We start from the raw sequence: 288,358 nt of genomic DNA, 5'->3' as shown, positions 1-288,358 counted from the left end.
TGAGAAGCTGCATGTGGTCCGCTTCTGGCAAGGGCCTCATTGCGAGGTCATAGCACGGCAGAGGCACCACAGGGCAAGACTGTAGGAGTACACGTGTCAGCCTGGGCCTCTCTTTTTAGAAAGCCTCCAGTCCCATCATGGGGGCCCCACCCTGAGGACTTTATCTAATTCCAATTCCCTCCCAAAAACCCCACCTCCAAATACCATCGACATATGAATTCTGGGATTCTGTTTCCGACATATAAAATTTGGGGGATGCATTAAAACCACAGCCAATACTAATTTCTCAGAGCCCTCCAAAATATATTCCTAATTGACCTTTCCTTCTGTTTTCTTTTCCTCCCCTAACTATATCCTCTAGTTCAAGAAACATCTTTATATAATTCCCAGAAATTACTCCGTGTTTTCCCACTTTCAGGCCCTTGCACGTACACCCTCTGCCTGTTTGCCCCTTGAATACTTGCCGGCAGTGCTTGCCACCACAGCCTTTGCCCTTAGATAACTTTGCCACAAAATATCTCACTTTCATTGTTATTATTTTTGCATTGCTCTTGTATAGTGACCTTGGAAACAAAAGACGTCATTCTGTTTATAGCATTCTGTTTTTAGTAATCGTATTTTCATTTAAAAAATATAATAATTCTTGGCCAGGAGCGGTGGCTCACACCTGTAATCCCAGCACTTTGGGAGGCTGAGGCGGGCGGACCACCTGAGGTCGGGAGTTTGAGACCAGCCTGACCAACATGGAGAAACACCGTCTCTACTAAAAATACAAAATTAGCCAGGCATGGTGGCTCATGACTGTAATCCCAGCTACTGGGGAGGCTGAGGCAGGAGAATCACTTGAACCCGGGAGGTGGAGGTTGTGGTGAGCTGAGATCATGCCATTGCATTCTAGCCTGGGCAACAAGAGTGAAACTCCATCTCAAAAAAAAATTAAAAAAAAAAAAAAATATATATATAGTAATTCTTGATTGCTGAAAATGTCAAATCCTAGAAAATGTGACATTCCTACATGTGGTAACATTGTTCTCAAACAGTTGTTAGCTTGTTAGCTGAAGATTAATTTGATAAATCTGATTTTTCCTGAAATAGACAATTTCGATGAATCAGACAATTCTGATATTAGTTCTGTTTAGAAATAACTCCAAGAACAGTTTTGATATTTTATTTTCACATTGAAAATCAGTCAGATTTGCTTCATCCTCAAGGAGCGTGTTTATGTAAAATTAAATGAGCGCTGGCAGAAAGCTGCACTTTTTTTCATTTTTTCTAAGTGGAGAAAGGGTTAAGGCTCTTTCCCTGTAAAATGTTTTCCCCTGACACGTTGACTTATTAAAAAATGTATTCTTCTTTCATAAAAATATTTCCTGAACCTTCCAACTTGGTAGGATTTTTTTCTTTTATTTATCTGTTATTTTATAATTTAAGCCATACTGTTAGAGGTCACATTTGATGGCAGGTTTATCTTATTCATCTTTGTACACCCGGCACAGATGTCACAGGTTCTTTTTTTTTTTTTTTTGAAACAGAGTCTCGCTCTCTTGCCCGGGCTGGAGTGCAGTGGCTGGATCTCAGCTCACTGCAAGCTCCCCCTCCCGGGTTCACGCCATTCTCCTGCCTCAGACTCCCCAGTAGCTGGGACTACAGGTGCTCGCCACCTCGCCTGGCTAGTTTTTTTGTATTTTTTAGTAGAGACAGGTTTTACCGTGTTAGCCAGGATGGTCTCGATCTCCTGACCTCGTGATCCGCCCGTCTCGGCCTCCCAACACAGGTTCTTAATAAACAGGTCTTGCAAAGGGCTGAGTTGAATTTACTTTGCTTACGACTACTACAGATAACAGAGACGTATCAAGCATGGTGCCTGTTCTGGGAAGTCTTAGAAACATGTTGAACGAGAAAAGACATTCAGAATTAATTAGATAGCCAATAAGAGCCTGTGAAAAGGGCCAGATTAGTGCTACAGACAGTAAGGACTAAATTAGTTCTTGGAGGAATGCATTTCATCTGATAGACTTGAATTTGGTCTTGGTGAATGGATGCCTTCCTTCCTTCCTTCTTTTCTTTTTAGCTAAATGCCCCAAGTTCCTTTAACCATCCCTCATATGACATCATTTCTAGATCCTTCCTCATTCTGGTGGCCTCTGAGGACTTGCTCTACCTAGATGAGGTACCCTTTTTAAGTGCATCTCCAGAGTTGAGTACACTGCTCCAGATATATTTCCAGGCCAGAGGGCAGTGGGACGCAACCCTACCTCCCTTGTCCTGAATTTCTGCTTCTATGAAGGCAGTCTGAGACCACACTGACTGCTGGCTCTTACAGACAGATGAACGTGTGAACATTCCTGCCACTTTGCGTACTGTGAGCACGTTGAAACTGTGGTTCTCCACAGGCTTTTATGAAGCACTAATTAATTAAGCATCACTACACCTTGGTGAGGATTGGGGAATCACTTCTTTTAGCATGGAATCACAGGCTGTTCCTGCATGGAATGCTAACATTATGCCCAGCTTTGAGACAGAGGGCTGAGACTATTGTATTCAATTGAAACTGCAGGGGGGATTTTAGGGAGGCAGAATGTAATTACTTTAGTTGGACTCGGGCCAGGATTCTGGAGTTAACACAACTGCTCTTAGAAAGTCTGCCATAAGATCTCTGGTGACCACAAATGGTTAGGTCTGTGGTTTTAAGTTTCATACAAAAGGTAAACAGCTCAGTGCAGACAGTGCCTCCTAACACCACGCGGGGCATCGATTCACATGGACCCGGAGAGGAGAGGCCACCTACTGAATGCGAAACACCATTTCCTGAAGTACCTACTTGTTCCTGGGAGGTCTCTCATCCTCGCACCAAAGCAGGCCAGCCCTTACTTAGCTAGTAAGAACTGACAGGCTCACAGCACAGAGTGGTATGGCTGCCAGACTAAATTATGTGCTTGTCATTTTTCCCTGTGTTGTCCAAGATTCCAGCAACAAAACAGTAGGGAACTCCCCATACACATTTTTGCTCAAAACACATTCGTTTCTCCTCTCTGTAAAGTTCCTGGATCCCACAGTCCAAGTTAAACACAACTGGAATTTCCCTATAAGTCAAAAACAATATTAATTCTGAGCCCGCATATTTTTCTTCCTGTAGGGTATGTACACATTTAAACCCAGCACATGTTGCAGACAATCTGCAAATGGTAAAAAGCTCTGGAGGAACAAACAAAAAAGGAGAAATGCAAGGAAACATATTTTTAACAAGAGAGCAGAGGAGATTTGGTGGGATGTCTGACCCAGCAATGAGAATTTTCCTCTGTGGTCTGTTGAAGGAAGAGCAAAGGCTGGCATTATGCCGCGGATTGACGGTTGGAGGTTTCTCTACCACACAAATGTTCAATGAGGGTTCCTCTCGGTGAGAAGCAAGGAGATTCTGGTAGACTATTAGCGTGGCACACAGCTGAACTAATGAGTCCCTGACTGGCTATAAAGGAGATACTGACATCCCTGTTTATCTGAAGTCTCAAGATCACCATAGTCATCTTTTTCAAATTAAAATGGCAATATAAAGTTTTGTAAATGTTAGCTCTTCTAATTGACAGTGGCTTGTATAATTAAAATAAAGTCACTACTATTTTCTCTTGTTTTCTTTTTTATCACTGAAAGTTCATTTTTCAATAACTCAGACAAGGTCTTCATTTTTATGAAGACCCATGCTGACCCCTAAATATCTGATTTTTTTTTTTCAGTTAATGTTTGTGCCCATCTGGTTTGAATTTAGCATTCTTATGAGTCATTTCACTGTGATAGGAACACTCTGCTGTAGAAAACTTCTGTTAATATTTTAACATTTTAAATCAAACACCGCATAGAGCATTACCTAAGCCTTCTTGCAATTATGGAAAATCGTACCCTCTATTTGTTCATGGTTCCTGCCTTTGCATTTATTTTCTTTAAATTGAACATAGTACATGGTAAATAAGTGCATATCCCAAATGTGTGTTCAAATGCTTTACCATCTTGGGCCAACGTCGCCTTTTGCAGCTTCTGAGCCTTTTGGAGGCAGCCTTTGCCTGAGGAAGGCTGAATAATTCTATAGGAAATCAGATGGTCTTCACTTCTCATGGCTGACAACCTCTTTAAAAGGGCTCAATTTGGTTTTCGATCAACATTGACTTTATAACGTACATTTTACTACCCAAATTTCCTGATTTTGAAGCTTGAACTCATTTTCCTTTTACTGCTGGGCAGTATTTCTCAAGGTAGTCTTTAAGGCGAAACGGAGGAGGAAAAAAATGCCAGGAATCTCTTTAAGAAAATACAGCAGTGTCTCCTCCACCTTCTTAAGCAAATGGATGGTTCCCAGGGAGGCTAGATTTGGTTGTGTACTTAGTCCGTAAATTGAATCTGCACATGGGATGGACATAATTTTACTTAAAAAAATAAAAAGAGGATTTTGAAGTATTATTTGTCTATATTAAAAGTGAAGTAAGCATGCCTTAACTAGCCAAGCCATTTTGTCCTTTATTTGCTATATGTAAAATATTTCATCCTAACTTTGGGAGAAAAAAAATCTCCGTGGTTTAAATCAAGTGCTTCAGTAAGGAGCAGGCCATTTTTAAGGTATGTATGAGTTCTACACTTCACCAAAGATATAAATGAGCTCCTGCTCTGAATGAATAATAGGATTTCACTCCCCTGTTCCCCCATTAAAGTTTCTTGAGTTTGTTTCCTAATCTGCAGGACTAAAGCTTAACAAAACAAAGTGCCTTACCTGGGCTCTGAGCACCAATTCCTTAAGACAACTTTATTCTAATTCTCATTACATTTTAGTTCTCTGATGGCGCTTGGAGAGGTTTAAATCAAAATAGGAAAAATAGTAACCGTTGACTCACAGAGGTGGAGCTCAGTTTTTCAGTCTTTGTTCAGGCAAAACATGTGTTAGAGGCTATGAAAAGCTTTGCAAAATCCAAATCTGGGGATTTTAGCAGCCACATGCCATAACTGCAGATCCCAGGCTCTGGGCATGACGAATACGTTTGTACTTCCCATTAGCCATATTGTTGCAACCGAATAAAAAATGTAGTCTTTTTCACACAATTTAATTAGAAGTACCAGATGTGGTGTTGTATGACTGATGTCAAAATATGACACTTTTATATAAACACTTTAACTTAATCAATCAAGTAAATAGCTTTCATTATTTTAAAGCATTTCAAATCTGCTTGGTACAAATGCATTATTTTTGTGTTATGCTAAATAGATCATGGCCAGCTGCAGCATTATTAAGAGATTAGGGGAATAAAGTTAGATTTTGCTATATTATTTTTCAAGGGCTGGCCTTTACAATTTCCTTCTCTGGGAAAGACGAAAAGAAGACAGGGTTAGAAAATCCTTTAATTTTGTGGTGCCAAAAAAATTCTCCTTGAAAAAAAAGCTTTTTCCACCCCATCAAATGTTATTAAATACATCTTTGCATTCTCTAACACTTTTGGGGGAAATTTGTTTTTTCTCTTGTTCTCTATATAGTAAACAGTTCATTGCTGAAGTAGCGCACCCTCAGCAACATATTAAGTGTCCTAGAAGTTTGATACTCCCGGGAGTACAGCCTGGGAACAGAGCATTCAAAAGCTAAGCCATTAGTTTCCAAGCACCTTTCCTTATCCTACCTAGTTTGAATTTCTTTGTCAGTTCAAATTGTCCTATACCACTAGGGTCAATTTAACTTTATCAGCAAAAATTGTGCTGCTGCCCAGAGATGTCCCTCCGTGAAGAGCAAAAGCTTTGGGGAAACAACAGGAAACTAAGTTGATGCAAGAAGCTCAAGGTTGCAAGCGTGAAATGAACTATAGCTACAGGTTCCAAAAGTTGTGTCAATCTTTGTGTGATATTCACAGTGAGGGGGGCTGAAATGGCACTCTGTGGAAAATACTTCAATTTCAGAAGATGCAAAAAGGAAGTCGACTTTAGGCTTCTTCAGGGCAACAGTGGCTCAGAAGGATGTTTGAATGTGTGTTTCTAATAAACCTGTTTCTCACTCGGCCCTGCTTCCCCTAGTCCTCTTTTTCTCCTTTGCACCGGGCTTTTGTGACAAAAAGAATTATTTTGGAGAGAGAGTGGTTGGGAGAAGCACAGTGGAAATGTACAAGCTGATGTACATAAGGCCAATGTTCTAGAATATTCTACAACCCCCATCCTTGATATCCTTTTGGAACAGTTATTCCACATTGTACCATTCACACTATGGCTTACAAAAAATCAATCAATCAATAAATAAAACAAACAAAAAAAACAAAACAAAAACACGTTTCCTGCAATTGGGCAACGTAGTGGTTGTGCTTGTGGAAACTGAGTGAGGACAAAATGAAAATGAGAACATTATCCTTCAGGCCGTGACTTTTCCTGCTTTAAGAACTATTGACAGAGAGGAAATCTTCTGAAGAAAAGAGAATTCAGCCTATAGCTTATATATATATATTTTTTTCTTATTTATTATGCTGAAGTAAAAACTTTTTGTTTGGTTAAAACAATGGGATTGCTTTAAAACTCAAAACAGAACTCAGAATAAGCTGAATCAGTACATAATTTCTTCAGAATTCACTTCTAAAAGTCAGTCATAAACTGTGAGTGATTTTGTGTAGAGAGGTGGGCAAAGTTAAATCCCTGCCTGGCCTCTTGGAAAAGGTTTGAGATTGTTGAAAAGCCCATGTTCGCTGGGAGGCTCTTAATTCATTTCCATGCCAAATTGGGACTGTTTTAGTCAGAGTAGCCTCCAGGGGTTCCAAATTAGGAAAATGCTGAGTGACCCGTGATTCAGCTTCATAATCATTTCTAAGTAAAAATTGAGTAATTTTAGCTCTTTGCTGCATTACCCAGAACCTGAAACATCAGACAGCTTTGATCAGACTCTTCCTAAGTTCCCAGTATGAGGGAGGCCTCCCGACTCTCTCTTAGGCACCTCCCTCCACCCGCTCCCTCCCTCCCTCCCTCCTTCCTATGTTTCCTGTGTTCCCTTTATCAAGGGCTACTTACTTTACTGATCCTACTTAGGTTGCAGGCATTACCTGGAGAAAACAATGAGTGAGGAAACCAAATGAACTTGCAAAGAAGAGGTGTGGGCTTTGTCCTCCAAATGGATTGATTTTCTGGACCACACACCTTGAACGCGATCAGTTGGAGGGCCTGCTTTTTAGGTCACCTAAGCTGAGGAACCGGGTTGTTCACGTGTTTTGAAAAGCTACAGGAGTCAGGTTGGCATTCAGATGATTTTGCTGTGTGAATCACGAAGTGCAAGAAGTCCTGGAGGGATTTATGTTCCCCTTTCTCCTCATTTCCCTCCTGCTTTTTTTTTTTTTTTTTTTTTTTTTTTTTTTTTTTTTTTAAGGCATCTCTGTTTACTTTGGCAAATGCGTAAGTCTAAGTTAAAGGTGGGTGGAGGAATTCAGGGAAGGAAATGTGTGTGGGGTGGCGGGGCCAGGGAAGTGCAGTGGGCCAGCTGCCTCCCTGCTTTGCTTTGCTGGAAGAGCAGAATCATCATCAAATGAATGTTTTGGAAATAATGTTTTTATAAATGACAGAGACTGTAGGATTCTTTCTATTTCTCCCCCTTTCCCTCTGCCTTCTTATGCTGGATTGGGGCAGGCAGATGCTGAGAGAGGACATGGGATCTTCATGGTAGACTCATGAGTACTTCAGAGGTTGCTTCTACAGCAAATAATTCCAAAAGATTTTCTATACCACAGCCAATGGTGATTGTTTAGAGTTTGAATAATTTTTGGGGGTCTGTTTCGTAGTATCTTATTTTTTAGTGCTCAGCTTATTTGGCAGTTTCCAGAAGATGTTACTCTATTGCCAATCAATAGTTAATTTTTTTTTTTTTTTTGAGACGGGGTCTTGCTCCATCATCCAGGCTGGAATGTGACCTCTGGGGCTAAAGCAAGCCTCCCACCTCCGCCTCCTGAGTAGCTAGGACCACAGGGGAGTGCCACCGTGCCTGGTTAATTTTAAAAATTTTTTGTAGAGAAGAGGTCTTCCTATGTTACCTAGACTGGTTTTGAACTTCAGGGTTCAAGTGATCCTCCTGCCTCAGCCTCCCCTGCTGGGATTACAGGCGTGAGCCACTTGTTAATTATTTGATAATTAAAATGAACACCCATAATGCATCCAGCTCCTTCCTGTTTCAAGGTCTTTGCAAATGCTCTGTTTAGAATATTTTTACCTAGCGCTACCTGGCCCCCTCGCCTCCCAACAAACATGCATTCATTTTCCATGGGTCTCAGCTTAAACATCACGTCAATGAAGACTTCCTTGACTCCTCCAGGCTGGGCTGACACCACTGTTACATCTCTCTGTGTGATGTACCTCTTCGTGATAACATGTATCTCAACTGTAATTTATTAACTCTTGGGCAATTAATTATTTGTTTACCACTGGATTTCCTGCTAAATTGTAAGACTCTGAAAGCAGGACTGCATCTTGTTCACCACCATATCTTTAGGGCCTGACATTTGATAGATACTCCATGAGTTCTTGTAGAATAAATGAACGAACAATTGAGTGCCTGGCTTCCTACCAGATGACTGCTACTGTGAGAGAATTGCCACTGTTTATGGGAGACCAATAAACTGCTAGCTCCAAACAAAACCATAATCATAATGGTTACCCAGAACCGTTAAAAGCCAGTTTAAACATTCATGGGAAATTCAACAGCAGAAGAAAAGATAAGGAGGAGGAGGAGGGTATGTAATGGTCACTATGTTTCTCTGCAGTATGCAATTAATGATTCTTTGCCATTCTGTTAAGCAATCTGAGTCATTTTCAAAGACCCTCACCCTTTTATGGTGTCCTTTCCCTTCAGATCTAGCAATATGTGAATACCTAGTGAATTTGTGTGTTGAGAAACTAGATTCCTACTCTGAAATGCATTCACTCATTTATTTACTTACTCATTCAAGTGCATATTGTGTATTTATTATGCAGTATCACAATTGCCAATGGGAGATATTAGATAAAACACTTAACCTGCATGTGCCTCAGTTTCTTAAGTGTAAAATAGGGCTCATAGGATTAAATGAGATAATACTTGCAGTAAAACTTTTAGCACAGTGCCTGGCATACAGCAAGATTTCACAGCTCGTGAATGACTGCAATGTTCAGGAGGATCTTTCCCTTTCTACAGTCAACCAAGTTGACAAAATGACCATCAAGAAGAGTTTCTCACTGCACTCGTTCTGTGCTATGCCTCCCAGCTTTTCACGTGTTTTGGCAGAGCTACAGCATGTTCACATCACACCACTCCCAGCAGCATTTGTTTTTCTGCCTCCGTGGTCAAGTGCCGCATGGAGTCCTCTCGTTCATACCCTGGGGAGTTGGAGTGGCAGGACAGATGGTGTGTTGGCCATTTGCTGTTGTGCTCAGATTATATTGAGCTTAGGTGCTGCTGGATACATGGTTGAAGGTTTAGAGAAAATTGTTCACAATCTGTGAAGCATGTGAATTATATTCCTGTGACATTTAAAAAATTCTTGGCAGAGGAAAAAGTGTTGAGTGAAAGGTAATAATCCGCTGTTACCTTCCCCTTCATTTGACTGCATAATAGCGTTGGAAAGGCCTTTGAGAAATCTGCTGAATTAGACTCTTGTCATTGTGCTTCCCATTCGTTAGATAGCCTCCTTATTCTTCTGTGCCATTTCCCACTGGCGGTCTGTGATTAAAAAATATTTTGAACATGGGCAAGCAATTGATGTTCAGTCCCCCAGAGATTCACTTCTTAACATAATAGGTTCTACGTGAAGTTGAGAACAAGTTTTGATCATTACTTTCATGGGGGAATGTGTTTCACAAGTGTCTGCTGTTTCTTTAAAAATGCTATCTCAGCCTTGTGGGAGATTATTTTTTGTTTATGGGAAAGTTTGGATGATGATATAGAATTTCTATTCAAATTTTTGGGAGACTTTCACCCAGATGGAAGAGGAAAAAAAAAAGCAACAAACCCTCTGAGATTTCATAACTTAGAACCATGTGTATCATTTATAATTTTTTAAAGACAATTTTCATATCCTTTGTAATTTTTTCTAAGACAATTTTTGGTAGTGCTCTTACTTCCTTCTTGATTTTTCTCTCACTTGTATCTTCACACTGACTGCATTTATAAATACAGTTAATACTTACATTATAATTTTTTATGTATCAGGCATTGCCTGAAGAATTTTACATGAATTAACTTCACTGACACCTTACAACAACCTTATGACATAGTGATATTATTAATATTATCCTTATCTATAGGCAAGGCAATAGAGACAGAAATAACTAAAATAGGCCACTTAAGATCACAAGCTAGTAAGTAGGGTACCTGGGTATTTGAACACAAGCAGTCTGGCTGCAGAATAGTGCCAGCCCTTAACCACTATGCTTCATTACCATTCATGTCCCAGTATATGCAAAGCAAACCACAGAAAGAGCCTAGCTCAGGCCCAAGGACTTCACCAGTAATTACAGAACCTTGCAGAGCAACCAGTGGACTCTGGGTCTAAGTGTTGAACACTTTGTTTGTGTGCCCTTCAGTAGGCCATTCACTGAGCTGAACTTTGCTGCTTAAAGTAATACATTTTTAAAGATCCACCCAGTCTTTGTGGGAAAAAAGCTGTTAATGGAATAAAGTATTAAGAGATCTTTCTTCTCAGTGATGCACCCATTGAAGAAGGCAATTATCCATAGTTGTATTTAAAATGTATAATTTCTTTCAGGCTTATAAATACAGATCCTGTAACTTACAACAGACTGATGTGTGCATCTTTCTCTTCTTTCTGAGTAGTATTATTTTAAAGTACTGTATGTCTTAAATTGTGTTTTTCAATGTTAAAGAGTGTCTTTAAGTAGAAAAACAGAAATTCTATAATGTGACAGGTGCGGTGGCTCATGTCTGTAATCCCAACACTTTGGGAGGCCGAGGAGGGTGGATCACGAGGTCAGGAGTTTGAGACCAGCCTGGACAACATGGTGAAACCCTTGTCTCTACTAAAAATACAAAAATTAGCTGGACTTTGTGGTGGGCACCTGTAATCCCAGCTACTTGGGAGGCTGAGGCAGGAGAATTGTTTGAACCCGGGGGGCGGAGATTGCAGTGAGCCAAGATTGTGTCATTGTATCCAGTCTGGGTGACAGAGTGAGACTCTGTCTCAAAAAAAAAAAAAAAAAAAAAAAAAAATTATAGAATGAGTGCACTTAGGCCATTAGAATTGGAACTGGCCAGTTATATCATTTGCCTTTTCATGCTTGTTTGTTTTAATGAATTCAAATTCCTAAACTCTTATTTGGTCCAGTAGGATGATATGTCAGACAAAGACTGAGTTTACTGACTTCAACATCTGTTTTAAGAAATGAGAGTGCTTCTCACTTTTAGTTGGAAGCTGCTAAGTTTTACCCCTAGAATGAGGTACACTTTGAGTGGTTAAGGTGAAGATTTTACCAGGGCCTCTTAAATGTTCATACCTTTTATGCCTTCCTGAACAGAGCTCTGGGGATAGAGCAATGTGGTCTTGGCTATTAAAGATAGTGGGCCAGGAACACCTGGTCACAATAAATATAGGCTCCTTCTTTCAGCTTTCTCTGTGGTCTTAAAATGAATCTACAAATTTAAAAATGTGTCATTTCCAGGATTATGATAATCCTAGGTAATGAGACACTTTCACAAGCCCTACATTGTCAATCTGATGCCTGCTCATTTAAAAGGCCATATCCAAACGAGATTGAATTGTGTTAACTGTACAGTTTCCCGAATTCAATTCATCCCAACACCAAAAAGACTTAAATCAAGAATATTTACAAGGTATCCAATTATAAAATCATAAAAGCAAATGAATTTATTGAATGTTATTTTAAGAAATTGTCCACCACTCGAAAAGCCTGCAAAATGTTGGCGAGTAGAAATAAATTAGGCCAAAGTCCAAATATCTGTGGGCTTCAGAGAGTCTAAAATCTTCTTTCCAAATAATAACATTGATTGGTATGTTTCTAATTTATAAAAGTTATTCATGCTTATTTTAGAAAACTTGGAGGGAAAAGGAGGAAAACAGAACCATTTTCGATCTCTGTCATGCTTGAAATCTGTTATCCAAGAAAAAAGCAACTGTGTGTATTCTGTTGAGGGTCCTTTTTCAAAGTGACTACATTATTGAATTTAATAGGCGTTTGAACTTAAAATACAAATAAGAATATCTGATAAAAGCAACAATTGCAATGACTCTATACTATAATTTCTAATGGTAGGACACTCCAATTTGAGATACACTTTTCCTTATTTGCTTTTTAAAAGTTACCTTTTCCAGTTATGAAAGTTACATTTTAACTATGGAAAATTCGAAGAGCATGGGAAAAATGTCACACAATCATCCTTACTTCTTCTCAGGACAAGCACTAATATTGATCTATTTTTATCTAGCCCTAAAGCTTTTCTTTCTTACTTCAGCAGGTGCTTTCTCAGAAATAGGTTGCTCAGGTCCTCTTAGAAAGGCAGGCAGATTTGGCAATGTCAGATCCTGGGCCAGTGTTTGGCAGACTAGCATTGTGTTAGGAAACAGTTTCTAACAACTGTGCTGTCTGGGCAGGATTGTTGGGGGAGTGTCTAGGAAGAGAACTGAAAATGATCTGTGACATGAAAGCAAATTCAAATATGATGGGAGCTGACTGATCTATCGATTCACAGCTCGTTTTTGCTCCTGGTGCTTCTTTGATTGAGATAAGTGTCATCTTGTCCTCATTCCAGCTTGTGCTTCACCACAATGTAGTTTTTATTTCCCAGTCAGCTTTTGTGAAAATAATCAACCCATCCTAATTGAACCAGGCACACAGTAGGTCCTATATAAATGTGTATTGAGCTCAACTGAAGAAAATTAAACTTAGAATCTGGATGGCAGTCTTGTATTTAAGAATATCCAATTGTTTTGTAGAAAGACCTATAATTGGGGCCAGGTGCGGTGGCTCACGCCTGTAATCCCAGCACTTTGGGGGGCCGAGGTGGGTGGATCACAAGATCAGGAGTTTGAGACCAGCCTGTCCAATATGGTGAAATCCTGTCTCTAATAAAAATACAAAAAAGTAGCCCAGTGTGGTGGCATGCGACTGTAATCCCAGCTATTCAGGAGGCTGAGGCAGGAGAATTGCTTGAATCCAGGAGGTGGAGGTTGCAGTGAGCCGAGATCGCACCACTGCGCTCCAGCCTGGGTGACAGAGCGAGACTCTGTCTCAAAAAAAAAAAAAGAAAGAAAAAAAGGAAGACCTATAATTGAACTTAGTGAAAGGATAGATCTTTTAAACACATGTGGACATAATTTGATATGCGCTGAGTGAGGTGCTGACGATGACAATGGAAAAGGAGAAAATGGAGGAAAATGTGAAGGCCAGAAAGAATTATTCATTCAGCAAAGTGTTATGCTTATCTCAGTACATACGCGTCTGCACCTGTATACCTGTAAATAAAATATTTTACAAAAATGTCTTGGGCTTGGTGCTGATAAGCTTATTTTTAGAGAAAAAGTAAGAACTGAAAATGCCAAAATATAGAGAACGTCAAATGCCAGGAAATATGCTCAAGGAACAGAAAACCGTAATGAGAAAAATGTTACATTTATACATCAGCAGGAATCTTATTTTTGCTTTCATGAATTTTAAATTTGCATTGATTTGACTCAACTAATTTCATTAACATCTAATTTCTCCTTAGGACTATTAATGACATGCAAATGACTTATCTGAAATGAAGGCCAGCCACCCACATATTTGGATAATTGTTTTTTTCATTCCTTGGGAAATTCCTTTAATGTTTGGAAAGTATTAGCTGTGGGTACTGTCTACTTAGCAGAGAAAATCAAATCAGTGAAAATTCTTCTGGTTCAGCAGGTGCTCTTTATCATCTCTGAGGTCCCCAGACTCAGAGGGTCTACATTTCTGAATGGGTGACCCAGGGACCACCTATGTCAGAATCACCTGGGTACTGACTTCATGCACATTCCGCTTGACAGCATGGAGATTGCTGGGGCCAACCACAAATCAACTAGAGGAGAATATTTAGGTATGAGGTACCAGAAATCTGGGTGATGTTTATGCACACCAAAATTTGAAAGCTGGTGTATAATAAATGCTAGGAGATATTTGTTGAAAGTTCCTAAATTATGTAAATCCAAAAGAGAGAAGGAATGGAGTACACTGGTTCTTTCACCAAAGGGAGTCACTTACCCTTTAGTCTTAAAATTAGTTTGAACACGCTAAGAGACAGATTTGAAAAACCCACAAGCAGAGGCTGAACTGATATTCAACAGAGGAGAAAACTAGGAGGTTTACTTCTCCAATGAATGATTCTGCTTTTTGATCATTGCAATAATAATGATCAATGCCATTTTTTGATTACTACTTTGTGTTCAGCCCTTTCCACGTACAATTGTAGGGGCTCTTACTTGATCTTCTCAATAACTCAGTGAGGCTGATGCATCTAAATAAAGATGATGAGGCCAGTGAGGTTCAGAGAGATTAAATAATTTGGACCAGCTCTCCCTGCTAGTAAATTGTAGGGATGGAATCTCTTTGATTCTAGAACCTGGGATCTTAGCCCCCAAAGCACAGTGCATTCACGACTTTTATAAACCACAGCTTTGGGTGCACCTCCTAGGGAAAGAGCTTTAATTGAACTGTTTTGTTCCCCTCTTCTCTGCCTTTCTTGAATAATCTACCATGAGCAGTCGGTGTCACACACAACATTTTGGGACCTAGTAGCCCTGTCAAAACCACAAGCAGAGAGAACTCAACACTGGCTGTTGTCATCTCCCATTGCTTTCCGGATTTGGGGCTTCACTATTCTTTCTAATCATGATATAGGACAAGATGCTAATGCTGAGTGTGAGTAGCGAGACAGTGCTAAGTCAAAAAAAAAATTGTAAGAGTACTGATAATGTTCTGTGTCACGGTCTAGGTGCTGCTTACATGGATAGATTCAGTTTGTGAAAATTCAGTAAGGTGTATACTTTTGAAATATGCGCTATTCTGATTGTATATTACACATAGATAAAAATTTTTAAAATAAACAAAATTCGTAGTCTTATTTTGAATTATGTAATTTAGCTGCTGAACTCACCACCTCTGGCCATGTTCCACTAGTCCAAACTGCCCCTTTTATTACCAAATCAACAAACAGTTTTCTGGTGAGAAAATGGTAAGGTAATTGTTCCAACAACTGCAAATAAAACTACTTGTTAGACCAAAGATTCAGAGTGGAAGTTAACCCTGGTGAAGGAAATGGGCTGCCTCCTTGTTAAATTCTTTTCATCTCTTGGTTTCAGTAATCTTAAAAGTTTTGCACATTTTTCTATTATGTTAACACATTGTGTGCTGAGTTTGCAGACCTGAGGCATCTAGAGTGTGCTTTAAAATTTTTTGCTTAAGTAACCCACAAGACTCCTACATTCTTTAGTTTCGCCTGTATTGAGAATCAGCAGTTACTTTTAAGTTTTAATAAGTTTCACATGTTTTGTAGTGAAACTGTGTTTGGTTAATTCCAATCTTTAATTAGTAGCCTCTGGATTGGTGTATACCAGACACAGGGATGTTATTAGTGTGAACTGAAAGCTATGTGTGTTCCTCCATAACAGATCAAAACAAACCTTGTGTGCTCTGACAGCATTAAACCCCACTGAGACCTGACCAGGATACGGTTTTTAGTTGTAAAAGAAAATTGTAATTCACAAGTCCTTGCCAGATGTTGTACCCCAATATCTCAGCTTCATTACATCTACCCCAGAGTAGGTGGTGATATGAAGGTTACCCACAAGGGACCTGGTTTGGTTTTTAAAAAATTATTTAAAAATTAGAGTCACTGAAAATATTTAAAGTGGGAAAATTGGTGCATCTTGTTTTTTAAAACTTTTTAATTAAAAAACTTTTGGGATGTTAAATTTCAGGTAATGTAAATAGTACTTTGCAGTTTAGAAGATAGCTTTGAAATCCTCATATATATGGTACATTTTTTTGACAATGTTAAATCAAGAAGAAAATTTGCATCTACAAAATAGAAAAAGATATTTAGATAAAATAACTGGAAATGAGCAAACTTGAATGAAAACACAGATTAGGGATTTGGTGTCTGTTTAAGAAGCAAATGAAAGAATTCTAAGATTTTTCTTATCTCAAACTTGTGCTATACTGTGGATGCTACCAAATGCAAAATTACAAAAACTTTGATTAGCTTGACCAAGGCAAAAAGAGCTAATGCATTTTAAAAAACTAGTTTGATTGGCAGTGGCCTCCGAAGTGTGGAAAAGTATCAGATCAAGTTCAAATGCTAATGTAAATGGTATATTTACAAGGGGTTCATGTGGTTATGTCAGGATGGTGAGATTCCACCTATCTTGGAGTTTAACACATGACTGTGAACAGCTAGACTCCTAGGCAATTTAGATGCTCCTTCCCTGATCATTGTGTTATATGACTTTGGCAAAGTATACATTTTGTACCTTACATTTCTCCTCTCTGAAACTATTAGATTTCTGAATGTTTTCTTTGGTTAGACAATTGGTCTTCTTCTAGCACTTATTTCAATATAACTTTAATATAATTTCACAGTAATATGTAACACAGATGGTAAAATATAGTAGTAGCTTTCACCTTATAGGCAAATCATATTTTATCTGGTTGCAACTATAAAACATTATTCCTGAAGGAATGCCATGGTAAGAGTTTCCCCACACTTCCCCCCCAACCCACCCCCAGGGGGGATTTTACTGTAGTAAAGATCAATGTTAAATCTTGGTGATTTAAAATTTAAATTATATATATTCCCTATAAAGAAGTAACTACAGAAAGCAACTCCGTGGATAATCTGGTTATGATCATAACTTGACACTAAATTCCCTGCTGACTAATTTGAAAGATACCACTATGTTTCTTTGTTTTTAGAAGCCCCCAATTGCCTGTCATTGACAAAAGAGCAACATTTTAAAATGTGGTGGAAGGATGTTCTTTTTTAAAGACACTCCCCTCCCCCTTTTCACGCATTTTGAACTTGTGAGGAAGCAAATAATCACATGCTGAATTTAAGAAAGAGTGTTTTCTTGTATCAACACCAGCAGCAAAAGATTTTATTTTATTTTTTTAAAACAGGATTTTAGGATCCCCAGTGCTAATTCCTGTGTGTGAACTAAGCAATAAAACCACACAGGCGAACTTGAACTAGGCTCTGAGGTTGGAGAATAAATTTAAACCTTCTTTGGAATTTTTCCTTTTGACTTCTTTTATTCTCCAGATACAAACCACAGAAGTGGAATTCGTTGCTCTTCATGCTGTGTATAAATTGTTGTTGGCACCAAATTTTTGAATGATATCCTCTAAACATCCTTCAGAGGGATAGAGTTTTTTACTCTTTCCTCTCCATTTTAAATTTAAAAATTTCAACTTCAAAAATGAACAAGATTGAAAGGTCTCTTCACGGTTCATTATCTTTTTAGAATTTTCAGTAACAATTCATTTTGGAAAATTTACCCGTTTTCAGATTAAAACAGGTAGATAATGAGTTCCCCGTTTTATCTCGCTTTGTTTTCCTACAGTGAAAAAGATTTAAAATCATTATCTATAATTCTAAACAATCTCCAGCCCTTGAAAGGCTATTAAAAATAGAAACTAAGAAAAATATACTTTTTATAATCAGTAATACCTTAATATTTTATGAGGGCTATAAATATGTGATTCTTTTGGTATTTATTGTTAGGCTAATGAATTGTGTTAATTGCTGCTAAATTTTTGTAAAATTAAAATTGAGAAGCATTTTAATTCAAATTGTTATTTTATTAACACAAAGAGAAGTGCTAGTACCTCCTTACTTGTGGAGTGCATGTGCACATGTTTTGAAAGACAAACCTCCCATCGCTTCTCTTTCTATCTTTTTGTAGTACAGAGTGGTACAGTTGCAACAGCAGAGGAGTTGTTCCTGACTTCTGGTCTTCATCCTGCCTCATACTAGCTATATGACTTTTGGTAAGTCCCTTAATTTCCTTAAGTCTCAATTTACTCAGCTCTAGAATAGAAGAGTTAATAAATACCTGCCTCAAGAGTTGTGGTTAGTGGCTACACATGTTGTATACTGTAAAGTGATGTGTTACCATGTTACCAACCAGGAATAAGTATCTCAATAAATAGCTCTTCTATTAGCAACTATATTACATAAGGCAATGGGGAGATAGCGGTTAAGTGATAAGCCTTTGGAACTAAAGATTCCAGAGTTCAAAACCTGGTTCTGTGTATTAGCTCTAACAAACTTTGACAAGTTTCTTTATCTCTCTGACTCTCATATTCCTCACCTGTAAAAAGGGGTTAATAAAAATACCTCAAAAGGTTACCAAGAGGGTTAAGTGAGATAATATATACATTGGGCACTTAGTATGTGCCTGATATTTAGTAATTGCTCAATATATGGTAACAGATTTTTGTCTTTGCCAACAGTAAACAGTCTTAAGTTCCCTTTGAGTAATTATAATCATTACTTGTTTTAAAAATGATGTATCAAGAATTTATATCTGTGTTTATGCAGATGAAGCAACTCAGTAAATATTTGCTGAGTGAATACATGACTTTCTTTAATGTGGATTTTTTAAAAAATGTACTTTGTCACCCAGCAAATGCTCCACATTTTAAAAAATATTTTCATAGCAGCACTTTGGGAGGCTGAGACAGGAGGCTTGCTTGAGGCCAGGAGTTTGACACAAGCCTGGGTAACACAGGGAGGCCTTGTCTCTACAAAAAATGTTTTGAAAGTTAACCGGGCATGGTCGTGCATGCCTGTAGTTCCACATACTCAGGAGGCTGAGATGGGAGGATTGCTTGAGCCCAGGAGGTCGAGGATGCAGTGAGCTGTAATCGTACCACTGCACTCCAGCCTGAGTGACAGAGAGAGAGAGAGACCCTGTCTCAAAAAAAAAAAAAAAAAAAAAAAAAAAAAAAAAGCATAGGATAGTTATCAATCAAGGCATATCTACATAAGCTGCCAATGATTATTTCACCACAAAACTTCAAACAAAGACATGCTTATAACTGTTCTTTGTTCAAGGACTTTAGCCTAAGATAGTTCTTTAGCCACAACATAATTATCTTTATACAATACTTTCCCTTGCAAATAATTTCAAAACAGCAGACTGCTTGCTGTAGGGACTTCTCTTACTGCTCAAGAAATTCATCAGAACCGTAGCCATTCAACAGTTGTGGAGACTATTTAAAAATGTTTTTCACCAAAAAACACTGTAAAGGAACATTTTGAGAGTAATGTTAATTTTCCATGAACTACAACAAACATGTCAATTTTCTGTGAGATATATCACACTAAAAAATAAAAGTCCACAGATTATTATTCCTGAACCTTGTTGCACCCTCTGTTTTACCTTTCATCACCACAAGAACTAACAGCAGCTGAAAGAGTAGAATTGCACAACCACTTGTGTACATAAATGCTAACAAGCAATGAAATAGCCAAAGGGTAAACCCCAGAAAGAAGAGGTATCAGAGACGTGGCTAGCACACATATTAAGCAGCTATACCCTGGAATGTTGACGATAATTTATTGTTTAAGGAGGCGCTTTCATGAGTCTGACAAAGATGACACCAATACTGTATTGCTGTTTATCTGGTCTTACTCACTGATGGAGCTCAAGGTCTTTTTTCACGTGCTTGAGAAGTTGGAAGCAGACACTACCATTTTTTTTTTTTTTTTTTGGCAGAGGAAGAAGGTAAGAAAGGCGAGAAGTTAGAGGTATCTCAGTGTTTGCAGGTTAGAGCAGAAGATGCTGGCAGCAGATGTCATTAGCTGAAGCAGTGTGGTATTTGATTCAGCTTGCTGTGCGAAGCCCCCTGTAGACGCTGCTGCACTTTTAGACATTCTCAGGAGGTTTTCTCTTGATGGGTAGATCCCCAGGAGACTCCCAAATCATGCCATTTTGTTTCTCCTTTTGCCTGGAAAAGTTCTCATCCTCTTCTCACCTTGGGGACCTTCTGTTTTTTTCAGAGCCGCTCAAACATCACTTCCTCCACAAAGCCTTCCTTTGCTCGGCATACCTCCATGCACCTCCATATGCTGGCATGGCTGGTTTCCAGGTGCTGGTCATATATTGTAGGTGTGTCAACCAGCACACGCCTCATTGTATTGCAATCAGAGGTTTCCATGTCATTCTTCCACTACACTACTGGGCAGGGCTCATACTGGATTCCTGTTTATATGTTCACCATACAGCATATAACTTGGCAGACAGGAAGCCCAAATTTAACATCAAATAATTGAATATAAATGGGAATTAAGAAGTCTTTATTTGCATCTTGATGATGTAATTGTTTTACAAGAAAGCTTAAGTACATGGCCTTTTAGGAAATTCTAAACCTGAATATTGATGGAGAGATTAAAAAATTAATTTTAAAGTGAGCAGTACTAATTATAGTGGCATTATTATTAGGTTCTTCTTGAAGAAAAGTTCTGAATTCCAAAAGTTAAAGAAATATGGGATTAAGCAAAATTAAAAGTAACATTTAAACTCTAGGTTTTACCAAAGCCTAGTATATGTGTGTATTTTGTTTTCTTACCTAAATCCTAAATTCTTTGAGGGGAAGGAGATTTTTACTTCTGTTTTCCAACAAGTAGGCACAGTGCTTGATACACAGTTAATGTTCAGTAAATGTCTACTTGACATCACACACACACACACACACACACACACACACACACACACACTTCATCACACATCTTGAGAATCATCAGGAAGCCTAGCATTATTTTTGGCTGGGGCACGCATGAAAAGACATCAGTTTTTCATTGAATACCACCAATATATAGTTAATTCATGAGGAAGAGAAGTGTCATGGTCTGTGAATGATTTGGGGTCTGTGCTCCCAAATTCCTGGAAGCCCAGTGACTACAATTAGAGAAACACAACCTCAAGGGTGTTTTCCAATATGGATCTTACATTTGCTTTTATGTTTACATTTTTAGAAATGCTGTAGCTGTGACTGTTCCCAAGAACTAATGCCATGTGAATTTGCCTCTAGTTTTATGAATGATTTCAGATGTGAGAACTTCTCCAGAAAACCTGCTTTCTCTATCTGGGTGAGGAAAAGAGAGAAAATACAAGAATTTCTCTTGTGTAGTACTGACTTCCTCTGTGGCCCCAGAGAAGCCATTTGAACTTTCTTCTTTAGTTCCTCCAGCTGTAAAATGGAACTAATAATGACTAATAATGTATTTTGCAAGGTAACAGTGAGGATTAAAGTAGTCAGTGTTTCAAGGTGGTAGGCCCCAAGTATGAAATATTTGTATAATGTCAAACTCTGACCAATGTTTTTCTATTAGATTGGGTTTTTAAATCCCCTAACTTTATTTAAACACCCAAGTCAATTGACTTGCAAGCAAGATGCCATATTTCTACGTTAATAATTCCATTTTTCTGACAGAGAAGTTTCTGGGAAACAATAGCATTTGGCATTAAGATAAACAATGTAAATTCTTATCCCAGCTATACTGCAACTGTAGGCAGGCCGCACAATTTATTTGCTTCTCTTTTTCCTTTCAGGTCTGAAAGCAAAGTATCTGTGCCCGACTCTTACAGGATTGTGAAAAGTAAAGAGGTTAACATATGGCGAATGCTTTAAACTCTGTGGTGAAGATGCCAGAGAGTAATATTCTACAGATGGGAAAACTGAGTCCCAGAGAAGCTCACAGGCTTGACTTAAATCATGCGGCAAGTGAGTATCAGGAAAAACACTCAATACTCTGGATTATAACCAGTTATTTTTGCCTTATGGCTTCCTAAAGAAACAATACCTATAGAGGCAAAGTTTTCCCTTCCTACTTTCACAAGAGTCGGCTTTCTTTCACCTGTTGAGATAACTTTTGCTTCCTTCTAAATCTGGAGCACTTTTTTTTTTTCTCTTCTTGAGTTTTCTCTCAGCAAAGAAGAGGAGGTGACTAGAACTTGTTGCCAAGGAAAAGAGCCTGATTAGAGTGTCCAATTGAAGACTTCTTATTGGCTGCCAAGAACACTGTTATATGGCTTGTAGAAATAAATCAAAGTCTCGAGAGGAGGCCAGAAAGTCAAAGAAATGCTGTTAAATCTTGAGTCCTGTATGATGCTGAAGAAATAAAGGAAAAATATAGGGTGTAAATTGAGTTGTAATTCCAACCAAGTCAAGGCAGTCAGTTGTGATGGCGAAACAACAGATGCATGAAGGCTTTAAAGGACAAAAAATGTTACAGACTCTGGCTGCTACCCAAACACCCTTGCCGCTGAAATCAAAGAGTCCAGTATTCTTGCAGAGACAAAGTCTTAAAGACAAAGCAGCAGACTCTCCTGGCTAAAAGGGTTTGCAATGGATATATTGCCAGTAATCTTAAACCCACTCAGCAGAGACCGAATAGGCTTGGGAAGCAAACAGGTTTTGTAGAATGACGATTTTTGTGTAATGCCTAACATATTCTCGGCACTCAGTGACCTCCTTATTATTCCTTCGAGTATTAGTTATGTAGCACAACAATATATGAACACAGGACTCCCTGGGTGGGGAAGAAAAGAAACTGGCATGATTTCTTCAAGTTTTCCCTGCTGGTTCCACCTCTGGGGGTCTGGGCTGAAAGGACAGGGAAAGGCAAAAAATAATACCTGACATCTTTGTAGTGCTTACTAGACCCCAGGCCCTGTGCTAAATTTATATGTATTGATCTCTTTTTTATTGTTTTGTTTTGTTCTGAGACAGTGTTTCGCTCTGCCGCCCAGACTGGAGTGCAGTGGCATGATCTCGGCTTACTGCAACCTCCGCCTCCTGGATTCACGTGATTCTTGTGCCTCAGCCTCCCGAGTAGCTGGGATTATAGGTGTCAGCCACCACGCCCGGCCTATATGCATTATCTCATTTAACCAACATAATAATTCCATGAGGCTTATAAGCTATATATTTTAAGATGAGAAAATGGGCTTAGATAACTCTAAAGATAGTGCAGTCACTAAGAGCTTGTGCTCTGTGGCCAGACTTGGTGGGTTTGAATCCCAGGTCCTCCAATTCTGAGCTGTGTGACATTGTGCAAGTGACTTAATTGCTGTCTCATGTATAAAATGGTGTAAAAATAAGTGCTTATCATCATTGTGATAATTAACTAAATTAATAGACTCAAAGACTTGAGAAGACTACCCAGCACACAGTAAGTACTTGATAAATTACTCAATGAATACCAATCAAGATTATAAACACAATTAAAAATAGTGTAGTGGCAGACCTGGGCCTAGAACTCAGGTCTCTCTGAAGCCAGCGACTTTTCCCTCACCCTTTCACTCTACTGCCTATAGAAGGAAAAAAGAGAGAATGTGGCCAGGAAAGGCAGAAGCAATGTTCTGAAGCAATTTCTAGCTGCTCAGCAATAGGAGAGCACCAGAAAGGGAATTTCTTCCACACTCCACCCCTGGCCCATTCTCACCCTCACTGCTTGTATTTATTTTATTTTTATTATTTCCAATTGCCATCACTGAGAGCCAAAAATAAGAGTAACACAACAGTACAGCCTTACTTTTGTGCCGTCTTGTTAATGCTGTCTGTTAGCGGTGTATCCTCCCTACCGATTCTCGCCTGTCCTTTGCATCCAATGCTTCTTTTGCCAAAAAGAGGAAAGAAAGATGGTTTTCCTGATGTTTCTCATGAGCAAATAGCTTCAGGGGGAAATATCATCAATTCTATTCAGGGTTTTAAAGGCATGGGCATTTAGATGTTGAAAGAGCACTGTCTAATGCAATTTTCTTGACATAACCCTTTGGACTTGGCTTCAGTTTTGATGAAACACACAAGAAAGCTCTCATCAGTGGCTTGGACAGACAGCAGTTCCCTCACAGCCCTGCCGAATTGTCTGCACAGGGAGTGGACGATGAATCACATCCTCTTATGCTTGCAGCTACCAGCGGTACTCTGGGGGCAGCAAAGTCCAAGGCTGTCTGTAAGACTCCAAGTAAGTTGGAAGTCCCACATCTGTTATGGAGGGAGTTGTGAAACTCACACTACCAGTTTAGAGGACTAAGGCAGTTATTAAGATTTTTATTTTAATAATGATTTAATTTTTTTAAACTCAGGACCATAAGAAAATGTTCACATGAATGTATTTAGAAGGTTTTCCAGTTTTAATGCAGGAAATTCAATGGATTCAGTCCTGCTGTCAGGCTTCAGCTGAGATCACATCCTCTTTGATTCTTCAGTATGGGCTGAGAAACACCCTTATGGGAGTCTGACTGTTAAAATGATACAGGCAGGAGCCTGTTGTTGGAGCAGTTGTTGGAATGTCTTTCCTGGGGCCAGAAGCATCTTGTTCTGCTGCAGATGGTCACCACTTTGCCTCAGCCCCCACAGGCTAAAGACCCAGTAAAGACCTCCTACCTGTTGGGTAGGAAACCTGGACTTACAGGTCTGAGTTGCCGAAGGAACACCAATTTGGACACGCTGTGATTATTTCTATATTACAGCCCAGCCTCCAGAACGGGTGGGTAATGCTTTAATTTTCTGGAAGAGGATACATTTAAAAAGTGAGCTCCTCAAGGACCTTCTTAGTTCAGCCAATGGTCGGTTGTACTATCTAGTCTTCTTTGTGCTTTTTGCAAAAGTATATATTGACTGGATATAAATTAATATGTGTTAATGACACATGAGATAGAAATTTTTTAGGCAGATAGTGAGAGTAAGAGAGTCCTTGGCAAGGCTTCCCTTTTAACACAAAGCAACCCCCAAATCATTTCTTTTCTAAAAAAGAGCAGCCTGAAAAATTGAGCTGCGGACACAGATAAGTAAGCTGGAAGCTTGCACAGGTAAATGCCAGCAGCTGTGCCAACAGAATAGGGCTACCTGCAAGCCAGGTATGTTCAACATGGAGGCTTCATCTTCCCTTTTCTTTGTCACCACCTGTGCAGTAAAGAACCAGGCAACATGGCACCGACCAGGTAGATAACCCATCTGCATAATAAAAGATTAGGGTGGGGCGGCCCACTTCTTTGTGCACTATGCAAATGGCGCACCTGGTCTGACCAATCTTTCGTGCCCTATGTAAATCAGACACGGCCTCCTCAAGCTCATGGATAAAACCTTCTGCATTTCACTACGGAAGTGGCAGCCAGTTTTTCCGGGACCTCTCTTTCTGCAGGAGAGAGAGCTCTTCTCTTTCTTTTGCGTATTAAGCTTCCACTCTGAACCTCGCTCTTTGTGTGTACGCATCCTAGTTTTCTGTGGCCATCAGACAATGAATCTTGAGTATTTACCCCATACAAATGACCCTGCTGCATTAATATTGGAGCAAACTGACCCCACATTTTATGCATGGAGTCCAGGAACTTAGCCTTCACTGGCAGACCACAGAGAACACTGACAGAATCTGCAGCACAGTGTCCAGGGATATTTAGACTCCATTACCCACCTGCCCCCAACATGGCCAGTGTTTACTGGAACAAACTCGGGAGCTACTCAATGTTTTTACTTCAGAAACTTTGTTGGAAGTGTTTCAATGGCTCGAGGTTGGCTGCACTATTTCCTCAGACCTTGAACAGACTTGTTATCCACAAATTCAGCATGTTCTACCCAACATCTAGAATCATTTAGTCCAAACTCCTGCCCAGTGGGGAAATCTCTTCCACAATAATTCTGATACTGAATATGCCCCAGGGCAGCACTCACTATGCACAGAGTTTGAGAGAATAAATACTCTTTACACTGGGTCAAAGCTTCTTAAGTGAAAAATGATAAAAATGTGAGGTTGATTCATTGATCCACTGTTAATTCCAGGCTACTATCCAATTTGCTATTATGTTTGATCTGGCTTGATTTTCTGCTGTCTTTGTAAACGCCTCTTTAGAGCTGGGAGTATGTGTGGAATGATATTTATGTTAATTTTCATACTTCGTAGTAAGCTCAATCAAAGAGTTGTTTGTGTTTTGCTTGAGAGAAGTTGAAACTAACAACCTAAATGAAACAATGGAGTCATCTATGCATTTTTCTTATACACGCTGTTGTCACTGCCAACCTTGCTGGTTGGAAAAATTTATGACTGGAGGCTACTAAGGTTTCCTAATCAGCAAGCCACTTCTTCGAGTACCTTTTTCTCCTATAAGTGTGAAAAAGTCACTTCACATGCTGTTGGAAAAATGTCTATTTGTCCCATAGAGAAGTTTGCCAAAACCTATTACTTGTTGAATAATCAAGACTTGTCTAAGGTAAAATTGCTTTCCAAAACATTTGGTCTCAATCAGAGACACACTTGTGCTCATTTGCTTAAAACTGGGTGCAAGTTTCCAGGAGATTTGAATGGAGGCTTCTGTGTTATCATCCAAACTATCATTGGCTTATCATGTCCCTAGATCTTTTAAGTACTCATCTTTGATTTAGACATTGGCAATTCTCACTCTAAAAAGAAAATGTTTTAAAACTGTTTTTCTATCAATAAGTGATATACCATGTAGTCCATTTCCCCGTGAAAACAATGCTGCTAGTCAGAGTTTCTCTTTGTTCCAGGTTTTTCACGTTAATGTGGTCTGTGTAGTAAAATTGTTACTAGTGAAGGGGGTGCCAGATTTGTGGCACGGCCCATAACACACGTACATTACTGAGACCACACACAGATCAAAAAGATAAAGGCACGCATTGCTTTTGAGCAATGACCCGTGTGCCAAAAATGAGGTTTCACCTACAAGAGACCAGAAGAATGTAAGGGTTTTAGTCTCAGGGAATCAAGAGTTTCCTTATTTGTTCTAGTCTATGTTTTAAAAGGATGATAGGACATTATTTAGCCCCTTTGATTGTTCTTGTTTCACTATTTGCAACTGAAAAAGAAAAAGAAAAGCCTTCTTCCTCCCTCCGGTAGCCACTATAAGAAGTGCAGCGACACAGTGAAGGGCTCGGAACTTTGGCTCGGGGGCCATACTGCCTGGACTCACTTCTGCACTCCTCACTGTGTAACTTAGAGTCTCAGTTTTCTGTAAAACAGGAACAATAACTGCACCTACTTCCTGAGGTGGTTGTGAGAATTAACTGAGATAATACAGGTGCTCAGCACAGTACATGGACCCTAGCAGGGTTTCAATTGCTATTGTTACAGTAAAATATTACTCTAATAGCATCAATATGCTCCGTAAATTAAATTGCATAAAATGTGGCATCAATTTGCCCCAACATTAATAAATGTTAATATATTCTTAGTCAATCTGTACTGTTGCAAAAAGCACAAAGAAGATTAGATAGTACAACTGACCACTCGCTCTATGAGGAGGTCACCTCTTGAAGATATCCTGTTCTGGAAAGTCAGAGGGTCACCCACCCATTCTCCAGCTCTTTACAGGGGTTGGGCTAGAGTGTAGGTACAATCACTGTGTGGGCAAATTGACTTAATTAGGGAGGGGAGGCATTATTCAAGGTGTTACTTGTTATTATTAAGGTTGTTGTCTCAAACCTGCTTTTAACCTTTCTAATCAGCGACTGTTAACCCTGGATGCACATTATAATTACCCAAGGAGCTTAAAAGACATAGTGATATCTGGCCCGAGATAGGAGCAGCAAAATATAATTACTCAGACTTGAGTTCAGATCCTGTTTCCCTCATTTTTTAGCCATGTGACCTTCGACCAACTATTAACCTCTCTGTTGCCGAATCTATGAGATGGGTGGAGCGAGTTGGGGGGGTTCGTTGTAGGGACTAAACCATGTATTTAAAGCTCTGGGGCCACGTCTTTGCATGTAGCAGGTATCCAGTAAATACTTGTTATTAGAAACCTATTTTCTCTGAAGACCCCAGCCGAAAGGGTCCCCTACCTCCAATGAACTCAGTTATGAAAATTTTACCTTGAAATATAGTTTTGGGCAAAAACTAACGAAGGTTTCTTATTTTACAAATGACAAAACTAAAGCACAAAAAAGTTATTCAAAGTTATACGGCTAATAATAAACTAGAACCTGAACCCAGGTCTCCTAATTCTTTGTCTATTGTTTTTCTTCCTATTCCATAGTTCTTAATCACATATCCCTGGAAGCCTCAAATTCTAGCCCTGGATGCCAGCGTCAGCCTGGTATTTTTCCAGTCCCTTCCAGCCTTAGCTTTATGGTGCAGCAACACCAAATTGTTGTTTTCTGATACTCATAATTACTGTTTCTCACCTGTTTGCCTTGGCTTGTGTGATCATCCCTGCCCTGCCTGAAATGCTCTCCTTGCCTTTGTTTTCTAGCAACTACAATCACTTCTGCTGCTGACCATCAATGATTAACTGCTACAGCAAATGTTTTTCCATTGTAAACAGTTAGAAATGAGACAAAATGTCAGACATCAGACAACAGTATTTTAATCCCTGTGAGTAGGAAAATAAATGGGATGAGCCCTGTAATTGCCACAGCTTATCCCCGGAGGCAGTTTCCAGGATTACTACCCATGGTGGAATAACCAAAACAGCCCAGCGGTCTTGCTAAGTTGAAGAGACAGAGTTTAAAGTCTGAGGAGACTGAGGAGGCTAGAATTTGCAGGGTAGATTACCAGAAAGGGGAAACCAGATAGAAAGGAAGCTCTGGAGATCTGCAGAGCACTTACCCCATATCTTTGGATGAGTTTTATTGATCTGCACCTGCACGTGAAGACACTATGAAGACTGCGGGAAAGAACTCCCTGAAAGCACAGGCTGAACAATATTTAGAGCTTACAGAGGACTGGGAACACTTCATGTTTCTACCAGCTTGAGCAAAGAAACCCCTAAATACATAGGGTGTTGGCTGAAGTCCTCAGAAGTGCCATGCTTTAGTAGTGGAGTAAATTAGTCCTATAATAAAAGCTGCTCTGGAACCACCATACGAAATGTAAAAATGAGCCTTTCATGAATCAAACTGATCTGCCACAAAATCCAATGTTCTTTAAAGGAAGAGAATACAATCCAGCACCCAACAAAATAAAATTAACAATATCTGTAATTCAAATAGTAATTTTTAGATATACCAGAAAGTGTAAAAATGTGATTTATAACGAGAGAGAAATTAATCAGTAGAAATAGATCAAGAAATGACAGAGATGGCCAGGCACGGTGGCTCACGCCTGTAATCCCAGCACTTTGGGAAGCCGAGGTGGGCAGATCACGAGGTCGGGAGATCGAGACCATCCTGGCTAACACGGTGAAACCCCGTCTCTACTAAAAGTACAAAAAAAAGCCGGGCGTGGCAGCGGGCGCCTGTAGTCTCAGCTACTCGGGAGGCTGAGGCAGGAGAATGGCGGGAACCGGGGAGGCGGAGCTTGCAGTGAGCCGAGATCACGCCACGGCACTCCAGCCTGGGCGACAGAGCAAGACTCCGTCTCAAAAAAAAAAAAAAAAAAAAAAAAAAAGAAATGACAGAGATAATGGAATTAATAGGCAAGGACCTTAACAAAGTTTATCCTATGCTTACGGATGTAAAAGAGAACATAAACACGACGAATAGGGAATAAAAGACATTAAAAAGACCCAAATGAAACTTACAGAGATGGGAATGTGAAATAAAAAATAATCTGGATAGGATTACCAGCACCTTATGTGATGCAGAAGAAAAAGTCACTGTACCTGAAGACATAGCAATAGTAACTATCCAAAATGAAACACAGGTTAGAGAAAAAAAAAGTCCAGGCTTACGCCTGTAATCCCAGCACTTTGGGAGGCTGAGGAGGGTGGATCACTTGAGGTCAGGAGTTCAAGACTAACCTGGTCAACATGGTGAAACCCCATCTGTACTAAAAATACAAAAAATTTTCAGGCATGGTGGTTGGTATCTGTAATTTCAGCTATTTGGGAGGCTGAGGCAGGAGAATTGCTTAAATATGGGAGGTGGAGGTTGTAGTGAGCCAAGATTGTGCCACTGCACTCCAGCCTGGGTGACAGAGTGAGACTCCATTTCAAAAACAAAAACAAAACAAACACACACATACAGAGAGCCCCAGTGAACTCTGGGATCTTATTAAGCCATGCAACGTAAGTGCAATTGGAGTCTTACAAATGTGATACGGGGGAAACAGAAACACTATTTAAAGAAATAGTGGCTGAAAATTATACAAATTTTATAAAAAATGTAAACTCATAGATTCAAAAGACTCAACAAACTCCAAACAGCAGTAATATAAAGAAAATCACACTAAGGCACATCATAGTTAAATTTCTGAAATTTATGCCAAAAAGAAAATCTAAATCACAGCAGGGAGAAAAAGATACATTGTGTACAGAGATATAAACTTGAGGGTGATAGCAGACTTCTCGTCATAAACCATGCAGGCCTAAAGACAATGGAAGGTCATCTTTTAAGTGCTGGAGAAAAACAAACAAAAATCTGCCAGCCTGGAATTCTATACCTACTGAAAATATTTTTTTAAAGATAAAGGCAAAATAAAATTTTTTTTCAGGTCAGTAAAAGGCATGTGATCTTTACTATAAGAAATGTTAAATGTTGTTCTTTTAGCAGAAAGAAAATGATACTAGACGGGAATTTGGACCTGCAGAGAGAGATAAAGAGCACTTAAATAGTAAGTATGGAGTAAATATTTTAAAAATGGGGTTTCCCCTCATTTTTCATCTCTTTTGCGTCTATTCATCCTTCTAGGAAGAAATCCTGTGCTTCTTTACCACCTCTCCTTAGGTTAGGAGTGACAAACTCAACTCTCTACACAGGCTTAGATTGATAAGGTAAATAAGTCTGTGTATGCTTATAAGAAATAGTGGGAACAGTAGTAAACTGTAGAGTACATGTCTCATTTAAAAGGAGTATCCATTACTCAACTTCAGTTTCTAGTTGCTGGGAGGGAATTGAGCCAAACTCTTCCTTTATTTAAATGTAGCAATTAATTTAAATCAACCAAAACCCAAAACTCCATGGACTATAGTCAGCTGTTGGGCCACCAGGATGCAATTACTATTTTAGGTATTCTTCACTTGTGCCCTCATAATCTCAGATAACTGGAGAAAGGTTTAAGAGTTAAGCACTTTGACCAAAATTTTGGTGGAGTACTCTTTGTTTGCATCAAAAATAATTTGGTTTACTTTGTTTAATTCAGTTAAGTTTATGCTATCCCTAATGTAAAAAAGTTCTGTGAGAGTCACATGTGGGTTAAAGCAATGTGGTACTGTGGTAGCTATAGTCTTACTTCAATGCCTTTATTTTTGTAATAGATGAAGAAACCACAAAGCACGTTCTGCAGCTTCCCTAGGAAGTACCTCTCTTAACGTAATTTCACAGCGATGCATCTGTCACTGGGAAACTTTCTGTCTGAACATGAATGATAAAGGTATAGGTAGGGATCTTTCTTGCTTGCTTGCTTTCTTGCTTGCTTTCTTTCTCTCCCTCCCTCCCTCCCTCCCTCCCTCCCTCCCTCCCTCCCTCTCTCTCTCTCTCTCTCTCTCTCTCTTCTTTCTTTCTTTCTTTCTTTCTTTCTTTCTTTCTTTCTTTCTTTCTTTCTTTCTTTCTTTCTTTCTTTCTTTCTTTCTTTCTTTCTTTCTTTCTTTCTTTCTTTCTTTCTTTTTACTGTCCAGAAGTCTTTTATTTTTTAAAACACCTATTATGCCATGAATTCATAGGGAATAGTTTCCAGCAGCTCAGCTTCCTTCCCATTGGTTCTCACAAAGTGTGTTTCTCTGGGTGGAGCAGGCTGGCGCTTCAGTTGAACCCAAGTACCTTTCTCTTTGGTTTCTTTCTTATTCTGATCATTTTCCTTCACATGTTTCAACTCTCTCAGCTTTTAGAGTGCTTAATATGCTTAATATGCACATTAATTCTCTTGGCAAGAATCTTGCCCTTAACTTGTTTGTTTACAACAATGCCAACAGCATGCTGGGGAACACTGTAGACTCTTCCAGTTTTGCCATGGTAACACTTGTGGGGCATTCCTTTTTGGACAGCGCCCATTCCCTTATGTCTACAACATCACCTTTCTTATAGATTCGCATATACGTGGCCAAAGGAACAATTCCATGTTTTCTAAAAGGCCTAGAGAACATATATTTGGTGCCCTCCTCTTTCCCTTTGTATTCATCATTTTGGTGAATTACTGGAAGATGGTGGTTCTGGCCGAAAGGGGGATCTTTCTTTTTATTCCTTCCTAGGATTGCTTTTCTTCCCACTTCCTCCACCTGCTCCTATCCTTCCACCCTGGACTTCACTTCATTCTGCGCACCTCGTCTCACCATTAAAAAATCAAATCGACAAATTAATGTTTTGGAAGCTGCCCCAATGCTCAAATGAGTAAAAATGAAATATTGATGGTGATCAACATATTGAATCTTTATTATATCCCAGGTAAATGACATCATGTCACTTAATGCTCACAATAATCTGATACAAGAATACTTAAAACGCTCTCCATTTCACAGGTTAAAAAAAACAAAGCTCAAGATTTCGCAGCTCATAGGTTCTGAAATCGGACTTTGTGTTCTTACTTTCTGCATCCTTGCTCCTCAAGGATTGTCAACTGAAAGTTTACTAGAAAGGTAGTGTCTCAGGCCTCACCCCAGACAACTGAGTCAGAACCTACATTTTAGCAAGATCTCCAGGTTATTCATAGGCACATTCAAGTTTGAGAAGTCCTGTTCTACACTGCACCACCTCCTTCTGGGTGTGCCTCCTGATAGTGCCCATCCACCACTTGCCTGGAAGCCCCCACACACTTCCCAGTGTGCCCAACTTTCTCTCAAGAGTGATTTATGCAGCAAGCCTTTGCTGGTGGAATTCCATTGTGTTGACTTAAACACTCACCCCGAGATCCCTCCCTTCTTCCTACTCTCAATCCATCATCATGTCTCATTTTCTATTTTTGGACACAGCTCAGGGACATGAAGAGGGAGGGCTGGGCTTGTGGCACTGGAGGGTTGCCTGACCAATAATTTCTCCTAGTGGCTTCTTCTGGCCCTGCGTGGGCCAGAGAACAGTGCTATGGGTGGGAAAGCAGGAGAAGCTTCACAGGAAACACCCATCAAGCAAAACCTTTGGCAGACCTGAAGCCGTGGAAGTTGTTATGGGTACAGATGTCCACGGATGCTGGCAACTTTATTAAAGCTTATTTTCACATTGATATCACTCGCAAGCAAAAGTCTGACCACTACATGCACTTTCTATTGAGTCCAAAAGACTGTGGAGCTGAGCTATTATAAAAATTGGTTCTCAAAATACTGTATGAAGTCAAAGTTGTTGGATGGTCAATGAAAAATAGTTTTTTCAGTTAAAATAGCTCATACACATTGACTTTGAAATGGCAGAGGTGACAACTGCTGGTCTTTTTTCTTTTTTTTTTTGAGACGGAGTCTCGCTCTGTCGCCCAGGCTGGAGTGCAGTGGCGCGATCTCGGCTCACTGCAAGCTCCGCCTCCCGGGTTCACGCCATTCTCCTGCCTCAGCCTCCCGAGTAGCTGGGACTACAGGCGCCCACAACCGCGCCCGGCTAATTTTTTGTATTTTTAGTAGAGAAGGGGTTTCACCGTGGTCTCGATCTCCTGACCTTGTGATCCGCCCGCCTCGGCCTCCCAAAGCGCTGGGATTACAGGCGTGAGCCACCGCGCCCGGCCAACTGCTGGTCTTATGATGTCATTCCAAGGCCCATGATGATAGACTATTTATTTATTTTTTTATTCTTTTCAAGAGGTAGGATGTCTCCAAGCTCTCTCCTTGCCATTTCTCTCTCGGAAACCTTTTGTATTTGTCACCCGACTTCGGTGGGGGTCTGAGTTAAGCAGAAAAGACTGCTGTAGAGAGATGAGAGGAATTCTTTTCTCCCGAGACATGGCCAGTTGGTGTAGAATGCTGGTGCAGAGGCCAAGTTTTCTGCCAACAGAATACAGCGTGGAACTGTAACATACTCTTTAATGTTGTTGTAACTTTATTTTCCACTTTAAAGTAATAGAAATTCTTCCTAGAAATAATGCTGTTTAGTAGAGACAGCATGGCATCGCTGACTAAAGCCATATCTTTGAGCATTTGCCAACCTTTGTAGTAAAGGGACATTTTTCATAAGGCTCCTGCATTCACAAGAGCAGGAAATGATGGAAATATCTTTATCACAGAATCAAAATGCTCAAAGGGGGCGCTGTAAGATCATTTTATATATTTTATTCTTCAAAGATAGGCAGACATCCTAATTTTTTACAGAGATGAGAGCCAGTGAGGTATAATGAAAAGAATAAGGCTTTAGGCTGATGCCAATCTTGAAATGCATCTTAATTCTATTATTTATCAACAAGAGTTTGGGGAAATTGTTCAACTTTTCTGATTTTTAATATTCTTATATTTAAAAATAAGAAAATAGACACTTTTGTCTTTCGATCCTGAAAACATGCCTGCAAGTTGATTGTAAGATAGTGAAACAATGAATTTAATATAAAAGGGGCAAGGGATCCTGTTTGGATATAAGTTTTGCTTTTTAGACACAATAGTTCAATGATTAGAATTCTAGCATCTCACACACATTCTCTAATTCTATTTTTCTTTGCAACCGAATGTGTAGTCAACATGCTTAAGTGAGCCCCTGGCTGAGGTTAGAGACATCACTTTTAACATGTCTAATGATTATTATTCTTTTCTGTATTATATTAAGTCCATGATACTCCTGTTACTAGTATTTAAACCTTTATTATTCTCTTTTTCACCATTTTTAATAGAAACATTATGACAAATTACAGTAAAATATTCAAATAATTACATAAATATTAATCTTTGTTTGGATTATTGAATTCACAGAAGTTATTTCTTAGGGGTAATTATTTTTACTTACTGCTGTTACAAACAAATTCCAAACCTCACTGATTTCGTTTAAATTTTTTGTCATAAAAAGTCCAGTCCAGTGGACTTTGGGAGGCTGAGGCAGGAGGATAACTTGAGCCCAGGAGTTCAAGGCCAGCCTGGACAACATAGCAAGACCCTGTCTCTACAAAAAACTAAAACATTTCCCAGGCATGGTGGCACACACCTGTAGTCCCTGCTACTTGAGGCTGAGGTGGTAGGATCGCCTGAGGCCAGGAGGTAGAGGCTGCAGTGAACCATGACCATGCCACTGTACTCCAGCCTGGGCAGCAGAGGAAGACTCTATCTCAAAAAAATATCTATCTGTCTATCTATCTATCTATCTATCTATCTATCTATCTATCTATCTATCTATCTGTCTGTCTGTCTGTCTGTCTGTCTGTCTGTCTGTCTATCTATCTATCTATCTATCTATCTATCTATCTATCTATCTGTCTGTCTATCTATCTATCTATCTATCTATCTATCTATGAGAGAGAGAGAGTCCACTGGAGCTGATCTTGCTTGGGCAGCTCTTCTTAAATTGCCAGACTCAGGTGTCCTGGCATCTCTCTTCAGAGACTCTGTTATGCATCAGGGTCTCCCCTGGACGCCTGTGCTGGGTCTGCTTTATTCAGCAGCTGATGAGCAAAGAGAGGGATTCTCACATCATCTCCTCCTCCTCCTCCGCCTCCTCTGTCTCTTTCTCCTCCTCCTCCTCCTCCTCCTCCTCCTTCTTCTTCTTCTTCTTCCTTCTTCTTCTTTTTCTTCTCCTTCTCCTCCTCTTCCTCCTCCTCCTCCTCCTGCTGCTGCTGCTGCTTCTTCTTCTTCTTCTTCTTCTTCTTCTTCTTCTTCTTCTTCTTCTTCTTCTTCTTCTTCTTCTTCTTCTTCTTCTTCTTCTTCTTCTTCTTCCTCTTCTTCTTCTTCTTCCTCCGACAGGGTCTGGCTCTGTCACCCAGGTTAGAGTGCAATGGCAAAATCAGGACTCACTGTAGCCTCCACCTCCTGTACTCAAGCAATCCTCCCACCTCAGCCTCCCCAGTAGCTGGGACTACATGTGCATGCCACCATGCCTGGCTAATTTTTGCGTTTTTTTGTAAAGATGGCGTTTTGCCAGATTGTCCAGGCTGGTCTTGAACTCCTGGGCTCAAGGGATCCGCTCACCTCAGTCTCCCAAAGTGCTGGGATTACAGGTGTGAACCACCATGCCAGCCTCTTATGGGTCTTTTTAAGGACCAGGGCTAGAAGTACACACTTGACACTTGCTTACACTTCATTGGCCATCAATTGTCACAATATGCCATCTAGATGGAAAAAGATTGGGATATGTAGTTTTTCCAAGTGCCCAGGAAAGAAACTAAATGGTTTGGTGAATCCACAGCATTATCTGCCTGGCAACAGGGCTGTCAAACTGAATTATTAGCCAGCAAGCAGCCACCAGGGCCCTCGAAAAGTTTATTCATCAAAACTGATGTATAAAAGGGTGATTTTAGTACGTAGTAAGTGTGTATAGCTGTCCACACATGATATATGGAAATTGAATGCATGACAATTGGAGACTATCTCTACATCTTATTGTGTGCAGAGTTAATGCCTATTGCAGAGTTGCTGCAAAGAGTCCGTAAGATATTTATGTGAAAATGCCTAGCACAGAGTTACTTTTAACATGTTGTTGTTCCCTGAGCTTTTTTAAAAAAACAAGATTCTTGGCTGGGCTTTGGGAGGCCGAGGCAGGAGGATCACTTGAGCCCAGAAGTTCAAGGCTGCCGTGAGCTAAGAGTGCACAATTGTACTCTAGCATAGGTGACAGAGAAAGACTTTGTCAAAAAAAAAAAAAAAAAAAAAAAAACCCAAAAAGGATTCTTCCACAGTCTCCTTTAATAAACTCGTCTAGTGATGAATGGGTTCCAGCTAGAGTCTGCAGCTTCTTATACATTGCCAAAATTGATTTCTCTACAGTTTAATCATATTTACTTTGAATGATTCTCATAGAAATAGTTAAACATCTGATCATCACTCTTCTTATACTACTCCATCAATGTCAAAGCCATCTGGCCATCTGTAAGTCTTTTCTTCTTTTGGCTCATTTAAAACTTTTTTGATATGTCTATCAGTTTTCACATACGACTCAATGTACATTAACTGCTATTTTCTTGAAGCTCTTTATGTGTGAAAACTGGGAGATTATAGTAGTCACCTACCTGAGAAACTTGCCATTGACTTTTATTTTCCATTTAAAAATGAATATTTATTTCTCCATTGCTCTCCGTCAGTTAAGAATGTGTTTGTGTGAAAATACCTCAGGAAAACAAAGATGGCTTCACAAAATTCAGAATGTTAATTTATCCCAGTGGGCTACTGTTATTGGAAAGTTATCAGCCATATCATCACAACCAAAGGTTTTAAAAGAAGTAATTTTATATCAAGAACATATGAGTGTTACCTTATCCTTTCCTTTAATCTTGTTTTCATCTTAAAAGCAGAGTTTTCCAAAACCTACTGTCTTCTGGGAATAAATCAGAATTTTCCTGAGCCTTCCTTCCTGATGTGCCTCTAGAATTCAGATCCTCATGAATCAGCAGCCACCTCATAATGTGAATGCTCAAGAACAGAATGAGGAACAATGTTCTCCAGGTCTGGTCTGAATTTGGGAGGGCTGACTTGCCTAATTTTACAGGTGTTGTGCCCAAGAGGAATGGAGGCCGGGTTTCCTTGCTTCTTTACCAATCTACTTATCGGTTTCCTGTTCAACTCCCTTCCTTTGCTTAGTAGGTTTCTAGGTATTCTCATTTATTAATGTTAAAAATACCTTTTCAGATCAATTGCTCATTTACACGTTCAAACTAAGATTTTCATTTCACAGTTTTATCACAGCTGGCATAATGAACCATGTCAAATTTTTAAACTATATTGTGACAACATTTATACTCGTTATGCTTTGCCTGTGGATGTAATTAAGACAGTGTGTTTGGTATCAGTTTATTCTTAAAAAGCAAAGTAAAAGCAGATGAGGTGTATTTATAGACTCATCAGCCAATGAATGGATGAAAGAGAAAAAGAAATTAATGGGGAAATGTCAGCCAGAATGGAGGAGGGAACCACTGAGAAGTTCATTTCCAGACCAACTATTTGGAATTTAGTCCAAAGACAGCTGTCCCTTGATTTACAGTAGAGGAAAAAAATGACATTGTAAGACTATTGGGCCTCAAGTTAAGAAGCAGGCGAAGAGTAACATACTTCAAATAAACTTCTGCAGTTGGGATGGGGGCCCGAGCACAATGCCTACAGTCAGGGCCCTATCTGGAGGTGCATGCCTTCCTACAAAGAGTGGGGCTTAGAAAAATCTGGGAAAGAAGGAAAATCTGTAGGAAACGTAGAAGCTTTGGAACTTGGTCTTGGCCACTTGAAAGCTGTTTTGATTTGAAGCCAAAGCCCCTAGGGGGTGGGGCGCAGGGGGGTAGAGTGAAGGGGGAAGCAAAGAAAAGGGCAGAAGACAAAATTGTACTATAAAGCCCCAACCCGGGGAATTCAGTTTCAAGAACCGACAAAGAAGAAAAATGAATTGCAAAGCATAAGGGATACAGATTCATTTCTTTGTGTTTTCTTGAAAGTTTGGGTAATGCATTTCTTTTATTGTAAAATGAAACACAACAGTTGTCAGACATTCTGGGGCATGTGTCTGACATTAGACACAGGTGAGGCAGAATAAATCTGCATTGTCTTGAGTACATGTAAAAGGGCAGCACGAGGGGAGGAAATATGGTTGTTTTGGCATCCTGTTTTTAACCACCCATATTTCAGAGTCTGGGAGAAATGATTTGGGCCCAAGCAAAGTCTTGTGGTCTGCAACACTTCAGCTGGGGTGAGGGAGAAGCAGGGGAAATGGCTTCACTGGTTCTCTTCCCCAAAGCATCTAAAGGAATGTTCATTAATGACTTTTAGAAGAAATTCCTTTGGATTTTCATGGGGGAGCAACCAAGAAGAGTTCTTCAGAAATTCAGATTTAAAAATTCCTTTTCTAGAGAATTAAAATAGATTAATAAAAGGTAGGTTTAATTCAGAAAAATATATATTCTCTGGGAATTCATAAAGGAACGTTTCTTTTGTTTGATATAGATACTTGTCTCTAGATCCTAATGTACCTGCATTTCTGAGCCATAGTTTTGCTTCTCCATATATCCCTAAACTCTTTTTCTCCTTCCTCTGCCTCAGTGAATTTGACCGATGTAGTTTGCTGATGTGTGTGATTGTGGGCTCTTTGTTTAACTCTTTAGAGACAGATAAATAAGATGATATAGGAAAGGAAAAAGAACAAAGGAAGGGAGGAAAGGAAGGAAAAGAGGAAGGGAGGAAAGAAGGGAAGAAAGAAAGGGAGGAGGGAGGGAAGGGAAGCGGAGGAAGGAAGGAAGAAGGAAGGGAGAGGGGAAGGCAGGAAGAAAAAGGATCAAGGCATAACAAATCCATTTGCTTCAATCATGTAATCAAACCATTCCTATTTCTGAACACTCTCCTCAGCTGTGGCACATCTGGAGATACTGAGGAAATGAGTTCACAGAGCTTTGAGCTTTGTTTCTGTTGAGTTGGCTGTTCTGTTATATAGATAAGGTGTGTGTGTTTGTGTGTGTGTGTGTGTGTGTGTATGTGTGTAATGTACAGTTAATTCACAAAACAGTTACCGGGCCATCCAGATCACTTTATAGCTTAGACCCAAGCTTCTCAAACTATTTGTGGCAAAGGATCAGTTTTTAAATGTTCAATCAGTCATAAACTGGTGTTTTAATCAAATGTAACAAAAATGTATTTCTAGAAAAATTAAATTTAAAAACACCCCAAATCATACAAAATGCAAGCCTCTCATATTTAATATCAGATTCAAAAGACAGGCCAGTCGCGGTGGCTCCTGCCTGTAATCGCAGCACTTTGAGAGGCCGAGGCAGGTGGATCACCCGAGGTCAGGAGTTCAAGACCAGCCTCACCAATATGGTGAAACCCCATCTCTACTAAAAATACAAAAAGTAGCCAGGCGTGGGGGTGTCCGCTTGTAGTCCCAGCTACTCAGGAGGCTGAGCCAGGAGAATTGCTTGAACCCGGGAGGCCGAGGTTGCAGTGAGCAGAGATCACGCCACCGTACTCTAGCCTGAGTGACAGAGCGAGACTCCGTCTCCTCCCGCTCCGTAAAAACAAGACAAAAAAATTTCACGTCAGATGACTAGAAAAGTTTCTAAGTGCTCACTCTCAGTTTCACTGAACTCATTGCAGTGTGGTACCAATCCGCCCAGGGCCAGCACTGTCCAGGGAACCCCCCTTGCAGAGGACTAGTATAGATGTTCTATAAAGAAAAGGTCTCTAAACAAAAGGAAAGGGATAGCAGTTTATATTTTTTAAGTTCAAAGTTATTAACTTGCTATTGAAGTATAGACAACAAGATAAATTCCGGTAGTTTTCAAATAATTTCTTTTAAAGAAAACATTTAATTGCCTGGACAGCGTTGATTAAAAAAAAAAAAATTGTTTGCTTAAGTAAAATAAACTATATACATGGGGTATCTCTGTTATCCTATGGGCCCTATTTGTATTCAAGCACTGGAAGAATGAATTGATTTTAACCCAAATAGTTTTAAGAATGAAACAGTTTCTAAAATGTAAATAAGGCTATCATCTTTCTTTACTCAAATGTAATGAATTAATGTAGACCATTGCCTAATTTAGTGTTGACTGAAGTAGTCGGAATTCACATATTGGGTTGAAATGGCCAGGAATATTGTAGAGCACTGAAAAGACTCTAAGTGAATTGCATGTTTTCATCTTAAACTATAAGACATTTACCAATTCCCACTGATCTCAAGTTGCCCTAACGAACTTTCCACACAGAGGCTAATAGAATTTATGTCTCTAAAAGCAGTAAGTTAAAGAAATGGAAGCTTGAGTCATAAAGAAATTCCCTGGCTATAAATTTATTATTTGTGAGAAAGAATTTATTTTTTCACACACACACAAAAAATGTAGAGCAGAGCTATTGCATATCATCCCCACATGGAACAAGTGGTGAAAGGACTGTTGGGTTATGGAAATCATATTATTGTTATCATATGTTTTCCTTAGCTGCGGCTATCACAGAGAACCTTTTGGGTAGGGTATTATTTACAATGCCCTATTGTTTAACATCTCATGTTAGGATTCTGTTTCAATAGTAGTTTATTACCATCACATATTTTTTTTCTTTCTAGATTTGACTTCAGATAAATGTCACACTCCAGTAAAGATATTTTAAGAATTACTCAGTAATCAAACCATGTGAGTTCAATGGTCTATAAGCTTGGAATCTTAAGAAATTACTGAGTAAGTAAATTTTGGGTAGTGAATATGAAAAGCATTCACATAAGCATGTAATTTAAAAATGGAACTAACATCCATTGAACAGCAATAAACTGACATGAATTGGCTTTATTGTGGCCAACAAGAGGAGCTGGCTATCCGATGGCTGAATTAGAGGCTGGGACAGAATGTGAGATCTGGATAGGGGGCCTTTGTGGGTGGCATGTAGCATCCAGGTGCACAAAGGTTTGGTGTTGGTGTGTGACTTCGGACACCTCGGGATGCTGAAACTTCTTAAAAGTTGACCTATTTATATTGTTTGCCTCCCTACGGGACCCTTCCAGTGTCCCTAGATGATAGGAACCATCCAGTTTTGTCAAAACACATACATAAATCTAAAGGGTTCTGTGTTCTGTTAGAGGCAGTTTTGTGGAGAAGACAATCATTCTCTCTGTCTCTCAGTTGGATCCGTTTTGGACCCCAGGGGGTGATTTGCCATCTTTTGGCACATTCTGGGTCTCTGTACACTGTTTCTGCTCCCATTCTTGCACTTGTTAATATACAGCCCCCAGCTGGTTGCTCTCTAAGTGCCACTCACAATCCATATTTCCACAGTGATGACATTGGCTGCCTCAGTTTTAGGAGCTGCTGGAAATAGCCACTAATCAAGAGAAAGAGAGAAGGACTAGCCCTGAATAATTGGTCAACGATGCTGATTTTGTTGGTTTCCTGTTTCTTTTGCTTCCTGGAAAATACAGAGCAAATATTGCATGTGGGTTGATGCTACAGCATCGTCTGAACTTGGAAGGATGATCATGCATTCTGATGCCTTGTGGTCTCACTACAGGTCCAATTTTCATGTGTTTTAGGAGTCTTGGGATTAGGTTATGTACTCTGACTCTGGGCAAATGGAAACACCAGGTGAGAATTGTTTATCTCATAACATTTCTTACAAGGTATTAACTTTTGGACCATTTTGGAGAAGATGAGCAAATTCATTTTTCAAGGCCAGCAGGGGTGGTTGCTATGAGCAGGCCTTTGTCAGCACATGAGACCTGACCTTGCTGACCTGGGAAGTTTCTATATATGATGAAAATCTTTTTCATAATCAGATGATGATAGCTGGCAGGGTGTCACTAGATTATGTATATGATGGTTTATGTTAACAACGACTATTTTGTTAAAAAGTATTTGTCGAACTTCTACTTTGTGAGAGGTCTTCTTCCAGGTATTGGGCAGTAGTACCTCTTCATTGCACTTTGAACTCTTTCTTTATTATTTTATTTCCTTCACATTTGTAAGTCCAGTTGGAGTAAAATCTTTTCTTAACTCAAGTTTTTCTTTTGAATTGAGAAATAATAATTGTATATATTTATGGGGTACAATGTGATGTTTTGATATATAAATACATTGTAGCATGATTATATCAAGCAAATTAACATTTTATCACCTTACATAGTTACCATTTTTATGTAGTGAGAACATTTACAATCTATTTTTAAAGCAATTTTGAAACATATGATACATTATTGTTAACTGGTTATGGTGCTGTGTAATAGATCTCGAAACGTATTCCTCCTATATAACTGAAACTTTGTCTCCTTTCACCAACATCTCCCCATTCTATTCTCCCCACCGTGCCCCTCAGCCTCTGGTAATCACCATTCTACCCTCTATGTCCACGAGTTTGATTTTTTCAGATTCCACATGTAAGTGAGATCTTATGGTATTTGTCTTTTTGTGCCTGGCCGATTTCACTTAGCACAATGTCCTCCAGATTCATCCATGTTATTGAAAATTACAGAATTTTCTTCTTTTTAAAGGTTGAATAGTATTCCACTACATTTTTAAAATCCATTCATCTGTTGATGGACGTTTATGTTGATTCCATATCTTGGCTATTGTGAATACTGCTGCAGTGAACATGAGGGCGCAGATATCTCTGTGAGGTGCTGATTTCACCTCCTTTGGATATACACCCAGAAGTGAGATTGCTGGATGATATGTAAATTCTATTTTTGTTTTTTTGAGGTGCCTCCACACTGTTTTCCACAATGGCTATACTAACTTACGTTTCTACCAATAGTGTAGAAGTGTTCCCTTTTCTCTACATCCTTGCCAACATTTTTTATCTTTTGTCTTTTTGATAATAGCTGTTCTAACAGGGATGAGATGATAACTCATTGTCGTTTTAATTTTCATTTCCCTAATAATTACTAATGTTGAGCATTTTTCATAAGCCTACTGGCTATTTGTATGTTTTCAAATCGCAAAATATTGATCTGACTGACTCTCTTTGTTTTTTTCTCCCTCTCTCCCTCTACACCCCACCCCACACACACTCCATTACAAGTATTTATTGAGGTTGCAGTGGGAAAGGCAATCACATAACTCTACTGTTACTTGAGTATACTTTAAATTATTATCTGCAAGACTTCTTGAATTCGTGTCCAGATAAACAGAAATATTTTGATCGAGACTTTGTTGAAGTATATTTCAAGGTGGGAAATGTTGGTTATTCATTTCAAAAGTAGTAATAAATAACACATTATGTTATTATATTGGTGAGGTGTGTAAGATACAGAACTGTAGAAATCCAAAGAAGGAAATACCTTTAAGGGAAGCTCTCCATGGAAACCTATCAAGCCATGAATCTGAAGCATGCTAAGTGGCTTCTGCTAAAGCCACATCAGTGGAAAGGTTTATCACTTAACAACGTCTGCACATGGAATGTCATAATTCTGTGGGAACTACAGCCAACAACTCATAGGTTTTCCGGACAACTACACAAATGTTTTCTTTTACTGTGATACTTAAAGTATTTGACTTTTAATTCTGAAATTTTCTCTCATGCCTCCACATCTGAAATAATTCAACACTATCTTTGTTTGAAGTCTCTCCTGGTTAGCAAGCTGGCTGGTGGTGATGTATCACATACGTGGTTTCTGTGATGTGGGCTGCTGACTATGGAAAGATGAATGAAGATCACAATCACATTAAGTTTGGGGACTATGGTCAGACTTAAACCATTATCCTTGAGGTGTATGGCTGTTGATTTATCAATGTCCTCATTTTTATGAAGGAAATCTTCTCAAGGTTGCTGTATGCTCTGTGTGTGTTGTATGTCAAATAAGGTATAATGTTATGTTCTCTCATAACTTCATAAATAAGAATGTATTGCTTTGAGAGATGGAATAAAATGACAAGTTTTATTTGGCATCTATATATTTAAGAGGTCATGAAGAGATTAACGATTGTTGGCCACTGGTCAAATTTCTTTGATGTACACTATTTTTTTCCACTAAAATTCTGCACTTGCCAGTCCCTGGATGAGTTACTCACACATTTATATACATAAATTATGGTACATTTATTACATCATTTCCAACCTAGCTGGATAAAAGCATGGTGGGATTTTTTCCCTGTGTGCAATTTCCATTTTGGTGGCATTTCTGCTTCCTAATAAATTCCAGACAGTCAAAGTCGACACCCAAATTCTGTTTTTATGTATTTCAGCTTTCTGGATTCAGCCACACTTTGTTTGGGAGATGTCCTACTGGGAAGTTACTTAGATTTATGAATATTTGATGAGCTTTTTTCAGAAATGGGGGTCTGGAGATTCATATAATCTCACTGTATATAGTATACTTTTTCTTTTTTAACTCCTTATTGTAATTTTTGATAACTTGGATGTGGTATTTAATAACTTATTGATTTAATTTTATTACTTGCTAATAGGTTCAACTTTGATCTCTTTCTAACTTATTGTCAGAAGGATGTTGAAAAAAATCCAAAATGAGTTCTGGGGCAGATATAAAATGTATCTCTTCTATTCATATATATATATAAATCTATCTATCTATCTACCTATCTATCTATCTCTATCTATCTATCTATCTATCTATCTATCTATCTATCTATCTATCTATCTATCTATTGATCTTTAAAGATAGGCCAACTTTCTAACTTCTGTCACTTTACTAGCATGGAATGCAAAGGTGCTGAAATACCCTCAAGTGGTCTCAGCCCACACTAACCTCTTTCTGTTACTTCTTTTCCTTATTTCTTTGCATTCTGAATGCAGAATTTGGCTTTTTCTGCTACTTAAAATTAGCATCTAAAGGAGGAGTGTCTACGTATTTTTGTCCTGGTGTTTCTCATATTTTAATACTAACACAGCACGGAATAATGTTTGCTGTGCAAATAAAAATTTAAACAAATGCCAGATTGATAAGGTTAGTTTTTTGATTTTTCCTAAACAATAAACAAAACAGGAAACACATTAAAACCTAAACATGCAATCTCTCAAAGTAAAAAAATTTTTAAAAAGTTATACTCAACATACCCACTTATGGGTTAAGGATATAATAATATAAATTTTATTAGATTGTGGAAAAAAATCATTCTACCCTCTGAAAACACGTAGATAGTCATATAATTCAGTTAGCCAGTTTAATGGGCTAGGCTCCCATGTTCATGCAAATTCACAGAGAAATCTCAAAGCATAAAAATTTTGGTCAGAAGCTTTTTTATTACTATTATTAGATGGAGTCTCACTCTGTAGGGCAGGCTGGAGTGCAGTGGTGCGATCTCGGCTCACTGCAACCTCCGCCTCCCAGGTTCAAGTGATTCTCCTGCTTCAGCCTCCTGAGTAGCTGGGACTACAGGCTCCCACCACCATGCCCAGCTATTTTTTTTTTTTTTTTGTATTTTTAGTAGATAAGGGGTTTCACCACATTAGCCAGGCTGGTCTCAAACTCCTGACCTCAGGTGATCCGCCTGCTTTGGCCTCCTGAAATGCTGGGATTACAGGCACGAGCCACCGTGCCCGGCCTGGTCAATAGTTTTAACTATCAACCCCATGTATTTTTTACTTATCTTCAGTCAACTGATTTGCTCCTTGGTGGAGATATTCAGAGACCAGTGGAGATACGGGGGAGTATTGAGGGTGGGTGTGGAGAAAATAAGAGTCGTAATCCAACAGACAGGAAAATATCTGAAAAGTGACCACTATGTATACAACACAGCCAATTCTGATACTAAACTTTCTACTCTAAGAAAATCACTTACATTAAAAAAAATTAAAAAGCTAATAAACAAAGGAAAGCTACCCCAACTCTTAGGATTAAGGAATAATTATTTTCAGATAGAGTTTTTGTTTATGCAAAGCTCCTTCTCAATCTTTTTTTTTTTAACTCAGTAATTTTGATTGCATTAAAAACTAGCTCATTAAAAATTGTTTTAGAACAAAGTTTTAGTAGATGTACTTTGTGTGTTTTATACAGCTTGTGAGATGCATATTGTAAAATGCTGTTATTACATTTTGTAGTGACATTTTTCCTTTCTACCATGTAAGAAATTCTGTTTTCTTATTCCCAAAGATAAAAATATGGTGGCTTTTTAAAATTTGAACCAATTTGAACATTATGCTCAGAGCCAAGCAGAATAAGAAAAGCTTATTTACTGAAAGGAATATTAGGATAATGGGCGGTATTGAAAATTACTTAAAATTAACATCTAAAGGAGGACTGTCTAAGTATTTTTGTCCTGCCAGATTTTCTGCTATGTTAGCAAAGGTGGAAAAGTTTAGGTATAAATGAAGAGAAGGAGAAATAGTAGATGAGGCTGAAGAAATGAATAATATCTTCAAATAAGATCACATAAGAAAAGAAATGAATAAATGGGCATGTGATAAGAGAAATCCAATATTATATCAACACTTCCAAAGAGGCTCAGAGCAAAAGATGACGTTGTCTTTCAGCTCAATTATGCCAGATGCCAGGAAGGGTAAAGCTCTATGTTTGCTGAGACTACTCTTGCTCTTGGACCCTGACAAGATTGAATGGGAAGCCTGCAAACCTGAGTGGCCTTGCCCTGAGAGACACATTCGCATGACGTAAGAGTGGATTGAACTAATTATTAAAGATTAAATGGGATTCCAATAATTTGCCAGTACCATTTGAGTTGTACATTTTTTTAATATAAGGGATCTGTGTTGGAGGATAGGGAGTGGAGTGAACTGTTATTTTATGGGATATATATTTGGTCTTTGTTTCCTGGCGTTCAGCTTCTAAAATCCTTGGAATCTCCAAAGTAATGTATGTTTTTGAATGCTAATGAGATGACTGGTGACTGGCAACCTTTAGGTGGCTTCAGGATGAGGGCTGGTCACAGGAAAGACCAAGGCAGGAATAGAGGGTTGGGACTTCAGCCCCGCCCTTCAGTCTCTGGGAAGGAGAGGGACTAAAGGTCAAGTTAATCACCAATGGCCAATGGTTTAATCAATCATGCCTATGTAATGAAGCCTCTGTGAAAACCCCAAAGGACGGAGATCGGATGCGCTTCTGGATAACAGCATGTGGAGGTTCCTGGAAGAGGGCACACCCAGACAAGGCTTGGGAGCTCTGTGTCCCTTTCCACATTCCTTTCCCTATGTATCTCTTCATCTGATTCTTTGTAATCTCTTTTATGTTAAAGCAATAAATGTGAAAAAAAAATTCAGTTGATTCCACAAATATTTACCGGGAGTCTACTACAAGTCAGGCACTACGCTAGTCACTGTCAGCACATAAGACCCTGCTCCCAATGACCTGTGACGTTTCCAAATGATAAAACCCTTCCTCATAATCATATTGTTAGTAATGGGGGCAGGTCACTAGATTATGGAGATGCTGGTCATAGTGACAATAACCATTCGGTTGAAAAAATAATCACTGAACTTCTCCTTTGTAACAGGCCTCTGCCAGGTGCTGGGTAGTAGTACCTCCTCATTGCACTGTGAACTCTTTACAGTATTTTCTTTGTTATTTTATTAGCGTTTATAAGTCCATATCTAGTAAATTTGGGTCAAAGCGCTCAAAAGAACTGCTTCCATTGGGCAAAATCTTGATCTGACTGGTGATCTTTTCCCTCTCTCTTTCCCTCTCTCTCAGTTTCTCTCTCTTCCCCACACACACGTGTACACTCCTCTATTCTGTCCTCATCTGACAGGATATAGGACTGCAACACTCTCTGCCCTCATGGAGCTTATATCATAGTTGGAGGAGGCAAACAATGCACCCAAATAAATAAGTTACGTGGCTATTATTTATCGACAGGGGATAAGTGCCATGGAAAGTAATAGAGGAGGGAAATGAAATGAGCTGTGGAGGAGGGGAGGTTTCATGATTTTAAATACAGGTGGTCAGAGAAAGTCTCGCTGGGAAGGAACATTTGAGCAAAGCCCTGAAGAGGGAGAAAGGGAGATCCCCGTGGATATTCTGGGAGGAATCCTTCAGGCACAGGGAACAGGGCCATTAGCCTGTCTGGAATGAGTGGGTGAGGGGAGCAAAGCAGGAGAGAGGCAGAGGAAAGTGAGGTGAGTAGATGGTCAACAACCACACATGTGTCTGCCAGGGGACCATAACAATGCCACAGACTGGGCGGCTTAAACAACAGACATTTATTTTCCCACAATTCTAGGGGCTAGAAGTGCTAGATAAGGTGCTGTCAGAGTTGATGTCCGGTGAGGCAGTTCTTTCCAACTTTCAGATGGCCACACTCTCGCTGTGTTTTCCCACGACCTTTTCTCTATGAGCATGTAGAGAGAGATCTTTGGTGTCTCTTCTTTTCATAAAGACACCTGTCCTATTGGATAGGAACCCTCCCTTTTGACCTCATTTAGCCTTAATTATCTCCGTAAAGGCCCTAATCTCCCAATATTGTCACATTAGGGCCTTGATATGGTCCGGCTGTGTCCCCACCAAAAATCTCACCTTGAATTGTAATAATCCCCACGTGTCAAGGTTGGGACCAGGTGGAGATAATTGAATCATGTGGGCAGTTTCCCCCCTCCTATTCTTGTGGTAGTGAATAAGTCTCACGAGATCTGATGATTTTATAAATGGGAGTTCCCCTATACAAGCTCTCTTGCGGGCCGCCATGTTAAGATGTAACTTGACTCCTCACTTGCCTTCTGTCATGATTGTGAGGCCTCCCCAGTCACTTGGAACTGTGAATCAATTAAACCTCTTTCCTTCATAAATTACCCAGTCTCAGGTATGTCTTTATTAGCAGTGTGAGAACAGACTAATACAGGCCTCAATGTTTGAATTTTAGGGGGATGTAATTCAGCCCATAACAATCCACAGTTGCAGAATGTTGTAATTTAGAGTGAGGTCAGTGGTGGAGAGACATGATTGCAGTTTCTTTTTGAAAGGATCACCTTGGTTGCTGGAGAGCTGGGAGGCCGGTTAGAATAAAATGGGGCAAGGTAGTGACGGTGGTGGACCACAGAGTGTGTAGTATCTATCATGCAGATGAATTTGAGCATAATCTGGATGAAACATTTGTCATGCCCTTGAGCTCTTCAGTGAATCTCTTACTTCCTTTGTGTACTAATCTCTGATAAGACTGCTGTGTCTTAATATGTTGTGAAATGAGTAGGGAATTTCAGATTCATAAAAATTAATCATCAAAGTATCAAAGCTTGCTAATGAAACTTTAAAATTTAGAATAAAATATGTTACTTTATTCCACATAGGATGACACTTTCATTCGCTGGCAATCTAATAAGTTATCTTGAGTAGCTGGAAAAACAGGTTATAGAATGCGTAACTGGGAAATCTATACGTGCATATTTGGATTGAAAAATCTGCTTTCCTTCCATCTTTATTTGGCTGGTTTTTTGGTGGCATTCAGGTCTCCGCTCAAAATCTCCTCACCTAAGGGTCCATCCTTGACCATTCAGTCTAAGTTATCTCCTGCTATTACTTTCCATCCCATCACTCTGCTCTATTTTCTTTTATAACACTTTTATTCTGATATTTTCTTGTGTGTTCATTGTCTGTCTGCCCCTCCCAGAACCAGCATTAGAGGAAAGCAAGATCTCTGTCTTGTTCACTGCTGTGTTCCCAGCATCTAGAACAGTGCCTTGTGCATAGTAAAAATTCAACAAATATTTGTAGAATGAATGAAAGAATAAAAGAAAAAACACAGAGACCCAGTCATGTAGCTAACCAAGACTTAGAAACCGTGTAAGGGGAAAGAAATTCCTTCTGTGTAGTACAATGTTGAAGGTTGACAGGGACCACACAGTAGACAAAGGGCTGGGCAGATTTCAGGGCTAGAAGGTTTGTATTTTTGATAGTTTATGTGCAGATCTGGGAGTCCTGAGATTGGGGGTTTACATCTGCTCTATCTCCGACTCACCGAGTGACTACGGTACAAATCATTAACTTCCGCAAGCATTAGTTTCTCCATCTGTGCGGTGTTACCAGCTAGTTTAAACATTTAGAAACCTTCATTGGCAAATATGACTCTATTTATGCTTTTTCTTTCAGGAGATTGAGTGCTTTGTGGGAGCGAGCCCTGCTTTTCCCTTTGGTTTCTGAACTGCATCTCCTTGGCAGGCAAGTGATTAATTCCCCTAGATTCTTCTTCGCCTGCTCCCTTTCCCAGCCTCTCCCAAGTAGTGTCCACATGCAGTGATCACCTTGAGACATGCCTTGGATTGTCATTCTTTGCCTTCATTCCTCTTTACTTGCCATCTGAGCTAGATGAATCCACCAGCTTTCCACCACGCAGATGCTTAGGCCTATGTCAGTACTAGAGGGAGGCATATAGCTTTTCCTCCTCTCCCACTTGATAGTGCTCAGACTTTAGGTCTTTTTCCCAGATCCAAGATGCTGCTCATGTACCTTCAATTTTCCTTCCCTGCCAACCAGATCTACTCTGCCAGGAGGAGGCCTTGGCCCTGTGAACAGATGTTGGATAACTTCCTTCTTGACTTGACTGCATTTTCACCTCCTAAAAGTCAACCTTCTTTTTAGCTTTGGCTCTGGGCTCTGTCCTCTAACCCTGCCTGACTCTGAATCTAGAGGGATATTGGGCATGACAGTTAAGGACATATGCTTTGGACTCAGCCAGACTTGGGTTAAAATCCTAGGTACACTACTAACTCTGTAACCTTGGGAAAGTTCCTCAACTCTCTGAGTCTCAATTTCCTCATCTGTAAAACAAAGATCAGGAGGGGTTGTAAGAATTAAATGATATGATATGGGCCAACAATTTGGTACAGAGCCTGGCATGCAAGTCTGGTAGTTGCTATAATCAATTACTCGTGCCTTCTTCGTTAACTTGGGAAAACCCACCCGATAACATTCCATGCTTACTTTTCTTGGTGCCAGGGGTTGTTATTGAGGGTTTAACATTTTGGTTTAAAGAAATTAATCTCCACCATCCTGTGACCTCTAGTTGGTACAGTTAGATAATCAAACAGTTTCACCTTAAGTATATTATCTACTCATCATCTTGCCTTTGACAGCTAGTGTTGTCGAGGTACTTTGGCTGATGCTTAGAAATGCAATCCTGAAAAAAGAAAGTGTGCTATCTAATGTCGTGCCTACACAGACAAAATCGGAGATAAATTGATGTAATTTCCTGGAGAATGAGGATCATAAAGGCAGCTGATCTGGACAATTCCAATTGGATTATAATGTGAGAATATATTATGGACTACTTAAATTTTCCTTAAATGTTTGGTATTAGGAATATATTTAAAAATTATTTCATTCTGAAACTGGCCTGATCTAATCTTTTCCATGAAAAGAATGCTGTATTGGCTTCTCATACAGCCCAGATTGATGAAATATTTGCTTAGTCCCATGGATGGAATTTCCTCTAAAAAAGGAAATATCTCAACAGGGACATTTAGTATATGTTTGCCAACTTATCATGTAGTGCGGCAGGTTTTCTTCAGTGGCATGTAATGGTACTTTCTGACTTTAAGCTCTAATTTATCTTGCAGATTAAAGCAATGAAAGGGATCAGAATCTATTGGTGTTAAGAAGTCAGCCTCAGCACTAAGAGAAAGAAGGAAAGAATGAAGGAAAGAAAGAAAGAACAATGAAAGCATTGTAAGAAATATTTATACAGCAAATGTTACAGAGAAAAACCCCAAACCAAAATGTATTTCAAAAAATGTTGGAGGAAATGTTATATCTTTTTATGTGCTTAAGAAAACAGTTAAAAAGAACTTCACAGCATTGGGTCTATTAAGCACATTTATTCCAGTGATTTCCCAGATATTTCCAAGTTCCATTTAAAACAGAAGTCTCCTATCAAGGAATCCTTTGAAATTATTTACTCTTTTATGGTTGTAAAGTATGGAAATGTAATGCTTTTAATGGAAACCCTAATAAACGGCACATGCTACAAAGTGTCTACTGATGTACTTTATAGGTTAGGATTCTTACGTCACACTGACTTGCCAGTCTACATTCCTGGTCCAGTAAATGCTCCAGTGATGTAGAAGAGGATACGTGGAAGGGAAAGTTCAAGCAAGAATGGCATGGACCATTTATGCTGACCAGAAAGATATGGCAGCCAGAGTGTATCTGATAGGCAGCAAACTGTGCCAGTAGCCTGAAACAGAATTATTTGGATTAAGGACTTTGTTTTGTTTAAGAGATGGTGAATTGGTGAGCACTGTAACTTGAAAACAATTTTTCTTATGTTCAATATAAAGGAATGTTTTGTAAAAAACCTGGCTGTGAATCTCTGGAATAAAATAGTTTGTAATATTTTAGCACATATTTAATTGGCAATAGAAAAAGTAAAACCACTTGACTCATAAGGTTATAATTGTTTTCTGGATAAAAGCAACTCCCAGTCAATTTTTTTTTTTTTTTTTTTTTTTTTTAGATGGCGTCTTGCTCGGTTGCCAGGCTGGAGTGCAATGGCACAATCTCGACTCACTGCAACCTCTGACTCCCTAGTTCAAGCGATTCTCCTGCCTCAGCCTCCCAAGTTGCTGGGATTGCAGGCACGCACCACCATGCCCAGCTAATTTTTGTATTTTTAGTACAGAAGGGATTTCACCACATTGGCCAGGATGGTCTTGAACTCTTGACCTTGTGATCTGCCCGCCTCAGCCTCCCAAAGTGCTGAGATTACGGACATGAGCCACTGTGCCCAGCCCAATCAAGAAAATTTAATGTGCTCCTTCAAATGCATAGTTTTATATAAAATAAATATATTATACAGTTATATATCCTTAATTTTATTCTGAAATAATACTAGCAGTTCGCAAATGGTTATTCTCCCCCTGGCAAATTTTTTTTTCCATTAAAATGTTTTAAAAACATTCTCACTTGGGATATGTTTTGATTTAACAATTCAGGCATTCTGCATTAAATCGGAATTGATTTATTGACATTTGATAGATTCATACTCACATTCCATGGTTTAAAACTCTTGTTAAAATGTTGTTAATAATCTGTGGGTATATATTTCAAATAACTGTCATTATATTGAGAATAACTGTCATTAAATAGAGAGAATTAAATTTAATAGAGTAGTTACTAGATCTTTAAATACCAATGTGTGATTAGAAGCAGATTTATTGAGGATTTAATCATGGAAGAATAGATTCATGCCTTTTCAGCGATAAATTTATTTTGTTTCCTTTGTTTTATTTTTCTATGTAAAGTAAATGGTGAGTGGGCATTTAAACTGGTAGTGTATGAAAAACTAAATGCCAATTAAGTAGTATTCAAAATATACAGAATACATTAGACTCTTCAAAAACAGTTCAAGACTGTACATTAATCCTTTGTGAGCTTGGAAATGTCCACCCTTGGCAGAGACTCAGAGAAGCCTAGAGATGAATGGCTGTTAGGAACAGAGGGATATGAAATTCACCTGATTTTGTTCATATTTGCTACTTGGTACAACAGTTGACTAACTTCCTTTAAGATGTTTTTGATACTATGGGTAAAATATCAAAGGCGGATACTTGAACAACATTGTTCAGAAACCTTAGCTTGATTCACTCAAACTCTCATTAGTTTGATATGCTCAAACTCTCATGCTTTCCGTTTTGTTTCATTTTAAGTAAAAAGACATATCTCTCAAACTATCTGGAGGGGCTGATTTGTTTTCACCGCCTTTCAGCCCACCCCAACCCAAGTTTGGAGCATTTTGTTAGATCACTTTGATCTTCTGTTTGACTTCTGCTTCATGGAAAAATGCTCATAAACCTTCAGAGAAAGGCTTTCTTTACTTTTAGCTTTATTCAAGAATTATAAACAGTGGACAGATCTATAGCAAAACGATTTTAAGAGCACTTAGGACCCACATGCTAATTTATTTGCTCACCACCAAAAAGAGGCTTGTTTGGTAAAAAGAAGTTTAAAAAGTTCAACTTTGCTTAGTGAAAAAGAACTCCACTTTTAAGTGGCTAAAAGTATTGTGTTTCAGGTTTCTTTTTTTAATATTAAGATCTCTAGCAACAATCTTCTTAAAGATGTTATGCACAAGGATTGACATTTGAAATGGCTTCAAGAGTCCTGTTACTCCTGACATGCTGGCAAACACTTCACAGATGTGCGTTCTTGTTGTAGCCATGTCAAGAGAGGATACAAAATCTGTGACTACAAACAAGTCTCTGCATGTCTTAATCCCAGGGTAATGGTAGACCCCGAGACGTTAGGGTGAGGGCAACCTATTCCCTTTAATCCATCATTATTCCAGCCTTATTGCAGCTTCTCCACAAATTATGGGATTGGCCCATTGAGCTCTACATTCTTAGATGTTGGATAACAACTGTGGTTTCAGATAAAAACAAATGAACAAAATTATAAACCATTGCCATTTGGCATTTTGCAATTCTGAGAATGTCTTTCCATGTAGCAAGTGAAAAAGGATTACAGACTGTTTACACTACTGATTTTTAAAAACGTAGTCCTCTAAACCTCGATTGGGCTTGTAAATTTATGTCTCCTGGGCTGAATAAGTACTATTGAGAGATTTTATTTGGAAAATCACTTAATTTTATGTAAAAATTCAGATTTCGGCTTCTCTTAAAAAGTCAGATCTGACCACACTAGCATTTTCTCTGGCAATATCGACTGAAAGTAGTAGTGGCTGCGCATTTTATAGAGATAGTTTAATTTTTATAATTTTCCTCACTCTTTAACCATGGCACTGGGCTTCTTGACTCATTTACCCATGGCCCCCCAGTTGGCATTTGAGTCTTTGGCCCCTGTAGCATATGATTACTTTGAAATACCAATACCAGTACTGATGTATGGGGGTGGCCCGCAAAGTTTACATTCCTATTCTGAATAGATGTTATCCATTCTGCAGAACTGGACCTTTTTCCTTAGCAGGATATTATTATGATGAGGCAGAAAGTATCAGGGAAAGCTACAGAATATCTTTCCAGTAGGTGTAATTCGGTAACCTTAGTTGTTACCGGTGGAGTGAAGTGGGGTGAAGGATTCTATTCTGGGCCCAGTGGAAGCAGCATCTTTTGCTGTGTTGGCATATGGTATACAAACCCTCAATAGAAGGCCAGTTCCAGGAGGACAGAGACTGGGGTTTCTTGTTGAATCCCATGTACCTAAAAGAGTATTTGTTGCACATAGTAGGGGCTCAATAAATATTTGTTGAATAAACTAGATGGATTATTTATGGAATGTCCAAGTTTCAGTTTAAACAAGATGTATAAAATATTATTACTTTTTATCGAGTGCCTTCTATGTATTAGGTGCTTTGCAAATATCATTTATTTCTCACAAGAGGTAGACATTGTTGATCCCATGTTATATACGGGGACGTTGAGATTTAGAGATTTCTAATTGTCTAAAGTCTTGTGCCCAAAAACAGCAGTGATTTTTATTCAAGTCATTTTTACTTCAAAACTTGTTCTTTCTGTTGCCACTCCACATTTTCTTTTAAATATAAGATCATACTTTAAAACATTAAGCAAAAGTGATTATGAATAAGCTCTGTCAAAAGGACACCAAAACATCTAACGCGTTGCTGACATTGTTCATTCAATCAACTGTCTTGGCTTTTTTCTATTTCACAAAATCCACTGTTCGGCTGAGTTTACTGATCAGTTCTGGACCTTGCGGGGGAGCAGGGTGAGTGAATTGAGCATGCAAAAGTTAATCTGTGAACCAGATCAGAAAGGGCATAAGACACACACCTCAGGTAGAACCAGATATTCAGCCTCAGGCTGTCTTCTCTAAGCTGCCAATTGGCCTCCCTGACCCCAGTCTATTTCAGCAGAAAGTCTGAAGGGTTGAATTTCCTCTGGGCCTCCCCTTTGACCTCTGGTTTGTCCTACCACGGCTTGAAAGCCTAATTCAGACTTGCAAAACTCTCAGTCGTCCTTGCTTCCTGCTGACTGTGTCTGCTTTGTCTCAGATCTTCATTTTTGTATGTCTAGCTTTGGCATGGTAATCTTACTCCAACTCTTGATTTCTCCCTTAGCTTGGCAGTTCTGGGTTGTGTATTTTTGACCTTGCACAGTAGCCAGACCCAGTTAGTCCAGTCACAGGAGTGCAGCAGACAAGACTCAAGGCCCTTGACTTATAGTTGTACTCATTTGAACTGATCAATTTAATAAGAGGCTGGAAAAGTTGTTTAACTTCTGTTCTCCATGATTCCATTTGCCTCCCCTTTTCATGGAGTTGTGGGGATAGCTTTAATGGTGCTTATAAGGTCATTAATTGAAAAATGATCATGAATCTAAGATAGTATAGTAATAACTTTTAAACTAAATTTCTATGAACTTAATATCTAAAAAATAATTATGTAGTTATAACACAAACAATATTCACACACAAAGGTCAAATAGCCAGTCGCAGTGGCTTACGCCTGTAATCTCAGTGCTTTGGGAAGCTGAGTAAGGAGGATTGTTTGAGCTTAGGAGTTCAAGACCAGCCTGGGCGACAGAGTGAAACCTTATCTCTGCAAAAAAAATGAAAAATTAGCTGGCCATGGTTCTGTGTGGCTGTTGTCCCAGCTACTCAGGTGGCTGAAGTGGGAGAATTGCTTGAGCCCAGGAGGTTGAGACTGCAGTTAGCCACAGTCATACCACTGCACTCCAGGCTGGGTGATGGAGTGAGATCCTGTTTTGAAAAAACAAAAATCTAATAATTATGAAGCCCAGAGTGGAGAATCAAAACCGAAGCAAATGCAGAAAATGATAGGGCTTCACAGCCATCTGGGCCTGGAATTTTCTTTGTTGGAAGGTTTTTAATTAAAAATGAATTTTTAAAAAAGATATAAGGCTAATCTATTTCTTCTTGAAGGCAATTTGGAAGCTTGTGTCTCAAGAAATGTGTCCATTTCATCGAAGTTGTCAAATCTATGGATACACAGTAGTTTTTTGTTACCCTCTAAATAGTTGTAGGTTATATAGTGATATGTATTCTTCCATTTCCGATATTTGTAACTTGTGTCTTCTCTCTCTTTTTTGTCAGTTTATTAATTAATTATATTAATTAGTAATATTTTCCATAATTTTTCTGCTATCAGTTTCATTGACTTCTGCTCTGATCTTTAAGATTTTCTTCCTTTGGATTCACTTTGCTCTCTTTATCAAGTTTCTTAAGGCAAAAGCTTATATCATTGATTTGAAATATTTCTTCTCTTCTAATATAAGCATTTCAGTTCTATAAATTTTCCCAAAAGCATTGCTTTGACCACATCTTGCAAATTTTGTTGTCTTGTATTTTTACTTTTTATTCAATTCAGAGTATTTTCCAAATCTCCTTATAACTTCCTTTTTGATCTATGAGTCATTTAGAAATTGTCTGGAATGCAGAGCAACCACCAAGATTTGTGCACTGGTCACTGTGAGACTCCTGTTTTTTGTTTCTAACTGACCCCAGATGTTCTAGCCCTGTCAGTACTCCCAATGTTCTCTATGTGATAAGAGAAACAATCCTCCTGCAAAGGGTGCCAGAATGGTGGGGAAGCTGACTATCCATCTCCAACTCATTTTTTTCTACTACAGAAATTGTGGGTCCAGAGAAATTATCTCTGTGTGGCAATATGCTGGCTTGAGGAAGGTGCAGTGTAGTTCAAAAGAATTACTCCTTTTATCATTTGATTGCAGCTTTGCTAGGTTCTTCAGTCCAAGGGGGTGTCACACTTACTCCCAGTATTCAGGATGGCATTTTTACCTGTGGATAATTGCTAGTTAGATTTCTTGAGGGTGAGAGGGAATGAAGCCAGACAATGCCTATTCATCATCATACTTTCATCATTCTCCAGTATTCTTCGTCTCTTTTATCATGCTTTTCATTCTAGCATTTTCTCATAGTTTCCACCTTTTTGCTGACCGTTTCCTTGTGATCATGCAAATTAGTGATGTTTTTCACTAGATCTTTTAACATATTAATGATAGTTATTTTAAAGTTTGGTAGTTCCAAAATATCTCTCATAATTGAATGTGGTTGTGTTAATTACTTTGTCTCTTAATGGTATATTCTTTTTATGTGCTGCTTTGTGTGTCTTGCAATTTTTTATTGAAAACTGGACACTTTTATGTAGAGAGCAAAGACTGAAGCAAATATTTATGGCTTTTTGCTAGGCTTCTGGTATATGGAATTGATTCAATCAAGCCAGGAATTAGACTGCGTGTATGCTATCTTCCTGTTATGGTTACTCTCAATGTGTCACAGGCTTCAACTTCTAGTGTTACCTTGTGCTTAGGTGGAGAGTAGTTTGTCAGAGGTTTTTTCTCAATGTCTGCTTCATCCTCAGATTTAGGTCTTCCCTTTGTGCCTATGCCTTGTTAAGTTGTCTCTCAATGCTCTTGAAGACTGCTATTACTTGTTTATTGACCTTGCTAGCCTGGTGTTGGGAGTGGAGTGGAGGTTTTCTTTGCTATTCTGGTTCAATCTCAGTCTCAGATAGGTGCTCTGTCCTTGGGTCTTAGAGGTGGTGCTTTCTCTGTGATATTTTTATTTGCTCAGCAGTAGGAAATCTCTAATGATCCCCAATGGTCAAGCTTAGGATATATTCCTGCCCTTCCCCACAAGGTTTTTCTGTTCCTTTCCCCAGCTACAATGGGTCTTTACCAGTGCCCTGATGGCGACATAGTTTTTATTGTTGTTTTTCCCTCAGCGGGATAAGGCTTTTTTTTTTTCTTCTCCTGAGGAGAGAAAGAAATGGCTATATCTTCAAGCCTTTGCCTCAGTGGCTGCTCTTCTTCTGTGCAAGTCTATACTACAGTGATGTTTTCTCTGGAATCTCATCCTGTCTTTAATTTTTCTCGTGAGCACTCAGCATCTGTGGAGAAGTGCCTGCAAGTGGATGTGAATTCTCCTTATGTTTGTGGCTCTCAGTAGTTCTATACTGTCACTCTAAACTCCATACCCTATACTTTCCCACTTGACCTTTAACAGTCTGTTAAAAATTTTGGTTGATTTTTTCTTACCAGCTTGCATGGTATCTGGTGTTTGCTGCAGGCAAGCAGGTACTCTCCTTGAAGGCACCTGTTTTTCTTTGAATTTATTAAGTTAGTTGTGTCTGCCCTGTGACCATAGCCCTGTGATAGATTCAAGAGAACTTGTAATTCTGTAAATTATCTTTTTTTTCTTATTGGTTATAAGTGTGGGATGATATTCTTTCCTGCTTTCTACATCCGATAAAGATCCAGAAATACTGTTTCTTGATTTACAGGAAAATTTATTTCTAGGTTTTTAAAACATCTACAGGTAATAAATCTTATTTTATAGACCAAGTGTCAGTAAGGTCATTTTGGACCTCAAGTAACAGAAAACCCAATCAAAATACCCAAACCAAGAGTTCTAAATTATCTCATTTGAAGAGAATAGTGGAGGTACAAGGTTTAGTTAAACTTTTCAGCAATTTTGTTAGGGATCTAGGTTCTTTATATTTTTCTATTCTGGTATTCTCAGGATATTGTTGTGTTCCCTTAGTGTAATTTCTCCCAATGTCCCAAGATGACTACCAATGTTCTATGCATCGCATCCCTACAAACATATCTAGACACAACAACAAAGCAAAAATAAATACAAATAAATTGATAAAATAAAAATATAAGAAAAATCAATAGACTTCTATCATTATATTTTAAGAAAAGAAAACTGTACCAAGAAGTCTCCCAGCAAACTTTCTACATGTCTTATTTGACAGGGTTGGGTCACATGTCCACTGCTCAATCAATAGCTACAAAAGGGATGGAATTATCACATTTGATTTAACCTCATCAAGAGTCACTTCTGGGCTGGGAAGAGAATAAATTTCTGTGAAGCACCCGGCCACCTGACAGCTGAACAAAATCAGGGTTCTATTTTTAGCAAAAAAGAATGTGGGTAATGACTGTTCAGTGATTAATGGTGTCTGGTAAAGTCCATAGGCATAAAGATGACAAACTTTGGAGTCAGATGTATCTTGGTTCAAATTCTGGCCCTTTGAACTCTGGCAAGTACAAAAGGGATAATATTTTGTAAATATTAAATATTTGGTATCTGTCTTTCTTCTTCATTAAATTGTGTTTCTTGGTGTTTATTTTGCTGTTATAGCCCAGGAAGGGGAAATACCTTGTTATTATAGCCCAGAAAGGGGAAAGCTACCTCAGGAAAGCAGAAGAAATGATTTTGGTTATGGTAGGTGCACAGAACATAGCAGCTATTGTTATCTGCCAATAAATTGTAATAACACATTTAGCTGATGGCTTATTCTAATTACAGGTACTTTGTTATGACTGCACTTTCCATTCTGTGTAAAGATGGGGAAGAATTTCCTAGCTGAAGTGCAGAGTGGCAGGCCTTTAGTGGACCACGTTTTATGCAATAGCAAGGGTCAGGGACATGTGGCAGTTACAGCAATTTATGGCTCTGCCGTTAATGAGGAGGATTCTATATTCCTCTGTGTTCCAGGTGAGACATAGCTATGGAGCAGGGTGGTCTAAAGAGGTGCAACAAAAGCAAGAGAGCTCTTCAGGGACTCAGGTTTATCTCTTCATTCACAGTGATGGGACTACACAATGAATAGGAAAAATAATAGCACCAGTCAAGTAATAAGCAGTTTAGATAAATCTAAAAAGACTCCTATTTATCTCTCATCATATCATAAGAATAAGATGGTGGTCAGGTTAAAGTGCATAGCATTTACAACAAGACTCAAAACCAAATGAGTCTTATTTATTTATTTATTTATTTATTTATTTGAGCCAGAGCCTCACTCTGTTGCCCAGGCTGGAGTGCAGTAGCATGATTTTGACTCGCTACAACCTCTGCCTCCCAGGTTCAAGCGATTTTCATGCCTCAGTCTCCCCAGTAGCTGGGATTAGAGGCATGCACCCCCATACCCACTAATTTTCATATTTTCAATGGAAACGGGGTTTCATCATGACGGTCAGGCTGGTTTTGACCTCCTGACCTCAAGTGATCTGCCGGCCTCAGCCTCCCAAAGTGCTGGGAATACAGGCACGAGCCACCACACCGGGATAAATGAGTCCTTTTTTGCAGATCAGTCACCAAATATGTTATTTTGCTTTGGTTTTTCAAAAGTGTAAGCTTAGTTTTATTAATCTCTCAATGTTTATTTCCCCCAAGACCTTAGATCATGTCAGTTCCTTCTTAATCCTAGAATAGTCTTTCTATATTGAAAGTGTAATAGTCCTTCTGCAAAAATACAATGGGACCCCCACCCATAATTTGGTTTGGATGTAGAGACTGATGATGCCACACATACACCAAGAGGGCATGAAAAGTTTTGATACTTACATGATTGAGGCATTTCTGGAAGGAGCAGAAAAGGAACACCCATGGAATCTGAAAATGGCTTAAAAGACAAGGAAAAGAGATGGGTTTGGGGCTTTTACAGTGTTTAGGTGGTGGGTCTGGGCTGAGGGTTTCTGCGCAGGCAAAGGACTTACGTAGTTTGAACTTCTCACTAGTGCCAAAGGAGAGAGCACCCAGATTTCCTATCAGCTTACCGCGTTGTGAGACGGGGAAAGAGGAAGCAGTGAGGCCTAAAAGCTGTCAGCAGTCAAACATCAGAAATGGAGTCAGACTCATTGTGAAAATAAGATCTAGAAATGTACATCCTTGAATAAGGATGCTCCAAATATTTGGGTCCTTTGATAGTTGGGTGAGAAAGTTAAAGAAAGCAGGATGAAGAGGGGAGAGAGAAGGGAATGAATAATCTTACAAAATCTTTTGCCATTATGAGTTACTTATTTCGGTTCTGAATAAAATTCAAATGTATTCCTTTTGCCTACTGCCTCTTCACGATCAGACACCTGCTTGTCTGCCTGCACCCTCAGTCTCTCTGTCATACACTAACCTTTGGCATCAATGAATGCCCTTTTATTTTTAAAAATGCTTTAAAATTATGATATATTTTACACATACAAAAGAAGTCTTGTGTTTTTTATAAACCATTTAAAAAAATACATTCAGATACCCACCCACAAATTAGATTTTTAAACATACAGTTTACTTTCTTTATTTCCTTCTTTTTTCTTTTCCTTTCTTTTCTCTTTTCCTTTCTTCTTTTCCTTTTCTTTCCCTTTCCCTTTCTCCTTCCTTCCTTCCTTCCTTCCTTCCTTCCTTCCTTCCTTCCTTCCTTCCTTCCTTCCTTCCTTCCTTCCTTCCTTCCTTCCTTCCTGACAAAATCTCACTCTGTCAACCAGGCTGGAGTGTAGTGGCATGAAAATGGCTTATTTTAGCCTTGACCTCCTGGGCTCAGGCTATCCTCCCACTTCAGCCTCCCAAGTAGCTGGGACCACAGGCATGTACCATCATACTCAGCTAATCTCTTTTATTATTTTTGTAGAGACGGGGTCCCTCTATGTTTTCCAGGCTGGTCTCAAACTCCTGGGATCAAGCAATCCTCCTACTTTGGCCTCCCAACATGCTGGGATTATAGGTGTCAGCCACTGCACCTGGCAGTTGATTTTCATTATTTGCAGTTGCAATGTCCTGCAAAGTCACTGTGAACACTGAGTTACTGAATACTGAACCACTGCTCTTAGGAGAAACATAGGGTTAGGTTCCTGTGAGCCTCAGATCAGTCACATTTTCATCAACCTGTCGACACCTAACTTTGTTTTGTGTGTGTTTCTGTTTAAAACACTGTATTTCATATATATGGTTAATTCATTAACATTGAACTCACAGCAACAGCACTATAACTTGACTGAATGAAGCTTAAATGTACACTTATTTTCTCCAAAAGGGAAAGCACAGCGTTCTTGCACTTAGGAACACTAGACCCTAGTACTTCAGCAAAACATTTGGGGGCTATTTTAAACATTAAAATCACCAAGAAAAAGCACAAAAATGCAAAACAAAACAAAACAAAACAAAAAAAACAGGCACTGGATAGACCACAAAAAGAACATATGTTTAGAGTATGATAGATTTTTAAAAAAAGGTGGAATGTGGCCTCACTTCACTTCAGCTGGGAAAGTGTGCATCAGGTGAGTGAAATTCTTCTCCACTCAATGCTTGTCCACAAAGAACCGTGAAACTGCTGCTTGTACTGATTTGGAGGCTACAAATAAATCTTAACAAGTAGGCAAATTTGCAAATGTGGAATCTCCAAATAGTAAAGATTGACTGTTAAATAGTTATTAAATATATATTAAATATATGTTAAATATAACAACTTGCCATTATTAAAAAATACAGACTAAGGGAATAAAGAGTGTGGAGAGGAAAAGTTTTGCTACCCAACAGGAAGCCCAATCCAGCAATGAGTCTAAGCTTTGGGGGATGAGTTTCAGAGGAAGAGAAGTGGGGTAGGTCTTTTAATGCCAAAAAATTTGATGTATTAGTGAGAGTTCTCCAGAGAAGCAGAGCCAATAGGGTATAAATATGAAAAGAGATTTAGTACAAGAAAATGGCTCATATGATTATGAAGGCTGACAAGTCCCCAAATCTGCAGAACCGGTTAGCAAGCTGGAGACCCAGCAGAGCCAATGATGTCATTTCAGTTTAAAGGGCATCAGGGTGAAACTCAGAAAGAACTGGTGTTTCAGTTCAAGTGCAAAGGCAGGAAAAAGGTGATGGCCCTGTTCAAAGGCTGTAAAAAAGACTTCTACTTGGGGGAGGGTCAGCCTTGTTGTTCTATCCAAGCATTTGATTGATTAGATGAGGCCCACACTCTATAAAGGGCACCCTGCTTTTCTCAAAGTCCACTGATTTCAATGTGAACCTCATCCAAAAACACCTCACAGAGACACCCAAAATAATGTTTGATCAACTATGTGAGCATCTTGCAACCCAGTCAATTTGACACATAAAATTAACCATCACAACTGGGGACTGTTTGTGTTCCATATTAGGAAAGGCATATCTCTGGGTGTGGCTAATGGGCTGGAGACAGGAGAATCTGGCTTGGCTAGAGGTGGCAAGCTGAGCCTGCAGGATAACTGCCTCAGGGCTCAGGTGCCAGCTGCTATACATGGGATGTGTCAAGATATTGGTTTCAGTCTTGCCTCCACTGTTTAGAGTCTAGGTAGCCAGGTCAGAGTCACCATATTTGCCTCAGATTTATTGCTTTAGGAATAAAATGTTATAGATAGAGTTGGAGGTACTCCCTTCCAATTTTCTTTCCTCCCTCATTCAAAAGTATTCTAACCATGTTTCTATATTTTTACTACATATGTATATACCCACAAATAACATGTTATTTTATATAATAAACTTTTTCACTGTTAAATCTGTTATATATATCTTTTTCAATTTCTTTAAAAAGTCAATATTGTGTTTATGGGATTTATCCATATTGCATATGTTGATCTGGTTCATTTTATAAATTACATTTTATATGTGTGTGTGTGTGTGTGTGTATATATATATATATATATATATATTTTTTTTTTTTTTGAGACAGAGTCTTGCTCTGTTGCCCAGGCTGGAGTTCAGTGGTGGGATCTTGGCTCGCTGCAACCTCTGCCTCCCGGGTTCCAGTGATTCTCCTGCCTCAGCCTCCTGGGTAGCTGGGATTACAGGTGCATGCTACCATGCCTGGCTAATTTTTATATTTTTAGTAGACACCAGGTTTCGCCATGTTGGCCAGGCTGGTCTCAAACTCCTGACTTCAGGTGATCCACCCTCCTTGGCCTCCCAATGTGCTGGGATTATAGGGGTGAGCCACTGCACCCGGCCTACTTTATAATATTTTTACTAATAGACATAAATTTTTTTTCTCCCAATTGTTCTATTACTATTACAAAATGCTACAGTGAATATTCTTATACACGTGTGCAAACACCTCTAGCATTCAGCAAGAGAAGTGCTGAGTACAAGCATTTTCACCTTTAGCAGAAATTATTTCCCAAATGGTTGTACAAATGCACACTGCCACCATCAGTGAACACTGCTTTCTGTTGTTTCACATCCTCATTAACACAAAGGTTGTGAGATTTCTTAGTTTTTGACAAATTGCTTGGTATAAAGTGTTATCTCATTTTTGTCTAATTTATATTTTCCTAATCACTAGAGAAGTTGAAAACTTTTCCATGTGGTCATTGGCCATTCATCTTCCTTTTGTTGTAAACTGCCCATTCATGTCATTTACCCATTTTTCTATCTGATTGTTTTTTCGTATTTACTTACAGATTTTTAAAATGTATATCTTGTATAGTAATATTTTCTTGGTTATTTCTTTTACATCTTCTTCCAACAGTGTGCCTTTAAATTTTGTTCAGACAGTTTTTGCCATCCAAAAATTTTTAATTACTTTAATAAGGTAAATTTTGTTTTATTTAGGAAATTCTTCCCTACTTCAAGACCATAAAGATTTTCCTTTGTTTATATCCTCCATATTGCTATCTCATGATATGAAAAATTTACATTTCATACTTAGGGCCTTAATTAACCTGGAATTCTTTTTCATATAAAGGTTTCGTAGGATTTCTTTTTAAACCATAAGTATAGCCAATGTTCTCAGCCTCATTTATTAGATAGCTCATTCTTTTCCCACTATTTCTTTTGCCTCTTTCAAGGGCCCCCACCAGAACTACATATACCACATTCTCTAAATGTGAATGTTTGTTTCTGTTTTGCATGAGTCCATCTATTTATCCTCAAGGTAGTATCACATTGTTTTAAACACTAAAACTCTATAACAAATCCTGATATTTGGGAGGGCAAGGTGTCTCCCTTCTTTTTTTTTTATTTTTCAAAATTTTCTTGATGACTCTTGATCTTTTATTCTTCTATGTGAATTTTAGGATTAGTTTGTCAAGTTCAACAAAAATCCTATTGAACTTTAATTAGATTTATAGGTTAATTTGGGAAAAATTATCATGTTTATGGCATTGAGTCTTTCTAACTATTAGCATTCTATAATTTTTCATTTATTTGTTGTTTAAGTATTTTAATACATATTTATATTTTTATTACAATGTTGTACATCTTTCTAAAAATTTATATGCTCATTTTTTTGCCGTCATTGTGAATGGGAGCTTTTCTTTAGTTTCATTTTCTAAATGATTGTTTATTAGGTATAGCATAGCTATTGTTTTTGTATATTGTTTTTCTATCCAGGAACTTTGAGGAGCCATCATTACTTTTATTAACACAATTGTGGAATATCTTCAATTTTTTATGTAGACAACAATATCACCAGCTAATATTAAACATATTGTTTCACTTTTTCAGTTCTTATCACTCTCTTATTTTTTTCTGTTTCTGTATTTTTGTCCTGAATAGAAGCAGTAATAGTGAGTTTCTTTACCATGTTCCTGACTTTAAAGGGAATGCTTTTGATTTTCACATTTAGTATGATATCTGCTTTAGGTTGTTGACAGGTACTTATATCAGATTAAGAAAATTTATTTTATTGCATATTTATTAAATTTTTTTTCTTACTTGCTTTTTTCTTGTCTTCTTTCTTTTTCTTTTTATCTTTCTTTCTCTCTCTTTTTCTCTCTTCTTCTCCCTCTTTTGCTTCCTTACTTTCTTTGGTTAAAAAGTAACAAATATTAGGTGTTATGAAAAGTTTGCATATCTATGTTCATAGCTATGTCTATTACAAATTTTTTCTCATACTATACTGTGCTTGTGCACTTTTAATATCAAAGTTTTTCTAGCTTCATAAAAAGGACTTGGAGAGCATCTCCCTTTTGTAGTTTCTGTAACTGTTGTATAAAATAAGTTATCTGTTCTTTGAGGGCTTGGTATACTCTATGAACCGGTTCCTTGTTTTAAATGTGTATTAGTATTTTTTAGCTTAATATTTCCTTTGGAGTCAAGTTGAGTAATTTATAGTTGACTCAGGATATTTAACATGCAAATAATATAGCACCCCATCAGAAACTGATTTAAACAATACAGGTAGTTAGTATGTCAGATATTAAGAAGTCTAGAGTGGGGAATTCTGCAAGTTGGATGACTGAGAGACTCAACAGTACCATCAGGGACATAAGTTCTTTCCACACCTCCTGTTCAAGGAGTCTTCAAGGGGTTGACTCTTATATCCAGATATAGCAATGGTCAGAGGATGGACAGGGGTCTCTCTTCCTGTTCCATCTTTTTAGGAAACTGTAGCAGGTACCTCATCATACTTGGTTGGCCTGAAATAGCTCATGTTGTCACTTCTAAATCTGTTGCTGAGCAAAAACACTTAGACCAGGATTCACAAGCACTTTCTGTAAAAAGCCAAACAATAAATATTTTATGTTTTGTGGACCATATCATATGTTGCAACTACTCAACTCCACCCATGTAGTGCAAAAACTGCCATAGGCAATATGTACATGAAAGAGCATGGCTATGTTCCAATAAAACTTTATTTTCAAAAACAAGTGTCCCACTGGATTTGGCCCGAGTCATAGTTTGTCGACATCTGACTTAGACACTTACCTTGATATAGGGATGGAGTCAGCCATCACTCAGATACATGGCTCTGTAGATAAGGTAAGATACATAGAAAAAAACTGGGATGGTGGGATTCTTGGGAAGCTGGGAACAGGAGAAAGGGGCCTGATTCTCAGAGATGCTATGCATTGGACTTCATATTTTGGGGAAGGAGGAAGCACCTTTAAACAAGAGAAGATTTCATAGGCAGCATGAAGACTTGTTTGCAGGGGGTGAAATATCTGATCCAACACCTTTAATATCTCCCTTTTACCACAGAATTGAGGCAGCAGCTGCATTACAGCTACTCAGGTAACGGCTCTAGTTTTCCACCTGAAGACTTCTTGAGCTTGTCTGCCTTCTCTGGGAATTAAACACATACACCCACACCCACACCCACACCCACACAGACACACACACACACACAAAATGAAAAAAAACCCAACTCCCAGGTGCTCTTACTATACAATCAAGGTTGAGAGACACAGGCCTAGACTTCCGACTGATTCTCAGAGGAACTCTCTGCCTGGCTTCTCTTGTCTCTCCAGTGCTCATTGGGGTGACCTGAAAATTACCTAACTTTGGGATTAGGACCTTATTTCCAACATTGGGAGCAAGGGGGCTCTATCTGAAAACAAGGCTTTACACCTTTCTAGTTGATTCCTACCCATTCGCAATGGTCTCTGAATAAACCTCACTCATAACTAAAATTAAAGTGAAGTGAGTTCTGGTTTTAATAAACCACTGTGATGCAGTATCATAAGCCATTAATTTATGCCAAAATAAAAAAATAGAGTCGATATCAAGCATCTAGTTGTCTACCATTTGGAGGCTTCATGCAGATGTTTTTAGGTCACTATGAAGGCTTCAAACATAAGAGACCTGACCTGTGTGGGGTTGGTCAGTCCTTTGGTTCCCTTTGTGAGATCTGGGACTAACCATGACATCTCTGACGTGCCTGGGTGCTCTTTCTTCTAGCCAGTGATCTGAGCACTCCTTTTATTAAAAATACCTTCTAGATATGAAGCCACCATGGACAGCACAAGCTTCAAATCCTCATGTTGGATCCTCTTTTCATCAACCAAAGAGTAATAAGCTTAATCAGGCCAGAGAAAAGAAAGGCTACTTTATCTTTCATTTTCATTTGTGAACCTAATTTTCCCTTCACTTTCACCTTTATTCCCTGAAAGCAGTATTGCCTAGAAATTCTTCCTACCACAATTACACTGCTTTCCCAGGAATTTTGGAGCTGGCAGCAAGAGCTGTTCCAGCCCACACCTGGGTCCCTGCATGCCACCATCCTTACTCACAGCTCCTGTGGGTTTTGCAGGACAAAAAGATTCAAAACATACTCTTTGAGGCAAAATGGCCCTAGTAGGAGATTCATGCTGACATAACAGAGTCTGACAAGGATCTCATTCTGACTCCTACCTGTATCAGAATGCTTATTTGGGAAGAATTGCCAAGTATTTTTTTTTTTTTAAAGTCACAACTTCATTCTTGTGGTTTCCATACCCCATTTCAGACAGGTTTGGACAAATTCTACTAACTCTATTGCTATGTGGGGGCTCTGAAGGCATTTCTAGCAACTGAAGGTAGAAAGGCACCAGGGTGAGTGGAGATAAGGAAAGGTGGGTAAGATAAGTTTGATGGCCTCTGGTGGGACCACCCAAACTGCTATAGGAAGCCACTGCCACTCACCTTTCAAACGTTTTGAAACTTTGCTTTATGTTGAGTCAGCTTGGGGGAGAATTGGAGAAAGCTCTGCTATTTTTCTAAGCCAGTGCACAGTGAAGAAGAGGGAAGGTGAAGCAACGTGAGATCAGTTCAGTTCTGCAGTCCTGTGTGAAGCAGCTGTTATACACAGCAATGTGCAGTGCCCAACTACTGGACGAAGAATAGGACCTTGGCTCTGGAAGTGGTCCAGGTACCAGGATTGATCCAAGCAGGCCCCAGGTGATATGTTTTGGGTGTTCTATGCAAAGCCTGAGGCTAGAAATATGGAAGGGTTGAAAATAATAAGTCCAAAGCATTTAACAGAGAGTAAAACCAAAAGTTAAAAGCAAAACATGGGCAAAAGGTTAGGGAGACAACAGGTTTGGAGGCAAGGTCTGGAAAAATCTCTCAGAGGGTGCTTTTGAAGGAGACATCACAATCACCCCATGGTGGAGGAAGAACTGTACAGGCCCTGCCCCTGATAACAGAAGTGAGTCACACGTTTCCATTCTCAAAGAATGTACACACTGGAAGAGGAGCAGCCACATAAACAGGTAATGTATATTAGCCATGGATGTAGTCTTTCAATTCTAAGGTAAATGAGAGTGGAACCTCACTGGATCAGTGCTATGGGAAGTTTTGCAAAGGAGGCCATGATGAAACAGGGTTTTGATTGATGCTGGCAGATAAGGATGTGGAGAGGCCAAGGGAATGAGTGCAAAGACACGAAGGTATGAAACAAAGTGATGTGTAGGAAGCTGAAAGAGTGAGAGAATTTTGGAGATGAGGAAGAAAGAGTGATGGTGAGCTTAAGACTGGAGAGGGGGACCTGTAGGTTTTCATAGGAAGACAGTCTCGCATTCCATGCTAAGTAGTTGGGTTTGTTTTGTTTTTCATTAGGGAGTGTGGAGCCATGGATGTGTTATAACCAGGGCTGTGTAACTTGATCAGTTTTGAGTTGTTAAAGGACTCATTCCTGGAGGCAGTGGCTGTAATAGATGAGATTCATTTGAGGGCTATAAGAATGAAAGGACTTGGTCAGTTAGAGAGCTACTGCAATGGTTCAGGTAAAGGCTAATGAGGCTGGAACCAAAGCGGTGGCTGTGGAGCTGACAAGGGCAGGGCAGAGGGAAGAGATCCAAGATATCAATAGGATTTGATGATGAGTTAGACATAAACAATGAGGTAGTGATAAGCGTCAAAGATGACCAGCTCAAATGCTGTTCATCCACTGTCATCTCACACGCCTCTGACTGCATCACACTTGATCTTGACATATACTACATGAAGACCATAAAGCCCTCCTCTATTATGCCCACCAACCTTTCCAAATTCATTTCCTACTACTCTCCTCCATGCACGTTGTGCTTTGGTCACGCTGGTCTCGTCACACATTCCAAGCACGCTCCTGTCTCAGGACATTTGTGCTTGCCTATTTATCTGCCTGAGATGTTCTTCACCCAGAAATCCTCATGGCTGGCACTCTGATTTCTTTCAGATCTCTGCCCAAATATTAATTTATCAGAGAGGACCTCCCTAACCACCCTATCTGATATAGGAACCACTTCCTGTCATACTGTTCCTTTATATCCTTAACGCTGCTTAGTTTTTCTACAGAGTACTTAGCCAACCCATCCTCTTAGAAAAGGTCTATGTTGTGGGTAACTGATAATCCTCGAATGTGAGTGGCTAAAAAAGAAAACATTTGTCTTGCTCACGCTACATGTCTACTGCAGGTCAGCAGGAGCCTCTGCTCATGGTAATTGCCCAGGGTTGAAGAGTGATGAGGCATCATTTAACACGTGTTTCTGCAATTACCACAGCAGTAGTGATGGAATATGTGGCGGGTTGTGCACTGACTCTTAAAGCCTCTGCCTGCAAGTGATACATGTGATCTCTGCTCCTATGTCATTGGTCATAACAAGTCACACCTAACTTCAAAAAGGGAAGGGAAGAGTGATGTCACCATGTGCCCAACAAGGGGGAGAGTCTGAATTATTTAGTGAACAGCACTAAGTTGGAACTACACTGTCAGGCACATTATAGTTATTTCTCTACTGTTTGTCTCCGTCTTCCAGAATATGAGCCACATGATAGCAATGTCTTTGCTTTATTCCTGATACTGAGAACATGTTTGGCATGTAGTAAGCCAAGTAAGCATTTAATAAATGTCTGTGGGATGATTAAATATATATCTAAGCTCTTCCTCTAGACTGAAATGCCGTGAAGGCACATGCAATGTTCATTTATGTTTGCATCTCCTTTCATTTCATGTCTTGAGCCTACCAAACATTCATTCAACATTTTCCCAATGAAAATCAACCTGTGGCTTGAAGATCATGGCTCTCTGTTTTCAGAACTCCAAAACAAAATTTCCCAGCTAATGAAATACTGGAAACAGAACGGAATCTTGAAGGGGCAAAAAGAGAAACAGGAACAGGGCAGAAACCTTTTGACTAAATATTTTTATGGTGCAAAATTGACAAAGATCATGATAGTCAATTGAGTCCAGATTTCTTCAATAAATGATATTCATCACTTGCCTTTTATTATAACCTCCTGTCCCAAAAATCTTCAGCACAAAGCTTAACAGTTTGTGCTGATTTTGGTTGGAAAATTTTAAAACTCAGAAAAGTGCACAGCTTTCTGAGTGCAGATCCAATCAGCAAGCAGTGACATCACGCTCCTCTTGTTTTCATTGCTGTTTCTTTTCCTCACTTTTCTTTTTTCTTTTCATCGTCTTCAAGCATAGGATATTGCTGCTTTCTTTATCAGTAAGTTTTGAGTGTATCAGTCAGAAGCCTCGTTTTTGTGGGGAACTCTGCAGCTGTGGCATTCCAGGGACAAGCCTTAGCGGGAAAGTGAATGAACCAATGACTGAGCCACCTGAGGTTGGGGCTGAGAGAAAAATGACAGTTGTGATCGAGGCAATTGACTCAGGTTGCAACTTGTGCACTCCTGGAAATCTAGTGTGAACCCCTCTGAAATGTAGAATGAGTAGATGAACGAACATTCAGTCTTGTTCAGAAGTTGAGCATTCAGATGAACACATCTGTCCTCACTTCCTCATTTATAAATCAAAACGTTGTAAACGTGCCCACAAAGAAACATGTCTGGACCAAGGATTTATACAGATATTTGAGACTTTTTCAAAAATGAAAACTATGAACATTCCCTCCTACCTTTACCTGTTCCAGAAAAAGCTGGATACACACGTAGTGATATCGTGGTTGCAGAGCAGCTTGTTGGGTTTTGTTTGTTTGTTTTCTTTTCAGCCTCCTAGGAGGGAAAGGGCACTATGTTTACAAACAAAAAATAGTGCTCCTGAAAACACATTACCTAGAAGTGAGCCCCAGTGTAGAGCCTAGTGAAGAGAACAGAGCTACATCTCTGCCCTGAGCATCTTGCCATCTAGAGCCCCATGAGACACAGTGGCGTAGGTAGGTGACTCCAGATGACTCCAGCAAGAATGCTTCCTTGAGAGTCCTCAGAGAGCAGGCTTCTAGGGAACAAAGGCAGGATTTCTGAAAAGAGAAAAACAGGCCTATAATCTCAGAACTTTGGGAGGCCAAGGCGGGTGGATCACTTGAGGTCAGGAATTCAAGACCAGCCTGGCCAACATGGTGAAACCCCTTCTCTACTAAAAATACAAAAAGTTAGCCAGGCGTGGTGGCATGTGCCTGTAGTTCCAGCTACTTGGGAGGCTGAGACAGGAGAATCACTTGAACCCTGGAGGCAGAGGTTGCAGTGAGCTGAGACCGTGCCACTGCACTGGGCAACAGGGCAAGACTCCATCTCAAACAAAACAAAACAAAACAAAACAACAACAAAAAACAATGCTCAAAGGTAAAGCCCTTTGCAAGATCTCCTTCCTTGTATAAAGGCTATGGCTTGATTCTGGCCCTCAATTTGTACCTGTGCATTGGAATGCTGGGAGAATCCACTTGTGTCTCCTGCCCCTCTCTTTGGGGCAACTGTGTCCGGAACACTGTAATAATAATGTTTACGTGCTAGAGCAGTGTCAGGATGCATGCATTACCTCATTTAATCTTCAGAACAACTCTGTAAGTTTATGAAGTCATGTTTACAGAAAAAACACTGAAGAAACTTGCGTGAAGGCTGAGCGCAGTGGCTCATGCCTGTAATCCCAGCACTTTGGGAGGCCAAGGAGGGCGGATCACTAGAGGTCAGGAGTTTGAAACCAGCCTGGCCAACATGGAGAAACCCCATCTCTACTGAAAATACAAGAATTAGATAGGCATGGTGGTGGGTGCCTGTAGCCCGAGCTACCTGAGAGGCTGAAGCAGGAGAATCGCTTCAACCCGGGAAGCAGAGGCTGCAGTGAGCTGAGATCGCGCCACTGCACTCCAGCCTGGACAACAGAGTGAGACTCTGTTTTGAAAAACCAACCAACAAACAAAAAAAGAAACTTGCCTGAAGAAGCAGCGCTGATAAGTGGATGGGTGGGGGTTTAAACCACCTCTGTCTGACTCTGGTGTGATGTTGTCCAAGTGAAATGCAGTTGACCTCAAACAACGTGGGGATTGGTGCACTAAGCTACCCCCACCTTGCAGAGTTGAAAACTGTCTGTAACTTCTGACCCCCCAAAACCTAATTACTAATCGCCTACTGTTGACCAGAAGCCTTATAATAATAAAAACAGTTGATTGACACATATTTTGTATGTTATATGTATTATATACTATATTCTTAAAGTAAGCTAGAGAAAAGAAAATGTTATTAAGAAAATCATAAGGAAGAGAAAATGTATTTACTATTCACTAAGTGGAAGTGGATCACCTTCTGAAGACCTTTATAGGTCTTCATCCTCATTGTCTTCACACTGAGTAACCTGAGGAGGAGGAGGGGGAGGGGAGGGGGAGGGGAGGAGGAGGGGGAGGAGGAGGGGGAGGAGGGGGAAGAGGAGGAGGGATTGGTCTTTCCATCTGAGGGATGGCAGAGGTGGAAGAATACCTATGTCTGAGTGAGCCTGGGTAATTCAAACTTGTGTTGTTCAAAGGTCAACTGTATAATGTAAGCCAATTAGGGAATTTCAAATTTTCCCTTAGGGAATTTCAAAATTTCTAATAGCTGCATTTAAAAAGTAAAAAGATGTGACATTAATTTTAATAATATGTTTTATCTAATATATACAAATATTTCATTTTAACATGTAATCAATATACACATTTTTAATGAATAGTTTTTATTCTTTTTTCATATCAAGTCTTTTTAAAATCTGGTGTGTATTTTACATTTTACATACATGGTGTGTATTTTACATCTCAATTTGCAACAGCCACATTCCAACTATTCAAGAACCACACATGGCTAGTGGCTACTGAACTTGGTAGTGCACTGCTAGAGGCTACTACTCTATATAGTCTCTCAAATGCTCCAAGTCGTGATGGAGATTTGGAAGACTGAGGAGGAATGTGTAATGTCACCACTGGCACCCTTAAAGAGGAGGCGCTCTAGGGCAGGGCTGTCACTAGTACATTTGTTGAATATATACATATCAAGAAAAGTTTCCCTTCTCCTGGGTAGATGCAACCCTGCACCAGCGTGGATGACTTGGTAAGCAGAGTGCTCGCTGGATTTTGGTCTCACTTGCTATTCCAGCCAGGTACCCTTGTGCAGTGAACAACCTGCCAAACCATACCTGGTGGCCCAGCTCCCTCATCTTTCTTCAGCAAACTCTCCCATCATCTGGCTCCAAGTAACTGAGATTCACCTGTAAGGAAATCTCTTCACCAAGTTTTTGCATACCGTGAAGTAATTCTTTCCCTTCTCTTAATAGTTATATTCTTCTAAACATTTCTAATGGATTCCAGTACTTCCAATTCGGGGGGAGAAGGTGTCTCTCGACTGATTCCTTGCTGGGGCAAATAGATTCTTACTGACGGCACTTAGGAATCCTGCAAAAGGAAACCCTTGTTCCCTAGCTCTGTCAGTTGAATAGCTATGTTCTCTTATTGGCTGGCGAGTCCCTGCACCTCCCACAGAAACCCCAGCGCCAATCCATTGTGTGTTTCACCCATGGATACAGTGCGTGCTCCATCTGTTTATCATATAGATGTGGCCATTGTGCAAACCTTGTAAATTTGCCAGGAGAAAAAAAAACACACACATACACAAAACCCACAAAGTGGTGCATTTGGAGGGCGATTACAGTCCTTTGAACTATTTTAAAAGCACTGCCTGTTCCTTGTAGGGAGGGGGTGGGAGGAGGGGGGACACCTTCCAAGTCTTTCTAGATCCAAGCCGACCTGAGTTTAGACTTCTGGTCTGTCACTTATTAGCTGTATCAGGGCAGGTGAATTCATCTCACTGTCCCTTGATAGCCCATCTATATCATAGCGTTCATGTGAGAATTAAGAGACATTTCATGTATTTGTGATCATTTTATTAGCTGGGAAAAAAAGAAAGATAATTCATCTAGAGCATGTAACATACTGATCATCACATACTAGTTTATTGATAGAAGGCAGTTATTAATATTATGGGTGATAATCATAATTCATTATGTTAATTTTAATTAATATTTTATTGTTTGCAAGGCTTCAACTCTCTCATAGTATTTCTAACAAGTAGCCTTAAGAATAAATTTGGCTGGGTGTGGTGGCTCATGCCTATAATCCCAGCACTTTGGGAAGCCGAGGTGGGCGGATCACCTGAGGTCGGGAGTTCGAGACCAGCCTGACCAATATGGAGAAACCCTGTCTCTACTAAAAATACAAAATTAGCCAGGTGTGGTGGTGCATGCCTGTAATCCCAGCTACTTGGAAGGCTGAAGCAGAAGAATTGCTTGAACCCAGGAGGCGGAGGTTGCAGTCAGCCAAGATAGTGCCATTGCACTCCAACCTGGGCAACAAGAGTAAGACTCTGTCTCAAAAAAAAAAAAAAAAAAAAAAAAAAAAAAAAAAGAATAAATTCAAATATGTAATTTTTTTCACTTCAATTCAGCAAATATTCCAAGAATTTACTTGGTTTAAGATCCTGGGCTGTGGAAAACAGAGGTTGCAGTGAGCAGAAATCACGCCACTGCACTCCAGCCTGGGCAACACAGCAAGACCCTGTCTCAAAAGACCACAAAACAAAAGATCCTGGGCTGGATAGAATTGCAAAGACATTTGTATCAGGATCTCTCACTCAAAGTATTTCTTAAGACATGCACCATGACTACCACCAGACTCCTGTCAAACTCCTGGGCAGCAACGCCTGGTTCGTAGTTGAACCTCCAGCATCTAACCTAGTGCTCAGCACACAATGCGTGCTCAGAAAGAGATTTATGAATGAATAAAAGCAGTAAATGATGGGTGTCAACAAGAGAGATAAATATCAGTTCTAGATGTCTTTCTCTGAGTCATATTTCTAGCTCCATGCACAACCATTCCCCTAGCCCCATATAACTTTATATCCAACTAGGTCAAACCTACTGCATTTCACAGAACATGGCCACCCAGCTTTGTATGTGATGTTCTGAATGCTCTGAATGCCCTTCTTCCATTGTCGATGGAAAGCTCATCCACTGATGAGCTCCTAACTGCCCTTCATGACCCTATCCTCAGTGAAGCTTTCTCTGAACCTCCAGACTGACACCACCTCCTCAGTGAAGCTTTCTCTGACCCTCCCGACGGAGTTAATCACAGTCTTCCCTGTGAACAACAAAGCTGCCTGGAATATTTATAGGACCTAGGCAAGAGCACCAATACCCAAATACCAAATGTTTAAGAAGTTATAAATCAAGCTAACCATGGTCAAATAAAAGATGTTCTCTCCTACTTTCTTGTCAAGTAGGAGATAATAATAATTATACTATTATAATAAATAATAATAGATAATAATAATTATACTATTATAATAGCAGACAGAATAAAAATATGAGTAAATGCATTGCTTTCATTGGCAAAATAACAAAGATGATTAAATGGAATTGAACAAGTATTATTAAACATTATTTAATTTATAGGTAGAAAATAATATAGATATATATAATTCATACATTGTTACATGTTAGTATGTACATTTTTATATAGTTATTCTATAAAACAGATTTTTCTTGACTTTGCAAAATCATTTGTTGTGTTATAATGAGCTTTTCATCGAATGTGTGTTACTTTGCCATTAGTGATCTAAAGAATTAAACAATAAAATATATTTTATGGATATAAAATTGAATATATCTTATAAAAATATATTAGCATAAATGTCAAAATTATAAAATTAAAATTATTTTTGTGTGCTTTCAAAAAAGTTATTTCTTCTATTTAAAATAACCTACAAAATTAAAAGGCAAAATATAAATACATGTGATTATTAATGCATAAAAATTTAAAACTATTTAAATAAAACCAGTCTCTCTCCGAAAGCATTCACACCAATCAATTGATGCCCAGGTGTCTGAGGAAGGCTGATTCCCTACCAGTAAGAAAACCCAACTGATCCCTTAACAGAGCTCATGTTCAAAACTTCGTTGTGCATGACTCTGCCTTCATCTCCTAATTTTCATGTATTTAACTTTAGTGTTTTGAAAAGTTAATTACATTTATTACATATTTTATAGAATTAAAGCTTTTTTGCAAATCGAATGTTCATTGTTCATCTTATTACCAGTGTTAAGAATTAATATTACATTTCACACATTAGTTAGACCGAGACTTACATATATAAATTTAAAAGTAATGTGATGTTGTTTTAAGTTACAAATTGTTTTCTTCAGAAGCCATATGCTTTTTGAATTATCTCATTGAATTATTCAGTTGAATAGTTATATCTTTATCTCGAATAATTAGCTCATTGGTAAGCATCTCCAAGTTCACAAATTGGAACATTATGAGAAGCAAGAAACTTAATGCTCAGTACTACTGGGAAATAATGTCATTTATGTGAGAAAAAAGGTGCGACACGCTCATTTGTTTGTCTCTCTCACTTAAGTATTTCTACTGCTCAAATCCTCTGCTTACTCAAAGCAGTGTTAATCTCCAGTGCTGGCAATGGTGCAACCTATACAAGGGGTGTCCAATCTTTTGTCTTCCCTGGGCCACATTGGAAGACAAATTATCTTGGGTCACATATAAAATACATGAAACACAGCCGGGCGCGTGGCTCACGCCAGTAATCCCAGCACTTTGGGAGGACGAGGCAGGTGGATCATGAAGTCAGGAGATCGAGATCATCCTGGCTAATACAGGTGGAACCCCATCTCTACTAAAAACATAAAAAATTAGCCAGGCGTGGTGGCTGGCGCCTGTAGTCCCAGCTACTCGGGAGGCTGAGGCAGGAGAATGGCAGGAACCCGGGAGGTGGAGCTTGCAGTGAGCCGAGATCGCACCACTGCGCTCCAGCCTGGGTACAGAGCGAGACTCTGTCTCAAAAAAAACAAAACAAAAAATAAAACACACACACATACACACACACACACACACACACACACACACAGAAAACATGAAACACTAATAATAACTGATAAGGTAAAAAAAATCACACAAAAATTCATAACATATTAGGAAAGTTTATGAATTTGTGTTGGGCTGCATTCAAAACCATCCTGGGCTACATGTGGCCCATGGGCTGCAGATTGGACACCACAGTCAGAAATGTACAAGGATATGGGGCAAGTGATATAGAGAAGTGTTTCCCTGGGAGCTTGAAGGATGATGTTAGCCTTTAGAGCAGAAGGATCTGACATTCAGATCCTAAGTTAACAGAATTCATGAGCTCTTTAGTAAAATGTGTGTGGGTTGCAACATGCTGATATTATTTTTTACATATTATTTCCTAAGTGGAACCGTCTCCTTCTTCCTCTGACAAAAAACCTTGACATTATCTTGGACTCCTTTCTTTCTACCACAGCCTGTATCAAACCCATCTCCTAATCCTATTGGCATTAACTTCAAAACTAATTCTTAAATCTGATCATGTACTCACCCTCTCCCACTACCACTGTAGTCCAAGCCACTGTTACCTTTCATCTCTTGTTGCTGCACTGTGCCTCCTGATTCATCTGTTTCCTGTCTTCTGCAACTCCCTGCTTCCTCCTAAAGTCTGTAATAGTTGGCAGTCACCCTCTTAAAATATAAGTAGTATCATGTCAGTCCTGTGCTCAAATCTTTTCAATACCTTTATGTCACATTTAGAATAAAATCCATGGTCTTTGCAGTGGTCACAAGGCTGTCTCTGACCAGTCTCCTGGCTACCTCTCTTTTGTCATCTCTCACAGTTTACTCCTGGCTTACGGTATTCTAGCCACCTGACAGCTCCCTCTCAAAATCTAAGGCTCTGTTCTCTTTTGCATTGCATTATCTGACGTTTTTGACTTTGGGGGGTATCAGAAATTACTTTGCATTATGAGAGAGATTTGGTATGTAATAACTAGGTTGGAAATATACTTTTGGGGATAGCAAATGGCAGTTATGGGGAGATACTTAGCTCTACGTGTTTGGATAAGAGAAGCATGCTTTTGGCCACCTAGAAGTTATGGAAATGTCCCCACCCCACACTGGGAGATGAACTGATCTCCTCTTTTTGGGATCCAGGATCTCGTATAAAAATGGGAATGGGATCCTTACTTTCTGGAAATCTGTTTTGCCTTCCAGCTGTGCCTGTTTATTATATTCAGCTGTAGAAACTGCATGCTTTCCTGGCCCTGTTTCTCCAAGGACTCTACCCTAAAGCCAGTAATCCAATTAAAAAACTTAAAAACTGGCAAAGGAAAAATCTTACAACTACTGAATCTTTTTCCATCTGTCTATCTGTATAGTTATATATATGTTGTATGTGTGATGTTTATATAAAAAAGCTCTAATTAATTGGCTTAAAGAAAAATAAGCATTTAAAGAAAATATTTTGAAAGAAAAATAAAAATTGTAAGGCTTTTTAGTTCTTGTAACCTTAGTAATCTTGGGGAAATACAAAGTTTAAAAGATTATTAGTAAAATAAAGACATTTGTTCTAAATTAGGCAGGTCAGATATTAGGTTTGCTAAGTGCTTAAACGTCATAAACTGCTTGGACTTTTGAAAAATTTTCCATTTACCTACCTTGGAGACATTAGACTCTAGATAAGGTCTGGGAACATGTGGAATTGGCCATTCTCCTTAGCTATGCAAAGAAGGTAATAAAGAAAATAACTTTTGTGAAAGAAAGGATCTTGTATGGTAAACTCTTGTCCTAAAGTAAAATAACTAGTTTAAAAAGAGGGATGTTTAGGACAAGTCAGAAAGTCCAAGCATGTTGTAGATGATCTGTGCAAGTCATGAAAAGACCTGTGAAAGGAAATTTATGCACCAAAAATAAAAGTTGCTAAGATTTGCCATTATCACATGTAATTGAGATATTGAAAAAACAGTTTTATATTCAAGGTGTGTAAGAAAAGTGAAGTATGCTTTTGGTCAAAAAACAAATTATAAGAAGGCATAGGAATGTAAATTTTTACCTAGTTTAGAAGGTTAAAGGATTGTTTTAAATTAAATAAGACAAAGCTAAAGGTTTGGGCCAGGTGCGGTGGCTCATGCCTGTAATCCTAGGACTTTAAGAAGCCAAGGCATGCAGATCACTTGAGGTCAGGAGTTCAAGACCAGCCTGGCCAACATGGTGAAACCCCATCTCTACTAAAAATACAAAAAAATTAGCTGAGCATGGTGGCACACACCTGCTATTGTGGAGGCTGAGTTGGGAGAATTGCTGGAACCTGGGAGGCAGAGGTTGCAGTGAGCCAAAATCGTGCCATTGCACTCCAGCCTGGGTGACAGAGTGAACCTCTGTCTCAAAAAAAAAAAATGTTAAAGCTTTGAGCAAGTTGTGGAAGGTGTGTAAAATTAATTATAAAATGTTCTGTGTGTAGCCATATTGGCTAAAGTTAAAGGGGGTATTATTCAGTTTTTCTATAAATTGAACATTAAAATAAAAGCATAACAAGTTTTTCTTAGAGCACTGATCTGGTCTTTAGTAAAAATTGTAAAGGATTATAAAGGTTTGTGAGAATCTCACCTTTTGGTCAAACTGATTAAATTGATAAATTTGTCCAGAAGTGTTATTAAAAATTGGGGTTGATATTAATGGTAGATTAATGCAAGCATGAAGTTTGGTTCCCTCTCAAACAAGATTTTCATGTAGTATCAAAGAATAATGAAAGACTTTTGTTTGCCTTTTGAATAAACAACTGAAAAAAGAAGAGAAAGACAAGAAACAGATTATTTGGAAAGCTAAATCTTCCTTCTATCAATATGTAAATGTTTTTGCCTTAAAATTTTTTTTTTAAACTCATTATTTTGGCTAAATGAATGGCTTATGGTGACCTGGAATTCTATCTCATAATATTAAGTGTTTTAATGCTTTAACATATTTGAAAGGCTTCCCAAAATCAAATTTCAACTTCAAAATTGTCTTTTCTGACCTCTAACTTTGGGATGCTACATAAGGCCCCTGAAGCAACTGAAAGAGAGGTAAACAGGATTATTTAACATGTTAAGTTACATGGGAAGTATTGTTAAAATAAGAAATAACGTTTATAGGTTTTAGGTTATACGTCTTTAGGTTATACTCTAGTGTATATCATCAATATGTTCCAAAATTATATGTGATTTCTAAAATTCTAATATGTCTATATGCTATCAATTATAATTATGGTTATTATGTTTTTATTGTAGACCACAGAAAGAAGCAAATTTCCTGGTCAATTGTATTTTTAACTATGACTATTTAAAGTTATTTCCAGTTAATTGGTTAATGCTGGTGCAGTTTCTGAAAACTTCATAAGCACACAAAATCCTAGAATATGCTGATGTTTTTTAGGAGGTTCATGAAAGGATGGAAAGAACCCTGAAAAGCACTCCTGAATACGGGTTTCTGATAACTTTAGAATCATATCATTTGGACTGGGTAAAAATTAATGAAAAGACTGACTGGGTTATAAAACTACTAACCCAAGTAGAACAAAACTTAATTAAATACCAAGAAAATAATTTGCCAGATTTTCATGCTAAATCAGCCAATACTGAAATTGTTTATACATGCAATTTGAATGAGCTCTGCTCCATGGTCTAAGTCAAATTACCTATGGTAACCTACGAGTTATCAGTGCTATGCACCTAAATTGGAAAACCAGCTTGTATTCAGGAGAACATAAGTCCCATGTTAAAGATGGATTCTTGGAGGATGAGGACAGCTGCCTTGTCCTTCCTGAGCCCTTAAAGCTTTTGTTATTAAAAGTTCTGCATTCCATAACTCATTGTGGAAAAGATAAAATAATCAAAATTAAATATATTGGTGTGGTAACTTATAAATTGCTAAATAGTGTATAACCAATGTTTGGTTGTCAAACCCATATTCCTGGGAAAACAATCAAAGCTTCAGGTACATTTGGTTACTTGATGGGCCATTTAAACATTTTATAAAGGGATTTCATTCAATTGTCATTTTCAATGCATGTTTTTCGGTTATAGAAAAGTTATCTCATGCAAGAGGACTGATGTTATAACAGTACATTATTATGCTACAGTGTAATTTCATCAGCTAAAGAAAGCTTTTTATGTTTTACTGAGGACAGTCAACTCCTTCACAAACTAGAACCTGAAAATTGGATCTTCTGAAAACATCAGGGAAAGACTGTCCTTGCCATTTACACTGCAACAAGACTTTGGACACTTGAACTTTGGGTTCATAATGTCACAACTGAGAAGGGTCCCTCCACATTCTTGAAACTGTAGACCCACTGGAATCCTTAAGGTAAAGCTAACCAGGAAAGTTTCTCCCCAAAAGACGGCATCCTTGATGTGAGCAGCTTTTCCCAAGATCAGGGATCAAGACTTCTCCACTCTCATGAGACTTCTCTTTGAAAATTTTTCCTTGTTTATGTCTCTATGAACAACAGAAATGAAAAGGGGGTCTGTTGTGTGCACTTATGGGTTATACTTTTATTTGTGAAGGATTTTGCAACCAGCCTTATGCATGGATAACCTTATACTTTGATAGATAAAAAATGAAGGCCTGGCTGAGTGCAATGGCTCACGCCTGTAATCCCAGCACTTTGGGGGCCGAGGCAGGTAAATCACGAGGTCAGGAGATCGAGACCATCCTGGCCAACATGGTGAAACCCCGTCTCTACTAAAAACACAAAAATTATCTGGGCATGGTGGTGTACCTGTAGTCCCAGCTACTCGGGAGGCTGAGGCAGGAGAATCGCTTGAACCCAGGAGGCGGAGGCTACAGTGAGCCTAGATCACACCAGTGCATTCCAGCCTGGGCAACAGAGTAAGACTCTATCTAAAAAAAAAAAAGGCCTAATATGGATAAGAAACTTTAGTGGTACATGTGTTGCCTCATAATCAGTCAAAAACAGAACATTGGTTCACTCTTCTTAAACCACATCATGGTTAAAGAGAACATTGCCAGGAGGCCTTCACTCTTCAAGAAAAGCATCATTTGTTAGGTTCTTTTTTCATGGCTTGGAGTAAAAGAGGCAATGATTAGAAATGTATCCCTCATGATAGTCTCTATAGCAGATTCTACCGTAAAAGCTATGGTTACATGACACTTAAATTCTCTTGTGAAAGTGATGCTAAATAATAGAATAGATCTAGATTATTTAGTGGCTAAACAGAAAAGTATCTGTGCAGCTGCTGGCCCTTGTGGCCTATGGAGAAATATATCAAATGTAGATTATAGAGATTTTCTTGTAGGGGATTAACGAAGAAACTGCTTAGTTAAGTGAATAGACTCTTCGTCTAGCTCATTCTCTAACCTATTTGATTTTAGGTGGTTTGGTTTGTGGGGACCCTAGTAAGGAGCATACTCCAAATTCTTGGTATTATCCTCCCCAAAGTCATAATCACAGTCTCCCTGGTGCACTGTATTCTCTCAAAGGTTTTAAATGTTTGCATGCAGCCATCTCTAGAATGTCAGATGGTCTCTCTTCACTGCAATGACAAGAGCTGAAAGAAGTATGCAACCGTGAGGACACCGTAACCTATGAATGACATGCTGAGACCGGAAACTCAAAATGACAGTAACTAAGTGTGGCGCTAAGGCCGTAAGTTTTGGTCACACTCTCACCTAAGTGAGAACCTGACCCAAAAAGGAGATTTTTAAAAAACAAAATTATGGGAGGCGATTGTTTTGGACTGAGTTCATGCACTAGGCCCCAGCAGACCAAAGCAAACAAAAATGGAGTCGCTCGTGCTACATGTGATATAATCAAACTAAGACTTTAGGCAAACACATATATCTTAGAATAGACCAGATTCCGTTTTTCTCCTGTAAACAGAATGTTCCAGCATCAGGAGGTACCTTCTACTCAAGTCTGTGTTCCTACCTTTGCAAAACTCACTGTTCTACTGTTTCACAGTGGGTTTTAAAACCAAATAAGTACATTTACAATGGTGATAGTGACATCAATGACTAATGTTTTGGTCAATGTCTCAAAATTGAGAAAAAATGACCAAAAGTGGGGATTTGTTAAAGAAAACTAAATATTGCCTGAGAAGGACTCTGTACTTCTTTATTTGAGTCCTTGTGGGTGAACTGCAACCTAACTTAATAGGCCAACAAGACTGAAAACCTAACTTAGGAGTATGCCCTGAAACAATAGCTGAGACTTGGCCAATCCCAGCAGCCATACTTCAACCACTTGTACACTGCTGAGTGTTCAAACTGTATTCAAATAAGGCAAACAGCAATCTGTAACCAATCCAGCAGTTTCTGTACCTCACCTCCGATTTCTGTACATCACTTCCTTTTTTTTGTCTATAAATTTGTTCTGACCACAGGCATTCCTGGAGTATCTCTGAATCTGCTGTGATTTTGGGGGCTGCCCGATTTATGAACTGTTCATTGCCCAATTAGACTCCTTTAAATTTAATTCAGCTGAAGTTTTTCTTTTAACGATAGGTAGTCAAAAAATAGGTGTTGAATTCATGAATGAAGACTGCCATGGTTGTATACATGGATTCATCCCTCATGAATTTAGTAATGGACTTGATTTATATACATATCACTAAACAGAAATAGATTGAAGTCTTTACTTTGGGGCTAGTTCTTGTTTTTCCAGAAACTGCCAATTAAGATAGAAATACTGACTAAGAAGGAAAATAGAGTAGCCCTTAATCATCCATTAAAATAGCATCGGGGGAAAAAAAAAAAAAAAATCAGTTCCCATATTGACCAGAAGAGGGCAGAGTCCCAGTGGGAATGTGACATAGGACAGGTGTTTTGATGCTGCAGGAAGGTTTCAGAGCATATGACACTGCCTAGGGAAAAGGCATAAATGGCAAAGATAGCCAGGTGGAAGACAGAGAAAGAAATAATCTCCAGGAGGGGATAGAATAGGAGATCTTAATAAATACTATTTCCTTTACTGAAATTCATCTTCCTTCCTCAAACATTATTGAGCATCTACTATGTGTCGGGTAATGGGCCTGGGACTCACAATACAGAGACAGATATACTTGATGTGGTGTCTGCCCAAGGAGCTTACACACTACTAAGTGTTACAGAAATTAAACAAGTGCAAATATTGTTATAGATTTTGATAAGAACTATGAAAAAAAAATAACAGGATATAAGAATTACTTGTCAGGGGAGATCTATCTAACAAATGAAGCCTGAAGGATGAAGAGTCACATGAAAAGTTGGGAGAAACATGTTCAAAGCAGAAGGAATAGTTTGTATGAAGGCCCTGAGGTCAGAAGGAGGTTGGAATGCTCAGATCACTCTGGCTGCAGTGTGGAGAATGAACTGGAAAGGAGCACCAGGGGTAACAGGGTATTAGGAGGCTGTCTCAGTCAGTCAGGGAGGAGATGAGGCTAGCTCGGACTAAGGTGACGATGACAAATGGAGAGAACTGGATAGATTAGAGATGTATTTGAAGACAGACTTGACAAGACTTGGTAATTGGATGTAGAGGAAAGGTGTCAATTGTTTTTGACTAGTTTCTTTCTTAAGAAATTGGGGACATCCAGGGAAAGGCAGCCTAGGGATGTGAGGATGGAGGTTGGAGATAGAAAATCAAGAGTTCCACTTTGGACACGTTATGCTTGAGATCTCAGTGAATATCCACATGGAGATATTCTGGAATGGAGCTCTGAAAGGAGGAGGGCTAAGTGAGAGACACAAACGTGTGAATCATCCATACACATAAAGTATCTAAACATACACAGATAGTATCTAAAGCCATGAGTGTGGGTGAAGCTCCAGGGAGAGAAAGAAGGGGAAAGGGATAAGAAGATGTCCCAGGGCTGTATGCTGAGGAGCCACAACAAAGGCAGGTATCACAAACATTTAATATTGTTTGTGTTAATAATAAAAGCATTTAATATTGCTTCTGTGGGCTTATGGGAAGGAAGACCTTTCAGAAATTAGTCCAGTTGGTGCCCACCTAGCCTTTTTCCTTGTAAGGTAAAGTAAGTATGAACAGTATGAGTGTCCAATTGCTGCTGTAACAAATTACCATAAACTCAGTGGCTTCAAATAACACAAATTTATTCTCTTGAGTTTATGGAAGTCAGAAGTCAAAAATATTAACAGGTCTCACCGAGCTAAAACGTGGTATCAGTGGAACTGTGTTCCTTCTGAAGGCTTTAGGGGAGAATCTGTTTCCTTTCATCCTGTGGCTTCTAGAAGCATTGAGTCTTTCTCGTGCTGCATCACTCTGACACTGACTCTCCTGCCTCCCTGTTTCATTTTCAGAAGACCTCTTGTGATTGCATTGCCCCACCTGGATAATCCATGACACTCTTCCCATCCCAAGGTCTGCTGAGTAGCAAACGTAGTTCCATCTGCAGTATTAATTCCCTCTTGCTACCTATTGTCACATATTCACAGGCTCTATACATTAGGATGTGGACATCTTTGGTGGCCATTATTCTGCTTACCATGCCATACAAGTATTTATATATTCCTTGTTGGAAAAGTGTAGATGAACACATACTATTCCTCAATCCCTAGAAAAAAAAAAGTCATTTCTGACGGTGCCAAAGAATAACATTTGCCAAAATAGTGAGATTTAGATTTTTGTGTGTTTGTGCCCTCATATGTATATTTAAGTTACATGCCCAACTGGGTAAGAAAGAAAAACAACTAGCAAAATTATTGATTAGGGACTGTTTACATTTCCCCTATCAATTAGAATGGCTATTTGTTTGAACAGGGATCCTTGGGTTATTATCATTACAAAATATCTCTAGTGAAACACAATATTACTTAACATCAATTAGAATGGCTAAAAAAAACCCCAAAAATTAAAAACAAAAAAAAAATCATGATAATACCGAGTGCTTGCAAGAATTAGAGGAACCAGAACTCTCACACATCGCTGGTGGGAACGCAAATGTCTTGCTACTTTGGAAAACAGTCTGATGGTTCTTTGAAAGGTGTATCATAGAGCAAGCAATTCTACTTCTAGGTATTTACCCAAGAGACATGAAAATTTATGTTCATGGGAAAACTTATGTGCACATGTTTACAGTGGCTTTATTTGTAATCACCAAAATCTGGAAACAATCCGAATATCTCTTAAGGGGGAAATGTATGTGGAGAAATAGGAACACTCTTACACTGTTGGCGGGACTGTAAACTAGTTCAACCATTGTGGAAGACAATGTAGCAATTCCTCAAGAATCTAGAACTAGAAATACCATTTGACTCAACCATCCCATTACTGGGTATATACCCAAAAGATTATAAATCATGCTGCTATAAAGATACATGCACATGTATGTTTATTGTGGCACTATTCACAATAGCAAAGAATTGGAACCAACCCAAATGTCCATCAGTGATAGACTGGATAAAGAAAATGTGGCACATACACACCATGGAATACTATGCAGCTATAAAACGGATGAGTTCTTGTCCTTTGCAGGGACATGGATGAAGCTGGAAACCATCATTCTGAGCAAACTGTCACAAGGACAGAAAACCAAACACCGCATGTTCTCACTCATAGGTGGGAATTGAACAATGAGAACACTTGGACACAGGAAGGGGAACATCACACACCGGGGCCTGTCGTGGGGTGGGGGAAGTGGGGAGGGATAGCATTAGGAGATATACCTAATGTAAATGACGAGTTAATGGGTGCAGCACACCAACATGGCACATGTATACATATGTAACAAACCTGCACGTTGTGCACATGTATCCTAGAACTTAAAGTATAATAAAAATAAATTAAAATAAATTTTTTAAAAAGCAAATAGTGGTACATTCATCTGATGGAATACTACTCAGGAATCAAAACCGACAGCCCATAAGTGAATTCAACAACATGGATGAATTTCCAGTGTATAATGATAAGCCAGACTCAAAATCAAAAGGCTACATACTGTATGCCATTTTATGACTTTCTGGAGAAGAACAAACTATAGGGACAGAAAACAGACCAGTGATTGCCAGTAACTGGGATTAAGAGAAGAAGCTAAGTACAGAGTGATACAGAGGCATTTGCGGGGTGACGGAGCTGCTCTGTTTTGATTGTCGTGATGCTCTCATGACTGCAGTTGTCTGTTAACACTTACAAAATTGTACACTAGAAAGGGTCAATTTTTATGTAAATTATAAATTAATTTTTTTTTCAAGTGTGCACAAATTTTACAGGTCTTTTTGTTCTAAGAGAGCTTTTAGTCCACATTTTTATAGAGTATTGATTCTTCTACTGCCTTAAAAGATAAATAAGTGAATCTGGGTCCTACTTAAGCTGCTTAGAATGGAGGTCCCTTACAGGAGATCTCTAAGTAGCACTTCTACTGAAACATATCATAGGAAGAACTACGCTCGGGGAGTCGGGAAATCAGGTTCCAAAACCAGACAGTCACTAACTAGCTTTGCAATTTTAGACAAAGCACTTAAGCTCTCTGGGACTTAGCTGCCCTACTGTAAAATGAGAATAAGGCCTAATCAAACCTACCAGCTATGAATATCAAAAGCCAAGTGAAAAATGTACCCTGAAATGCTTGTCAAAATTAAAAGTTCCCTTCTACCATAAAGTATTATTCCTTTTCTAGTTCCAGTACCTACTGTGTAGTGATTGTTGCCACTGCTAGGCAGCAAGGTGAGCACTCCATATACAGTGACTGGTATTCATCACAATGCTCATCTACGGCTGGTACCTGGGCTCCAGCACCTACAATTTACAGAGAAAGAAAGTGAAGTGTTCAGAGGTTACAAAGATGTGCGCAAGTTGCCCAACTAATACAAGGTAAAGTGGAGATAGAATTCAGTTCTGTCTGAACCTCGGGCCCCTGTTCTTATTCATCCTTCAACTCTTGCTTCTCTCAGAGCTGTTTTCTATTTAGAGAAAACTTGAACAAGTAGAACTTTATTATGCGCAGACACACACACACACACGGAATCCTATTGCATTACATACAGATATTATATATACATAATATATATGAGAAAGCCAAATATCTACCATTCCACCATAGTGGGAAAATTGCTTGAGCCAAAAAGTTCGAGACCAGCCTGGGCAACTTGGTGAGACCCTATCTGTACAAAAAATTTAAAAATGAGCCAAGGATGGTGGTGCATGTCTGTAGCCCCTGCTACTAGGGAGGCTGAGGCAGGAGGATCACTTGAACCCAGGAGGTCGAGGCTAAATTGAGCCATGGTTGCACCACTACATTCCAGCATGGATGAGAGAGTGAGACCCTGTCTTAAAATAAGTAAATAAATAAATAAATAAATAGATAAATAAACGGAAACAAAAAGACAAAAAGGACAGAGTAGATGAAATTAGCATTTTTATTACTTGGCTGAAATAAATTTTACTTGGGGCAAACAAGAGTTTATTTGTTTACCCAATAAAGTTTTGTATATATGAAAAATGACAAGCTCTTAACATTGGTATCTAGTTTCCTTCAATGACTTAATGTATTTTCTTAAAGCAAATGCTTGTTTTCAGTATCCCTTTAAAGAAACATTTGAGGTTGTAAAATAATATCTAAAGACCACTTTAGCTATACCCCATACATTTTAATATGTAGGGCTTTTGTGGTTGTTTAGGTCTAAAAATTTTGTAATTTCCATTATCATTTCCTCTTTAACCCATAAATTATTTGGAGGTGCATTTAATCAAAATATATCTTCTTTTCCATATTGTTATTGTTGGTGTCTAATTTAGGGATAATTTGCTCTACAAATGTAATCTCTATGAGATTACATTTTTGAAAAATTTTGAGCTGTCCTTTGTGACCTGGTTATGTGGTCAGTTTTGATAAATGTTTTATGTGTGCTTGGAGAGAATGTGTATTTTCAACTGGAAGAGTACAGAATTTTATATTGCCATAATTAGTATCTTCAATCCATTATGCATGGGCTGTAACAAAAATACAATTTTGAATTTATTCAATGGAAGTAAACTTTCTCTGTCACTGGATGCAAATTCTGGAAAATGTGGTGTTTTTTCTGTGGACTCTTAAGTAATAGACAGTCACATTCCCACTTTGGTCCTCAAATCACTCTCTCTAGTCAGTGTTCTTCAGGAGATATGAATCAGTGCTTCAATCTACATTCAGAGGAGATTGCTCTTCCCTTCACAGTGAGGTCTGTAGTTGGCTGTGGCCTTAGCATGTGTAGTTGGCTTCTGATCTCTGCCCTCTCCCCACATTAGCTTCTTCTTAACCCACTTTTTCTAACCTTCCTATCCTAGTGAATGGCACCAGAACCTGCCTGCTTAGGTCAGAACCAGGAACCATCCTGGAGTCCTCTTTCCACTCCCACTCCCACTTCTAACAAACATCAAGACTCATCAACTCTATTTCCCAAATATCTCTCAAATTGACCCAGTGCTGTCTCTACTGTCATTGCAATCACCTGCTAATTGATCCATCTCAGTTTTGCCCCCTACTAAATTCTTTCTGCTGTAGCCAGTGAATTTTCTAAAATATAAATCTGATTATAGTATTCTCTGTTCAATTCATTCAGTGGTTCTCAACAGATCGTAGAATAAATTTCAAACTGCTTAACTTTACTTTCAGGGTCAGTCTCCATCAAAAAAAAAATTTCTCTCCAGCATCTTCTGTAATTAGTTTCTTCTCCCTAAAACAAATCTCTACTCCAGCCATTTTGCAGGTCCTAACATGTACCATGAACTTTCACTTTGAAACATAGTTATAGAACTTTGTGTATTTGAGATTAATGATATTTCTTGAGTTTACATATCTTACCTCCAAAAGAGTGGAATGATGGAAAAAAGATTATACAGACATACTTGCACACACACATACACATAATACACACACACACATATAACATATGTAATATGTATATTAGATAAATATATGGGGAAATGTACATATACCTGTGTATATGATGGGAATTATAGCAATTAACAAATGCTTTTTAAAATTGTACATGGATATCCAATAATAGAGAGCAGATGAACCAATACATTAATTTTCTCTTTTTCCCTAAACCTCATTACAATTATAGCAAAGGCATACAAATGATACAGATTCATGAGAACAAAAATAATCCCATTAAAATGAGGGCAACGGGTGGGCATAGTGGCTCACTCCTGTAATCCCAACACTTTGAGAGGCCGAGGCGGGTGGATAACTTGAGGTCAGGAGTTTGAGACCAACCTGGACAAAGTGGCAAAACTCCCCTTCTCTACTAAAAATATAACAATTTTAAAAAAAGAAAACAGTGGGCAAAGGACATAGTCTTTTTATTTTTTCAAGAGAAGACATACAAATGGCCAACAGGCATATGAAACAATATTTAACATCACTAATCATCAGAGAAATGCAAATTGAAACCACAATGAAATATCATCCTATACCAGTCAGAATGACTATTATTAAAATGACAAAAATTAACATTTTGGTGTGGGTGCAGAGAAATGGAAACTCACATACACTGTAGGTAAGAATGTAAATTAATACAACCTCTGTGAAAAGCAGTTTGGAGATTTCTCAAATTGCTAGAAAAAACAACCATTTGATCCAGCAATCCCACTACTGGGTATCTACTCATTATATTTCAATATCAATATAATCTCATTATATTGATTACAAGAAACCATTATATCAAAAAGATACCTGTATCCATATGTTTATCACAGCACTATTCACAATAGCGAAGATATGGAATCAACCTAATTTCCCATCAACAGATGATCGGATAAGAAAATGTGGTGTACATACACAATGGAATACTATTCAGTCATCAAAAGAATGAAATCACGTCTTCTGCAGCAACATGAATGGAACTTGAGGCCATTATTGTAAGTGAAACAACACAGTCACAGAAAGACAAATACTGCATGTTCTCACTTGTAAGTGGAAGCTAAATAATGTGTACACATGGACATAGAATGTGGAATGATAGACATTGGAGACTCAGAAAGATGAAGGGCTGGGAGGGAGGTGGATGATAAGAAATTACCCAATGATGGTTGGGCACGGTGGCTCATGCCTGTAATCCCAGCACTTCAGGAAGCTGAAGTGGGCGGATCATTTAAGGCCAGGATTTCGAGACCAGCCTGGCCAACATGGCGAAACCCTGTCTCTACTGAAAATACAAAAATTAGCCAGGAATGGTGGCATGTGCCTATAATCCCAGCTAGTTGGGAGGCTGAGGTGGGAGAATTGCGTGAACCCAGGAGACAGAGGTTGCAGTGAGTCGAGACCGTGCCACTGCACTCCAGCCTGGGCGACTGAGCAAGACTCTGTCTCAAAAAAAAAAAAAAACAAACAAAAAACAAAAACAAAAACAAAAACAAATTACCTAATGGGTAAATGTACGTTATTCAGATGGGAGATACCCTAAAAGCCTTGAGTTCACCAGTACTCAATCTACACATGTAACACAATTACTCTTTGTATTAGTCTGTTCTCACGCTGCTAATAAAGACATACCAGACATACCAGAGACTGGCCGTTTATAAAGAAAACAGATTTAATTGACTCACAGTTCCACGTGGCTGGGGAAGCCTCACAATCATAGCAGAAGGCAAAGGAGGAGCAAAGTCACATCTTGCATGGAGGCAGACAAGAGAGCTTGTGCAGGGGAGCTTTAATTTACAAAACCGTGAGATCTCATGAGACTTATTCACTACCACAAGAACAGTTTGGGGGAACGCCCCCATGATTCCACTATCTCCACCTGGCCCTGTCCTTGACATGTAGGGATTATTACAATTCAAGGTGAGATTTGGGTGGGGACACAGCCAAACCATATCACGCTTGTACTCCATATATTTATAGAAAAAGAAGAGAATAGGATAGGAGTCCGTAGCAGATAAGAATTTTCCACACATTTCTGAAGCACAAAGTTAGCAGACCAGAGGAGGCTGCCTCTTTGCCCACAGATGAAGATAAAGAAAAAAGTAAATCAATCAGATGTGTCCAGAGGAATACCAGGAAGATTTAGGATTCTGGAATTCCAGGTACAGTAGTGGATGGGATTTGGGTGTAGGTCTAAAAACAGAGGGATTACATGGATCTCTTGACTTTCATCTATTTCTTTTCTTTTTTTTTTTTTGAGATGGAGTCTCGCTCTGTCTGTCGCCCAGGTTGGAGCGCAGTGGCCAGATCTCCGCTCACTGCAAGCTCCGCCTCCCGGGTTCACGCTGTTCTCCTGCCTCAGCCTCCCGAGTAGCTGGGACTACAGGTGCCACCACCTCGCCCGGCTAATGTTTTGTATTTTTAATAGAGACGGGGTTTCACCGTGGTCTCGATCCTTATGATCCACCTGCCTCGGCCTCCCAAAGTGCTGGGATTACAGGCGTGAGCCACCGCGCCCGCCGCCCATCTATTTATTTGTACATAAAACGTCAACGTCGTGGTTTCTGTCCCAAGCCTGGAATTCAGAGGTGACTTTCCAGGACAACTGAAGAGTCTCAAGAAAAAAGACCTCCACATACTTGTTGTATGAATAGTTAAAAAGAGAAAAATCAAGAAAATCTCCCAGAGAATAGAACAAAAAGTCAAAGACAGAGAAAGGTAGAAAAGAAAATCCAAGCATTGTAGAGGATTAAACCAGGAAGTTCAACATTTGATTAATAGGGTATCCAAAAAGGTAGAACAGAGAAAATGAAGGCAAAGAAATTATCAAAGAAACAACAACAGAAAATTCCCAAAGTTAGAGTCTGGTCAAATATCAACCTCTCAGAGAGGCATTTCATGACCAAAGTATTAAAACTGTAGTCCTCTCTAGCCAGTGTTCCATATTCTGGTCGCCAACTAAATTTTTCTCCATTGAACATGTAACCCGCTGACATATTTAATGTCTCTTTTCGCCATTAGAATGTAAACTTCTTGCAGGCAAGGAGTTTTTGTCAGTTTTGTTCACTGTGGTATCCTCAGTGCCTATGTAATTCTTGGCACTCTAGGTGTTCAATAATTATTTGTTGAGTTGGCCAGGCATAGTGGATCAGGCCTGTAATCCTAGCACTTTGGGAGGCTGAGGTGGGCAGATCTTTTGAGCTCAGGTGTTTGAGACCAGCCTGGGCAACATAGGGAGACCTTGTCTCTACAAAAAATACAAAAAATTAGCCTGGTATAGTTGCATGTTCCTGTATAGTTCCAGCTACTTGGGAGGCTGACGTGGGAGGTTGGCTTGAGCCCAGGAGGTGGAGGTTGCAGTGAGCCAAGACTGATCATGCCACTGCGCTGCAGCCGCAGAGAGAGACCCTGTCTCAAAATAATAACAGTAGTTATTGTTATTTCCTGAGTGAGTGACTAAAGGAAATGATGCAAGAGACCTAAATCCTCATCTGCCATGAAAAGATGTCAATTGACAACACCTGGAATGAGTTAATCAATAAAAAGATATATGTCTATAATTTAAAAATAGGAAAGCAAATACCTGAAAGAACAGCTGAGAAAATGAAAGGCAATTAATTGTATCTGAGGAATAAGAAGAGAGGCTATGGGCAGGAGGAAGCAAGTCACTGTTGTTTTTCATTATAAGATTTTGTGAACTACTTGCTTTCTTCATCATGTGCTTGATTTTAAAAGAGTGTACATGTCTCAGAAAACATTTTCTATTTATTTTCTGTAAAGAGGTCATATCAACAATAATAATAGCTAACATTTATTAAGCATCGAACACTTATTACATGCCAGGCATTGTGCTAAGCTTTATATGGATTATTGAAGGATGTATTACATCTCTGTTGTCATCTTGCATGAATTGAAAACATCTGGATTTAGCCTAAAAAAAGAGAAAAACTCAATCCAAAAATATAAATATTTAGTAACATAAACTCAATTGGATAAATTCTACTTATCAATCCTAACAGATATGAATTTGATATGCCTATTCATGTCCTTAAAATGCAAGGAAAAAGCATCATACAATATTTTTAAGACTATCATTTATATTTATTAGGGCATTCTTGTAGAACTGCAACAGTGCTTGTCAACAGGATTTGTTGCAACAGGAGCTATAGAAAGTGAAGGAAAAGTTATGTATACACTTTTTTGGAAACATCTGTTGGTGTCCTCTGCTTGCTTTCCCTCCACCCTTCTCCCTACATTTATCTTCCTGTCTGTTCATCTGGAGTATAAATGACCTTCGTTTCAGGAAATTCATGAGATTTTCACAACATGAAATGGCTTCTGACAGAGTCATTTCTGAGCCTCAGCTCTGATCCACTCCACTCTGTCTGTGCCCGGAGTTGTGCTGGCACATTGTCATCCACCAATTAGTTGTTCAAGAGCACACAGAATCAGATACCATGGCAACTCATTCTTCAGTCATTACAGTGATGTAATTTAAACATGGATAGTTGTTTTAAAAAATCTTTTTAGCACAATTATTTTGTTTGCATGGTGCTGGTGTGTAGACTATATTATGGATCTATTGGGAGCATCCTCCACTTCCCTTTTCCTTTTTGCTTGGCTAAACTCCTTCTCATCTTTCAGGTTCAGTTTAGCTGTGCCCTCCTTAGAGATGCCATTCTCAACAATGGCGCCCCCTAAATGGGGATGCTGTACCTCCCACAGCTCCGGGTGCATCCCTCTGGTATTTCCCTTCATATACTCTATTATCACTGCTGTTTGCTTCCTTTAAATTTTTTTATTTTGAATTATTGTGGGTACATAGTAGGTGTATATATTTACAGGGTACATGAGATGCTTTGTTATAGGCATGCAACGTGAGAGAGTCACTTTATGGAGATGGAGTATCTATCCCTTCAAGTATGACATTTGTTTTCAGTTTCTCCTGCTGGACTTTATTCTCCATGGGTGCAGAGACTGGACTATTTGTCTTGGTAGTTCCAATACATGGCATAGTGCCTGGAACATAGTAGGTGCTCAGTAAACATGTGGAATGAATTAATGAAAGCCACTGTCATTGTGTACAGTTGCACTTTAGTTTGCATACACTGATTATGTGAAAAGTAAGAATCTAAACAACCCTCAGATGTGTTAAATAACTGCTCAGTTAAAGGCTAATGAGTTAAAAAATATTGGCTTAAACCCAAATGTTAAAAGGAAAGAGATAGAGAGAAGGTTATGCAGATTTCCTGTGTTCCATAGGAAATGAATATTTCCTAAGCTCTTTTCCTCCAGCCATTTCCTAAGTAAATTGAGAATGCACCATATACTTTTACACCCTTATGAAAGAAGAAAGTAAAATGATTTCAGAACGGTTGGTGCCACATGCCATAACCTAGCCTCTTATTTATGGCTTGACAAATAGGTGAGGGAAAGTTGTTACATTTTCTTATTTCTTCAGAGCCTTTGAATAATAGTTAACAAAGACCACATTGAAAAATGTTTTCAATACAGTTCCATTCCCCTCCCATCCACTACCCTCTCCAATGGGGCAGGAGAGGCCATAGGAAGCATCACAGCTTCTCCATGCCTTTTTTTTTTTTTTTTTTTTGAACAGAGTCTCATTCTGTAGCCCAGGCTGGAGTGCAACGATGACCTCGGCTCACTGCAACCTCCACCTCCCAGGTTCAATTGATTCTCCTGCCTCAGCCTCCTGAGCAGCTGGGATTACAGATATGCACCACCAGGCCTGGTTAATTTTTGTATTTTTAATAGAGATGGGGTTTCACCATGTTGGCCAGCCTGGTCTCGAACTCCTGACCTCAGGTGATCCGCCTACCTCAGCCTCCCAAATTGCTAGGGTTACAGGCATGAGCCACCATGCTCGGCCTCCTCCATGCTTTTCCTATCTCTCTTCATTGGACCATAGCTAATATGCACTGACTGCCCTCACAAATGATACAAAAAACTTTAAAAGAAATAATTTTTTTTTAAAAGAAATAATTTTAAGTTCTGGGATACATTTGCAGAACAAGGAGGTTTGTTACATAGGTATACACGTGCCATGGTGGTTTGCTGCACCCATCAACCCATCATCTACATTAGATATTCCTCCTAATGCTATCCCTTCTTCAGCCTCCCACCCACTGACAGGCCCCAGTGTGTGATGTTCCCCTCCCTGCATCCACGTGTTCTCATTGTTCAACTCCCACTTATGAATGAGAACATGTGGTGTTTGGTTTTCTGTTCCCGTGTTAGTTTGCTGAGAATGATGGTTTCCAGCTTCATCCATGTCCCTGCAAAGGACATGAACTCACCCTTTTTTGTGGCTGCATAGTATTCTGTGGTATATATGTGCCACGTTTTCTTTATCGAGTCTATCATTGATGGGCATTTGGGTTGGTTCCAAGTCTTTGCTATTGTGAACAGTGCTGCAATAAACATACATGTGCATGTGTCTTTATAGTAGAATGATTTATAATCCTTTGGGTATATACCCAGTAATGGTATTGCTGAGTCAGATGGTATTTCTGGTTCCAGATCCTTGAGGAATTGCCGTGCTGTCTTCCATAATTGTTGAACTAATTTACACTCCCACCAACAGTGTAAAAGTGTTCCTATTTCTCCACATTCTCTCCAGCATCTGTTGTTTCCTGACTTTTTAATGATAGCCATTCTAACTGGCATGAGATGGTATCTCATTGTGGTTTTGATTTGCATTTCTCTAATGACCAGTGATGATGAGCTTTTCTTCATTTGTTTGTTGGCTGCATAAGTGTCTTCTTTTGAGAAGTGTCTGTTCCTACCTTTGCCCACTTTTTGATGGGGTTGTTTGTTTCTTGTAAATTTGTTTTAGTTCCTTGTAGATTCTGGATATTAGCCCTTTGTCAGATGGATAGATTACAAAAATTTTCTCCCATTCTGTAGGTTGCCTGTTCACTCTGATGATAGTTTCTTTTGCTGTACATAAGTTCTTTAGTTTAAGTAGATCACATTTGTCAGTTTTGGCTTTGGTTGCCATTGCTTTTGGTGTTTAATGACATGATTGCATATTTAGAAAACACCAACGTCTCAGCCCAAAATCTCCTTAAGCTGATAAGCAACTTCAGCAAAGTCTCAGGATATAAAATCAATGTGCAAAAATCACAAGCATTCCTATATGCCAATAATAGACAGAGAGCCAAATCATGAGTGAACTCCCATTCACAATTGCTAAAAAGAGAATAAAATACTTAGGAATACAACTTACAAGGGATGTGAAGGACATCTTCAAGGAGAACTGCAAACTACTGCTCAAGGAAATAAGAGAAGAAACAAACAAATGGAAAAACATTCCATGCTCATAGATAGGAAGAATCAATATTATGAAAATGGCCATAATGCCCAAAGTAATTTATAGATTCCATGCTATCCCCATCAAACTACCATTGACTTTCTTCACAGAATTAGAAAAAGCTACTTTAAATTTCATATGGAACTAAAAAAGAGCCCATATAGCCAAGACAATCCTAAGCAAAAAGAACAAAGCTGGAGGCATCATGCTACCTGGCTTCAAACTATACTGCAAGGCTACAGTAACCAAAACAGCACAGCACTGGTACCAAAACAGATATATAGAACAATGGAACAGAACAGAGGACTCAGATATAACGCCATACATCTACAATCATCTGATCTTTGATAAACATGAGAAAAACAAGCAATGGGGAAAGGAAGGATTCCCTTTTTAACAAATGGTGTTGGGAAAACTGGTTAGCCATATGCAGAAAACTGAAACTGGACCCTTTCCTTATACCTTATACAAAAATTAACTCAAGATGAATTAAAGACTTAAACATAAGACCTAAGACCATAAAAACCCTAAAAGAAAACCTAGGTAATACCATTTAGGACACAGGCACGAAAAGAAATTTTAAAAGTGGTTCTAAAATTTTAATCTGAGGCTAGTTGAAAGATAATTGTTTAAGGAGGTATGGTTGTCTGTGACCATTGGGAAATTGGTCAAGATTTCATTTTTTTATTTCAGGTTATGTGACAGGCTCAGGAATAACAAGTTAAATAGAAAAGAATTCATTGGAATGACCTCAAGGATATACAAATGAATAGTAAGAAGAAATAGAGAATGATTCTAGTTTGATGGTTTTACGTGTGAAGCTAGATTTTCAGTTAACATAACTCTAAAGGAAAATGCATAAATCAGGATGCTATTAATAATGATTGTAGGAGGATTTTCATTGACTGATGTAAGATTAGACTCTGGCTTAATGTCCATTTCCATATGGCAGTTGTTCCTTCTATAGGAAGAATACTTCTATGCAGAATGTCTTTTTGATTCAAATGGAGTTCCAGAGAAATATTTGGTTAAAAGCTGAAACCATGTCAGTTACAAATCTATGTCATGTTTTCCATTATGACCAGAATAATAGCACATTTTCTTACGTTGATCCATGTGCCATGATAGATGATGTTTCATTTACTTTCTTCACTAGCTCTGCTTTCTTTACTAGCCTCTGGCTACGATTTTTAATTGTTACCACTGTTATTATTATTATTACTATATATGGTTAATTATGAATGACTTTATATTATCTTAATTTAAGAAAAGACATATGTTGCATCTATGTAACTTAAAGTGATATATATATGCATATATATGATACATGCATACACATATACATGTGTGTGTGTGTGTATATGTGTATATATATGTATACACACACACATAAAGAAATAAACAAGCTCTCTCATGAAACTCCACTGCTGCCTGTGGGGTTGCTATTTTGTTATTTGTGGGTTTCAAATTTCAGTAGGTTCTGTTATCACCCCAGGAGTTTCCTCATTTCTCTAACTTGGAAATACACTAGGAAGCTGTGAACACGTGAGATATGGCAGATGCATGAAAGGTGTCCCCTGATTCAGTACTATTTCCTCTATAGGCTCTTAATCTAAATTCTCACCTCTATGAACTAGTTCTGTTGTGTTTAAGCTTTGTGGACATCTTAGTATCACAGAATTAAAGAATTTTAAACCTAGAAACAATATTAAAGGTCAGTCTATAGATAAAGAGATAAAGGTCAACCACGATGCTCAGTCTAAAGATAAGGAAATGGGAACTCAGAGCTTTGTCCAAGGTCTCAGCCTCTGAGAGTTGTAGAACCATGGCTAGAATGGGGTCTTCTGAAGGTGATTTTTGTCGACTTTCACTGCATTCCTGTAGTTATTGATTATTTAGTTTACAGCATCATCAGGATTCTTCTGGGTGAAAGTGAGAGAACCCCAAATCCGACAAACTTCAAGAAAAGAAGGAACTTTATTAGCTCATGTAACTGAAAACCTCCAGGCACAAAGAAATCCGGTGGCTCAAATTATGTCCTCAACACTTTGTCTGTCTCCAGATCTTGTCTCTGCTTTTCTCTGTGCTGGATTCATTGTCCAACAAGCCCATCCAATGCTGTGGCCAAATGTCTTCCTCCTCACCACCCTTCCTTCAGAAGCCACAGGCATGCAGTCTACCAGCTTCAAGTCTACCAGAGTGAGAAGGGCTGACTTTCCTACCAGTCCCAGAAAAGTACTGACATTAAACATCATGGGTTTACCCTGAGTTGTGTGCCTCTGCTTGAACCAATCAGAGGGTCAAAGTATATCCACTGGCCTGAACTAAGTCGCATACCCTCCTCTGCCACCAGGGATTGGATGTCAGCTCCAGCTGAATCTCATAGGCTGAGAGTAAGGAGAGAAATCTCCTGAAGAAAAAAAAAGTTCTGTTAGCAGAGGTAAAATAGATGCCGAGTAATTCAGAGCAACCACTGTCTGTTCCCAGGGCACACTATATCTGAGACACTGCGTTAGGTGTTTGTCTATGGAGCATCCATTGTCAATTCATTTGTTTAGCAGATACTTCTTCAGGATGAACATGCTGGTAGAAAGTTGAACTCATACAAATGGGGCAGAGGAGAGATTACATTGGCTGTGTTGAGGAAGTGATGGGGTGGCAACAGAGAGAGGCTTGGAGTGCAGAGCCTTGCACAGGCGAGGGAAAGTAAGTTCTGAGAGAAGGTTAGTAGGGTGCTAAAGGACAGGAGGGCTCTAGGAAAAGGCCAGATGAGAGGATGCTAGAAAAAGTCTGTCTGCTCAGTGCAGAGGAAACTTTGTATGGTTCATTTCATTCAAGCAGTTTTGGAAGAGCAACTGTGTTCCACCACTGTGCCAGGTGCTAGAAAGACAGAGATGGCAAGACAGACTTGCTCTCGTGCTCCACAGGGGCACATCACACAATTGGTTAATGACAACTGCAGTAATTGTTACCAGGGAGAAGTCTAGGGTGTTACACGAGAATATATTCAATATATTTTTGAATATATTCAGTATTCAACAATCACAAAAACAGGGGATCAACTGAAGTGTCTATCAACAGATGATTAAAGAAAATGCAGTGTACATATACAAACATAAAAAAGAATGAAATCATGTCTTTTGCAGTAACATGAATGGAGCTTGAGGCCATTATTTTAAGTGAAACAACTCAGAAACAGGAAGTCAAATACCACATATTCTCACTTATAAGTGGGAGCCAAAGTGTACACATGAACATAGAGTGTGGAATGATAGGCATAGGAGACTGTAAAGGGTGGGGAGTGGATGATGATAAATTAATGGGTAAAATGTACATTATTCAGGTGATGGCTACACTAAAAGTTCAGACTTCACCACTATGCAATATATCCATGTGACAAAATTGCACTTGTATCCCTTAAATTATACAAATGAAAAGAGAGAATATACACCAGGGCAGGGTCATCAACCTTTTCGGCACTAGCAACCGGTTTCATGGAAGACAACTTTTCCATGGATCGGGGTGTTGGCAGTGAAGGATGGTTTCTGGATGAAACTCTTCCATCTTAGATTCTCATAAGGAACGCACAGCCTAGATCTCTTGCATGCGTAGTTCATGATAGGGTTTGTGCTCCTGTGAGAATCTAATGCCACCGCTGATCTGACAGAAGGCGAAGCATGGGTGGAAATGCTCACTTGCCTGCCGCTCACCTCCTGCTGTGCAGACCAGTTCTTAACAGGCTACAAACCAAAAACTGGTAATGGTTTGGTAATGGGGTCTGGTGACCCTTGCACTAGAGGACCTGATTGTATGTCAGAGTTGGGAGTGAGAAGGCAGAGAGGCTACCCTAGAGGGAGAAACATTTCAACTGAGATCTGAAGACTGAGGAGGAGGTTTGCCAGAGTGAAAGAGAGGCTGAGGAGGAAAAGAATTCCAAACAGGGGGTACTAGAGCCTAGGAAAAAGTGCTCAAGGTTATAGGAAGGAGAAAGGTGCATTCCAAGCCACCCTAAGGCAAGTGAGCACAAAGTAAGGAAGACTGAGAGAGCTTGGGCTCAAAAAGGAAGAAGGAGTCAGACTGTCCAGGCCATTTGGGCCATAGGAAAGATTTTGAATTTTACTAAGACCATAAAATTTGTGATTGGATTTCTGTTGTTCAAAAGATGACACTGGCTGTGGGTAAAGAAAAAATTGAAGTGGGGTGAGAGCATACGGAGCATAAAAATGTAGTGGTGCTTGAACTGTAGTAGTGGCAACGGTGATGAAGAGAAAGCAGACACATTCAAGAGATATTTGAAGACCTTTGTCTTGTAAAGATGACTTCTGTAATTGTTGGATGGACAGCATGATGTATCTTACGGATTTAGGTAAGTTTCACATTTTCATTAGCTGGTTGAAATATAGGTTTTATTTTTCATGATGTGATTAAGTTGGCTGGGATTAGGCTAAACATAATTGTTTTATGGCTAAATGTATCCTGTTGTAATAAATAATTACCATATATCAGCCCACCTAATGCCTGATTTCAGAGATGAGGCCACAGGGAACTTCGACAAGCCTATAGATTTGGGGACTAGACGAAAGGTAGAGGAATGGGGCCTTAAACGTTACTGGTCTTGCAGAATGTTCTGAGTCTTATGGCCAGCTTACTTGCTGCAATTTAGAGAATCCCCTAAACCTGATATAGCTCATAGTCTCTTGATATATATTCTTAGACTGCTAAATGAGATGAATAGCTAGGTTTAGGTGTTCCACAATGCAACAGAATCTTTCCAACTGAAGGGTACTGAAGACTTGGAGACTGAGTGTGCTGCTATTTCAGTGCTCCCTTTGAAAATATAACTTTGGAAAATCTGACTGAAGCTTGGGAAGCTAGGATTAACTATGTTAGGGATGTGCACCCAAAAGAAGGTTCATCCTGAACAGGAATTGCATGCAATACTCTGTGGGTATGCACCAGCCTAGAGGAGAGTGTGGAACCTGAGATTACATTATGGCTTTGCCATTTACCAGCTGTCTTCCCAAGTCAGTCACTTAGGCTCTCTGAGCCTCAGTTAACCCATCTGTAGAATAAATATAATAATAATAATACCTGCTCTATTACTCACCATGGTAATGAAGGTGAAAAGAAAGAAAATTTGTGAAGGTGGTTTGTAAGCAAAAAACTGATGATGCAAAAAGAGTTGTCACTACTTGTCCCAATCAAGATAGGCTAAATTGTTTCATGGTAAGAAACAGTAAAGTCTCAGTGCCTCTAAACGAGGTGTCTTTATCCTCCTGCAAAGTCCACTGCCAGACCAACAATTCTCAGGGTATTTGATTTCCACTCACATTCATGGTAAAGTCTGTGACATTTTTCAGCCTTGCTCACATTTATCTCACCTCAGTTTCTGGGTGTTAAGTGAGAGTTGTTGGCTGTGCCATTGTAACAGGCAGCTGCTATCCTTCCTCTCTCCTGTATCTATTTTCCCTTCTCCTGGCTGTGGGCTTGGGTTTGTCTTTGGGGCATCTCTGATTTCATGTTTCACGTGGGGCTGGGCCTGCTCTCTTCCTTCCCCCTCACTTACTGAGGTCCGCCTTTATGGACCGGCTCCGGGGACAGACATGTGACCCACATCTGATCTGACCAATCAGTGTTTTCTCCCCACTCCCACCCACTTCTGGCCAGAATGATTTTATAGTGATTGGCGTGAGATCCAAATTGGCCCAACAGTATTCAACCCCAAGATTTTGTTAGAAATATTGAAAAAAAAATAAGGATCTTTCTTCAGAGTTTGCTAGATCGACATGATGTGGGTGTGGGGCTTACAGCAGCTACCCTGTCATCGCTAGAACATAACCTATCCAAGAATGAAGCCAAGATAGAGAAAAGCTGAACTATAGGTTATATACAGACTATAGGTCTGGCCGCATCTTTGGGTCCCTGGATCAAGCCGTACCTAAAGATCCACATCCTGGACTTCCTAGTTTATCAGCTACTACACATTTTGTTTTGTTTTGTTTTGTTTGGCTTAAGTCATTCTGTATTGGGTTTATGTCCAGTGCAACTGAAGGGATCCTGGCTAACACAGCCATTCATTTCTAGGGCAGGAGCTGCTAGCCTGTGCTAGACTAAACTATCTGCATTTTAATATTAACTTTGTCTTTGTTTCATTGCATCTCTTGGAGCATTACTACTTAGATGGCAGCTCTTCTTCCTTAGATTCCTCTAAAACCTGACCAATATGCCCAGTGGAACAGCAGACATTAGTCAGTGATCTGACTTGGGAGGACATTGACGCTTTTGAGATCTCCAGGATTTGGGGAGATCTCAAAACACACATGGCAGTGTGTTAAAGGTCTCCTCTTTTCTCTGAACTCTCTAGATTCTCAGCAGCAGCACACTACTAGAGCTAGATCTGTGTCTACCATTTTCCTCACAAAGCAAGTTTCTTTCAAGGTAGATACCCCACAGTCTGGGTTCTGGCAGCACAGCATTCTCAAATGTTGCTATTTCACATCCTCAAGAATGTATGCTTAAACTAGGACTAAGGAAGCCACAGGACAAGCAAAACCCAAAAGTGAGAAAATAGGTAATTGAATAGAAGGGAGATGGGACTAACAGGTCACAAGGGATCAATCTTAGGGTTGGTGGCAGTACAGGGGAAGAATTTAGGGCCCTGGGAAGGCTGAGATAGACTTACTCATGGAGTGGAGGCAGATCATCAAGGTGTTGATTCAGGCTCAAAAGCAAAAACAAGAGCCTAACTACTACAAACTAGTTACAAAGTGGAGTATTGCTCACTGACATGAGGCATTTTCCCATGGGCCGTAACTGGGTCTTGGTATGACAGAGGAACCAAGGCATGACTGGCTCAGCTTAGGTGGAGTCCCAAATACATAGGCTGAGGATGGAGGAGAGAGGGTCATATCTGCAGCCATTCCCCTCCTACTTCAGAAGAAACCGGATTGCCAAGTCTTACAGATGGCCGAACTCGGATTAGGGGTGTAGACCCCTGTTGTTGCCTTTTGACCCCCGGGTTGTTATCTATCTGAATTATGTATTTCAAAAATAATTTTGATTTTTTCAATTTTTCTTCCACTTTTAGGCCAGAATTCCTAGATATGAAGAGTAATTTCTCAAGAATGACCTTACCTAACTCTAGAAATTAGTCTTGCTCAATAAAAAGTCATCTCACAGAAATAAAACTAACTTGAAAAGAAGAGCATCAAATCTGCCGTCTTCTCTCTGCTCTTGGGCTTTTTTTTTTTTTTTTTTTAAACTTGAGAGATTGAGTTTTGCTGTGTTGCTCAGACTGAAGTGCAGTGGCTATTCAGAGGTGTGATCATAGTGTACTGCAACCTCCAACTCCTAGACTCAAGTGATCCTCCTGCTTTAGCCTTCTGAGTAGCTGAAACTTATAGAGTGCGCCACGGTGCTGGTCTTGGGCTCCTTATGTTTCACTTCTCTGAAGTTTTGTTACAGCTGGAGTTTGCATCATATGCCCCCTGGCTGGAGGGTATTCATTCCTAAATTCTGTTTTTATTTCTGCCTAGAGTACACCACTTACTATTCCTGAATTCACTAAAGAGTTGAGCATCCTCAGCCCATTAAAAGATACATACCCTCCCCATGCTCCCATATGAAATGCTACATTGGCTGAAACCCATTCTCCCTCTCTGATGGTGACCATAAAGGCTTTCTGTGAGAGGGCCTGTGATTTGTCCTTGGTATTGGCAGGGGTTTCGGGATGCAACCACTTTTCAGGATAACTCAGTAAGGTACTCACAGAATACTGACTGTGAGAATAAGTGAATGAATTCAGGAATGAAGTAATACATTTAACAAATTTCCTGACAGCAGATGTCTTAAAATTGGCAAACGCTTTCTAGAAACAAATTTCTCTTAAGAAGCTAAATGAAGAAAATTTGAGTAACAATGGTGATAGTACAAACCAGAAGTTTTAGCTTTTTAAAAATCCTGGATATATTCATAATTAGCAACCTAAGTGTCAAGTTGACCTTGAACTTGGTAGAATCATTCTGACTTTGCTAGTACTTTTTAGAGTTAAAAGGCTCCTATCTAGGAGACACTTCGTGGCTTTCATTTCTTATTCTTTTGATCAAACTTCTAGATCTCTCTTCAATGTTACTTCAAAGACAACTGTTGCATTAGTTACTTCCCTTACAAACTTTGTAGATGCTAGCCTGAAGTAAAAATTCTATAGTTTGGAACTACAGCTTATTCTTCATGTTTCTTCTAAGATTGTCTCTGTAGAATTAAATGTCAGAATCTGAAAGGTGAGCTCAGGGCAGTTGATTGAAGGAGTATGATATGTAAAACACACTTTATGTATGTGTGTACCAAGGTGTGTGCAAGGGGTGCAACAAAATGACTTGTGAGTGTCTCCCTCCTTGATCTGTTTTGACCAAACTTTATTACTCATTTAATGGAACTGTAACAAAGAGCAGGAATCAAAACACATGGGGATCACAGAGGCTGTTATGTTTATTGTGCAGAACAGACAGTGATAATCCACTAGAGAAATATTTTCAACAAGCAAGCGATTCAAAGTACAATCATAGACAGCAATTCTACATGAAGAACAAGGAATAAAGTTAGAAGACACTCAAAGGAACAGGGAGAAAGTCAACTGCAGTTAAACGTCTTGATACTTTTCTCCTGCAAACATACCTAACTTGCAGAAATGGTAGAAAAGTTAAATGTCCAGTCTTATTTAGCTGTGACCAACAACAGCAAAGAACAGTCCTATAAAATTTATCTCCCACAAAAATAAACTATATATATAAAAATTTTATGATGTTCTTACTGTTCCATTGGCCACAAGCTTTTTTTTTTTTTTTTTCAGTATGAAAAATGAGGTATACTGGGACTTAAGAGGTAGTAGTGTGTTTTGATTGTACAACGTACGGGAAATAAAAGTGTAACTTCACCAGAGATGGAAATCACTCAGTGTACCATGTTTGGCCAACACGAGCAATTGCTTCAATTTTATGAGCTGGCCAATGAGGTTTCTAAAAGGCCCATCCAAAGATATGGAATGCGACTTTTATTTTTATGAGCCACTGTTTATTTGCTTATTTAATGCACAGTTAACAGTAATGTTGAGTTTTAATTCTCTCCATAGCTCCTTTGGTGATTCACAACAGTGAGCGATCTGCCAGTCTCAGAGAGGTATGTGGCTTTTGAAACTACCTCCCTGAAGCGGCTGGAAGAGAGATGGTTTTGAGTTTCATTTGGCTTCAGTACTAAAAGCCATACTGACAAAAGCCGTCATGAGAAACTACCTCCTGGCCCAGTTGATAATACCATGTTAAAAAGTCAGCACACTCACTAGGAGAGAAAGGCATAAAAACTCTACACAAGAAGCGTTTAAAATAAATCTGGTTGAGACATATTACAAAAATCACATTTGTGTAAAATACATGAAAATATCTGTCAAGCATTTTCTTATATTCAACTAATCTTAAAAACACATATTTTTGATTGCATTATGCAAAAGCAGGGCTTGTTGCATCTCACCTACAAAGCTTCAAGTTTCTTTGAAGGTTGGCTTTTATTTTATTTATTATTTACTTATTTTGCAAAAATATGTAAAAATGTGTTCCTTTCTATCAAACGTCTTTTATAAAAATAGTTTTGACTAGGGATAGCTGCAGTTTGAACTATTTCAAACATTGAAAAAACAAATGAATGCTGCAAGTAACAAGTTAATTTCTTTTGAAGTCTGGAGGTAGGTCTTTGCAAGTCAATTAGTCCATTTCCTTAAACAATTCATTTGAGGTACAGACTTGGAGGGTAATATTTAAACATTACAGTCAAATCTTGTGTGATGTGTAGTGTGATTGAGGAAAATTATCCTTAAGAACCTAGGAGCGACTTGGTTAAAACATTTTCAAGTTAATGTAGAAATCTAGCAGAGAAGCTGAAACAAGTATTTGTAAAAATTTTTAATTAAAAAAACATAGAAAAATACATAGTCATGCTGAAACACAGTAAGGAGATTGCTTCTTTAACTGTAATTAAGTGTACAAAAAGAACTGCAGATGATTAGAATCACCTACCCAGTAAGTTTTTTTTCTTGCATTGCTTGTGTATAGCAGCATGTAATAAGTACTAGACTGTAAATTCATTGTAACATTCAGAGGTAGTATTGAGTAGTGGGGATATATTGCATCTCTGGCTAAAAGTGCAGTTTGAATGAAGAGATGGTGAACTCAAGCCGAAGAAAAGCACCTCGGTCAACCATCTTATGTCAAAACGTATTACTTGAAGTAACACATATGCTTAATTTGAGGTAAGTGGTATTTAGGTCTTTCATGGAAACTGATACACAATGAAAAGAGAGGGAGAGGAAGAGGGAGAGAGACAGAGAGAGACAGACTGCCCCCTTTTTTTTTTTTTTTGCTTTTTAAATTGACGTATAATTATAGTAAAAGAAATTTAGATTTCGCTCCTCTCACCTCACAATTAGGTGAGTTAATCATGCATTATTCTGTTGTACCTTTTCATTAAATTACAAAGAGGATAATTTTACTTGTCTAGGTTCCTTAAATGCTCTGAGGCTGACAAGTGTTATTGATTGCTGAATGGCATTTGGCTCTGTAGGAAGTAGATTTCCTAAAAATGAAGTGTCCTGAAAACAAGTGCTGTGAGTAAATTTATTACTCCTGCTGATATGTGTGATATCCATAAATAGAAAAGTTGGCAATATTCGTTTGCTTACTTCCCTTTTTGAAAAATGAACATAACCTTTTCTGGTTTGTAAGCTGAATGAAAGGATACATCAGCATTTCGTCTCATTTAGAAATAAAAAGTTAAAAATCATCAAGTAAGTGTCTACAAGATTATACGAAAAAGAGAAAGTAGTATCTAGTCCTTATCTTTGGTGTTCTAAACAGAGGATTCACTACAGGGAGTGGGTTGGGGTGGTATTTGAGGCGTACACAGTGTTACACACCGCGTTCTTCCTATATGAATGCCCGACATCACAAGTGTGACACGTTTCTTGTTTGCATGCAGTGCAGTGATTGACTAAACCCAATTCAGTTTTTCTCACCCGCCCACTCTTGCTTATCAGATCAACAAACTATTAGTAGGTTAAGAAAAAAGAAAACAGTAATTAAAAGTTGCATTGTTAAGCTGTGTCCCCTGTGTTTACAGCAGTTTTTCACTAAACCTGGGACTGTGAAGGGATTACAAAGAAGGTGATTAATATAGTCCTTTTTAAGGTTATGTGATTTCTCCCCACCCCACCCCCACCCTCCCCCGCCCCACCCCACCCCACCCCAGATGAAAGTGGAAAGACCATGGCAATACAGAATAAGTGGTCACTGCAGTGTCTTCTCCCTTCAAAAGATCCAACTGCTGCTGAGGTAGAAATCGAACGTTGGCGCCCCCTAGTCCTCTTCGGCAGACTCTTGTGAGGATGTCTCTTCAGTTTCCTCCTGGAACACACAAAGGGCACAGCCATGACGCTCAATCGTTATACTGTGTGGGCTGCTCTTGCCAACAGTGCAGAGGTAACCTGTTTCCACAGCACATTATGCTTGCCTCAAAAGAGGATGACGATGACTGGCGAGCCCTCATTGCCAGGGCTTCTTAAACCGTAATTGAGGAATCAAGGTGTTGTTTTTTCCCAGAGTGGTCATTAGCCACTGTTGACTTAAGGCTTGACATCATGGCGACTGGTCAGCAAATTCAATTGTTTGCTGTCCAGAGACGGTCAGGGCAATGCACGGTTACTCACCAATTAGAAAAAAAATAGGAATGGAATAAATTTTTCCCGACAGCATGCCATTCATCAGTTTTAAACACCGGCACACAAGGAAAATAGAGTTAGGGGGATCAGTTCTTAAGGCATAAACGAACCCACCCTCCCGATACTGGTAATAATAGCTGGTATTTTTAGAGTGCTTACCAGATGCTTAGGCACCTTCTGTTAATATTCCTATTTTACAGATGAGAAAACCAAGGCACAGACAAGGAATGTGCCCCAAATTACAGGGTGTGTGGGACCAGGATTTGGGTCGGGTCGGTTTTGGTGCCAACACCAGCGTGTGACCGCTACACCACTGTGCAGAGGCAGTGTGAGAGCAGGGGCAGATCGGACAACGAGCCTTCCCAAATCCATTTCCTCCCCCTTGTATTTATTAAAGCACATTTTGAGACAGTGACCCAAGTTCAGCGTAACTGCTCAATCTCAATACTAATCCGCATGGACCAAACATTTGATGGTGGGCTAGCCAAGCAGAGAAAATCTAATATATATGTTTTTGCAAGGCCCCCTCTTCATATAAATCTAACTCCTCCTTCCTTTTTCCTTTTTTTTGATTCCTTATGGCTCTGGAATTTGTTGGGGTTTCTGCAAGCCGGCTTGAGCCGCAAAGTTCTCTTTCCTTTTGCTTATTTAACAAATGTGCAGTACCTTTCAGGACATGGGTGGTAAAGCGGAGACAATAAACATTTCCGATAAAAGCGTCGTTAGTGAGAGGATGATTTTTATCAAATGCTGCACATTGTCTCATAAGACGGCATGTGAAAAAGATCTGGGAGAAGAGGTAAACATTTACTCCTGCAGCAGACCGAGCCCCTTTAAGAATGGCCAGCTTAAAACAGCTTATAACAGTCTTCATACTTTAATAGATTTGATTTTCCACATGGCTTCATTTTGTCTGGGTGGCTAACCGACACAATTTATACCTCTCTTCCTTTCCCAGGTCACCACAGTACACCATTCAGTAAAGCATGCCTTAAAGCTTGTCTGCATTATATGACCAAACTTCCATTCATTAGTGTTTGAAACACTTCAGCTGTGAAGGGGCTCCTAAATGCTACCATGTGTGACGCTTTTGCGTAAAAGCAGCAAATGGGAGAAAAAACCCCACATGAACGGGCACTCACCCACTCACATGAATGCACATACACACACACGCACACACACACTCTCTCTATCCTGGGCTTTAATCACAGGCCACTGCATACTTCAAACCCTTTGCAAAAGGTTTCAAATATTCTCCTTCCCCCTGAAGACTGAGAGAGCTGTAAATCCTGGGAATAAACACACATACAAATGAATGGATTACAGCTTGAAAAATATAACCATGGCAGCATCAAGTCATGAGATTTCACACCGGTTTTGTTTAGTCTGCTTTGGGTTTTGTGGGAAAAGTGGAACGTATGAGGCTACCTCCCCTTTAACTCCCAACCCCCAAACTGTGGGCTTCACATATATAAGCAGCAGGTTTATACCTCTTGACTAGGCAACAGGCCATGACCCTGAGATTCTCTGTGGAGCCCTGGCCACAAAGGAGGATGTAGCATGATCAAAGCCATGGGCAGACGAAAGAGAGGCGAGCCAAAGATCAGCTGCCCTGTGACCCTGTCCTTTCATTTAATATTTAAATTCCAGAAAGTCACTGAACCGTTAGGCAGATACACACCTCGTCTGTCCCCAGATGACTCACTTCCCATTATGACATGAGGTGTGGACTTAGGTCATTACTCTGAAACAGACCATGGCATAAAAGCCAGCAGGTATATTTTATTCCTTCTTACAGTTAACAAATTAATAGAGCACAGTCAAGCTGGCAAACCTCCTGGATTGAGCTGTAATTATTCCATTTCTAACCGTTTGATTTTTCTATACTATCCGGAAACCAAGGTACTTTCAAATCCGAAAGGAAACAGAATTTTCAGGCCGTGAACTTAACAAAGACCTTGTACTAGATGGAATGTGATCAGCTTTTCAAAACATTCCCAGAAATTTTGCTTGAGGTGAGCTCCTGAAACTCCTGACTTCCAACCCCTTAGACACAATTCAAATGAAAATGGTGGTAGATCATAATGTTTCCTTAACTGTTCTTAACACAATGTGGATAGTTGTTTTATTAATGCATCTTTCTGCTGACCTTGGAATTCTTCTACTAGTGACTATCAGTTAGTACTGGGAACATGACTAGGATGTCAGAGGGTGGGAGTCTCACTCTGTTAAAGGTTTGCAGGCAATGTGGCTCTCACATGCTCAGAATGATGGTTTTCTCAAATGTCTAGTTAGTGGAGAGCTCTCTCTTCTTGGCATAGCCCTGGCTGGCCACCCTTCAAAGGAAGGAATGGTTCCCAAAGGGGTGATGTGGCGGGGCAGGTGGCTCTTCCCGCTTCTGCAAACCTCAGCTCTCACCTTCCCAGTGACTTGGTCTTTGGCTACATGTGTGGATTCTGTACCACAAGTGTGCATTCAATGAAGAGAAGAAAAACCTTCCCTGTCAGGAATGAGGTTGGAAAACCCATTCTTAGCTCCCCTAAGTGTCATGGTCTGGCCAGAGTTAACACAGGGTGCTTCTGTGGTGCAAAGAGAGAACAGAAACAGGTGACATGGAGAATAAGCAGCTGGCTCTGACATCCCCAAAGAGTCCTGTTTCTGTAACTGAGGAGTTGGTAGGGACCCCTGAGCTTCAATCACCTTTAGTAACTTAAAAGACATGGCTGGGGCTAGGCGCGGTGGCTCACACCTGTAATCCCAGCACTCTGGGAGGCCGAAGTGGGCGGATCACAAGGTCAGGAGATCAAGACCATCCTGGCTAACACAGTGAAACCCCATCTCTACTAAAAATACAAAAAAATTAGCCAGGTGTAGTGGCGGGCACCTGTAGTCCCAGCTACTTGGGAGGCTGAGGCAGGAGAAGGGCGTGAACCTGGGAAGCGGAGCTTGCAGTGAGCAGAGATGGTGCCACTGCACTCCAGCCTGGACGACCTCAAAAAAAAAAAAAAAAAAAAAAAAAAAAAAAAAAAAAAGGCTGTGTGTTATAGACAATAGCTTGTACCTTGACATGTTTTAAAAAAATTGTGTCACATTTGTCACCTAATGGTCAAAGGACCTTTGAGCTTGTGTAGCTCCCAAGAGAAGCCTTGAAGTAATAATAAGAAGAAAACTGTAGCCAAGAGTTGCACACATCTCATTAGGGTCTAGTGGCAGGGTGGGAAGGCTAAACAGCCGCTCTTTGGTCAAGGGGCTTCAGGAATGTTCATATGAAAGGACTTTTCAAAGTGCAAGTGCACAGTGACATTTTTATGAGCACCAGCCACTAAGGCCTCTAAACACCGAACAGCTCCCAGCCATCATGCAGCTACTTTACAAAGACAAGTGAGGTTGCGTGGTACCGGGCTGAAACATGTGAGCTTTCTTGGCAGAAAATTGATGAGCGGGGCAAGGGATGGGCAGAGTTGGAAAACTATATTTTTATTATAACTACTGGAAAAGTGCACTTACTTTGCCTTATAGTTTTTCTTTTGTTCACGAAAAAAGGAATTTGGTAAATGTAACTCTTTCATTGTTTTAGCTAAGCTTGAAAAAAACTCCACTAAAACCCAGAAATATAGTTTGCACGTATCACTGTTCTCTTAATTTGGTTCAATATGATGCATGTGATATATACACCTTTGGGTACACTTCTGCTAATTGATTAAAAAGGAGGAGGAAGACAGCCCAATATCCAAACTTAACTCCTAAGGCTGATGGAATTTTAAAATGTCTTGAGTTTAATAAGACTTACCATACAGGCATGGATGAGGGTGTGTGCTGGAAGAAAGTTCAGTATTTAATGCTAAGAGCTGAAGCTCTGGGTTTAATTTTCAGATGCAGACTAAACAGCAGGTCTGTAGTAGAAGAGGCCAGTGGATTCTAAATGGAACCGGGAAATACAAACTCAGAGGTGGTGTTACCACGATGCCCTCCTTTGTGTGTGGTAAGGAGTGCAAAAATCACAGAAGTCCATGTCAGCTTTAATAAGTCCTTATCTTTTTTTTTTCTTAACTGCAAATAATTCTGCAACTCTTCTATTACATGATGTTGCAGGCCAGAAATACATGTGTAATTTAAGCTATCTTGCCAATAAACCTACAAATACTTGGTAATCTAGAAAGGGTAGTTATGGCTAAGTGGCATTCTTTTTCTTGTTATCTGTGTAGGTTCAATTTCTCAGGAACTCAGAACGACACACTTAGGAGTTTTCCACGTTCATGAGTATCTTGAGTCAGTCCTGTTACAGCAGAAATAAAGGGCTCTCCTCAGCAGCAATGACCAGGAACTAGTTTTTCAAGTTCCATCTGTAGCTAAGTGACTGACAAGACCACAAAGCTGAGTTTTTCTATTCTCTGTCAGATATTTTCGTTTAAAATGTATCAAGACTGTTTAACTTAATGGAAAGTGATTATTTCCTCCAACTAGGAAAACTCTACAGCAAATTTTTAAAAAACATGTTAAATGGAACACATATAAACCATATAATCTGGCAAGAGCAAGGGATTCTGGTGGAAATGCTAGGCAGGAATTACGTTTTTCAAAAGGAGACAAGAAGTTGAGATATTGACAGCATTTGTACCTGATCTTGTCTTTATTTTTGCATTACGTATATATAACATAGAATTGTTAGGACTACTTTGTGTGTGTTAGCATCAGCTTAATAAAGTTGGTTTGAAGGTCTTGCTAGGGCATGTTTAATGTAAAGAAGGTTGAGCTTGGACCTCACTAATCATAGATGCCAACCACTGCACTAGCAGGTCTCAGTCCCACTGTGTCAGACCAGTAATGACTATACATGTCTATCTACACTGCAGGATTGTGTGAGAAATGTGACAACCATTTGGGGAAACCTTGAAAAAGAGTAAAAATCCAGTAAGACTATAGTGTGAAGCTGTGATTATTAATGTCAGTTACTAATTCTGTGATTATTTCTTTACCTATGATTCAAGGATAGGTTCTTAAGAAAGAAAAAAACTATTCAATAGGGTCCCCAGAGGAAAGTAAAATAAAAAGTATTAGCTTCCTAAAATGCTCTCTGGCTTGTCTTGTCTGTAATCTCAATAGAGTTCCATTACTGAAAATATCGCAACAGAAGTAATGCTGGTCTCTGGGATACAATGAATTTCTCCTTCCTGGGATAAAGGGCTATTTTTAAAAAATCTGGAGATGGTAGGCACATTTTTCAAACAGGGAAATCATTTTAGGTATAAACTAATCATAAGTTTCAGGAGTCACGATTTCTGAGGATTACTGGTTTGATCAGTTTTCCATGCCAGGTTCAATTCTTATCACAGGAACACTGCATTTTAAAAAATAGCTAAAGACAGCAAAAGGCTTTTTGCATAAACAAAGTATTCAAAAGAAGGGATTTTTTTTTTTTTTTTTTAAATAGAGATGGGGTCTCACTATGTTACTCAGGCTGGTCTCAAACTCCTGGGCTCAAGGGATACTTCTGCCTCAGCCTCTCAAAGTACTGGGATCACAGACATGAGCCATCATGTCCAGCCCAGAAGAAGAAAATTTATTTCAGTGTTTCCACAACTGTTGTGGAATGTTCTTATTTTTATGCAAAGTAGCTTTAAATTATGATTAAAGACTGCTTAAGGGTTATATTCCAGATGTGCTTATTAATGGCATAGACTAGGTAAAACCTTTTCCTTTTGTTTTGTAGATGTGTAAAATTTTGCATAGGTGTTGTATTTGCAGCCAGGGAACAGAACATTTGTGGATTTTAATCATTATTGCACCAAATGTTTTTCATTATCCTGAGTTATGACTTTTGAGTAAGATTATAAAAATATCAATAACAGTAAGTTAACAAATAATTTCTCAGTAGACATTTGAGTGTCTAGCAAACATTTCCTGAATGTGAGTGTCTGAGACAATGCAATATATTTCTATGCAACGATTAAGGATTTTCTTAGAAAGACCAGGTTTTAAAGCCAATTGCTATTTGTTCCACATTAATTTGGGTGAGTAAGTTTGGAGAGTAAGAAGAAAGATATATATTGAGTAAATAATTGGTTTTTATCCAGTACACATCAAAATGTAGAGGAAAATTCTGCAATGTGAAGGGAAAATGCAGGCAGCCACTGCCATTTTGTTTTGAGCCTAATCCACAGACTTCCCCACACAGAAACAGTCATACTTAAAAAAAAAAAAAAAAAAAAAAAAAAAAAAAAAAAAAAAAAAAAAAAAAAACTCTCGGCAAATGTGTCAAGTCCAGAAACACTAAATTTTGCCTTTTGGAGTTTTATAAGTTGCCCTAAATTGAGTGATGTTCTTTCACTTCTGTTAGAAGTTGTCATCTCTATAAAACATTTCCTGCCAAGAACCGCTGACTTCATCCTGCCAATATTCCTGTATTACAACTGTTAGCTAAGCTAATTACTTCATCTGTTTACAGTTAATAATCATTTTGATACGCTTCCTCTGCCCTCCAATTTCCCTGTGCTGCTATGTCCTTGAGCTACTTTATTAAGGGTTAAACCTTGGTTTCTACTTTGCTCTCTCCTTTTCCCTTGACCTGTGTGATGTCAGAGGTCAGCGGTTAAGTCAAAAAGTATTTCCTATACAACAAAACAGTGCAACTCAGGGCAGCCTTTGATATGATTCTTCATGTTTTGCCAATTGGTACTAAACATTTACTGGCCCACAAGATGTTTTACCAGCTTGAAAGTGCATAAGTAAAAAAATAAATACATCAGTAATCTTTATGACTTAGGCAGTATAAATCATTATGTTCCTTGAGTGAGTAGACGAGTGAGTATTTGTAAGTCTGATTTATTATGAACTATTTACTGCACTGGCCAAGGTACCATGTAAAAGATGAGTGTTAGAGTGAGAATGCTTTCCCCTTTCCTCCTTCCCTCTTTGTATGTCTAGACTAAAAGCCCCCAGTAAAAATGCCTTCTTTGAGAACAAGATGCTGACTGCAATTCATCAACTTGCTTGTCCCAAAATGAAATCTCTCATTTTGCTCCAAACAATGTTTAGGTTGTCTGAAATATAAACATCCTTAAAACTGCCCTTGAAGTCTCTGTAAAAACATTCAACATTTTATTTTGAGGGGGAAGAAATCCCGTGATAATCAAGGCTTACTGAGATTTCTTTGCCCGGGTGCACACCACCCACAGAAGATGTTACTCGCAAGTAAAAACTCTTTTTTGAAACAGAAAGCTTTGTTTCCAGTCTTTTAGAAACTGAAAACTTTGCAATCCTCTCACTGGGAAATTGAAAAGGAGCAGGTTTGTACCTGTCCTAATTGCCAGAGGCATTGTTTGCCAGGGCTGTACAACAATGGGGAAAGTAGATTGAAAGGGTTGAGAACTTTTGGATTTTAAAAACATGTTTTCCCTTTGGGTAGAAGAAAGGTGAGAGAAAAATGTCTGAATTACATTTAGGGAGTCCCTTCAAGTCTCAGGTGAAAGCCTTAAAAGGGAAATAGCAATAAACGATCAAATACCTGATAAACTAGAGAAACATTTTTAGACATCTCAGATGGAAAGAGACTTATTTTCATCAAAGTAAAAACCTGAGTAACAAAGCACCCTCTAATAATAATAATAATAATAATAATAATAATCTGGTACTTTTATGGTGTTTCTTTTTTTAAAAAAAGAAAAAGAAAAACTTACCACCATTTCCTACTAGGGTTAAGAATGTAATTCATATGACTGAGAATTCAACTGCTCAAATTGCTAAAAAATGAGCTGATTTCTATTTCTTTCTTTTGAGATGGAGTCTTGCTGTCACCCAGGCTGGAGTGCAGTGGCACCATCTCTGCTCACGGCAACCCTCCCCCGCCAACCAGGTTCAAGCGATTCTCCTGCCTCAGCCTCCCAAGTAGCTGGAATTATAGGTGCCTGCCGCCATGCCTGGCTAATTTTTGTGTATTTAGTAGAGATGGGGCTTCTCCATGTTGGCCAGGCTGGTCTCGAACTCCTGACATCCCTAAGTGTTGGGATTACAGGCATGACACCGCACCCAGCCTCATTTCTATTTATTTCCAATTAGCTAATTTCAATTTATTGTTTATCACTTGAAGTGGAAATATAGTAGAGCTATTTTGTAAGCCGTTTTCATTGGTTTTGGAATTTTAGAAAAAAGTTAACGTGCATATTACAGATTTTCCCCTTTAGATTTTAAAGAGGCTATTAACTCTCCCATTAGGATTATGGGACACAGTTGATGTTTGCAGCTGATGACACCTGGTGGATTTCCCAAACACGAACCCCTGCAACAGGGTGGTCCTTCACTTTTTATTTCTCTCTAGATGCATGTACTTGTACGCACAAACACAAGTGCATATGTAGGTGCTGAGATTTGTCATAATTCTGAATTCGTCTCCTCAGAATAAACTCTGCTGCTTTGTACCCCAGGTTCAAGAAGGGCCATTATTGAAGATCTGAGGAGACTTCAGCATTGGGCGGTATAAGGATACTTTACCACAGAGCCTTTGTAATTCTGTATACATGTGACAGAAATACTAGGAAGATGACTCTGAATGCTTTAGCCCTAATGATAGGATGGAGCAATTACTAGAAAATTTCCTCCAGCTAAAAAATCCTGCTTTAAAAAACATGCAAGGAAAACACTTGACGTCAAAGAGGAAGTACTTTGGAATAAATCAGGATTCTAGAATTTTTGAGACTATAAATCTCTGGAAACGAAAAACAGTCAAAAATAAGTCAGAACGTAATAATGCTACCTGGAATTTATATAATTATGAATCTCTTGTAATGTTCTTGGGAGGAAGGGAAAAGGCATTATTATTCCATTTCCTAGACGGATAAATAGAGCAAAGAGAAATTAATTAGCCTAGTGATGGGGTCAGAAAGAAAAACCTAGGTCTCTTTACACACTTCTGAGCCCTTTTCTTTAGATATCAAATATTTAGCTGTGCTAAAATTTTTATCTCAAAAGTGATTCTGAATGTAACCCCTCAAAGTGCTGTTGAAGGAAGGATATGAGGCTGAGTTAATCCAGATTGCCACATGGGAAAGCCATCTGGGAGGGTATTTTGAAAGAAACAGATGGAAAAGGAAGATATGCTTTTGAATGTAGTGTAAAATTTACATTATCGTCCACGAACTTTCACATAGTTTTCATGTTTACATAATTCATTACTGTGTCATCAGACAATATAAATTAGGTAGCCCAATGAGCTCATGTTCTTTTTTATAGTTCTGAGTCTGAACTCTCCTATATGGGGCAAATCTGGAACAGGGTCTGTAAGGTAGTCATATTCATCCTTGAAGATCAACTCAATCCACTATGGATTCTTTGAGATTCTGGATTCTCTTGGGAAAAACTGTGATTTCACTTATATTATTTCTTGGTGTATTAATGCCCAACTTGCAATCAGTTCTAGCCACATTAATAATCTCCACCTGTGATGTATTTGTTCTTGCCTCTCTACCTTTGTATATGCCATTCATCTTATCTGTAATTTCTTTCCCTTAATTTATGTTTCAGTTTTCCCTTCTGCAACTCAACAACAACAAAATCAAACAAAACAAGAAAATTCCAGTCTTTGGGGTATCATCCCCTTGATAACCTGAGGCATTCCACTCATTCATCCGTATCCCCCGTGTGTCCCATGCACATTGACATTCTGTGGTCATTTGCTCAACAAATGTTCAAACATCTTCCCATGTGTTTTCATGGAGTGTCTTCATCTCTGGTTGCACATTATACTCACTTAGGGAGTTCATAAAAAATACTGATGGATCTCCAGATCAAATAAGCAGAATCGCTGAAGGGTGGGGCCGTGCTGGGGAGGAAATGTTTAACAACTTGCTCTTCAGGAAAAAAAAAAAAAGAAGTCCTGAATTTTAGTATTTGTCATTTTCCATGGTGTAAATACTCCCACCATAGTGGATTTCAAGCTACCTACTCGACATCACTGCACAGAATTCAGAAGAGATGTTCACTATTTGCTCATAAGGGCTGGTTCCAGCATACCACTGGATAGGACACAGGCATATACATATAAATACATTTCTCAGGTGCAGTGACTGTTTTTCTTTGTTTGACTCATCTTCCCTATGACACTAAACACAGGGACTGAATCAATATTAACAAATCACATAAGGTGATTAATCTGTAGTTCACAGCCTGTGATGCAAATGTGAACTCTGCCTCATCCTTTGACTCAAATGCACAGATATCAATTTATTTTCTCTTGATTTTTGTACAGATAAAGGATGAGAGGCTAGATATATTTGGGTTCTCCTACTTAAAATGTCAAGTTTTTGTTTATATATATATGTGTATATATATAAAAATATATATATTTTTAGCACCCCTCTCCCACTCTTAGCTTTTATGTATGGGAGCAGCAATGAGAATGACTTTTTTCGTGGTAACTCTGTTTTTATTCCACTTAAAGCTCATGTGTAATTGTTTGAAGACACTTTCCCTGGATCCTTTCATGTGTTTGGAAGTTTCAGTTCTCTTCTAAGTGGCATTTTTAGAGAATAGTAGATATATAAGATTGCCCGGGTGGTCCTTCCCAGGCAAGGCAACATTGACCTAAGAAAACAGGATGCAAGGTAGATTTGTAAAGACCCCTAGGGAAAAAGATTTCATGGATACTTAAAATTACACGAAAGAGTTCTACTTAATTTGATAGCTCATGACACTGCTTAATAACTTATTTTAGCAGGTTCAGCATACCACCTAGATCTCCAATAACTATGTACATCCAGAAGGGAAGAGAACAGCAGGACATTCTTATACTTTAATAATGGCTCACATTATTAGCGATCATGGTTAATTTATACTTCAGTTTTGTTTTCTTCAAGATATGCTTCCTCAATAAACATGTTTTTTTTAATGTTTCTATGTATAGATTATAGTGAGGACAAGGTGCTCCAGGAATATGGGGCAAGAGACGTAGAGCTATTTCCCAATTTTGATGTTGCCAAAAACTTCAGAGACTGGGATTCAGTTATTTAAATAAGATCTAAGAATGCATCAGTCTGCAAGTTAGTATAACTTAATTTTCAAGTATTCCAGCATTCTTTGGAGTGTTTTGGGATCATCAAATATTATGAAATGGTTCAATGAAGAAATATGTTTCCAGTCATGAATCATTAAATAGAAGTCTGGTGTCAAGTCAACAGAACATAGACAGTCAGTTGGAAAGGGCAAAATTTGATGTTTAAGAATTGGTAAAAGATAGAGTAAGATTAAATATTTGTTTTACATATGAGGCAATGAAATAAAATAGTTTTATTTTTAAAATAATTTATATTTGCTTTGTACACTTAAGACCTTACATTTTGGGGGGTTTTTAATGGTACGATTGTCAACTATATATTCCTGACTTTGAAGTCTACAACACATTTTCAAGAACACTGCAAGACGATAATCAAAATGAAGAAAATGCGAAATAAGGTTTAGTTTGGGGACATTTTTCAGAACATATTTCACTTTTTATATTAATGGGGAGAATATAATTAATGACTATGTCTTACCTGAGCAGGCTTCTTCTGAACAACTTGTTGTGGCTAAGGAGGAAAAGAAAAAGATATATTTTAAAAGAAAATATACATTATGGAAAAAATTAGGTGCACATATTTTAAATATAGATACTTGTCTTCAAAGAAAACAGGAAAGTATAAAGTTCAACTGGTATATCCAAAGTTAAAAGTGTTTATACATGGCCAGGCGTGGTGGCTCACGCTTATAATCCCAGCACTTTGGGAGGCAGAGGTGGATGGATGGCTTGAACCCAGGAGTTCTAGACCAGGTTGGGCAACATGGTGACACCCTGTCTCTACAAGCAGTACAAAAATTAACAGTGTGTGGTGGCATGCAACTGTAGTCCCAGCTACTCAGAGGCCTAAATGGAATGATCATGTGAGCCAAGAAAGGTCAAGGCTGCAGTGAGCTGTGATCATGCCACTGCACTCCAGCCTGGGTGACAGAGCAACACCCTATCTCAAAAGAAAAGAAAAGAAAAGAAAATGGTTTATTCCTGATCTCTCTATATTAAGGAAACACAACATAGGTTATCTCAGTGAAAGTAATTCCCAATTAAAGTCTGGCATAGACGCCAAGTAGCTTGAAAGAAACTTAACTGTTTGATTCACTTTGTTTTTAGCCTATATGTCACAAAACTGAGGAGTGAAGGTACCTAATTTGTTAATATTTCATTTTTTAAAAACACCTTCATTGAGACATAATTTAGATACCACACAATTCACTCATTTAAAGTATATTTTAGTATATTCAGAGGGCTGTGCAACCATCACCACAATCTGATTTAGAACACTTTCATCGCCTCTAAAAGAAATATTGTACCCATTAGCGGTTACTCTTCCCTAACCTCCACGTCCCTAGCCACCTCCCACGCCTAAGTGACCATGAATCTACTTTCTGTCTCTACGAATTTACCTATCTTGACATTTCACGTAAGTGGAATCATACAATATATGTAGAGTATTTTGTGTGTGACTTCTTTCACTGGCCTAGGGTTTTCTAGGTCATTCATGTGGTAGCATCAGCAGTTCATTCCTTTTTATGCTAAATAATATTCCCTTGTATGGATATACCACATTTTACCTATCCATTCATTAGCTGGTGGACATGTGGGGTGTTTCCACCTTTTGGCTATTATAAACAATGCTACTATGAACATTTATATACACATTTTCGTGCGAACATGTTTTCATTCTTGGGTATATACCTGGGAGTGGAATCACTGCGTCATACTGTAATTCTTTGTTTCACTTTTTGAGGAGCTGCCAGACACCTTTCCAAAGCAGCTGCACCATTTTACAGTCTCACCAGCAATGAATCTGGAGTTCCAATTGCTCTGTATACATGCCAATGCTTGTTATTGCCTGTCTTTTTGCTTATAGACATCCAAATGGGTGTGAAGTTAAACATCATTGCTGTTTTGATTTGAATTTCTCTCACAACTAATGATGTTGAGCATTTTTTCATGTGCTTATTGGCCATTTATATGTCTCCTGGGGAGAAATGTTTATTTAAATCCCTTGCCCATTTAAAAAAAAATTGCTATCTCTTCATAACGAAGTTGTAAGAGTTCTTTTAATGTTTTACATCCAAGTCTCTTATGATTTGCAAATATTTTCTCCCATTCTGTGAGTTTGTTCAGTTTCTTGATGGTATCCTAGGAAGAATATTGTGTTATATCTATATCTATTGTATATGTAGAGCAAAACTCTCTCTTTTGAGTGAAACATCCGAGGGAATGTTTTTCTGCCTGCCTAACTTTCCAATAGAGTATTAGAAAGTACTTGTTATTACTTTGGCGTTATAAAAGGTGGATTTGAAGCCTGAGCTTTTCGATGGATTATTTACTTCCAGTCCTCACTCTCATGTCTGAATACAGGCATGCATGATTCTATCTACACATCACTGAGATTTGTGAGTACACCTGAGGTACTCTGATGTGGATAGTGACATGCGTTCTTGCGCCAGTGAAAAATAAAATTGTCACAGTTCTCCCAAATAACAGCAGTCAGAACACCTTCACTATTCACTAGCCCCTGTTCATTCATTCTAAGAGCCCCTTCCTCTCAGAGTTCCTCTCAGTGGTACGGTGGTTTATTGCTGGTACATTAAAAATTCCATATAAAAATCATCAGAACTTTTCTTGTTTTTAGATGGACAGCATAAAAATAAAATAAATGGCAAGGTACTTTTGCTCAAAGGAAAAGACGTTCTTCCCTTTGACTTTAAACCACAGTAGAGATGAGGTCATCACAAAAGCCCAAGTTTTGAGATGATATTTTCTCCAGGGGAAATCAAACTAAGAACAATGAGAACTTTTTTTTGTCTCTTAGGACACAAAAGCGTGGGCTATTAGAGGATTCATTTCCAAAGGGCCATTTGGAAGAAGACAGCACTCTTCTTCCTCCCCCTTTTCCCTGTCGATTACACCTGTACACATGTTTACTCCCAAACCGTTTCAAATCTACGCACATTCTTGCAGGCTGACTGGTTCCTACTGCTCAGAAATCCCCCTCCTTTTTTGGCCGAGGCTCCCGCATTCATGTGACTCCTGCACACTGCAGCTCAATGAAATCCTCTGAAAGGGCTGCCAGCTCACCCAATTTTCCATGAATTAGGTCCTGACACTTCAATGAGGGGAAAGACAATGTCTGAATCTCTGCCAGCCCTGGCTCCCGGCCTAGTCCGTGTCACGGAACTTCTACCAGCTACCCTCAGACACAGCACTTCATACTTTTCAGACCACCAAACAAACAGACCCTTGAATACTTTCAATGTTGGTTGGGGTTATGGCTGCCAGGATGTTTTCCCAGCCTCTGGCACCCAATGGCTCCAGACTGTGCCGGGAAAGTTTTTGTTGTTGTTATTTTGTTTTGTTTTTATTTTTATGAATGGCTTTGGTAGAAAACGCAGACTGAAGCATAATACTACCACCATTCATAAAAAGGGGAAGGAAACAAACTGCTGTCTGGAAAGCTTTTTGGACGCCAAACAAACTGTAAGTCTCTTATCTTCCTTGAGGCATCTCTCGGCTCAGAACTAAGTGTTGATACTTAGAAACCAGTTGCTCCTCAGGGTTCTTGGCATTAAAAACATGACTGGCCACAGGATTTTTTATAAGACCTGAATAATATCAACGATACATATTAGTCTTCTGTGCCGTTAACAGTAAATGTCCATGCACCTTAAAAAATGAGTAATATTTTGCACATGCATTTCCTATATAAAAGCTAAAATCCTTTATATTTTTAACATCTGCCCCTTTGTTACTGGGAGGGTCCAGGCCTTACTGTTTTCATTTTCTCACAGGGAAACCAAGGCCTAGGGAATTTAAATAATCTTCTGAGATCATTTTCTAAAACTAAAACAACTTGAGTCTACTGATTCTCTTAATCCCTGATATAATGCTCTGAAGAAACCCAGTCTGTTCCTTGAAAAAAAAAGAAAAAAGAAAAAAGTCAAATCAATATCCAATCCAGGAGAAGCTGTACTTCCCCGGCTTTGATTTTCAACTCCAGATTGTTCAGCAAGGCCTAGTTCTGATTCCTCCAGGTTGCTGATGAAAAGTGAATCCCAGGGGACAAGAGTCAGCCCTGCAAAGTCCAGCAGCCTCACCTCACTTGGAGATTCTTCCTTCATTATCAACTGTGGAGGGGATAAGTCCCTCTTAAAGGTGTGGACATCATAATGACCGTTCTAGTGAACACATAGCAAAGCCTTTCAAGTTGTTTAGACAAATCTGATGATCCAATTCTAAGTGTGCATATAGGGAGTATATAATTTAGGCACTTTGTCAACTTGGCATGCAAACCCTTCAGTACACTGAGATTTTGAATTCATGATGTTGAGACTATTGCACCTTTCAAAAAGCTTGTAATGAAAATCATCATTCCATGGTTGCATTTAAACTTCTAAAATACAATGGGGTGAAACAGAGCTTCCTCCCAGAACAAAACATCAATAGCAGCATTGACAAAATCACCAAAGGACTTTGAAGAAATGTTTTGGATTAATAGATGTTAAAATAAAACTGTGGTCGGATGCGGTGGCTCATGCCGGTAATCTCAGCACTTTGGGAGGATTGTTTGAGCTCACGAGTTTGAGACCAGCCTGGGTAACCTGGCAAGACTTCACCTCTATTAAAAATAATTAGGCAGGTGTAGTGGTGCATGCCTGTACTCCCAGCTACTCAGGAGGCTGAGGTGGGAGGATTGCTTGAGCCTAGGAGGTTGAGGCTGCAGTGAGCTATGATCACACCATTGCACTCCTGCCTGGGTGACAGAGCAAGACCCTGCCTCTAAAGAAAAAAAATGGTGAGAACTCAAAGACCCCATCAGTTGAACATATCATGTGAAGATTAAGAAGAGCTCTTTCTAACCACATGGATTTCAGTGAGTAGTGCTCTGTAGTCTAGCCCTTAGAATGGACTAGCTCAGCCACAATTGAAAGTATAATGCTTGCAAATAAATAAATATCATTGTTAAAGTATATACAAATAGCTTAGGGTACAACATGCTAAGAAACTGTAGAGGATAAGCAAAAGGAAAGGACATAGTTTTGGATTTCTGAGGTCATACAGCAGACGAGCAGTTCTCCAAATGAAAGAAAAAAAGTTACTGAATTTTTAAAATCCACAGAGTATCTGGATTTTTAAGATTTTGTAGAAAGACACTTGTGTAGGAAATGGTCTGCCATTCCACCTATTTCAGAATAATTAAGAAGTTCCTCGGCCCTCCTAAGAATACAATCTATGGTTCCAGGAAGTCTAGGTATTTTAAAGCTGATACTCAGACAGCTAAGCCACTCCTTCTGGTAGGCATTGAAAGAAAATCCTTGCTAACAAAGGACCCAGACATTAGTAGTTCATTTTAGTACTAATCTAAACATTAAATAAAAAGAGGCTTGAATGGAGCTTACCAACTTAATTTTTTAAAAAAAATTAGGCACAGTGTATGGTAAAGCAAACATGATTATTATGCAAAGGGTCTTAAGGTGACCTTAGAAAGAAAGAAGCCCTTCACATGGCTCTCTGTGCAGATGAGTCTCTGGCTTTAATGTAAGCAGCAGAATTTTAATATAATTAGATCCTTTGCTTCTTGCCAGCCAGTAGTAGGTGATTTTGCCCACTTTGTTTTGAAATCGTATGATTTTGTTTTAAAAATCATATGACCATTGTTCAACCAATAGGTACTTCTGTGCCCTAGCATAATCTTTTTTCATGTAGATTGTTTTCCAGCCTCATAGCAATATAGTGTAAGACAGATCTTCTAGCTATTTACTAAAAAAGGATGTAAAAACCCTAATTTCTATAAAAATTCCTCAATGAGAGTGACATTTTGGGGGCCCTTCACACCTCATAAAACAACATCTCACAGGATCATCTGTTATTTAAAATTTTAAGTTAAATATGGTGTCATATTAAAAATGTTTATGCAAAAGATACTTGTTTTTAAACTTCCAAAAGAGTCCTTTAGATGTAAGCCAGCTCATTGAACTAGTGAGGTTTATGATCATGTTTGTATCCACACAAGTGTAGCCAGTTTTATCTGCCTGAACTGACAGATGAATATATCCCTACCATACAGACAACATTTCAATAAATACATAGACCTATTACTTATCACTTCACTGCTTTCTAGACCAAATTGATTGGTTATTTATAGGAAAAATGTCCCAAAATATTGAATAAGTAGACACAGCTCAAATTCTAGACAAGTAGTCATCAAATCTCTCTGCAAACACTCCAAATGGCCATGAACCATCAAGGCCAGCAGCAGCCTTGACTTGTGTGGTTGGGGCACATTGATGGGAGTAGCTTTTGACTTGTGGTGTGAACAATATCCTTCTTCACCCTTTGTCCAAAGTTATTTAAAGGTTCATAACACAACCTTTCTTTCTGTATAGAACATTCACCGAGATCCACTTTCATTTATGTGTTGCGAAATATGCTCTTATCCTCAGAAATTTCACACTGCTGTCCTGAATATATTTTCTTTGAATCTGATGTTTACCTGACTGAAGGAGGATGACCATTATCAAGAATTTGTCTTTCATGAAATTACGTGATTGACATGTTTGTTCATGGCCCTCCGGATTTACAGTTTTAAAACTTCAATATTCCAGAATGTCAAGATTTGTGTTTGGGTCACTTTTCAAACAATGAACTTCAGGCTTTGGAGGCTTTGAACCACTTTTTTTTTTTTTTTTTTAAAGCATAAGAATCTCCCCCACACCTTTTATGTTAGATCTTATGTGGGGACCCTACAACAGAAAGCAAACAAAATGGTATTTCTGAGACTCATTCACGTGGCCTCTACTCCAACCCATCTCTGCCCTCCCAGGATGCCCCTGAGGCCCCTCAATGGAAAACCAGAGCTCCAGGGGAGGTCAACTAAAAACAAATCTTAGGACTAGGCATGTTGGCACATGCTTTTAGTCCCAGCTACTTGGGAGACTGAGGAAAAAGGACCCTTGAGTCCAGAAGTTCGAGGCTGCAGCGTACTATGATCGCACCTGTGAGTAGTCACTGCATTCCACTGCCACTGGAATGGAGTCAGCAAGACTCTGACTCTTAAAAAACAAAAATCTCTGATTTTTAGATGCAAATCCTCCTGCAGAACTGTATCGCCAGGATACGTGGAGGCAGAGCGTCTTCACAGCATTCACCGTGTGACTCGTACTATCAGGTTGAGCCACATGAACTGGCATTTTTGTAGGTCAAAACCAATCAATTATCAGCAATTTCATATGGTTTAACCCCATACAATCAAGGTAAGGTCTTTCTAATTCAGTAAGAGTAATTTTTGTGACGTGTCATTAAGCTGTATTAGCCAAGAGATTTTTGTACCTTCTGCATACCTTTTTGTACCTTCTGAGATCCTGTACTCAATTTTCCTGCCCACTCCTCTCCAGCCTGGATCCTTCCCCTTACACTTACTTTACCAAAAGCTGCCAGATTGCAGTGAAAGGAGGGATTGGCCTATACCAGGCATGGTGTTCCAGTTTCTTGCTTATGCTGTGGTTCTTCTTTCAGAGCACCAGGACTGTCTGTGGCCATCTGGCTAGATTCTCATACCCACTCCAAATCTACCTGAACTCTACCTCTTCACTGAAACTGAATGGCTGAAATAATTTGTGCATAACACTTCTCTGTGGCTATCCAGGGAAGGTCTAGAATGAAAACTGTCACTTTGAATTAAATTTAAAATTAATGGTCAACTCAGGTATTGATCAGATATAGGGGAGTTCAGTTTGAGGTATTCTACAATAGTAAGTGATCAAAAAGTTTTAATGGACCTAAGGAATGTATTTTGATAATTAGATAGGAATATGGTATATCTGAAGTTTGAAAGATTTATTTCAGATCAAATGTTGATGCAACATTGTGAGGATGAGATTCAGCTATAGTTAGCTATACAAATCACACCTCTAGGCACCACCCTTCTGGGGTTGAAAGCTTTTCTGTCTTAGTGCTTCCTGAGTTGGAAATAAACCTGCCTTCTAGTGATGGGAGGCTTTGGTAAAGAGGAGAAACCATCTACCAGGAGTAGCTAGTGAGAGTTTTTTCTGAACCTAGAAAAAGCCTAAGTTAGGCCTTAACTTCCATTCCTTGTGCCTCCTGTGTGCATTTAGAGATGACTGTGCAATGTGTGTACACATGTAGCTACGGGTGGTTACAATTCAACAGTAACATCTGGCCCTTATGGTGCAAAGGAGATTTTGTAGTTCTCTGTACAAAGTCTCCCAAGAAGTGATAAATCTATGGGGGAGTTTTGGCAAAATCTCTGGAATTTCTGCTTGGTATTGTGGAAAAGGGGAAGTGTTCTTTATTTTCTATTCTCTTGGCTTTGCATTTAGACTTTAATGCAAAAGACAAAAGTAAGCATCATTTCAAAAGTATTTATTGGATTATTATAGCAAAGTGCCCTCACTGCTGCTGGCCTCGTTTCATCTGCTCAAGGATGAGAATAGCCACAAGCTGCTCTAGTTAGTGTTGATTAACATCAGACTGCGTATGTGTGGCAATGAGCCATAGCAGCTCTCATGAGAACAGATTGGGGGGCTGATACTTCGGAGTTTTTGCCTTCCCTCGGGTGCCTTTGAGACACCTTTGGAATGGAGTGAAAAGATCAATGGGAAGCCCTTTAAAAATCACAGTGTCATGATTAGTTTCAAAATGCATCCTTCTGGATTCTGACCTGATGAAGTGGTTCATTGGCTCATCAAATACTAATTGATATTTGAACTATATGACAGACAGGAACTGGGTGTAGAAAACAAAGAAGAAATCTTTCAAGAAGCCTAGAGTCTAATGGGGGAGACAAATGAAACACAGATATTAGAGTACAATGTACAATTTTAGATTAATATTTTTTCCTACAATGTTTTCTTAAGTGTGGGGAGGCGTGCTGATCAAATATGGAAAAGATAAATGTAGGAAAGAAGAGATGACTATTTTCTTTATAATAGGGAAAATAAGAAAGTAGAGATAAGGTCACTGAAAAAAAATTCCAGAAGAAATTTGAAGACGAAGTAGAAGAAAAGTATCACTTTTTCCCTATCACAAAGAAATACAGTAAGAAAATTTCTTTGCCTTCACTTTGGAAAGTTAAAGATTACAATTAAGCTTAACAAATTAAAAAGCAAAAGATGTGGTTTGGGGATAGTGTTGTCAAACCATGGTTAGTGTCAAGGGGATACTCTGGTGTGCTCCCCAGTTATAGCAGTTTAATAGGGATTTTCGTTTTACGGGAGACGGTTGTGCTTTGAGGAACATAAAGCAGTCTGAAGTAAACAGTCACACACAGGTGGGGTAAAGGAATACACAGTCTCAGGAGCCGACTTTGCATCTCAATTTTTATGATTCTCTAAGATTTTAGGGGAAAAATCCACCCTTAGTCAAAAAGTGAAGTGAAAATTGTGAGATTAATGTTACTTCATAGAAAATAATGAATGTTTCAGTCCTATTTCCTATTGCTACAAGTTTTCAAAACAGGAGCGCTATACATACATATACACATATACACACACACACACACATATATACATATATATTTTTTTAAGGCTCAAATTATTTATTCTATATGTATTTCTTTTTCTCTGTGTATGACTATTCACAAAGCTAGGTCACTTTGCATATGCACATGTGCTTAAGGGCCAGCACAGGAAAATGAATAAATATTTGAACTGCCATGCTGCTGGGTTTTCACAAATCAAACAAGTATGCATAGATGATATAGCCTAAGTTCAAACTTTAGCTAATGTCAACTCCAGCCAAATGAAGACTAATTAGTGCTCAATATTAGATGAAAAGGAGGCATCTATGAAATAATGGAAATGAAATTAGATGCTATTGGAGATTACCAAGAATTAATATCCAAACTTGTTGTTAATATTCCAATCGTGTTGGCACTATACTTGAAAGTCTCTTTAAGATATCCATCTTCTTGACATTTGGCCAATTATTCAGATAGTCATTATATTACATCAGATCAGGACTTGAACTAGATACACACAATTTGACATGGAACATGTATATCTTTTCTTGTACGCTTGCCCATAAGCTTATAGAAATAATATGATTTTTAAAACAGTTCTTATTACTTTCATTCTGACTAAAGAGATTTAGAATCAATACCCAGAAAATGTATTTGGTTCCAAGAACATTTGCCCAGTCTTAGACTAAACATTTGAAATGGTTTTACAAAATGATTTGACTATCAAGTATTTCCCAGCACCTATAGCAGTTACACATGGAAACTGAATTTAAAAAGCTGAATCATGATTTTAGGCACTTCTTTTCCTTAAGGAAAGAGTCAGTACATTTATTTGTAATCTCTTATGTTCTCAAGGACTACAAAGGGATAGTTTATGGGTTGAGTGCTCTATGATACTTAACTGAGTCATATCTCTCCTAGAATCCTAATTTAGCACTATTTTCTTGGCACTAGTTTAGGGCTGACTTTAGCAGTTGAGTTGTTTTCCTTGGAGGAAGCTTAATATTCAATCCGAGAAACGTTAACTATTCCCGAACATTAGCTTATATCCTTAACGTTTCTAAACAGTTGTGAAGTGAGTTCTTTCAGCTACATGCTCACACTTCCACAGTGGCCCTGACACCCTGGCCTTTCCAGAGGATACCTTCTTCCTGGACCTTCCTTCACTGTCTTCTCTGGATTGATGACCTTTCCTCAGAAGCTGTAAATTAAAGTGTCTCCATTCCCTTTTTTAGACAATCAAATACTTCATTCATCTTGTCTTCCAAATCTACTCCATCTCAAACCTAAGTGGAGCTTCAGGCAACTGTTTTGAACTACCCAACTCAGCTCAACTTCTCTAAAATGGATGATTCTGGGGTCAGCATTCTGTTAACTTAAAAACTGCTTATCTTTGTTTAGCATTGTATAGAACATTCCAGAAATATCTCTCTGAACTCGGCTTCACGATCACACCCATGGAATCAAACATTCTTTCATTTCAAGATGAGCTGACATGAGTTTTCATTTTGTTGATATCGATCATATGATGATAATGACACATAGTTTGTATGTGTCATATAATAATAGTGACACAGTTTGTAACGTGATTTAAAAGTGCACTGACTGATTTTAACCCTTACAACAACCATGTACAGATGTATTGCCATTCAGATTCATGCATGCAGAAGCTGAATCCAAAAGACAGTAACTGACTTGCAAAACATTCCAACGCCAGCATATAATGAAGCTATAACACCCGCCCAGGTTGTATAGCTCCACATCTTTTTCCCTTTCCACTATTCTACACTGCCCCAGAAAAGAATTTTGGGCAATTATTCAGCATATTCCGTGCTTTTTTTTTTTTTATGAAGAAAATCAGTGTTATATGCAACCATCCTCTTTTATCTATAAAAACAACATCTGTTTTTGAAAACATAATAAAAATCTAGCTTTCTAGGACTATGATTTCACTAAGAAGAAAAATGACCAAATAAGGAGAAAAACTGCATTTTAATGTAACAATTTAAAAGATCTTAGTTCAAAAGAATGCTTCTAATATATTTAAAGGACAAATCAGCAGTAGAATACTATTTTTATAATAACAGCTTTGCTCTGAAAAAAGTTTTCTCATCAAAAAGTTCAAGATGTTTTAGAAATATAGAGAGCATCTTGTTTCTCACTAGATTTCTATAAAAGTAGAAATCCTATCCTGTTATTCTTATGTATAGCTATATCTATCTATCTATACTTTCTTTAACCCTTTTATTTCTATTATTCCTTTTGAAAACTGTAGAAAATAAATTCGGGTAAGACTAAGAAGGCTAAAATATCCATGATAAATGTTAATGACTTATTTTTGCTTTTTTCCTCTCTTGTTTATTACCTGCTATAATATTTGATTATGTTACAAATGTTAGCTATAAATTCTGTGGTATCTATGATATAGAAAATATACAGGCACAGTTCCTGTATCTCTGGACTTTACAGTCTCATATATTATATGTTAATGTCTGTGACCAAAATATGAAGAAGAATAAAAATGCTTGTTCCCCACACAGATGCCATACGAGTCCTTCCCATAATGATGTAGGCCCATCTACATCATCACACCTCTCCCCTTCCCAACCACATGGCTTTCTAATCAATAAATCTCCACGTCTCTTGCCTTTAGTCCCTTGTCCAGTATGGTCTCTGTGTTCACTGGCTGGTGCTCCTGTGCCTGTGTTCATTTCTTTAGAATGTTACCATCCATGACATTCTTTTTTACTCATGATCTATAAATACAGAGGAAGTCATTTAAAACACTTCATTTAAAGCTTGTATGTGGCTGGGTGTGGTGGCTCATGCCTATAATCCCAGCACTTTGGGAGGTCAAGGCAGGTGGTCAGGCATTTGAGACGAGCCTGGCCAACATGGTGAAACCCCATCTCTACTAAAAGTATAAAAAGTAGCCAGGCGTGGTGGCAGGTGCCTGTATTCACAGCTGCTCAGGAGGCTGAGGCAAAAGAATAGCTTGACCCTGGGAAGCAGAGGTTGCAGTGAGCCGAGATCACGCCACTGTGCTCCAGCCTGGGTGATCCAGTGAGACTCGGTCTCAAAAAATATATATATATATATAAATAAAAATAAAAATTTTAAAAAACTTGTATGTTTGCATGTGTGTGCACACATATAATGTTTATACATATTTATATTAAGGCACATTACCAGTCAAAGCTACCAACACACCATTTCATGCTCCAGTCTCAGAGAAGCTGTGTTTACAAACATTGAGCAGACCATAACATCAATGGAAAATTTCAGGGAGAATCTTCCTAAAGCAGGGAAATTGGCCATCCACCTCACTCACTCAGTCCCTACCATGTTTCTAGTCTTCTGGAAGAAGTAAATATTAAAAAAAGGTTTCCAACTAATTTCTAAGGCCTCTCATTGCCTGGAAGAAGTCCTCCTCCTCTTCTAGCTCTTCTTCCTCAAGCGCTAAGTCATACCTTCCATATATCTCGTAAAAGAGTGCTTGTTAGAAATGCTGATTCCTGGACATGACTCTTAGATTTGGAGGGCCCAGTGACCTGCTTGGGAGGATGAGGTGGGAGGATGGCTTGAACCTAGGAGTTCAAGGCCTGCATGGGCAACATGGCAAAACTCTATCTCTACAAAAAAGTACAAAAATTAGCTGGGTGTGATGGTACATGCCACCCATTTGATAGCAGTAGTCTCAACTACTCGGGAGGCTGAGGCGGTAGGATCACCTGAGCCTGGGAAGGTCAAGGCTGCCATGAGCTGTGATCATGCCACTGGCACTCTAGCCTGGGTGACAGAGTGAAACCCTGTCTCTAAATAAATAAATAATTAAAAAGAAACATTGTCATGGGAAAACAATGCTTACACACCCACAATTCTTTTCTCTAACAAGGGAGTTGTTAGCATGACAGAGTTACTTTTTTTGGAGTTCCAAAAGTGGCTAGAAGAAAATGAGTACATTTTAAAAGACATATTAAATATGATTTGATCTCCCTATATTTCCAGCAGATCAGTGTATGTAAGAAGGTAATGGAAATCCAACCAATTTGTAAGACTGTAGATAATGAATTCTGACAAGTCTCAAATAGCCCACCAAAGAAAATTCCTACTGTATGCTTTTGGGTATAACAGTGAACCCCAATTCAAACTGATTTAATAATAAGGATATTATTTACTTAACATAACAAAAAGCCTGGAGATGATGCACGTTTAAAGTTGGTAATTTCAGTGGATCAAGAAATGTTGGAGCTTCAGATTCTTTCTTTCCGCTCTGCCAGTTGACATTTATCTCAGTCTATTTCCTTCAGAATCACAAAATGGGTACAGTCATTTGCAGTGGCCATTCATAGTGGCACTTCCAGAAATGTCAATGTCCAGCAGAAGGAGAGAGTCTCTTCCGACAGTCCCTGCAGATTTCACCGCCCTTTTTAACAGGCCAGAACTGCCCTGCGAGGGGAATGGGACCAGCACGACAACCATGGACAGATCAGATTTACCCCAGGGCCATGGAGAGGGTCACTGTCTGTGAACAAAGGAAGCTGGGGAATGGATAGAGAGTAGCAACCAGTTTGGCTTTGCACATTTTACTATTCTCTGTGCTGGTTTGTCTTTGAGGGTTGGTAAGAAGCACCCTCTTGACTCTGAAATCAGCTGCACAACATTTTTCTTTGCATTGTTTGTCCAGGGGTAGTGCATAAAGTTTTTGCCTTTGTCAAATTGTTTCTGAGGAGGCAGAAGAACAGCCCTCTTTGTAGAATGTACATGTTTCAGTTTTACAGTTATTATGGAGATGGTGTCAGTGGTTTTTGCTTTCCTGGTCTGTTTGGAATTTTCCTCTGGTAAATCCAGATTTGTGGACCAAATGGTGTAGCTGTTCCTGACAGCTAGTTAATGAGTGTGCCATACTGCCTAAAGACCAGCTGTAACTCATTGGTCATGTCCAAAAGGAATTCCAGAGATGGGTAGTAAATAACTAACATGAGCTTCTGCCCACATTCTGGAAGCCGACTAAATGTCTACTGACTTTTAATGGGAGTTAACTGCAGTTCTGCTTGGTTAAGCTGAAGAAGAGCAGAACCTGGGGTTGTGCTTGGGGCCGTCTGCTGCCCAGTCATAACTATTCTCTTTGTTCCATGCCTCTCTTCCGGCTCCCTGTCAGTTCAGCAGGGGAGTATCCCACTCTAGGAACAAGTTGTCTATTGAAATGAGATGCTTGTCTCTCTGCAGATGCAGTGGTATTCAAGTCCTTGGCTCTAGATAATACACAGTTTGGTATGTCTGGGCTTATTGCCAGATGTGCAGGTATCTCTGATCTTGGGAAGAACTGTTGGTAGTAGCTTTAAATTTTTTTTTTTTTTTTTTTTAAATAAAGGAAGGATGTTTGTAAGGTGCTATCTTTGATTGTAGTTGCTCTTTCCAGAATATCGAAGTTACTTTGGAGTATTACAGGGGCAGCTTTTTGGCCTTGGGAAAAATTCTCCTCCAAATAACTCACTGGGCTTTGTAAGGGTTAGGAGGTGACATCTTGGTACCTGGTGAGTTCCATTCCCTTCACATACAGGGAAAGGAAGTTCAAGACAGTGGGGAAGAACAGGGCTTTGGGGCCAGAAAGACCTCCGAGATCAAGTATGAGACCAGGTATGCATAAGCTGTGTGACCTGGCAGCAATTTAAACTTCAATTTCCTTAATTGTATGAAGTGGATTCCTCAGTGGGTTGCTGGGGTGATTAAATATGATGAATGCCACTAAAGTACATAGCACAATTGCTGGCTGTAAGAACTTAATAAGCATGATTTAATAGCACTAGGGAGGGTGGCGGTGATGGCAGTAGTAGTCACAGTAGCAGCAGTGGTCATGTAATCCTTATTGTTTATGGTCTGCAGTGTTCAGTATCAAAAAATGTGGTACCATTGTGATAAATGATTACAGATCTCTCTGTATTATCAATGCAAAACCTACACTCTCTGATTTGCAAATTTGTCACTTAAGCCTTGCCGTTTCTGTGGCCTTTGGAATTCTAGTTTCAGCTGCACAGGAATATATATGGCAACCAGAAGAGGATTTTTTAATGTGCTTTGTTCACCTAATTTTTACAGGACAATGGCAATTTCCTTTGTATTGTGTGACGCAGAGTTCATAGGCATACATTTCACAAAGATGTTATCTAGACTGATTTCCTTCATTCAGCTCTAGCCTGGCTATTTAAAGTACGTGATTTGTGGATAGGGATATCCTCCCCCCACATTCTTGTAAGGCCAAAAAAAAAAAAAAAAAATGAATGGAACAAAAGATTTACAGAGAGAGCAAAGAACACATGCATTCACAATATTAACAAGGAACCATTACTTAATAGTAAAAGGAAAACAGCTTAATAATAGTGGCTTGCAAACTACATCTGACCCACAGATTCCATTTGTGAATGGGTCCAGCCAGTGAACATTAAAGCTATATGTATTAGACATGTATGAGAATTCCCTGTAGCTTTTTTTCATAATATTACTGTAACAGGACGCTGCAACAAGAATGCACTGCCTTAAGCACTTAACTGCTACCCTGCAAGACTTTACGGCTTAAAGTACTTCCCTTGTTCTCCTATCTTCAAAACACCCTGGGCTGCTGGGAAAGTGATCCAGACTTTAAAATGTACCATTGTCTGAGATTGCTTTTGAAAGGAACATATATTTTATAAAATGCAATTAATGACTACCAATTACATTTCAGGAAAAAAAAAACACAAAAACTTCTTTTTCTTCAAAAGCTACCACTCTCTAAAAATAACTCTCAACAAGTTACAAAATTAGAATTTCATGAAAAGCAAACTTAATTTTCCGTGTTCAAAGTTATGTGTTGCTTACAAACTACCTTTAGTATGCTTAAGCTGTTAAAGAGAAAAGAGATACACTTTTCTCCAAGATCATAACCGTAAGTATTCAAACTATGATGTCTGCATGTGTGTTATGCAGACAGAAAAAAAAAAGGAAAACCCAAATTCAAACAGACGTCCTTAGGCTATAACGAGCATGTATAACACACTGTAATTATGCAGATATTTCTGTCAAAGAGATGTCATTTACTCAACAAATTTTCAAATAGCTACTTTGTGCTTAGATGACTCATAGATTATCCTTGAGCAAATGTTAAGCAGCCATCTGATAGATCACATTCAACTATAAGTTCACTGTTTAACAAGTTATAATGGTGCTAATAATTGATAAAATTCCCCATATACATATAAGCTTAGAATTAAGCTATTTTTTCAACCTATTGTTTTCAAATGGAACACAAAGCTAATATGGAAGAGCTTGAATGTTGGAACAATCCAATTTTCTTGACGCTTTCTCAACAGACACAACAACTATAGTATCTTCAGGATGCAAAGCCACACAGGCTCTGTCAGTTCCCTTCTACTGGGAGGCAAGAAAGCCTCCCTTTGAGCTGTGGTGACAGGGTTACATAAGAGGGTTTGGTTGCTCTTCAGTTCAGAAGCCATCACTGCCAGCACCTGCAACTTGCTGCTCTGCACTTTCTGCTCTGACCACTGGTGAGAGAAGTCACTCCTTCCTTCTCTTGCTCTTAAGATCCCTCTAAGTCCTGCAGGGTAACACCTGCTTGGCTGCCACAGAGGTGTCTGGGTCTCCTGGTGCCTTTACGGATACTCACCACTCATGCAGGGTCTTCAGGGAGAAGATGAAGAAATCAACAGCCAGCAGCATGAAGAATGCCAGCCTCTAGGTTGAGTGATTTCATTCACAGTTCCTCAACCTATGTGCAAATCATTTTCAACTGAGGAACTTCTATTCATGTGAACAAATGTAAGCATCAGAACAAAAGTGCCTCAGTTCTGCTTGTCACAGACAGATGACATTTGTGGGTGTACCAACAGCCTTTATAGAGAAAATGGGGGCATGAGATTTGGTAGAAAACATAGAGGCCAAGGCTCTCAGGAAGACAAATTTTGCATTCTCTGGTTATAGCCACAACATATTAGATAGTAAAATCACAGGAATGTCGTTGCACAAGTGGGCTGGAGTATAAAAGGAACCATTCTATAGCATGAATTCCAGTATTCTCCTAATGAAAAGCAAAAAGACCGAAGCATAAAAGTATGCTAATGTTATTAGAGAATATGGTCATTGCTACACAACTGGAAAAAGTGAGCATGGGAAAATGTCATTGGATACAAGCAATACTGGTTTTATCCCCCCACCCCGCTGTATTTTATCAATGGTTACAAAGTGCCACTGTTGAAAATCTGTATAAATTTGCAATTACTCCAATTATATGGAATAATATCTCGCAATGTAGCCATTTAAATCTGAATTAAAGCACTTAGAATATATTTTCTTTAAGTGGCTCTTTTTAAAAAGATGTGAGAATTCCCTATTCTTTGAGGACTACTGTTCAGTGAATATACAAACACATGTAAACTTTTTCTGCTACTGCAAGCTGAGGCAGAAGAGGAGGTAGGATATGGTTGATATAGAAGTTTACAGAAGAGTTCTGTGGCTTTTTCTGAGAACTCATATCTGGGCATACTCTGTCCCAGTACAGTTCTATATTACTGACAAAATTGGTCTATGTTGGCATTGCTTTCTTCATTCTATTATGGTGTTTGTTCATGGCCCCATGGGTTCAAACAAATTAAGGACAGGTTAACTCTTCTTACAAATGGTAAGTAAACATTTAGTGATTAGGAAAAAATTGTCACTTTTGCTTACTGCTTATAGAGTGCATGCCAGTGTTTAAAAAAATAAAGACGTTTTTCATGGATAGCTCCCACTATCTTTCATATTTATTCTTTCAGTCAACAATAATTTCAGAACAACATACTTACCTATGCATAGCTACTAAGGAAGCAAGGTATAGTTTGGTAAATTTTTAAATAATCTTTTTATCCTTTAGCATTAATTACCTCATTCACTGAATGCATCATTCAGTATACAAAATGTTATTACAAAATGGATTTCATAAGAAATGCAATCTATTTTGCAGACTCTAGTGATTGTTTACACACGATAAATTAAAGGGGTGCTTTGCAACATCGCTTATGCTTAAAGGACAAAATATTAAGGAGGCTTGAAGAAAACTTACAGCTTAGTTTTGTGTCTGGTCAGGTATATGTAATCTTTGGTACCATAATAAAAACAAACTTTCATGGAGTTCTGCAAAGATCCTTTCTGTATATCAGCATGTATATGAAGACACCATGTTTACGAAGCATGGACATGTCCACAGGTTACTTTTGGAAGCTGGTAAAGAATGAAGCAAACATTTCAAACCTATGCTAGTCTACCTCTAAAGGCCCTACTTTACCTTCACATTATACTAGATAGGAGTGTAATCATGATAAAGAATTCAATTCATCCCCTAAATATCCTAGCTGAACTTCTCAAAGTGATAAGGAATGCTCCTCTGTCACAACCCAAGAATAAACTTATCATATGTGGGACAGAGGTGTGGGAAAGAAAAAACAAGTTGGTACGGTGTCCAAGATGCCAAAATCACTGATGTTTTGAATGGCAGTGGCAAGAAAAACCTCATTGGCTATAGTCATTGCAATAATTGTCTTTTAGAAAGTGAGGACATCCTTTTGAAAGATGGTTGCTTTAGATTTTGTCTTGAACACAAATTTTGTAGACAGTAGACTTGTCACAATGCCCAGAGAGTCCTGTTGCTGCACAGTTTCCGTCTAATTTCACGAGAAAGTGGCCAATGATTAAAAATTTTAAAAAGCACTCTCATATCTGTACTACTATTCAAGGAGGGACAGGGCATTACTGCATGGTGGTAAATACACTCCACACTATTTATCACCAAATAGCTCTGTCATGTCACTGTGACTGGTCCTATACCCAAATCAAGGTTTACAGAACTGAAACTATCCTTTTAACCATCCATTGAACTTGTTTATTCATTTATTTTTTTTTTCATTTATTCAATAAATATTCATTGAGTGCCTTCTATACACCAAGCACCAGAGTGGGTGCATAGTTCCTGGCATATGGCCAGCACTCAAGAAATGAGAAAGGAAGAAAGAATGAAAGAATATGATCTTTGCCACTTGACAAGTCTAGTGATGCTTATGTTAACAATCAAACATTATCAAGAGACACATAAAATTACATTTAGTGAATTCATAAATATAGTTTGAGACACACATATCATGCACATTGGCTGCATTTTCATATACCACCACATTAATAAAATTTGAAGTTAAAATTTGAAGGCAATAACTCAACTATCTGAAAAATTAATAACCTCTGAGATTTCAAGATTAGATGAGCATTTACAGTACCCAGTTTTGACTCCAGCTCTCATTTTCTCTTCCTTCTGGGAAGAAGAAGTGCAATGACAATTAATGTGAACCTCACATGAAATATAACTATCTTGCTTTATACTTCTTAGAATGAAAATGCAGATTTCTTGTGCTCGAAAACCTGGATCTTGAAGCCAAATATAAGCTATGGAACAATTAAAGAATGAAGGTTACCAGACTATCCAAGTTTACATAGTTTACTCTACTCAAATTTATTTTACTTTTTTTGAGAGACAGGGTCTTGCTCTATCGCCGAGGCTGGAGTGCAGAGGCATGATTGTAGAGCTCACTGTAGCCTCGAACTCCTACGCTCAAGTGATCCTCTTGTCTCAGCCTCCCGTCAAGTTTAAACTATTCAAACAAACCTTCATTTCTTGGGTTTGGTAAATATTTCGGTCTTCCATTGACTGTGTCGTTCTGGCGCCCATCCACTAATAGATCCATGCACTTAGACATTTTAGAGGAAAAAATGATATAGATGCCTAATTAGCAATTTGTATGCTAAAAATACCGTGTACATTTGGACACATCTGGATATATTGATACACACACACACAAACACACATCTATAAACTTAGTTAGCTCCTGGGTTCCATTCTTGTTGCCCTTGATAAGTAGAGCAGTTATAAGTATATAAAGGATATTTATGGGAGTGAAAATCTCTTAAGTCTTTCAACATTTGATTGCTTTACATAGTTGTGAGATGATGGTTTCGGGAGGGGGTAAAGAAGGAGGTTCCAAAATGTGAACGGTATTTAAATCTCTTAAATTTTTTTCTTCAAAGGAAGAGAAAAAGAATGAAATTATGTTTTCCTTCTTCAACAAGATGGCTTGCAGAAGGGCTGTGGGCAGAAAAATAACTTAAAAGAATATAAAGACCCAGTGACTTGAGTCTCTTTCATGAAATATGTGGGTTAAAAAAAATCCAATAACCATAAAACAACCTTTTCTTTGATGCTGAACAAAAAACAAGCTTGAAATTTAGTGCTGCTGAGCAAATGAATGAAAAATACAGATGTCTTTTACCTTCAGCTCAACTCAGATTTGCCATCTGAACAGCTCCATGCTTAATTTAACTCTTTGTATGACTGATCGTATCAAAGCATTTAGTTAACAGCAATGGTTTAAATTGAAACTTAAAAATATACATTTTTTCTTTCCTTTTATTTCTGTCTTAGTGAATTAGAAAGTTCAGCTGCACCATATCCCTTTTCTTGTCCTCCCTGAATTACAAAACTTTAACACATAAAAGCAAAATATGTATGTCTTTTCCTGGTATTGTAATCTAGTCTGATTTTTAAAATGTAAGATATTGATTGTTTTATTGAAAATGTAGGACCTTGATGCTATTTTAATTTTCCAAAGTAAGCTCATAATACCAATTTCCCCAAAGGTCAAAAACAATATATTAAGGAAATACCACCTGCTACTTAGAGCTTGCACAGGAAATTTGCATTTCCACTTTGTACTGCATTATTTGGGGGTAGGAAATGACAGCCTGCTTCATTATCCCAAGGCTCAGAATCCCAATAGCTGCAAAGCAGCAGACAAAAGGAAAAAGAGGCCAGTGTCCATTTTCCCACCAAATATCATGGAAATTACAAATTCAGTAGGAGAAGCCAAAAAACATGTGTTGAAAGATGCCAAGCTCACCCTAAACTCTCTCTTCTGTCCCCATGAAAGCCAGGCTTGCCTGCCAGCCCACTTGAGTTGGGCTAGTTTCACAGAGGGCCAGGTACAGGCCCTGGGCACATTTTTCAATCTTTTGTAAATAGTCCCTGAAGGATGAAGGTGGTGGTCATGGCCCTACCCTTTAACCTGCCTCAAAGAGTGAGGGAGAGCTCATGGAGCTTGCCTGTCCAAAGTTCAACAGACCCTTTCTGAAGTTTTATTTACACACCAAACAAGGTTGAAGATAGATTACTTCCTACTGTCCAGCTCACAGGAAAGAAGCATTCTGTTCAGATATAATATATACATTAAGAAACAAAGGAGTTGCTGAAAGCTTCTCCTCTTGTAAGCATTCAACTATACTGGGGCTTACAATATATTCTACTCTGAAATAGGCAGCTTTTCTTGAGTGTATCATCTCTGTCCTCTTTCTTCTCATTGTCTTCCATCTTTCACGGTTTTCCCCCTCTACAGTTCTTACTGCTGTATATAAAAACCTCCATTCCTCGCCACATATCCCATACTTAATATGTGTGACGGTTAAAGCCACCTGTGTCTTGACACATTACAAAAATGCATTCAACTCATCAGTGATTTTATCCAGGTAAGGGCAAACAGTCAGTTTATCCAATTGTTTTTCCCCAGTGAGTCAACTGAACATCCTCTTTAAAATGAGATATTTTCAGTTGAATTTAGTTTAAAATTGAGTAGAAATGGGTATTCACCAAAGTGCTTGGTGTAAGGTGCTTCATGTGCTTGAAGAATTGGTGTAAGGTTTTGCTACCTACTTGTGTAAATTAGCTCCTTAAATATACATCTCTGTATAGATGAGATCACCTCTCAAGAGCCCTTCTAGCTTAAGAATTCTGGGATTCGGGATTTAAGGATAGGTCTTCTGCAATCTGAACACTCCCTTATTAAATTTGCAGATTTCTAAAAAATATATATAATATATATTACATATATACATATGTATGTATATAAATATCTAATACATATATACATAGGTCTCTAGAAATATCAAGTCGATAAATTTTTTTTCAATATTTTAAAACAAGAGCAAGTGTTTAAAATAAGGATTATCTTCAAAGAGGAAAGGTATTTAAATTTTATAGTCATAACACACCATGAACAAACAAAACAAAACTCTGCTTTAAAAATCAAGTATGGGAAGGCTGCAACACTGAACTATAGAGCATGGAAAACACGAGAGTCTTGTTACTCAGGGAGATGGTTTGACAGACTTTGGCCAGAGAACAGTCCTCAGTATTTATGTAGGAAGGAGTTTTGAGAACAGAGAAATGTAGAACTTGTGTGCACAGTATCCAAACACCTATACAAAAACTTGGCCAGGGCCAGGCGCGGTGGCTCACGCCTGTAATCCCAGCACTTTGGGAGACCGAGACGGGTGAATCACAAGGTCAGGAGATCGAGACCATCCTGGCTAACACAGTGAAACACCGTCTCTACTAAAAAACACAAAAAATTAGCCAGGCGTGGTGGTGGGCGCCTGTAGTCCCAGCTACTCAGGAGGCTGAGGCAGGAGAATGGCGTGAACCCGGGAGACAGAGCTTGCGTGAGCCGAGATCGCGCCACTGCACTCCAGCCTGGGTGACAGAGCGAGACTCCGTCTCAAAACACAAAAACAAAAACAAAAACTTGGCCACTTCTCTGAATATTTTAATTGCGATTCTAAAAGTTTGCTGTGCATAGACCAATTCTTAAAATGGTAAGAAGATTAGAAAAATGGAAATCCCAAAGTAAGATACATACATACATACATGCATATATACAGTATACTATATATAAATATATATGCATTCTTTGTCTTTGTATCCTTTATATATGTGTAATCTTTATACAGATATAAATACAGCCATGCACCACATAATGACGTTTCACTCAATGATGAACTGCATATAGTCCCAGAAGATCATAATGGAGTTAATTCCTATTGCCTACTGACATTCTGATGATCCACACCCTATGTGTGCCTAGGCACGGTGTGTGCTATATCTTCGTTGTTGACCAAAAAGTTTGAAAATTTAAAAAAAATTAAAATTTTCAAAATAGAAAAAAGCTTATAAGGATATAAATACAAGTATTTTTGTACAGCTACATAATGTGTTTGTGTTTTAAGTGAAGTTTTATTACAAAGAGTCAAAAAGTTAAAAAAAATTTAAAGTTTATAAAGTAAAAAAGTTACAGTAAGCTAAGGTTAATTTATTATTGAAGAAAGAAATATATATTTTTATAAATTTAGTGTAGCTCAAGTGTACGGTGTTTATAAAGTCTATATAGTGTACAGTAATGTTCTAGGCTGCTATATTCACTCACCACTGACTCACTGACTCACCCAGAGCAACCACAACTTCCAGTCCGGCAACTTCCATCCATGGTAAATGCCCTATACAGGTGTACCATTTTAAAATATTTTATGCTGTATACTATACCTTTTCTATGTTTAGATATGTTTCGATACACAAATACTTACTATTGTGTTACAATTGCGTACAGTTTCAGTACAGTAACATGCTGTACAGGTTTGTACCGAGGAGCAATGGGATACGCTGTTTAGCCTAGACGTGCAGTAGGCTGTACTATCTAGGTTTGTGTAAGTACTCTCTTTGATGTTAACACAACAATGAAATTGCCTAAAGATGCATTTCTCAGAATGTACCCCTATCGTTAAGCAATGTTTGACTGAATATGTATCTTTATAAAATATATAACATATACATACACATATACACATACATTCATATATATACACACACACATTTTTGGTGACAGAAATACATATGCATATACATACATACATATTTTATATATACATACACATATATAATACATACACACACACACAGATAGAGAGAGAGAGAAAGAGAGAGAGAAAGAGACAGACCAATAAGCCTTTATTTTCCATGAGGACAGATATTTGTATTATCTGAGGACAAGAGAAGTTTGTATTAATCCAGTAAAGACGTTTGGATAGCTGAAAATACAATTAGCTGTAAGTCAAGGTTCTGGCTTCTAACCCATTTCCTGCTTCTAATAATTAGCTACAAGATCTTGGGCAAGTCTCTGGAACTCGTTAGGTTTCCATTTCTCCATCTCAAATGGGAGATCACTGTCACAATTTGCGATTTTATAAAACGTAAAGAACAGTTTGTCCCTATCTTCCTCAAAACTGAACTAATTACCAATTTTCTATCACACAGCCACTTAAAAGTGAAGAACTGTCTTTTCCAGTGTGGTTTTTATATTTGGCAGCAAAACCAAACATCTAGCAGAGGCAGAATATGGAATCAAAAGGCACATGTAGCCTTTGTTAAAGCAGCAATTCATCTCTTCGGAAAGTCGTGATCCCTTCCTGGAGCCTGGTGTGGCCGTGGATGGTAGCTCACAGGATTAAGTTTCAGAAAATAAGCTTGGTTTTTCTACTATGAAGGGAATAAATTCAGTTCCTACAAGTGTAGCAATTAATGGGCACCCATGGCCATCCCACTCTGAGGGGAAAGGGGCCATTTTGTAGAAAAACAATCCAGGACTGGAACTCAGTTTGAAAATGGTGTTAAGTTGGGCTTTTAAAATGAGTGATAAAACTCCCATGTGTTGAAAGAAGGCCATGAAACACTGCAACTCCTCCTCGCTTTGCAAAAAAGTAACATCCACGCCATTCACCTAGGAGTCTGCAATGATATATCCTCCTCCCATTACACTTAAGCCGCAAAAAGACCCCTGATTACTGCATGGTAACAGTGATCAACATGGTCACGCAGAAAAACACTTTTCCTTTCCTTTCCTGGAATGAACAGGGTGCTGCTTCTGGAATTAGAGGCGGCATTTCTGTCACCCAAACCTCTCTCAGAGCCGCGTGTGTTGTGAGACAGCTGAATGTCTCACTGAATGTTTCCTGTGACAATGAGGGTGTTTCAGAGCTTCCCGCTGCTGCCACAACCTTTCCTTTGTGATCTTCATGGTTAATGAGACTGTAAACCAGTATCCAAATCAGCATCTGCTGATTGAAAGCAGGTTTAAAGGGCAAAATAAAATGGTAGTGGTTTAATGATTAAACAACTTTTTACTGCTAAACATTTAAGTTGTTTTAATGTCTAAATCAACATACTTGCAGGATGCAAACTGCAATTAGGTGGAAGCAGAGCTTCACACTGTTGGAGTTAGAGAAAAAATTGCTACTATCACTTTAAATGTCAAACTTGTGAACTGGCCTTGAAAGCCTCTGCTCTGCCTCCGTCTCCCCACCTCCTAAGGCATTAATTCTATAGAGACAAGTTAGACACTTAATTTGTAAAACTACTGAGAAGTAAATTTCTTGTTCCAAGGTAAGTGGAGTAATTGCCAAATGCAGATAAATCTTCCTCCTGAGTAGGAAGCGAAGCCCCACACTGTTTTGAAAACAATTCCTAGACTTTGTCCCTGTTGAAGCTGATTGAATGCTCAACCACAAGACTCCAGTGTTGTTAGATCTCACTTACTCCTTTTAGGGGCGGAGTTAACACTTTTCAAAAATCAGAGCTTCCCTAATAAATACAGTGATTTAGTGAAGATTTTGATTGTCTGGGGTTGGCATTCCTGAGGACAGAATAATTTATTTTGCTCTAAGCAGGTGTGTAATGAGAACAGAGGCTATGTTGATAAGAGATCCCTGGAAGCTGGTAATATATTATCTTCTGTAATTTCTTCCAAAAATAGACTTAATGGAAAAAGGATGCATAATATACCCCTTCTCAAAGGAAGTGTTCCCCAATACAACAGAAGCAGTCATTCTAAAAACAGCTTTATGGCTCTGCAGTCAATAGCTCTATTTTCTCCCCTTTCACAACTTCCTTCCTTCTGCTATGTAAGAACTTATGTGAGGGCACACACACATTCACATGTCAGTGCACACAACTGAAAATGCCCCAAGATCCGGATTCTCATTCAAACATCTGCAAGATCATCGAAAACTTAATGATTGCCTGACATGACTTCACCTGAGTAATTGATAATGCTTTTCACTTTATTTCATTTTTTACTCCAACTCTGGTCATGTACAACCATGAATTAACCTTGCATTTAATTCAGTTCCGGGAGCAATTTCCGAATGCCTACTATGTTTGAAGTTTAGACACAAAGATATACAGGAAACGATGTCCACAAAATATAGGCTGCAAGCAGAACACTTCCCCAAAGATAAAGATGGCACCAACAGCAGAACTGGAACTCTGGTGTCCAAACTGCTCCTAATTAAACGCCCAGGTTGCAAGTCAGGTTAATTGGTCAGGCTAAGGTCTTCGAAATATAAATGAATGTTCTATGCCTAAGATGTTTTCCTTAGCTACTTCACACACTAGAAGAATAGGTCCTCCTGCTCAGGACCACCGAAATGCTTATTAGAAATTGTTCAAAGTCAATTTTTTTCAAATTTGGGACATGTTTTACCTTGAGCGAACAAAAGATATAAAGAGTAGTTAGACTCACACCTGGTGGCAAAAGCTTATAATCTAAAATGTAGCATATTTACTTTAGAAATTGTAGAAAAGATACTTTTGAGCTACTCAAAATTAATAGAGTTTTTTTATTTGTAAAAATATTTTAACAATTCAGATTGGAATTTCACATTTGAGGAATACCAGGGTTTAATAAAAGACAGTAGATGGAAACTTTTAAGGAAGGTCTGTTTGGAAGCTTCTGGGCATTTTCAAGGGCTGGAAATTAATGGCATTCTTTCTTTATTCTGTTAAATTTTACCTCAGAACATATGGTTTCTCTCTTCTCTGATAGCTTTATTGCCAGCTCCACTCTAGAAATATGATAGAATGGCAGAAGAGGGATGGAAGAATATAGCGAGACCTGTTCTGAAAGGCTGGGAGAGAGTTGGAAGGCCTCAGGAAGTTGCCAAAGACTTTACAATTAAATTTTTTTTCTTTTTTTTTGTAGACGGAGTCTTGCTCTGTCGCCAGGCTGGAGTGCAGTGGCAGGATCTCAGCTCACTGCAACCTCCGCCTTCTGCGTTCAAGTGATTCTCCTGCCTCAGCCTCCTGAGTAGCTGGGACTACAGGCATGTGCCACAACGCCCAGCTAATTTTTGTATTTTTAGTAGAGACGGGTTTCAACATGTTGGCCAGGATGGTCTCGATCTCTTGACCTCAAGCTATCTGCCCGCCTCAGTCTCCCAAAGTGTTGGGATTACAGGTGTTAGCCACCGCGCCTGGTCAACTTCATAATTACTGATATTTAGAGTGACTTCAGGGGTGTGTGTGTGTGTGTGTGTGTGTGTGTGTGTGTGTGTGTATGTGCATAGGGGGGTTTTGTGGTAAGCTGAGGCAACACAGAGGCAGAGGACAGTTGGGGATTTGTTACCCCATAGCATTTACAAAATTTGAGTCCCTCATCCATATTCATTTTACAGCCCAGAAATTTATAACATATTTGAGAAGTTGGGACTATCTTCAGATACAGCAAAAAGAACAATGGGATTAGAAGCAAGTCAGATGAAGAAATATTAAAATAATTTTATATTCTAATTTACGTTGGTTCATTTTAACTGGGCTTCAATAACATGAAGAAGAGTGGGAAGTGGGTAAAGCTTCCACTGCCCTGAATAAGCCAAGACAAGATGGACCTTCCCTACCCTAAGAGGAATTTAAGTTACTATTAAACAGTATCCTTCCTAAGGTGGGCTGGGGGTGGGGTCAGAGAATGACTTTCCTGTTTTTTTGTTTGTTTGTTTGAGATGGAGTTTTGTTCTTATTGCCCAGGCTGGAGTGCAATGGCACAATCTTGGCTCACTGCAACCTCCGCCCCCCAGGTTCAAGCGATTCTCCTGCCTCAGCCTCCTGAGTAGCAGGGATTACAGGCAGGTGCCACCACACCAGGCTAATTTTGTATTTTTTAGTGGAGATGGGGTTTCTCCATGTCAGTCAGGCTGGTCTCGAACTCCTGACCTCAGGTGATCCACTTGCCTCTGCCTCCCAAAGTGCTGGGATTACAGGCGTGAGCCACCGCACCCAGTGAGGATGACTTTCTTAAGGGTGATAAAGTCTGGCATCTCCCATCAGAGCTCTAGAGCTCCCATTTGAAGCCAGAACATAGCCCTTATGTTGCTGTCCTATCATACTCTTCTAGGTTCCCACAGGGTACAGGAGCCTACAGGAGTTTCAGTTATTCACTAAGTTTTTTGATCTTCAGCCTCAGAATATATTTTGTTGGACTGGTCCAGTGCTGTAGCTGGCAAGGGGAGCCCACTACTGTATCACTTATTCCCTGAAAGCCCAGGAACTGACAGTGGTCTGAATGTAACACAGGGAAGCCCCTAGTGGGTGTTGAGTGTTCCTTCATCAAAGAAACATTCCTCTTCCTCAGTCTGTCCCCTAACCTCCAGTCTTTAGAACATCACTTTATATAAATCATAAAAACGGAGCTGCTCTGCTTTGGGAGTGGGAAAGGACCCAGAACCTTGTTCTTTTATTTCCTGAGGGGTCTTCTTTAAGAATGGCCATAGGGATTTATTTTTCTTCTTTTTTTACTTGATTGGACCCAAGTTTACCAACTAAATTAGCAGAAGGCCCATGCTGCCCTTCTTTGGGCACAACAATTGGTGGGATGAGCAGCTTCCCCTCGTTTCCAATTGAAGAAACTAGGGAAATGGTCATGCAATGAAGTTTCCTAAGGTTGGCGTATTATTCCATTTTCATGCTGCTGATAAAGACATACCCAAGACTGGGAAGAAAAAGGTTTAGTTGGATTTATAGTTCCACATGGCTGGGGAGGCCTCAGAATCATGGTGGTAGGCGAAAGGCACTTCTTACATGGTGGCAGCAAGAGAAAATGAGGAAGAGGCAAAAGCGAGAACTCCTGATAAACCTATGGGATCTCATGAGACTTATTCACTATCACGAGAATAGCACAGGAAAGACCAGCCCCTGTGATTCAATTATCTCCCCTGGGTCCCTCCACAACACATGGGAATTCTAGGAGCTACAATTCGAGCTGACATTGGATGGGGACACAGCCAAACCATATCATTCCTCCCCTGGCCCTTCTAAATCTCATATCCACACATTTCAGAACCAATCATGCTTTCCCAACAGTCCCCCAAAGTCTTAACTCATTTCAGCATTAACCCAAAAGTTCACAGTCCAAAGTCTAATCTGAGACAAGGCAAGTCCCTTCCATGTATGAGCCTGTAAAATCAAAAGTGAGGTAGTTACTTCCTAGATACAATGGGGATACAGGTATTGGGTAAATACAGCCATTCCAAATGGGAGAAATTGGCCAAAATAAAGGGGTTACAGGGCCCATGGAAGTCCGAAATCCAGTGGGGCAGTCACATTTTAAAGCTCCAAAATGATCTCCTTTGACTCCAGGTCTCACATCCAGGTCATACTGATGTAAGAGGTTGGTTCCCATGGTCTTAGGCAGCTCCACCCCTATGGCTTTGCTGGGTACAGCCTCCCTCCCGGCTGCTTTTATGGGCTGGTGTTGAGTGTCTGTGGCTTTTCCAGACACGTGGTGGAAGCTGTCAGTGGATCTACCATTCTGGGGTCTGGGGGATGGTGGCCCTCTTTGCACAGCTTCACTAGGCAGTGGCCCAGTAGGGACTCTGTGTGGGGGCTCTGACCCCACATTTCCCTTCCCCATGGCCCTACCAGAGGTTCTTCATGAGAGCCCTTCCCTGCAGCAAACTTCTGCCTGGGCATCCAGGCATTTTCATACATCTTCTGAAATTTAGGTGGAGGTTGGCAAACCTCAATTCTTGACTTCTGTGCACCCACAGGTTCAACACCACATGGAAGCTGCCAAGGCTTGGGGCTTCCACTCTCCAAAGCCATAGCCTAAGCTGTACATTGGTTCCTTGCAGCCACAGCTAGAGCTGCTGGGACACAGGGCACCAAGTCCCTAGGCTGCACATAGCATGGGGACCCTGGGCCTGGCCCACAAAACCACTTTTTCCTCCTGGACCTCCAGGCCTGTGATGGGAGGGAGGGGCTGCTGTGAAGGTCTTTGACATGGCCTGGAGACATTTTCCCCATGGTCTTGGGGATTTACATTAGGCTCCTTGCTACTTATGCAAATTTCTGCAGCTGGCTTGAATTTCTCCTCAGAAAATGAGATTTTTCTTTTCTATCGCATAGTCAGGTTGCAAATCTTCCAAACTTTTATGCTCTGCTTCCCTTATAAAGCTGAATGCCTTTAACAGTACCCCAGTCACCTCTTGAATGCTTTGCTGCTTAGAAATTTCTTCTGCCAGATACTCTAAATCATCTCTCTCAAGTTCAAAGTTCCACAATTCTCTAGGGCAGTAGCAAAATGCCACCAGTCTCTTTGCTTAAATATAACAAAAGTCACCTTTGCTCCAGTTCCCAACAAGGTCCTCATCTCCATCTAAGACCACCTCAACCTGGATTTTATTGTCCATATCACTATCAGCACTTTGGGCAAAGCTATTCAACAAGTCTCTAGGAAGTTCCAAACATTCCCACATTTTCTGTCTTCTTGTGAGCCCTTCAAACTGTTCCAGTTTCTGCCTGTTGCCCAGTTCCAAAGTCGCTTCCACATTTTCAAGTATCTTTTCAAGAATGCCCCACTCTGCTGGTACCAATTTACTGTATTAGTCTCTTTTCATGCTGCTGATAAGGACATACCCGAGACTGGGAAGAAAAAGAGGTTTAATTAGACTTTCAGTTCCACATGGCTGGGGAGGCCTCAGAATCATGGCGGGAGGCGAAAGGCACTTCTTACATGGCAGTAGCAAGAGAAAATGAGGAAGAAGTGAAAGTGGAAACCCCTGATAAACCCATCAGCTCTTGTGAGACTTATTCACTATCATGAGAATAGCACAGGAAAGACTGGCCCCCATGATTCAATTACCTCCCCTCGACTCCCTCTCACAACACATGGGAATTCTGGGAGATACAATTCGAGTTGACATTTGGGTGGGGACACAGGCAAACCATATCAATTGGTAATAGGAGAATTGCATTTAAAGTGCGTATTCTAAACAAATCTACATGTTCCTTGTCTTTTTATCTTTTTTCTAGATTTTCTATTATATTTTAGTAGGCCCTTGATGTTTTTGAGGACTTGGCAAGTCCCCAGATTCACAGTCTCTAAACTTGAGAATCCAGGAAACAGTTCACTCAGGTTTGGAGTTTCTCCTGAAACTGTATTACTATCTAGAGGCAAGCGTTTCCTGTGCACATCCTCATACCGCAAGTTAACTCCCTTTCCAGCTTCTACCCGGGACTCATCTCTCACTTCATGGCTATTTTCACAAAGAACTCCCCCATCACTAAAAAATTGTTTTGTTTCTTTAAGAGAGTTATTATGTAAACTCAAATTAGGAAACAAACAAACAAGTCACATTGGGACTACTGGCTATGTGTTGGCTCACTTCATCCACAACTAAATGATTTTCTCCCAAACATCAGCTTCCTGGAGCCAGAATTCAACTTTGTGCCCAAGAAAAGTGACAAATTACTAAATGTCATGGACTTAAGAGTTCATTTTTGGTCATTAAAAGCTGGTTGCCTGAGGCCCATGGTGCTCTTTGTAAGACGCTTTGAATCCTTTGTGGATTGAGGAAAAGCAGGATAATATTAAATAAGCCACAAATAAACAGCAAATCTGAACACCATCTGGTGAAAGATTTGTTCTATTATGCTATTCATATACCTATTCTGCCACCTATTTGATTCCACTGCATGTCTTTCAGTGGTATTGATGAATTCACAGACATTGTAATTCTTATCAATTTAATGGCGAGTAATAGAACATGCTATATCTTCCCACGTGGTTCTCTTTATCTGTCTTCCAGAGTTGAGAAAATGGCAGATTTACATAGATGTTTAAGAATTATTAGATTAGCCTTTGAAATAACATTAAATGAATTTAACATTTTGCTTAAATTCTTATTTCATTGGCAAAAATCTGCCCTGGAAACACCTGCCCTTACTACTAAAGCATCTCCTAGGTTGCCAGCTTACTTGCTCTTGCTTCCGAAGTTTGGGATTAATGGACTATAGGTACCTGCTTTCTGCAATCCTGCTCAAGGCTCCTCTGCATTCACCCATTGTTATGAAAATCAGACAAGAGCAGAATAGGAAAAGTGGGTCAGCATATATTTGGTTTTCCAATGGGACCACTACCATTTTTTAAAAAATTAGATATTTTGCTTAATTTACTTTTGCTTTCTTTTGATCCAAGAGCTCATGGACTACTGCTGTATTTTCATTAGTGATATGGTCTTATATATCATTTAACAAGTACTCCAAAATGCCTAATGTATATGTTAGGTTGAGTAATAAAGACTGGTTTCTCAGGGCGCCAGTCCATATTTTTTATAGTGCTTTCTGTCTTCCATTTTCAGGACTTAGCAAGTCTATGCTGTGTAATGTTCCCAAAGGGATGTGGCTGTAAAATGTGTGAGGTCTGATAAATGTTCTTATCTGAGGTTTGCCCATCTTCTGTGGGAAAATTCTATCAGATGAAACAAGACTGTCTAGACCCTTTTCTTTTTCATCCTGCTGAGAGATTTATCAGAACTGTACCCCTTCCCTCCTGCAGAAACATTTTTTTTACATCTCAAGGTGCTTTGAAAATTGCAGTCAGCCCACTGATATCTCCAGCTCTACAACATCATTGATCTCACTCCTAAAAACAGGAAATACTGCCAGGAAATGGATGCAAACAATTCTTACATATTTAATAAAATAAGTAACATTGTTACCTTTTCCAGCTATTTCTCTGTTGCCCTTATAGGAGCATCTGTGGTAGAGCATTTTAAAGTTACATACAGATGTCATCCATAAGACTATTTTCAGAGTCTCCAGCCTCCTGAAATTTGTCAACACCATTCATCTTGATCTTTACCAAAATCTGAGTTTTGTTTCTTCTCTTAAAAGTTTGAGAGAAGTGCATTTAGGTGTTTTTAAAGCATAAGAAGGTGAAAATTACATTTTTGATGTTTTCAAGGGCCATTTTTCTTATTTATGTCATCACTGCATACAAAGTGGTTGAAAATAAAAAAGTCGAAATTTTCCAAGCATTCAGCATAAAAAATCTTACAAATTAACTACAGAACTATTTTCCAGTATCAAAATTAATTAAACGCCACCACCAAGTTTTCTCACCAGCCCTGCTTCCGTTTCCCATGTGCACATTTCTCCTTTCTAACCAAGCTCCACTTCTCTTTATAAGTCCTTCCATCACAAAATCAAAGGAACATGTGATTTCCCTCCAGAACGACACTGCCTTTAATTCATCTGCAAATGCTGACAGGTACTCTTACGAAAATGGAACCAAAAAGAGGTGAAGGAAGAGACAGAGAAGCATATTTCAAATCATTTCGACCCATTTCTTCATTTTGCTAAGATTAGGAAGGACATTTTGTGGAGCTAAGTCAGAAGGCCATTTCACAAGCACTTCACAAGGGCATTTCACAAGAGGGTTTTTGAGAGACGAGACAGGGGTTTGAGTAAATTACTTAGAAAATCCAAGTTTAAAAGCCTCTTCTGAGTGAAGAATGGATGTTTTAGTTTGACTTATCAAAACTGGATGTTTTAACTGACTAAATTTCTAGATAATTCTTCATTTTTTAGAAATTACTGAAAACGTGCTTTCTTTCTCTCTACCTGTTATCAAGTATAAAGTAAATGCTTGTAGAATTGTATTAGTTACTAAAGAGATACACAATAGTAGTTCTTGTCTTTGCTAAGAAACTTAAAGTTTCATCACAGAGACAAGATGAATGTCAAAGAAACAACTAGAGATACGAACAAAGTAAGGGCCAAACCCACAGATCTAGGGCTCCATAATTGCACACTCCAGGAAACCCCGGCCTTCTTCAGTCCTTACTGCTCTTTCCTTCCCCCTTCCGTCTCTTCCTTGTCCTTCTTTTTCTCAATTCCTTTTCTCCCTTCTGCCTGTTTTATGTGTTTGGCCTGTCAGTGATGCTCACAGGCACTGCTGAGTACTCTGCTTTATGAAAATGCCCATGTTTCTATATCTGCTTACTTGCTTGATTCATTCATTCACTCATTCCCTCCCTCATTCGTTAAACCAACACTATCTTATAAAGCTCTGTACTAGAGAGCATGGAGGAAACTATCCAGACCAGACCCAGATTCGGCCTTGGTTTCACCTCTCTGTAGTCCTAGCTTTTGTCATTTGCTTTTATGGAAGCTGTCAAACACCATGGCTTCTTACTGAACTTCTTAGCGACTCCCCCGTTCCAGGGATCTGTGTTGCCTTCTCAACATTCTCACGGCCTCAGTGGCAGGGACCTTAGGCCCTGGGACTCCTCAGATTATTTCTGTCTGCTTTTTCTTCCTTCTTTTAACTTCTCCCCCTCCCTCCATGCGTTACCACTTAGTGCCCCCAGGGCTCAGCCAGGGGTTCCTAGCTCATCTTTTCCTTCTCTACTTATTCCCTTAGTGCAGCCATAAGGATTCAATTACCACCTATACTCAGATGAGCCCCAGATCCCCATCTCCAGCCCTGACCCCTCTTCCTCTTTTCAGTCCCTTATTTCTCAATGTCTACAAAACATATAGGCTAGACATTTCATTGCCATTTAAAATAAACATGTCAAAACCAGATTTTATTCTCTCTCCGCCCAAAGGCGCCTCTGCGGGCTACCTCACCGTGAGCGGCCCAAGTGCCGCTGCCCCAGCTGCCAAGGTCTGCCTTCACCAGCTTCCTCTTTCTATCTGTTGTCCCCTTTTCCCTGCATCCTTCCCTCAATTCTTCTACTAAGCCCTACTAACTCTTTCTCTCTATTATTTTCCCAGACCCAAGCTTTCAAGGCTATTTCCATAGCCAAAGAACTCTTCTGGATATTAACTATGTCAAAGTCAAAAATCATAAATTCATACACTCAAAAAAGTAATAAACAGGAAAACCTTCTTAGGGTATCCTGCACATCCTAAGACCGATCAGGAATAGCTCCTGTCACGTGTTTTCTAGTGATTTATAGAGCATTAAAAAAATGCTTCAAGCTGGAGTTATATGTGTATTGTTTAAGCTTTTCTATTTACTTAATAGTTGTTTTTATATTATGTTCCCAGGGAGGTACCGGCCTAGCAGACACATTAGAAATAAATGCGGAAAAATGCAGACAAGATTAATTTAACAATGGAATTGCAAGCATATCCATCAGAAGACCTATCTGCAGTCCAGTACATCATGCTGTCAGGAAATTTTGCCTCTGGCTTAACTTCAAGTTTTCCACTTCTTAATCTTCATCCCTTTTTACACATTTTTTTTTATATTAAAGTATTCTTCTACCTCCTTGAGATGAATGTAAGAATACCTATCAGTTACTGAACATGGGACCAGCTTCCTGAGACTTGCAGCTTCATTGACCACCAGAATCAATTTGGCCGAGCCCTGGAAAATGTAATGGTCCACTGTACTCCCTTCCTGTTCTATGGGGGACTTGTCCAAAGTTGTGGGCCTAGTATAAAAGGATCTTCTTTTCTGGCAAGGATGACAGCACAGTATTCCTCTTAGAACGACTGGACTCTCACCTCCTTTGAAGGTTATTAGTGTGTAGATTATCTAAGACTGATGGTCACCCATTCCCCCTTTCCCTCCAGCACCCTGGGTTAGGTCATTTAGATGCTCAGTTAAGTCATCTCTAGAGGTGTGGTAGAGAAGACGGGGAAGTAAAGTTAATATGAATTAACTATCTAGATTTTGCCAATTTGCTATTACTAAGAATCTGTTAATAGAATGAAATTTTTAGCAAAATCTATTTGGGTTAATACCCAAATGCCCAAAATTTAAACCCAAAGAGTAATTCCACACACACACACACAAAAGTATAAGTCAAGACAGGCATTCAAAGGTGCATCCATAGAAATAGCTGGAACTGGTAGGAGTCATGGCAGCCCATCTGAAGCTGGGAATGAAATGTTACTGACAAACTGCACAGAAGATAAAAGATACAGGAAAAGACCAATGGAATGAGAAAGGAAGGTCATGTGATATTACATGGCACTGAAGAGACAGAGACAGTGAATACTTTCTAAGTATCTGTTTTATGAAATCAAACCACACCAGAGCCACACTGTGATTTCTGCAAAAAGGTGGATCCCTGTACAAGAGTGACTGGAGTTCAGCCCACCCTCTACTCTCTAAGCTGTCCCCCGAGGCATGGCTCTGCATGTGCCTAGAGTGAGTACCTTTTTCAAATTTGCACAAGGGTGCCGTATGGAATGGCAGTGAAACTGCATCTTGGGATGCAGACTTCAGTTGGAAACCTAAGAAAGAATAATCCAGTGTTTTGAAATGATCTGAAGGACACCCGATCAGCTTCTATATGAAGAAAGCCACACACACAAGGTTCATAGATGTAACAGACAGTTCCTCAAGGTGAAAATAAGATCAAGAGCTATCCTGGACTCCTCCAATGACAATTAAATGACTCCTTTTGATACTGTTTCCCAGAGATGTTTTCTTCTTGGAGCTGGTTCTTGGTAGTAGATTGTCCCGTGGATACGACATCAGGGTGGGGCATATGGCATGAATACCTCAGAACAGATCTAGTGATGAAACACTAATAGACATTTTTTAGACCAGGCGCGATGGCTCACGTCTGTATTCCTAGCATACAGGAGGCCAAGGTGGGTGGCTCACCTGAGGTCAGGAGTTCGAGACCACCCTGGCCAACCAGGTGAAACCCCATCTCTACTACAAATACAAAAATTAGCAGGGTGTGGTGGCGGGTGCCTGTAATCCCAGCTATTCAGGAGCCTGAGGCAGGAGAATTGCTTGAACCTGGGAGGCAGAGGTTGCAATGAGCTGAGACCGCGCCACTGCACTCCAGCCTGGGCAACGAAAACAAGACTCCGTCTCAAAAAACAACAATAACAACAACAAACAACCAAGACATTTTTTAAAAAGCATGTTGCGGGGGGATGAATAAAGATAATTATTTCAAATTCTCAACATTGTGTTCAATCCTAGGCTCCATAAGTGCCAGGAAATAGTGACCTGATGTAGAGGAGAGTACAACAAAAGGGAAGAGGAAGGGTAACCAACACTTTTTAGAGCACTGATGACACATCAGGAACACCACACACATCAGCTGTGATGAGGACCCTGTGAGACAGGTCCCATGAACCCCACCTGACAGATGAGGGAACTTATGTTCAGAAGTCATGAGCTCTGAGTGAGGTCAAACAGCTAGTGAGTAACACAGCCCAGATTCAAACCTAGGTCTAACTACAAAGCCCATATTCTTTCAATTACACCCTGCTGCTTATTAAAAGGCTGAATAATACGCCTTATGAGAAAAAGTTAAAGGAAGTTCTATAACTCATGCTTGACAAAAAAGACTGAAAAGTGATATAATGTTTTTGAAGTACTGTCTAGGAAGGACTAACCTAAAGGATGGTAACCAGCTGTTTTGAAATGGGCTCTGAAGAAGTAAGAATAGGAAATGGGCTTCAACTGCAACAAGACAGCAAGTTTCCTTACCAGAAAGATTGCACTTATTTGACTCAGTGACTGAGGAAGACTGTGGAATCTTCTTCCTGTGCAGAAGTCAAGATGACTGACCCCGGAGAAGAGCGGGGCAGTGAAGTTTGTTTAAAATGGGGAAGACCACTGAAGGAGTTGACCAGAAAAAAGGAAGGAGAGGCAAACGGCCACAGAATGGTACAAAATGGCAGAAGGAAAAAATAGCACAAAATGGCAGAAGGAATGGTGGAACTGAAGAACTGTTGGATGGAGAACTGTACAGAAAACAAGAGACTCATGATTATAAGTAATTAATTAATAATGTCTAGTGTAACTGTGCTTGTGGAGTAAATTCCTACCACATCTCCTCTGAAGGTATTTTCAAACAATATAGATTTTTTTATCCAAATGGAAGAATTTAAGAGTGGTCCTGCCTCAGAGCAGGACATAGAAGTGCTAAAGGACTGCTTTGAGAGTTTTTGTCATCCCTAAAACAGCTTCTTTTTTAACTTTATATTTATATAGATGAATAATGTTCTCATTTTGGAAACTAAAATGCCCCATTCGGCATGATCATCCTATGACAATCCACAGTTTAGACTTGTGAAAACTGTGGGCCAGAGACGAAGAGGGACTCATCCGGCAAATAGCTGATGGAGCTATGGCTTGACATTAAATCCAGGAAGAGATTCCAAATCCAGGATTCTTTCCAGAATCATAACCTATGTTTTCAAACACATTCTGAGGGTTGGCTGTCTGTGAACAACACCTCCTCAGGTTGTTCCTTTAACTTCAATGTGAATCACTTATAACTGCTAAATAAAACTGATAATTCAGCATGAACAGGACAATGCGAAGGACCCAAGTATCCAGGACTCCCCTGCCACTCTACAGATTGGAGGAAATGAGTTTCAGAAGGGTTCTAGACAGAGCAGAAAGCAAGGTCTAGAAGCTTTTGTTCTTTATTTTGCTGCGGCCCACTTTGAAGAATGCTCCCAGGGTACATTATTTCTTTCATTTGCATATTCATTCATTCATTTATTTAAATTTAAAATACAAGAGGTCACACTTTTTGGCCTATTTTTGCAGCACTGAAAATTTTTAAAGCTGTGCACTTAATGAAGAAATAAATGACAGAATATAAAAATATATCAAGTTCACTTTAACATAAAAAATTTGATTAGCTTACCAAAATAATATGCATAAATTTAAAACTTTCATATTTATTATCTACCTGAAGAATCATTCTGTGAAGTGTGGTAAGGGTTGCAAACTATTGGGTGTTTGGGGATTGTAAAGAGAACATAAACAGAAAGACTAGTGGAAAGATATAGTTAATATAGTATCTAAATCAGGGATCACCAGCCTGAAGTTCTGACACTAGAACTTCCATACAATGTATTATCTATAAGTGTAGATATAGCCAGATCCATAGAGAGTAGACTTTTAGTACAGAGATGCCACTGTCATAGTTTCGTTTCTGTTTGGCCATGCTTGTAATGTAATTTTTAGAATGGAATTGTTAATAAACATACAGTTAAATGTGGTGAACCCCACATCCTGGAGATTCAACAGTACTGACCATTTACCATGGTAAGTTCTTATTTCTACACGGATGCCCTGGCTCTGTGTGTGCATAAGGGGCACTTAGAGTATAAAGGGTCTCATTATCTCGGGTATGACAAGAAAGACCAAAAGGGATCCCAAAAGTAATGCCGTTTGGTATTGATGAAAATTCTAATGACCGAGTGCTCATTAGGAAGATTGGCTTTCGGAATAAGCCGTGTTCGTGGAATCGAACATGCTAAGGGAGTAGAAGAAATGGACAACTTAGAGCATATGACCGGGCCTTGCTTCCTGGATCTTAATCTTGCTGTCATCACACAGCTTTCCTTGGAATCCTGCCAAGCAGTGTGCCAGCAGAGAAGCTGCTCTGTTGAGCAGAGGATGTGGATGCTAACTACCCTATCACCTGTTTCCGGGGAAGACTGAAAGCATATTAAGGTTTTTAGAAGGATGATCCTCTCAACAACCAGCCCATTATTAAGCTATCTTCTTATCTAAAAACTAACTTTAAAGTCAAGTGGTAGAGATGGTTCATCTGTTATCCCAATCTTTGAATATCTATTTTTCTAACAACAAAGACCAGCTGCTCCCTGCCTCCAACACTTGAATCTAGAGGCATCTTCTAAAATTTGCTTGTTCCTTAAATGCTAATGTAAGTCATCAAAGTATACCAACTGAGTTGGATACATGGAGTGTCGTTTTGAAATAAATAGTTCTATTGTTCGATATCAGCTTTTAAGATTAGAAAATGTCCTCTGCGTATCTGAAGCCTTATTTCTTACTATTGTTCCTCTCGAAGATCTTGTCCATTGCTGCAGAATCTGTGGGGGCTCTAATGCTGAAAGGACAAAGGTGAATAGGAGAATGGGGTGGAAGGAAGCTAAATACCAGCTCTCTCTACCGCTGGCATTCAACAACTACTAATTGCTACTAACCTGTCTATACAGTTCAAAAACTTGAATTTGAGCCTTTGAATTCAGTCAACCCTTGGAACAAAGGGTATTTAGCCCTTTTTTTTTTCTTTTTTTTTTTTAAATAAGGGAAAAGGAAACATAAGAAACCAAAAGAAAACCACGGAGATGCACATTTCAGTTAAAGTTGGACAGGACTCCAAGAACTAATAAGATGTTTTAAAAATAAAAAAAGGAGAAAACTGTGAAAAGTGTCCAAGGATCTAGTACCCCAAGTTCCTACCAGAAGATGTCATGAACACTCAGGGACCACAGACACTGAACAGAGAGAAATGCATGCAGGAGCAAAGGAAAAACAGCAAAATCTTATGTAGAATTATGAACTACATGTGTTTATATTCATGGCTAAAGATACAGAACATCTTACTCAATAATCTATAAAATTGGGACAATAGAGCGTATGTTGTAGGCATGAGGAGTGAGTACGATGTAAAGATTTTTAAGTAAGACGTAAAAGATTTAATGCAGTACCTTGGTCAACAGTGACTATCGTTCATGACTGCAATGTCAGTCTGAGAGAATACTCGGATTATAGAACAAAAAAGAAAAAGACCTGGAGAAGGTATCTCCTCTTGGTGATGGGGACCTGTTTCATGAGAATGGCTAGGCAATGACTGAATTAAGAGACTGAGCAGAAGCCCCTTCCCTTGACTAAGGGCAGAGAAAGAAGCATGTTTTCAGCTGTGGCTGAGTAAAAATGAGTGTAAGAACCACCTGGAACACAAAGAGGGGAGGCGGACAGGAGCCTCGTCTTCATTGCTTTGGTCTTTAGCGCCTCTAGTTTTTTTTTCTCTAGTATACGCTCTCACTCCTTCCTTCCTCTCTACCTCTTTTCAATATATCCTCTTTTGTGCTGTTAGCTTTATTTGCCCTTTTTACTGGTCCTAGTGAAAGTGTTCTGTACATTCAACATCCAAGATGATATGCATGCAGCCATCTCCTAAGAGAGGACGACGTGAGCCCAATTGGTCACTGAGGGTGTGAATGTGGAAGCCAGAGTTCTCCACCTGAACAGCTGGGTTTGCATGTGTTTTCCTCCACAGGCTTAAAATATAACATCTTGGTCCTCTAAGCAGGGGATAAAACTGTGTTCAATGGATTTACAGAGATGAGGTTATATCTCCATATTCATGCCCGTGGATGTGCTGTTCCTACATTCACATCTATACAGGCAAAAAAGAGGCAAAGATATCAGGTTTGAAGCTTGATGGTTTTTGGTTAAATTAGGTCAAAACTCCCTATTTTTCTTCATCATCCCTTTTTTTGTTTGTTGGTTAGTTGGTTTCTAAATAGACTCCTTTGGATAATGACATCTATTTCCCACTTCGCCCCTAGCTTTAGATATTTTTCATTCTCAAGTTAGCCTGAGAGAATAATAGGATTTCTAACTTTGTCTTCCCTATGACTGAAAAATTCAAAATATGCCAGTAAAATGATTAAAATTAGGGATGCTAAATATTCCACATTACAGGAATAAATCGGAGATTAAAAAAAAAAAGAAGGCAATCCGTAGTTTAAATTTCCTGCCTGCAGGGCACACTACACCTTACATCCTTTTAAATTCCACAGGTAATATAATTTATATTAAATGGGGCAGGTCCCAGCAGAAATTTGTGCTGGCGCCAGACAAAACAATTACTTTGATGTGCACTTTTGAAAGTATTGTGGCTCCCAGGTATGGGACTTACATGCAAACAGTAGAGATTTAGATGTACTTTCTGTTATTAAAATTACTACATTGCTAATGTGTGATTATTGAGCATAATAAGCAAATTAAAGGTAATCTATTTACTTTTTAAAAGTTAGATCAACAGTTAGAAAGTAAGAAAAATTAAAGTCAGACAGTCTCATAGTTGGCTAAGCTACAATTTCCTAGAAAAGAAAGCAAAACAAATCTTCTGCCAGCGGATGTGTTCAGAAGTAAGCCTTTTAAAGATGATGGTAGGATATATGTTGTAAAGGTAATTATAGTGGAATTCAGGTGGGGTCAAAGTAGATCAAGATTAGAGTTTTGTAACAAAAAAAAAAGCCTTTTGCCGTAGTTGACCACATTGCAGAAACTCCTCAATCTATATGGGAGTTGGGTTGCAAAAGTCTGCTTGTGAATTGACTATCGGGAAAGCAGAATAAACTTACTAAAATTACAATGGTTAAAAACATAGGCATCTATGAAGTCCCCATTAGATGCCAAGGAAGATGTTAAAGATGAAACTTCCTTCAAGGAAGAAATAGATTCATTCATAAACAAATAATTTTAACACGGTGCACTAAAATAGCTGTGGATAAACGAAGAAAGTACCAATACTTCCCAGCAACAACTGCAGACATATGTAGCTCATTTTGAAATTGTAAAAAGGTTAATAATAAAGAGAAAGGCAAAGGAAAAAAAGGAAAGGATGTGAAGGGAAATATCTAGAAGACAAGTGAATGAGACTTTGAAGAGATGAGGAAAAATCTAGAGATGCTGGAATGTATGAATAAGAAATCACACCGAGTAGAACAGACAGACTGGAGAATAGAACTACAATACGTGTGTGAGATATGCCGAGCTAAGGAGAACGACTCATGCCAACAGTCCCCCGTGCCTATTCCCAAGCGGCAAGGGGAAACCCAGCCTGTATACAGGCTGCCCTTCACATGTAATGGCTGTTTGACAGTCAGGTACGAGTAATGTAAAGTGTGCTTTCCATGCAATACCATAACTCACCATGAAAATAAGCTAATCTTCAACAAAATTATACCAAACTTAGGCAAATTCTTGGTCCACTTGATTGTCTAATTTGACCTCTTTTCTCCATAGTGTGTGGTTTCCCCTAAATGCTTAATTGGCAGACTCTATGGATATCTCAATTTTATTTAAAGGACACAGATTTGAGTAGTTAAGTGTAAAGAGGCAGTCAAGCTACCTTTGTAATGGCTGAAAAGCAACGGTACAGCTGAAATGGACTGCCAAAATGAAACTCAGGTCACACAGTTGTTGAAACCACCCAGAAGCAGTAGAAGGACTGGAAATTATGTTGGAAACCTAATTACATCATTACTATCCAGTGCAGCTGCTTAATCCCATGTCTACCACTTCCCAGAACCACGCGGCCACAACAGGATTGTTACCTAGAAACATCCTTACTGGAAATATTAAGCACTTGTCCAATAATTTCCTGTTAATCACCAATTTCCCTAAATGTTGGCTTGTGTGCCTTGTAAGTAGCCACTCTATCTTTCAGTTCGCTATTCTCAAATTGCTGTCATTGATGAAGAACTCCCCAAAGAATAGGCCTCCCAGGTCCTTCCAAAGAGGGGCACAGACTCCTCTCTGAATTGCTCTTTCATGCTAGTTAATAGATCATTGAGTGATCCCCTAACTTTGGACAAACACTGAGAGGCCCAGAACTCTCAGTGTATGACTCCATCAGAGCACTTTACCTCCCCACCCCCACTTTTTTTTCTGAGACGGAGTCTCTTGGTCTGTTGCCCAGGCTGTAATAGAGTGGTGTGATCTTGGTTCCCTGCAACCTCCACCTCCCTGGTTCAAGCAATTCTCCTGCCTCAGCCTCCTGAGTAACTGGGATTATAGGCATGCATCACCACACCTGACTCATTTTTGTATTTTTTTTTTTTTTTTGGTAGAGACGGGGTTTCACCATATTGGCCAGGCTGGTCTCGAACTCCTGACCTCGTGATCTGCCTGCCTTGGCCTCCCAAAGTGCTGGGATTACAGGCGTGAGCCACCGCACCTGGTAACCCCTTTTTATTGAAGTTAACAGTTCACATGCTTGGCTCCCACTCGTTTTCAGCTACAGGGAATGCCCATGCACCTTTGCAGTCAAATGCTAGCCTCGCACAGGTCCTGGCACACTGGAGGTGATCAGTAATTGGAAAAGAAACCCATTTCCGCAGGGTCTTGATCTTTAATGTTTGTAGCTATTATGGCACTATATTTGATGCTGAACCTCCAGAATAACTATTAGACAAAAACATCAGCTGCGAAACTTGTAATATCTTATAAGCATGATTTCTGCCCTCAAAGAACGTACAATCTAAACAAAGAACAAGAAAAAAAACCTTAAAATCCTTACTCTACAGAACTTAATGTTCAGCATAATTTGTTATTTTTAACCTCTTTCTTTACGATCTTCTTCTCTAAGAGCCTGTTTCTTTTCCCTTCTACCCTTCTAGTGGGTACCACTAGCCCTAATCAGCATCAAACAAAAATATCCCCAAGAGTATTCTATGAGTTGAACTAACTCACCACCCGGATTCTAAATGCTGATGGTAGGGAAGACTAGAGAGTCACCTTCTCGCTGAAGTATGGGAAGTGAAACAACATACTAGCAAGACATTTGTGCTTAGCTTTTTCCTTGTAAAGCTACGGAGAACATGAATAAACACAAAGATGTACCTAAACACTTATTAATGAATGTTGCTGGGCTACTGTGGACCCATTTCTGTAGAAATCAACCTTCAAGAGCTCACATAAAATGGCAACTAATCTGTATGCCCGTAAGATGCTATCATCAGAGGCACTGACCCCCCAAGTGACCCCTGACAGTCCCCTCACCTCTCCCACAAGACTTCCAAAGGAACACCCCTCCAGCCATTGTTATGTGTGACCTCACGGCAACTTCCCGACATGAGTTTAGCTGCAGGCTGATGTCTAAAAGTTCACGCACTATAAAAACTGGTTTATTGGATGCAAAAGAGAATTAGGACTTCAAAGACTCTTACTCTGTCAAATTAAATTAACATATGGAACAGCAACTAAGCTATGACTGGTATTCATAGCATCAGCTCTTTGGTAAGGCTCTGGCTGGTTTTTAATGCAGTTTGTTCACTGTTTTAAGTGAACTATTGCTGATCTATTCTGGTTACTTAGAAGAATATTTAATGACTTGGGAAACACAATATAATGTGAAGTGTAAAGAGCTGAATACAAAATTACACATAAGGTATAATCCATATATTCTGAATGAGACTCTATATTTAGCTTTTAAAATTGTTTACTTCATAGATAAAAATATTAATATTTTAGTGTATAAGAAGATATATTTAGAATATATTAATATTCTAAATAAGAATATATTAATATTTTAATGTATAAGAAGTAAATATAAATATTTCTTCTGAGTAGTAAGATTCAACAATTTTATTTTATTCCTTCAGCTTTTATGAATTATCCAAAATTTCCAAAGACAATGTATTAGTTTAAGAATATATGTATTTTCAAGGAAAGTATTTTTTAAAGAAAAATATTCCTTATGTAAGTAGAAGCATGCAAAGAGTACTGTGCATATACAGGGCAGGCACTGTCATGCACACTGTGTGGCTATCCTCAGAAGAAGTGGAGTCGAGTGACGACATGTCTGTGCCGTGGAGTTAGTGTCCACACACAGGTTTGGACATGAGGTATTTTATTTGTCTTCTGCTTTTTCTTTCTATTCCTCAACCTATAAAACTGTAATAATGAACAATGAAAATATTTAAATATTGGTAATTTTTTTTCCATTTTGTTTTTCTTCTGGAAGACAGCTTGGTTTCAAAATACAATGGAATCCCATTGAAGAAGCTTGATAAACACGTAAACAAAATTAAGCAGACTAAAGCATGAGAAACAGACAATATTCAACAATTATTTTTACTTACAAAAACAGCAATTTCATTTGGTTTCACTGACTATATCAATATTGTTAATTATACAGAAAAATGCCCACTTTAGTATTCATCCTCATTTCCTGTTATATATGTGTATGTGTTTGTGATAAAGTCAATTTATTATAACCTACTCCCAAAATAATCAGAAAGCCACGCCTCCAAGAAATAAAAATTAGGACATGCATTTCAAAGACTGATATAAATGACTTTCTATTTATCTGCAATTAAAATAAATATATATATATATATATTTTTTTTTTTGATGGAGTCTTGCTCTGTTGCCTAGGCTGGAGTGCAGTGGTGCAATCTCGACTCATTGCAACCTCCGCCTCCCAGGTTCAAGCAATTCTTGTGCCTCAGCCTCCTGAGTAGCTGGGATTACAGGCGCTCACCACCATGCCCAGCTAAATTTTGTATTTTTAGTAGAGATGGGGTTTCACCATGTTGGCTAGGCTGCTTTCGAACTCCTGACCTCAGGATCTGCCCGCCTTGGCCTCCCAAAGTGAAAAAAATTTTCACTCTCTACGGTTTCATTCTAATTTACGTAACCAAAAGCTGACTTGGCTGTAGAGTTATATATATGTAAGATGTTTAAGAGTTTTAAAATAAGTAATTAATATCATCAAACTAGCCAGAAATTTAATCTTCAAAATGTCAAAAAAATCATTGGAATCAATTAATAAACAGCGTCATTCAGAATCATCAAATCAACCAGTTGGGCATATCAGAACCATTCTCTTGCACCTTGTTTTATTCATTTATAAAACAGTAATACTTTAGTTGTAAAGTTATAGCAAAAAAATCAGTTAAAGAACAATTGCTAAGAAACTGGAGGAGGTGGCTTGCACTGTCTTGATTCTGGATGCTTTCTACTGTTGGAAAACAAGATAGGTCACAATTCTATGTGGAAAGAGTATACCTGATAATTGTGTAGTGCTTGATATTAGAAGTCATTTAAAAAATGAATTGCTTTGCAGCTTCAATTGTGAGATGAGTCTATAATCTAGAGGCAGATGAGGCTGCAGTGCTTTGGTCACTCAATGAGCCAAGGGACACACTGGGTGGAAACAGTATGTCCAGATTCTAGGCCCAGCCTCGAAATCCACGAGTTAATTCTATGACGTTGAACAGATCTCTCAGAAGTCCCTGACCCAGGGCCTCTGGAATATGAAGCTAATGATTTAAAGTTCTCTCTAATTAACTGGTGCTTTACAAATTACTGTACAAATTCAAGATATTATCATTACTGTTCATGGATCACTACGTGATGCGTTTGATTTTGTTATTTACTACTACATACTGGCAAATCCCCACCTCCCCCAAATAAAACATTTCCTCTTTATCTCCACTAGGAAATCAAGCGGCTCTAGGCCGTTATCATGAATGTAAATTTGCCAGTGTTGGGTCTTATTTCATTCCAGCAACAAAAATGGATGTTATCTCTTATCTGCTAGTTATCCACAGAAGCCTATTTCTCACCAATCAAAAAGCCGAAAGACCCAACATAACTCTGAGTTCAAAAATCCTGTGATGGAATCTCTATTCTTCCTCAGAATGAAGAAGCACTACTCTTGGAACACAAACAGCCTCTGTAGGTCCATGGATACAGTGTTTGACAGGCCTGTCAGAAACATTTTGCTAACATTTAACCTAAAAAAAAAATACTCACTGTGATGTCTCGAACCTTTAACTTGGATCCTTCTTACAGTGGCTCCTGTTTACTGGAGACCCTTGCTCTGCCCCCACCTCCCCAGCAATGTCTCAGTATGTTCATTCTGCTCTTGTGACTACAGTCTTTTTGGCTGTCCCTAAAAGGTAATTTTTTCCCCACTCAGATCCTTTTACTGTGAACCTATGCATTTCTCCAAAGTTTCCTAATAGTCTGCAATTTATGTTACTCAAACTGATGGCTGAAAAATCAATCAACTGATTTAAATTCCTACATGTCCCTTTATTTTCTAGCATACATCGGCCATATATACATTTAACTTTATGACATTTGTTTTTAGGAACTGCTTTCGTGAAGTGACACAAGTTTCAGTCTTTTCAATCAGCAAAGCCATTAGTTTCAAATTGTGTATTTGGTGGAGAATATATTTATATGTATATAAACACATTCTAGACCAGGACACAATGAAATATAAAGCAGCTGAAAGGAAATGGTATTCCCAGTGACATCTCATATCCTGGTGCTTGTTTCTTTAAACAAACAAACAAACAAACAAACAAAACTAGGCAACATTTAGACCAATATATACAAATAATGTATTCTCTTTCTTCTTTTAGATCCTACTTCAGCTTGCTTTATTTTCTTTCTAATACTACTACTTGGTTTATATAACTATCTCACTCTACAAAATTTAGAAATAAAATTTTGAATTAGTACTGGTAAGTAGCACACTGATATTTTGTATGGGACAAGAGGAGAGTGAGGAAGTTGGAATTATCTTAGGCCACAGCGTGAGTTTCACAGTTAAACCCTGTAGTATCAGCAGGTCAAAAATTTGCTTGTATCAGAGATGACTAATGACATCAGAATATGGTTCTTTACTTTCTTCTGAATGTAAAAAGATACCAAAACATACTGTCTGTTCCATTTCCTCATTTCTGGGCAGCTGTTTTCTCAGACTCTGCTATCTACTGCAGAAAATGGATCTGGCCATCCAGCTGTCACTTAGTTTTATTCTCACACTTGATGAAAGCATTTCCCCAGGCTCGGTGTCTGTTCAGTAATTTAAAGGAATATAATTTTTGATTGTTTTCTTTTTCAAGGGCTCTTGGGGTAAAAGATTTTTTCAGAAAAGACACAGAATTTTTGAGTCAGAAAAACCTGAACTGAAATCTCATATTCATCATTGATTACCAGTATAATGTCTCATTTTTGTGTAAAATGAAGACATTATAACTGAGCTCACAGAGATTTTCAAAAGATTAGTTTTGAGGAATGTGCCTGGTATAGAATGTGGTATATAACAGGTGTTCGATATTGTTTGTTTATTACTATCTATGGAAGACAAATTAAGATGATCAACGGTCTTCACAAATTCATGTCGATTCTCTTAAGAAACTTAGAATGGCTCTTTACCTATTTATTTGGAAAGAAAAAAAACTCTTAAAAGTAGGATGATCCGTATTAGAGCAAATATTTAAGCTCAACCTGGGGAACAGGCACCAAGTCCTCCTTAAATCTGTGCAGAGCCCAGGACAAAGTTTTCTACATAGTTGTTTCTCAGAGAATAAACTCAGGAAAGTTTTTATAAAGTAAGTTAATCAACACCATTCATTTTTACTATATTTGAAAAACATTTCTATGGTTCTCACATAAAAGACTTCATTTTCACATACTTCAGAATATTATGTTGGTGGAGATCATGTTTCTTAGGCTTGTGTGTGTGTTTTATTTTGTTTGAAAAGTTCTGCTTGTGTCCTTCGAATAACAAGGATCTAAAAATAGGACTCAACAGAAAATTGTGGGGGATTTCTCAATTTACGTCATAAGGCATCCATTGTCTTCCATTACCTAGTAAATGTTTAATGTCAGGATCTTTGGGAGAAAAAACAATGTGTGCATATATACATATTCATAAGTTTATTATAAAATTTGTGATTTAAGGAATGTTTAGTAAACAATTGACAATTGATAATAAAACATGTAATACTGTTTTAAAATTCCATACACCTGTAACTTGTTTCACTTGCTATTTCTTGCAAAATTCAGTATCAGTTTTTGTAATTCGATTACCAACAACAGTGTCACAAAATCAGACAACAAACAAATGCTTGGTGACTATTCATTTCAGCAAAGAAACAGCTCATGTCATTAACAAATAAGTGCAGTTTCAACATGAACATTGGTTGATATTTTTCTTTACATCAGTAAGTAAAACCAAAGTGAAACAGTGAAGTCAGAGCTTTACTCATTCATCAATAATGTGAGTGACTTTTTTGCTAAACTGGATGATAGTTTTTGAATACCCAAGGAATATTTCCTTAAATGTTTTATGCTATTTATAATGTAAAGGCTGCAGATATAACACTTTATTAAGTTTAACCTGCATTATTAAAATGTCCTCAATAATTTTTTAAAGTCTAGACAATCATCAAAACAATGTGTCAAGTCCTATTCGTAGCATTTGCCAATTTCTGTGGTGTAAATGCTCCTACCATGGTCAATTTCAGCTGCTAATGTGTCATCACTAAACACAGAGCTGGAAAGAAATGGGAGGTGGCACACCATTATGTAGTATTTCTCCACATAGATACAATAAACATAAATACCATCAAGAGCATAAATAATAGTAAAGTCCAGAAGAATAACTTGGAAATGATGTTTTACACATTGACTGTTTTCAAACATAATTTATTTAATTATACATGTATATATGTTAATTTTCAGTAATGGCTGTGTTTAACAACCAGCTCCCAAACTTCCTAAAAATGTAACAGTTGGCGCCAACCTGCCTCCAGCACACAAACAAAATCTCCCTTAAAAACAATGGCCAGTTTGGGTATATTAAACTGGCCAATGGGTGTATTAAAGCCAGTCTGGCTTTATTAACTGAATTGAGTGAGTGTTCAGTAATTACCAGGGCTTCTACTACAAAGATTGGGCTCATTTTGCTCTTAAGTGGTCTTTTAGAGAACAGGAAAAAATAAAATTGTCCCTGTGATCTCCATACCCCGCTCTATGTATTCACTGCAGTCCACAGTGCTGGTCAGTCCCCTTTGATACACTTGGTCCTTGGCTAGAGGCTGCTGTGAGCTTGCTGTGGCTACTAAGAGGGAAAGTTAATGACACTTGTCTGGTTTCTACCTGAACCAGGTTCAAGATTTGGGTCTGGTTAAGTTCTGCTCTCTGGCATTCAGCTATGCCGTGACCTAGGAACAGATTCTACCTTGCTTGAAAACACCCTGAAAAGAAGTCCAGGGGAGAAGTAAAACTAAAAACAAGCTTCTTGGAATAGTAGCATGCCATTTAGTCCTGTAAGATGTAGTATTTTCATAACTAAATCTTCATGTACAAATTTAGAGTGCGTTAAGGCCCTCCTAGAGAATGCAGAGAAGCTGATCATTAGTGGCGTTTCTCTCTAATGGAGAGGTAGTTATGACTGAAATAATCCAAGGAGACCTCAATTTGAACAAATCGTTTTCACTGACTACAGAGTAAACATGACCTAATTTGCTTATAGCAGTTAGAAAAGCAATGCAAATTACATATACAAGATAATCTAAAATAATGAAGTCATTATAAGTATTAAAATATTACCCTATCCTATAAAGATTTTAAAACCACAAAATATTCAGATGATTGAGATGAAAGGTTTCCTTCCTCTTTTGATTTTATTATTCGCTTAAATTCCCCGCATAGTTGTCTCAGTGTCTAACTTGAGTAGTAGAAAAACCCCAGGTGTCAGGAAACTACTTAGGTGGCAAAAGTGCTGGCAGGTAAAATGTGATCCAGTAGTTTGGAACTAAAAATATCAGCTTTCCTAAGATGCAGTGGGATATCTGTAAATTAAAATGAAAACTATCCAGAGTTAAAAGAGCTTCAATTCTCTTCATAAAAATAACACGACCTGGGAAATAATCACTTTCTTCCTCAGAATATAAGATCTTAAAGGGTACAGACCATGGTAAAATGTCTAGAATGCAGAGCAGTCTAGAGTGAGTTAGGCTTTTCCTTAACCGACATTCAGAAAGCTGGCCAGAATGTTTCCAGTTCCTTTCCCAGGCCAGAATTCTTCTCATCCAGAGATAAACTTGATTCAAACCCTCATCCCCCCTCTACTCCAGCCTTCTGCAATTCAGAAAACATCCTGCAATTATCATATCACAAGGCAGATTTTTCCAAAGTGTGTGCGTCCTGTGACAGATAGTAAGTAAGAGAGCCAGTGAAGTAATGGAGTGAATACTGAATCAGGGAGAAGTAGGATCGGAAGTCATTATGGGGGAAAAAAGTTAAATGTAGGTACTATAGAGAATAAATAAACATTGGAAAGAACTTGTTCCCAAATGTGTCATAAACTACAAGCTACGAAATATAAGGATATTTGGTAACATTCGGATATTCAACTAAACTTTTCAGTTTTCATCTGTTCAGAAACACGAGTTATAAACCGATGAGAAGGTAAAATAGGATGAACACAGCCAGTGCCACTTGCCAGGCATCATTGGAAACTGACTCCATTGTCTTATAACACTAGAATCTCCCTGAGCCCCAGTTTCCTCATCTTTAAAATGGGAAATGGGAATAATCGTAACATGATTTGGCAGGGAGGCTAGGAGGATTAAGGATAATGTGAATCAAGTGCTGGACATAGCAGAGTTCATTGTATAGTGGCTACCACCAAGATTTTAGTAGATATAAAGGATATTTAAGCCCTTAAGGGCTGTTGAATATGTACTATAACCATATATATGAAACATGTGAATATCAGATAACACCGATATTTTAAAATGCATGATATTTTCTTCATGGGGAAAAAAAACGATGCCCCGTTAGCACCTTTCCAGGACTGGGTAATGGGGCCCCGCAGGGAACACTAGCCACTGCAGATTTCCATTGAGGCTGGGAAGCTCCACCTTTCAAGTTGCAAAGTCGTTGAAAGATCTGAACCCTGAGTTTATGATTTACAATATGTTATACTGAACAGATGATAACAAAAAGCATTAATCAAAAATCAAAACCTGAAAAAAAAAATGAATAAAGTGCTGCTCTACCAAAGGGAATGATTTTCTCTCCTCTTTGACTAGCTGTCAAACTTTTTCCCATCCGACTGACAGCACGTGGATATTTTAAAATGTACTGAGGTAGGGATTTGGGGACCGTTAAATAGCATCACGAAACCTTGGCTAGACAGAAGCCTGGTGTCCTGTTTGTTATTTAGCTGGAGGCCGAAACTCATATTAAAATACGTACACTTAGCCCAGAAGTCATGTCAAAATTAAAATGAAGAATTGGCATCAGTGGCTGGTGGAAATACAAGGGCACTGTGCTATCCCTTCCGATGGATGAATCATTTAACTTTGTTTTTTTTTTTTTTTTGAGATGGAGTTTTGCTCTTGTCACCCAGGCTGGTGGTGCAATGGCGCGATCTCAACCTCCACATTCTGGGTTCAAGTGACTTCTCTTGCCTCAGCCTCTCAAGTAGTTGGGATTACAACAGGGGCGTGCCACCATGCCTGGCTAATTTTTGTAATTTTAGTAGAGACAGGGTTTTACCACTTTGGCCGGGGTGGCCTCAAACTCCTGACCTCAGGTGATCTGCCCGCCTTGGCCTCCCAAAGTGCTGGGATTACAGGCGAGAGCCACAGCGCCGGGCCTTTCTTATTGCTTTAGGAGAAATAATAAGCACTGCTTTTCACCCACCCTCCCTTAACCTAACATTCCTTTTGACTTTTAAATCACTGCTCTGCACACTTGCTCACTCTGTGCTATCCCTGACCACTCCTTTTTGTCCTTTTGCCTGAGCCCCAGTGTTCAGATGGAACATAAGAAAATACATGGTAAGTAAGTAGAATTACCTCTATCAGGATGCCTAATGTTCCACCTATTCCCAAATTACTTCACAGAGATTTCCATTTAAAATAAGAAACTTTTTCCTTAATTTTTTCAGAAACTTAAAAATAATGTTGTTAATATGATTGCAAGTTCTCTAGTTTGTACTGTCAGTTTCTTTTCATCAAAAAACAGTCTTATGCAACAGGGTGACTATTGTCAATAATAATTTAAGTGTATATTAAAAAATAACTAAGAGTATAACTGAATTGTTTGCAACACAAAGGATAAATGCTTGAGGTGATGAATACCTCATTTACTCCGATGTGATTTATTAAGCATTGTATGCCTGCATCAAAATCTCTCACACACACCACAAATATGTACATCTACATACCCACAAAAATAAAAATTTTAAAAAAATAGTGTTCGTCACTTCTAATAATTAATTCTAATTTCACTTCTCCACTATTGCAGGAATCAGGTTTCAACTAATTTTTGCATTCTTTTTAGAAGCAAGTAGGATACAACAACAGTGACTGGAGTTACCCCATTCAGTCTGGCATTGATAACACAGTCAGGGATATACCACCACAGCAGCCACATGAAGTCAAATTATTGTGTTAAGTGTTTATTCCCACAGACTCATTCATCTCAACTACCAGATACTTTCAGTAATTAAATGTCAGCATGTAAGAAAGATCTCAAAATCAGATTCTTCATGCAGTGTTCTTCCAATGTTTAATCAATTAAGAAAACACAGACCTCCCCGCAGGCTGTGAAGCTACTGTAGATCAGATCAGTTTATAGAATCATCTTATGTTCAACAAAGGCTTTGCCATTGGCCATTGACTTATGAGTAGCAGCAAAGGTCAGAAGATCTGCTTCTAGAAATGGCCATGCTGCACACGCACACAAATGTGCATTTATAAAAAGAACAGGGAGAAGAGGAGGAAGAAGGAAAAAGAAGAGAGAGAGAGAGAAAGAGAGAGAAAGCACCACACTCCCCCCACAACAGCAGCTTTGTGATCCCTCTGGTAATGTTACCCGGTTTTGTTTATCATGAAAAGATCCCATTAATGCCTCAGCCCCATCAAACAGCAGACCAAGTCCATGAATGGCACCTATCAGAGCCCAGGGCAAATCCAATGATTAGAGGGAATTCGCCAAAGGGCCTTTGTAGCTGAGAAAAATGCCTACTCCAGAGAGGAATGCAGAAAATTCCTGGGAGCACAGGCCCTTCTTTGTTGGCAGTTGGGCGGTATTCTGGAGCAAATAAAGGGACAAAAATGGGATCTCAGATGCAATGAACATTTGAAGAAAATGGTTTTCAAAGACCTCCTTGAAACATTCCTTTTCAAAAACCCCCAAAACCATTACTCTGATAAGGATGAACTACAGAACTTCTACTCAAACCACCATTTTATAGTATTGCATAACCTTGGAGATTCTCAACAGGAATATAGTTTTATTTAGCTCTCCTTTGTCCTGCTGAGTTTCCTGGTTAAACAGTAAGCCAAAGTTAAAACTTTACAGATAAGAAAACACACACATGCACACGTACTCCTCACTTACTCTCTTCAACTTTACTGACAGAATAAACTGAGATTTAGCATAACACAGAAGCATTAGGCAAGGAAATCAGAAAGCATATACTACTGAATCGAGTGTACTAGCCGTCCTTAGAGCGGAACAAAGCATAAAGAATAAGCTGAGCTATCACCATTATCCAAATATGCATACAACCAACTAAAAAGAAGTCTGCTAGGCAGACTAAGTAGGATAAAGAAGGTAAGTTAAGGCACAGGGACCCTAGACATCAGTAAGCTTTGCTTTCATCTACTTTTGTGCACAAGGAGGTATTTGTGTGCTGAAATCCCCTAACTAACATATGGCAAATATAACATGCCTATATTGTTTTTATTATACAAGAGCCGGGGTCTACCAGAGCATGCAAAAGGAACGCCAGGTCTACTATACCTCTTTAAGTATGTTTCCCAGAGAAACAAAATCTTTCAGTATTGTCTGGTAGGAAAAAGCTGCCACAATAGAGAATGAATCAGAACCTTTAGGTACAATGGCTTTTAAAAACCTAAAGCCTTAGGTAATCATAAGGAAGGCATTTCGATACATCTGAGTTTCTCATTTTTCTCAAAAGGGTTTTTTCCCCTTCTTAAGGCCCAAACAATTTTAATGACTTTTCTGCACAATGTGCCCCTAAGTGTAATACCTTTCCTCATAAATCTTGTTATAGACTTGCTTTATGTTCCATTTTAATGTTTGCTGGGTTGAGGGAGGAGCAAAGCAATAATCATGTAATTCTAGTTGAAGGTTTTCCTCCCCTTTCTCCTAGTCTGAAATCTAATAAAATATTATTTATTTGAATCTTTGGAGAGCTATTCACTAACATTTTTCAAAACTGTAGTAAAGTGGTTGCAAAGGTGGTGTCTTTATTGCTTTGCAAATGTTGTTCATTTTACAATTTGTTTTAAATGCCATTTTACTGGTACCGGTGGATTTACATTATAAAGCTGTATTAGGATGCTATTTGGGGTATACACAACAAATGCAAACTTTTGGACTGTGCTTCTCCACACTCACTTCTTATTTGCCCATGTAATCATATAAAACACTTCTCCCAGACTTCCCTTCCAAATAATTGAGCATACATAATTGTGGGGTTATTGCATCACTGTTTATGGCCAACTTTGCCCTTTCTAAGAGTTACTCCAATAAGTCTCTACCTTGGGGTGTACTTCCATAAAGTTTATACATCTGTGCACCAAAAGGGAGAGGTCAACTTTACTTTTGCACCATTAAATGTACAGTTTTGCAAACACTAATGAATGCAATACTTTCTCAAATACACGATGGCTTGAAAAACAATTGCCATACTTTCTTGATGCATTTTGCAAATTTCCTCCTATGTCTGGACTGGAAAAGCTTTATTATTACAGTTCTTATGAATAAAATGCTTAGATTTGCCAATGTAAAAATGATCCATTTGAAAGAAATGTCCGGAGCAGAAATAAATTTAAGCACAAAACAAAATAAATGCTCTGAATGACCCTGATTCAGGATTCCCTATAAATGGAGTGTACTTCTCCACCACTATAGAGTTCTCTGAAATCCTGCCAGATGCATAAATCCTTGAAACATCTTCTAAAAGATAAGAATGAGCTTGGAAAATAGATCATCAAAGAAATATGCAGTGCCTATAAAATAAACCACACACATACACACACAATTTTCATTTACTAGATCCTCTTTCACAAATCTAGCAGATGGTAGAGTTTTAAAACTAAGTTTTTCAAATTGCAATCTGATTTTCTATTTAAAACAGAATCCTTAATATGTTAGAAAAAAAATGCGGTGGATATCATACAAACACCAGAGGCACACAACCAGGCTCACGATAAGTTGGCCAACGGAAGAAATGTATATAATTTAATCAGAACTGTGCACTCAAAAGCATAATACCAATTGTTAGCTAGACAAGTTTTTACTCCCCTCTATCATTTCTTTATAGTACTACAATCTACAAAAAAAAAAAATTGAATTAAAAAATATCATCACAAACACTATTCTTCAGCCAGTGACATTTTCAAGTGCTCTGAGCCATACCAAACAGGAGAAGGAACAGCTACCCACGTGAAGGCTCTACTCTAAATACAATGGGAAAGTGAAACATCAGTTTTGCCTTTTCTCCTCTTAGAGGATTCAAACTATCCTAACATCCTTCAGTTTCCATCCTTATCTCCCAAAATTAGGCGAATTAAACTTTGCAACTTAGTTGCTTAACTCTTGGAATAAAGCTCATTTTGACCTCTTTACCAGTAGCGATTCACCCCCTGAAATGCAGGACAGCTCTAAACCTTGAAAGTGGCAGTCGAACACAAGAGCGTTCTCATCAGCCGCTACCTCTGAAACCCTACAATGTTCGCCAAGGATGAAAAATCTCCAACAAGGAGGTGGTTTCAAAAACCAGTCCTGGTCTGCATCCATTTGCAAATACTAATAGAGAGGTAGATTCAATGCTACCTTAAAAAATTTTCACATTTGAAACTTGGACCCTCAGGAAGAAAAAGAAAACCACTTTGAAGAAACAGAAACTAAACAGATGAGGTGGTTTGTTCTTTTCGCATGTATCCATTTGGTCTTGTTGAATTCTGGAGTACCCTGTCATGGCAGATCTTGTCATTAAACTAAATGCCTTAGGTTTTAGCTGTGACCACACAGGGGTGAGGAGACAGTAGATGTTGCTATGAACAAAATGGGTCTTGCTGCAACCCTTAAAGGTCCTCCTGTACTAACAGCAATTAGAGAGTTGAGCTGTAATTTCACCCTCCTTCATACAGGACCTTGTCTCCCCTTCCACAGGAAATGGGGGCTGAGTCAGTGGGGCATGACTATAATAGGAGCCTGTGACCGGGGTGCAGTGTAGCCATCAGTATAAATCTGTCATAGACACACTCACAGAGGAAGAGGGACTTCCATACACTGCCGTCTTTACACTTTTTGATGCAGATACAGATTTATGACACACGGGAAGCAGAGAGTCTTTGAGCCAGAGGGGCTCTGTGAATCAAGGCCATTTTGTAGGTTTCCGCCGCTTGTAAGAGCTACACATTTCTAATTGTGCTTGAAGTCAGCCCCCTTCCAGCCCCAGGAGGCAGCACCATTTGGTTGAAATAAAACTGAGGACTTTTCTCAACAGCTGGCCAGCTCTAGTTTTAAGTTTTAACAACAGGATGAATGGATTGAGGACGGCTGAAGGCATCAGAAAGTGTTATGCCAGACTTTTAGGGACTCTTCCTGACGACCCAGTTCCCATGGATCAGATTTGCTCGGAGATGACAAACTCTACTTTGAAGGGTCCCTTTGCTTTCACCCAACACAGATGACTCTTTCACCAAGATACTTAAAAGCGATCCAACTGAGACCTTACAAAAATGTCTAACAAGTTTCAGGCAAGAAAAGAAAAGAAAAAAAAAAAAAAGAGTCTGCTAGGAGTAAATGAAAAACCTGCCCAGAGTTGGTGTTAATTAATTAAAAACACAATTTCAAAGCATTCCTAATAGAAGACTTCCTCCATGCAGCCAGTATCTGATTCAGGGAGTGACTCAAGCAATAAAATCACAGTTGGGACGACTCTCGTGGTGCTGGCAGGCCAAGTTCAATATTTTCCCTGTGAGGCATGCCTGTACTATAAAAAGAATGTGATGTTTGAAAATGAGTGTCTCTGCTCTGTGTGCTGGCATTAAAAGTCTCTCCTAGCCCTCCTGCCACATTTTGAGAGTACAGTATGAATCACAATCATGTGACGAGCACCTCCTTGCCAAATTCTTTCATGCTGCTACCACGGTATGTTCCCTCTTAGGTTTTTGCCAGCAGCCTCTGTCCTCCAGCCAAGACCATCAGAGTGAGCGTCGGCGCAGAGGCAGAGCATTCCGGTCCAGATTCACCAGCGAGAAGACAAGGCAGCGCATTATTGTACAAACTGTAATCTCTGAATTGACTAAGTGAGCAGGAAGGGACAAAAGTCAGCTAAGAGATGCAGCAAACAGGCTGCCAAGAGAGGATGAAACACATAGAAAAAGGGATTGACCTTTGGAGGGTAGCCTCTGTTGTGCTGGGCACGGGGCTAGGCTCTTTAAACTCATGCTTTTATTTAATACTCCTGAGAAATGATCACTAGTACTATGAGTGAGGAAACTGAGACCCACAGTTATTAGATAAGTCACCTGCTGTAGCCTCGCAGCACAGGGCAGCAGAGTTGGGGCTGGAACCCAAGCTAGTCCTGTCTCTTCTCTCTCTATTCTGCCACTTCTGATTCTGCAGCTCAAACTTGGAGAAGCCGGGAAAACTGCTCTTCTCCCATCTTGGGCATTTTAATATTTACGCAACTCTCTTAACTAGCACTGTGCATCATGTCACTTTCAACAATACATGTTGATGAACCATTTGTCAGCCAGATTAACAGCCGTAGGACCAATCTTACGCAGCCATGACCACAGAACCCACCCCCAAGCCTAACTGTCTTCCCCAAATGCTGCTCCAGGGTCACAATGGGAACTGGGAGAGTGTGTGGAGGAAAATATTATTGTAGTTCAACATCATGAATCACTACTGATGGAACCACTCAAAGTTTATCCCCTACTTACATCTGCATTTCCTTTGTGTTCATTTATTGCTGTGGTTAACTACAGATTAATCGACTTGCCAGTTTTCTGGCTGAGCCTCCTGTAAGCCTAGCGCTGTCTGGCCCCTAAGAAGCAGAAATGGATCATGAAACCAGAAAGCTCCCTGGAGTTACAATGCTTATTTATCCCAGTCTTCCTAAATGGCCTGGTAGGTACAAGGGTTTGGAATCAAAACAGGGTTAGAGCGGCTGAGTTTCTATACTTTACATTAAAAAGTCAACTGGTTCCAATCGATGGAAGAGGAGGTAAGGGAAGAAATGGAAGGCTCAATTCACATATAAGAATATATTGAAGAAGTGGGCTGGGAGCTATTGCTCACGTCTATAATCCCAGCACTTTGGGAGGCCGAGGCAGGCAGATCACTTGAGGTCAGGAGACCGAGATTAGCCTGGCCGACAAGGTGACACAGTGAAACCCTGTCTCTACAAAAAATACAAAAACAGCCGGGTATGGTGATGTGTGCCTGGGACCCCAGCTACTCAGGAGGCTAAGGCAGGAGAATCGCTGGAACCAGGAGGCGGAGGTTGCAGTGAGCCGAGACTGCGCCACTGCACTTCAGCCTGGGTGACAGAGTGAGACTGCATCTCAAAAAAAAAAAAAAAAAAAAAAAGAATATACTGAAGAAGCAGTAAAATAGTCCTCTCAATCTCAGCTTAACCCAAGAAGGACTTCCATTTCATGGAGTTCAGATCTATCTGAAAGCTGGGTATGTGTGAGGGAGAACAATGCTGATTTTCATGGCATATACAGCTTGCTTGAGTCAACTGTGTAATACAGCTTCCAAAACAACAAAACAAAAGATATATACCTTAGGCAACATTATAGAAATATATTAAATAGTATTCAGGATAATATTAGATGATGATCTTGCTCTTCTTTACATTGATCAAATCACAAGAATATATTAATGAAAGATTAAGCACAATTTTTAATTTTTAAAAAACTAAAAGCTAAGACCTGTTAATTTATTCAGTCCATCATTCATCCAACAAGCATAAATTGTTGAGGAGTATGTCTCAGGTGCTGTGGTAAGGGCTGGACATGCAAAGAGACATAAAACATAGCCTCTGTCCTGTTGAGTTGAGTATATGGGGATAACACAATGTTTTAAATAGTGGCCTATTTAAATGGCTATACTTAAATAGTGGGCTGAACTTGGTAACCACTCACTTTGTGGCATAATGATTTTCAGGACTTGGGCAACTCTCATTTTGCTTAGTGTTTTGCTGATAAAATTAGCCCAGAGGAATTTGTAAGGTTCTTTGCTATTTTGGTACTCTGTGAGTTGACAATGTTGTTGTTGTGTAGGACCATTTTTGTAGCAATTATAGAAGAAATACAAGTGGGTAAGAATTAGGAGGAAGACGGCCTGGATTGTCTTTTTTTTTTTTTTTTTTTTTGAGACGGAGTCTCCCTCTGTCACCCAGGCTGGAGTGCAGTGGAGCGATCTAGGCTCACTGCAAGTTCCGCCTCCCGGGTTCACGCCATTCTCCTGCCTCAGCCTCCCGTGTAGCTGGGACTACAGGCGCCTGCCACCAAGCCCGGCTAATTTTTTTTTTTTTTTTTTTTTTTTTTGTATTTTTAGTAGAGACGGAGTTTCACCGTGTTAACCAGGATGATCTCGATCTCCTGACCTCGTGATCCGCCCGTCTCGGCCTCCCAAAGTGCTGGGATTACAGGCGTGAGCCGCCGCGCCCAGCCTGGATTGTCTTTACAGAATAAGACAGAAGAACTTTTCAGACTGATTTCCATGTGAGTGGGGCTAGGATGTAGGGAGAAATAGGAAGCGGAACAGTACAATTCTGAAGCCAGCCTGCCCTGCCTGGCTCTTTCATTCATCAGCGGTTGAGTCCTGCAGCAGATGACTTTACCTTATTGTGCCTTGGTTTGTTAATCAGTGAAATAAGGATGATAACAGTGTCTACCTCACTGAGTTACTGTGAGAAAGAAATAAGATAGTCCTCACAACAGCCCTGATACGTACTTTCCCATGACATAAACCACTTTCAAACTAAGGTTTGTCAACAGCTCCTCACCTACCTACCTCTTTAAAGTCAAAGCCCAATTCACTCACCATTCTGCCAAGCTGGAATATTCTATCTTATTCCTTGTTGGCCTTGTGTACTGTGTTTTCGGTGAGCATTCTTGGAATGGCAACTTTCTAGAATATTCACTTATTAAAAATCTGTGGGTATATATATATATAGGCATATTTACCTATTAGGTATGTATTTACTATATATTAACTAAAAGGGTCCTCTGTGCACATCTACATCTAAGCATTCCTGGTTCAGTGCTAAGGTCACTTTGTTGGAAAAGATAAGGAACAAATGGCAAATAACACTGGCAGCTCGTGGTATGCTGAAGTTTGATTTGTAGGAAAAAGCCTTTTTCTTTTCTGGGACTTGAGGAGAACAAATAGTGATCCTGTATTAATTCCAAAAATGAGTCTTACCAAAAGCCAAATGAAAGCAATCTTAAATATCTAGTTGAACACTGGACAAAGGTCATAAAGTTTAGGAGATTAAAATGGGCACAACTAATATTTCTTTTAAGAAACATTTAATACTTTGGATAATTTTTGTGGATAAGAGTAGGGTGATGATGAAATTCAACAGTATAATAAAACAAAGTATCAAGCATATATCCTTCCTCCTAGTGTGGGCACAGAAGGCAGCTGATTATTGGTGGAAAGTGCAGGCTCGAAGTTAGACGGGCTGAGCATGGTGCATCTCTAATGGGAGGGTGGTCCCTGGGTCCCTATGTCATCATTGTCATAAGAGTTAGCACACCATGGGCACTCTATTCTTATTGGATGAATGAGTCTATTAGTCAAAGATAGTTTTATTTGAAAGTTTCTTTTCTTTTCTTTCATTCTTTTCTTTTCTTTTTTTTTTTTTTTTTTTTGAGACTGATTCTCACTCTGCCTCCCAGGCTGGAGTGCGGTGGCAACGTCTTGGCTAGTTGCCACCTCCACCTCCTGGTTTCAAGCAATTATCGTGCCTCAGCCTCCCGAGTAGCTGGGATTACAGGCGCACACCACCGTGTCCAGCTAACTTTTGTATTTTTAGTAGAGGCAGGGTTTCACCATGTTGGCCCGGCTGGTCTCAAACTCCTGACCTCAAGTGATCCACCTGCCTTGGCCTCCGAAAGTGCTGGGATTACAGGCGTGAGCCACCACGCCCAGTAGGTTTGAAGGTTTCTTTTTCAGAACATATTTGTGTCTCCCCAACTCATAAACTATATCCTATGTTCCCAAACCACCATGGAAAGAGGATTCATAATCTCGGAAACACCAATGGCTAGGATGTGTGTGTGTGTGTGTGTGTGTGTGTGTGTATGAGAGAGATGGAGAGGAAATTCTAATAGAAAACTTAATGGGGTCATCTAAAGACACATTAATGCCTTGGAGTGATGGCAAGGAAGGGGCAATTAGATTAACAAACTCAAATGTTGTTGTCATTGCTTTTTTTTTTTTTTCAAATTTACCTGTGGCAGGCTAATATTGGTTAGTAAGGTATCTTACTGTAAAGCTCCTAATGACGCAACTCCAAAGAATCCTTAATATTTAATTATTTTAATTATAGAAGGTAAGATTTAACTATTGTTCTTCAACATTTTTAGGATTTTACAAATCCTAAGTGCAATTTTTTTTTTTTTTTTTTTTGAGATGGAGTGCAATGGCGCGATCTCGGCTCATTGCAACCTCTGCCTCCTGGGTTCAAGTGATTTTCCTGCCTCAGCCTCCCGAGTTGCTGAGACTACAGACTCGCACCACCATGCCCGGCTAATTTTTGTATATTTTTAGTAGAGATGGAGTTTCACTATGTTGGCCAGGCTGGTCTCAAACTCCTGACCTCAAGTGATCCACTGGCCTCAGCCTCCCAAAGTACTGGGATTACAGGTACACGCCACCACACCAGGCTAATTTTTGTATTTTTGGTAGAGATGAGATTTTGCCATGTTGCCAGGCTGGTTTCGAACTCCTGACCTCAGGTGATCCACCCACCTCGGCCTCCTAAAGTGCTGGGATTACAGGTGTGAAGCACTGTGCCTGGCCTAAGTATAAAATATTTTTCTTAATCCTCTTCCATATGGTGACTCATTGGAATGCCAACTCGAAAAAGAATAGCCAAGGTAAGTTTTCATTGCCTTCACTGAACTAGCCTTAGGCCAAGTCATCAGACTCTTTCGTCTTTGAAATGCCTCACTAAAATATCATCCATTTTATGAGGAGGGGAGGTCAGCGTTTGTGTAATGAACTCTTTATAGAAAAGGCATCATTTAAATTGCCAAGTAGAGTTAGGTGATTGGCTTTCTACATTTTTGGGCCATGAAGAACAGGCATTTCTTTCTAAATTAGCTCAGTCATTAATCCCAAGAATTTCATAACCTGTAGTTCAAGTCTTGCTTACTTATTAAGGGAAACTGAGGAAAGCAATGAATGAAACAGAAAATGTGGAATTCTACAGACTGTGCCTTCAAAAAGCAAGAGTATGTTCAAGATAAGACAGAGTGAAAGTGACCGCTGTGGGTTGGGTCTTGGCTGGTGGGTTGAGAAGCTTTGTCTGGAAATTTCTCTGGAACTCAATGGTCTGGCCTGGTTTGATTCACACCTCCCTCCTCGAATACCTCTGTGTTGTCTTTTAGCTCACGTCCTTCTCAGTAATTTCCTGCAAGAATGATGATCAAAAGAAAAGGAGGAAACAGGGACTAAGGGTGACAGGGAGTCCCTACTCTTAAGTGAAATGTGAGCTTGAAAGCAGTTTAAGAACAGTCCGGTCTAAATTCCATTCAGTCTCCTAACCTCTTAAATCTGTGTATCATTTAGTCAATGAACAGTTTTTAAGAATGGTGAAAATAAAGCAACATATATAATATATATGTAAACCAAGTTTTCAAAGTCTGATCTTTTTCTTGATTCAGTTTAACCTAGTAATTTTTTTGTAAGTGAAAGCAAGTTTATTAGGAAAGTAAAGGAATAAAAGAATGGCTACTCCATAGGCAGAGCAGCAGCTTGGGCTGCTGGACTAAGGATACTTAAAGTTATTTCTTGATTATATGCTAAACAAGAGGGTGGATTATTCATGTGTTTTCCAGGAAAGCAGTGGGCAATTCCCAGAACTGAGGGCTCCTCCCCATTTAACCGAGTAATTTGCCTCAAAACAAAACAAAATTTCATGGCATAGTTGATATCATCAGCTCAAATATCAAAATAATTTTGAAAATCTGACTCTCAAATTAAAGTCACTGGTCATAAAAATCTTTTCTTATCATTGTTGTTATTATTATTATTTGGACAAAAATTTGGGGAGAGGCAGCCTATCTTAAAATCACTTTTACAAAAGGCAAATGGCTTGAGATACGTGGCATGTGCTGTCAGGTGCATGAGCAATCCTGCTGCCACCAAGTCAACCATTTTCCAACATGCTATTTGTTCCCAGGAACTGCACACATTCCAGATGCTATCACCAGGGCTGCTAGTGCGCAAGAAAATAAGCAAATGAGACACACATTGGCTCATGTGGCAAATCACCAGGTTTGCCAAATGGAAAAGAACAAAAACTTAGAGGGGAAACATTTTGTTTTTCATCTACAAGGATATTAATAAAACTCAAACCCAGCATTTTGTGGCTACATTTCCCAGGAAGATGAGTGTCTTCTGGCCAAAAGAACATAACAACAATCCTTTGTATCTGAGAAATATGTATCTTGTGATGTCATTTAAAAAACCCACTATTTATCATGATCAGGGCTGAAAACATGTTTCTCTAAGACTTGGGCACCAGAAAAAAAAAAGGAAGATAAATTCTACCTAAAATAATCAGTAATTCAGAGAAAATAAATTCAATGACTGTAATTTCATCCATTATATGTCACAGCTTAATATCAAAACCTTCTCTAGATAAAGTTCTAAGGGATAAATAGTTAGAAATTACTTACTACAGAGCTAAAGAGAGGGTGAAGTAGAAGAATGAAAATTTCTTAGAAGACTTTCTATGCAAATTTAATTTGTATACATGAAATGGAGACGAAGGAAGCAAATTATATTATAGAATATATCAATTAAAATAGAATCAATTGAAAGTCACAAGTGATTAGTACAATTAATTAACACATATAGCACTTACTATGTGCCAGCTGCAATTTGAAGCACTTTACATAATTAACTCATTGAACAGTCTCAACAGCCATTATAATATGATGATACCATTTTCATTCCCAATTTGCAGCTGAGGCAACTAAGGCCCAGATAGATTAAGAAACTTGTCCAAGTTCATACAGGTAACGATTCTAGTACATATTAATCTAGATGAGTCTAATTCACAAAATTTCAATGATACTAATAAATATTGAATTTAGAAGCATAATTCCATTAGGATATGAAAAGTCTTCATAGAGAAATTTCACTCAGTAAATAATGCTGACTATTTGGAGTTTTTACCTTGAGGATACCAAATTACACGCATAAATGTACAAGTTTCCTTAGAGATAAAGACTAGTGCAAGTAAAGTTTAAATTTTGCCCTTGACAGCAAAAGTACATATACTCGTGCATTAATATTGATTAGTCATTATCAATTGGCCAAGCACAATTTGGTGATTGTGTTAACTTTTCCCAACAGCCATGAGCATGCAAATACAGGCTGAGTGTCTGAAATGCTTGAGACCAGAACTGTTTTGCATTTCTGATTTTCTTCGGATTTTGGAATATTTGTCTTGCACTTACAGATTTCAACATCTCTAATCTGGAAATCTGAAATCCAAAATGTTCCTATGAACAATTCATTCAAATATCATGTAACTGCTCAAAAAGTTTTGGATGTTGGAACATTTCAGATTTCAGGTTATCAAATTAGGGATATTCAATCTGTATATCAAAAATACGAGAGCTGGGTCTGGTGGCTCACACCTGTAATCCCAGCACTTTGGCCGAGGTGGCTGGAGCACTTGAGGTCAGGAGTTCGAGATCAACCTGGCCAACATGGCAAAACCTCATCTCTACTAAAAACACAAAAATTAGCTGGGCGTGGCGGTGCGCACTTGTAATCCCAGTTACCTGGGAGGCTGAGGCGAGAGAATTGCTTGAACCTGGGAGGTTGGAGGTTGTGGTGAGCTGAGATTGGGCTACCGAACTCCAGCCTGGGCGACAGAGCGAGACTATGTCTCTAACAAACAAACAAAACCACGAGATTATTTTTCCCAGTTTTCAATTCTGTCCTGAACTCTCTATCTTAAACAATACAAAGGTATGAAAATTACAACTGGTACATTGATTTTAATAGGGAAGAATTTATTTGGAAAGCAGTAAGTTTGTTGTAAACTGTGCCTCTTTCTGGAAATATTGACAATTTTCAAAGAAGTGGCCTTAGCAAAACTGTAAGTACAGCCCTTGATTTGCAGGTGAACAAAACAGCAGTGCATAGACATTAACCTAAATTCAAGTTAGGATTAAGGTTAACATTAAGGGGTAAGCAGGACATAGCACAGTGATTAAGTGCATAGGAGCATTTATTAATTCAGTGATCTTGAACAAGTTATTTAACTTCTGTCTAAGTCTCACTTTCCTCATCACAAAAGGAAGAAATATTTCATAAAAGTTGTTGTGGAAACTGAGGTAATAGAGAGAGTACTTTGCACAATACCAGACACCCAGTAAGGGCTCAAGAAATGGTATTGCTGTTGTTATCCTTGTCTTTAACAAGTGAATCACAACCAGTTAGTGTCAGAACAGGATGCAAAGCACTTCTGGAGTATCTGTTATTAGCTTATAAACTGAGTTCCTTATCCTTTGCATCTATCTGGGTCTAAGGAGGCAAGATCACATAGCATTAACGTTTTCCACAAATGTGGTGTGATCCATCGCCTCTCCTCTTCTTTCACCTCCTAGAGCAAGCCTTCAGCCTCTTAGGAAGTGTTTTCCATCAGAATGTAACTTTAAAGTTGAATATTTTAAACTCTGTTGGGAAGGTTCAGACAAAGAAGATAAACAAAGATTCGGGAAATCTAAACGGCGAAGATGCCACGGCCCACGTTACCTGCTTCCTCCTAGTTGGAGTTGAGCTCTTCCTGGAAGTGGTGCACAGTCTGCCATTTGATTAGACATTTCAACATCAAAGCTGAACAAAAACATATAATCAATCTGATCTTAATTCAAGTGTGCCTACCCCTCCTTGTGAAAAGTAGCCTTGCTTTAAAAAATATTTCCCTAGCAGATCAGGCATTTATGAACAACTCCCTATCTTTTCTGCTTCACTTCCATCTCAAGTTCTGGTTCACATAATTAGACAACACCTACTGAGGGCCCATTAAGTGGCCGGGCACTGTGCCACATGCTTTGTTTATACTTTCTCATGTAATTGTCACAACAACTCTTAGCGGTATTTTCTCATCCCCATTTTACAGATGAGATGGAGGCTGGGGACAGTAAGTCACTTGTCCAGGGTTACATTGTTAAAAGCTGAGCAATTAAAACCAAACAGCAGTGGGGACAGGCCCTCAGAAGACATTTCTACTCCTGGCTTGGTCACTGCTCAGATATGTCACATGTCCTCTGGGTCTCAGTTTCCCGGCTTGAAGAGGATGCAGCCTCTCCAGAAGTTGCCTTCCACAGCCTGCGACAGCTTCCCAGGGCGGGCGGGCTGCTTTGTTTCCACACTCAGCTGCTCTGGCTGGGGCCTCCCTGGGCTCTGCCCTGTTTTGTTTTTGCTGCTGGACCCACTACAGACGCAACCCTGGCAGCGCAGCCCGGAGCACAGCCGAGGCTTCCTCTTTCTCTCAGTTCCTGGCTGCTTCAGTATGAACAGAAAAGGTGGGCAGGGGCCAACTGGCAGGAACCTCCGAAATAGCAGCACATGATCCTCCTACGAGCAGCAGAAAGGCCAGCCCGCAGGACCTCGCCGCCTGCCCAACTCTGTCATTGACTAAGGTTGCTTTTGTCAGTACAGCCGCCAGGGGTTTCCACGCTCATTCCCCTCCAGACAGGGTGGACAGCTTTGGTGATAGACAACTGGGAGGTAAAACTCCACAGAGCCATGCCAGCGACTGACCGCCTAGGGACAGGAGATGGAGACGTTCAGCTGCAAAGGCTACGGAGGAACCCCCGCAATTGGACTCTCTCCATGTCTTATGCAGCATGGAACATACTCCGGGACCTACCCGGGGCTCTCTCTGGCCACCTCTGAGTGCAAAGGAAAAGAGTGCAGTTCAAGGAAGGGAATGTGTCTGTCATCCCACCACATGCGCGCAAGGCCAGTTCCGGGATCAGCAGGCTTCCTTCACCAGCACGGGCTCTTCATTAGCAACCACTGGGAGGGAATGTGTGCGGAGTCAGTGAGTGAAGCTCTCCTTCAGCAATTTCTCTCCTCCTCTCATACTTATCTCTCTCTCTCTCTCTCTCTCCCCCCCCCCCTCTTTCTCCCTTCCTCCCTCCCTCTTTCGCTCCCTCTGGGTCTAGGACAATACTCAGGCCAGGACAGTTCCAGTCATAACTGGATCTTTCCATTACTTGGTAGCACACAGGAGGATTTGTTGGAGTGGTTTTTTGTTTTGTTTTGTTCTGCTACTATTAAGCAAGATTGCTTCATAATCCTTTAAGGGGTTTTTAGCCAAGTCTTATTTACATATCCTGGCCAGCAAGCACGTGATTAACCCAAGGATGTTGGAGGGAAGGCAGATGCTACATCTGAAAAAATTTTGATTCTGTTTCATTCTGGAGACACAAACAGCCGAGCTGTCAAAAGGACAACAGTCTCTTGGGCCAACATGACACCAAACTCAAACTCTGGAGACCCTCAGAGACAAGGAGGAGGAGCTGCTGAGGTAGGGGCACGGATGCGAGGAGTTCTTGACCCTCTCTCCTTCTCTTTCACTATCTCCACTCCGGGGGCAAAGGCTCTGGATAGCCAGAGGTATACATAATCTAATACATGGAAATGGTGGTAAACTGCCTGTCAATTCACCGCACCACCATAATATGTCTACAATGTGGTGCCTGTCTACAACTTACATACCACCCAGAAAACAAGCTGCACTGGCATTTCTGCATTGACAGAAAGGACATTTGAAATTTTTCACTACAGGCATTATTTCAACTGATATTTACAAGTGGTTTTATGGGATAGACTCATGCCAGTCATATCAAGGAACTTTTCATATCTTTCACCCCATGCTAAGGATAAATAGAGCCAGTTATGATTATTCTCATTTCTCGAAAGTTACCGAATGATCCACCAGAAAGTTAAATGAATCTTCACTTATCAGAGGAATCTTTTTGTTTTTTTAAGTAAAAGAAACCTAAACTCCAAGACCTAGACTCCTGGAATAAGAATCTCTCCACCAATGAAAATTCTTAAACATTAAATAAGCATTTACCGGGAGATATCAATGAGGTCTTAACTGTATATTGTCTGATTCTGAGGCAAAACATACAAATACAAACATTGAACTAGTACTTCTAATTCATCCTTCCATGCTACCTGCTGTGTAACCTTAAGTCATTTATCTTCCCTAAGTATACATTTTGTTATCTTTAATATACAGGGACTGCGTTTGATGTCTCTAATTTCCCATATAGCTCAAAATGAAATATTTGTTTAATGAAAGAATCTATTAACATTGTCAACAGCAGTTTTTAATCTTTAAATACAAAGGGCAATACATGTTTCATGGCACAAAAATCCCTCATTGCCATAACCTCTGACAGAAATATTTTTGCAAAGTTTTCCTGCTCTTCTTGGGAAGAAACAATCATGCCATTAGGTTCTGTGAGTGAGGAGATGCCAGTGATACAGGATGAGGGATAGAGGTTTTATTTATTTACTTTGACCTGAAATGCTTTCATAGTGCTAGGATTTTCCCTGTGGAAAATGCTTTGCTTCTAATATTATCTCCAGTGATCAACAGTTAGTGTCAAAGGTTTGTGAATGGATTTCAGAATGTGCAAGTGGCACCTCCCATCGTTAGCTGTCTACATTTTTTTATAACCACTTGCATACTTTTGGTCAACCACTGTAAAATAAACAGTCCTTCCCAAATGTTTTTGTTTTCTTTGACAGCACAGCAATAATTCACTTGGAATGCTACAGAATAGAATAGTACTTTAATGCTGTTGTAAGGATGGCTTTTATGATTTCTATTCAGCGAGTTGTTTTTAAGTTAAAAGATACCAGACTGAAAAGAACATAAAGCCCTGTGGAGATATGCTTAGATCTTTGCTCCCTGTTCCCACCCAAGGATATATACATAGAATATATGTATAAACACACATCCACACATGCATAAATATATGTGTACATATATGCTTAATATAGACATTTTAAACAACAGTCACCTAAAGTGTTTACTGTTTTTGTTTTTGTTCTTTTGTTTTAAATTTGAGAAGTATGGCATCTAGATTATGGTAGAGTTTTGTGTTCATGCAAATCAAGATGTAAAGTAATGTTTATTCCTACCTAGAAAAGTTTCATGAAAAAAATGTCATAACTCACTTTTGCTTACTTGGTAAATACTCTTGTTCTCTTTTTTCTGGTCATGGACATACTAAATACGAAGTTTAGAAGAAAAATATCTTTATATATAGTTTGTTTCAAATTTGATATATTTTGGTTAAAAGCACTTTATTGCCAGGCATGGTGTCTCACACCTGTAATCCCAGCACTTTGCGGGGCCAAGGTGGGTGAATTGCTTGAGCCCCGGAATTCAAGACCAGCCTGGGCAACATGGTGAAGCCCTATCACTACCAAAAAAAAAAAATACAAAAAATTTGCTGGGTATGGTGGCACATGCCTGTAGTCCCAGCTACTTGGGAGGCTGAGAAGGGAGGATCATCAGAGCCTGGGAAGTCAAGGCTGCAGTGAGCCATGATCATGCCACTGCACTTCTGCCTGGGCGACAGAGCTAGACACTGTCTCAAAAATAAAAATAAAATTCTTTTTTTTTTCTTTCAGGGGGAATGGTTGATTACTGTCTCAGATGTACATACCACAATTAAGTTTATATCTATGTGTCAAAAATGGAAGGATGAAAATTGACTTGAGAAACTGCACAGTTTCTGTGCAACATTATATAGGATATCTTTACAAAGGACATTCGAAGTAAGAAATTGGAGCTTAGGCAGTATTATACTTTCTATCTTACCTATACTACTCTCTGAGAAACCCATTTCTAGCCCGTACAGCACAGCTTGCAAACTGTGATCTTCGACTAGTATGAATAAGTCTTGTGTTGAGTTTAATTTCCAAGGCCGGGAGTTTATCAGCTGAACCATCTCACCTGCATTCCTTGCAAGTCATTAGAGCCTTAGATGCCTGGCTTGGCTTTGGGCTTCTCCAGCAGAGAGCAGTGAAACACTGTCAATAAACCTAATTCTGGAAACCAGAGTAGATTCCAAGTTGGGAAAAAAAGCAAAGGCAGAACTGGCAGGCTCATCAGAGTTATAAAGAAACTGAGGAAACCGGGCTTACAGATTTTTAAAAACAGATATGTGTTAAAAGTTTGGTGTCAATATTATGGCAATACATATATTTAGATATTTAAATGTTATTCGAAATATCACTTCATACCAAGGTAGATGACCCAAAAGAAAAAGTGTGCACTTTCCAAAATTTGCTTCTTATTTTAATCCTGCAATTGCTATACTGTTACACGTTTATAAGCTTTACTATTACATATGTATTAGGTCATTTCCATTTGCATTCAGTGTTAGAACAATGTCAGCTCTTCAATCCCAATCTCTGGCTACCTACCTTGGCAGTTCTTCAAGCATCCCTTGTTTACAGGGACCACTTGGAAAGTCAAGTACATTATAACAAGTTTATACATCCTCATTCTGTAAGAAACATTGTTGCAGAGAACCATTTTAAGAAGCTTAGAAACAGTTTTCTATGGCTCAGGTTCAAAATGGGGTTCATAGGGGGGATGTGTGAATGGCGCTTCCAGGTAAAGTGATTTATTACATTACACATGAACTTGTTAACAGTATAACACAAAAGTGCGAACACTCCCCAGGACACCTCACCCTTGGCTGGGGTGCAAGTAGGTTCTTCTCCTTCCAATCAACAGTAGCATGATGACAGAGAATATTAGTGAATGCAGTATGTTCACAGTTGGCTGCTCTTAAACAAAACATATTTTCACAAAAGGAAATATGAGCATTTACAATCCCATGATATGGAACATAGGATCTGACCTGTTTACTTCTCTTGGATGAAAAATAGTTTAATGTATTAACTTTTTTTGAAGCAAAGACAAAAGGGAAGAGGTCTAAAAAAAAAAAAAAAAAAAAACAGGCAGGTCATCCATTGCTCCATTGACGTGGGAGATAATACCCTATGTATAACCAATGACTTGAAGAGTTCCCATTTGGAAACTTTTTTGCTCTCTTCAAAGCACTGGGCTCAAATGCCAGCCTCTGTGTGCAGGCTGCCAAAATACTAAGTGAAGCATGGGGCACTACACATTAAAGGAGAAAGGTCAGCATGGCACCATGCCCAAAATGCATGCTGTACAGCAGGATGAACTTTGGAGAGACCAACTCACATCAAGTCACCGTGTGTTTTACATTCTCCCAGTGGCTGGGGTCATTTTACCTCCCACTGGAATCTCCTCTCAGCCATTATGTATCCCAGCTCTCAAAGGAAAACCTCTCTCCTTGACCCCTCCTAAGGCCTCTCTCCACAGTACCATTCTAGCAAAAAGGAACAGCTCCAAGCCAGGAAACTACTTCCACAGGGCAAATAAAGCTTCCGCCAGCACTCCTAATGGCATTCCCTGCCGCTGCAGCAGCCAGCAGACACAGGGCTGCATTGCTTGGGAAAGTGCAGCCTGACGCTCCACGTCAACATTCCACCCCCTTAGCTTTTCCCAAGGTCTCAGTGAGAAAACCTTTCTTTTTTCTTTCTTCATTTTTTTTTTTTGTTCTTATCAGTTCAAACAAGAACAATGAATTCCTCAAGCCTAAGCAAGAATGTGACAAGGTGTCAACAAAGCCAACCAGGAAGGTGATGTATGGCCCATAAATCACTTCACAAACCAGGGCTGCAAAGCAAGCACCCAGCAACCCAGAGTGAGAGTTTTTTCTACTACTAAACCTTCACACCCCCACAGCCACCCTCCTCCAGCACCCTCGCTGACTGCTCACCTGTCACCCCTCCACTGACCAATTGGCCTACTTATGGGGTAATACAAGTTCTCTTCCTTCTGTGGCAAATACTGGGCATCTATGGTAGAGCACCATATAATATAATGTGCTTTAGGGACATGTGTTGCTATGGTTTCCAGAGGCTGTCTGGAAAGTTCTACTCAAAACCTTAATTTGAAAGGTTTATAAATGGTGAAAGTATTTGTTCTTAGGGTAAAAATTTGATTTAGAAAGTTTGGGCTTAAGTGGTGAAATGATTGTATGGTTTTCAAAAATCAGAGGCCAGAAATTGCTTTGCCTGCTTTATAAATGATACAAAGAGAAATAGAAAGCAACCAAATTAGAATCTCTTTTTGGTGTTGTAGGATTTGGTTTTCCTGAAAGAAATATTGAATGTATAGTTGTGTACATATTAAGATTAGGAACAGAAAGAGTATTCACAATTGCCTTATGCAAAGTAACTTATTGGCTAATACAAAATTACCAAATATTTTCTTTCACCATTTTAATAGATGTGACTAATCATACTTCTCATGCCGTGGTTTCAGAGTGAGTATATGGTGTAAATTCCTAATGAAAAAACTCCTGAAAAGATTTAAATTCAAATGATTGGCTAATTTTCAGCAACTCAGTATCCATTCTGTGAGTTTCTATTTTATATATATATATATATTTTTTAAATGGGCCTTAAATACATATTTAACTAACAAGCTGGAACAGCTAAGTAAATCATTTATAAATACGCATTTATATAATGGAATTACCTGTACCTACTACATTCCTATATAACCAGTTTGGGAGAAAAAGCAGAAACTTCCAAAGAAGCAATTTTGTTGAAAACTGAAGACATCAACAAAGAGAAAAACTCACCAATCCCCATGATAATGGCAACCAAGGTCAGCCTAGTTGAATACAGTTTCATTTCTTTCCTTCAACCACTTTAAAAAAAAAAATCAGATTCTAAAAATAGCTGAAGTAGCAGAGATGAGCTCATTCTCTACTAAATAACTTTGCCCATTCTCTAATGATAGTAAAAATAATTCAAAGAAAACAAGCAAATAAAAAAAGAAAAACATCCACCAAGTTGGTAGTTCAAACTCATAGAAAGTTGACTGATGGTTTACGTAGGCCATCGGTATTAAAAAACCAGACAAGGCCGGACACAGTGGCTCACGCCTATAATCCCAGCACCTTGGAGGCGAGTCAGGCAGATCACCTGAAGTCAGGAGGTCGAGGCCAGCCTGGCCAACTTGGTGAAACCCCGTCTCTGCTAAAAAATACAAAAAACTAGCCGAGCGATGTGGCGGGCGCCTGTACTCCCAGCTACTCGGGAGGCTGAGGCAGGAGAATGGCGTGAACCCGGAAGGCGGAGCTTGCAGTGAGCTGAGATCCGGCCACTGCACTCCAGCTTGGGCGACAGAGCGAGACTCCGTCTCACACACACACAAAAAAACCAAAAACAAAAAAATAGCCAGGCATGGTGGCACATGCCCACAATCCCAACTACTCAGGAGGCTGAGGCAGGAGAATGGCTTGAACCCATAAGGTGGAGGTTGCAGTGAGCCGAGATCACACCACTGCACTCCAACCTGGGCAACAGAGAGTGACTCTGTCTCAAAACAAACAGACAAAACTGAATATATGAAAATCTGAATAAAATATTTCTTTGCAACACAGTATAATCTTTGAAATAATAAACTAACAGTTGTTATAAACTGCAAGTTCCAGTGTATGTAAATAGATCAACTTAGAATAATATCATTTACTCACTCAGGAACACAGCTATTCAATTAAATAAAATACATCTGGTATTATTGCCAGCAAGATAAGCAAAGCAAGCAAGTACTAAGCCACTGTCAGTATATTTTCTCGTATGAGCATGAGGGAGTAAAAATTAATTTGGGACTACTTTGAGACAATTACTTGTATTAACTCTATTTAAATATAAGCATTTCTTTTTATTTTTACATCTGTGATTAAACAAAACAAGACAAAACCCATTATGGCCATAGCATCAAGCTACATGATAATTCTAAAAGAGTATTACTGGTGGGGGGAAACCTTTCTGGTTGAATAAAGGGAAATGAGAAGATAAAATAAGTACTGCAGGTGTGTGAGATCCCAATTTTCTTGCTCTGGAAAAAATCTGTAGAAAGAGCTACATCTGTCTCAAAGTGTGACTCTCTTTTTCTGAGATGGAGCACCAAACTGGAAAAGGGAGACGAGCCCATTGGGGCAAATCTTTAAACTCTTCTACTATTTTTAAGCGTACTTGTGAAAATGTTTACCTGTATGTATATATACAGAAAAACAAATGAGTTTGAACTATGATTATCCATTACTTTATTTTTTTTTAAAAGCTATCTTGCCAAGTCTTAAGGTGGTTCTGTGGGTAAATCGGGGTAGTGAGCTGCTTATTATAAAGCAGCTTGAAGAACAAGTACATAGAGGTCACCTGCACTCACTTCAACAAGGTTGGAGAGGCACCTGGAGTCACACTACACCTCCTTCTGAAAAAGATTCTAAACAATTTCTAAAGGGCACCACATCTTCAAATGGTTTGCTTCCTGCTGGAAACCTAGGCTTTGTTGTATGAGCGCAATTCGTTACCACTGAAAAGAAGATGATTAAAATTTCTTGAGTATTCACCTCACATCATTAAAGCCTTTTATATATATTTTCACTCAATGTGTCTCAGCAAGACTGACAAAGTCTTCAACTAAGTAGTAGACTTTATATAGCTTTAAATGTTATACATTATATATACCTATTATTTATATAGCTTTATTATTTATATTATATATTTATTAATTTACATTTGAAGTTTACAAAACAAAAATAAGTTTTCTTTTCTTGTAGATGATAAATGAGATCTATGAAACTGTAAAGGATAAATTCTTACTCTTATTCCCAACAAGCTGGTGTCAACAAACACAGCCCAAAACCCAACTCTAGTTTAATGCATACAAGGAAGAAAGTGTAATTGAAAAATTAGTACAAATTTGCTTCTGTTTTACTGTCCACTCATTCAGCAAATATTTATCCAGTGTCTGCAAAGTGCTATAGTAGGCTATCGAGAGATAAAAAAAAACAAAATCTCACTAACTGTGTGCCATTAGTTGGCATACCTCAAACCACCCTATATTGTTACCTACCTTTTTTGGTGTGTGATTTTTGAATTCTGTAAGGGCAGCGACCATATGTTAAACCTCCATGGGTGTCCTGCTCTTTTCAATCATCTAATAAATGGGTCTGCCATTATTGTTACTGTTGTGCAAGCACGGGCAAATACCACAAGCAAGACTTGAAAATAAATCCTCAGTTCCCTGTCTTTATTACTGGAGGTAAAACAATGATTTCATGAGGATGAATATAATAAAATAAAACATAGAGTAATGTGATAATGGTCACATTTAAATATATGTATGCATCTACATATATACATGTATACATATAATAAAACACATGTAGACATGCTTTATATATCTTACTTTCTACTAAGCTCTTTTCACATTTACATGGGAAATTAAAGTATAATATATGTGATTCACTAATAGTGACATTGGACATCTCTCCTCTTTTCCTTCTTTCTTTTTTTCTAAAATAAATATTATCCTCCAATCCCACAAGTGCATTTGACTTCATGAGTGACTATTTATAGCCATCTACACTTAGCCCAGATTCAATACGAAAAAAATATTGAGAAAAGGAAATAAACCTTTTCTGCTGATGGCTTCCCTATTTGGTGCTCAAAGCACTATTTATTTCTAACACACCAGACAACAGAATCTAGAGGGCTCATGGTATAGGTGCAGACACATGGCTTGGACACATTCATTCCTTGGATATTTTTTATAAGACACACACTATGCTCTGCATTGAAAATACAAAGATAGATGAGACACAGTCTCATGCATGAAAAACATGTAAACAAATAATTATAGTAGACTTGGAAATGTCCTTTACCTCAGGTGTGTGCAAATTTCCATGAGGCAAAGAGGAAGGAAATAATTGCAGGAGGGGTTGGCGGGGGCACCATATTTGAACTGGGTCTTGGGAGGTGTGTTGAGATCGGTCCAAATGGAAGTAAAGGTAAAGACTTCACCAATCAGAGCACAAGTGTGAAACACCTAATGTAAGTTTCAGAAAAACGGGTCTTTCTGTCCTAGGGAAGTGAAGATTTCAACTGGTGGGTGGTAGGAGGCAAGATTAGAAACTAGGCCCAATGCTATAATCAACATAAGAAGTTCAGACTTTATCTGTTGGGTGAATGGTAGCCAGTGACAATTTTTGGCAGGAGAGTGATTGAGTGTCTGTTCTGAAGAAAACACTTCCAGCAATAATGGAGGCAAGCTGTGCAAAGAAGAGTAGACACAGCAGGAAAACTAGTAGGAGGCTGGTGCAAATAGTTTAAGTGAGAGAAGATAAAGACTTGTACAAAGAATGTGGCAGTGGGGAAGTGGGAATGGAGGAAAAGAAAACTCAAAACATATAGCTCCAGGCACCTTTAGGAGTAATAAATAGCAGAACTTTGCAAATGTTGAAATAGGAGACTGACAAGTCAAGGATGACCGGGTATATGATGGCACTCAGATAAGCTACGAATACAGTCAGTCAATGCAGGCAGTGACTGAAACACAGATATCATGGAGCTAACTCAGAATAAACACCATGGAATGAAAAATAGAAGACCTCAGATATAACCCTGGAGATGAGCGACGTGCAGAGGGCAGGTAGAGAAAGAAGAGCCTCCCAGGTGCAAGGAACTTCTTGACAAGAGAAGAAACACAGGACAGGTTTACCTTCAGGCATCCAAGGAGGGCAAGTTTGAAATAAGGAGGCGCTGCTGATGTGTCAGATATTTCAGAAGAGACATCAGGACGAGGACTGAGAAGTGTCTGCTGGATTTGGCAGTTAAGAGGTTACTGGCGACCTTATTTAGAGGACTTTGTGTAGGGGGACCCTAGGAAGGATGAAGGGGGCAGAAGCCAAGTCACACTAGGCTCCGGACTGGATTAAAGATCTGGAGAGGTGAGAATATGTTTCATTTGGCTGGCATCCTGTTGCCTCCTTACCACTTCAGACTGGCTTCAGTCTAACAAGGACAGGCTGTCACACCTTCTTTTGCTATGCCCACAGACCCCTAAACCCAAGAAAGTGATGATGCAGTGAAGCACAAAGCTACAGAGCACATAAAGCAATTGGTTATTTTCTGTGACATCATCATATCAAATAGGAAAATTAAATCTATTGTTGGTAATCAAAGGTTATTCTGCTATTCCCGAGCCTTTCTGAGGAAAACTAACAAAATAAGGTATGGGCAGAAGTCAAACTGGAAGTGATTTTTAAGAGGTCTTAAGAAGCTTGTGTGACATTGTTCTGTGTATCTGACAGCCTGAGTGTGAACTAAAATGGAATCTGCCTAGAAAAGGAATATAGTTCTCTCACCTAGAGGGAAAACCACACCTTCAGAATCCCCGTAGGAAGGGGATATAGTAATGGAGAAAACATATTCTGCCTCATTATTCTTTAGCCTTGAGAATGTAGATACAGGACATTCAAAATTCTCATGAGAAGGAAAACAAATAATACCTGGAGGCCAAGCTAAAGGTTTCTTGCTTCTACTAATGAACTTAAATTCATTTTCCATTCACACACAAAGGGAAGAAACCTATATAAATGGATTAAGAGGGCCAGAAAGACGCAATAGAGCAGGAGTCAGCAGACTTCTTCTCTTAAGGGTCAGATGGTAAATAATTCAGGCTTTGTTGGGCAGATGGGCTCTGTGGCAGGTACTCAATTCTGTCACTGTAGTAGGAAGGCAGGTGTAGACAACACGTGAACCAATAGGTGCGACTGTGCCCAGGAAAACTTTATTTGTTGATACTGAAATTTGAATCTTACATAATAAATATTATTATTCTTTGTTTCAACCATGTAAAAATGTATAAACCTGTATTATAAACACATATTTTAAAAGCTGACTTCTAAAGAAGAAAATTAGGGTAGCAAATAATTATGATGCGTTGGTCATTAGACTATGGCTTCTGACTGAGCCTATGTTTTTTCCAAATCATGTCGGATTTGACCTGTCATTCTCTTGCTTAGAAATCTTTAATAGCTTCCCATTTCCTGCAACGTCCAATCTCTTTACGCATGTATGCACGGCCCTCGTGACCTGCTACCACTAAGCGTTTAGGTTCACTGTCCACATTCACTCCCTCACTCATGGTATGTCTCTAATGTACACTATCCAATCCAAACTAGCTGCCCTTACTAAATACACCCTACATTTCCCTGCCTCCATTGATTTACTCCTACTTTTCACATGACATGAAAGGCCCTGTCACAGGAAAGTCCTCTTCCAGCTGGATGGAAGTCTCCCCCTGCCCAGGCTGGAGTGCAGTGGCACCATCTCGGCTCACTGAAACCTCCACCTCGTGGGTTCAAGCAATTTTCCTGCCTTAGCCTCCAAGTGGCTGGGATTACAGGAATGTGCCACCACACCCGGCTAATTTTTGTATTTTTAGCAGAGATGGGCTTTTGCCATGGTGGCCAGGCTGGTCTCAAACTCCTGACCTAATGTGATCTGCCCACCTCCCAAAGTGCTGGGATTACAGATGTGAGCCACCACGCCTGCCCCCAGCTGTTCTATTAGAATCCTATTCATTCTTTAGGGCTCAGCTGAAGTGTCATTCAACTCCTTTGTAAAGCCTTCCTTATTTTACCTAGTTGGAATAAAGGCTTCGCATATTGTTTTTTACTATTTACATTTCGGCAAAAATATTTCTGAAACCACTACCTTACATGGCTCTTGTAAGGATTAAATAATAAATCAAGACAACGTGCTCAGCGTAACACCTGACACATAGTCGAAGTTCAAAAATAAATAGAAGTTGTATGGATATGCATATCTACCCCTAGACTATAAGGTCTTAAAGCTAAGGACCATATTATATTTACTTATACACACACCTGTAACAGTGACCTGTATATACATGTGTTGTGTTCAACAAATGTTTATTGAATATAGCTGGAATATTGTACACCACTTTTTTTTTTGTTTTTTGTTTTTTTCAAATCGTGACCAATACTTTAATCTTAAAGCTAAGTGTGAGAAGGGCTGAAAAACTGTTAAGATTTTTTATAACCTTTCTAACTGGGTTGGCCATATGAAGCAGAAAATCATGGACTTTGGAGTCTGACAGACCTGGGTTCAAAATTCAGTTTTATTACTTTCTAGCTCGTGTATCTGTGCAAGTTACTTTAATTTTCAGAGACTTGTTTTCTTCATTTATACAACTGTCAATAAAATGTGTTTTTAAAGGTGTATTTTGAGGTTTCTAGAACAGTGCTGGGCTTGGTAGGCATTTAATAAGTACTGGCTAAGGATATTAAACAGGACTGTGTTTAAATGCCCCCATTCATATTACCTACATGGTGAAACATTGTCAAAATGGTGTACATCAGAAAAAAATGTGAATTGTATTTTTTGACCATTCTTTCTTAAATACATAAGGAGAGCTGTTGTCTCTAGCCCATTTTGTGGGAAAGAGTCAGTGCAATGGAGGGTGGTTCACTAGGATCCCTCAGAACTGACTCCACTGACAACACCCTCTTTGACTTTTCCCTGCTAACTTCAGCAGGTAGCAAGAGGGGAGTGTGGGCTATGGTGTCAGATTACTTGAGGCTCCATCAACCACCCAGATGGAATTTTAGGAGCTATGGTAATTCCTATCTGCTGGGTAGGGTTCCTGAAATACAACCATGGTGTTTCATTTCCTAGTTGTTGCTGTCATCTTTCTGAGTTGCTCTGTGATCCACCATATTCCTTCTCTAATCTTGCTTTGATTTACGAATGTACATGATGATGGTGATGGTAATATCCTATTTTAAATGATACATACTCGAACTAACTTGGCCCAGAGAACCCTACCAAAAAAAAAAAAAAAAAAAAAAAAAAGAGGGAATGAATGAGTCAGATCCTTAGAAGACAGTTCCTAGAGTCATTCTAGCTAATCTTTTCATCAGCTGAGTGTTTTGCAAAGGGGTTTCTGCCTCATTGATCAAGAAAATGTAGTGGCTTACCAATGCCAACCTCTTAAAGCATAAGTAGAGGAACTCAACGGTAACCTACTAGACTCACTTGTATGCAATGCATTGGCAGTTTGGGACAGCATTAATGTTTATAATGTGACCTTGTCTACATTTGGGGTTTGGCATAAATTATTACTTTACTTCTCAACCCAAAATTTGATGATTCCATTATTTTGTCAAAAATAACCAATAAATACCACTAATCACCTAGTCGACAACTTATTAAAATTTATGCTAACAGTTCCTATAGATTCTAGTGAGAGTTTAAATGAAAGAGTTAGGTAGAAACAGGCAAGACTGATATCACCTGTATTTTTCTGCTATATCATGATTCCATAAGCCATCCCTAAAGATGCACTGAATTGGATAAGAACCATGGAGAAAATGGTGATTATGTACACAGTACCTATAAAAAGAAACTCTTGCTTCAAATTTCCTCCATATTCAACGTAGGTGGTGCTTTGGGCCCAAATAAGGTGACTCATTGCCTCAGTTCTCCCTTTCCTGTTTCACAAGCAGACACAGCAAAGCCTGGAGAGTAATCTGACTCCTCCCTGATCGTAGTGGACTACATCTGGGATGACATTTAGTTTTCCTTCTCTGTGGGCTCTGTAAAATCACCTACTGCTCAGAGAAGCTCTCTGACATGTTCTGAACTCTAAGAACAAATGAAAATGGCATTTTGGAAAAAAAAAAAATGAAGCCAGACCAAAGAAGTCAGAAACATGATACTCTAAGATCAGGCACTTATCTGCACTGCAAATGAAAAAAGTTTCAGATGCAAAGAATTAACAATTTAACCACTAGTTTTCCCCTGAGACGTTACTGTCACAAGAGATCCTTACATTTCCGGTGGCATTCAGCAGATTCTCCTCTTTAGGGAGGCCAACGGCAGAAAGTTACTGAATATTTGCTCCCTCTCAGATGCAGAAAGATTATTTTGTAAGCAATGTTGGAGAGAAAAAGAGCTCAAAAGGAGAGTGAACATCAGAAGAAAAAAGGGACAGATCTACAAGGTGCTTGTGACATGTTTCCACTTTGTGCTACGGGCAGTGGCAGAGCGGAAGATAAACCTTTAATCAACTTAGCAACATGGTGCCCATGTCCAGGTATTCAAGTGCTTAGTAAATACTGTTACAGAGTGCCCAAAAAGGAACGTGGGTCTTCAGGGAATGTGTAAGAAACAGAAGGCACGTTCTTACCCTCGAGATGCTTCTAGTCCTGTTCAGATGACAAGCTTTATGTATTAATACGTTAATTCAGATCTTTTCCTCACTTCCTTCAAAACTCCATCCAAAGTTCTTCTCCTGCAGGCAGCCTTACGACTCTGACTAATAGCTCATGCCTCAACTCTGTGTCCCCACAAGACTCATATCCTCCACTTTTACACAACTTGAACTTGGCAGAAGTGTTCTTCAGTTGATTCATGTGTGCTCAGTCCAACTGATTTGTCAGTATCATGAGGATACGATTTTGGTCTTCTTGTTCCTTTATGTCTTTTCACAGTAATTAGTTCTGTAGCTTAAACATAATAAACACTCATTAAGGGAAAACTGGCCAGCCAATTCTGACTCCTCCTGCTCAGAAAACACTCCAAGTGTGCTGGTTCCTGGCTCTCCCACTAACAGATTAAGTTCCTAGAAGTTCCCCTTCCTGAGAAGGCCTCCGGATTTTCATGCTGCCTTTGTATCCAAAAGCAAAGATGTTCTCAACAGAGCAAAAAGTTAGAAAAGAACTCAATGTCTCAGTGGGCTAGATTTCTGCTCATTACAAAAACAGGACAAGCGCTGTTTCTATGTAGCTTGTGCCATTAGCTACATTCAGGGATACCAGTTAACAAAAATGGCAGGCTCTCAATTTAAGTGTCAATTTCTTTGTCATTATGTGAGCTAGTGATTTAACTCCTTGCTAAGTTATCTCATGCATCTCTTGCCACTTCTTTCCTCACACACTCTCCTCTTTCTTCTCTACTTTGTTCTTCTGCAGTGTTTAGAAACTAGAAAATCAGAAGTGATTTCTGCCCCCTCACTCTCTCAATCTCTCTCTCTACTAGTGTCAAGATGGGAAGGCACATGTTCCCATCTTGATAGCAGCAGAAAGAAAAACGGCAGCAGAAGGAAAACAGCAGCAGAAAGAAAAACTAGACTCAGATGGGTTGAGAGGGCAATGGCAAGCAATCTTGGTACATGTCAGCTGCATCTCAGCTAAGTGCTAGTGATTTTTTTTAAGTTAGCACTGCTGAAAAGAAGAATGACTGTTCACATTAATAATTGCCTTCTTAAATTTGTAATGATGAGAAGCGGGCTAAGGTAGAAGAGGTAATGTTTATTTCACTTTGAAGCTTATAGGTAGTCACACGAGTATCACAAAAAGAACAGATACAATGAATCATCTTGCCTTTTACATGACTGTTACGACACCTGCAACATCTCTCTTGAATGTTCCGCCTAGTCACACTCATAACGGAGGGGAAAAAGAAGACAAAGGTGAATGCTCAGTTAGCCCCTAACCCTCTCATTCTATCTGCTGTTAATGTTGCCCACAGGACTACCAGCTGCAAGGCTATCCATGACCTCCTCCGTCAAGTCCACCCAGACTCTCTGATCTAAAGCAGCCTTGCCCACTCCAATACTCTCCATTACATTAACTTGGTTCACTTTTCTTCTTCGCTCTTATCATGTCTTGAAATCATCATCTTTATTTTTTTTAATAACTATGCCATCATTTGTGATCCCTCTCTAGAATGTAAGAGCCACAAGACTAGAGACCTTAGGCTTTTCCCCAGTGTCTCTCCAAATATCTAGCACAGTGCCTAGCATTAGCAGAGTGGGATAAATGTTTGCTGAGTGAGTGAACAGATGTTTCCTTAGGAGTCAATCTCAATTTCCATTTATCCCCAACGTTTGTAAATTTTCTCTCTAATATAGAGGTCCACCCTCCTTAGACACAAAGGAATTATAGTTATACACTTGCTATGATTCCCAGAGTTCACAAATTTTGATGCTTCATCATTTTAGCCAGTAACTATAGCTTGAATATTAGTGAAAAATAGATGGGGATACAGACTCTTAGAATGTGTGCCTTCCCATCTTGACACTGGAGAAAGGAGAAATGTTATTCTAGTGCATTCTGCTTCACATTCCAGTTCAAATTTCAAAACCTTAAAAAGCCTGAAGACTAACTTAGGTTTCAATTTAATATAATTATTTTAGAACAACAGTTATAATATTTTTACTGTACATACATTCAATTATTACTAAGTACTTTCATTTCTATCTGTAAAAGTATAGTATAAAAAGTTCACCCTCATGAAATCAGACAAAAATACAATTGACCCTGGAACAATGCAGGGGTTGGTGCACTGACTCCCTGTGAAGTCAGAAATCCAACAAAAATCCACGCAAAACTTTTGACTCCACAAAACTTAACTACTAATAGCCTACTGTTGACTGCAAGCCTTACTGATAACACAGTCGATTAGCAAATATTTTGTATGTTATATTATTATATACTGCATTCTTACAAACTACATGTAAACTACAAAGAAGAAAATAAGAAGAGAGAAAATTTGTTCACTATTCATTAAGTGGAAATGGATCATCTTTATCTTCTTCATGTTGAGTAGGCTGAGGATGAGGAGGGGTTGGTCTTGCTGTTTCAGGGGTAACAGAGGCAGAAAAGGGAGAAGAGGTGGAAGAGGCAGGAGAGGCAGGAGCACTCGGTGTAACTTTTATTGAAAGAAATCTGCATATAAGTGGACCCGTCCAGCTCAAACCTGTATTGTTCAAGGGTCAAGTGTGCACTAATATGAAAAAGAGATGAAGTGAAAAAAATGGATCAAAATATTTCTAATCATAGTTAAATAATCTAAAAAATATAGGCCACTGACAATTTTATGCTTCTGTTCAACGGCACTGCACATACAATCCATAAGAAAAGCTACTATGTGTGTTAAATGGAAACACTATAAAATCACTTTAGTGAGTGTGTCCTAAGAGGATTATGTGAACATTACAATATTAATGTTAATGAATTTAAACCTTTTTTCCCTAGTATGTTAAATATTTCCTTGTATTACAAAAACTGTGAGCATTCATAGCAAAGCTGGTGTTCTCTGCCAAATGCAAGGTGAACGTGTGCTACCTACAAAATAGTCAACAGTGGAGTGAGTAACATAACAGGGGATTTCAAGGAGATGCAAGACAACACTATTATTTTCCTAATGCTCATAATTCTGTTTCTGGCTATGTAATTTTGTCTTTATAACACTACTCGATTAAATTTATGTTTGGGCCAAAAATTATCATCTTGGCTGCCATGTAGCACTCTTCAAATCTCTTAAAATCACTTGCTTAAGTTTGCTTTTGCTGAAAAGCACTAACCCACCTCTCTGGGGTGTTTTTTTATGAATTAGGAATCCTGGAGCCCTCAGAGTCTAAGCATGGTTGGCAGGTTGGAAGCAAATAAGCACGATGGAAATGGGCCCTACGTAGTTACTATGGATACCTCAGATATAAAGGATTCCTATTTGTAGTGCTCATCAACAACTACTAGCACAAAATCCCTCATGCTGCTTGGACCTAAATACGGTCATAAATGTTTACTGCACATACATAATATTCATGAAACCATTCTAAGATTGCAGAGCCATAGTGTGGGAAATGATATTTCTTTCCTTTGGTGGATTTTCATATCCCGTTTTCCATCTGGAGAAGTGAAGATATTGTTTTGCAATTAGCTCTACAGAACAGAGCATTTTTGTTGGACTACTAAAATCGCTTAGCCAAAGTTGGGCATAAATGCAATCCCTGCGCCAAGCCAAATTACCTGGAAACATCACACCCTTCAAAAGGTTTGAATATCTCATGCTTTGGGGTTAGGGTTGCGACTTCTGTAGTCTGAAGACAATGTTCCCTAGTCAGTCAGAGAGACTGAGCTGGGCACAGGATTTAGTATTCCTAACCTCCAAGATCCTGTCCATGGGAAAACCATTCAGGCCTTTTCTTGTGAATGAATCCCAAATTACAATTTAGTTTCTCATCATCTGGTCCATGCAAAGGATATTGTGACTTTTTTTCTTTGAAATCTAATGATCCCTGAAGACAAGGCAGTCAGTGTAAACACACCAGGGATACTGTACTCTTCTTTACAGATGTTCACCTCATACTGCAGAAAAGAAGGTGCAGCCAATTCTGGAACCAGGACTTGCACTTGTGCCCTGTTTTGGCTTAACAGTTTTAGTTTGAGGCCAAGGCAGTCAGTTTAAACACACCCGGGACATTGCACTCTTCTTTACAGATGTTCACCTTGTACTGCAGAAGGGAAGGTACAGCCAACTTCTGAAGCCAGGACTTGCACTTGTGCCCTATTTTGGCTTAACAGTTTTAGTAAACCAACAGAAATGCTCCATTCTGTAAGGCTAATTGCATAACAATTAACTTTTCCAGAGGGAAAATGGGGTGTCACTAGATATGAGTTAATGATCTGGCCCCAAAAGAATTCCAGTTTCATTCCCCAGCTCTCCTTAAGTGCTGATAGGGTCGTCAGGATTTAGGGTTCACTGCTGTTGTTGGCTATCCCAATGGTAAGCTCAGTCTAGTGAGCTAATAGATATGAAACAGCCATGTCAATTACCATGAACCGAGCATGGGTGGAGCAGAGCAAGGAAAGCATGCATAAGTTCGTGTGGACGGTGGGTCAGCTGGAGAAGGATGTAGTAAAGACCACTGTTCCACACATCGCTGTTGACAGTTGACAACATATATTATTTCCTTTGTGTGCAGTGGTCCCCATATTCCCTTTCTTCTCCACTTTCTATATCACGTTTCATTTTTCACATTCTCTTGGGATCTTTATCCACAGCCATGGCTTCAGCTACTGCAACTTATGGCTCCATCAAGCTCAGCTCCCTCTCCTAAACTTCACACATACTAAGTACATGAGTGTTTCATCTCTATCTTGAATTCTAAATCCACTCTTCCTCTTCTTGAGTTGCATGGTCATCCACCAAGTGACCCATGCTTCTAGTCCAGGTCTAACCCTTGACATTTAACACTCTTTTAATTTTTGGAGTATAAGAGATTTCTAACAACTGGCTTTCATTTTGTATACCCAAGCAGATTAATTGTTCTAAAGTAGTATTTTAAATGTACTTTCAAAAATATTTAGTTTTTCCTCAATTACTGTGTAATATAAACATGTAGAATTATAAGACATTTAGGCTTATTTGCATAAAATTGATAATGCTATAATAAAAGCAAACTGTAGTAGTGGTAGTGGTACTGACTGTGGAACACAGACACAGAGAGAATCCCATTTTCTGTTGTTTGATGTTGTGTAGTGTGTGTGTGTGTGTGTGTGTGTGTGTGTGTGGTGCGTTTTGGTAAATTTGTTACAACATTTGAAAAAAGGTAAATATATCCAATGCTTATTATTTTGTTAACTCTCTTAAAAATCTGAAGTCATACTGTTCACTTAGAAACATGTTGCACAAAAATGGATTCTTTTTTCAAAAATATGTTGGTATATTAAATGTTAAAGTACGTCTGTAAAGCCAGTTCATAGAGAAAAAAATTTAAGTATAATCTATATTTATTTAGTCAATTTACTCTTAAAATTTTATCAGTTTGTTTTCCATGGAACTACAAGGTACTTAAATTAAATATATATAGTATCTAGGTTGTTTTTACCAATTTAGGATAAATCAATATTACCTAAAACGAGATGAAACTACCAATCCAATGTTTTGAAAAAGAAAAGTAATTTATTTTCTGAGCTCAGTATTCCATAGTGATCCACATACATAAAACGATGATTAAACAATAAGAAATACTTTTATGTACAGGTTTTGTCACATGAAACTCTGTTTTATCTATCCAATACAATAGCATGTATTGTTTCTTTTAATTATCTTTTTTTTTTTTTTTTTTGAGACCGAGTCTCGCTCTGTCACCAGGCTGGAGTGCAGTGTAATGATCTGGGCTCACTGCAACCTCCGCCTCCCGGGTTCAAACGATTCTCCTGCCTCAGCCTCCCAAGTAGCTGGGGCCACAGGTGTGTGCCACCATGCCCAGCTCGTTTTTTGTATTTTTAGTAGAGACAGAGTTTCCCCATGTTGGCCAGGATGGTCTTGAACTCCAGACCTCATGATCCGCCCGCCTCGGCCTCCCAAAGTGCTGGGATTACAGGTGTAAGCCACCGTGCCTGGCCTAAATTATCTTTTTAAAAATCAATCATAGACACATTTTTTTAAAAATTTCCAAGAAAATGCCCTAAAGTAGACACATCTCTTTCCAGTTCTGCAGAAGAGTCTGCCATGAAATCAAACACCATGTGTGGCAGCTTCAGCTTAGACTATGTCCCTGAACCAGGCCTAGTAAGATATTCTACATTTTGTTATCTTTGAGGATATTTTCCAACATCTGCTTGTACATCTACTTTCTATTTTGTAATCTTGTTGAACAGTAGCAGTGCTAATGTCACTTATATTTATGTCTCTAAGTACTGAATCCAAAAGATTAGCAGCAGCAGTAATTCCTCAGGGTACAGTAATTAATGACATAATACTGTGGACATACTTTTTTGAAAAAACAGTAACTTCCAATTACGCAGTTTAAAGAAATCGTTTTGTGGTAATGACCTGAGTAGCCTAGCCATGTATTTTTTGTTCTTCATTTAACAAATATTGTATTAAGCAGTTACTGTATACTACAGTCCTAGGTTTTGAAGAAAATACAAAACTGTTCTCAAGGAATTTACAAAACTGGTAAAAATAACTGTTCAAAAATTACCAGTACAAGAGAAAATAGAGAATGCTATAATAAAAGCAAGGCATTCATACAGATAGTCCCCGACCTATGATGGCCTGACTGGAATTTTTTGGCTTTACGATGGTGTGAAAGTGATAGACGTTCAGTAGAAATTGTACTTCAAATACCCATAACAACCATTCTGGTTTTCACTTTCAGTACAGTATTCAGTAAGTTACATGAGATATTCCATACTTTCTTATAAAACAGGCTTTGTGTAAGATGACTGTAGGCCAATGTAAGTGTTCCAAGCATATTTAATGTAAATACGCTCAGACTGTAGGCAGTGTAAGTGTTCTGAGCATATTTAAGGTAGCCTAGGCAAAGCTAGGATGTTCAGTAGGTGAGATGTCTTAAATGCATTCTCTTCTCTTCTCTTCTCTTCTCTTCTCTTCTCTTCTCTTCTCTTCTCTTCTCTCTTGTCTTTTCTTTTCTTTCCTGACAGAGTCTTGCTCTGTTGCCCAGGCTAGGATGTTCAGTAGGTGAGATGTCTTAAATGCATTCTCTTCTCTTTTCTCTTCTCTTCTTTTCTTTCCTGACAGAGTCTTGCTCTGTTGCCCAGGCTGGAGTGCAGTGGCACAGTCATGGCTCACTGAAGCCTAGACATGCCAGGCTCAAGCAATTTTCCCACCTTAGCCTCCCGAGTAGCTGGGACTATAGGTGCGTGCCACCACACACCTGGCTAATTTTTTATATATATATATATATATATATTTTTTTTTTTTTAAGAGATGGGGTGTTAGTATATTGCCCAGGCTGGTCTCAAACTCCTGGGCTCAAGCAATCCTCCCAGCTCAACCTCCCAAAATGCCGGGGCCACAAGAGTAAGCCACTGCATACGGCCTAAATGCATTTTTGACTGACGATATTTTCGACTCCCAATGAGTATATCGGGCCATAACCCCATGGCAAGTTGAGAAGCATCTGCAATGTCTGTTCACCCTCCTCCACGGATGAGACAGCCCAATTCTGACTAGGGCAGTAAGGAGCTAATTCATAAAAGGGTGCCGTCTAAACTGGACTTTGAAGGTTAAAGAAGATTTTAAGCAGTTGAAAATGGGAGAAGGAAATTGCAGGTAAAAGTGAAGGTTAGAGTGTTTGTCCTGTTCATGGAATAGAATGTTTACTCTGAGCTATTTCCATATTGGAAGTAGAGCTTTCTGCTACATGTATATAAGAAAAATGGTAAACTGAGAGCCACATAATTGTATTTATGGGACCTGAAATATTTATAAATTATTTAATCACAAACCAAGACCCAGTTAGCAGTTTCTGAGCAGAGCAACGACACGTTGGAGTAATGACAGAGGAAGAACAATCTGGAAGTGGCCTCAGAACACATGTGTAACAAGAGCAGGAGAGGGACAAAGTGTGCATTTGAAAACAGGCAGACTGTAGGTAGAGTGATCATACAACTTACTCTCCAAATTAGGCCACTTTGGGGAGTGAAAGGGGTGCTATTGATAGTTACACTACTTGGAGGCTACAAGTGAATTTGGTAGCGAAAGGAAAGTAGTGGGACAGGAGCCTGATGACCTAGCAGGACAGGACATCTTAGGTTGATTCCTATTTCTTCCAGCGCAGAACTGTGTCTTGTAATTGTTTCAGTCCCTCACCAAGTCTGGCTTATAGCCAGTGCTCGATAAACATGGAGTCACCAACTGATGACAGATAAACACGATCCCCAGGCGTCATGCCTGGGAGATGCTGTCTACGTTTCTCCAAAAGGTCAAGGGTGGCAATATCCCAGAACTGTCAAGATTTTCCCTTTTATGACTTTTAAGAATGTTTCTTCAAAAACCTTGTTAGCAATCTACATAAAAATAACGCAACAGGCCAGTTGATTAGAATAAAAAGTAGAAACACTGTACAAGAAGTGCTGGCTTTTAAAAAGAATCAGAAAGCACAGTGAGCAAGACTTTGACTCTTTGGCTTTATTTTTAGGAGGTTTTTTGTGGTTTTATGTTAAAGTATTCACCATTATTGCAATATTTAATATACATTTTTAAAAACCCCTGGAATGTCAAATAACTAGGCTGTGCATAACTCTCTCATGAATTCAATATGTAAAGGTATAAATATAAGGTGCCTGTTAAACAAATGACAGAGAAAAATCAAAGAAGCACAGCACAATTGTTAGAGTGGTTTTTTTTTTTTTATTTTTCATTTCTTGCAATGTTTCATTCTAAAAGAGAAATTATCACACGATTGAAAAACAAACTTTTTTTCCCTTTAGATCATACATAAAACCTGACTATTATTTAAAGCTGATAACAGAAATTGGTGTTTCCAAAGATGTCACTGAATACAATACTTTTAGGAATTGCTAAATCAAATTTTCCCTTTCTCTCTTTCTTTCTCTCTCTCTTTCTTTTTCTTTCTTTCTTTTCTTTCTTTCTTTCTTTCTTTCTTTCTTTCTTTCTTTCTTTCTTTCTTTCTTTCTTTCTTTCTTTCTTTTCTTTTGTAAATGAGAAAGGTAGGTAGAGAGAACTGTAAAATCAGTCACAAAACATATGGAATACTGAGGGATGATTCAAACAATCTTACTCTTGTATGTATACACATTCATTTTCTCAAATTAGTACATACCATTGGAAACTGCATCAACCCATAAAAATAACTCATACGCCTATTATGTTTTTCCATTTTAAGCTTATAATAGCAATAACGACCTCAGCAAAAGACATTTCCTTAGAATTAATGGCTGGCTGGGAGGCAGAGCCAAGGGCCACTGGTTCCTCCCAGCTGGTCATTAATCCTCAGGAAATGCCTGCACCTCCATCATTATTGCTAAAGCACCATTATAGAAAATTCTCACAGTTCCAATATATGGAAATTTGAGGCTATTTTGCAAGCCCATGATATTCATGTGAGTTAATAGGCCACCACTGAGCACAGAGGACGTAATTATCAAAACGACAGAAGGGAAGAAGGGAAAATATTGTTCTCCTAGGTCTGTAAGATTATAGGAAATGGGGACTAGCCTTATGGGAAGAGGTATATTTGAAACTAGAAGACATTAATTTAAAGGGAGATTTGGAATCACATATACAAAAGTCAATAAAAGATACAGCAATCCATTCCCATGACTTCGTTTAAAACTATATTTTTAAGGTACAAATAAAGGTTATTTGGAAATTTCCTCCCAAATTGATAAACTAATATTAAAGAGAATGCAGTCAGGAAGACTATTTATACACACAAATTATTATATTCAACCAGTGAAGTTTGGGGGAATGAATACATTTGACAGTGCTGAATGAGAATGGGATTTCTTTCTTTTAAATTTTGGTTTAAAAGTTGAATACACACCATTAAATATTATAGAGCAAACATTTTATTCTAGACCTTATTACTGCTAAAACAAACAAAACCCCTAAAGTTCTGTCTTTTTGTCTTAGCTAGAGGCTTAGCACATCAAACAAGCATTAATAAAACTGAAGGCCAAAATGATAACAAATACAGTGCTGGTGCTCTGTGAAACAGTTTAAGTTCTCTGCAAAAGCTTTTGCTAGCTTCCAGCCTAAATTGAAAATAAAAATTAGGTGCTTTCAGGTCTATTCATTCCTTCCTTAAAATAAACTAAACCCAACAAATGTCTTCAAAAGAGGGAATTAATCCAAAAATCACACCAAAAACAGTCTATAAATCTTTTCAATGTGTTATTGTAACAAACTACAAATGTTGGATATGATGCTTTACACTTAATGAAATTCACTGCAGTTTCTCGTTATGCATTACACATACCAGCCTGGTTCTAACAGGTTTAAAGTTAAAAAGAACTCCTATAGGTTGAATTGTGTCCCCTAAGAAGATATAGTGAAGCCCTAACCCACCTTGTCTCTATGAATGTGACCTTATTTGGAAATAAGGTCTTGGCAGGTATAATCAAGGTAAGATGAAGTCAGCGGGGTGGGCCCTAATCAAATGTGGCTGGTGTCCTTATAAGAGGAAAAGAGACACAGACACACGGGAACTGCTGTTACCACCATGTGGCAACGGAGGCAGAGAATGGAGCAATGCATCTAAAAGCCAAGGAGTATCAAGGATTACCAACAGCACCAGAAGTGAAGGGAAAGAGATGGAACAGATTCTTCCCTAGAGCCTTCAGGGAGAGCACGGCCCTGCCAACACCATGATGTCAGACTTCCAGTTTCCAGACTGTGAAAGAGCAAATTTCTGTTGTGGTAAAGCACCCAAGTTTATGGCACTTTGTTATGGCAGCACTGAAGAAACTAGCACAGGATCTGAAGGAAGAGATTCATCAGAACTGTGGTCAACATTCCCAATGGAAATCCAAGGAAGATCAGGTGAGGCAAGAGGAAGCGGCTCGCTACAGGGAAAAGCAGACCAGAAGTCAGGAAACCTGGCTCTTGCCAGAGCTAACAAGGTTGCATGGCCTTGAGCTGGACACAATTGCTCTGGGTTTTCATTTTGTTACCTGTAGAATATAAGAGGATTTAACTATATAACCTCTAGACCAAGTCTAGGTTTATAGTTGGGAAGACCAAGGACCACACAGACCAACAATTTAATACTTCCAGAGTCACTGTTCTGGCATTGATTGGACCTCAGGGACAGAAAGCAGGACACAGGAAACAGAACTGCAGTCTTCCATTTGCCTCGAGCCATGCCTACCGCAGTAGTGTGGTCACATTTATTTTGGTTGAGTAAGGCCCAAAGGAGTTTGCTATGGAAGCAACAGCAGCATGTGCTGATATTCTGTAATTATTTTCTTTCAAATATAACTTTTTCTGCACTTCCAAGATTGTCAAAAACGTTTACAGCTGATTCAAAAGCATGATTTTGTTTAAATAAGGTAATCGTTACCACCAAAAATAAAGAGTATCACTTGTAATTCGTAGAAATTTGAAGTGCCAATATTCAAAAAGCATTAGTCTAAAAAAAAAAAGAAAAAGAAAAAATAGTTATTTGTATGCCACAGCATAGCTGGGATTTAGGATCCCATAGGCCTTTGGGTCCAAATATGCTAAATGTATTCTTTAAAAGAATCCCATAATGATCACATTGATGGTGTTTTACTCTTCAGTTATTATGATCAATCGGTATCATCATCATCATCATCATCATCTGTGTTCTGGTTACCTCAGATTCTAGGAGTGACTAGCGGAATGCAATAGACCTTGGCCATTCTCAAATGTTAATATTCACAGCTTGAGCTGTTTGCAAATCCATTTTTTTCTCAGACTAGAGTGCAGGCCTGAGACATTTAGCCTGAAGGGGCAACTTGACCATCTGCCTAGTGTTTGCATCTTAGCACAGCTTTGCTCTGTGTATGTGTGTGTGTGTGTGTGTGTGTGTGTGAGAGAGAGAGAGAGAAAGAGAGAGAGAGAGACATGGTTGTAATATGAAATTTTTATTTGGGGAACCTAAATGTTACAGTGGCATTCTCAAATATGGCTCTTCCTAAATGTGTCAAGATGACATGGTTCTACTATAATTGTTCTAGAGACTTGGGCAAATAGCCAAAGTACAATTAACAGGACAGTTTCCTCAGTGACTGTCTGCCCGCATGGACATTTAAAATCTATGTGAAACAAGGAATTTCCAGGGGATAAATGTATTCATCCACAACTTCAGGACGATACAGGCATGTGTTTCAATATATACCAAAGGGCAAGCAGGTACTCAAACAGGCCTGTTGTATGTGCCCTCAGGAAAAGCAGGTGTGTTACACTCCCAGGCCAATCCTTTCTTTCTTTCCTGGCCTCTGAAATTGGCAGAACTCTGAATGCAGCACAAAAGCGTAAGTTACTTCAGGCAAGCAGTTAGCTGTGTGCCAAGCCCACCTATGATTTTGCCAGGGCCAGCCAGACCTTTATAATGAGGGAATGTGAAAGAGTAACTGCACAGCCAAAGACAGGAATCATGGACCAGAATTCCTCTCCCCATATTCCTACAGTCATGCAAAGTTCTTGTGTATTTAGAGAAGACACATTTAGTGTATGTCACCATGGGATGTGCCACAAACTCCTGAGCAACTGACCGTCTTAAAAGATAATACTGGACACTTTGGGAGGCCAAGACGGGCGGATCACGAGGTCAGGAGATCGAGACCACCCTGACTAACACGGTGAAACCCCGTCTCTACTAAAAAATACAAAAAAACTACCTGGGCGAGGTGGCGGGCACCTGTAGTCCCAGTTACTCAGGAGGCTGAGGCAGGAGAATGGTGTAAACCTGGGAGGCGGAGCTTGCAGTGAGCTGAGATCCAGTCACTGCATTCCAGCCTGAGCGACAGAGTGAGACTCTATCTCAAAAAAAAAAAAAAGATAATACTGGAGTGGGGAGGGAGAGCATCAGGAAGAATAGCTAGTGCATGCTGGGCTTAATACCTAGGTGATGGGTTGATAGGTGCAGCAAACCACCATGGCACACATTTACCTATGTAACAAACCTGCACATCCTGCACATGTGCCCCGGAACTTAAAAAATAATAACACCTCTGGTAGTGAATACATGAACCTACATGTGATAAAGTTGTATATAACCTGATGCTCACACATACACACACACAAATAAGTACATGAGAAACTGGGGAAATCTAATTGCAATGAATGGATTGTATGAATGTCAACATCCTAATTGAGATCTTGTTCTACAGTTTTACAAAATGCCAGCGTTTGGGGAAAACTGGGCAAAGTGCACAAGGCCTTTCTCTGAAAGAAAAGGGGGCTGATTTTTCTCTCTACCAGAGAAAGGGCACGAAAGAAAGTTTTATGTAAAGAATTTTTTCATTTTTAAAAACATAAATGTGTAAGGCTATCAAAATGTTCCCTTCTATCTTGATGTTTCTCTTATCTAGAAATCTACAGAAAATGTGGAGGGCCTTCCTGCTGACCTTTTTGTAAAAGGAACAGAAGATGTCAATAAGATAACAAACAACGTAGTCAGAACACAGGATATCTCAAAATGTGTACCTCCATCAGCCACTTTTCATGACGAACACTTTGAAATGTCCCAGTATTACACATAGTTCAAAAATTCTGCAATAAGTTAAAACTCATTAATCCTGTAAGAGTTCTTATTATGATTCATGAGCATGGGAAGCCTTGCTGTAAATACAGTGCGATCATCTCTCCTACATTAACTACAGTGTCTGGAACTGCGTTCCCACACATCTGCCTCAGGTTTTACTATGGACTTTAATTAGGGAACCTAATGCTTTGGTGGCATTCTCAAATTTGGATATTCCTATTTGAGATCCAGAGAGAGACGGGAAAAGCAACTGAATTTATTGAGCACTCACGATGCGCCAAGCACTGTGCATTGAGCTGCCTAGACCAGGAAGGGTGGGACCCATGTACGGCGAGGATGCAGGCTCATGCCCCAGACATGACATCACATTACCACTCTGCCCGCTCAGAATCACTGACTGAGGAGGCCAAAAACGATTAAGCCATTCAATGGCTAAGGTCACAGACAGCCATGGAGAAAAGGGCCTCGGGAAAACAGCAGCTACAAATCCCATATGGATCACTGCGGCTGATTTTATTGGAATACTGAAACACGTAAAGTAATCTGCAGGGATATTTAACCACATTCCACTCTAGACTACTCAAACTTATGTACTTTCAGCCCCATAATTAAACATGAAACAAAACTGAATTGAGGCAAGGAAACCAAAAGATTAATACAGTACAAATATGGGGGGAAGTTTCTTGCTTCTATAAACTTGAACAGTATATTCAGTAGATTTAAAATATTAAGCCAGTATCACATGTAAATATTCATTTAAGCATTACCATGTTCACACTACTTTCTTTTCTCCCCAGTTTCAGTGCTCTTAGACCGTCCTCATGGTTCACCTTTCACACCCAGGGCAATCAATTATCCAACTGGTCTTCTCCAGTGCCACACTCCCAGTTCCCAACACGTCAGTCCGCAACCTTCCCCCTTAGACACAGCCACTGCAGACATGGCCATTGTCCTCTCCTGCCTGGGATCACTGTAACCTTCCAGGTCACTTCCACGCCAAGCAATCCTCAATGTCCCAAAGTTTCCTTCTCATTTAGACATGTTTTGTCCACGATGTTCGGTTGGAACTTGGCAATGAATGTCTTAGGAGACGAATTCTAAAATCCTCCTCTTCAAAGTCTACTACTGGAGAGATCTCTTCTGCTCATCTCTCTCTCCTGGACACTTCACCTGTTTATTACCACTTAGATCATCTGGCTCTCTCTTAACCTCACCCAACCCTGCTTATTTATTCACTACTTCTGCACACGAACCCAGTACCTTTCATGTTGAAATTCTTTTGACATGTCTCTGTGATACATCTGAAAGTTGTCAGTTTTAGCCTTTCAATCACAAGAGCAGATGGAAATGGTAAAAGAGTAAATGCCTCATAAACCACCAGATAGGACAAGGGAAAAGCTGAAGATAGCAAGCTAAGTGTTAGAAGTTATATAAATAACAGGAACAATTTCATTCACCCTATTGTAGTGCAGGAAATTTTAATTATTATTATTTTTTTAGGCAGAGTCTTGCTCTGTCACACAGGCCAGAGTGCAGTGGTGCAATCTCAGTTCACTGCAAGCTGCACCTCCCGGGTTCAAGCGATTCTTCTGTCTCAGCCTCTCAAGTAGCTGGGATTACACTGGCGCGCCACCATGCTCAGCTAATTTTTGTATTTTTTTCTTTGGTAGAGATGGGGTTTTGCCATGTTGGCCAGGCTGGCCTCGAACTCCTGACCTCAGGTGATCCACCTGCCTTGGCCTCCCCAAGGGCTGGGATTATAGGCGTGAGCCCCTGCATCCAGCTAGTGTATGAAATTTTAATTGCTGATACTTACTGCTGTTACCTTATGATTGTAAGGTGCTTTATTTGTACATTACAAATTACTTTCTTATATTATTCTGACCACAACCCAGAGAGGAAGACAAAGAATATATGACAATTATTATCCCCCTTTTACATAAGAGCAAGCAGGTTCAAGGATAAGTCACCTGTCCAAGGTCATAAAGCTAGAAATTCATTAAGTCAGAAAGCAAGTCAGAAAGGCCTTTCATCACAAACCTAGTGTTCCATCTACCATATCATTTGAAGTCTCATTCAGAACCATGATTAGTGAGTTAGAAAAACAGGACACAGTAAGGAAGATTTGGGAATCTTACTGTGGAAAATGGAAAGCTGACAACATATTTTTACAGGGTTTAAAACTAATGATTTTTGTTGTTGTTGCTGTTGTTGTTTTGAGACAGTCTCCCTTTGTTGACCAGGCAGTGGCATGATCTTGACTCACTCCAAACTCCGCCTCCTGAGTTCAAGCGATTCTCCTGCCTCAGCCTCCCGAGCAGCTGGAATTACAGGTGCCCACCACCAAGGCCATCTAATTTCTTGGTTTTTGTTTTTGTTTTTGAGACGGAGTTTCACTCTTGTCACCCAGGCTGGAGTACCATGGCGTGATCTCGGCTCACTGCAACCTCTGCCTCCTGGGTTCAAGTGATTCTCCTGCTTCAGCCTCCCAAGTAGCTAGGATTACAGGCATGTGCCACTACACCCGGCTAATTTTTTGTATTTTTAGTAGAGATGGGGTTTCACCATGTTGGCCAGGCTGGTCTCGAACTCCTGACCTCAAGTGATTCACCTGCCTCAGCCTCCCAAAGTGCTGGGATTACAGGCGTGAGCCACCGTGCCAGGCCAAAATAATGGCATTTTGAGCATTTGCTAGGTACTGGATACTTTAGCTAAAACTACAATGGAGATATTACCAGCCTCATTTCACAAAAGAAGAAATTTAGTCTCAGAGAGGTAACAAAGGCCTAAGGTTAGTAAGTGATAAGGTTTAGACTCAAATGCAGATATGTTAGGACCCAAAGTATGTACACTTTACAGTACCCCAAGTAGGAAGATATGTTTTGAAGAGGAACATAGCAGATGTTCTCTATCACCATTAAGAATAAGACAAGAGGAAATGGACTAAGAACCGTAAAAGGAGAAATTCTAGGTTGAATACATGAAGACTCTCCTGCCACAGGAAAGATGATTAAACTTGTACACCACTGTCAAGGATACTCACGAAATCTCCTTTCTAAATGGCTTTTTTCATACACATAAGGATGGTTTTCTACAAAAGATAACTTCAAGACTACAAGTAAATTAATCTAAACATTTTCTTGGACACAAAAGTATCTCAGACTCAAAAATAAAATAAAACCACAGGATAAAACACCCAAATTTTCACACAAATCAGGAAATTCTGTGTTTGCCTTATGGATATAAAATATCAGCTTCTCTAAATGTTTATTGTGATATATTTGCTTCAAAGATAGCAAATAGTAAGTCTGAATACTTACCACATTATTACCATCCCAGCAGAAAAGTCTTTTTTTAGTTAAAAAAAAAAAAATCGGTCTCTCTTCATACTATGACTATGTAAGGCCAAACTCACACTATACAATCTAAGTGCATTCATTATTCTATTAAAGCAATAATATACATAACCCATTTGCTTTATCATAGCAGGAAACAATGCAGTACAAGTGAGTTGAGCGTGAATTAGTTTCCTATAAATACTATGGCTCCCTAAGAACTTCCAACAGTGTAAATAGGATCACAGCTGTAACAGTTTTGTTTCTATAGGTCTTAACAGTTGAAAAGGATCCCAACTGATCTCCACTAAGATAAGCAATTTAATAGCAAGGAGGACTATATGTTAGAAAAAGTTACCAATTTACTGCTTATAAAATTATGAATTTTAAATGGTTTTATGTAGCTCATCAATTGTTTAAACAGGATGGAAGGCACAAAACTTTAAGCCTGGCTGATTTGATGACAAATTTTAATATCCACAAAAAAGTCAACTACCAATAGAGGAAGGGCAATACTAAATAAAAAATACAGGCTGGGCGTAGGGGCTCACGCTTGTAATCCCAGCACTTTGGGAGGCTGAAGCAGGCGGACCATTTGAGGTCAGAAGTCTGAGACCAGCCTGGCCAACATGGTGAAACCCTGTCTCTACTAAAAATACAAAAATTAGCCAGGCGTGGTGGCAGGCACCTGTAATCCCAGCTACTCGGGAGGCTGTACCTCAAGAATCACTTGAACCCAGGAGGCGGAGGTTGCAGGGAGCCAGGATTGCGCCACTGCACTCCAGCCTCAAAAAAAAAAAAAAAAAAAAAAAAAAAAAAAAAAATTCAGAGCTGACCATTGTCTTGGTTTGGCAGTCTGGAAATAAGCACTCTCATTTAGGAAAATCTCAATAGCAATCCAAACAATGTCATTAAACTCTACAACATAGCTATGAAAGAAATTATAATAAGGAGAATTAGGATTGGGAATGAGATAATTTTCACCAAATATATATGGAAAATATATAGTCCAAACATATGAAAGGGGAATAAGGGATTTATTTATTGATTTGTAAATCAAACTATACTTTCTTTTAAAAGAGAAATTTTAGATTTAGCAATAGCACAGAATGAACATGTTATAAGATCACTCATTGCCTTTTCATCCTTTCCTTAACACTCATAAAGTGTGCATAGTGCCAAGAACGTCCATCTCTCAAGGGAATGAGGGGCCACAGAGATGGCCATGTTCATGCATTCTAACCCCACCCCCAGTTCTATCAACTGAGAGTGGGCCCAGGCATGCAAATGCCTCATCAAGTTTCCACTAGAGAATGTAAGGAATACTGAAGTCGGACTACCTGAGAGAATAATGGCAGGAAAGAAAATGTAGGGACAGAGACCCTGTAATAAGGAAACCACACTTGAGGATCAGCTTCTGACACAAACTGCATAGGATGTACTTCTCTGACATCACAATCATTCTGAACAGGAAATAATAAGACACTGCAAAACAAATGGTGCTTTCTAGAACATTACCAACCATAATCGTATGAGTCCATGTTCCTCCATGCGCGTAGAGTTATTATCTCACCTCCTTGGGATCTAGTGCTTCCCGCACTGGGGCACTGCCTTAATAGTGAAGATACTTGGGTTTTCTGGGAACTTGGTAAACCTGAACCTCCGTTATTGGTAATGCTTAAACTTTTAAGTTATGTAACATTGCTATCTATTATTCTCACTGTGAAGTACTTACTCCCATGTTGATGTAAGCCTAGCGTTTCAGATTTTTGTCCCCAGTAAATCTTTAGTTGTACACCCTACTGCCTTAATGTGTCACTTTAAGTGCTTTCAGATGCCCTCAAAAGAAACAAATAGAGTTACTTTTACTTTTCTTTATTCTCATGTTAGTACTAAAAATTAACAGAAAGAAAATGGGACACGAATAGGCCATTAAAATGAGTTTTTGTAAAACAGAGAGAGAAACTACCTTAGAAAATTAGTTCATGAGGTTTGGCCAATAAAACTGTCTTCTGTTTTTCTGATGATCCAAAATTGTGACAAAAATCCTTCTAAGGTACAGCATAAGAGTCTATTTTGGAAAGCAGAATGCTATTTCCAGGAGCGAGGGAATGGAAATATTAATATAGGGCAAGACATTCAAAGTTTCTATTGGGCCTGGTTGATAGTGGCTAGCAGCTTACTTCTTTAGCGGAAAGGCATAAGATGGAATTCAAAATTATTACAAATCTGCTTTGATGCCTATAGGTTGTGCTTTTTTTTAAAAAAAAAAAAAAAAAACAGTGTAGCCTCTTTGGAAATACAAATCATGTTTGGTTTTTTTCTTTTTTTAAGTCAAAGAATGTAATTCAAATCCACACTCATTACTGGAAAACAAAAATTCAAAAGCCATGCTTTATACACACTAAAGAAAAACTGTCATCCTACTCACCGAACATTTAGTAAGCACCATTATGGGCCTGGGACTGTACTAACATCAACAATTATGACCTATTGAGAGCTTGCCACATGCTGAATAAAGTTTTTTTGATGGCTTCTCATTTAATTCTTACGAAACAATCCTACAAGACAAAAACTATGATTACCCTTTGTTTTACACACAGGGAAACAGGGGCTGGGACCATCAGCAACTTGCCTTGATTAAGCTGATACCTGAACCCAGGCAGTCTGAGCTCTTAATCACTTTGCTGAATCTCCTCCTATGTCCTAGGTGCTGAGGGTGAAAAGATAAATATGAGATATGCACCCTACCCTCAAAGAGCTCATTTTAAAACACAAAGGGCTGCACTTTTCAGAAATATTAAAGTATATAATTAAGTTGCTATAAGACCTGGTGATTTAAAAATTATTTGATAAACATAAATTATACTGAGTATGCACAAAGAGGAAAAATAAGATCACCATATGTTGAATGGCTCACCAGAATTTTCCTGGTTTTTCTGATTCCCCTTTTCTCCCTCTTTTTGGAGCTGGGACCTGACGACTTAACACTCATCTTTTTGAACCTATACTAACTAGATGAAATCTGACTACTTTGATAAATCAAATCTGTACACATTTTGTATTAGCTTTAATATTTGCTGTGATGATAATGAGAGAATGTGACCCCAGGCGCACAGTACATAGTACAACCAATTCGTATATCATATATAAGTGTGTGTGTATGTGTGTATATATATGTATACATGTACATGTACATTCAAATTATGGTGTTAATATAAGTAAATTCCGATAGTGTGTTGTTAGGATTTGGAAAGCAGTATAATTACTTCTATGGAAGGATTTAAATTCTAAAGAGCTCAAAATACTTGAAAACTGTCATTTAATTTAACCTCCTAACATCTGAAGCACAGAATAATAATCTACCTGGCAGGCATCAGGTTATCTCTTTAGAACTCCCCAGACTATAAATTCCCCAAAGGCAGTCCCACCTATCTTGTTAACCTTGACATCCCTAGGACCCAGCACAGGCTTGATTCATAATAATGTCAGATGGCTTTGGCAAAATGTTTAGACAAATGGGAAAATCACAAAACCAAAGGGTCTCAGAACTGGAGCTCTAGGGTTTACATGATCCAGCCAAGAAAGAGACAAGCAACCAGATAGGTGAACAAACAAAAGTGTTTCAGTAGCCTCTGTCTGTATCTCTGTCCTGTACGTGCTGTGCCTTCTGCACAATGTCACGTTTAAAGAGGCACTTCAGGTGCATTTTCTGAGTTGACACACTGAAACTACAGTACAATGTGATAACACGGGCTTTCCTTGATCATATAGTTAGGGTTAGCTCTGTGGCCTCTTAACACCCAAACAGGACTCTTTCACCATCCTAAGGCAAATTCCCTAAACCTGAATTGAAAGAACTACATTCCACAACCTGAGCCTAATGTAAGCATAGATTTGGTGCCATTCTTCTGAATCTGAACAGAGGCGAAAGACTTGCCAGAACAAGCTTGACCGGCAGCCATTCATCGTTTACTAACGAAATGCTCAAAAGGGACTCTTATTTACTATGACATCTTGAAAAATACTTTTTAACTTTTTAACTAACTTATAAAACCACGTTTATTATAAGAATGAAAAAATAATGAATGAAAAACAAATTTCAGTGTCATGGTTGCATTCAGTGATTCCTGAGGACAGGGTTGGGGGCGAGCCTGGATGTAGATAATCTGAAAACCTGATGTTGGCTGTTACTCTCAGCCTCCTTCTCACCAAGCCTTTCACCAGAGCTGACCCCCTGTTCCTACCCCTGCCCCCCATCTGGTGGAGGCGCTAATGAGCAGTGAAATGGCCAAAGGGCAGGCAGCAGGCGGGAACCGAGAAAACAAAGCAAAGAAGGAGACAAGAGGCTGCATCATCACAAACTCAATAATCAGTCCCTGGCTGGAGCAATACAGGTTTTTGTGTTTTACAACCGTAAATGTTTGACAGCCATTAGTTATGGACAGAATGTTCCTGTCAGGCACTTAAACATGAGAAAAAGCATGGATAAATTAAGCAACCTGCCCAAAGGTATTCAGCCCATCAAAATACAGAGGTCCTTTTTTCAATCTGGAGTACAAGGAGTAGGCTTGATTTCATCCCATCTTTTGTCAAAAATGTTTAAACGTTTGTGTCAAGTATTGAAGAGTTTAGAATCAGGAATTCCTTGATTTTTTAAAAAATCTTAAAGGCCGTGAGTGGTGGCTGATGCCTGTAATCCCAACACTTTTGGAGGCTGAGGTAGGAGGATCACCTGAAGTCAGGCTGAAGACCAGCCTGCCCAACATGATGAACCCGCGTCTCTACTAAACAAAACAAAAATTAGCCAGGCATAGTGGCATGGGCCTATAGTCCCAGCTACTCAGGAGGCTGAGATAGGAGGATCACTTGAACCTGGGAGGCAGAAACTGCAGTGAGCCGAGATTGTGCCACTGCACTCCAGCCTGGGTGACAGAGCGAAACTCTGTCTCAAAAACAAAACAAAACAAAACAAAAACAAAAACCCTTATAAAAGCAGGCTCCACCCTTAAAAACACAACAAAAATATTCTCCTGGAATATAATCATTTTACTTGTTTACCTAGTAAAAAAAGTGGCATATTAATATACAGTATGAGGATTTCCAACCTTTTAGAAATATTACTACCATCCATAAATACTTACAGTAAGGTGAATGTAGGTAAACGTGTATGGGAGTAGGGATAGTACACTGTGTAAGGAAAATCTTATATACATTTGTTGTCATACAAAATGGTCACTGATTCTACATTTGTCATTTTATTAGAATTAAAAATTGAGAATACGGTCTTGGCCAGGACTCTGTTGATCTGATGATAACATATGGAGAAACAAGACATTTTTATAAACTACCTCCTGTCTAAAATTTGCCACTCCACACAAGTGAGAAAAATAGTCAATGCTATTTTGGCACAGCAGCAGAGTCACTGGAGCTTCAGACTCTGCAGTCAATGCTTTTATAATCCTAAATGGTTAGTGTCTGGTAGAGATTGGCCGTGCTAAACTGGATGAACTGGATGACCAAGTAGGGCAGATTATCAATCTCTTTTTTGGAAAGTCTTCATTTAACAGAATAATTAAGAATAGCACTTGCATATTAAAACAAATGAAAAAGACGTTAGTATTGAATCAAAACATGAATGATCAAATTCAATTCTTGCCTTTTAGACATGACTTATTTGTGTTTTTATATTTCATCTTTTAATTTTAAATAATCATTTTAGTGAATTTTGCAGTAAACTATTAAAACAAAACAATATTAAGCTACTTTTCTCCATAGGGAAAAAATTGGAAAGTACTCTATTTTTATCATAATTGCAAAGGAGAAGCTAGTTTCAGAAAATATTACTTACCAACTTTGAATGCATTATATGCATCAGCAAATTTATATTTAATTACTAAGCATATATTTTTAAAATCCAGTTGCTTTAAAAAGAGCATCTCCTGTTTCAAGGGTCTAAGGGAAAATGATTTCACCTTCACATATTCCATTAGCAGAGAGTTTTTGATGTTATATCAAAGTCATTTTCTTCCCCACCGACTCCAGTACAAAGTTGCAATTATCTACAATCTGCATTATTGGATATTCCTTTCTAAACGCTGCAGTTATATACTTCAGTTTCTTTTCTTTCTTTTTTCTTTTTCTTTTCTTTCTTTCTTTTTTTTTTTTGTGAGATGGAGTCTTGCTCTGTTGCCCAGGCTGTAGTGCAGTGGCATGATCACTAAGCTCACTGCAACCTCTGCCTCCCAGGATCAAGCAATTCTCCTACCTCAGCCTCCTGAGCAGCTGGGACTACAGGCACGGGCCACCACACTCAGGAGTTTTTGTATTATTGGTAGACACGGGGTTTCACCATGTTGGCCAGGCTGGTCTCGAACTCCTGACCTCAAGTGATCTGCCCACCTCGGCCTCCCAAAGTGCTGGGATTACAGGCGTGAGCCACCACTCCCAGCCACTTTCAACAAGGAAAGTCTTAAATTACAAACAGCTAAAAGTTTTTGGGGTGTGTGTGTGTGTGTGTGTGTGTGTGTGTGTGTGTGTTTAAGTAGCAAACCTCTGGAGGGGAAAAGTAATGGACATGAAAACCTAATGCTTTAGCTTCAAAATCAGATTTCCAGGTTCTTCAATACATTAATGCTTGGGATCTTTAGAAGAAAGCCAAAGAATTCCAAAACCAAAGAATAGGTGTAGTAAATTTTATTTTGATTCAGTTCTCCCTTCTTGATCCTCAAATCATCACTTAAATTTCTAGATTTCTACAAACTAGGGAAAAAAACCCTTGTTGTCTTATCTAGAATCCTCACATGTTTGACTAATAAATAAAATTACATCACTTTCCTGTGTATCACAAGCTCTTTAATAAGAGAAAGACAACTGCTCCCCTTCACAAGCAATGGAATGGAAATACATATTTTTTAATCGACGTACTGCACACACCCCATTACCAAATAAAGGGAATCAGCAGCCTGAGAAACCAGCTGGGGATTGCTGGGATCTTTCTAGTGACCAACTGAAGTGCAGTTTCAGCATCTGGTCCTTGGATCAACTTCTAGGTCAATCTTAGCATCTCCAGAAAGATTTTTTTTCTTTTAAAAACCATTAATTCATATTGGGAAATATTTTTCTTCTGTTGTTAATTTCCTTTCTTTTAAAATATTCTGAGAACAAAACACCTAAAATTATCACTTGTTCCCATGGATGTAGTCTTCATTATTTGGTTCTTGCTTCTTTTCCTCCAGAAGCACTAGCTGCATCACTAAGCAACATCTGCACGGAGGATTTTATACAGGAGGTTAACAACTTTATTACTTCATTGTATTCTTGAGCCTGAGCCCCACTCTCTACAACTTTCTCCAAATGCTTTCCATCACTAAACTAGGTATGTGACAAGCTCCTTTCCTATGCAAGAATAGAAAAATGCAAATATTAAATGCCAAATTTCAATTGGCAGGACTGGCTAATGGAATTCTATAGAAGTTCTGAGAATCAGCCATCTCTGTATGTACATCTTGAGGCAAACAGCAGAAATACTTCTTTTCAAATTGATGAACACCACATGACACCAAATCTCTACTATTAGAAGAAAGGCTTCTAAGCTGCAATGTAAAACTCCCCCTTAACAGCAAAGAGAATTAAAAATGCATTTTAGTATTATTTATAAGCAGTTCTTAAACTTGATTAATATTCAGCATAAACATATTGAGGACATAATGATACTATCAAGGGTACTTGGTTAGTCTGACATGTAACTCTGTCATTCATTCTATGTGTAACTACTGGTGGCTTTAAGTAATTAAGGTTTAGCCTATAGCTAATGTCAAAATGAAAATGTACAGTGAAATTAATCATAATTTCCAACATTTATTGAGTACTTCCTGTGTGCCATGCTCTTTATTAAGCCCTTCGCATGCATTATCTCATTTAATCCTTACAACTCTATTAGAGATATAACTTTTGCAGATGAGGAAACTGGACCGTTAAAGGTCATGTGGTTTTCTCAAGACTCCAGTTAGCTAAATGGCGGGCCAGAATCTGAACTCAAGCCATCTGAATCCAGAGCCTAAGCTCTTAACTATACAAAGCCAGAAAAAAAAAGAGACCCGTTTACCTCTAGCCTCTTCTACACACACACACACCCCTTGAAAATCAGACCACCTCATAAAAATAATAGATCTGAAATCCAGTTCAAACTAGGGGGATAAAAAAAAAAAAATGAAGGGAATTAAAGTAAACAATAGACGTGTTCTTAAGCAAATCTACTTAACACACTCATTAGATCACTGGATTGGTCAATGCTTCATGCCCTCTGAAAGCAAGACTGACTCAAGTTTCTCTCCTACACCTACCCATACCGATCCCAATTACATCAGATCAGAGGATTCCTCGCTAAGTATCTTTTCCCAGGCCTCTTACATGAATCTATAATATCTACTGGAACAAATTTTAAAAGCACAAGAGCTTTAAAACAAAGCAAAATACCCCACAAGAATAAAAGGGGAACAATTTGGCTTCTAACCCATATACCTAATGAATCCAGTTGGTTCAAAAATATATCTCTAACTCAAGGAAATCGGTGAATGACACTGTTGGAAAGAATTGAACTTGCTATAAAGTATAAGCCCATTTCCTATGGAAAATGCAATAATTTATTTCTTCAGTACAAGCTTTCCAGCAAAGAATGCCATTGAACGGAATGCCTTGCTGTGACTGGCTGCATACTCTACCCAACAGAAGATATACAAGCAAAGAGGAAACACGCTGTCTAGAAAAAATATACAATTTCCTTTTATTTCCTCTTCTCAGTAGAACAACTCTTCTTTGGGGACCAAATCAGGGACTTGTAACAATTCACCGCATAATATTTTCCATTCTCACAGCCAGTAAAAATTAGAAACCAGGAGAGTCAGAGAAAATGGCCCAGCTATTCTCAGAAAGGCAAGGATTTCTGTGATGGGCGCCTCACATGCGCTTCTTACCCAGCAGGAAGATCGAATGCCTGCAATCCATATCCCCCCCTAAATTAGCAAGAACCCGTTAAGAAAAAAACATATAATTGCTCTATAGTTTACTCCGGCTTGGCTGATTAATCAACTGTTTAAGGATGTGTGGTGAAAAAGAAAACTGTAAAGAAAGGTAGATGTAAACCGGGTGACTTCGAAGTACTAGGGTGGGTTCTAATTAATTAGCTGGTCAGATGTGGAGCCATAGGAAGGTTCTGAGACGACAGGACTCTAACCTATGGAGGTGAATTGGTGACCATTATAAGACAGTCCAAAGGCAGGAGATGAAAGGCTAAGAGAGTTAAGAGGCCCCATTTGATGGAGGTTAGTTTGCTGGTTAACTGCCACTGTATTTGCTTACAATTTATTTTATTTCATTTTAGCCACATTAATCCCATGACTTCAAATAACTCATCTATTTTCTATTATGCTACCTATTAGAAAGATTATACACGTCTTTCTTATTAATGTTCAATGGTATGTGATGTCCTTTCAGAGTTCTGATGCTTAGAAAACAGCAGATCTCTATTTGATATGTATGTCAATATCAAGTTAGTCAACAATGTGCTCATTAGAGTATAATGAAGGCAGCAGTTTTTGACTTCTGAGACTAAGGCAAAAAAGGCCTTGCAGCTTCCTCCTCAGTTACCAGAACACTCCCAGAGGGAACTCTGAGTGCATGTTAAAAAGGCTGATTATCCTGGGGAGGCCACGTATGGGTGATCCAGTGCACACACTCCCAGACCCACCCAGATTTCCAGTCAATCTTGATAAAGCACCAGACTTGTAAGTGAAACAGCTCCAGATTCTGGATCCCAAGTGTTAGAGTCATCCACTGATGCTTGAGTCTTCCCAGTGGAGGCCCCAGACATCATGGAGCAGAGACAAGACTTTCTGCTCTATCTACCCTGCCTGTATCCTTGACCCAAAGAATCCATGTGCATAATAAAATCTTTTTTTATACTATGAAGTTTCAGAGTGGTTAACTAAGCAGCAATCAATAACTGGAATCATATGTCCAATAAAGAAGGTGATAAACCCACTGGTTATGGAACCCACACCTGAAATATGATATTTAGTTCTAGGTGACATCTTTCAAAAGATTAAAGAACAAACATGCTCAGAAAAGAACAACAAGAACGTTCCTTTATGGGGAAAAAATGAGAAAACTGGAGTATGTGTTACATACAAACACAGATACATACAAAGAATATGTGTTTATTTTCCTCAACTGTTTGCAGGGCTATCATGAGTGAAAGTGAAAACAATTACTCTGTATGTTCCAGGAGGATGACCTAGAGACAGTGGACAGAAGTTACAGGGAGTCAGATGGAATAATTTTCTAATGTTCAGAGCTTTCCTAGAAGAAAGAGGCAGCCTTGAGAGGTAGCAAGTTCCCTAACTTTAAAGGTAATCAAGCACAGGCTAGATGATCACCACTTGATAAGCAGGTTTGGAGAGAACTAAGTTAATGAACAGAAGGTTGAATGAAATATCCTTACTTTAAGGTTACACTTTAACACTGAGATGTTTTTCATCTAAAGATCATCCCATTTCCTTGTGCTAAGAAATCTAATCCCAACACATGTTGAGCAGAGGAAAAATACAAGATGAATAAATTAAATGAAAGGCAATACCAAAGTATAAATAGAAAGTGATGTAGAACTCTAGAGGAGAAAAGAATGGCAAACAGGAACATATAATCCAGCATAACAGAAAAAAAAAAAACTTTTTAAAATTTGGAGCGTGAAGAATGAACTGGGGAAGAGGAAAAAGGAAAGCCAAAGAACAGATCATATACAACATTGGGTATAAAGGATGCCCTCATCCTTCTTGAGAAACGAGTTCATTCATTTTTTAGGACTTCTCTGTCAGTGGGAAAGACAGACCAGAAGAACATGGGTAACACAGCAACCAAGGGAACAAGGTTCAAGCAATAAAATTAGCAAAGCTCTTCAGTGGCAACTGAATCTCTGGCCTCAAAAGATACAGGATCTGTGTGCCTATGGGATTAAGTGCACTTGTATGGATACAGCTATCTCTAATGTTTGCATGTGGAGAATGACTACTAAGGGAAGCAAGAAGAACTCGAAATAAACCCTTGCTTCCTAACAAAGCCATGTGAAAAAGAAAACACAAACCACCTAGAAAATGAGATGTGTCAAAAAAAAAAAAAAAAAGCCATGGAGAAAACCAAAAAAAAAAAAAAAAAATAGAAAGAAAAAGAAAAACATTAAAAAGTTATCACATACACATTGTGTATGAATTTTATCACCATTTGTAATCAACTTCCAAGGTTTCATAATACCCTTTAACTTTAGTTACTCAATCTACTGAACAAATCATCTCATTGTTACCCCATTTGAAGGAAGAGTGGAGCCTCTTTTGATGTTGATAAGAGATAGAAAAATGAGTCCACCTTCAGGAAAGAAAAGTGTTCTGCGTAAACACCTGGAGCCTAGTGGTAGGAAGTGATGATCATTTGTCTCTTGCCTTAACCCTTTCAAAGATTCATCAAACCAGAAGTTGGAAATTCATGTAATCGACGAAATAAAACTTTTCTCATTTAATACAACAGAAATTTTTCTTTCCAAAAAAAAGAAGAAAAATTATATCTTATTACTCACCCATTTCCTAGGTCTGCCTCTTGGCCGTTTTTCTCCAGTGGCTTCTGCTTTCTGCAAATGACAAAGGAAGTCATTATAGTTTTCTACCTGACATTGTTTATAAGTACTGCACCAAGGGACACATTTGAAGTAAGAATGTTCTGCTTTGCAGATGAAGTATCGGTTTTTTGGGTTTTTTTTTTAGCAAACTCCATCTCCTCTAAGGTTAATCTTTTTCCACATTTTTGAGTAGATTCTTCTTCATTGCATGATGTAAAGAGGTATCTATGCAACCCCTCACCCTAAAATACTCCCCGTGTAGTGATCTCTTCTGAAATGCATGAAAATGCTTCTTAAAAAGCTATTTTGCTTTTATTTCTGTCCATATTAAAAACATTATCCCCACATTCTGTAACTACATATGTTAGTATTTTAGAAAATTAATGTTTCTTAAGATGATCAAGATTCTTTCCATGTCACAACTAAAGTTGCAAAAATTAATATTGATACATTGCTTTACAATTTACAAAGCTCTTCTACCTATATTGATAGTCAAAAGCAAGTATAAATTTATAAAAAAGAATACACAAGCATTCTAATTCAAAATAACAAACATTTGTACACTTCTACATGTTTAATTTCATGTTCCTTGCCTGAAACAATTACCTGTCAATCAGTTCACCTAAAGCAGAGGAAAAAAAAGCGGCAGAAATCATCAGTTTGTCCCAGTGATGAAAACTATATGTGCCTAGAAATAATGATTAATTAAAAATGTACTTTATTAACAATAATCCCACACTTAACACGAATACATTTCTATCTTGAGAGTTTGTTTCATTGCTTTACTTCACAGAAGATTTTTCTGATATCACAGTTAACATGATTTATAAAACAATTATTTTTCCCTGTTTTTGTCAGCCCTAGTCCAATCTTCAGACACAACAACACACCAATACACACACATATCACATACATCTATAAAAACATGCGTTCATACTTCTTAGGATAAAGAAAACTTAGTACATATTGTTTCATGTATAAGAATCATCCATGGCTATATTAACACACAAATATAGGTAACTTGAACCAGATCACCTTGTTCCACATTTTACTTTTGTTATCTGAGTTAGCAGCCAGTGGGGGTACTTGGTAGTGATACTGACTATCTACATTGCCAAATGAAACTTTCCTCTTTTTCTCTTCAGTCTGCCTGGTAAAAACAGATAGATTTACATGATAGTTGACAAATAGATGGATAGACAGATAGACAGCCAGGTAGATAACAGATAAAATAAGCCACAACATTTCTTACCAAAATAGTATCTCCCTGATCTGTCATTACTATCCAACAGGTCCCATGAATTAACCCAGACTCTATATGATTGTAATGTTAACTCACACATATTGAGCATTTAAAATATCCCAGGCACTCGACTGTCAGTCACAGGTGTTATGTTCATCCTTACAGCAGCCTTATAAAGTGGGTATTATTATTTCTCTTATTTTGTAGATGAACAACTAAGTCTTAGATAGGTTAGGTATACAACTGTCTCAAGGTCACAAACAAAGCAGGTAAGTGGCAGACCTGGGATTTGAACCCAGTTTTGTCTAACTCTAAAAACTGTGCTCCTAGCCTCTTAACAATGCTACTACCCCTTAGTATACAAGCATTTGTTACCATAAAAAAATACTTGAGGAAACTATAATTGTCACTGATTCAGTTAATTTCCCAGAACAAAAGGAAACCTGGTAGCCTTTAGGAATTCTATCTGACCATCAGAGTTGGACATTCTGAATCATTGTTTATTACTTTTGAATGGCTCCACAAAGGAATCATATATTGTCAGAGGTTAGTGGCACTGTCTTACCTTCAGTCCCAAGGGCATGAATTCAGTGAAAGCCCAGAGCGTCAAGTAAATCACATACTCTTCAGAGCATTGCCTCATGGAGAGAGGGAGATGTCCTGAGAAGATCACAGACTATACCTTGGAACGCTTAGATTCCAATTCCTGCTCTGCCATTTTAGTTTTATGACTTTGGGCAGGGCCTTGAAGACCTCAATTTGGTTTCATCTGTGAAATGGAGATGACGCCTCCTATGAAAGGTCATTCCTCCAAGTACCTAGAGGTTCCTGCCTCCCATGAGGTGCTCCATAAGTGTTCTTTCACTCCTAACTAGATGGAACTCTTAAAGGGAGTTTTTCTTTTCTTTTTCTTTTTTCTTTTTTTTTTCACTCGGTCACCCAGGCTGGAGTGCAGTGCAGTGGCACTATCTCGACTCACTGCAAGCTCCGCCTCCCGGGTACCCGCCATTCTCCTGCCTCAGCCTCCCGAGTAGCTGGGACTACAGGTGCCCGCCACCACGCCTGGCTAATTTTTTGTATTTTTAGCAGAGACAGGGTTTCACTGTGTTAGCCAGGATGGTCTTGATCTCCTGACCTCGTGATCCACCTGCCTCGGCCTCCCAAAAAGGGAATTTTTCTTCAAGTTGACCAAGCCCTCTCTCAGAAGGCTTGGTCAATGCAAGTATTCCATCACACCCATCTGTCACCTTTAGAATAAGGCTTTTAAGGATCCCTTTTGCTACTGCATAGTGAGTTATATATGGGTATGGAGTTCTCTAGCACAGAAGCAGCATCTAACTTAATCTTTGGAAGCAACTCTAAGATTGCACACTTAACCCAGTAGTAAATTACATAAACATGGAAAATATAAATCCTTTTTAATGGAAATGGGGGTGTGAAGTGGGGGTAGGAGAAGGAGGCTATTGACCTTAGAAGCTAACAGTGCTACACCATGCTTTCTCCGCATGGTTGTTATGTTTCAGGGGCCATGATGTGATCCGGGCGTATTTAAAGTCTATTGAAGAGAGAGTTTTTTGTTTTTTGTTTTTTCTAAAAGGATTTCACTGCATTTCAAAGTCAGAGAAAACAAATCTCTCAAAAACAGAAAAAGCCCTGCAAATAAGATGACTTTTAAACAAGCATCTCATTTACAAAAAGCCTACTGAGAAATAAACTTTGCACCATTAACTAAAGGGCAAAATATCACGATTATCACTTGGACTTGTTAAAAGCAAATTCGCTCCTTGGTCGTTCAGGCCTGTGTTACATGTAAACTGAAACCCTCTTCTGAGACTACATCTAGAAGAAACACATTAGCTGTGCTGTGTGGCATCGATCTGGGAGGTTTTCATTTTTCTTTAAAACCCACATTATTTAATCATTCTAATCAAACTCCTCAAAGGCTGCAAAACAAGTTAGGGTTTTAGTTTGTAAACCAGCTTAGATCCAGAATTTTTACATATTGGAAAACACCAGCTTTAATATTGTTTTCCTGTGTTTAATGCTTTTCAGGATATTATTTTTCAAAAAAGACAAACAAAACATTCAGGAGGCTTGTTTTGTTTTAACATATGCAATACTGTAGAAGTGTATATTTGGTTTTCCTTTGCCAGAATAGAATTTGGCTTTATACTACAAACCCATGTATAACAGAGACATAACTAATTCTAACTATTTATTGCTCTCATTGAGAGAGAAAAGGGAGATATGGTTGGAATTCTCATTTGTAAGAACTGAAATTTCAGACTATTACCAGTACTATTATGTGAATATTTACAACAATCATTTCTCATTAAAAGTGTCATTTCTCCCTTGTTTGCCCTCATTAATATTTTTATGTTTTAAACTTTAGATTCAAAACTGTATACTTAATTTTATGATATATTTAGAAGCAAGTCCACGAGGATTGGGAGAAATGTTAAATGGGAAATATAACTATTTCTCTAACAAGTTCTGGTACTGCAGACTCTTCAATGTACTGCAGATTTTAAAAACTAATTAGGAAAGAAATTCATCTAGCAAACACATCTCTTGAGCTTGAAAACAGTGCTTAGCACTAGTGCCTGGTGTGCAGGAGGTGTTCACTCTATACTTGTTGAAGGAGTGGAGGGAGGGAGCGAGGCAAAGAGAGAGGAAGGGAGTAAGTGAGGGAGGGAGGGAAGGAAGGAGGAAGAGGTGAGGAAGGGAGGGCAAGAGGAAAGGAAGGAAAAAAGAAAGGAAGGAAAAGTGATTATATTATATGTGTGTCTTATTTCCCTCTTCTCATCCGAATTTAGAGTTCAGTAAAACTTTAGCAAAAATAATTTCACCTAGCCCTCTCATTTAGCAAAGCAGAAAGCTTCTGGATGCACTACAATTCCCAAAGACATAGCCCCATGATATATTTGGGAGCTAGAAGTCTTGTGGGTATCAGTACCAGAAGGCACACATTTCCAATCTGTTTATAACCTTTGGAGTGGCCCTTCAAAGGTTTCCCAAAGCGTAATTTCCAACCTGCATTTCAGGTCACTGGAGATAACAGAAATCTACCTTTTAACAAGTGTTTTACAGAACATTCAGGAGCACATGGTAGTGGAAAGAGTATAAGCTTTAGAATTAAAGTGAATTCAAACCCACGTGCTACCATGTACCAGAGTTGAGTATCAGATATGTCCTGGTTTACATCTTTGAATCACAGTTTTCTCATTTGTGGAATGAAGACCACAATGCTTAAATCAGAGGATTAAAGGAGCTAATAGACATATAAAGTGCCTGACAAAAGCTATGGTATTTAGCAGTTAGGCAAATGTAATTTCTTCTCCCTCCCCTTACTTTAAAATGCTACCCACAAATATAATACTTACCAATTCTGTAAGTTTCCAAAGTGACTTTCCAAGCATTATGTTACTTAAGTAGGGCAGGGCAACTGTTAATTCCCCTGTTTTACAAATGGGAGATTAAGCATCCTGCCCATGTTCACAGGTAGTAAAACTGAGACCCAATCGGATTTCAAGGCATTAAAGTGTCTGTTCTTTGGAGAGCTATTCTCATATAAAACAAAACTGCCATGGGAAAATTTAAAAAATAAAAGATAACCTTCTAGGGTGAAAATCAAATTAGTTAAAAGTAATGTATTTCCAGGTTTCCTATAAACACAGGACAAGAGCAGAGGTTGGAAACTAAGAATAATTCAATTCTGACTTCAGGGTCAGATTTAGATGGCTATTAATTTTTTGCTATTACAAGTTATCTCATCATATTTTTTATGTACTATGATATAGCCAGAACTCCCCCACTGCAAATCCATCAGTGCATCTGTACCAAAAAAAAAACTAGAAAAATATTTGGGTGTGATGGTGCCCTGTTTTGTTTGCATGTATCTTGATTTACATGAAGCCCACTATCCAAAGCCAAGAAAACACATTTTATTTCCTTCAGTTGCTATTTTTAAAAACATAAACAGTATAAATCAATGTACACTGCTATCAAAATCAACTATACAAATCAATCCCACTAAGCACTGAGGAAATTTTCATTTTACCTTTTTGATAATCCAGTTCTGTGAGTTTCCTAATTTTACAAGAAACACTTTTAGCCTTGAAGAGACATTACAATTTGCTATCATAATATATTTACCAATAGGAAATATAAGTAACTTCCATCATCCATTGTAGTTCCTGCTTATTACCCAAGTTAGCCCTTACTGTCAACTCTAGTGTCCTTATTTTGCAAATGCTTATCTTCATGTATACAAACACTAAATTAAAACCAAAGCCAAATGACAGGCAAAGTTATCATTTTCAAAGTTTAAGATTCTCCTCCTCCAAATCCTCTCTCTACTTCTTTGTAATGAGAAAAATCAATAGCAATGATACAAGAGACCATTGCTATTGATCATAGGAGTTACCTTCTGAGCAAACATTATCCTAGACAAAAGATAATGCCTGCACTACTCTTCCCTAATTTAAATAGACTATGCCATTCAAAATTGCTCAGCATATTAAAACAATATGAGATAATGCAATGCCCTAACAGATAGTCAGTTCTCATTTCCCCTTTTCTCCTGGTTGGCAGAACAAAGATTCCTAACTAAAACCTTCAGAATCTAGGACAGTGAAATTAAATTCAGTTTCTACTTTGTGCCTTCTGCTCTGGGAACTGCAGAAAGTTAACAAGACAAGATAGTTTTGAATGATTTAACTGACATAAAATGCTCTTCATCTATTCTCGAGAAAGAACTGAAATGCAATAGAATACCAATCTGGTATATTCTATCTCCTTAGCAAAATGATCTGTTGAGAACTTGAGATAAAAATGAGCCAGGAATGTAGGTCAGCCAGAGAAGTGAGGAGCCTTCAAGTTCAGAAGAGTTCAGAAGGATGAGAGCTTCTAGAGAAGTAGAACTATGGGTCCCTTGAAATAAAACTACTTCGTAAGATAATTCAAATGTATTTCAATCTCCCATATTTGGATCATAATCTGTGATGATTCAAAGCATTGCCAGATAGAATGTGGTGGTGCATTAAGTAAGGCTTTATCTTCCCTGGCAAAGTGAAAGAAAAAAATGAGTCAATTGTTTAGGTAAGTCAGCCTGAAATATCAAGATAATGGAATAACAGTTGGGCTTTACTTAATTTCACCTGCTGAGTTCATTTGTATCCTCAGATAGGGCCCTGAATCTGCCTGAATTCATTTGTATCCTCAGATAGGGCCCTGAATCCCCCAATAAAACTTACCTGCCCATTGAAATACAGAGGAATTAAACTAAATCACAGTAGTTTAATTTAGAAACCATAGGCCAGAATTATATGATAACTGCCAATGTTACCTTTCCTTAACTCACCTATAATAATGCCTTTGGTTTCTCCTTTCAACTAGGCCTACTATATTCTGAAGAAAATTCTGTCCTCATTCAGCATTTATGCTGAATGATTTATCTGAATGTTGACTAAAACCTATCTTCTCTCTTCTTAAAATACCTGTGATTGGTGTTGGTAATGATTATGAAAAGCAAACCACATTTCTAGGAATGCAAATGATTAGAAGGAGCATGAAGTAGTCTTTACAGTATCTAATTAATTCAGGCCTTCTTTTTATAGCAAATTGAACATAGAGACTAAATATTTACTCTGAACATGTTATTTTAACTATAGCTGCTCTATCTAGATATTTTCATTCTGCACTTTGCTCCCTAGATCTGCCCATTACACCTAAAGTCACAAGGGTGGTGAAGCAAATATATGACATGATGAAGTAGGGTTATCTCACACCTGAGATCTTTTTTTTTAAATTTTCATTTACCTTCCAATAAAATTTAATTCAACCTCAGAAAAAAAACTTCCTAAAATATGTGAATGAGAATTGGCTTAAAACTTAAGGATGAATTTGACTTGAGACCTTCAACACTGAAGAATTAGTGACAACCCCTCCAGTATTCTGTCATGATTAAAAAAGTACAACAAAACCCTAAACTAAAGGAGATTATAACTTTTCTCTCTAACCATTTGGGAACTGTAAAAATGCAAAGAGTTCCATCCAGCACAACCTAGGAAAGGAAAGCAAAGCAAAACAAAACAAAAAAGGAGGTTAAAACATAACTGGTCTTAGGTATATCTCAGACTAAAAATAAAAGGGTAAAGATATGCTCACACAGACATATACACACATGGACAAATTAATTATTCAGGAAAACTTTAACTTCTGATTTCTTTTCTTTTATTCAGGTAACTATATGAAACCGATTCAGGGACAAATTTTGAGCACTCAGATTGGAGTTCTGAGGAATGACTAGAATCATCACACAATGATCATGCATAGTAGTTCATTTTAATGGAATATTAAGTAGATTGAAGAATAATTCTCTTCCAAAAGTTCCAAGGATAGCAAATTGTGTTTTTATAAATGTCTTTGTTTTACATATTATATAAATCAATTTTCTACTGAATATGGTTTGAAATTAAAGTGATGGCTAATTTAGTAGTCATTCACTTGGTCTTGCAACATTCTGCATGCATTGTCCAGTTTCACACTGTTAATTTCCTAACAAACAGCTTTGTTTTCAAATGTCCCAAGGCCAGTTACTGAATCCAAATATAAACTTTGTAAGTCAAGAAACTCCAAGCAGCAAGACATTTTAAGCATATAACCATCAGGATTTCAGTGTGCACTGCAACTCCTCTAATTTTAGGCTTCTTTCTTCTCATATACTTACCAGTCTTTGCAATGTATGTTGCACTGTGATGGGTCTCAGTTTACAGGAAAACACCCACTTTGTTACTCATAGAAGACTTCTCATATCTACTCTGGTCAGTCTCACAGGGTATGTTTATCTTACATGTTATGAACAATATAATTTTTTCTAAAAAGATTTGCATTTCAAAATCCTGATGAACATATATGTTTTGTTAGAACACAATATATGCTTAATAAACAAATATGTTTGAAAATCATGTTTATATAGAATAGTAACATACTCAACAAATTCTGATTTGAAAGTGAAAACACCTTAAGTTTACACATGCCATGAATGATTCATCAATGTCATTCATTATTTTGCAAGGTATTCTCTTCTCCAGATGAAGCGTAATTTATAAAACTGAAGAAAAATAAGTCAGGTTATGGGCAAATGTATTTATTCATTTTTATTACAAGAGGGATTTTTATAACAGCATTGTTGGAAATAATTGTGTCTGAAAGAATGAAAGATTCTGGAGAAGGAATCTTTAGAAAAAAGAAAGCCTACTTCTGTTTTGGAAATTGGAATAATGTATGCATACATATGAAGAATTTTCAGAAAGATGAGTGGCTTAGGGGGCTCATTCACAAACGCCTGTCACTAGAGTCACTAAAAATAAATCAACCCTTACTTAGGAATAGATCAACTTCAAAAATTTTGCTTTAGATGGTAAACTAGGCACTAGTTTCAGCTTCCCTTTTCTCAATACAAATTTTGTTAGTCAGTGGTAAGCTTTTTAAACTGAAGAGGAGGCGATGGGAGCATTTCTATCTATTCATCCAAAAAACATGGAATATAGTAAAATATGGGAGACAATTCATTTTCCTTTTTAGTATTAAATTTCAAATTACTTATTTATGGTGAAATTTAAAGATTTCTTCCTCGGAGATATTATCATGCTGCATTTTTCAGAAGAACTACACCATAGCTTAAATGCGTGTTAGCTATCTAACAAGTATTTATTTGTGCATCTCCTTAGAATAAAAGTAAATTAGGTAAACTCCACACTTACGCAACATAGAAAAACTCCTTGGTAAAATCAGTCCTTTTTAGTTAATTTATAAATGAGGTAAAATAAAACAAATATAAAGTACTCATATTAAAAATACCAGAGTACATATTGCCATTTTTAAATAACAAGGTTACTTAGAGCTATTTTAAAGTTTATTGATTAAATAAGAAACACAATCAAATCTAAACTCTAAGAAGCAATTAAATTTAAATATATTAAAAATATGCTCCTCAACTCTGTTCAAAACTGTTAAAACAGACAAGAACTCATAGTTACTTCCTAAATAACTTTATATGTACCATTAGTTGCTATGGCAGTTTACAACACTGAAAACTAGCACATATATTACAGTTAGTACCCACAGTCACAAAGAAAACCACACAAAACATTAATCCCCAAACGATGAGCATATAGCCCTTTCTAACAAATACTGTACATGTATTTAAACCCGTTGAAAAGGTATATCCAAATTTAGTTCTGATTTTTGAAACTTTGTTCTCAATTACTATACAAACCTACAAATAAAATGCAGAAACTTTTTTTTCCAATTTATTTATAAAGTCAAAAAAGCGACTGGTACTTCTCTATACATGCATTAACCCTGACATAGTTCCTCTTTGCAATCTTAAATATAGCCAACCTGAAGTTATCTTAAACTGCAACTTTAAATTTATTAAGAAAAACACTGAATGTTACACTTAACTGGGTTCTATTTTGCCCAAAAAGAGATATTAAATGAGCCAAATATTTGTTTTAAAAAGTCTCATTGTCCAATTCAGACATTTCTATGTCACTTGATGAAAAGGCTTTTTGAGATTATGATATACTATACTGCAGGTTTATTGTAAAACAAGCAGTATACTTTATTATCACAACTAAAGCTGTAAAATTCATGAAATTTTTCCACTATCCCACAACTAGATTGACTTCTAATTATCATCTATTTGGCAAAGTACTTTAATAGGGGGATTTGGTTTGCAGTAGCCATGTAATAAGCACAAAGTAAATCAATCTCTATCATTTTTCAGAAGAAATTGCAAAAACTTTACCACCAGGCAAAATCTATAGTTTTGATTTGTTTTTAACTACTTACAACTAGTGCAAATATTAGTTGTGTCATTTTCCACCTTCCCCTCCCCCCTGCCTTCCTTCCTCACTTCTACCCGTTTTAAGGTTCAAATTATTTGGTGGCTGTTTAAAAACAACACTGTTAAGTATCTTCATAAACTTTTTATGCTGAGCATCTGCTTAGAAAAAAGGTTAACTCACATCTAATTAATGTTAAATGTAAGAATTGAGTCTGTGTTACCCAGTTGGGACAAATGCCTAGGTGCGGAGTTAGAATAGGAAAATTACAGGGAGGCTCCTGTAGTCATTGATGAAGTTAGGAGAGCTTGACTCGAGAAATCTCACCTTTTGAGCTGCTTTAGAGGGACTCTTGTTTTTGCTGCCTTTAGGTCTTCCCCTGGGTCTCTTAGGAGAGGGCTCACCGGTTGGCTCCTAATTGTGAGGGGAAAAAAAAAAATGCTGTTGTGGCAAGAATGTCTGAAAGAAATTGACCCTGACTCTTTAGCTATATTTTCTGCATGTGCTGCTCAAAAGAGCTGTTGGAACACTTTCAGTTCAAGCATAAATGGATGATGATGGTACAGAGTTTACAGAAAGGGGAAATAACTATACTTTTAATCCAAGGGTTCAAAGAGGAAACCCTATTTTGTATATGAAAACTAGATTCTACTTCAAACCTAAAATGGTAACAAAGACTGAAGAGGCATGTTCTAGAAAGAAAGTCATATACTTTTAAGATGTAAAGTTTACAGGGCTATGCATTTGGCGACTCATAGGAATAATAAGCATTTTAAACGAACACCACTGTCCATTATACTAGCATTTCAAACAATAGAAATATGAAGCTAACATCATAGATATTTCAACAATCTTCCATATTGAAAAGGTGGCTTTTAATAATCTTTGTATACCTGCCTTCTAGGTGGATTATGATTCAACTGACACATTCTGGGTGAAATACTGGAGGAATTATTCAAGTTCTTCAGTTCAAAACAACTCCATTCCCCCTAAAATTTCCAAATAATTATAGTAAATCTATTGTGGGAGGTTTTGCTTGAATTATCTAGTTAATTGCTTCAATTCTCCACTTCCTTTTGGAGATGCAGGCATGGTCTCCAGTCTACATTTAAATATCTTTTGATAAAAATAAACATATTTTCTTCAAAACTTTCTTTTAAGAAAACTCTTATGGGGATGGAGTGGAGAAAACTAAAAGGGGGTAAAAGCGAGGAGGAATGGAGTGTCTGGGAATGAGAAATGGAAGCAATCACTAGGTTTAGCAAAACTTTAAATGGCTCCTATGCCAAGTAGTAAATACTCAAGTGGTTAAGAGAATGCGATGATTAATATTCCAGATCCCAAATATTTATCCAGTGAATCATCTATTCACATTTCATTCAGATTCGGTGATTAAGTGAGACTAATTAACTTAAAACCCATGAACGTCCTCAATGAAAATTCGCATCCCGTTTAGAGAATTCGGGGAAGGTTCCCTGCAAGCTTCTGTGGGACCACTAGCGCCAGTGGGCACATCGAGAGCAAACACATCGGAGACACATTTTTCTTTCTTTGTGAACTCTGCCTTAACTCAAAGGTAAAGTATCCAATCACCTCCAGACCCCATTGTAATTTCTTTTGGATTTTTTTTTTTTTTTTTTTGGAGGGGGGTGCAATTAGTCAGTTGGAGCTGGGTGGCGGGTGGGAAACAAGTGGGGGAGGGCAGAGACTTCCTGGGAGGTGTAAAACAGGATTCAATTGCGATGTAAAGTGTCGCTTGGGCAGAGCGGGAAAACTCAGGGGCCTCTAGATAGGCTTGTTTCCTTTGATGATTTTGAAAAGGTAAACTCTCAATTTTTCTAAAATTCTCTGGCAAGCAAACATTGTTCAATTTCCCCACCTTGCTCTCAGGCAACTTTGGGACTCTAGGATTATTTTCTAATCGGCGTGTTTGCCATGAAGGAAGCGATTTAAGACTAAGGAGCGAGCAAGTTTTAAAGCCCGAGAAAGTGGAGTTTAAATGTTCTCAATAGACTTATCCCGCTCCGACCCTGCCCGCCGCGGCTTGGAAATTACAGCGAACAAAACCCCCAGCTCTGCGCGCTGAGCGCAGCTCTGCAAGCGCCGGCTGCACGCTTAATTGGTTGCATCCGCAGACAAAACCCTCCACTCCGCTGGGTCCCGGGCGCCCCTCGATCTTCCCCTACTCAACCCCCGGCCACTGGCCTTGGAGAAGAGCATTTAATGGCTGCAGCTCTGAGGCGCGGGATCCAGGGGCAAAAGGGGGACCGGGCGCCTGACGAGGAAGCGACCCTGGCTACCCTGCACTCTCTCGGACACTCCTTTCAACGCGCCCTTGGCTGGGCGAGTTAACCCCGTCCCGCGGGGAGCCAGGCTCCCCGTAGCCCCTGCCCCGGGCTCCCTCCGGCGGCCGCCGCACATTTAAAGAGCCCGAAGAGGACCAGGCAGCCGGCTCTCCATGCGTTCTTTGTCGGGAGGGCGCGAGTCTTGGGCCACCGAGAGCTTGGAGGAGGGCGCCAAGGGGGCGGCTGCGGCGCGCCAGCCCCCGACCCGCGAGCAGCCCCGGGAGGCGGGAGAAAGAGCCTCCGGCCCCCAGGACTCTAACCCCTTCAGCCCAGATCGGCCAGAGCGCCCGGGTCCCCGGCACCTCCTTCCTCCCGGGCAGTTGCAAAAGCAGCTCGGAGAGCGCCTGCGAGCCCGGGTTTGTCGGATCCCGGTCGCTTCCAGTCACCCGGCGACACCGCGCCACTCGGGGCGGTGCACAATAGCGAAAGTCCGAGGACGCGCTTCGCCCGACCCCACCTCCAGCCTTCCCCGGGCCGCCCGCCGCAGCTCCCCACCTCCCCGCCCAGAGGGTTGCTGGCGCCCCGGGGCCGCTCGGCACACTCGTGGGGTCTGCGCCGCTTCCCCCAGCCGGCGGGCGGGCAGCGTGAGACGGCCGCGGCGACTGGGCTCCCGCGCTCCGGCCGCCCCGCGCGTGTCTGGGCCCCTGCAGTGGGGACGGGGTGGGCTGGTGCCCCCACCGCGCCAGCGTACTGACTTGCTGCTGCTTCCTGGGGCGGCCGCGTCCTCTCTTCTGAGGCGCCGGGGCGGCAGGTTGTCCCTGGGCTGAAGTGGACGGCTGCCCCGCGCCCTCACCGCGTGCGCTCATCCTGCCTCCCGCCGCCGCTACCGCCGCTGCAGCCGCTTCGCCTCGACTGCCCCGGAGCTGCCCAGCACCTTTCGGGAGATGAGGTGATAGAGCTGGGGACGCCGGCGGGGCGAGCGCTAGCTGGCGGGCTGCAAGGGCTGCTGTTGCTTAGGCTGCCGCCGCTGCCACCATCAACACCGGACGTCCAGCGGCTGCCAAAAAGAGAAGAGGGGAGGAGGAGGAGGAGAGGAGGAGGCGCTGCCGGTGGCTGCGGCGGCGGCGGCGGCGGCGGCGGCGGCGGCGGCGGCGGCGGTGGGTGGGTGCCGGAGGTGGAGGTGGCGGTGGAGGTGGAGGTAGCGAGAGGAGGAGGGAAGCGAAGGAGAAGGAAGAGAGGTTTTGAGGTCGCAGAGGCTCCTCTCGCGGGTTGGGATCAGGAGTTGCGGGCACCGGGAGCACTTCGGAAGCGGCTTGGAAAGGGAAGAGACTTGGAGTGAATTGTGTCCCTTGAAATGTTAGGCGGGGAAAGAATTCCTCCTCCTCTTCCCCCCACCCCGCTCGAGAGAGAGAGAGAGAGAAAGTGAGAGAGAGAGAGAGAGAGAGAAAGAGATTGAGATTGAAAGTGCCTTGGGCAGTCGGAAAGCAAAGGAGGATGGGGAGATTCCGCCGGGATAGGGTCGGGCACGGAGCACAAGCAGAGGACAGAGCAGTGGGTGGCACCGCGCCTCCTCGGGTGGCGGGAGCAGGCGGCGGCGGCACCGGAGAGTCGGAGGGGGACGGGCTGCTCGCTCCTGAGTCTTGCACCAAGCGCGCGCTGCCCGGGCTGGAAGTTTTCTGAATTCCTGCCCCAAGATTCAAGTGGGATGAGTGTGTGTGAGTGTGTGTGAGTGTGAGTGTGTGTGCTGTGTGTGCGTGCGCGCGCTTGCGCTTGGGGAGGGGGTGGTGGAAGGGGGGGAGTGCCCACCTCTAATCGTGGGCGGATAAAGGGGAGGGGGTTGCGCAGGAAGAAAAGTATGAGGAGGAGGGAGGCCAGGCGGACCGCCGAGCCAAGGCGCCTGGCTGCTAGCCAGAGGCAGCGTTCGAAATACAACTGCCTCGGCGGCGGCGGCGCCCGGGTGCCACCCGGAGCCCCGCTCACGTGCTCCCGCCCGGCGGCGGGGTTAAAGGGACAGGCCGGGGATCCCGGACTGGCTCGCCGTGGGCCTAGCCCCACCCGCCTCTCGAGGTCACCCCTGGGCGGTTGTCCTGGGAAGGCGCGGGAACGTGACTGTCCCCGAGCCACGTTTCGGGGCTCGGCCTTTACCTGCGCCTCTACGGTCCCGAGCCAACACTTTGCAGGAAGCGTCTAGGCTGCACCCCAGGCAGCGCTCCGGTTCACTGTGAGCGGGAAGGGACTGCAGAGGAGTGGGAGAGGGGCCCTGACAGCCCTACTCCGCCGCAGAATGCCCTCACCACAGAGACTGCGGGCGGGCGAGCGCGCACATACACGGAGACATGCATGCAGATACACACGAACACGCGTGTAAGCACATGCACACTTGCACGCAGATACACGTGGAAACGGGGCACTCATGCGCTCGTAAACACACGCATTTACGCACACACACATACACACAGGCACGCAGATAGACATGCACATTCGCAGACACGTGCAAGCAATGTGCACACACAGAGCGCGCCAGCTTCTTCATTGAACTTTTTTCTCCAGGAAAGACTAGAGGCAATCAAAGTTCCCTCCCCATCCACCTCCCCGGGGATCCGACATTCGCAGAGTAAAGGGCACCTTGTAGATTCCTAACACCACAATTGCACTCACTGCTCAACTCTCCCTTCAGTTTACCTCGATTTAACCTTCTGCCTGAGAACTCTTTCTGCCAAGTCCTAATTTTATAGCCTGGGCTGTTTCTGAGTTATGTGAACACCATAATGGCCACAGTCCGTTTTTAAAAGGTGGAGTACATTTTTAAATGTACCTCTTTTCATCCTTGAATAACACAAAACTCTGAAAAAATTAGGTTCAGATTTTCACACATCACACCCAAAATTATTTTGGACTAATTCCAAAATAAAAACTTTCACCTGGGGAAGAATTTATTTTTTTCAAAGATACAGACCACCGTGGAATAAAAACGCCTACTCTGCAGCCCTAAGCAGAAGTTAGGCACCGCCAGGTTCCCCTGTGCATGTGGAGGAGGCGCGTGTAAATGTCTGCTTTGGCGCGGCAGCGCTGATTGGTCCGCGTTGCCATTTTAAATCCATTTCCAGCTGCCCTTTGCAGAGCTGGGACACTTTGCCGCACGTCGAGTGCTCTGCAGGAATCCAGGGTTTCTCCTGGGTCTGGGAACGCTTAGCTGTGATGGAGAGAGAGAGCCTCCATCCCTCCGGATGGAGCCCAGCAGCTGACTGGGAAGGGAGGGGTCTAACAGGAACCAAAGGTTTTCTGTCAGGGCTTGGCTCAAAGATGGTATCTTCATCAAAGGGATTGAAGTTTCACCTAACGATTACAGTGACATGTCCTAACTGACAAGCGTTCACATTTAAAAACTATGATCACATATTTGCACTGTGGTGTGCACATTTTACATACACGTACAAAATAGATTTCTGGATTTGTGTGTGTTTGCTTACTTTTTGCCAGGAGGAGAGAGAAATTCTGAGGGTGAATGCAGGGGAGCCACTGAGGAGTTCAGCCAGCCAGTTTTGTGCTGTATACCTCATTATATCCTAGGATTTTTTTTTTTTTTTTTTGTAATGTGTACAGAGGTCAGCAAGGAGGGGATTCCAAAATTTTGTTTTTGCATTAATCTTTGAATATAAGAGAAGCACAGAAAAACTGGGGGTGGGGGAATATACAGCCACTTGTTTTCAGGCTGCTATCATTTTGCTCTTAGACTATTTGACCCCTTTTGAATTTATAACAAGGGTATAAAACAAATATTGTATCAAGTTCTGTTCAAATCAATTTTGCATATTTTCATTCTTTGGAAGCTGTATTTAATTTTTCAGAATTCTGTATATTTTCTGTAGGCAAAACATTAAAATTTGTTCTAATCTTTGAAATTATTGAGACTTTTATTATACAAAATGGTGTTCTTATATATTTTAAAAATAATGCTAAAAGGTTAGATTTTATTTTTAAAGAAAAAGGAATTTTTTACATTTACATCTGAGGGTTTTTCCCCCAGTTTAAACTTCTCAACCATTTACTTTTTTATCACACCATATTTTACCTATATATTCAAGGCTCAATTCTTCTTTCTAATTTGAAAACTTTCCAGGTAGTTTCTGTCCATATTCAACTGTCTTTTCTTCTTCTGTACCCACTATAGAATTGAGCAATTAGCACCTTGGTTGTATATGTTAACAAGGTTTTTAATTATCTGTGATACATGATGTAGATTAGTGTTTAGATCAGGTCAGCCCATTAGTGGGTGGTAAAATTAATTTAGCAAACCCATAACATCATTTAAAAAATAGGTAGACTAAGATCGAGAATATCACATGTACAATTTCTGCCTTAGATATATAGTACATATGTATGAAAACTGTTAAGATGGGTTGTATTTTCATCGTTAACGTCTCAGAATTTGGGATGTATCTTAGAATTCAAGGTGTCTTAGCACTATGTTATCACATACTAGGTAGTGTCTTTTCTATTTTGGTAGTATACATGCTGCTATGGTTTGGCTGTGTCTCCACCCAAAACTCATCTTGAATTGTAGTTCCCATAGTCCCTACCTATGGTGGGAGGGACCCGGTGGGAGGTCATTGAGTCATGGGGGTGATTCTCCCATGCTGTTATCGTGATAGTAGGTGTTCACAAGATCTGATGGTTTTTTTGATGGGCTCCCTGCTTTGCCCAGCTCTCATACTTCTCCTTCCTACTTCTTTGTGAAGAAGGTGTCTTGCTTCATCTTTGCCTTCTGCCATGATTGTAAGTTTCCTGAGGCCTTCACAGCCATGCAGAACTATTAAACCTCTTTCCTTTCTAAATTACCCAAGCTCGGGTATTTCTTCATAGCAGTGTGAGAATGGACTAATACACATGCTTATATGTAAATTTTATGTATATTCCCAGAAGACAGGTAGCATTTCAAGTACCTCGGTTTTTTGTTTGTTTTTGTTGCACTAGTCTAAGTAGTGCTCTGTTCATGATAGACTTCTGATAGTTATTAATTTATTGCAACGACGAAAGCACCTATAATAAATTTACTATTTTAAAGAACATACCATACAGGATGAGAAAAGCTTTAGATATACTAAAATACCTTTCATATTCTTTTAACTAAAGAAAGATACATCTATGACAAGGAGATTTAAGTACTCATATTGCACTTTTTCGTGATATATTGACACCTTAATACATTCACAAATTAAAAAGAATTATTTAAGGATTTACTCAGATTATTACTGATTAATGATGAATATATTTCATGTGTAATTAAATGGAGATTTATTATAATCAGGTATTTTGGAATTGAATCTATGTAAGGTCACAGAAAAAAATTATAACTAATTTTGATTGAACAGAATGCATAGCACTTGTGTGTGTGTATGTAAATAGAAGTTTAGTAAAGTACAGTGTAAACACATAGGCTGGGCGAAGCGGCTCATGCCTGTAATCCTAGCACTCTGGAAGGCCGAGGTGGGAGGATCACTTGAGGCCAGGAGTTCGAGACCAGCCTGGGCAGCATAGTGGGACCCTGTCTCTTCAAAAAATAAAAATTTAGCCAGGCATGGTGATGTGCAACTATAGTCTCACTCAGCTACTCAAGAGGCTAAGGTGAGAGGATCACTTGAGCCCAGGAGGTCATGACTACAGTGAGCAATGATGGCACCACTGTACTTCAGCCTGGGTGACAGAGTGAGACCCTGTGTCAAAACACACACACATACACACACAAAGCAAAATAAACACATAATCTTGCCTTAAGAGCTTTGCATTCTACTTTGGCTGAAAAATGTTTCATGTGTTTTAATATAAGGTCATTTGCACTGCTCAAACCCACAATTTAGAAATTATATCTTTAATAATGTATTATTTAATAATACTTGTGGGCTGGGCATGGTGGCTCATGCCTGTAATCCCAGCACTTTGGGAGGCCAAGGCGGGCGGATCACGAGGTCAGGAGATTGAGACCATCCTGGCTAACACGGTGAAACCGCGTCTCTACTAAAAATACAAAAAATTAGCCAGGCGTGGTGGTGGGCACCTGTAGTCCCAGCTACTCGGGAGGCTGAGGCAGGAGAATGGCATGAACCAGGGAGGCAGAGGTTGCATTGAGCTGAGATCACATCACTGCACTCTAGCCTGGGCGACAGAGTGAGACTCTGTCTCAAAAAGAAAATAATAATAATAAGTCTTTAATGGTTAATAGTTAATGAAATGTCGGAGAGATTATCTCTAAGAGTTTCCCTATAGTATCATCAAGAACAAATATATGCTGCCAAATTAGTTTTGGGGTTTTAAATTTTTTCTGATAGGCTTCCTAGTCCTGTAGTCAGAGAATCATCAAACAAAATAAATTGGTTCACTCATTCATTCAAGGAACATATATTGAGTTGAGTTGATTTTGCAGAAATCTCACTGTTATTCTCTCAGGACTCAGAAATATAATTCATCTAGAACTACAGAGAATCTCAATTAACACAATTAGGTCTTCATTTAAAATCTATTTACTTATCACATTAAGTCTTCCAGCAGTCTCCTCTGTCCAATCCATCATTCATTCAACCCTCTTTATTGAGCACCTAATACATGCTGGGATTCACAGAACGTTCTTTTCAACAAAAGTCATGGAAACAGAACAGAAGTGATAGAGTTTCATGTCTGTCTTTCATCTATTGACATCGTATTGTCAGCCCCAAGCGATCTCAGTCTCCATATATTATCAAGCAGCTTTGGGTAGCAGGAAGAACATGGGCTTTGAAATCAGATTTAGGGATAGGAGGTGTAGTAGGCAGAATGGCACCCAAGATTTTCTGCCTCGAGGTGTACATGAGTGCATAATCACTGGCTGGACTTCACTCCTGTGACTAGGTTGTATTACCTGACATACTGACCTTAAGACAGGGAAATTATGCAGAGGAGCCATACTAAATGTATGTTTAAAGCAGAGAGTTTCCTCTGGCTCAAGAAGGATTTGAAGAAGGTTTTTGAAGATGGAGGACATGGGTGGCAAGGAATATGAGTGGTTTCTAGGAGCTGAGGTCAGCCCAGACCAACATCTAACAAGGAAATAAGGACCTCCGTTCTCCAATGACAAGGAACAGAATTCTGCCAACAACAAGAACAAGCTTGAAAGTGGAGTCTTCCCCAGAGCCTTCAGACAATAGCACAGCCAGGCCGACACCTTGATTTCAGCCTTATGATACCCTGAGTAAGAATCCCAGTCACACCATACCTGGCTCTGACTCACAAAACTGTGAGCTAGTAAATGGGTATTTTAACCATATTTTAAGTCATTAAGTTTGTGGTAATTTGTTATGCAGCCATTGAAAACTAATACAGGAGGGATCTAGTTAAATAAACTTCCTCTCCTTTCACCATCCGTGAAATGCCACCAAGCTCCAAAGCACAATGACTTTATCTGGAATTTATCTGGAAAAGCCCCGCGTGGTTGCACCACTCCTACCAAGCCACCTGCCTTGTCTCTTTGTGGTAATTGGGTAGTAGTGACCAGCATAAAAATGCATCGTCTTCAATTGCTTTCCATCCTTCCCTGCCTTATCTTCATTTTTCCTTACTTTCACTGCCTTGAGTGTGTATTTCTAAATAAAGTGTAAGGATTGATCCTTACCCAAGACTCTTGTTTGCTCAGGAAGCAGACTAAGGCACCCAGAAATTCAAACTCAGTGTCTCTGAAACTGAATTGGTCATGTGTGGTGGTTTGAGAACATGTTTGTAAATTCTTCAACATTCTTCCCACAAAGGGTGAAATCTAATTTCCAGTCTTCTTAAACGTGGGTCAATTTTAGTAACATGCTTGTAATAAATAAAAGGCAGTAGAAATCATGCTGCATCATTTTGGAGACTACATTACACAAGGCTGCAAACACGAATAATACAATTACTGCCTTGATCCCAATCTCTCTCTCCCTGTGCCTCCTCCTGCCACCTTAGAATTCCTGAATCGACATGTGAGAAGCTTAGCTACCTTGAAGCCACCATGCTGTAGAGACCTTGGGTAGAGGCCACACAGAGATAGAAATGCCAAGGAGCCCTTGCTGTGCCAGGTCTCAAACATTTATCTTCCCATCAGCTGCCTGATAAGTGAGTGCATGAACATTCAGATAATTCCAGGCCCCCACCCCCAACTGCCTTTAAGCCACCCCAAGCAGATGTGAAGCAGAACAGAGAGCAGAGACCCCTGCTGAGCTCTGACCCAAGTGCAGATTTAGGGGTAAAACACATGTTGTGTTTGTTCTTCATTCACTAAGTTTTTGGGTGAATTGTTACATAGCCATAGAAACTGCCCATAATTTTTTCCCCAAAACGATTTTCTTTTCTTACCAATCACTCTTAATCACTCTTAACTAGGAATTGCACTTAGCTAGGAATCAGTCTAGATCCTTCTCTTTCCACATCAAATGATCACCAAGTCCCTCTAATTCTACCTTCTAAATATTTCTTGACTCTACTTCCCACCCCCACTGCCTTAGTTAGGGCTCCCTCCCCTTCTCACTTGGATTTCTTCACTATCTTTCTCCATGGTCTCCTAGCTTTCAGTCTTACATTGTAAGAATCCATTCTTCACTGCTTTTAGAAGGATCTCTTTCTTTTTCTGATCAGTTATTGTTATTGTTCTTTTTCTCTTATCACAACTGTAATAGAAAATGCATTGTTGAAAATGTAAGCGACAGAAAAGTAAAGAAAAAAATGCCCCAATTATCACACCACTGAGAGAAAACTCTAAAACTATTTTAATCCTTCTGGACTTTAAGTGAACAAATATAGGTTCATACTGTACATTACAATTTATAACCTATTTTTGTTGTTGTTGTTTTGTTTTGTTTTGAGACGGGGTTTCACTGTTGTTGCCCAGGCTGGAGTGCAATGGCGTGATCTTGGCTCACTGCAACCTCCACCTCCCAGGTTCAAGCCATTCTCTGTCATGAACAGTAAAATGTAATTCTTAATTGATAAAATATTCAATCCACGCATGATTGGCAAAAGTTATAATGTGACTGGCTTTTTAGAAAAATCAATGAACTTTATTTTTACAGCACTTTTAGGTTCACAGCAAAATAAAGTGGCAAGTGCAGAGAGTTTCCATATATTGTGTCTCCACATATATACAACCTCCCGAGCTATATATACATTGACACCATTTATTACAATCAATGAACCTACATTGACATATCATTATTGCCCAAGGTCCATAGTTTACAGTAGAGTTCACTCTTGTTGATGTACATCCTACGAGTTTTGACAAATGTAGAATGACACGTATCCACCATCGTAGTCACATACAGAATAATAGTTTTACTGCCCTAAAAAATCCCTATGCATTGCCTGTCATCTCCCCTCCCACCTAATCCCTGGCAGCCACTGATATTTTTACTGTTTTAATAGTTTTGCCTTTTCTAGAATTTCATAAAGTTGGATTTACACCATATGTATCCTTTTCAGATATGCTTCTTTTACTTAGTAATATGCATTTAAGTTTTCTCCATGTCTTGTCATGGCTTGATAGCTAATTTCTTTTTAGCACCGAATAACATTTTATTGTTTGGATGTACTACAGTTTATCCACTCACAAAGTGAAGAATATCTTGGTGGTTTGCAAATTTTGACAATTATGAATAAATCTGCTATAAACATCCCTGTGCCAGGTTTTTGTGTGTGTGTGAACATAAGTTTTCAATTCTTTGGGTAAAGAACATGGAGCACAATTGCTGGATTGGTGAGAGTATGTTTAGCTCTGTAAAAAACTGCCAAACTGTCTTCCAAAGTAGCTATACCATTACCATTTTGCATTCCGGCAAGCAAGAAATGAGAGTCCCTGTTGCTCCACATCTTTGCCAGCTTTTGGTGTTACGAGTTTTGGATTTTGGCCATTCTAATAGGTGTGTAGTGGTATCTGACTGTGGTTTCAATTTACAATTCCCTAATGACACATGATGTTGAACATCTTTGCATATGCTTACTTGCCATCTGTATATCTTCTTTTGTGGTCAGGTCTTTTGCCTATTTTTAAAATAGGATTTTTAAAATTTTCTTATTTTTGAGTTTGAAGAGTTCTTTGCATATTTTCAATAGGAGTTCTTTATCAGAAGTGACTTTTGCAAGTATTTTCTCCCAGTGTGTGACTTGTTTTCTCATTTTCTTGACATTGTCTTTTGCAGCGCAAAAGTTTTTAATTTTTGTAAAGCCCAGAGTATTCATTATTTCTTTCATGGATCATGCGTGTGGCATTGTATCTAAAAAAAACATTGCCATACTCAAAGTCATCTAGGTTTTCTCTTATGCTGTCTTCTAGGAGTTTTATAATTTTGCATTTTACATTTATTAGGAAATCATAGATTTATTTTAGTTAATTTTTGTGAAGAATATAATGTCTGTATCTAGATTTATTGTGTGTGTGTGTGTGTGTGTGTGTGTGTGTAATTTCAATAGTTTTTGGGGAACAGGTGGTGTTTGGTTGCATGGAAAAGTTCTGTAGTGGTGATTTCTGAGATTTCGTTGCACCCCTCACCTGAGCAGTGTACACTGCACCCAATGTATTTTCTTTTATCCTTTAACCCTTCCCTCCTTCCTGCCTGTTCCCCAAAGTGCACTATATTATTCTTATGCCTTTGCATCCTCATAGCTTAGCTCCCATTTGTTTTGTTTTTTTGAGACGGAGTCTCGCTCTGCCGCCCAGGCTGGAGTGCAGTGGCACCATCTCGGCTCACTGCAAGCTCCGCCTCCAGGGTTCACGCCATTCACCTGCCTCAGCCTCCCGAGTAGCTGGGAATACAAGCGCCCGCCACCACGCCTGGCTAATTTTTTGTATTTTTAGTAGAGACAGGGTTTCGCAGTGTCAGCCAGGATGGTCTCTATCTCCTGACCTCGTGATCCGCCCACCTCGGCCTAGCAAAGTGCTGGGATTACAGGCGTGAGCCACCGCGACGGCAGCTCCCACTTATAAGTGAGAACCTATAATGGTTTTCCATTCCTGATTTACTTCACTTAGAATAATGGTCTTCAACTGCATCCAGGTTGCAGCCTATGCCATTATTTCATTCTTTATCGTGACTGAATAGTATTCTATGGTGTGTGTATGTCTATATATATATATATCACATTTTCTTTATCCACTCGTTGGTTGATGGGCATTTAGACTGCTTCCGTATTTTTGCAATTGCAAATTGTGCTGCTATAAACGTGTGTGCACATGTTTTTTACATATAATGATTTCTTTTCCTCTGGATAAATACATGGTAGTGGGATTGTTGGATCAAATGGTAGTTCTACTTTTAGTTCTTTAAGAAATCACCATACTGTTTTCCATAGTGGTTGTACTAATTTACACACCTCGCTAATTTGTTTGTATTTTTTAGTAGAGATGGGGTTTCACCGTGTTAGCCAGGATGGTCTTGATCTCCTGACCTCATGATCTGCCTGCCTCGGCCTCCCAAAGTGCTGGGATTACAGGCGTGAGCCACCACGCCCCGCCTGTCTATTCTTTAACCAATATTACACTGCTTTGATTACTGTAGATTTATATAAAATAGGATTATATCAAACTAAAATGCTTCTGCAGAGCAAAGGAAACAAGAGTGAAAAGACAACCTACAGAATGGGGGAAAATATTTGCAAACTCTCTGTCTGAAGGGATTAATGACCAGAATATATAAGGAATTCAAACAATGTATCACAATAAAACAAATTATCCAATTTTAAAATGGGCAAATGATCTGAATATACATTTCTCAGAAGAAGATATACAAATGGCCAACAGATGTATGAAAAAATACTCCACTAATCATCAGGGAAATGCAAATCAAAACCACAATGAGATATCATCTCACCCCACTTAAAATGCCTGTTATCAAAAAGACAAAAAATAACAGATGCTTGTGAGGATGAAGAGAAAGGGTAACTCTTGCACATGGTTGGTGGGAAAGTAAATTAGTACAGCCATTATGGAAAACAGTATAGAAGTTCTTCAGAAAACAAACAAAGCAATTCTATCTGTTTTTGCCTCATGTATTTTGATGCTCTGTTGTTAGGCACATATACATTAAGAATTGTTGTGCCTTCTTGGAGAACTGACCTATTTGTTGTTATATAATGCTCTCTTTTAAAAGATAACTTTCCTTGCTCTGAAGTCTTCTGTGTCTGAAATTAATATAGTTACTCCTTCTTTCTCGTGATTAGTGTTAGTATGGTGCATCTTTCTCCATCCCTTTACTTTTAATATATGTTTTTATATGTAAAGTGGGTTTCTTGTAGATAACATATACTTGGGTCTGTCTTATTTTTTGATCCACTTTGAACTTTTAATTAGTGCATTTAGACTATTGATGTTCAAAATGATTACTGATGATATAGTTGGAATAATATCTATGATATTTGTTACTGCTTTTTATTTGTTGCCTTTCTTTGTTCCTATTTAGTCTTCCACTCTTTTTCTGCCTTTCATGGTTTTAATTGAGTATTTTATATGAATCGATTTTGTCTCTTTTCATAGCACATAAATTGTACTTTTTAAACTTTTTTTTACTTGCAATATACATTTACAATAAATCCAAGTCCACTTTCAAATAACACTATACCACTTTATGGGTAGTGCAAGTACCTTACAATAACAAAACATCCCTAATTCCTTCCTCTCTCCCTTTTATTGTCTCCTACTGTCATTTGCTTTGTTTACACATAAGAATATATAAGTATGTGTGTAAATATATATATATGCAAATACACTGTTGCTTGTTATTTTGAAGAAACTGTTATGTGTTAGATCAACTAAAAATAAGAAAAATAAACGTTTTTATTTTACCTTCACTTATTCCTTCTCTGATGTGCTTCCTTCTTTATGTAGATCTGAGATACTGAGCTATATCATTTTCTTTCTCCCTGAAGAGATCTTTAACATTTCTTGCAAGGCAGTTCTACTGGCAACAAATTCCCTCAATTTTAGTCTGTCTATGAGTTTTTATTTCTCTTTCACTTTTGAAGAATAATTTTACAAGGTATAGAATTCTAGGTTGATGGGTTTTTTTTTTCTTTCAGTGCTCTAAATATTTCATTACACTTTCTTCTTGCTTGCATGGTTTCTGAGAAGTCTGATGTAATTATTATCTTCCCTCTTCTATGGGTAAAATGTTTCCTCTGTCTTCTTTCAAGACTTTTTCTTTATCTCTAATTTTCTGATGTTTGAATGTATTATAGCCAGGTGTAGTTGTTCTTGTTTGTTTGTTTTGAGTTCGGGTTTGCTGTGTTTGTCCTTCTTGGTGTTCACTGAGCTCTTCCTGGATTTGTGGTTTGGTGTCTGACAATACTTGGGGGAAATTTCCAGTCACTATTGCTTCAAATATTACTTCTGTTTCTTTCTTCTTTTGTATGTTACACCTTTTATGGTTGTCCCACAATTCTTGGATATTCTGTTCTGGGTTTTTTGCATCTTTTTTCTCTTTGCTTTTCTGTTTTGGAAGTTTCTAATGTCATATCCTTAAGTTCTGAGACTGTTTCCTCAATCATGTCTAGTCTACTAATGAGCTCACCAAAAGCTTTTTTAATTTCTGTTACAGTGTTTTGATCTCTAGCATTTCCTTTTCATTCTTTTTTAGAATTTCCATCTTTCTGCTTACATTATAATCTGTTCTTGTATACTCTCTACGTTTTTCATTAAAGACCTCTACACACTTATCATAGTTTTCAAGAATTTTTCGTTTGATAATTCCAACATTCCTCCCATTTCTGACTCTGGCTCTGGTGCTTGTTCAGTCACTCAAACTGTGTGTGTGTGTGTGTGTGTGTGTGTGTGTGTGTGTGTTTGTCTTTTAGTGTGCATTGCCATTTTTGTTGAAAGGTGGACATGCTGTACCGGGTGTAAGGAACTGAGGAGACTAGACCTTCACTAATGTAATCCTAAGAAGTGAAGGGGAGAGAGTCTTCTATAGTCCTATGATCAGGTTGCACTTTTTGGTGAGCCTGTGTCCCTGAACTGAGTGCTTTCTCACTTCTTTTCCCTGCCTGTTATGTGGAACAGGATGGCTATAGGAGGCTGGGGTTGGATATTGTCCTTCCTTCAAATAGGTTAGGCTCTAATAAAACCCCAGTAGATTGGATTCCAGTTAATAGTTTTTCCTGAGAGCAGGCCTTGTTAAGGACAGAATGCTGCTGAAAATTTCAAAATGGGTTATTTACCCTTTCCCTTGCCAGAAGCATGAGAAGATTTTTCTCCAATATTCACTGTGAAGACCTGGTAGAGATCCTGTAGATAAAACTCACAGAAGTGTGGACAACCCCATGGCTGGAACCCCATGGAGTTTGTTAACTCTCAGGCTTGCCTACTCTGAGCCTCTAGCAGTTCATCAATTACAGTTCATGTTTTCCTACCCTGGCACTGGTTCCCATTATCCCCCTGTTCCCACTCTTGGAAATAATCCCTAGAACTTCCTAGAGCAGAGGTGAAAAACACTGGGTTAGGAAATAACTCTATACCTCTGATTCTAACTCATAATGGTAGATAACCCTCAGTTACAGATGAATATTGGCTTATATGTTATTTTTTTCTATGATACCCAATAAAAGTGCTGGGAGAAAACCAGATTTATCACCTTAAAATATTAAAATAAAAATAAAATCACTTATCATATGGGTATCATAGATGAATAATTATTGTATATTTTAAGTGCAACAAATGCATTATCACCAAAAGGAAAATTTTAGTCTGTTCCATAATTTTCTATTTTTTGATAAAATGTTGATTGTAACTGGTATCTCTTGTAGTACTAATAATAAACAGTAATAAGTAGTAAGTAGTAATAAGTAGTAATACAAATGAATGAGACAGTATCCATTTGGTGCCAAGCTTTTGGGAGAGAGAAGCAAAGGTTGGGAAGAAGCAAAGAGGAGAAAAAGAAAAACAAAAACAAATCAGACCTGGATGTGGGTTCAGACTTCAAAGTGTTTACCAACTGGCCAGAGTTGCATATACATAAGTCACTATAATTTAAACCAGAAAAAGATAATTACTGTCAAGTATGTGCTGAGTGAGTTCAAGGAAAGAAGAGATTTCCCATGTTGTGGGGATTAAGGAAGGCTACTTGGGAGGAGTGTGTCTGAGAAGGCCTTGAAGGACAGCTAGACACAGAGAAGAGAGGACAGGGATTTCAAGCAAAGGGAGGATTATGAGAAAAGTTGCTGAAATACAAGCCCAGATGCATGTACCAGGAGAGGTTTTACTGTATTAGTCAGATGCCAGCTGGAAACAATTCACTGCAGATGGTTCTTGTGAAGGCACTGGAATGCAAGGACCTTGTATAGAGATTGGACAGGGTTATAAGAACAAAACAGAGATGTTAAGGCACCTAGATATTGGCAGCAATCGAGAGCCATTATCATTCTAGGGCTTAATGGGTAAGGGGAGGAAATCATGTTGAAGACCCAGTGAGATTTGGAGCCCTGGAGGAGAAGCTACCTGGTAGTAGCTGAGGTCAGGAAGCAAGTGACCATTGCCAGAAGGGAAGCACCAAAGCAGGGCAGTGGGAAGAAGTATCCTGAAATTTTTCTCTTCCCATTTTTGCTTCCTTATGCCAGTGCATCCCATTGGCCAAACTCAACAACTACTAACAAGCAAGGGGTCCTGGGTGACTTGGGCTACCAGCATCAACCTCTAGGTAGCGCACAGAGCAGGACAGAGAAGGATGAAGAATAGATCTTGAGTGGGCAGTTAGTGGCAAATCAAAGAATAATCATGAGTTGAAAGGTTGGAAGTTTAGAGACGACTTTGGAACATCTTAATTACCACACTAAGGAGTTTGTAAATTACTTGATAGTTGATGCAAAGGCACTGATGCTTTATCAACAAGATAGTGACACAACAAAAACTCCAGAAGTGAATAGGCCAGCTGAGTCAGAGTTCCTTGTGTTATCAGTGTTCACGTGCCTTCTTCCATTCTACGTCCCAATTCTTTGCATCTGGTTTTCCTTGCTATGATCACCTTATGGTTAAAGTATGGTCACTCCACCTCTAGTTTCATATCCATGACCTACAGAAAACAATACGAAGAAAATGACAATGACATTGAATTTTCTTCAATGTCAAGGACAATGAAAAGGAAACCAAACTTTTCCAGAAGTCTAAAACAGAGTTTCACCACAGGGTCAACCCCAGCTGCAAGTAAGGGAGGCTGGGAGAAAGAACATTGCCAGAAAAAAATCACGTTTTTGTTGTTGTTGTTGTTGTTGTTGTTATTTTGGTTTTGGTTTTGGTTTGAAAGAAAAAAAGTATTATTGCATAGCAGCTAGCAGCATTTGATACAAAAGAGGAGTAGGTTTGATGGGAGAAAGACACTCTAATTCTTAATCATTTGGGCTTTTAATAATTCTAAATTTGGGTGTTGTTGCCTCAAATGGAGAAGTCGGGAAATGAGTTCTTTGGGGAATTAAGAGAGTTTCTGAGATTTGAGAGACATGGAATTTTGAAAGACAGCAATTTATAATAATAACATAATGGCTAAGCAGTGCTAGAAACTGAGAAAGAGGATGGAACTGGGGACAGAGAATTGAGTGGTAAAGCAGACCAGATTACTGTTTCCAACTCTTCTTTACTTAATACAATTACACACTCTTGCCCTTAGCCACTGTGAGCCACTGTTTACTTACTGGCTTCATTGAAGTTGGGTTTGGCAACATGAACTTTTTGGACAAAGGTTTGAGAGCAGAAGTAACAAGTGCCAGTCCAAGGCCACAGAATATTTCTGCTTGCTGCTTGAGGTTCTGAGATCCCCTGTGAGAAGAGCATGCCTAGTCCTAGGATGAAGACACATGAAACAGATCAGAACTACTGCCAAGCCAAGCCCAGTAGAACCACAGTTAACTTGCGAACCCATAAGGAAGGAATATATGCTTACGGTTCAAGCCAGTGAATTTTGAGATTGTTTATAGGCAGTAGTATTGGAGCAGAAGCCTAATTCATACAAGTGGTCATTCTCAAGAACACAATAATGTATACAACAGCTCCCCACCAACTAGAATGACTATGATTAAAAAGGCAGATGAAAAAAGTGCTGGTGAAGATATGGAGAAATTGGAACATCCATAAATTGCTGGTGGGAATGTAAAATGATGTTGCCACTTTGGAAAACAGTCTAGCAGTTCCTCAAAATGTTAAAAGTGGAATCACCATATGACTCAGCAATTCCACTCCTGGACACACCACCAAGAGAAATTAAAACATACATCCACAAAAAAGCTTATGCATGAATGCTTATAGTGGTACTGTTCGTAATAGCCAAAAAATGGAAATAGCACAAGTGTCCACCAATTGATGAATGAATAAACGCAATGTGATGTTTCCATACAATGGAATATTACCCAGCAATAAAAAAGGAATGAAGTACTGACACATGCTAAAACATGGATGACATTATGCTACATTATGCTAACTGATATAAGCTAGGCCCAAAAGGCCACATACTATATTATTCCATTTATATGCAATGTCCAAAATAGGTAAATCTATTGAGACAGAAAGTAAATTTGTGGCTTGGGGAGAATGGAGGGAGGGATGAGGAGTGATTGTTAATAAGTGAAGGATTTCTCTTCGGAGTGATGAAAATGTTCTAAATTGATTTTGGTAATGGTTTCACAGCTGTGAGTATACTAAAAACCAGTGAATTGTATACTGTAGATGGGTTAAGCATATGATATGCACAGTATATCTCAATAAAGCTATTTAAAATGAAGAATAAAGGATGAAGCCAGACCTACCAACATGACACATGCTGTGACCGGGGGGGCTGGCAATTAACCAGTCAAACCCTCTCACTTGATCTTGATTGTGACAAGTGCTATGTGTGGTTGCAAGAGCTTGCTGGGGTTACATGGGGTGCAGTCTTTGTCATACAAAGAGATTTTCTCTATGAGGTACCAACCTGCCTATGTAGGGAAAAGGCACATATTCATGGCCTCATTAGCACCAGGCTTTAACTCAGTGGTTTCCAAGCTGAGTTATTTCTTTAATAATGTACACAAGTTATACTTGAATGAATTCTCATAGTAGAACATTCAAAAACTGAGAAATAGTTGGAGTAAAATGTAAAAGTATCTCTTTATCAGCCTCCCACGTCTTCATATTATCCTCCCCAGAGGTAATGACTGGAAACATTTCATGTACACCCTTCTAGTTCTTTATTCCAAGCACTTACATGTATATAATAGGCAGATATACAGCTTTGTTTTACATAAATGGGACCATACTCTTCACATTGTATTGAAAAATGCTCTAAAAAACTTAACATGTCCAAAAGATCTTTCCATGCATTTTTATCAACTGTATAGTATTTCATAGTATAGCTTGCTTAACTGTGCCCCTATTGAAGAATATTAGATTGCTTCCAGTTTACTGTTATTACAAAACAATGATAAAGGAGCTCTTGATATATACATTTCTGAGCATGTGTGCAAATATTTCTGCAGTTTCTAAAAGTTACATTTCTGAGTGGAAGAGAGTGCACATCTTAAATTTAAAGTTATTTATTATTTTTATCAGCAGAAACCTTTTCCAAACAAAATTTTACATGGAAGCCCAATGCATAGAAAGTTGAGAGGAAAAACATTGAGCTGGGGCAGGGAAGCAGAGCTCTAAAGCTTCAACCCCTTACCCTCTCTCTTAACCTCTGCCTCTCACTGTCCTAAGAGGCCTCTGCAGAGCCCTAGGGTTCCCTGGAATACAGATTGAAAACATTGCTTTAACCAACTGAATTGACATGGTTTATTTCAGAATGTAAAGGTGGATTTAAAACATGATTTACATAACAAATTAATTACAAATGAAAGAGTTTTAACTACCTTAAGAGTAGTAGGCCAGGCATGGTGGCTCATGAAGCCCGGCACTTTGGGAGGCCAAGGTGGAGGGATAACTTGGGCCCAGCAGTTCAAGACCAGTCTGGGCAACATGAGAGATTCTCTCTGTACCAAGCATTAGTAAAAAAAACATTTGCTGGGCATGATAGTGCACACTTGTGGTTCCAGCTACTTGGGAGGCTGAGGTTGCAGGATTGCTTGAACCCAGGAGTTCAAGGCTGCAGTGAGTCATGATCATGCTAGTGCACTCTGATCTGGGTGACAGAGCAAGACCCTGTCAAGAAAAAAAAAAAAAAAAATGACTAGTGCATTATTTTAGGCCAGTCAGTTTTAAAGCAGTGGTAGCTCCAGAGTGTCTAGAGAGGAGGCATCAGAGGAGGTAAGCTGATTGCTAGAAGAGGCTGGATTCATCCCGCTGCTGCATTCGCACAGCCAGCTTCTTGCCTACGTGGCTTTGGGGGGACTGAGAGTGATTGTTGAGGGTGGGATAAAGCATCCTCCTTCAAGCTACAACTTAGCTTGACCATACCATGAATGTTCCATAAATCAATACTAGATGTCAGGAAGACAGAATAATTCAGTGCTAGATTTATTTGTTTTTTTAATTTTTTTTTAATTTATTTTTTAAGATGAAGTCTTGCTCTGCAGCCTAGGCTGGAGTGCAGTGGCACGATCTGGGCTCACTGCAGCCACTGCCTCCCAGGTTCTAGCGATTTTCCTGCCTCAGCCTCCTGGGTAGCTGAGATTACAGGCACCCACCACCATGCCTGGCTAATTTTTGTATTTTTAGTAGAGATGGGGGTTTTACTGTGTTGGCCAGGCTGATCTTGAACTCCTGACCTCAGGTGATCCTCCCGCTTCGACCTCCCAAAGTGCTGGGATTACAGGCATGAGCCACCATGTCCGGCCTCAGTGCTAGATTTTTATACATCTTTATTACCTATGGTTTTGTATTAAATCCAAGGCTTAGAAATGAGAACTTTTAGAATGCTTATATTACTATCAGCAAAAGGAACACATCTGGCTAGCAATAAGTCTTTTGCAATCCAACACAAAACATAAGGTGATGTCACCTAATTCTAATGAAATCTTTAAATGAAGTTAAATTGAATTCTTGAATGAAGTTCAAGAGCATAAAATACTTCCACAGAAGTTCAAGAGCATAAAATACTTCCACAGTAACTCATTTCAAAGACCTCACCAACATCATTTAGCTTGGAAATCATTGTGAAGATGTACAACTTATATTTCCTAATTCCATTTAATAGGAAAAAACATAAGTAAATCTAGTTAAAGCTGTATAGTAGAAGGTACTTACATCTGAAGTAAAAGGTTCACCAATATGTAAGAAAATAAAACTAAACCCAAGACATTCAAAGACATTTCTCATCATAACCATTAATTCCCTCCTTGAGAACAGAGGCTCTGTCTTTCATATTTCTATCCCCTGGGCCTTGCATACAATCAATAAATCTTTGATAAATGAAGGAAAAAATGAATGGTAACCACTGCCACCAAATCTGAATGGCCTCCCTTCCTGAAAGCGAAGGGTACATAATTTAATTAAAACATTCCAGCCTCTTTTTTTTTTTTTTTTTTTTTGAGACAGAGTCTCGCTCTGTCACCCAGGGTGGAGTGCAGTGGCCGGATCTCAGCTCACTGTAAGCTCCTCCTCCCGGGTTCACGCCATTCGCCTGCCTCAGCCTCCCAAGTAGCTGGGACTACAGGCGCCCGCCACCTCGCCCGGCTAGTTTTTTGTATTTTTTTAGGAGAGACGGGGTTTCACCGTGTTAGCCAGGATGGTCTCGATCTCCTGACCTTGTGATCCGCCCGTCTCGGCCTCCCAAAGTGCTGGGATTACAGGCTTGAGCCACCGCGCCCGGCTCCAGCCTTTTTTTAAAAGCAGTTCTAAATAAAGAGACAGGTCTTCTTAAAAAGTAAACCAGTTCTTTGAAATCAAAAAAAGAAACATGTCACTTATAAAATTCTTAAACACTACTGAAACATATAAAATGAGAAGTAAGAATCTTCTCTCACCCACTCCTCAAACTATAGCTCTGGTTCCGCCGCTCCCCAGGGTAATTTCTGATGGCAATTTCTTATTAATTCTAAATGGTTTTTTTTTTCTTTTTTCTCTTTTTTCTTTTTCTTTTTCTTTTTTTTTTTTTTTTTTTTTTTGAGGCCGAGTCTCGCTCTGTCACCCAGGCTGAAGTGCAGTGGTGCAATCTCGACTCACCGCAAGCTCTGCCTCCTGGGTTTATGCCATTCTCCTGCCTCAGCCTCCCCAGCAGCTCTGACGACAGGCACCGGCCACCATGTCTGGCTTTTTTTTTTTTTTTTTTTTGTATTTTTAGTAGAGACGGGATTTCACTGTGTTAGCCAGGATGGTCTTGATCTCCTGACCTCATGATCCGTCCATCTCGGCCTCCTCAAGTGCTGGGATTACAGGTGTGAGCCACCACACTCGGCCCAATTCTAAATGTTTTATGCTTTTGTGAGTGGAGTGAATACCTCTTACTTTTTTTTTTTTTTTTTCTACACAACATCATCATCTTCTCCCTGTGTTTTGGGCATTCCCACCTAATATTTAATGAGGTGGATCTTGCCTCTTGATATGGCAGCTAAAATTGCCAGATATTCCCTTTTCTGGCATTTCTTGTAGCAGATGTATAAACACACCCTGGCCACCATCACTTAGCACCCTAAACTTTGTTTTATTTTATTCTTTGTTTTTTATAATTTCAACTTATTTTAGATTCGGGGGTACATGTGCAGGTTTGTTACATGAGTACATTACATGATACTGAAGCTCGGGGTATGAATGATACTGTCACCCATGTCCTGAGCATAGCAACCAACAGTTAATTTTTCAACTGTTGTTCCCTTCCTTCCGCCAGTATTCCCCAATATCTATTGCTCCTATTTTTATGTCCATGAGTAACCAGTGTTTAGCTGCCACTTATAAGTGAGAACATATGGTATTTGGTTTTCTGTTCTCGTATTAATTCACTAAGGATAATGGCCTTCACATGCATCCATGTTGCTGCAAAAGACATTATTTCATTATTTTTTGTGACTGTGTAGTATTCCATAAACACTAGACTTTAGAAGTTAGAGATTCCAAGAACAGGTGACAGGCAGAATCCATGGGAGTGAGGATGGGGCAAAGACTGCAGTCAGCAATTAGATGCAGCAGTGGGTAGCAGTGCTGGGAAGGCACCAGCAGCATCAGAGATTTCCCTGATGGTGCATGGGGCAGCTGCATGGTGTGGTTTGGAGTATTGTTACTGCATGTGTAACTTGAAAGCTGATTGTCTCAAAGTGGCGCATTGCATTCGTGCTTTGCCCAGGTCTCACTGGATCCTTTTTTGCTATTTTTCTGTGTTCCTTTTCCCCAGCATCTGAGGTGCTTTCTATTTCAAAAGCCAGTGCCTAAATCTTTCTCTCAAGGGCTGTCCTCTGGCTTCTGGAGCTAGCTTTTGCCAGAATGCATAGAGGGCTGGAAATCCTAGGAATTTGCCTTCCAAGGAGCGCTCTTAACCAGTGATTCAGAGATGTGGAATAAGGAAGCCCAGCTTCTGTGCCTTCAGTTGGGGCAAGACAGCCATAACTTCTGCTATAAAGTTCCCCTGTGGGATCAGGCTGAAACTACCTTTGCATAGGCTAGCACCCTTGATGGGTGTGGGCTTTCTCCCATCCCCTGCCTTACTTCCCCACTCTCTTGTTGGCTTCTCCTGGCATCATTTAATAAATCACCAAGACATAAATTCTCCAGGGTCTGCTTCTTGGCAATCTACCTAAGACACTCAACTTTCAGGAGATTCTGTACCAGTCAAAATCCCTTTTTAAAAACTCTCCCTTTCTGTCTAAATTAGCATATGTTGCAACTCAGTATAGATACATGCATGTATATACATACATATATGAAAATATAGACATATTATTAACAGTATTACAAAATAAAAAAATATTTTAGATTTTTATTCTTTGCTTTTTTTACATTTAGCCGTTTACTTTTATGTTCATTTTCACCAGTCTATCATTATGAGGATTGTCTTCTTGCCTCCTTTCTAAGGTTTCCTTGAATTTTTCATCAGTCTACTTTGGATAGAATTGGTTCCACTTGGCTTCAGGGGTGATCTATATAATTGGCTTAAAACAACCATCAATTCCCACATTCCTCAAAGCAGGATTAGTTCATGGGATTGATCACAAGAGCAAATCTGCCCAATCAGGGCAACAAATTCCAGGACCTTTATTTAACCTTTATTTCTAATCACCTCCACTCCCGCCAAAGAGCCTGATGGATTTGAGACCTTAAAGAGGCCCGTGTGATGGAAGCGTCGAGTAGGAGTGGTACGATGGGCCTGAGAAGTTGAAGAGATAGGCAAGTTTCTTTCTTCTGGACGATCATGAAAATTTTGCTTATTTTTTTCCAAGCACAGTAGAAATTCCCATTTTCATTGAATAGGAAATATGTGCCTAGCTCATAGCTGTAGGCAACCATTTTGGGACTAGGAGTGGGGAGCTTGCTAGGTCTGGAGTCAATATAGCACCAGTTGAGGAAAAGGAATGGAAAAAGGGATACACTATTTAAGCCTTGAATAAATCCCAGCCTGAAGGATGCCTCTGTTCTAGACCCATCCTCTTTCCTTTTTTGTTTGGTTTGACACTGTTTGGGTCAGGCTTTCTGTGACTTTCGCTCAGTAGATGAGTCATGAGCTTCAGTGATTTACTATATGTAAAATACTTAGAACCATACCTGGCACATGGCATCCACTAGATTGTAGTAGCAGGAGTAGCAGGTGTAGAACATCACACGGGACACAAACATCTTCAATTCACCTTGTTTGTCTGTGGTGCTTATAGCAGGTTTTATTCCCTTCCCCATTTCTTTGTGATTCTAACCACTCCTGAGCATCCTCCCTCCAGCTCCCTTATCCCACTTTCTTCCCATTTTCCTGTCCTCTCCCCCATCACTTCATTTTTCTCATCTTCTCTACCCATGAAGCTTGAAGTAGTGTGAGGATGCAGCGTTTAGGATCAGGGAGAGAAACTCTGGAAGGAGATGATAATGCTTTTGTGTCTTTTTTTTTTTTTAATGGGCTAGATCTTTTATTGTCTTGTATTCAGTCTGGTATCTCTCTCTTGCTTTTTGATGCTTAGAGCCATGATACTTCAAAGCCTTTTTTATTAACAAGGAAATAATTATCAAAAGTTGAAATCATGTCTTTCCACAGTTTCTATGAAAGCATATAGGTCCTCGGTTATTCACTGAATATGCATCTCATAGAAAAGGAGATTGCTCTTCCTTTTGATTAAATCTTTTAACAAGGATTCTGTACTATTTTGCACTTTTTTAGTATTTTCCTTTTCTGATAAAAATGCCCATCAAATATTTTAACATATAAATTTTCCTTTTGTGTTCAGATGAGCAATCATGCAGTACAAGGAAAAAATTCCTTGAGGTGTCTGGATGACTTCATAGTATGAACAACTGAATTTTTAGTGGCTCAGCAACAGAACCTCAAGATAGAATTTCTTTTGCAATACAGTCTTAAAATGTACATTTCTCCAAATTCATTTATAGGAAATATGATAAAAATAACATTAATACTGACATAATAACTTACCAGCCTGACTTCTCTTGTAACATATAATATACACAGTATTTTATTATCTTTTTAGAGACATGGTCTAACTCTGTCACCCAGGCTGAATTGCAGTGAGTGGCATGATCATAGCTCACTGCAGCCTCAAACTCCTGGGCTCAAGCAATCCTCCCACTTCAGCCTCCCAAGTAGCTGGGAGTAGCACACAGTAGCTCCTGAGTAGCGCACCTGACTAATTAATTTTTTTTTTTTTTTGTAGAGATAGAATCTCTGTGTTGTGTAGACTGGTCTCAAACTCCTGGCCTCAAAGCAATCTTCCCATTTTAGGCTTTCAAACTGCTGGGATTACTGATGTAAGCCACCAAGTCTGACCCGTACACAGACATTTTAAGTGGGAGCACTCCAGCTTAATAATTGTAACACAGGGTAGCAATATAAAATGATTCAAAGTATAGTATTTTTCTCATGAATTACGAATGACATGTGATTTAGATTTATTTTCCCCAGTTATGTCTTTCCAAGCCATGATTTAAATTATTTAATGTTCATCTTTCAGCTTTTAATCTACTTATCATTTATTTGTTCCTATTTGCAGTCAACAAGTAACTGGAATGCCTGCTGTACACAAAGCACTGTGCTAGGTGCCAATAAAGAGGGAGAGGGGCTAAAGGTGAATAAGTCCCTTCACCTAAGAGCTTGTAGTTGAGTAGGAGCAAGACCCAACATACAAATAACACTCAAAATAATGTAAAGACATGACATATGAGGCAGGGAGAGAGAAGAAAAAATACGGTCAGGCAAGCAAATGGTTAATCAAAGGGGAAGAAGTAAAGCCTGATACATATGTGCGCCTTAAATTATTCCATCTGGAAGAGTGTATGAAAGGGAGCCGCAAAAGGTAAGAGCAGACAGCTAGCATAGGCCAGACCATGGAGGGCCATGAGGCCAGTCTAAGCATTTCATGGTCGGCAGAAGCTCAAGGTTACTTGTAGGAACTCAAAGGATTAAATCTGGCCTTCAGGAATGTTGATCTGTCAGAACTGTACAGAATAGAATGCAAATGGATACAAACTAGAGATGTTGTGGTTGATGTTCTGCCAAATATTTCATTTTCCTTAGACATATACAGCTTTTGCCAACATTGGTGTGCCATTAAATGACACTTTTCCATAAATATTGGGGCTGATGGAGAATAAAGAGATGAGACCTGGAGCCCAAGTCCGTAACTGAAAATAGAGTCATGCTGTGGAATCCAGAGAGTCTGAAAGATTTGCTGAGAATGCTTAAAATGACTCCACAAGGAACAGGTTTTCACGACTCCTGGGACATTGTGGATGGAGATGGCAAATTGGATCCACTATTCTTTTAATTCCATGAAGTTGCACCATATGTTCATAAATAGTGTTTTTGTGATGACCCTAATTGAGGGAGACTGAGTGCTATACTGGCCTATTTCTGACTCTCTATTGTCTAAGATCTTGCATTCTTTTAAAAGTTGAAACCGAAAACTAGAGTAAATTACACATATCTGCTGCCCAAAGGATTTATATTTTCCTTTTGTTTGTTCTTAAATACCATCATTCCTCTCATCTGCTGACTGTTCAATTGCAGGACAGAGTGGCATAAAGCCAGATATCCTGTCCTGTGAATTCCCCTCTACTTTGTGAAATTAAGAGGGAAGAGGGGCATGGAGGGAGGAAAGGAAAAAGGCAGAGGAAGTTCTGTTTCACTAAAGACCTAACCCCAAATAAAAGAAAAATATGTTAGCACACAGAAAATTTCTGATTAGCCACGAGTTTCAGTGTTGTTGCTGGTGCTGGTTTACTTACGCTGTCCAATGAGAAATGGAGACAGCATGAATTTCAACAGCGTGCTGAAATGGGCTGTGATGGCACAGAATCTCAGGCTAATGTGCAGACAGAAGGGGCCCACCTGACTTGCTATGCAGATGGGGTCTGAGTATGTGAGGACTTCAGCTGCCCTTAAGAGGTGGCTGCTGGCCTCCCTCATCCTAGATCTCCTCCAGGCCCTTCCATCTTGCTCTGGTCAATTGTGCCAATGAATTTACCTTTCTGTGGTCAATGAAGAAGATACACAAGGTTTGACTAAACAATACATTCAAATATTCCATGAGCATTGCCCAGCGAGCAGTTTGATTTTAATGCTAATGTGATACGTTCCACATTTCAGATGTGAATAGGACTTTTCCTTCTTCCGTTTCTCTCTCTCTGCTTTCCTGTCTTTCCTCATCACCCCATTCTTCTTTCCTTTCCTCTGCTCCTTCCTGCCCCTTTCTCTCCCTCTTTCTTTCCTTTCTTCCTTTGTTCTTCTTTTGGGGGAGCAGTAAGTAACTTTCATATTATGCAAGTTCAGAGAAATTAAAAGAGGATTTCTACTATGCTCAGGAGAAAAAATGCTGCCTTCAGGAAATGGGAGGTGTTGTCATCTGACTTACATTGTCACAGAAAACATGGGTTTGTCTTCAGTTAGGTTTGTAACTATGGGTAGTTGGTGTGGGCATTTCTGGTCAAGGAAATCTGCACTTTGCGTAGGAGTAATCAGACTGTTTATCCACAACACTGATATTTGCAAGCACACCATGGGCTTTTATCCTGGCCACACACTTCCACCAACTAAGGCCAACAAGTGGTTGTGTGAGTACTGATCTCTGTGATGGAAGCAGCTGATGGTGAAGTATCAGTTGTTCTGCCTTCTGTGGCTGTACCTGTAACATTCTGACGGCCTCTAAGAACAAAAGAATTATCCCTAGAGCCACACAGGAGACTTACACTATGTATCAGTTTCCTAGGGCTGACATAAAAAATTACTACCAACTGTGTGTAACAGAAATCTATTCTAAAAGCCAGAAGTCTAGTTCTAAAAGCCAGAAGTCTACAATCAAGACACCAGCAGGGTTGGTTTCTTCCGGAGACTCTAAGGGAGAATCTTCTATGCCTCTCTTCCAGCTTCTGGTGACGGCTGGCAACCCTTGGCTTGTAGGTTTACCACTCTAGTCTTTGCTTCCATCTTCATGTCGCTTTCCTCTCTGCATGTCTGTGTCTCAAATCTCTCTCTCCTTTCTCTTATAAAGACACCAGCCATTATTGTTAGGGCCCATCCTGCACCCAGGATTATCTCATCTTGAGATCCTCAACTTAATTACATCTTCAATGACCCTACTTCCAGAAAAGGTCACATTCACAGAATCAGGGGTTAGAACTTGTACATACATTTTTGTGGGATACAGTGCAACCCACCACACACTGCTGCCTTAAAACAGAAAAGTCGGAGACAAAAATCTGTAAAGCTTTGGCCAGGCGTGGTGGCTCACACCTGTGATCTCAGCACTCTGGGAGGTCAAGGTGGGCAGATCGCTTGAGTCCAGGAGTTTGAGACCAGCCTTGGCAACCAGGTGAGACCCTGTCTCTACAAAAAAAAAAACAAAAAACAACAAAAAAAAAAACCTTAACCAGGAGGGGTGGCATGCTCCTATAGTCCCAATTACTCAGGAGGCTGAGGCAGGAGGATCACCTGAGCCCAGGGGATCGAGGCTGCAGTGAGCTGAAATCGTGCCACTGCACTCCAGCCTGGGCGACAGAGCAAGACCTTGTCACAAAAAATCAGTCAATCAATCTGTAAAGCTTTTATAAAACGAAATCAGCATTTAAGCCAATGGGAAAGGATCATTGAGCTCCAGGATTAATCTGAGACTTATCATCAAACAAACAGAACACAGGCTCCATTTGCTCATAATCTTTTTGTCTAGAATGATTTCTTTTGAGTTTTGTAAAGGAAGCTCTCCTTAAACACTGATGTCACATTTCCAGTCATTTCAGAAACCCAACAGAGGAAAAACAAGATTGCTAAGTTGCTTCCACAATGTTTTGCTAAAAAATTAAAAATGACTGCAAGGAAAAAAAAAAAAAAAACATGCGGATGGCTTCACTAAAGATTATCTTGGGGTTAAGAAGCATGATCTATTAGCTGAAGCTTGATCTCTCAGGAGACAGAATCCAGAGGAAAGTTAAGGGTAGTTTTGGTTAAACCAGTTTAGCAGTTTTAATACACTAAAGTCAAATGGTCAGTTTGGAAAAAAGAAACCTGTCAACCTCATTGTTTTAATTCTAAACTGAAATCAAATGGCAAGTTTCATTTAACCATCAGAAAGTCTTTGATGGACCATAACTTTTTCATGCTTCTACTATTATAATCATGCTATTCCCCTGCCTCAGGGTTGGAAAAAAATGAGTGAGTTGCTCTAATAGATTAGTGTTTTCTGTGAGCAGACCAGCCAGTGCAATTTTATGATTGCTGACAACTCCTTTTTATACACTTCGCTGTTTTGTTGATATCTCTATACATTCGCTCGATGGAACGCATTTGGTGTTTTCTGAAGTGAGAACTTGCATTTATTTACCTATATATTTTTTGACACCTCAACTGCTGATTTTGTATGCAGGGAAGTCCTTTGAAAAGCTGATACGTAAGGAAGATAATTCAGTGAGCACACCTTTTTATTAGTCTGAAAGCTGGAGACATTGGGTAACTACCTCAAGTTCCTGGGTCAAGTAATATTAATAAGACCTTAACCTGGAATTCAATTCTTAGTGCCCATATTAAAAAATGACAGCTACAATGCATGCCACTAACATTCTTTGCATACTGCTATTCCAGATGACCTGTATCTCTGGGTCCCTCCAACACTGTGAACCATCAAGAATGGACTTTCTGTCTTTGCACTTCTCTTGTGGGATATTCCAACCTATAACCATTAGCCTGAAAATGGTTAAAATTGATACTGTAATGGTAATTCTGATGTTAAGGTGACTTAAGGCAATGCTCAGATTTTGACAATAACTTCACAAGAAGATATGGTAGTTTGGCATGTCGATATGATTTCAATAAGAAAAGCTTAGCGTTGTTACTACTGGCTGCACAGACATTTGGAGTCACACATAGGCACTATCAGAAGCACAGAGTGGGACCCTCTTACAGAGCCATGTAATTCTCTTGGTTGTATTTATGGACCTTGGCACTAACACCTGGGAAAATACATATGAAATATAAACCTTAATTGAAATATGCTCATCATGTTTAATTGAAGCATGCTCCCGGGAAAGTAGAGGAGGTTTCTGCCTATGTTAAAAATTGCAAAATAGGGCCCAAAGGTAACACAATTTTCTTCTTTTAGTAGAGTTTTTTATTTAACAAAACTATAACAAAGCTGTAAGACAAATATCTAATGTGCTTGGCTCATTAACAATACTTATTTTTCTAATCAGAATTAATATTCTACCATATTTTCTTTGGAAATAGCAATATTGATATTTATATGAAATGCAAACAAATGATGCAATGTTCCATATTTTACAGTTTTTTACTGTGATATATTCATTCTTTAAAATTTTATGTTAGCTCAACTACCAAAAAAATGCTTACACAGTACTTTTCAAGATAATATATTGCTCCATTACAGCAAATGCAGTATGACTTGGGCTTAGGAATTGGAAACTAAAAAGCAATCTTTGTACATGTGTTCATTATGTCTTGAACAAGGCTCTTTTGGTAGGTCTTGGACCACTGATAAGTTATTACAAGGCATAATTTCCAAGCATGTGGCAAAACTGTTTAAATATACAGTATAGGTGTAGGTATAGACATAGATATGGATATATTTCAGGGCACTATTAAAATATCTTTAAAGGGAACATCCTTGGCAGCAAAGAGAAGATATTAACCCTGTAATTCTAAAAAATTAAATGGGCCAGGCATGGCAGTTCGCATCTGTGATCCCAGCACTTTGAGAGGCCATGGCAGGAGGATCACTGAAGCCCAGGAGTTTGAGACCAGCCTGGGCAACATAGAGAGACCCTGTTTCTACAAAAATGAAAAAAAAAAAAATTAGCCAGATATGGTGCTACATGCCTGTAATCCTAGTTACTTGGAAGACTGAGATGGGAGGATCACTTGGGCCCAGGAGGTTGGAGGCTGCAATGAGCCATGATCACACCACTGCATTCCAGTCTGGGTGACAGAGCAAGACCTTATCTCAAAAAAGAAAACAACAATAACAACAAAATTAAATGAACTTCACAAGAAAAAGGAAAGTTGATTTTGACTTTTGATATTTTAGTGGTTCTGTGAATTATAGATCTTACTCAGCAAAATCACAAATCTCTAACCTCCATCTATTTACTTTGTCATGAAAACACATTAAATTATGTTTTTATGCATAATTATATATAACATCTTATGAATATTTTAAAAATTAACATAATATTAGTTTAAAACTAAGCATACTTACATAAATTCATTAATCTTCTTGACAAGCTTTTGAAGTAGGTATCTTGCACTCATTATGTATTTCATTGGTATCACCTGCATTTTTAAGTATTCTATTTTTTTATTTTTTATTTTTTTTGAGACAGAGTTAAGCTCTTGTTGCCCAGGCTTGAGTGCAATGGCATGATTTCGGCTCACTGTAACATCCGCCTCCTGGGTTCAAGTGATTCTCCTGCCTCAGCCTCCCAAGTAGCTGGGATTACAGGCATATGCCACCACGCCCAGCTAGTTTTGTATTTTTATTAGAGACAGGGTTTTGCCATGTTGGTCAGGCTCACCTGGAACTCCTCACCTCAAGTGGTCCACCTGCCTTGGCCTCCCAAAGTGCTGGGATCACAGGCGTGAGCCACCGCACCTGGCCTCTACATTCTATTTTTATATTGAAATGAACAAAATAATTTTCTCTCTTGTTCAAATGGAAAAAAATGTAGGGAAAAAAATGAGAACTTTAGGTTGTTAAAATATTTGAGCAATGTACACTAGAGCCAAGTACTAAATAGCAAGGATGACATTACACATATTTTCTTAGGAATAAGATCTTTCTAGGAGATCATAAATATTTAAGCATAAACATACCATACAGTGGCAACCAGGGCAATTCTTGATTCAACGTGGAATTTTTTTCAACCTTTAGACTGCTAACTACACAATCTGAATTTACTCATTAATTGCCAAGTATCAACTTTGGTTTAGAATGTGCAGATACAACTTTTAAGCCAGATCTTAACTTTTAAGATGTTTAAGCTTAAAGACCTTGAGAAGATCTTGTGACAGTAATGCACAAAAGGAAATGTTCCACAATAATTGATTTTTATGTTCTTGTTCAATCTAATTCAAATATCTCAATCTTTACCAGGTTTTCTCCTGCTCCTCCTATTTTGTAATTGCTGTAACTTTATACAATTTTATTGTATTCATTAATCATATGCAAGGCTGAAATTCAGTTTTGCCTCAAATACCCATTCTTCCTCAAAAAGGTAAACCCCTGAGTTTTAGCTGCACATATGGCCTTCAAGAATAAAGACATTTCCGGCCAGTTGTGGTGGCTCATGCCTGTACTCCCAGCACTTTGGGAGACCAAGGCAGGTGTATTACTCGAGGTCAGAAGGTTGAGACCAGGTTGACCAACATGGAAATACCCTATCTCTACTAAAAATACAAAAAAAAAAAAAAATCAGCTGATTGTGGTGGCAGCCACCTGTAATCCCAGCTACTTGGGAGGCTGAAGCAGGACAAGTGCTTGAACCCAGGAGGTGGAGGTTGCAGTAAGCCAAGATTGCACCACTGCATCCCAGCCTGGGTGACAGAGCAAGCAAGACTCCCTCAAAGTAAAATAAATAAATAAATAAATAAATATGACATTTTTTAGCTTTCCTTATAGCCAGGTGAAGCCATCTGAGTAATCTGAGCAAATGGAATGGCAATGGAAATCATGATACAATGCATGCCCTTTTTTAGCATCTTCCTCATGTAGACTGAAATGGTGATGTGATGTCTGGAGCCTCAGCAGCCATCTTCAAACATGAAGTGATCTTGAAAAGCGGGCTTCACACAGCCAGCAAGACAACCACCTGGAAGGAGGTGAACTTTTGCCATTTGGGAAAACCATTCCACCCAGGATCAACTGCCTTCAGACTTCTTAAACTTAAGACAGACATTTGCAGCTTATTTAATCTGCTTTTTATTTTTTGTGACTTGCGATCAAATCACTTTCTCCAAAACAATATACAATTTACTATCACATTTGATCTTTATTGCTTATAAAGTGTCTCAACAGTGTCCAGCACAAGTTAGTGTTAGAGTTCTGGTGTCAGGCATAAACATATGCTCAGATGATCAGAACATTGCTGAGTTTTGATCACTTATGATTTTATTTGCTGATTAATACTTTTTATATTTTACATGGTACAAAATGACTTTTCTTCTTTCTGAATAATACCCAGCAATGTGTAGTTCAACAGATTTTGCAGGTGAAATACTCCTTGAAATAGTGAAGTCTATTGTGTGCCTACCTTATAACGTTTTCTGGCACTGTACTTGTGTGAACAACATGAGGATAAATTCACAAGCAAAAAGTCAAGTGTTCTATATTCTCAGGTTAGGAAGGGTGAGGGGGTGGAGATATTCAGTTGTTCAACCTTACGACTGAAGAAGACCTTGGCATCTGTAGATCCTAGGGAGCTCCTAAGTTCAACTTAAGGAAGATTTCCTTTAACGAAGGCAAATCATTAAAGGCGTAGAGACGAATCCCAATAAGACAGCTTTGTCAGCTTTGCTACAGGCCTTAATGTTGTTTGAACAGAAAGGCCGGTGATGTTTTATCTTGACTCCATGACTGGTTATGTGGATAAATCACTGTGAATTAAACCTTAATCAAGTGTTTAGTCAAGTTCTATCCAACTATAGCTCTATAAAGCCAGTCTTGCTTTTACTCCAATTTTTCAATATGGTAAGCAATTTATTGAACTCTGGAAAATTCTAGATGATTTTCCTAATTTCTCATATGCTATAACAAGAAGAACAATAATTAAATGCCACCTAATTTTACACAAAATTTTAAGTGTTTAACAATTTGCATTTTGAGGTATTTACACTTAAAAGCCTTTGAAAAAAGTAACTGAATAACTATTTCCTTCTTGGATGAAGAAACAAATTTTCCTTTTACTAAAAAAAAAAAAAAAAAAAAAAAAAAATCACATTTGGAAAGCAGTCACCAGGGACAGTTTCACTTGGAAAGAAATTTTTTGAGAAAGTTCCAAGTGACTGAGAAAAGAGAATTATAATGGAATTTGTGCCACAACTTTTATTCTGACAGAGGGGCTATTCATCCTATGGAATTCTTTTAAAATCACTGACCTGAACAATATGCTTCTGAGAATGTTTTCCTGCTTAGCTTATAAAGATATTATTATGTATGTATGATATAATCACTAGAAAATGCTCCCTCTGGGGCATTTGTTGTCCCCCTAATTATCATAGTTGATTGTAGAATTGATATACCTGATATACTTCAAGGTACAACAGGAAAGCAGATAAGATCTTTTAAGCAAATGGCAACTTCTGTCTTCATACTGAAATCTGTTGTTATATATAGTACTTCTGTCAATTAAAGGATGGCCTTTAAACAGAACTTTTTAGTTTAAATGGGCAAACATGGTGATAGGGTTAAAATAATGATTCCTCTAGTTACTTGTGATTTTGATATCAAGACAAATCTATTTCCAATAATAATCATTAGTTACAATCTCTGATACAAAGTACTCCTCAGAGACTCGGTTTCCTTTCCGTAAAATGGAGCTAGAAATACTTACCATCTTTAAGGACCGATTTGAGCATAAAGAGAGGTGATGTATGTAAGGAGTCTAACACTGTGCTTAACTAACTTCTATTAGTGTTATTTTAGAATTCATGCAATTCTGAAGCCCAGAGTCATAAATTTTATTATACCAATTTTCCTTATTTTGGTTGTGAAACTGAAGAAGAGTAACTCAGTAAAGTTAACCAACTATAAGGAAATCACAGGCTTCATCTGTTACTTAGGTCTTCTTAATTATTCAAACTATTTGGGAAGATCACAGATTAGGTTAATGTAAAACAGCCGTGAAACTTAAATTTCTTTACATTTGACTTTGGAATGTGTTTGATTCTTATATTTGAAAATCGGTGGGTCTGGGGGTCTGATATTCACTTCAAAGAAAATGATGAAGATGGATTGAGAAGCCGTGGCTCAGGCACAGAGAAGGATGCCCAGTTCCTCCCATCCTGCTTCTCTGTCCAGCTCTTCCCTTAGCCCACGCAATGGTAAAACAAACAAACAAACAACAAAAATGTCTGCTTTCCCTTAACTGATGAAAAATCTGTGCACTCTCCAAACTTCCTTAGAGTAAGGAAGTGGCTAAGTATTTGAGCTTCAAAGGACTGCTCTGCATCCAAACTCAGTAGAGGAAATTGAAATGTCTAAAATGCTGTAATTAAACAAATACAATACTAACTGCATTGAACTTGAAAGCCAGCTTGTTACGGTATAACCTCAAATTCTGATAAACCACTCAAGGAAAATACTGATTAACAGCAGTGTACTTTGAATATTTATGAGACATAGATCTGAATATACCAAAACAAAGCCTATACCACTGATTTTATTATTTATTTAGAGACATAAACTTATTTTTAAGTGAGTTTCTAAAGAGCTGATGTAGCAATAACATTAAACTGGAAAGATTTTTCTTTTGAGGAAAAATAATCATTTTCAGGAAATTCTCAAATTCCTTCATTTTAGATAAAATATTTAATGCTTAATTTGAATGTCATAGAAATTACTTTAATGAGGCACATTAAAATGCACCTAAATAATAAAACCTGCTACATATTTTAAAACCACACATGAATCTCTGGTTAACAAAAGTGAAATTATTCTTAAAGGAGAAGGTGATATTTAAGTGGAACAAAGATGTTAAATCTGATATTTAGAAAGCATAGAGGTTATAGTATGACAGTGTTTTCATATTTTAAGATATCAAGTATAGAATGATTTTTAAAATGGTTATTTCTAAAAGATTTAAAACAGAGCTTCAGAGAAACTTGATAACATTTAATTGTGTAGTGATTTTCAACATTCTAACAAAAGAATGGGCTACAGTATTAATAGGTATAATGTGGGATCAGTGTCCGGGGTCAAACATTGAATTGCATAAAGTTAAACATGTTTCATTATACATTCGTTATCTATTGCTACATAACAAATTCCCCTCAAATTTAGCATCTTAACTGGATGGTTCTGGCTGCAGGACTCTCATGAGGTTGCAGTCAAGATGCCTTCCAAGACCACAGTCATCTGAAGGCTTGAGTAGTGTTAAAAGAAAAACTTCAACTGAATTAAATTTAAAGGAGTTTAATTGAGTAATGAATGATTTGGGAATCGGGCAGCCCCCAGAATCACAGCAGATTCAGAGAAACTCCAGGGATGCCTCATGGTCAGAATAAATTTAGAGACAAAAAAAGTCAAGTAACGTACGGAAATCGGAAGTGAGGTGCAGAAACAGCTGGATTGGCTATAGCTCAGCATTTGCCTTGTTTGAACACAGTTTGAACACTCAGTGGTGTATGAGTGGTTGTAGTGCGGCTGCTGGGATTGACCAAGACTCAGCTATTGTTACAGGCACATACTCCTAAGTTAGGTTTTCAATCTTGTCTTTTCCTATTAAGTTAGGTTATGGTTCATTCACAAGGACTCAAATATAGACGTAAGGAGTCCTTCTCAGGCCATATTTACTTCACTTTACAATTGGTAAGGACGATCCACTTCCAGGATAGTGCACTCTTGTGGCTGTTGGCAGAGGCATTCATTCTTTGCCATGTGGGTTTCTCTTTGAGACATAGCAAATGGCTTCTCCCGGAGTGAGGGACCAAGAGAGAGCAAGGAGGGGGCTGCTACGCCTTTTCTTACCTAGTCTTGGGAGTCACACACTGTCATTTCTATCACAATCTGTTCACTAGAATTCACAATCTATTCACTGAACTGGAAAACTAAGTTCAGCCTATATGCAATGGGAAGGGAAATAAACTCCAATTATTGGAGGGAGAAGTGTCATAGAATTTGTGAGTATATATTATAACCACCACATATCTTGAGAACTTTGTAGAGACCTTAATATGCTAATGTGAATCCAGTAGTATGTGTACCATTTCCCAAGTATATTTGACCACTGAATTCATTTTTGTGGATAATTTTGCAGAATCAGTGTTCCATTGAAGCCACTTTGAGAAACACTGGTTTGACACTGCCATCACAAAGAAAAACATATATATTTCTTCAAGGCTACAGCGTATCACATTATTAGCTCATTATCCTGCTGCTAGATATAGATTTGTAGATCTCAAATAAATATCGACTTTACTCAGTGAGTGTTTATTGTTATCTTCTGTGTGCCAGTCACTGTGCTAATAGTTGGCTGTTTAAGGCCAAATAAGACATTGTCTTTGCTCCTGACCAGCCAACTAATGAGGTCCAAGGTATAACAGTTACAGTGAGGCAATGGCAAAGGTGTGCAGCATACATTATGTGCATTACACAGTTTAAAGTGATTTTCTCATTTTCACTCATTAAATCCCCACAATAACACTAATGAGATACATCCCTCTTTTACAGATAAGAAAACTGAGGCTGGGATAAGGTAAATAACTTACTCGAAGTTCCACAACTACTAAATGTCAGAAATAAGATTTCAGTCAAGGTGAAGTCTAGCTGCGAAGTTTAGCTCATAGTGTTAAGAATATGCCCCGCTAAGTCCTATACTATCACATGCTTGTAGGAGCAAAAGGAAAGTTGCAAATAGCTATAATCGGGAACTAGATGAAAGTGTCACAGTGGAGGTAACATTTGAGGCAGGCATTAAAAGGTAACCAGAAGTTAGCCAGATGGACAAGGAAGAAAGGCAATTTCAGCCTTAGGACCCGGTGTTCCCAAAGGCACAGAGTCCCGTCCCTGAGTTGTGGGTTTAGAGAACATTGGTGTGAATAGGGAATACCAAGAACGACAGAGGGTCCTGGGAGATGAGGCTCTAAAGTTAATTACCTGGGGAGTAAAATCCAGGACCACAGTATTATTTAGCTATTATCTGCAAATGTTTAATGTTAATATTCACCTTTGCAGAAAGTGATTCACCAAGCCAGGAATATCTGGCTAAGAGAGCCTTGAATACCGGGTGTGGTGGACACTAGGATGCACCACCCAGAACCCCTTTCAGGGATGAAGGACATACTCTCCCAGCTGCTGGGAGCACTGCCAGCACAGAGCCCTCAGCTGTCAGCTCTCTATGGGGATTGTGTTGGCTGAAGACAGCTGCCTCACCCAAGGTCATGCCCCTTTTCCAAGATGCTTGCATCCGATGACTGATCCGTTTGGGGTAGAAAGGCCGACCTCTCACCCCAGCTCAGGACAACACAGCTACAGAGGTCATCCCAGCCTTAGAGATCCCTATGGAGTCAGCTGCAGTGTTGGCTAAGACTGCATCACAGCTTGATTCTCCCTCTGTGCAATCCTGCTTTTGCCTCTTCTCTTCTGCAGGTAGAGATCCTTAGAGGCTTCATAATACACTTGACTTCTAATTTCCATTTCATAGGCTGCCTCCTGGGGAACTCAACCAGTGACAACTGGCATCAGGAATGGTTAAGAAGGCAGATCCTGGGGTGAATTTGGAGTTCTTGACTGGCAATTCAAATCCTATCACTGGGGTAGGTGGTGGCCAGGCAATCTCTGGTACAAAGTAGCAATGGAATGGTTAATACTTCTGCCAGTGGTGAACTGGGATGAGGTACTTACTGGTGACCCATGGAAGTGAAAGTATTACCTGGTGTGGAGTTTGAGAAAGGTGTGGGAAAAAGTAACTAGAGGCTGATGGAATTGGTTTGCCATTCCTAAGCATGATTAAAGCTCTGGGAAAAAAAAAATTATGACAAAAAAACAAAAGTAACTAGCTGACAAAAAAGTTAAAATTGACTAAAAGCTAAATGTGAAAGCCAGAAAGAGTGTCTTTGGTAGCACAGAGAGGCTCTCACCTTGTGGAGTGAAGGCAGAGAAAGCTGAGGTTCACATGCAGAACTTTGTCCCTATAGTAGCAGAGCTCAAAAGGTTAAGCTCTCAAGCACGGCAGATCCCTTATGCCAAGGTCAGGGCCCTGACTGGGTGGGAGCAGGGGAGTGACTCTGGCACATGGATGGGACATCTGGATTAGTGTGCATGAGAAACACGAATTCACAGACGGCTAGGCGCGGTGGCTCATGCCTGTAAATCCTAGAACTTTGGGAGGCCAAGATGGGAGAATCACTTGAACCCAGGTGTTCAAGACCAGGCTGGACAACATAGTGAGACCTCATCCCTACAAAAAATAAACAAACTTAGGCAGGCATGGTGGCACGCACCTATGGTCCCAGCTACTGAGAGGCTGAAGTGGGAAGATCACTTAAGCCCGTGAGGTTGAGGCTGCAGTGAGCTGTGATCGCATTTCTGCACGTCAGCCTAGGTAACCCAGGAAAATTCTGTATCCAAAAAAAAAAAAAAAAAAAAGAAAGAAAGAAAGAAAGAACAAAAGAAAGAATGAAAGAAAAACGAAGGGTAGGAAGGAAGGAAGGAAGGAAGGAAGGAAGGAAGGAAGGAAGGGAATTCACAGACCTCCCTGAGCCTACTGAGCCTGAACAAGGGGCATACTCTTCCCAGTTAAGGACTAGCACATTTCCTTGTTCTTTGCTGGGCCCATAGCTAGGATTCCCTCACAGTATAACCCAGCCGATGATGTGTTGAACCTGACATAAGAGGAAAGGGACTAGACTCCAAAGAGCTGGCAAACTGGCAGGAGCCAGATGAGGGTCCACAGGTCTGGATTCTGTGAATGCTTGATCAACAGTGGTGAAATGAGAATTTACCCAGGATATAGAATTAAAAACCTTGGCAAGGACCCTGGGAATGATACAAATACACTACTAAGATGATTCCTAGAAAAAGTAACAGAGCACTAAGCAGACATGTGTATACCTGCCAGAATTGCCATGACAGATGGCATGAGAAGGGGTTTCAAAGCCAAAGAAATTGACATATTGGAGTGAGTATACTGTGTAAGGTCAGACAACCACCAGAGTCCCTTGATCCGCAGGAGGCTTGGGAGGAAGTGAAGCACCATTTGCCAAGCAACAAGAGTTATGCCATTAAGAGGGGCAACAGCATCCCTAGGAAGTTCAGTGGTGGCTGTGCCCTGTAGGTTAGGGTTGATGGTAGGAGATGCCATTCCTGATAGCAATGGGGGTGATAAGACCATGAGGTGGACATGATGATCCAATCAGGGTAACATCATAAAGGCAGAGGGAGGGGTCTCTAACAAGAATCTTACAGAATTGTTAGTGGAATATAGTGTCCCTGATGGCAAAATAGATGAGCAGCTAGCAAGGGTGCTGCTCAATCCATAAAATCAAAAGAACTGAAGGATGAATGGTCAGGAGGCTGAGGGCAGTCACCCCAGCAAAATGTTTCTGAACCTAAGCCAGTTTTTCAACCTGGTACTCAGTGACTGAAGAAGCAAAGTCCCCAGGAGGGAAGACCCTTCAGTAGCTTAGCAAATGAACACAATAATGACTCCCCTTTCCTTCCCTGAAGAAGCTTATGGCCATTTACTAGAGAACGGGGACACTGAAGTGCAGGGACCCAAAGCATTGCCTTGTCTCCTGGTTAGCATGTGGTCATATGGGGGCCAAGTGTGAAATGGGGTCCTGGTTTGGGTCCACTGGGACAGCAGACCACCCCTCCTCCAGTGGTCCTTTCTCTGGCCCCCAAATATACAACTGAAATCGATATACTTGGTCATGAAATTTACATTGGACTCTTGCTTAATATGATGTTATGTATTTGTCTGAATTAAAAGAGTTAGTACATGTAAAGAACTTAGTTCCAGGCACTAGTAAGCACTATAAAAGAATATGAACAGTATTGAATTATTTTTATTATTATTAATATTGGATGAAAAGTACTTTGGTAACATACCACAGCTCATGGAGCCCCCATGTTTGATTTAGTCAACACAGTGTTTTCAATTTTTAAAATTAGTTGGCAACATTTAAAAAACCAGGGCGTTACAAAACTTGGATGACCGTAGCTGCTGGATTCGCTTTGTCACTTGGCACAGTGAGCAAGCACTGACTGCGGCATCATCTAGTTCACCACACTCCTCCTCGCTCCCTGTTGCTCCCTGACACTGACGGAGTGCCAAAAGCTGTTTACTGCAGTGTTTGTGTTGTAGTCTTTTCTCATAACTGCCTGCTTTCCTTTTCCTTTTTTCAATTTTCCCAGTCCCCATGAGCATTTAAGTCTGCATGTCCATCACAGAACACAGGATTTGCAAATTGAAAGGGACCTAACGGTGTTGTATCATTTTTCCTCTGTCCTCTTTTTTGCTTCTTTTGCTGCATGACTGTTAAAAGAAAACTGCTTCTTTCTTTAGACAATACGGTCTGAGTAGAGGCTGCCGCCTGGTAACCTACCCCTCTTGGAAAGAGAGTGTGTGGCCTCCTTGCCTAGTAACCTCATTGACTTTTCTGGGCTTAGTCATTGTTGCACATATAATTTCTAGTAGTGAATTGGAACAGACATAAGGCTGTTTCATGGAACTTGAGAGTTTTTACACTTACTCCCAGCCCATCCCCCAAAATAACCCACCACTCTGCAATTACTTTTACATTCATGAAATTGAGTAGGTAAAAGTTGAAATACCTTTTAACAAGAATTTGGTGGCTGTGCACTTTGTACAGTTCCAAACAAAAAGTAAGTTTGGTAATTTAGAAGAAAGCAGTTGTTTGGTGTTCTGTATTTGAAAAATATTATGTAAATAATTATCAAAATAATTTTTAGCTCCTTACTATGTTAGTATTTAGACAGCCTATTGGAAGTGATGTTCACTCTAACTTTCATAAGGCAGCTTATCTTTTATCTTTTTGGGAAGATTTATCAGTTGGAATTGAGGAGGACAAGTTTGGCACTCAATCACAAGATTCCTTGTGGAATATTTATATTTAATTCCAAAAAATGTTTCTAAGTTCTTATTGTAGTTTTCACTTGAAAAGGCCCTATACTTATCTTCATCTTTCATTTAAGTAGCAATTGGTTAGGGTTTTTTTTTTCTCTTTTGTTTCTTTTCTCTTTTTTTTTTTCTTTAAGACACAGGGTCTTGCTATGTTGCCCAGGCTGGTCTTGACCTCCTGGCCTCAAGCTATCTTCCAGCCTCAGTTTCCCAAAGTGTTGGGATTACAGGCATGAGCCATGGCACCTGGCCAGGTAAGGGTTTTAAAGTACTTAGTGCATTAAGAAAATCTTCCAAAAATATAGTTGTATTTGGTTTATTGACTGATTTTGCATCAATAGGTTATAAGGAGAATCCAAACTTCTACCTTTGTTTGTACACTGCTCTGCAAATTTGATTTCTGGATTGCTTCCCTCCCCTCCCCCAGATGGAATATTGGGCAATTTCTCTAGTTTTTCCCATTGTTCATGGGTAATAAACAAATAATTCCTTCATTTGAGCATTTAAAATGATCCAGTGTAATCATCACAAAGTCCAGCACACTGTAACCAAACTTTATTCAATTTAGAGCTTTCCATGTAAACTTTAGTGGGTCATGGGCATTGCTATTTTATTCCCCTTCTTCACTTCCTTTCTCCCCACCTCTTCCCTCTAGCTGGTGTTTCTGACCCTTGGAGGGTACCTCAAGGTACAGAGGAGATGAAAGGAGGAGCTGCAACATGGTGTTGATGCCCCTAGGAAGGCAGATGCTCTAAAGTTGGTTCTTTCTCTCAGGCAAGGCTATTGCTGCCTCCTTAGTGATCCTTGACCAGAGGTCTCTGACTGCCACCATCTTGACATAGCTGTCTGATTAACATTGTCCCTTTGGAGGACTTTTGGGTGCTTACTCCATTGTTAGGGTCCCATTGTTCTGCTAGATCACTTAGCCTATGGGGTAGGATCCC

At 39.2% G+C, this 288,358-nt stretch overlaps 1 protein-coding gene and 1 long non-coding RNA gene across 6 annotated transcripts; one reads left to right on the top strand and one right to left on the bottom strand.

Annotated features, from left to right (window-relative positions):
- The first annotated feature begins 38,706 nt into the window (after positions 1–38,706).
- LOC123567693 (uncharacterized) lies at positions 38,707–41,839 on the top strand. Its single transcript, XR_006690801.2, has 3 exons — positions 38,707–38,812; positions 40,993–41,104; positions 41,696–41,839. It is a non-coding gene; the product is annotated as an uncharacterized lncRNA (long non-coding RNA).
- A 65,608-nt stretch (positions 41,840–107,447) lies between these two features.
- HMGA2 (high mobility group AT-hook 2) lies at positions 107,448–247,078 on the bottom strand. 5 transcript variants are annotated; one of them, XM_015431160.3, is made up of 5 exons: positions 246,790–247,078; positions 244,077–244,163; positions 233,616–233,666; positions 122,262–122,294; positions 107,448–110,425 (listed from the first exon to the last, which is right to left on the bottom strand). In XM_015431160.3, the coding sequence occupies exons 1-5, from the start codon at positions 246,898–246,900 to the stop codon at positions 110,378–110,380; spliced, it is 330 nt and encodes a 109-aa protein (XP_015286646.1). In that variant the 5' UTR covers positions 246,901–247,078; the 3' UTR covers positions 107,448–110,377. The 5 variants fall into 5 exon arrangements, with proteins under 5 accessions (XP_015286646.1, XP_073862018.1, XP_065380608.1 ...); XM_074005917.1 differs by having other exon boundaries at positions 244,643–246,850; XM_065524536.1 differs by lacking the exons at positions 107,448–110,425; positions 122,262–122,294 and adding an exon at positions 141,022–142,030 and having other exon boundaries at positions 244,643–246,850.
- Between the last annotated feature and the right edge of the window lie 41,280 nt (positions 247,079–288,358).

This window comes from Macaca fascicularis, chromosome 11 (genome assembly GCF_037993035.2).
Source record: "Macaca fascicularis isolate 582-1 chromosome 11, T2T-MFA8v1.1".
In the NCBI taxonomy this organism is placed as follows: domain Eukaryota; kingdom Metazoa; phylum Chordata; class Mammalia; order Primates; family Cercopithecidae; genus Macaca; species Macaca fascicularis.
Note: the sequence above shows the minus strand (reverse complement) of the source record. Positions and strands in the feature narration are given on the sequence as shown.

Bases quoted from the DNA above. Each gene is read 5' to 3' on its own strand.
- HMGA2 (XM_065524535.1), bottom strand. From the start codon at position 246,900: ATGAGCGCACGCGGTGAGGGCGCGGGGCAGCCGTCCACTTCAGCCCAG. The intron at 233,667-244,076 runs GTGAGATTTCTC...TGTCATTTGCAG, and splicing joins CCTCTAAAGCAGCTCAAAAG to AAAGCAGAAGCCACTGGAGA. The intron at 142,031-233,615 runs GTGAGTAATAAG...AAAATGTCTAAG, and splicing joins GAGGCAGACCTAGGAAATGG to TGCATGGATCTATTAGTGGA.